Below are 269,849 nucleotides of genomic sequence, written 5' to 3'. Positions count from 1 at the left end.
GCATTAGAAAACGGTAAGCCTTGGCTCCCCAAAAGGATGGGGACTCCTGCTTCCAACCCATGCGAGGCAACCAACCATATGATCTTCCTGAGATCTTGTTAATCAACAACAAAGGCCCAGATTCTTTACGGCGCTTGGAGAACGGCAAAATCAGGAAACCAGCAAAGCACAATGAGAAAGTTTCAAGGGAAGGTGATCTGTTACAATTCTTTAAACCTTGCCTGTAGGAGTTCAGAATTTTAAAATGCAATTATGTAAGTGATGATAACGCATAATTTGAACTTGCATACGACGGTTCCAAGCACATAATACACATTCTGTCCTTAAAATGCTCTGGATTCAATAACCTATTTGGGGAGTCTAAGATCTTACTGTTTTTCCCAAATTCTTCCCCCACTAGAAAGGGAGAGATGCTCAGGAAAACATTTTTCATTTGTTGTTTGAGAAATGCTAGTTTCTTGGGCCACCAACAGGTGCTACACAAATATGTCTAAACCTATCTAAGATAAAACTAAATAGGATCCTTTATCACTAAACCTCCAGAGCTCTTAATGTGGGGATGTACCCTGTATACAGCATTTCAAAAACATGTTTGATGAGGGCATGGGGGAGTGTAATGGGAGGGCATAGTGAAACAACTATAGGAACATGTTTTCTCTGCAGCATACTTTGGGAAATAAATGTAGCCTCAGACTATAAGCGTCTTGAGAAGAGGGACAATATTCTCATTTTTCTTTATTACACCTAGGCCCTAACACAATGCCTGATGAAAACATTTGTTAAATGAATTAATAAATGCTAAAGTGATTCTTCATTATTCTTAATAAATGCTAAATATTCTTATTATTCCTAATAAATGCTAAAGTACTTATTGATAAATACTTTTGCAGCACGGAGGAGAAAATAGTTTCTGGTCAGGCCGAAAGAATGGATCCTAAGATGTGTCACTTGATGAAGGCCACAATCACTTTTATAATAAAATTGAGTAAATGGAGTAATATCAGAGTAAACTGAGACTAATTCAGAAAAAGAAAAAAAAAGACACTTATGTGTCAGGGAATGAGAACACAGTCACATATCTATAAAACAGAAATTATTTCAATGCAGGAAATTCAATAAATGATGATTTCTGCAAGAGTCCTATAGACTCTTTTACCTGCCTGTGTTCTGGTGATGGGAGAGCATGACCTAAAAGTCAGCCTTGCCCTAAGGCAGGAGACCTCCTTGTCCATCTTGTCTTGTTTCACCTGCAGCACACACAGACGTTGAGGCAGTTTCTGCAGGTGTGACTGCTCCATAATCCCTAGTGAAGAGATGCCAGTGGGAGGAGAGGAAACCGAAGGAGGCCCATTTCTCCCTCCGCGCCTCCCTTAGATGCCCCGACACACAACAGGCCCCACATCACACACCTGCCCGCCGCTGTCCCGTGTGCAGCTCTGCCCTGACCCACATGGCGGTGTGAAGACCATCTGGACCACGGCTTGAAGGCAGTGTGGATAACGAGTGCCCCATAGAGGAGCTGCAGAAATGATCACGAATCCCGCATCAGCTGCCAGGCCGAGGCCGCCAAGCCGAGCACCTGCTCCCCACAGAGACTTTACAGGGATGCTGGAGAAGAGAGCTGAGGACCTGCTTATACCTGGCAGGATACTTGATACAGGGAGATATAATTTTTCACCTCTCAGACAGGAGGGAGATCAAACGGTTTGATAATCAACTATGCTCCCTCGTTTTCTTAAGACTGCATATTGTTTATCCTGAGAAGACGAGGCTAGTCAAGAGTTTCTGGTAGACTGATACATTATCAGGCAAAAAAGGTGTTATTTGGGGGAAAGTAAGATAATTACGTTGCTATTCTTCAGAGTACAAAAAAAAAATAGCTTTAAATCTCTGGCAGGGTATCTATAATCTAGTATCTCCTCTTCCTATGCCAGCAGCTGCTGCATTTTAAGTGCTTTCCTAGGGATTCTACTATGTTGCCAGAAAATACAATTACTTTTCAGTTACTTCAGAAAACTTTTAAACAAACTGTCGGAAAATGTCAGAATCCGAAATAAGAATCTGCAAAGAAACTTGTTTCAATCACATCCATTTTGGCTGCAAGGTACAAGCTTGGTGATTCCATCTTGATAGATTGTGTTTCATTTGCCTTGTAAGCACCGTGTAATTTATGTCTAGGGTTGAATTCTATCAGTGGAAATCTGAGCTCTGTGGGATCTACTGTCGGGTTGCTCTCTGTAAGTTACCATGTGAGGCCTAGGATCTGTCTTCTGGTCGAGCCAAGTGTTGTTAGATTGGCAGCTTATGGAATGGAAAGGACAGTCAAGTCCCCAAATTGATCTCATATAATTACAAAGTGACAGTGGGCATTAGGGACTTCTAGCAAACCTTTATAATTTCTGAAATGACTGTAGACTTCTATTTTAAAACTAGAAGACCAGCATCCTTGATAAAGTAAAGGGCTATGCTCAAAGGGTCAGGTGGTCCCAAGCCCTTAGCTGCTCTCTGCAAGGGAAGCAAAACCTTTGACTGACTGCCTACCACGTGCAATTAATACGATTTCAAACGATCACCTTGATGATCCTATTCAATACTCCCACCCCCGTACAATGTTGGAATTTATCCTCCCCATTTTCCAAGATGGGACATTCAGATGGTAAGAAATTCATTCATGTGACATAAGTCATACAATCAACATATCATGTGGCAGAGCCAGGATTTAAGCCAGATCTGTCTAAATGCACAGTTCGGGCTCATTGAGTGGAAACTAAGTGACCAAAAAAGACTATATTAATTTGATAAGTTCATTAAGATGGTATTTGAGATGCTTTCAAACTATTCTGTCCAATACAAAGTTATCAGAACAGTTTACCAACTTTCTTATTATGCACACCTCTAATTGTGGACCAGGCAAGAGGAGAAAGTGTAAAGGACTGTTTTTGTGCCCACAATTCTTGTACATTTTGAAATGCAGTGGGATGGAATCTAGGCAGCCTCCACAGAAGACCACCTTGGAGATAGTTCCATTGGCACTGGGAAAATGTGGCCCATTCAGGTGAAGCCCATCTTCCTCTTCCACACGTTACCATCTTGAAATGGGGTGGGTTTCTCTCAGTCTCACGGGTCCTCACCGTGAACTGTCTCTTCCACCAACTGGCCCGTTCACCTTCTAAGAGCATGGACTGTTTAATTTCACTATGAGTGGAAAACAAACACTATCTGCAAGGGAAGAATGTATCCTCCTTGTGCCCTTGGAGCTCTGGAGATCAATGGTGTGCACAGTGTTCAATAACAAGCCCAAGGCCATACTGGCAGACCTGAAGCTCATATCGCACTGGAGGCTGGGGCATCCAGCCAGAGGAGAAACTTGAAACATCTCAGAAGAAAGTGAAAAGGATGGAGTGACTCATTAACTCACACTTTGCTCACCAGCAACAATTGCTGCTCAACTGTACCTGGACCAGTTTAGTAAGAAACATAGTATATCCTCTTTTTTTTAGATTTTATTTATTTATTCATGAGAGAGAGAGAGAGAGAGAGAGGCAGAGACACAGGCAGAGAGAGAAGCAGGCTCCATGTAGGGAGCCCGACGTGGGACTCGATCCTAGGTCTCTGGGGTCAGGCCCTGGGCTGAAGGCTGCGCCAAACCACTGAGCCACCTGGGCTGCCCTATCCTCTTAAAGAATATCTCACTCTGACATTGCTGCCATCCTTTATTAAAGTATTTATTTATGAGACTTACTATTTATGAGACTTACTATGTGCCAAGTACTGTTGTGGGTACTCACTGGATATTCAACAATGAAAAAAAAAACAGTGAATAATCACTAAAAGACATTCATGAGAAGAAAGTAATACAAATTTGAGTGCATGCTTCAATTGCAATTACATATGATGTGCATACCTCATGCTAAAGAATGCAGTAGCAGATGTGCAACTTAAAATAATTATACTGCTATCCAGGTGACAGTTGATTTTTTAAAAGTTTTTCAACATTTTCTTTAATATTGGCTTTATAATGATTTTGTAATTTAAAGAAGGCACATGAATTGGAGAATGTTAAGTTAGACATGAGTTAACTTGTTTGAATTGCATTTTGTGGGTCTCTGATTCTTTAGTGCAGAGGTTTTTTTTTTTTCTCCCCTAATTTTAATTGGGAACTCAAATTTCTTGAGTATTAAAGCTCAAGATCATTTGGGATAAGATGGTGCGGCAATAAATCTATAAAGAAGAGAAAAATCCAGCTTCTAAAAGGAGCACCTACTAAATCTTGATGTTCATTTGTTATAATGTCACACTGTAATTCCCAATGACAGGGGCAAAAGGAAAGGAAGTAGATCCTATCAGCAAGATTAAAAAAATAGGGTTATGAATTAAAGTATATTCACATGTAGTTTTGACAAGTGAATTTATTATGAGATATAATTTTAGAAACATCATAGTTTGCCCAAAATATCCTACAATGTATTGTTTCAGAAGAGCCTGTGTGTATATGTTAGTTGTACTATTTAGCCAGTTGAACATTAAGTATATGTTATTGGCAAATAGATGGTGACAAACGATTGCACTGAAATATTAGTATCATTAATGTCACAGGGAAACTGCACTTTCTCTTCTTCACCACCATCTTTTCATCTGTCTGAATAGTAGTTTCTATTGTAAATATGGATCATCCTTGAAGGGACCAGGCTAACTCCAGTCACATTCAGGTTGTTGCCCTTTTTTGGTCATTATTTATCCAGTAGACGTTTTAGAGTACTGAGTCTTATTTATACATTTTGTGTTCAAGAAGTAATTAAATATATATTGTTACCACTAACTCATGTGACCAAGTTCTTGTTAGGAATTTGCAATATTTTACTTGATGGGATGAGCACTGGGTGTTATGCTATACATTGGCAAATTGAACTCCAATAAAAAAATAAATTAAAAAAAGGAATTTGCAATATTTTCTGATCGCCCAAGTACCTTCAAGCATTACATAAATAATTTTCAATTGAGCAGGTCTTCAGGAACTTTGATGCAGTAGCAAACATGACTTGTCATGTTTTTTCTTCCTCAGGTGGGCAGAGAGTCTTGTACTATCACTAAAAAGCAATCTGGTGATTCACTTTACTGAATCCAGAAAGAATTCAGCCTCATACTGTGGTTAAAAAAATAAAAAATAAATAAAATGCACGAAATGAGAAGCATCTCCGTGAGTAATTTCACACATGCTGCTAAGTACTGTAGAGTATTGCCAAGACTAGCCTTTAATCTCCATGGGAGACAAAACAGCTGTAAACTCTTATTTGCTGTCAAATGTCTTTTTCGGGGTTATTAGCAAAGATAGGAGATGAGAAATCCTTCCAAGTTACCTTTACTTTTTGACCTGCTTTTCTTATCATTACCGCTTTATATCTGTGGATGGCTCAAAATGTGCATATTTCACCAGGACCAAGCAGAATTATGAAGCGGGATTCAGGAGGCTTTGAATTTCTTAGTATTTTCCCCACTCTGCTTTCTAGATTTGCACCTATATTTCCTTCCAGCAAGTTTTTGGCACCCTGAACTCAGCTCCTGCCCTCTGTCCAAACTATTTTTTTTTAAGGATTTAATTTATTTATTCATGAGGGACAGAGAGAGGCAGAGATACAGGCAGAGGGAGAAGCAGGTTCCATGCAGGGCACCTGATGCGGGACTCAATCTCAGGACCCCAGGATCACTTCCTGAGCCGAAGGCAGATGCTCAAACGTGGAACCCCACAGGCGTCCCTGTCCAAACCACTTTTTAACAGTTTTAAGGACATAGTCTCAGCAAAATGCAGACCAGTGTGATCTACTGACCCACATTCATGGATCTTCATGTTACTTCTCTCGGGTAAGGATCTTACATGAGAAACTGGCCCTAAAAGAGTAAAGCTAACCTGCAGAGAAATGAGCTGTAGAGAAATGAGGTGTCCATCTCCTGAGTGGCGGTCCACCCGTAGATCATTAGTAGGCTCCAAGTGTGCTCCAGCTTTTTTTCCCCTGGTGCTCCCCAGATCTGCTTTGCAGTATTACTGGATCCCCCTGCCTTCACTTATGTCACTCTGGGCAAGCACCCAGGCTACCCTGTAGTCTGCCAACTTTGCTGTTACCCTCCTAGTGCTGGAAACACCCTCCTAGTTTTAAAACCCTTTGGAATTTGTAAGGAATAATGATTTCCACTGTTGACGGTGTGAGGGGAGGGTGGGTGAGGTGGGGGCTAGTATCAGTGATCCGCTGAGCCTGGAGAGCTGACGGTTAGATTTCCGAGAATCTTGAGAACCAACTGGCATCACCTTGGCAGTTTACAATCAGCCACAGGTGGAATTATTCAAGCCACGATTTGGCAAATGGAAGACAAATTAGCTGTCCCCACCCCCGGCTGGTGTGGGAAGAACCAGGACTGGCACGGATAATAAGCACTGGTAATATTTCCTCATCACACTGTAAACTGTCTAACTGTTCTATATTTATGTTGTTCACTCTTACATCCCCTTTGCCTGGCATGTGTTTGGGCTTCACTAAGTATTTACTGAATGAATGAATGAATGAATGAGCTGGAGACAGAAGAGTTTTTTTTTTTTTTTTTTATACAGCAAAATACATGTTCTGGTCTTTGCTGAAGTGTCGAAAAAAGTCTAGTCTATTCCCTCCTGGCCCCTCTTTGACTACCTATTTAGAAGTTCTTCTGGTCAGGGCCCCCTAGCCTATCACTTCTATTCTTGCAACTGGAGCTCACCATTTGCTCTACCCCCTACCTCACACCCAATTACCCCACCCATTTCTTTCTGTCACGTAAGTTCCTGGATATCCTACAGAATAGATTCCCAAAGAAGTTAGGAAGAAAGAATAAAAGACATTAACTGTCCTACTCTGTTCAGGCGGCTATAACAAAATACCACAAATGGAAGGGCCTATAAACAACAGACATTTGTGTCTCACACTTTGGAAGGCTGGGGAAGCACAAGGTCACGGCACCCGCAGACTCGATGTCTTATGAGATGTGCTTTCTGGCTCACAGGCCGCCATCTCTCGTGTCCCCATAGGGCAGAAGGGGCAAGAGAAACCCCCCAGGGTCTCTTGTATGAGGGCACTAACCCTATGTATAAAGGCTCCACCCTCATGGCCTAATCACTGCCCAAAGGCCCCATCTCCTAATGCTATCACATTGGGGATTCCATCTTAACCTGCGAATTTTGGGGGGGAACATAAACATTCACTCCATGACATTAACTTGTCAGGAAACCTGCCTTCCAGCCTCCACTCAGCCACGTGATACGTGTAACCTCAGGAGACCACGGAGCCTCTCGGATCTTTGGTGTTTTCGTGTGTTGTGTGAGAATGTCCTTACTGCTCTACCTATTTCAGTGAGTTCGTGAGGCTCAAAAAAGGTGATGCATGTAAACTGTAAACGACAAATGTAAATTTTTGTTAAAGGGAGCCAGATGCAGTGAGTGAAGTAAAAGCTGACTTCAGAGATAGCGAGAATTAGACTTGAAATCCATCTCTGCACGTCCTGTTTGACCTCAAGCGAGACTTTTCAACTTTCCTGAGCCTCTGTTTCCTCATCCATAAAATGGGGAAAATGACATCTGGAACGGTTATTGTCAGGGTTAAATTAAATCACGTAAAAAAGGAACCTATCATGGTGTCCCAATAATGTGTCCTTCCTTCTCCAATTTCCTGGCTCAAACGTCTTTGGGGCAATATGATCATCATTGTCATTAGTGCATCATTAAGCTTGCCCCCTTCTCAAGGGAGAACAATCTCTATCTTATGCGTAAAGAGGGAAAACTGTGGGGCCAGATCACCTGGCTTCAAAATCCTGCCTCTGCTACTTGCTAAGTCTGTGATCTTGAGCAAGTCACTCAACTCCTCTGGGCCTCCATTGTTTTTTAACTTACTGTAGTACCTACCCCCACGTGATGGAGCATCCCAGCTCTCCTGAGAGCAAGGGGGTCCCTGTGACACAGGATTTTCATTGTGTAACCAAGAAAGTCCCAAGCAGCCGGTGATGAGCTGGTCACCCCTGCATCTACCTCACGGGGCCGTAATGAGGACGAAGGGAGCTGCAAACGTGAAGTACTTACAACGGTGGCTTGCAAGGAGTAGGTGCTAGTAGGCCCTTCGGTCATCACTCTGACCTCTCCAGCTACCTTCCTGTGGTGCAAAAAAGCTGAACGGTGAGATTTAAGCGCAGTGACAAGCTGTGGCAGAGACGCTCACGAACAGAAAGCCGGAGGACAGCTGCCTGGCCAGGGCCTGCGGCCTATGGGGCTCGGAATGTCCTCAGCTTCACCAGGTGAGCAGCAAAGGGGGGCCGCGTCAACCCCCCACCCCGGCACCGTCCTTCTGGCCGTTCTGAGTCTGCTGCTCGCAGGGAAGAGAGGGGTCAGGGAAGAAAACAATGACCTGCCTGTTGGCTGCTTCTCGTGAGGCCTGACCAAGGCCGGGGGGCGAGGGGCAGTGAAGCCACGGATGGGTTCCAGTCCTGCCTCCCCTGTCCTGGCTCCGAAGAGGGCCGGCGGCAGGCCCTGGGCTGTATTTTGGACACTGTTGTGGGGACGTGACACGTTAATTCTGAGCTGCCTGGGTTCCTGTGTGTCGCTGCCGCTGCCCCCCACCCCGCTAGGAGGGGTGACATCGCACAAGCTATTTAACTGCTCAGCGCCTCCACCCGTGACACATACAATAATAAGAGGAGCAGCACCATGAAAATGTTGCGAGAATTAAACGAGATAATCCACGGACGGCACTTTGCTCACTGGCACGTGGGAAAGTGTCCACAGTTACTGTCCTCAGTGCGCACAGCTATACGGGGACACGCCACTCCACGGTGCTCTTTCATTGCTATGCCCCCATCTGCAGATCCTGAAGGCTTCTCGTCAGCCAACTAAGCGTACACGCATTTATTCACTCATTTTTTTTTTAATTCACTCATTCTTAACACACCTCTGAAATGAGAAGGTTACAAGTATGACAAAATGTTCTTCCAGGCCTAACGCTCCTTGACGTGGCAATCGTGTGTGGTTTCTCCGCCCTGTTAAGAGTTTGTTTGCTTTTTCTGTCCACGACCAATAAGAATTTAAAGCCTGTGCTTCTGAAATCCGGTTCCAGGAAGTAGGTTTGAGGGCATCATCGGTTCTCCCAGAAGGCACGAACCTCAAACAATAGAGTTCTACCTGCTTACAGGTTTACTCAAATCACTTTTTGCGCGGACAAAATGCCCCGTCCCCACTCCTATCCGTGTTGCAGAAGCAGTTCTAACTGTGATAAGGAAGTCAAACAATGCTTGAAATTCCTGCTTCTGCTTTCCCTTCCTTCGTGTGCCTCTGGCTTTGGCTGTTTGGCATATTCTCTAGTGTTTTTCATGCTAGAAGCGCGACACAAGGCAAACCTTTCTCCTTCAGACGGGCTGGTGCTGGCACAAATCCCTGTGCTGCCCCTGTCCCACGCCCTCTGGACATCGCAGGACCAACTAGGGGGCCCTGGTTGAAGCCCTGGGGCCCAGACCCCATCACCACAGGCAGCCCCCTGTGCTCTCCACTCACATAGCCCTACTGCCCCACAACAGGCCTTCAGGTCATATCATTGCGGGTGGGGGCCTGTGAATCACAGAGGGAAAAAAATCTGGCCTCATGCTGCATGGTCTTCCCAGAGTTCACTGTTATGCACCATTAATTTGATGTTTCCGTATATAGATACAGCCAAGAAAGAAAATATGAAAAGTTCCTCCATTACGACCCTCGACAAACTGTACTCTCTGAGTAAATGTAGCCCAAAATGTATTTGAGGAATGATTTTAATAATCATTCTCATTTCTGTGAAGTCTCTGAATTCCTTCTAGCTCTAGAGATGTTCCATCTATGGCTTGAAGGTCAAGGACTGCATCTCTCTGAAGTTTATGGCATCTCCCTTTTAGCACTGGATCCGCTCGTGAAACAGCAGCCCCAAAACCTTTGTGCGTGTGTTATTCTGTGTAAGTTAAACCTAAGTTTTCTTTTCTTTTCTTTTCTTTTCTTTTCTTTTTTAAACCTAAGTTTTAAAACATGGGGAGAGGGCAGCCTGGGTGGCTCAGTGGTTTAGTGCCTCCTTCAGCCCAGGGCCTGATCCTGGAGACCCGGGATCAAGTCCCAGTCAGGCTCCCTGCATGGAGCCTGCTTCTGTCTCTGCCTCTCTCTCTCTCTCTCTCTCTCTCTCTCTCTCTCTGTGTGTGTGTCTCATGAATAAATAAATAAAATCTTAAAAAAATAAAATAAAAATAAAACATGGGGAGAAAAGTCCTAGAATGGTTAATTCAGGACCTCCTGATGATGGGGCCTGAATATGGACAACTTGGGTAAAGGGTTGGGGACATATCTGCATCTCTCAGTACTAAGCCCCTACCCTCAAACTCTAGTAGTGCTCTACAGAAGCTTCAATAATGCCTTCCTCTCCTCCTCTAAGCTGCTTGGGACTCCTTCACCTTTTTTTCACGCAGATCTTCCAGAATCTTCAGCGTGAGTTTGTGAAGGGTATGGACAGTATTGTTACCTGGTAGCAATGACCCCAGATTATCTTTTCTCATTCATTCCCACAGAATGAATGTTGGCCTTATTGTGAGATATGAAAATGCACTGAAAAGTTGAGCTCACTCTGTTCCTTTAATCAGGGACCAAAATTCCTATTTCTAATCTCAGTAGAATTAGTTTGCATCTCTCCTTTTCTTTGCCCTGCTCCCCTTTCTTGTCAGCCACAGAAGCACTGCTCCATGAAACGCTTACAACTAAGAAAAAACTGGGGCGCCGGGGTGGCTCAGTCGCTTGAGCATCCGATCTGGATTTGGCCTCAGATCATGATTCCAGGGTGGTGGGATTGAGCCCCATGTCAGCTCTGTGCTCAGCGAGGACTCTGCTTGGGATTCTCTTTCTCCTCCTCCCCTGCTGCCCCTCCCTCTACCCTCTCTCTCTCTCTCTCAAATAAATAAATAAAATCTTAAAAAAAAAAAAAAAGAACTAAGAAAAAACTGAATTTCACACAGGAAGGAATCAACATGCCCACCATAGACCATAAAAAAACATGATTGGCAGCTTCCTGGCCCCGTCCAGAAACCAGAGTGTGGCTTGCACTAAAAATGACAGAATAACTTATATCTCTTCCCTCTGCACCCTCGCGGCAGACTGTTTTTTAAAAAAATGACATTGATCATCCCATGTCCTTGATTAGAATTTTCCTGTGGTCCTGTTGGTTGCAGGATAAAATGTGGCCTTCACACGTCCCACTCTAAATGGCCTCACTCCCCAGATCCACAGCTTCTAATTCCAGCCTTATTTTCTACCATTTATCAGCACTATTCCTCACTCTTCCCAAGATAATTCTTCCCTTTTTAAAGATTTTATTTATTTATTCATGAGACACACACACACACAGAGGCAGAGATACAGGCAGAGGGAGAAGCAGGCTCCCCGTGGGGAGCCCGATGTGGGACTTGATCCCAGGACCCTGGGGTCATGACCTGGGCCCAAGGCAGATGCTCCACCACTGAGCAACCCAGGTGCTCCTAATTTTTCTCTTTCCATTCCATTTCCTTCCCTGTGCATTACCCCTGGAATACCATCTAATCCATTCAACCAAACCTCAAAGTGACCTCTTACTTTCCTAAAAGACTATGCTCCTACTAGAATGAATATGGGCTTCGAACTAAGATAGATCCACTTTAAAATCCCATGACCTTCAGTAAGTTTTGTTATTCTTCATTTAAAAAAAAGGCAATGATGATAATACTTCTGGTGGAAGATTGCTGTAAGAATTATGACATCACATGTGAATGCACTTAGATGATCAATACATATTTCCCTTCCCTTTACCACTCAAATAGCATTGGGCTCTACTGTGGGTTTTTGAGAGTATGTCTTACTGATTCTATAATAGCACAGGGTCCTTGAAAGCAAGAGCCCTTTTCTTAAACTTATTTGAATATTCTTTAACACTAAGGAGAGTGCCGTGCACACAGGAAGTCCTGCATAAATATTTCTGATGGCTGAATAAATAAATGAATGTATTTTCTGACCGTCTGTTTGATAAAAGTTAATGGCATGGAGAAAAGATGTGGAGGAAAGAGCCAGCCAACTTAAAGTAGAGAGCCCTGACAAATGTTATGATGATCAGCATTAGTGATAATTATGGAAAATGCATTAAATAACATATCCAGTCCTATCCTAGCCTATTTAGGCTTCCTGGGTATGGACATGAGGGTTTTCACTTCACAAAGAATCATTAAGCTTATGTTCTATAAAACAGGACAGAGGTACCCAGGATCACACAAAAAATAAATTCACTGACATTTGATGTCTTTACACTTGTGATGTGAAGAATAAAACAGGCTCTTACAGTTGCCTATTTAAAACGTGCCTTTAATAAACTGCCTACTACTGTGTAGTCCAGATGTCTATTTAGTATATCAATGTGAAGAAATGCTTTAAATTCTATAAAAATAGGAAGGAGGCACACAAAAGGGATACTTTATGGAAAGTCCAGGCAGGCATAGTGTTTCTTTCATAATACGGATGAAACACATTTTTACAAATGATTCTGTATATAGAAAGGCTGTTGCTTCACTATGAGATGAAGAACTCTTTGACAAAGAGATGATGCCAGAAGGTTTCTATTCCTTGGGAGAAATAGTTTTGTTCTCTCTCAAGAGACAAAGAAAGGAGAACTAGATGTGATGCTTTTGAGTGTTTACTGCTAACAGTGCTAAAAAAAAAAAAAAAAAAAAAGCATTCATAGTCTTACTGGATGACACAAGAACAGATTCCGTTTTGTATTGCAAGGTACGAATGAGCCACTTATTGATGTTTAGGATCCATCAAGACTTGCAGGTAAATTGAGATGCTTGACAGATGACCTTGAAACAAAGCAGTGCTATGTGATATTTCTCTACTACCGAAAAGACATTTTTGACAGCTGAGAAATGGTGACCAGATCTTGAAGTCATTGTTTTTCTCTTAAAGGCATTTGAAATATAAAACTTAAGAGAGAGGTCACATCTTCGCTAGGTTTTTCAAGAGCTTAAGGTTATATCAAGATCCCACAGGTAAACAATGATTTCTCATCATTAGGTTTTTAAGAAAAAATAAATGATAGGATTTAGTGAGGATTAAATTTAGAGCACAGCTTAACAAATGCCTCACAATTTCACACGGACAGATATTTATGCAGTTGGATCTTTCTTGCCACCTCTAATATTGATGTGAAAAATACAGGTTCATGTAAAAATTCCTTAATACAAATGTATGACAATAGTATCATTGCTCTTTCCCCAGCTCATGCTCTATTTAATTAGTCTGACCAAAAGTAAACAATGCTGCATTTTATTAGCATCTTCAGGATGTGTTTTACCTAGTTTATTCTTTCAAGTGTCATAAAACTACTTTAAAGAGGGAAAATCACTGCTCATATCAATGATTGGTATTATAACTAGTAGGTAATCAATGACACATGATTATTTTTCTAATAGGTTAAATTTAGAGTGAAAAGGAAAACTGAAGGGAAATATAAAGGATAAAGTTCTAGGTTCTATTGCTCTCACCAAGACACAAAACATTTAACAAGAATCAAGTTACAGGGATGCCTGGGTGTTTCAGTCGGTTAAGTGTCTGACTTTGGCTCAGGTCACGATCTCAGGGTCCTGGGATCAAACCCGGGGTCAGCCTCCTGGTCCTCGCTCTGCTGACCAGGGCGTCTGCTTGTCTCTCTCCCTCTCTCCCTCTGCCCCTTTCCCTACTCGTGCTCTTTCTCTCAAATTAAAAAAAAAAAAAAATCAAGTTATAAACAGTAATGTTACTGTTATCTTTATTACCAAATAAGACTGTTAAATGCTAGAGATATTTTTCCCGTTACTTTCTAACATAAGCCTGACCATGAGATATAGATAAGGAAAAATATCCTACAATTACTTACTTTACTGTCTTATGGAAAGAAAGCTTTGGCTGACACCGTTTCTGAGATGGATACCTTTTCTGAAGCATAAGCGATGCTTCTGAACTTTTACCTTGTTATGTGCAAGGAAACAGACTTAGTCAAAAGACAGAATATAAAACAGAAATTGATATTTTAATGAATATGGGTATTCATTTAATGAGTATTTTAATGAATACTGCTCTCATATATTTTTCTTCAATAACATAGTTGTCATTTTGAAGCCATATTGTTTCCTTAATCGATACAAATGGAGGTAGAAGGGTTTTCAAAAAATGTTGTAACCAGAACTGACCAAACTGTATTAGTCTTTGTTTCACCTTAATTATCCCGAATCAACACCTTTGTCTAGAAGTTTCTATGTGTTTTTTTTTTCCCTTTAATCTCCTAGGTACTCTAATTGCTCCCACATCATAAAGAATGAACATTGTCATGACAACTAAGAGGAAACTTTGCCATCAGAAGTTTTTCAAAACACAATGAAATACTTACTGTTGGGCTTTCTAGTGTTGGCTGAGATTATAAAAATGTGTTTTGTGCCTCCCACCTCAATTTAGATTAAAAGTATTTTGTCTGCTTACATCAGGAAGAGAGTGTTTGCTTTTAATTTGTGTGGGTTTAGTTGAATATATTTTAGTTACAGTAATGGTACATGGAAGGAAAGAATGCTTAATGCAATAAAACCTAATTTTTATGGGTAGGGGAGGTGGAAAAATGCAGTGGAATGGGCATGCAGCGGGTCTTAAAGGGCTTGGGAGCTTCACAAACATATACCAAGTTTAAAAAAATGGGTGAGGCTAAACTATAGCGTATAGGTGTGCACTCTTGGGTGATGAAACTGTAACGCAAAGCAGGCAGGGGTAATTATAAAAGTCAGGGTAGTGACTGCTTTGGGTCGATGGAATGGCTGAGGTTGAGACACTTCACGTGGACAGTCTTCTCAAGGGACCTGGCAGGTGGTTAATTCATTAAGCTATACATTGATCTAGCTTTCTGTATCTGTGCTTTATTTTACAATAAGGAGGTTTTCTTTCTTTTTTTTTTTTTAATGTAAGGGTATGCAGCTTTATTTTTATTTTTTTGCAGGTTTAGGTTATAAGCATAACTGTACCTATTTATAATTTGGAAGAGTTTTCCTGGACTTTAAGCAATACCTCTTGCTTTGTACATCTCAAAATTGCATAGAGAGGGATACAGCTCAAAGAGAAAGATCATGAAAAAATACCACAAAGTGAAGCAAAAAAAAACCCCACAATTATTTGAAAATCAAATTTTACTTTAGAATTGCCTTTAAATTATTATTAAATTATTCAGTGTAATGATTTTTTTAAAGAGATACATGCTGAACTATTCATAAGTGAAATGATATCTGAGATTTGCCACAAAAATGATCCAGTGAGATGGGATATGAAAAAGTGGGGTTACAGGTGAAACCAGAGTGCCTGCATGTTGATAATTGTTGAAGTTATGTGATAGGTGCGTGGGGGATTATTATGTAACGTTCTCTACTTTTCTCTATGTTTGAACACTTCTATAGTAAAAAAAAAGTTTCAAAAGTAAAGTAAATTCTAAGGCTTATGTGAGGGCATACATGCTTTATAAAATGCCTTCAGATACAACAGTCTATATGGAGCATGGAACATTCTTATCAATTTTATATGCCTGAATATGACTATCGGTAAAAAATTCAAACAACTACTTTAGAGATTAGTCCTTCATTTGGGACTAATTTAAAAAATTCAATTTAAAAAATCAGTGGCTTAAAATAATTGCAGTCCAATGGCTCTATAACTGAAGTGAAATAAATCCAGATATACGAGCAGCTGGGGTGGTTGGTTTTCCAGACTTTCAGAGACTCACTGCATGACTGCTAACCCACAGTGAGGAGCGCAAGGGAGACCTGAACAAAGGTAGACCACGCACAATCAAAACCGAGTAGAGAACTGAATTAACTCCCTAGATAACTCAAAGATGGGAGAACTAAAAGACAAAGGTTATTTCTAAAGAAACATTGTAACTTTTGCTTTTTTATTTCCTTCTAAAGATATCATACCTGTTCTATGGGAATCAAAGTAGTTTGCTCTCTCTTACGTATTGTCATTTATTTTAACATAAAATGTTAAAGCTATAAATACATTTGCTATAACTCACAATCTTATATCCTTCCTGTTAGAGTTTTTGTTCATTCTTGAGCTAACAACAGTTCCTCAATATAAGAAAAGGTATGTTTTCCTGGATCAAAATAGTACTCATAGCCAGCTTTTTTAGCTGCTTTCCTAATTACTGTCATTTTCTCTACAGATCAGTGTCCTCTAAAGGACAGAAAAATAGTTCACTAAAAGAACACCCATTCCTAAATGGCAATCTTTTGAGATGGAAAAACCCTTTTCCCAGAGCATCTTTCCCAGACATACAAAACACATAAACAAGTCCTAGAAAACAAACAACCCCCCCTTTAATTGGGAAATAATTTCAAACTTATATAAAGATGTAAGAAAAATATTATATAGAGAATGCCAATATTCATTTTACCCAGTTTCATCTATTGTTTGTTTTTTACTCTATTTGCTTTATCATTTATTTTATCATCTATCTATATACAGCATGTGTATATATACAATATTTTCCATGAACAATTTAAAGTAACATGTATACATCATGCCATTTACCCCTAAATGCTTCAGTCTATATTTCCTAATATTAAAGATTTCTTAAAACATAAATAACTACAATCAACTGCAGTAAATACAACAGTGAAATGATACTTTTACCTCGTCCACTATTCATATGTCCATTTATCTACTAACACCATAGCATCTTAAGAACATTTCTTTCCCTCCAATGTAAGACCCAGTCTAGGATCAAATATTGCATTTAGTTATCGGCCTTTCATTGGCAAATTTCCACAGGCTTTGTGTGACTTTCATGTCATTGATTTTTCTGAAGTATACCAAAATATACAATGTTTCTCATTTGGCCTTGTCTGATATTTCCTCATGATGTAATTCAGGTTATATATTCATTACTGGCCAGAATATCTTAGAAACAGTGCTGTATCTTTTTCAAGTTACCACATCTGGAAATATATGGTGTGTCTATCTGCTCTTCATTGGTGGTGTTAATTTTGATTACACGGTGGAGGTGTTTTATTTGTGTACTATACGGTTATTATTTTTCCCCTTATAACTAACAAGCAACCTATGGGAAGTTTCTCGAAGATTATTCAAATATCCTGTTCCCCATCAAAATTAGTCCTATGGTTAGCATCCATTGATGACTGTTGCCTGGACCGATCGTTGTAAATTGGTATTTCTCCAACTCCAGCCTTCCTTCCGTGTTTGCCATTTGACACGCAGCATTATACTGTAAGCAAGAGCCCTTCCTCTCCCTTATTTATTTATCTTCTTATTATCAGTATGAACACATGGATTCCTATCTTATAGTTAATTTATAATTAACTACTGGACTCAGTTATTTTGGCATTAATGTTGTCCCAATTTGGCCAGTGTTAGATCCTTCGATTTAACCTCCATCATTTTTAAAAATCACTTCATTTATTTCTGGCACAACAAAATGTTGTAGGTTAATCTTGTACCTCTTCTCCTCCAGTCTTCTGGTATTTCTCCAAGAATCCTGGCTCCTTTTGATAAAAGAATGTTAGACACCAAAATATGCATGCTAGGGGCGCTCCTCTGAGGCCTCTCTGCTTGGCCTCCCTCTTGCTGCGGTGTCCCCTGGTCACTCTGCTCACTCACCCTCCAGCTCTGTGCTGTCTCCTCTTCTTACCAGGACATCAGTGAGACTGGATTAGAGCCCACCCTACTGGTCTCATTTTGACTTACTTACTCCTTAAAGATCCTACCTATTCTTAGGTATTGGGGGTTAGGGCTGTAACATATGAATTTTGAGGGGACACAATTCAGCCCATTACATCTTTCTATGTTTCATTTTATAAAGATAGGTAGGTATGTATGTGAGTGCTTTCTTCTTTCTTACACAAATGGTAGTATAGTATTTATATTCTTTTTTTTTTTTTTTTTTTTTTTTTATAAAGATTTTCTTTATTTATTCATGACAGACATAGAGAGAGAGAGGCAGAGACACAGGCAGAGGGGGAAGCAGGCTCCATGCACTGGGAGCCCGACGTGGGATTCGATCCAGGGTCTCCAGGATCGCGCCCTGGGCCAAAGGCAGGCGCCAAACCGCTGCGCCACCCAGGGATCCCTAGTATTTATATTCTTTTGCACTTTTCTGGCTTACTCTTCTCAGAGGTGTTTTTATGAAACACAGTTTTGAATTTTAGTATCCCTTATGTAACATCTGTTACATATGTTCAATAGATTTCCAAGAATTTTTATGCATTTACAATGACTGCATGGATTTTAGCCTCATAGAAACTGTGTTTGGACTAGAGAGTAGAAAGTCATTTGGATGTTTGGTCTACCAAGTGGTCTTGTAAAAACAATAATAACTGGGGGTTAGGGCTGTAACATACGAATTTTGAGGGGCTTTGGGTAACAGTCATCAATGGATGCTAAATATAGGACTAATTTTGATGGGGAACAGGATATTTGCATAGTCTTCAAGAAACTTCCCATAGGTTGGAGCAATGGCTTAATCCATTAAGGTTGATATGAAATAATTAAGTAGCAAAATTGTCATGACGATAGCCAGGGAGTATTTGAGGGTGTGACAAAAGAAGGAGCATTGTAGCCAGTAACTCTTGATCATCAGGAGAATCTTTTTCAGGTATGAATATTTTCTCTCCCAAAGTCAAGATGGTCCGTACAATCCTTCTTACTATCACCACACAGCAAAGAGAAACAATATAGAAATATAAAACATATCCCTCAATTCCTTCCCACCCACAAAAATCTAAAAGTAGTTATATTGCAGATTAAATTTGGATTGGTACAACAGCAAATTAGGAAAAGTGGTAGCTCATGCAATAGAAATATACTTGTTTAAAGACCTTATACTTAAAGTCCAAACATACATATGATTGGCACACAGAGACTAAATTATCTTTGCAGAGAAAACTATCTGGCATAGTGAAACATGTGCATGGGTTTTAGAGTCAGATATCTGCATATTTGTCAAGTGTCATTGGCTAACCAGCCAAACCACCTTTAGGTGTTTGGAGAATCTGCTATGGTGTGTATCAGTCCAGTAGAAGTCAGAACCTAGATTCCCATGATGGAAGAAAAAATAAAGAGAAGCTGCTTCGCTACTATGGGCTGAATTGTATCTCCCCCAAAGTTGATGTGTTGAAGTCCTAATCCCCAACGTAACTATATTTGAAGACAGGGTCTTTAGGGAATAATTAAGGTTAAATGATGTCATAGGGTAGGGCTCTAATGTTATGGAACTGGTGGAGGGAGGGAGAAGGAGGTCTACCCTGGCCCACAAGAAGAGGTCATATGAGGCTACAGTGAGATGGTGGAAGAAAAGTCTCATCAGAACCTCAATCAGCTGAACCCTGATCGCGGACTTCTAGTCTTCAGAACTGTAAGAAGCAAATATCTGTTGTTTAAGCTGCCCAGCCCGTGGTACCTTGTTATGCAGTTGAGCTAACTAATGTACTTGCTCAGACCAGGAGTCGCTCTCCATCTTCAGATGCTCTCCCGGAGCAAAAGATGCAGAAAAGGCACAGATGCAGAGAGCTTGTGTTGACGACAGCCACAGCAGTGATAGACTCCTACCCAGACCCTTCCTCTGGCATTTAAAAAATCATTACTTACTGCACTTACACATATAAACACAACCATGCAAAAATGTAGAAATGTAATCATACACACAGAGTGCTTTTCAGTTATTTTTTGTTGCCCTTGATTCTATCATCCCTCATCCTGACCTTTGCCCCACCCCAGCCAAACACTTCTGTGACAACCTAGAATATGGCCTTCCATGTTTTTCCCTATATCACAAATTCATATGTGGACACATACATATTCATATATGTGTATAATGAATATAATGTGTATATAAATATGTAGGCTCTGTGATGTTTTATGGAGTTGGAATCATATTATAGATACTTTTCTGCATCTTGCTTTTCTTACTCAGCAACTCCTTATGGAAATCTGTCCAAGCTGTCAGCAAGAACTCAATTCATCTTTATTAATGGCTGCATTATATCCCATTAATTCCATCATAATTTATTCAGCCATTCTCCTTGATGACCATTTGCTGTGTCCATTTTATTTTCCATTTTAAACAAGTGGCATGACTTGAGCTAAACTTCTGACTGCTCAGCCTGCCCTTTGTTTCTCTAGTAAGTTTTGAGCCCACTTTTCAGCATAATAGTACATTTTTTTTTACAGATTTATTTATTTAACACAGAGAGAGTGAGAGAGAGGCAGAGACACAGGCAGAGGGAGAAGCAGGCTCCATGCAGGGAGCCCGACGTGGGACTCGATCCCCGGTCTCCAGGATCACACCTTGGACTGCAGGTAGCGCCAAACCGCTGCGCCACTGGGGCTGCCCATAATAGTACATTTATTAAAGGGAAAAAAAATAACAAAAAACAATAAAGGAAAAAAAATATAAAATTTCTAGAAGGATATTCATAGACATTATGAGGTCTCTGATATCCTTCCAGTAAGTTACTATTCTGCTTATGTTAAGCAGAATCAGAATCTATCATTTGCAACCAGATCCCTAACTGGTACATAAGCATTCTCATCTTAGCTATGGTATTATTAATTATAATTATTATTTATCAATTACTAACCATGTGCCCTCTTTGAGTCCTTACTTCCTTGTGCATAGAATTATAAGATTTGGTAAGTACATTCAATGCGGTTGGTACAGTTAATATGTGCTAGGTTCTCAATAAATGGGAACAAGAATCATCATTAATAATAAGTTACTAATAACAGTTAAAGGGTATGAAAGAGGATCAATAGAAGATAGGCAAGAAGGTTGGACCATACGGTATTGGTATGTCTAATTACCTGTTTATGATTGCATACACTAATTTCCCAGTGTGGATTCAGGCATTTTTATTTTGCCCTTTGCATTATCACTAAAAAGTTTTCTGTTCTAAGAATCCCTTATTATATTAACATGAATGTTGAAAGGGGCAGACACATTTGATGACCACAGGCACAAGTGGGCCAGCATGGGTAGTGTAAGGAAGCAACTCCTCTTACCCCAAGGCCTATCCTTTCCAAGTGCCACTTGTTAAATTACTATGTGACACACTCCAAAAATGTATATATCCTTTTGAATTTTTCTTTACCATGTAAGGGTATGGTTGCAGCAGCTATTCCAATGAAAAGAATGTCTACATTTAGATGTCGATATTTTAGGTGGGTCATGAAATTAAATTTCCCTTCAGTAGTGAGCATATGTTGACAGTGCATGGCATAGCTGTGTGTGCGCGTGAGCGTGGTTAGGAAGAAGGGAAGAGGCCTTCTGTCTTTTAGATGCATATTCATGGGGGAACTCATAAAGTTCTTTAAGAAAAGTTCCATTTATATATCTGATTCTTGGTAATTAAAGCAATTGACTGAAAAAGAATCATTAGTTTCACAGTTTTCCTTATAATTTAGTGCTGTTAACACATGGCAACTAATGTGTTTAATATATTGTTTAGCATTTATTTTCTGGTTGTTCTATTTTAGAATCATGAGGTAAATTTCTTTTCATTGCAAATTATTTATCTCACTATTTTTGGACCAATAATGGTTCCCCTTTATTAAGCTTCCAATAGTTTCTTTGATATATCTGACATTTGCCATTAACTGTTCTTACATTTTTCATTAAATATTTTTTCTCCATTTCAAAATAGTTTACTATTATAGTAATTCATGCTCATGGCTAAAAATTCAAAGACTATGATGGTGTATAAACTGAAAAGCACAAATATAACTCTCACCATAGTCTCACTCTAGAGGTAGTCACTATTTACAATTTCTTGTGTACCCTTCCAGAAATAATTTTTATGTGTATATAATTTCCTTTTTTAAAAAGATTTTATTTATTTATTCATGAGAGACACAGAGAGAGAGAGGCAGAGACACAGGCAGAGGGAGAAGCAGGCTCCATGCAGGGAGCCCGATGGGGCACTCGATCCCAGGACCCAGGGATCACAACCTGAGCCAAAGGCAGACACTCAACCACTAAGTGACCCAGATGTCCCTATAATTTCCCTTTAAAAGGAATATGTAACTTTTATAAAAGTATTTTATTTATTTGTTTGTTTATAGTTTGCAAGTTGGAGGACGGGCAGAGGGAGACAGAGAGAGAGAATCTTAAGCAGACTCTGAGCAGGGCACAGAGCTCGATGTGGGGCTCAATCTCATAACCTTGAGCTCGTGACCTGAGCCAAAATCAAGAGCTGGACACTTAACTGACTGAGGCACCCAAGTGCCCCCAAAAGGATGTGTAGATGATGCCATTATATAACTAGAATTTTTTATTTCACAGCTATCTTAAGTACCTTTCCATATCTTGAATATCTCTGTATATTATATATCCTTATTGTTCATTTGATTTTAATAAAACATTTACATACACATCAGCTTCAAACATACATCAGCATGTATGTTATTTTCATAGCTGATTAGTATTCTATTGCATTGTATGTATATAATTTTTACTTATTGAACATTTAAAATATTTTGGGTTTTTTTTTTTTTTTTTGGTTGTTGTTAGGTTACTTGTAATAAGTGATTGACATCAATTCAATTTTCCATCCTATTATTGAGTCATGGACATCAACTGTTCAGAGGAAAGACTTGAAATTCACCAATATCCAACCCACGCCAGCTGCTGTCACAATAATTCTCTATTGTACTTCTCTAGCAGTATTCTGGAAACAAGTTAACTAAGCAATAACCCTCCTAGAAGCATTACTTTATTTATTATTTATTTATTTATTTATTTATTTATTTATTTATTTATTTATAATGTATTTTTTAGTGTATATTTGTTTATTTATTTATTTTTTAAAGATTTTATTTATTTATTCATGAGAGACACTGAGACAGAGAGAGAGAGAGAGAGAGAGAGAGAGGCAGAGACATTGGCAGAGGAAGAAGCAGGCTCCATGCCGGGAGCCTGATGTGAGACTCGATCCCGGGACTCCAGGGTCAGGCCCTGGGCTGAAGGTGGCACTAAACCGCTGAGCTACCTGGGCTGCCCTAGAAGCATTACTTTAGTCACTAAAATTCACTTACATTTTCATTTCTGGGTGAGAGTTTGTTAAGATTTAAGGAAGTTGATTATTTTAATGGTAAATTACAGAGTTTTCTTTTTGATGAATGCTTATCAGAAAGGGGATGGATCAGTAAGATTTCGACAGAGCCTGTGTACTTGACCTACTTGTTCGTGTGATTCCCATAAGAAATGCAATAATAACAGCAAGATAATTCAGAGTGAAAAAGAGAATTCAAAAATTCTCCTATGATATGGGCCAAGTGCTTTCTACTTATCTCATGTATTTTTGTCTTTGTTGTTGTTGTTGTTATTGCTTTTGAATCTTTAACAAATTTTTAAAAAATATTTATTTATTTATTTGGGTGGGGAGGAGTAGAGGGAGAGAATCTTCAAGCAGACTCCCCACTGAGCATGGAGCCCAACTTGGGGCTTGATCTCAGGACCCATGAGATCATGACCTGAGCCAAAATCCAGACTCGAGTGAGCCACCCAGGTGCTCTTTAACAATTTCTTTTTAATTGCAACTGATTTCTTATTTTTCTATTAATAAGTATATTTTTCTCTTTTGGTTGATAAACCCATTTTGTGGTACCTATAAACATTAAGCTAACAGTGAATTTAAATAATTTTATCCTTAAGTTTCTGAGTTTTCTTTTTCCTTGTCTCTCATTTCATGAATAGCTTCAATTTTATAACCAGTCCCTTTTTCACATTTTGGTTGTCTATTTATTTTGAAGTCATCACTATTACGGATATTCCACAATGAATGTATTACCTGAATTTCTTTTATTCTCTTTTTTAAATTTCTCATCTTTATCTTTTCTATGATATAAATGATTCCTAATGCAGGATATCCCTGGGCCTCTTTGAATGAGCCCAGCCATTGCACATAGATTGGTCAGGCATTCTCTAGTCTCTTCTCTATTTTATTATCAGCTCTGAAATATGCCTTTTCTTTTGTTTCCTGACTATTCCTCTATCCCTCCACAGCAACATGTAAAAATCCTTGTGCTGTGGGGAGAAAAAAGATATGCTACCAAAACAAAAAACTGTGTTTTATTTAGATTTACTGCAAATTTTCAAGGTGTTCTTTGTTCCTAGTACTTTAGGATAAGGCCTGATACTTAGTAGGCAATCAGTAATTGCTCATCAGGCCATTTATGTGCTTTTTGAATACATCCAAACTGCTTTAAGTGTAATGGCAAAGTTATGTCTGGTGATGGAGGAAATCGAAAAATACAGAAAAATAATAATTGATGTGTTAGAGTAGAGGAGTAGTAGGTACTTTGCTGCTTCTTTTATTGTTTGGTATTATTATACTGGTGATAGAACCATAAAAACTTCGGTTTAAGTTCATCCATTACAGGTCTGTTCCTGAATTCAGCATTCCCTCTTCTTTTACTAATGACAGAGCACACTGTGGCCTTTCTCTGACTCACTCCCAACATTTTTTGGTGCACTAAAACTGAACTGAAAAGAGCATTCAGATTGATGTTAAGGATAATGATGAAAATGAAAGCCAATGTTGCGTATTCACTCATAGGCCAACTGTAGTATTTAGCATGTTGCTTGTAGCACCTCACTTAATCCTTTCAACATCATTAGGAGGGAGGGTTGTTATTCTAGTTTACAGATAAGGAAACAGAAACTCTGAGAAATCAAAGAACTTATTTGGGGGCCCCAAGGATCTTGGGTCTATCTCCAAAGTCCTTTCTAGCAACCATAATGGAGCCTGATACAAGCAGTTTAGAAAGAGGAGCTGGTAGGTACCTATACTTTGCTCCAAAAGGGATTAATGGGCTTGACTGACTCTTCTTTGTTCAGGGGTTGTGGCTGCTACCCTCGCTTTGTTTACCCAAATTCAGATAAATCAGAATACACGTGAAAGGGGGATCCCTGGGTGGCTCAGCGGTTTGGCACCTGCCTTTGGCCCAGGGCGTGATCCTGGAGTCCTGGGATCGAGTCCCACATGGGGTTCCCAGCATGGAGCCTGCTTCTCCCTCTGCCTGTGTCTCTGCCTCTCTCTCTCTCTATGTCTATCATGAATAAATAAATATATTTTTTTAAAAAAAAACAATACACATGAGATACAAATAGGGTAGACCCATCAAGGGAATTATCTGCATGAGAGACAAAGGTTTGGGCTGGGGGGAAAAAAAAAGGGTAAATAAGGAAAACAACAACTACAAAAACCACATTCTCATTCTCAGTAATGAAAGAGTCAAGGTTGCAGGTTTCACTTCAGGCTCATCACTCAGGATCAGAGGAAAGTGTCTGTTTAGACCCGTAACAGTCCCTGGGTTCAAGGCCCAGGATGGTACCGGCAAGAACAAAGGGGCTCTTTCACACCATCTCCCCGCAGCTTTGAAAATAGCACTTTCTGAGCCACAGAGAAGAACACATATGGACCAAGGGGTAAAGTGTGGGGCAAGGGACCCCTTACACTGTAGCCTTAAGAGTTTCGTCGCAGGAAGCCAAAGCAAGCAAGCAAAATAAATGAGGGTGACTCCCTCCGTGAGTTCATAACTGGGCTACTTCTAGGGCCCACAGCTACCCTCTTTTCCTCCCTGGCCTTCTGACTGCTTCCCAGAGTCACACTGCACTGGATGAGGGTCAGCCCTACCAGAATTCACCATACCCAAGGAACAGCAATATTTTATCGTTGTTGTGATTAAATATTGTTGCTCTGTGAAGGCAGTGAACTTTTCAAGGGCAAGGACAGTATTTATTATTTTTTTTGTCCCTTCAGTAGGAGGGCTTAGCAAAACATTGGGCATATAGCAAGCAGTTGGTAATTCCTCATTAACCTAATTTGACATTAATTTGGTTCTTATTGTAAGTAACTCAAAACTTTACAAGGTTGCTTAAAAGGTATAAATGAAAAGGAGAAATCCCTCCTTCCCTGGCTATCACCAAGGACAACATTGCTTAGAAAGGATTAAAACCTTTTATATCTCTACCAACCATTTCCCTGGGAAGTAAAGCCAAGCCTGTAATGCTGATTAACAATGTTAATGTTCTTCTGTAGGCGGACAGGCTTGCTTTGCACCTTCCCCCTCTTCCTTAGATAGAATGACTTAACTCCGCTAATTTCCAGAAAGAGCTGGAGAGGAAGAAAGAGACCGAGACTTATTTACAGCTATGTAGACTCTACCTGGAACACACACATCCTGGAGGAACTTAGAAAGCAGTGAACTTTAAACTGTATGAGCAACACAAACACTCTAGTTTAACCCTGTCTACCGTATCAGAATAAATTAGGAACCAAGAACTGAAAAGAGACTTGAGGCTTCAGGCCATTTAAAGGCCTTTTGGTTGAAGTCAGTGGAGTTTCAGTATCAGAAATAGCTGCAGCCTCTAGATCTCAGTAATTGTAAGAAAAATAAAATACCACAACATACCTGGCACATTATCGTCTTTCAGTTGGGTGGTTTATACATGACCATGCACTTTCTTGACTAGGAGACCCCGTCTCTCTAAAAAGTTTTACTGCCAGACCTTACCTGCTGCCAGATTCCCCTGGTGATAACCAGGTGTTCATTAGCTTGTTTGCCCTGTGATGGATATTAAATGGGGGGGGAGGGGGGATGACTTGTGTTTACAACTAAGTTGAATAAAGCCTATTTATCCGAGGCAACAAGGATGAGCACTGGTTGAGGAGTCAATAAGTTTGAGCCTAATTCCTTTCTGACCTTTGGCAAAAACCTCATGTCTTTGGGCCCTATTTCCTTACCTTTCCTGTAAATGAGCAGGATGGACTTGGAGGTCTTAGAGGATCCAGCCCAACTCTGGTACTGTTTGCTGTCATCTCACAGATCCGGGTGTGACAGAGAGGTATCCAACTGAAAACCGGGAAGACGTGGCTTAAGATCCCTGCCTTGGCGTTTAACAGCTTGTTAAACCCCTTGAGCCTTAGTGTCTTTCGTCTCTAAGACTCATTCCAGTTCTGAACTCTACGATATTTATTTATTTTTTTCTACAATATTTATGATACTGCTTATTGAGTCTGAAAAATCACAAAACCTAAGATCTCAGACATCCCCTTTAAGATTTTCATACTGCACAGACGGTAGCACATACACAACCCGATTTGATCATCAACCACCGGCATTTACTGTGCAAGCAAATGGCTTATCATTACAACCTTGCAAGGGTGAGAGGACGCATGTTTTCCAAACACCACCCAGTAGAGGTGGCTTCACTTGCCCCACCGTAACTGAATTTTAAATTGCTGTTAGTATTTAGCGCTAACTACCACCACGCTGTCTGGTTTTCATGAGGTTAAACACTGGGTCAAGTCGGTAAGTTAACAGTCTAGATCGCCTGCTTTCTATAGGGTGGTGCCGCTGGCAAACAGCCAGACAAGCCCAGATTGGCACCTTCATATGGTTGGCCACGGGCGGGGGGCGGGGGGGCGGCGTGCACTGAATGCTCTGTGAGCTAACAGAGCCTGCTTCTGGTAGCGGGGCCCACGGCAGGGCCCACGGTGGGGCCTGGCCAGCCCAGCTCCCTCCTGCTTCTGGCAACGCAGCATCCTTTGTCGTGCCAGCCAGGTGGCGGCCGGGGTGGCTGTCTGGGCTGGGGGTGCGCCGAGCGGAGCGGCCGCCTCCAAAGAGACGCCCGGCAGGTGCAGAGGGAGCCTGCATTGGCCGAGGTGCCCCCGGGAGGTTCGCCGTCTTCCGTCCTCCGTCGCTGACCTCCCGCCAAAGCCAGAAGCCGAAGCGCTGGCCGCCGAAGACAGCTGGAGCCTTCACCTGGCACGTGCCAAAGTCAAAGAGGGAGAAGAAGAGATGGGACGTCACATTTATCGAGCACTGTGTCGCCTGTTGCCACTTACATCCTGCGATGCCCGTGAAGGACACAGTCGTGAGGAGGCCCACGGGCCCACTCAACGCGGTCAGCACGGCCCCCGTCACCCGGCTCTGCCTCTCCCTGCCTGCTGGGGTCACCGGCTGCCCTCACGTGGGAGCAGGTGGCCCCGCTCTCCATGCCATGGATGGGACACTTCTCCTTCCTCGTCTGTAGAGCAATCTGGAGGACTCTCAGTTTGGCCTGGTCGTGCCACATGTTCCTGATTGAACCAGTCATCCGTCGGGGGCACGCAAGCCTGTTCAGGAAGGAGCGTGCCAGGCCCTGGCTGGCCCCATGCACAACAGGAGAGAGCTTTCCGTAAGGAACGGGGAGAAGAGGAGGGGCGACCTTTGCCAGGCAGAAGAGAGCTGCCTAAACAGCCACCCCAGACCATCGCCATGAGCTACTGAGGAGGGATGCTGGTCTGAGTTGTCAGTTTGCGTGTTTTCTCTTGTAGAACTGAATCAGGAGCCAAAAGGGAGCGTTACGAGCCATTTACCAAGTCTCAGTGCATGTATGTATTAATACACATTTATCAGGCTGCATAGATCTTTTTCCATTTTCCCCCCTTTTTGCATCTTTTGATGACTTTTGTGCAGAAATGGCAGTTAGCTTTCTCTCGGAGACATATGCAGTCATCTAGATTTAAAGGCATATGGTCTATCTTGGATCGTTTACAGATTGCTAGATGGCTCTGAAGCCAAACTTGCTGCTTATTTCATGCCCTGCACATTTAATTACTGCTTGATGTGAATGAAGCGTTTTATCCGAAGGATCTGTGCTGCTGAAATTTTAGCTGGGTTGAGTCATAAAACGGTTTTCAACAGATTGAGGCAATCTTAGAGGGAAGTTTGTGAAGAAAGTTGGCTTGAACTATCTCACCGTAAATCATAAATGTTTTGAATCAGTCTGATCGTCGCTGGAGAAGATGACAAATACAAGTGATCCTAGGTTAGCACTTTCCGGGAAAATTCTAAGGCTAAAGGACAAAAATTGTTCCATTGGGGCTAATCAGTAGTGGTAAATGGTTAACTATTAACAGGTAAGTTCTAGAAAGAAAGAGAACATTCCCTTTAGCCACTTCTTCCTTTTTTGGGTCACGCTTTAGTTTTAGTTCCATACAAACCCATTTTTCTGCAGCGCAAGTTTTCTTCGTTCTGCTCTGCAGCTTTTCTTCCAGGTCTTCGTGTGAGTTGGCCCATCCCTCCACCTGGTCATCTTAGGTGGTTCCAGCCTGGGCCAGGGGAAGCAGCAGCAACTGGGGAGACTGGGTCATCTGGGGTTTCAGCAGAAGGGGTCATGGGTTGCTCAACCAATTTCAAACTGTCTAAACATAAATGTAGGGAAATAGCTAGGCTTACGGTGAGGACCGTGTTAAATAAGGCCCGTACGGTGCCCAGCCCAGCATCTGGCAAGTTCCCTCCACATACAGCGGCTGCTGCATCCTTGTCCTGACTCTGAGGCCCTACAGGTGCGCGTCCTCTGTGCTGGAGCACTGGAGTGCGACGGGGCAGCTGCTAGCGACTCTGCACTAGCCTCCGCTTTTTGCTTCTCTGTTGCCTCCACCACCCTGGTGCAAAATAAGTCGGTCAAAATGAGAAGAGAAACAAAAAGACTTTATCCAAGCTCTGATTCTGAGAAACAGGCTGGAGAAAGTAATTTTACTGACTTTCTGTAAGCCCTCTAACGGACAGCATGCTGGCCCCTGCTTCTGCGTCTGCACGCAGGCTGTTCCTTCGGCCGGGAACACTGTTCCCCTTGTATGAGGCCCAGGAGTCTTCTCACAATTGGGACCTTGGTTCACATTCCTTTCTCTCCAGAGAGCCTCGCCTGGCTCCCCCGACATCCCGGGGCCCAGGCGGTACCTTCTAGGCCTCCTAGGCCTCCTAGGTCCCTGACCCCAGTGGTGTTCCCTCGGGTGACGGGCCCTGGGAGACCTGCAGGTTCCGGGGAGGGCAGAGATCACACCTGCCTCATTGATTCCTATCGATCACCGTGCTCTTGTCCCCAGCACGGTGCCCAGCCAAGGACAGGCACTCGATAACTGTCCTTCCTCGGACACACAGATCTGTCCCTTCCCCGGCAGGGGCTCGAGGATCATTTGCTCTTCTGTGTGTGCTCAGCTGCCGTGGCGGCGGAGCTGTGCAGGGCCCACGCCGGCTGGCACGGCAGCCACCAGCCACTCTGGCACGTGGAGTGCCTCCCTCCGGGGAGGCGGGGGGGGGGCTCACATCAATTTCATTTAAGTAGCCACATGTGCTATCACATCAGCCAGCACAGAGCACGAGCCTGAACTTTAAAGGCTGGTTTCTAGGACCTGTACCTTGAGGAGCTTTCATTTTTGGGGAAGACAAAATTACTGCAAAATCCAGAAGATTGGCAATAGCACCCAATTTTACTTATTGTTTGCAAAAACGGTTCCCGGATGACACATACGTTGCACAACGGGTTAGGTGACGTCAGCATCTGAGTTTTGGGCAGAGCAGTGCAGTGCCTGGGTCAGCGCACCTGCTCTGGCATCTTGTGGCTGTGTGACTGGGCTCACGGCACACCTGACGTCTCTGCTCATCAGCTTTCTTATCTACAATATGGAGCTGATGATAGTTTCTCCCTCAAATTGGGTTAAGTGACTGTGTGTGTGTGTAATATTTAGTACAGTGCCTGGCACACAGTATGTTGTCAAAAATGCTGAATCAGCATGGCATTTAGGTAGACAGAGGTATGCGTACATGTGTGTACATCCCCGCCCCCCCCCATACACCCACTACCTTTGCTTCCTAAGTTTTGATCACGCGGAATGGGATGTGAGTGTAAAGCGCTCAGAGAAGGTCAGGGAATATGTGAGGCAGGTTGTTACCTGGCCCGTTATTAGGGGAGGTGAGTCATCTCGGAAAGGTAAAGTATCTTGAAGTGTTCTTTTTTTTTTTTTTTAAGATTTTATTTATTTATTCATGAGAGACAGAGAGAGAGAGAGAGAGAGAGACAGGCAGAGACACAGGCAGAGGGAGAAGCAGGCTCCATACAGGGAGCCCGACGTGGGACTTGATCCCGGGTCTCCAGGATCACACCCCGGGCTGCAGGCGGTGCTAAACCGCTGCGCCACTGGGGCTGCCCTTGAAGTGTTCTTTTTAAAGAGCAACAAAGTTTGAAAGCAGGAGTAGAATCGCCGCCTCCCAAAAGGCTTTGTGGCAAACAGTCCTATTCTGCTCCATTTGTGTCACCTGCCCGGGTTGCCCTCTGCCACCCTCCCAATAAGGCAAAATGTCGAGTGGGTAGCTACCTTGTACCACGCATCAACGGGACTGAAATGAGCTGAAGCAATGGGTCCGAAATCCAATCTTCAAGTTTTACTACTCCAATCAGTGTGCTGTACAATGTTTGTGTGTTCTTAGTGACCCTTCGCCCCATTATTAGGAAACCATGTGAGCAAGGGTGAGAGGCAGGGGGGAGGTTTCCAGAACCAGCAGCTGATTTGCAAGCCCGAGGAGTCTGCATGAAAGGCAGCAGTAAAAGTCAGTCATCAGCTCTGATATTTATAGTGAGAGGGAGGAAAGAAAGAAGAGAAAGCCATGAAATGTTATCAGCAAGTCAGGGAAATAGAGCTATTCAATATAACTCATACCTTACTACCTGTTCTTCATTTTTTTAAAAAAAATTGTATGTGATATATATGTGGGTTTTTTTTTTTTTTAAGAAATGGAAACAAGGAAATGTCCTCCCTCTGATCAAAGGTGTATGGTAAGTTACTATTTGTTTTGATACAAGAAATTGAAATGAACTAATCACAAGTGTAGAACGAGGAGATCTAAAGAGCAATATGAGGCTTCTTTTGCTTTTTTCCTTGCTTTTTTTTTTAACGTCAGAAGTTGGGGAATCATGTTGAATTTCAAATAATTTGCCTGGTCCCAATACCGAACTGTTGCATACTCTTTTGCAAGTTGAGATGCATTTTAAAAATCGTATAAAATACATTCGGTAGCGTAAAAAGACAGAAAGAAAAAAAAACAGTTCTCATGTGATATTAGAAGAGTATCTAGTGGCTTGCAAGTTAGGAACAATACAATATGGTGCAAACAGAAGACATTCATTTTATCGTCAATACTCACAAATAAATAGCAATAGTCTCAGAGGCTATGAAAACTGTTGAAACATTGAAATGCCACAGAATTGGGGAGTTTTAACAGCCCCCGTTAACTGTCACTATTGGAAGTCCAGAATCATCTGTTTTTATTGCTTTATTATTATCCTGGGAGCTTAGATCATGGTGTTTGGAATTCTAACTGACCCTCCAAGCTTACAGATTAATCCCTTATACTATCAAACAACTGGGAAACAGGCAAGCATTTTGGGGGAAATGCTGAGTTTGCTCAAGTATTTGACCAAACTCTCCTTTAAATGTCTTCTTGAGTCTCTGAAAGGATTCGTCTTACGCCGAACTGCTCCTTGGATTAGAATGGGGTCCCTTTGGGAAGGCTTACGAAAGCATTTGCTTTTGCAAGGTCCCTGAGTTTCCACTGTTGTGCGTTAACCAAACTAGCAGCAATAACAGAACGTGGGAATCTGAAGGAGGAGTAGCTCGCTCTGCCCCTAATTTTGCATGTAAGAAAACTGGAACCCCAGGTGATGGAGGCCTTGCCCAGCCCACACAGAGTCAGGGGGAAGCTGGTCCCAGCAGGGTACTTTGCAACACTTATCTAGGGCTCCTTTGACTATCCCATGCTCCCTGGAATTCTACGGTACCCGGCACCTCCTCTAATGCCTGGTGACAGAACAGGTTCACCATAAATGTGTATTGACTGAGTGGACTGAGAGTCCTGTATTTTTAAAAAATCATTTAAAATTAGTTAAAAGTGCTGAACAGATCTGGTTTGGGGAGAGGCTAGTCAAATACTAACAAGACCATTATGAACAAGGAGAGCAGCTAATTGGCTGGCTCAGTCGGTGGGGCATGCTATTCTTGATCTCAGGGTCATGAGTTCAAGCCTCACATTGGGCCTAGAGCTTATGCTTTTTTTTTTTTTTTTTTTTTTTTTAAGAGGGGCTATTGAATAATAGAAACAGGAGGAAATAATTCAAGGGTAGCCTATAGTAACAGCTGAAACTCATCTCAGGATGGAGAGAGGCTGGGCAAGGTGGTAACTTGTGTCTGCATCAGAAGCATTAAAACATTCTTGGCTCCGATGCAGAAAAACATAGCGTGAGATTCCTTTGCTTTCTGCCACTATTCAAACAGCAGGTGTGTGCTCAGAATGGCTCTTTTAGAGAAAACAGGGTGAAATTTTGACATCAAAAGGTCTTGAGATAACCACAGTAATGAGAATGACCATGGGAGAAAGAGCATCCCTCTTTCAGACCGAATTAGAATATGTCTATTTTGAGCATTTTTATTCAAAAAAATGGAAATTTTGCTTAATTTCCATTTATCCTGTTCTAAGTCTACCAACCTTGCAAAGCAGAGGTATGATTGATCTTGAAATGTCAATCTCTCACCTAAGGAGAGGAAGAAAAGATTTATTTAAAGAATAAAATGTCATAGGGGTTCTTAGAAGAAAAGCTCCTGGGTTTGGATTTTGTCTTGACAGCCAGGCTTCCAAGTGAGTAATTTTGCCTCTCTATCCATCTTGTGGCAGTTCCCCAGATAGCTATGAGTGCAGACATCCAGACTAGCAAATGTTTGCATGTTTTAGGCTCATTTTTTGGCAGTTCATCTACCTGGGCACTGACTTTCAGGAGAGTTCCTGTTACCAAAAGAAAAAAGTCCTCAGAACTTTGGGGAGATAATAAAACTCTACCCTTGAATAACACTCATACCAATAAAAACTCATCCAGTGGGCTGGGTGTAGGATAAAGGAGCTAGAACCCAGTGCCTTTGGTTTAATCCTAGGATGCCCGGGAGGCGAATGAAACCTACAGTTTGGAGAGCTCACTTGAGTACAGCTAAAGTATGAGAGGGGACCAAAAGTGGGATGGGTTCATTAGAGGGTCTGAAGAATTCTCAGCATCGAGATGCAGTCTGTACTATGAAGGTTTAACGTATGCATTATGCTCTATACCCACCATCTACAGCTGGGCCTCCTTGGCACATCAGAGGTTTTTGAGGATTATTTTGTTAAAATAATTCAGTGTCAAAATGAGAGAAAAATCTCCCACAGAATTAGATATGGACAGAGATTTCTATGGTTTATTAAAATGTATCCATTATTTAATGACCCTGTGAACTAAAAAATAAAACAAAAAATGAATTTAAAAACACCTTGAAGTGTTGTCTAAATTGGCCTTCTGTTTCGGGAAAAAGTCTTATGTCACTCTAGATTAATGAATTCTATTTCTGAAGACCCTTAGATGGGCAATATATAAAAGTCCAGTGGCTGTGCTTTGGTTTTCTTTGTGTGAGGGTAAATATTCCTGTTCTTGACATTTTCTGTGTTTTCCAGATGGTGGGTAGATTAATGGTCCCCCTTGTCCTAGCTCTGGACTAGCTGCATTGATTCTAGTCGTCCTGACAGCCTGGAAAACTAGGTTCCTCTCCTCATCCTTGCAGCCATTACAAAGGAGCAAAGAGCAGAAAGAAGAATCCCCACCGTAGCAGAAAACCAGACCAAGGAGGAGCCACTCTAAAGACAGGAATCTCTGGCCTGCTCTCCCTCCTGGAGAGTCTGAGAAACCAGCCAGGTGAAGGAGCACCAGGCTACCAGAACCCAAGAAGTTGCAGTTGTCCTTTTAAGGATGGGGAGGGATAAAGGGCATAGGTGAGAACACAGCTGCAGTTGGCTATTCTGAAACAATTCGGAGAGTATGGCTCCGAGGAAGAGAAAAAGGGAAAGGGAGCCTACTATGGCCTGAATGGTCCTGTCTCCCCATCATTCGTACGTTGAAATCCTAGGCCCCAAAAGTGATGGTAATAGCAGTGGGGCCTTTAGGAAGTGCTTAGGTCATGAGGGTAAAGCCCTCCTGAATGGAACCACCGCTCTTATAAAAGGGAGCCTCTGCTCCTTCCACCATGTGAAGACAAAGACACAGTAAGAAGTCTGCATCTGGGGCAGCCGGGGTGGCTCAGTGGTTTAGCACCGCCTCCAGCCCAGGGTATGATCCTGGAGACTCGAGTCCCATGTCAGGCTCCCTGCATGGAGCCTGCTTCTCCCTCTGCCTGTGTCTCTGCCTTCTCTCTCTCTCTCTCTCTCTCTCTCTGTGTCTCTTATGAATAAATAAATAAAATCTCTCTCTCTAAAAAAAAAAAAAAGAAGTCTGCATCTGGAAGGGGGCCCTCACCCAACCTTGAGGGCACCCTGATCTCAGATTTCCAGGCTGCAGGTCTGTGAGCCATAAATTTCTGCAGTTTATGAGACACCTGGTCCGTGGTACTTTGTTACAGCAGCCTGAACCGAGACAGGGCCCAAGTAAGAACGTTCCTTATTAATTCTCTAAAGAGTGAGTACACCAGGAAACTACCTATTCTTACCTTCCAGATAATGCAAGTTTCATTCATTTATTTATTCACTCAACAAACAGAGCAGCTCAGACCAATATTATGGATTGGTTTGGTGAATACCTCTCCGCTTCTTAGCAGAGAATCAAGCAAGAAATTCACATGTGACTTCAGACTGTTCTAAGTAAATTCTGTTTTTTTTTTTTTTTAAGTATATTTACTTAAGTAATCTCTACAACCCACGTGGAGCTCGAACTCATGGCCCCAAGATCAAGAGCCACGCAGTCCTCAGACTGAGCCAGCCAGGCATCCCTCCAACTGTTCTAAGTAATCTCTGTAGGTTACATAGTTACATGCTTATGGTCCCAACATAACAAGGACAAAAGGAATAATCGCAAAATAAAATCACCCTGCAAAAATTATTTAAAAGGCCTGGAAGATGTTAAATTGAAGAGATAGCTTAACATCAAGTCAGGGGCTGAATATACCAGAACTGCTATGTCTTAGCAAATTTACTCCCCTAGGGGCAACACAGTATACACGAAGCTGAAAATGCACAGGCCGGCAGTTCCCCAGTGGCTGCAGGGAAATACTCTAATATATTTGGAATCTGCCAAGAAAACAGTTTACCCTTTCAGTCATGTCTCATTTTATGATTTTTGAATTTTTAATAAGTTTTATTGATTCTTTTCGACTATTTTTCTATGACAAACTGAGAAAATTGTTTTAGAATTTTCTCTCTAAACACCCTCCATAAAATTTAATTATATTGCTTTTCATTTGTATAGTCCTTGGATGCTGTTTTCTCCAGTTTATGTCAACTACTCATCATAGAAAAAAAAAAAAAAGGTTCCCATCATCCGTCCCTTATTTGATATCTAGATGGCTGTAAGAGAGGACATTGGTTGTATCCACAAACTACTCTAGCCAGATTGTTGCAGGAACATGAATTAATTAATACAGAACTGATGTAACGCCATGATCAGGAACCAGAGAGTTAAATCCAGGATACAAGGTAATTCTTATAAACGAAAGTGGTTGGGGTTTGTGTCTGAATCATGGAGGGGGAAAGCGTAAGAGGGAGGGTGGGATGGAGAGATGCAGAAAACCTCACCACGGCACGTGGAAGTTGCTCCTTAGGAGAGCCTTGTGGCTCATTGTGCCTGTCAAGTAGGCTAATGTGCCTGTAAATTTCCTCTGACAAAAAACACATCACAGCAGCACCACCAGAAAACACCACCACCAAACTGTGGAAGACTGAAAGCCCAGCGCTTTCAAGGGTGATCAGGATATAACAGAATAAAAAAAAAAAAAAGTACAAGGCATTGAAAATAAACAAAGGCTTGGAAGAAATGAGATCACTTTCTAAGAAAAAAGCATTTATCATTTATAGGCCAAAGGAAATGCTTCTCCCACAGCCATTTTTTATATGTGATTTGGCAGTCTCAGTTCAAGGTCAAAAATACCAGAGGGCAAAAGGAATAGAACTCAAGATTTAAGATTTGTCATGACTGGCTTTGTAATTGCATAAATATTAAATATGTAGAAATAATTGTAAGCACATTATCTCCACATCTCCACACGTTGCTTTAATTTTTAATGTAATCTTTTATCTGCCTTTTCCTCAGCTGGCTGTGGGTTTGCGATTTGCATAGCTAGAGTGATCGGGTGCCATCAATTTAGTAATGAAGTCACTCGTTGAGCAGAAGAGGCTTCTCAAGATTATACAAAGCTGTAGCAAAGAAGAGTGCGGAAATGAAATTTTATGTTTCAGGTGTATGGGAAGTTTATTTTACAGAACGTTTTCCCATTGTAAATTTAATATGGCCACTTTAAAATAAATTTGGAAAACAGAGAAGATGGGGGACAAAGCACCAACATTTTCATCATCTTACCAGTGTTTTATATTCTGGCCTTTTACAGCTATGTGTACATATTTTTAACAGAGATGTCATTGCTATGTGTGTGTGTATAAAGTTTTGTATCCTGCCTTTTTCTCTTATTAACCTAGTTATCATAACGGTAACTTTTGTGATTGCAAAAATAATAATGGAAAGAAACGTCCATAATTTACTCAGTCACTCAGTTTCTGGTGGGTCGTGCAACAGAATGGTTAAGCAGCTGACACTGCAGCCAGATGAATCAAATACCAGCTCTGCTACCTAACTGTGTGGACCTGGACAGGTTAGTGAAGGCTGCATCTCAGTTTGCTCATCTATGAAATGGGGATAATAACAGTGCCTCCTTGAGAGTGTTCTGGTGAGAGTGAAAGGAAGTCATCCATGAAAAGCACGCAGCCTGGCTCTAATATACAGGAAGGACTAACACAAAGTGTTACTGAAGACAAGAAAGTCAAATACATTACACTGCATGCCAAAAAAAAAAAAACAAACAACAACCCCAAAAACAAAATTTCAGTCCTATAAAACTGAGTCTCCTGAGACATTGCCATCACTCCACAAGTTCCCGTGTGCCTTTTACTAGTAACAACTCCCCCACCCTCCGCCGGCCACTGCTAACCAGACTTTGATGGTTAATATTTCCTCACTTTGCTTCATGGTTAACATGCAAGTATATTTCCCAAAAAATACAGCTGTTATGCCTGTTACTGAACTTGATGTAAATGGAATCTGGCCATCTCTCCCTTTCTCTCACGTACACACATATACATTCACACATACGTTTTCATTCTGTGTTGAGGAGGCATACAGTCCAAGGCTTGATTTTATTGTGATGAAGAAAGGTTTGGACAGGAAGCCAGAGAACTTGGCTTCTAATCCAGTCTCCCTGAGATCCCAGGCAAATCTTTTTGCTTCCCTGCGGCTTCCATGTAAAATGCTTGGATGTGCTAAGTGTCTTCGAAGCTTTGGAGTACTAAGTTGTTAAGCCTTTCTGATTTGAGTACTGTGTTGGCATACGAGAAACCAGAGCCAAAGAGAATCCAAAGAAAGACCTGGGGCCTGCTGGAAATGAGCCTCCTCTTCCCCCAAATCATGCCAATAGTAGTGTTAGCAAACAAAGGACTACAAAAAAAAATGAAAGTGATGATCCTGTACCACAAATAATTTTCCCTTCTCTGATATGTGCACATTGAGATATATTACTGGCCTTAGTTATCATGTGCATGGATATTTTCACCAAGATAACTCATTGCCATAAAGATTCATTTATTTATTTTTAAAGATTTTATTTATTTGAGAGAGTGAGCGAGAGAGTGAGTAAGAGAGCATGAGTAAGGGGAAGGAGGAGAAGCAGACTCCCCACTGAGCAGGGAGCCAGATGCAGGGACTCGATCCCAGGACCCTGGGATCATGACCTGAGCTGAAGGTAGATGCTTAATGGACTGAACTACCCAGGTGCCCCAATAGCCATAAAGATTTCAATGTTAGGAGTTTGGAGTTAAAATAAATAATTACATATGAGTAGGTTTTCCTGGACAGAGTCAGTTTTAAACATCTTCATCCATTCTCTTTGTGTATTTCTTACATGTATTTCTGTATCTGTGTCTGTATTTCTCCCAGTATTGCCCGTGGTAAGTACTGCAGGTTGGCTCACTTAATGTCCATTCCACCCTCCTCTTATGGTGTCTTTCACAGGCAGAGACTGGAAGCTTACGATGGTTTCTAGACCTCTTTGCACCTAGAGCTATGAAGAAGGTCTGTCAATCAGATATATCCGTGCAAGATTAAGAAAACATAAGAGAAGTTGGGATGTCTCCTTGACCACTTGTCTGTTTTTTCTCTAATAATTAAAGTCACTACAACACAGCTTCTGAAGCAGTGCACCAAGGCCCATTACTCAGCCCCCTGAAAGACAATAAGCAGTTGTGACAGTTGGACAGCAGTAGCTTATTGGCTCTGCTTGCTATTGTAGGGTTATGTTATTAAAACTCGTATTCCTAAAGTCCTCAGCAGTCACAGCTCCACTGACAGGTCAACTCTGTATTGTACTGGAATCACTGATTCTTGGAAGCTTTGTCTATAACTCACTTCTCCAATCCTGACCATTCATTTCTGTGAGCACCCTCTATTAAATACCTTCCTTTGCAAAAAAAAAAAAAAAAAAAAAAAAAAAAATATATATATATATATATATATATATATACACGCACCCCAAATTCTATTTGTTTACACTGAACACTGACAAATACACATCCTAAATGTTACTTTAGAAAATCTATTCATAAGGTATAAAGTATCACAATTCTGTAGAACGTTGTATCAAAAAGAAATTTTGAAGCCAGAAAAAATAAGCTGTACCCTTTAGTATCTATGTATCCTCAAGCAAGTTGTTTAACTTGCCTGTATCTATGTCCTTTATTTATGAAATAGAATTAATATATTAACCTCACAGAGTTTTAAGAATTAAATGAGACAGCACAAGTAAAGCACCCAGTATGTATGGTCATTCACGATACAGAGTTCATTTCTTTCTATCCCCATATTGGACTTCCTTTAGTAATTAAGATGATTAGCAAAATTATTTTGGGGGGGAATTCTCTTTAAAGGACCTAAACAAAACCCACACCCTCATAGGAACACAAAGATTCAGTGCTGATTCACAAAGACAAGAGGAATAGCTCTAAATGCCATTCACGAGCAAACAGACGTCTATTACGAGCCACAGCAACCCATTATGAGTACTACCAATTCACCCCAACTAGTGGCTCAAGGCCCAAATAATCATTAATTCATTTGACAAATATTTATTAAGCCTTGACATTGCTAGACACTACTTTATTCATTAAGATACAGTGATAAATCAAAAGGTCCCTGACTTCTAGGAGCTTGCATTCTACTGGAAGAGACAGACATAAAGCAAGTCAATAAATCATCTGAAATAGTGAGAAACCCTATGAAGAAAAGGCAGTTTTTCTTCTTACCTTCTCAGACGTTTATTATGTTACTTGACTCATCCCCTCTCTTATCTTCTTTTCACAGAAGGACAAGCATAGGGAGGTGAAGATTAGGCCAACAGCATCATGATTCTCGTAGGTAGACCAGTAGTTTCAGGATCTGTGAAGGGTCTGGGTCCTCTCACCATTTCACGGATGCCAGCAACAAACACAGGATGTCTGGTTTAGAGACAAAAAACCATGTCAAAGCAGCATAAGCATGATGTTGGTGTTAGTTCCCCATGTCTCCCAAATCCCAGATGGGATCCTCTACACATAGAGGATATCTGTCACAGACCAAGGTATACTGAACTCGGAGAATCTACTGCTTTTATAGTGTCTGGTAAGCCTGCTCTTTGTTTGGGAGAAGATATTACTTGGTTGCTCACTGCCAACACAACCCTGCAAATGGACCTAAGTTAAGGAGTAGTCAGAGTCTTGCATTCTTGGAAAATCCAGAAATAAGTGTAGAGATGCTCAGGGCCCTTGGAAGACTGATTTCCTCAACAGGTTGGAGATAAAATGATTGAACTCTCCATCCTTTATAGTTTTATGCAACTGTCATTATAAAATTTTCTGAAGTTCTTACTCCCTTCCAAACTTCAATCTCAGATATGATGTATTCAGGCAACCGAAGAGTTTGGTCAGACTTAAAAGTAGCAGCTAGCAGGGGAAAAGACCAATTTTCCAGTTTTACCAAATATAACCTGAAGCTCTTATAGAGACATCAACCCTCTCTCATCATAAGAATGGAGCGAGGCCTTATACTTTCAAGAAACCTCACCCCAAGCTCTATTCCTGTTCAAGATTACATTGATTGCCCATTTTACAAGCCTCAGCTGCAAGCATGTATTTATTTGGGTAGGGAAAGCAGTATATGTTCCTACCATGAGCACTCCTCACAGGGCCACTGCTCTTGCATCTTGATACAAAAGCCCCTTGCTGGATCATCCGCATAGTCAACGTTCCTTGGGCTCTCAAGCCATGGATCAATACCAGGGACAGAAAAATGTAGACTTGCTCCATGACATAGTAATGCTACCCATATTGTCCACGTGGACTCCATTATCCACTTCCTCTGATGGCTATTTCAAATGTTCTCTACTCACTTCTCCATGGGACGGACCATTCTTCCTCTTTCCTAGAGAAAATGGAAGGTGTCTGGGGAAGGCTCTCCTAACATGTCATTTGTTACCTCTTGTAATCCTGCAGCAAATGCTGAAAAATAGTTATGATTGTCCTAGTGTGGCAGGTTGGAAAGTGGAGCTTTGGGGACATCATATAATATTCCTAATGTGTCCTGGAGAAGGAACCAGATTGAGTTTTTATGATATGGGCCTTGCCCTTGTGCAGCTTCCAGATGGTAAAATAAAACTTCTCTGCTTAAGTGTTCGTGTAAAAAGCTCTATTTAGCCTCCTAAGTCACAGAAACATGTGCACTATAGAGAATGTTAGTTTTTCCTTCTCCTAGACACATTTCCTCATATCATAAGGATTAGATCTGTAGCTGTTTGTTTTCCTAATGATAGAGCTAATTGCTCTGATCCAGAGGGCGAATGAAACTTCTCTTATCTTCCCCAAAGCAAAATATTATATCCTGGGATAGGCACCTAGGCTAGTTCTGAAGCTTCTGGGGAGACTGGAGTGTTATCTTTCTAGTTATTTAAATTCCAACTAGGAATGAGGCCCTGGAGCTTAGAAACATCTGGAGTCAGGAGGAGACCCTTTCCTGAGATGAGGAGGAAGAGTTGCATCCTTTACCTTTATAAACACATGAAAAATCACTTCTTCTTGTCCCTTGTCAATAGGGTATCAGTCACTCATGTAGAAAAAGTTTCCTTGGTTTTCATAGTATCGCCCTAGGGTAATACCTGGAGCAAGCTGGGAGAGGGGAGCATGCAGTTCTTGTTTACTCTGGGGTAATAAGAAATCTGCCTCTGATCCAGAACACCTCCATGTGCTCATGCCAGATAAAATGCATAAAGATAAATATTAAAAACACGACACTAGGGGCACCTGGGTGACTCAGTTGGACTCTTGATTTCAGTTCAGGTCATGGTCTCGGGGTTCTAAGATAGGGTCCCAATGCTGGGCTCCACGCTCAGCCGGGAGTCTGCTTGGGATTCTCTTTCTCCCTTTCCCTCTACCCCTCCCCTTTGTGGCACACACTCTCTCTAAAATAAATAAATAAAATCTTAAAAAAAAAAACAAAAAACAACCCACCCCACTACACTAGACATTTCAGAGCAGGGATAAGAACACAAATACTTCCAGACCATGAAGTAAATAGTTATAACAAATACTTGGTAATATTTGTAGAGACAGTGTTTGAGCTTCTTTGTGCAGAATGAATAGGAGTATGCTGGTGGACAGGGCTGCTAATGGCATTCTAGACATAAAGAATTGTGCCAAGGATCTGAGGTGCACCTTTGTTCAAGTTTTTTGTAAAACTGAGCCCTTTCTCCAGGTACTTTATTTCCATATACCATGAAATTGTCCTATTATACTAATTTCAGTAGAATTAGATACTGTAATCCCATCTTCCAGAAGACAGTTCTAATAACTATACGCACTGACAACATCAGCGGTACATACAGCACCTCTCAGAGCTGTTCTATGTATGGTCTGTACAACCACACCTAGCAGCCCTGTCCTCTTGGTTCAACAGGGAGAAAGCAGGTTGTTCAGCATGACTAGCATAGCGACTGTGTGTGAAAGAGGGCGGGTGGGAGGATAGGCTGGATAGAAAGACAGAGGTCAGAACTCAGAAAAACTTAGGGTTCATACTGATGTGATTAGAATTAGATCTGAAAGTGCTAGGAAACTACTGGCAGATTTTAGGCAAGAACGTGTGATGGACATTTTCACAAACCTAGAGCACTGGGTAAGCAGTGACAGTAGGACAAGATTAGTCAAGAGACCTGGTAAGAGGCCAGGAGACATCGGAGCTCTGTGATAGGAAAGGACAGGGAGGAGCTGACTTTGTTGGCCTTGGGGCGACGGTGGGGGGCGCGGGGCTCTTCCTCCTGTCCAGAGTGCTTCTCTCCTCCAGAGCTATTGGTCCCCATCACTGTACCTTCTTCACCACCTTGATCCTTCACTTAACTCTTCTTTTTCCTGTGTCTTCAACCTCTCTCTCCACTTGCTCCAACCCTATAGGCTTTGGTCGCCCCAATATGTCAAAGTCTTGCTTCTGCTCACCCTGTTTTTCTGCATGAGTATTTTCCCCTACATTAGAATGGCTTTCCTCATGCTTCAGGTTAGGAAAATATGACCCTTCCAATGAGTGGGTGAACAGCTCCGAAGCAGCAGTACTGTAGCTAGCAGGGCCACAGGGATCACTACTGAGGCTACTAGGTTGGCCTGCCAGACCTCCAGAGGTACAGCCAGTAAGATGGCAATAGGCTCAACTGGATTCAGGCGATTTGGTACTTATACAGCAAAAATAATATCAACATGGTGTCACCTCCCCATGTCTCTGGTCCCACAGGATGATACTCAACTGGAAGGAACTGATGACAAAGACAGGAGTGATGAGTTGATCTGTTTCTGTGAAGCCATCTAAACCCATAGCCTGGCAGTTTCTTGGCTTACCCAGAAGTGTGAAGCTACAGTTGAAGTGGAGCAGAGTAAGACGGAAAGGGCTATCTATGCTCTACTGAAACTAGGGAGCTCGATGAGAAATGGCTTCATAGAACTCTGCTGACCACAAGAAGCTTATCTCCTCTTGGTCACAGAGGAATTGCAGAGCATTCCACCCGGATTGATCCGATATGCCTGTCTGGCTCATGCGAAGACGTGGACGGTCATGTGCTGGTAGAGCTGTTTCCCAATAACTCTACCCCTGAACTTTCATGTATTGAAGTAAGAATTATTTTCAGGAGTTCAGGCCACCCATGAGATTACCGAATTAATTGTACTCATTGATTGTAGGGGCTTGGACCAAATGCTTTCCATTCATCTTACGCCACAGCAGATCAAAGTGACCAGGACTAGGACTCCTAAGCCAAATGGTTAGGCTAATTCAAAGGATTAATTGCAAAAGGGCTCCCCATCCAGAGCCAAGCCAGTTAAGTACATCTCAGGTGTTGTTGAGATTGACCTGAGAAAGCCACTCTGCTTTCTTTCTACCTTTCCTGATTCATTAATCTAAGTGCAGTAATAGGTGTTGGCGTTTGACTCTCCCTTGACCAGCCAGTAGGAAGTCCAGGGCAACATGATTGCCTATAATCACTTGCATTAGAGATTTTATACTGGTTTATGTTTGTCAGGCAAGTAGAGGTCTGACGTCCACACGAGTACCCTACAGGGGGCATAAATTATATTAGGAGTGTAAGTGTCATTTGTTACAACAAAGGTGGGTCAATTTGTGTCCCTTGTGGTGGACAGACTCCCTGATTGGAGCTAAATAATTTCCTGCGAACAGGCTGCGGTGCTGCTTCTGGAGACAACGATCTGGCTAGGAGAGCCAACCAGCCCAGCCCTTGTGGTATAGACTATTCCAGTTGAACTAGATTCTGCTAATACGTTTACAGTGACTTAAGCAATGGCATTTTGCTGACATTGGGGTCAAGGTTTAATTCTTCAGTGTCCAAAGGAAAAGCTGTTAAGTTTTTGTCAGTAGGGTCAGGAGGGAATGACAGATGCAGCAGTTAAATTCAGCCGTGGCTCTGGGTTTGGAAAAAGCGTACAACAGATTTTTTTTTTTTCCTTAGATGATAGGGAGAGACCACAAGGGACTGACAATAAAGCCAGGCTGGGTGGGGGTGGGGGGAGGAGGACCCGCATTAATGTCCAGAAAATTCATCTCATTCTGTCATCTCAAGTGGAGGTCATCTACCTGAAAGGCCAACAGTCCTTAGTTTAAGGTCTAAACACTAAGGATCTAAGTCCTAACATCTAAGAGTCTAGGATTTAGGTAAAGAATGGGTATTCAAGATCACAAAGGCATCATGTGAGAGCCAGGAGAGGTCTAATGATTCCTTCCCCAGCCTCTGACTTCCCAGGGTTTAGGGTAGTCCTCTCCCACCAGCTGGGCTGTTCATTTCCTTCCAAAGCCATATGACCAGTCTCTGTAGCAATCACGTTATCCTTTTTCCCAAACCTCATCATTTCTAATCTACACCATTTGCTTGGATCCATCCCTCAGTGTTTTTGTTTTGCTTTATAGCTTGTACCATCCTAGAACTTATCCCACCCTAAAGGTTTGGGACCTGCCAAGACCACTTTAGAGTTATTATCTCATACTCGTGATTACGTTCTCCTGCCCTCTAGTTCAAAGATATCTTACCAAGGCATCTGAAATACCTGCTGCTTCCAGTTCATCAGGTCCAATTAGCATAAAGGTGTCATTACGAACAACCAAAACGAACCAGTGTGATGTTTTGTGGAACGTCAAGACGATCGCCATTTCTGTAGACTATATCAAGGAGAACTGATGTGGCTGACGTGGTGACGCTGTGAAGGAGTATCATTGGCTTTGGTAGCTAATGGCCAACTGCTTTGGCTGGTTTTTACAGATAAGTATGGAGAAGATTGCATTGGCTAACTTGGTAGCTATATACTAAGCACCAGGTGCTATGTTGATTTATTCCAGTAAAAATACTGCACCTGGGACAGCCAGACAGCCACAATTGGAATTACCTCCTGGTTAAGTTCATAGGAATCCACTTTTTAAAGATCTGTATGACTTTTGCACTGGCCAAACTGGTGAGTTAGATGAGAATGTGATACTATCACCATCCCTACTTCTTTCAGGTCTTTTCTTGTGGTATTATTTCTGGTTTATGATCTTGGAAGACAGTAAAAGTGCCAGGAGCATCCCACTTAGCTCCTTCTGCCGTAATGGTCCTCACTTCATGGGTTAAAAAGCTAATGTGTTGATATTGTCAGTTTTAGAACTGAGTAAATAACCAGTAAGTTGGTGTGTGGATCAAATGAAATAACAGGACAGACTTTGACTTGGACACGAGCTAAGGCCTCATCTAACTACTGACCAAGATAATGGTCAACTTTGGTCGTAGCATAAAAATGCAACTTTGGTCGTAGCATAAAAGTGGTGTTTTGTATTCTTAGGGATTCCCATCAGTTCAGATCCAGGGTCTAGTAAACTTCAAGAGATCTGCATATTTCCTTTTCTCCCGCGTACTGTCACTCTAGTAACTGGTGGCACAGCTCTTTGGGTGAGGCTTGGACAAACATTTACAATGTGTATCATAGCAATGGTGCAAGGTCCTTCCTGAAGGAGACTCTCCTTCAATCAAGGAGCTCGGGGTCTGTGAACTGAAAACCGAGTGAAAGGCTGTGATTGTCCACTCTGCTGACTCAAGTTAGGTTTTACCTGCCTGACTTAGAGCTTTTGCTATTATAAATATCAAGCAGTACTTTATTAGGTTGGCTATGTACTTGTTCCTAGGGACCTCTGTGGGCTAGGCCATCAGATTGCCTGTACACACTTGCTGCCCTTTAAGGCAAATATTCCCACGTCACATTTGGTGCCTAAGTACTGCCTGTCCTCTGCTATTCTCAGGTCCCGTCATCTCCAGTGACATCCAGAAGCCCATCCCAGTGGGGGCATCCTCTATAGACATACATGGCCTACACAGGGGAACATCCACAGAGATTTAAAGATGCAGGTCTTCCTCTCACTAATTTATTTCTCAGTTTTTCCAATGAAGGGAATGTCTCTGAGCCTTTGACGGAATGCAGCTGAGGATAGGTAAGCAGGTAGTATATGGCACATCCAGTATAACATTTCCCCAAATCTTTGGATTCCTTGTTCCACATGTCTGGGAAGCTTGGGTACCTCAACATCACAAACCGGGTCCAAGTTTCCATCAATCAACCAGGTGAGCTATTAGAACCACCACTAGCTGCACAAGCTAAAACATACAATTAACACCGTAACAAAAAATTTGGCTCAGTGTAGTTCTACTCCATCCTCCTGTGGCCTAACACCCTTAGAAGCCACTGCCGCTTGTGTTCTCCAGGTTTCTGTCTTCCTATTAACAAAGTATGTAAGTTATTTCTTCTGCCTGTGTATCAGTTTTGGTGTGTAAATAGTTCTTCCTTCATCACAGTCTGCTCCTATCCCCCAGAAGCACGCGGAGGTCTGATCCTTGTTAAAAGTATGGTGGCCGGCAGCCCGGGTGGCTCAGAGGCTGGGCGTCTGCCTTCAGCCCAGGGCGTGATCCTGGGGTCCTGGGATTGAGTTCCACATTGGGCTCCCTGCATGGAGCCTGCTTCTCCCTCTGTCTGTGTCTCTCATGAATAAATAAATAAAATCTTAACAAAAAAAAAAAAAAAAAAAGAGTATGGTGGTAACAGAGGGTGATTGTGCTGGGTTTTGAAGAGAATGTGAATTCCCTCTCAAGGCACTGCCCCCTCCTGGGGGTGGGGTGGGGATTGTAACAAGTTTTCAAGCAGAGGAAGCCCACCTCCTCAGACACTGGAGGGCAGTGTGCTTCCATGGTGGAGAGGCCCAGGATGACTTAATGGTTCATGATCACCAGTTTCATCTGGGTGCAACACATCCTGACTTTTGAAGTCTTATTATTGAATCATCAGTGCCTGAACTTTTTCACGAGAAACCTGGCACATCTGTGAATTCAAGTTGTAATTCAGTGACTGAAAAAAAAAAAAAATCAAAATTTCGTGTTTGGTCTTCAGAAAGACCTCTGTTGTTGTTGTTGTTTTATCTGCAGTACATAGGAGCCTCTTCTAGAATTGTCACAGAAGCTCTCCGGTTCTCATGCCACCACATTGGTCTGTGCTTGTTTCTCTTTGTAGGTACTCAAAGGAACTCGAAAGAATCCATCTCATCTCAAGCCACAGTCCTTAGAGTCGCCTTACAGCCGTTGACAGTCAAATGTGGCTGCCACTCGGCCCCCGCAAGGCACGTGCTTCATTTGGTCCTTGATCACAATCAGCCACAGGCAATTGATTAATTGGCAATGGCCTGTGTGCCACGACGCCCTTTGGCAAGGAGGTCAGCACTGAGCTCAAGCCAAAGGCCCAATGCAAGCAAACTCCTAACCCCATCTTTCCAAGGCTACCTCTTAGACTTACAGGTAAAGCTTAAGAGAAATAAAAAGGCTTAAGCCACATGATTATAGACCCTAACAGGATGAATGGGGGAAGACGGCCCTAGAGAACATACAAACAGGGGTTCTAAGGAGCTGCCCTCGTAAGGAACCCCAGGGCTGGTGGGGGTGTGTGTGGAGCTCCCCAAGAGGAGCCGCCCAACCCCTCCCAGACCCTCCTGGGGAGTCGGCTCCCTGGGGCTCAGCGAAGGGCAGCCCAGCAGCACCTGCGGAGCCCCGCCCTGGGGAACCTCTATGAACCTGGCCTCTGGGAAGCCCGGGGGTGGGGTGGGGGAGCTCCCTCCGCAGGAGCAGCAGCGTTAGCGGTGAGGAGGGAAACCTGGGCCCGGGCTCGCCGCGGTGCACCTGCCCACACCTGCCCGCACCTGCCTGCACGCAGGCCGGCCGCCGAGCAGCAAGCAAGCAGCAGGCGCAGCCGGGCTTCCCGGAGCGGCTCTCCGGCGCCCTCTCCCGGCACAGCTGCGGCGCGGCGGGCGAGGGGAGACTTACTCGAGCGGGCCCAGCTGCATTTGCTCGGCGCAGTCAAGAAGGGCGGGCAGCCCGGGGCGGGGGGGCCGCGGCCGTGGGGAGGTCCGCGGGGGCAGCGCGGGCGGGTCCGACTGCACGCGAGCGCGCGCTCCGGGGGTGCCGCTGAGGCCGCAGCAGGCGCGCCAGGCCCGGGGCGGAGGGAAGGAAGCGGGAGAAGGCCCGCCCCCATCCCCCACCCCCGTCCCCATCCCCCATGCCCCTCCCTCCCCGGGGCCGCCGCCGCCGCCGCCGCCGCACAAAAGCCGTCCGAGGTCTGCTCCCCGCCGGGGCGCTGGGGGCGGGGCCTAGGAGCGGCGCGCCGTGATTGGCCGCCTCAGGCCCCGCCCCCGGCCGACGCGTCGGAGGGGGCGGGGCCAGCCGCCTGCTCGGCTGCGGGGCTGCGGGCGCCCATTGACCCGGCAGCCGCCTCGCCGCGGCTGCTTCCTCCTGCGCGGCGGGCGGAGGGCGGAGGGCGGGAGCCGGGGACGCGGCGCACCTTCCTTCCGCGGCGGCCGCCGCCATCGTCCGCTGCGTGCGGGGCGGGAAGCGGGCGCGGGCCTGCTGGGGTCTCGTGCTCGGCTCGGGGGCGCTGCTTCCGCTCGCTTCGCCGCCCGCCTCCCCCTGCGCCCTTCATTCCCCCCGCGCAGCCCGGTCCCGTTTCTGGAGAGGCAGTGGCGGTGGCCGTGGGGCGGGCGCGGTGCGCGTCCCGCCGAGCCGCGGTTCCCCTCGCCGCCGGCATCAGTCCTCGGCGCACCCCTGCGCACCCCGGTCCGGTTGCCTGGGTCGGGCCGTCACGCGGCGCTAAGTTGCGCTTCCCGGCCGCTTCCCGCTTCCCCGCGTCCCCCTCCGCCCCCGCTCCCGCCGCTCCCGCCGCCGCTGCCCGGAGCCCTCAGCCCGCTCGCCCGGGGACCCGCCCGCCCTCCTGCCCGAAAACTTTTCCTGCCGCCCCGGCGCGGGCGGCGGCGCCAGGAAGTGCGGTCGGCGGCCGCTCCCCGCTCCCGGGCCAAGTTTGCGGGGCCCCCGGGGCTGCAGGCCGGTCCCGCCCAGCCAGGGCCGCCCGGCCGAGCGCGCGGGGAGCCGCACCCGCACCCGCACCGGTACCGGCACCCGCAGCCGCAGCCGCCCGGGGCGCAGGACGGTGCCCGGGCCCCGCGTCCATCGAGGAAACCATGAAGTTGAGCCGCCAGTTCACCGTGTTCGGCAGCGCGATCTTCTGCGTGGTGATCTTCTCGCTCTACCTGATGCTGGACCGGGGTCACCTGGACTACCCCAAGGGCCCGCGCCGCGAGGGCTCCTTCCCCCAGGTGAGCCCCGGGCCCCGCCGCCGGGCGTGGGCTGCCCCGGCCGCCCCGCCGCGCCCCCGCGCCCCCGAGCCCCCGCCGCCCCGCGCCCCGGCCCGGAGAGCTCGACCTGGGGCGCGGAGGGGGGCCCGAGCCGCCGCCTCCCCGCTCCGCTGCGCCCGGACGACGGCGGCCGCCCCCCGGGGGAGCCCCCTCCTCCGCGTCCTCCGCCCTTCTCCCCCTCCCTCCCCCCCTCCTCCCCGTCCTCCTCCCTCCATGGTCTCCTCCCCCTCCTCGTCCTCCTCCCTCCATGGTCTTCTCCTCCTCGTCCTCCTCCCCCACCCCCTCCTCCTCTCTCCCCGTCCTCCCCCGTCCTGCTGCTCCTCCCCCCTCTCCCTCCCTGCCCCCCTCCTCCAGCCCCCTTCCTTCCTCCTCCTCCCCCTCTCCCTCCTCGTCCTCCTCCTCCCCCCCGCTGCAGCCCTCCGTCCTCCTCATCCTCTCCCTCCTCCCTCCTCCTCCTCCCCTCTCCGCCCCCCTCCTCCTCCAGCCCCCCCCCTCCTCCTGCTCCGCCCCCCTCCACCTCCTCCTACCCAGGGGCGGTGGCCCCGGTGCCCGCGCTCGCCCCGGGGCCCGTGGGGTGGCGGCGCGCACCTGCCGGACCCCCCCACCCCGGGGGCGGCCGCGGAAACGGGGTCCCGCACACCCCCGTCGGCTCCGCGGCGCCTCTCTCCACGGTCTGGAGGAGGAAGCAAAAGTTTATTCCCCGCGGCAGAGCCCGGGCTGGGGCCGGGGCCGGGGCCGGGCCGGGGTCGGGGGCTGGGGCCGCTGCCCGGGGCTGCTGTGCGGCCGCCGGGGGCCCGCTGCCGGGGCGCTGCCATACCCCGGCCCGAAGCTGCGGGGCGCTCGGCCTGCGCCCTGGGGCGCGCGCTCCCTGCTCGCGGAACCACCCGCCCGAGGTCTCTCCTGTACACGAAGTTGCTCAAAATAAGCAAGCAGGCACCGGTTCTGTCTGCAAGGATGCGCTGTCAGGGCCTTGACCCATCATGACCTGTGCTCTCCAGAAATCCTCGTAAAACTGGGTGCCCTGTGATCACCCTCTGGGGTGAATGGACCTGCAGGACTCCAAACCGGCTCCATCTCACCACTTGATCCAGACATACTGCACAAGTTGCCTGGGTCTGTCTTTTTTTTTTTTTTTGGTGGCAGTGTAAGCGACCAGAGAGCCTCCTTGCCATTCGCTGTCGTGATGTGCGAGGGCACAAGGCCGCAGTTTAACGCAAACTAAACTCCTAAACTGTGTCAGAGTTCTGAAAGTGAAAAATGACCTCATGGTGGATGCCCGTGGTCCCTCCGGAGCCCTCAAAGTACCTCGCAGGTGGAAAGTATTACAGATGTTGTTGTAAACATGTCTCAACATTGTTAAAAGCTTTTTCTTCTCTATTAGTATGATACAGAAGCTACAGTGAGGTAAGCACCGTGGGATGTTTCTAAGGCTTCACTTTATGGAGTTTGCCCAGTGCTTGTTACTGAGAGGGAATGGAAGTTAAAAATGGGGTAACCGCCCTCGGAAGCCATACCCAAAGGAATGCTAAGCCCTGCTAATTAATAGGTTGTATAATTTGGTGGCTCAACTTGCTCTGATCCTCTGCCCCCCCCATCACATTTTCCGAATTTTCTTCATTACAAGAAAAAAAAGCTGATTTATTTAAGCCGTTAGCTTATTTTAAATAACGTCCTTTGGCTCTGGTGTGATGATCACTTGGAAATGATTTATGCAAACATCTGGGGCTGGGGTTCTCTGGCAACCTTGACATTTTACTGTTACTAAAGACGTGAGTGACTCAGTTACTGGGAAATCGTAGGCAAAGTTAATTCCAATATTTTAATATCCAGCCTTGGTCCTCCTCGAGGGGCTTAAGTTCTGCATAGAGCAGAATGCAGTTGATGGAAAGTGACAGTGGCTGCTGGAAGAGCAGGCTCTGGTCTGTATTCTGGTTTGTGGGCGAGGGGAGAGGATTTGGAAGGTGGAGCTTTTTTATGCTTAATTAAGGTGACCACTGTCAGGTTTTTCAGGGCTGCGTTTTCGGTTCAGGAAGAAAGCACTTTTTTTTGCTGATAAGAGTTTTGGAGAGACACTGAATCCCCAAACAGATGGGACAGAGTAAACCCTCTGTAAGCCTAACTCCTATGCAGGACAGCAACCTATGTGTCGTACAGGACAAACTCTATTCCCACCATCTGGTAGTTGGGGAAACCGAGGCACAGATATATATATATGTGTGTGTGTGTGTGTGTGTGTGTGTATATATATATATATATATATATATATAATTTTTTTTTTTTAACTTGCCCAAAGTCCCACTACTAAGAGCTGAGGGTTGAACAGGTGGCCTTTGGAGTCTAGGCTTTCAGCCATTATGCTATGCTAATAATTCCTTGCCTACTTTTTAGGTCCCAGTTGGCCTGCAGAAAAGATCTGATATAGAAGATAGAGCATGTTGCTCTGTGGTTCCTCAGCATATGACTTTAAAAAAAATTTTTTTTTAAGGAAGTTAAATTATGAAGCTCTAACAAATGTGCTCCTTTTTCTGAAACGTTTAACATTTGAGATTTATACCCCTCCCAGAACGTCTTGTTGCTCTCTTTAGAGCTAAACATTGTAATGAAAACCATTATGCAGCACAGCATCCAGCCTTTTGAGTTGATTTTTATTTTCTCACTACTTCTAAATCCCGTGTAAACCTTAATTTGATGAGAACACCACACATTACAAAACTAGCTTGCAATAATGTATTACATTTCTTTGGTGAATTTGAAGCAAGCCAGTCCATCACTATATATTATTTTTGGTATCTTAGTAGAATGACTTATCTAGAAAGGGATTGATTTCTGCAGAATTTCAGTTTAGGATTTAGGATTTTAGTTTCATTAAGTCAATGTGGAACCTTCAGTGATGTATATGGTCTATTTAGTAAGCAAGATATGTTTTTTTTTTTTTTTTTTAAAGCAAGTTATGTTTTAAAACCATCCTAGTTTGAGAGCAATCTATTTGCTGTTATTCTGCGTTTCATTCTTTTCCTTTCCTCCTCCAACTCTGTGTTTTTCACCGCTTGGCCAGACTCTGGGGTGGCAGTAGGCCCAACTCTGGGTTCTCTGGTTTCTCCCACCCGAGAGGAACAGCCTACCTCTGACATAGTCTTTGGAAGGCTTTACCCTTTGTTCCAGGGAGGAATTCCGGTGAGGCTTGGAGGCAACAGGTGGGCTTGTCTGTGTTAGCTTCTGTGTATACTTGAGGGTTAATAATCTCAGCTAGAAAAATTAATAAAAATTACACTGCAATTGAGAGGCTGACCAGGGCCTAATTCCCTGAAGATGCTTTGAGGTGATGTAAGAATTCAAGTAGATGAAAAGAAAAGAAAGACATTAAGGTCCTGAAATTCTTCATCACTTCTTACAAGCAGATTTCACAAGTTGCTTACGTATGTTGTAACAGATGTCTGATGTCTTATGATTGGATCTGGAGAATGACAGTATATTGGGTTTTATATAACAAGTGATCAATTTGTAAATATTTAGCGTAGACTATGACTATAGGGATTATTATTAACTCTTGGAAGTGGCTTCAGAGATTGGAACTTTGATAGAAAATGTGAAAGTCTAGTTCAGGCTTCATCTTAGCCAGGATAACAATTATCAAGCAAGATAGTGAGAACGTCTTGAAGATATTTGATTAAAAGACTTTGGAATGTGGAGACATTTGGATTTTTTTTTTTCCCAGAGGCAGGGAGGGGCAGAGAGAATTAGAGAGTCTTAAGCAGGCTCCATATCCGGTGCAGAGCCTGACACTGGGTTTGATCTTAAAACCCCGAGATCCTGATCTGCGTCAAAATCAAGAGACCAATGCTTAGTGCACTGTGCCACCCAGGCCTTTTGGATTTTAACTTTTATTGTGAATAAACACATATAAAAATATTCTTAAATACTTCACATCTCTATTACTTTTTTTTTTAAAGATTTTATTTATTTATTTTAGAGAAAAAGAGAAAACATACAGGTGGGGGAGGGGCAGAAGAAGAGGGAGAAGCAGACTCCCCACTGAGTAGGGAGCCGGGCCCTGGGATCATGACCTGAGCTGAAGGCAGCTGTCAGCGGGTGCCCCCATTTCTACTACTTTTTAAAGAATCCATAGTCGATGTTTAATAAAAGTTGCCTTTAATCTTCCTGTTGTTTTTTCTTGCTTTCGGCAATCTGAGAATCTTAAAATACATAGAAAAATAAGATCTCTCGCTTCTCCATCCTCTAGTACATTCTCTAAACCACAGCACTTGTTGCTGGGGTTGGTGTAGGTGTGTATCAGGGAGTTTGTTTCATTTTGGACGGTATGATGTTTGAGATCTGTGACTCTTGGGAAGTGATGAAACTTCGACAGTGGTGACAAGCAGACACTGAGGAGGAATGCAGGACCGTGGAAGCTTCTGGAAAGGCTGGTTTCCACTACCCCCCTCTTTATCCCTGAGTCTCTGACCAGCATATTTCACTAAGACCCAAGCTCACTTCTTAGCCACCAACTGCAGCAAGAATGCATCTAGTCTGAAGGCTTAAGTTTATTATTTTTTTAATTGGATTGAATTTGTTGTTCCCAGATCAGCATGGCTCTCAGGGCTTAAACAAATACTTCTGTTTGGGAGATGTTGCAGTCCTATTTATCTGAAGGGCCTTTTCTCTCTGACTCATTAATTAGCATTAAGGGATATCTAGGCCGTGGGCAAATTGACTAAAATTACCACTTTTTTATTGTTACTTTGAGTTAGCTTTTGTTTTTCGTGATAGCTGTTAAAACTTTGGCTTTTTTTTTTTTTTTTTTTGACAGACTGGAATAGGTTTGTTCTTTATTTTATTTATTTATTGTGTGTGTGTGTGTTTTAGACTTACTTATTCATGAGAGACCCAGAGAGAGAGGCAGAGACACAGGCAGAGGGAGAAGCAGGCTCCCTGCGGGGAGCTGACCCCAACCTAGGTCCCCAGGAGCACATCCTGATCCAAAGGCGGATGCTTAAGACTGGAATAAGTTTTGAGATTTTTTCCTAGTAGTAGTAGTTCATTAGCAGTTGCTCATCCCCTGCTTGAGTTTTCATGCTTTGAACCCAGTGGTCTCAGTTTGACCTTGTTCCATCTCTTCCAGAGAGAACGTTAGGGAACATGAGAACATTCAACAGCTTGGGGATAGGATCTCTGGTTGTTGGATTGTAAAGGCCTTACTTGTGCTTTTGGCCCCTTGTGTCTTAGCAGCCAAGCTCCCAGGAGCGTCAGCTTTTACAGTACACGTGGCAGTGAAGATAGGAGGAAAAAGTCCCAAAAAGTGGATTTTTCTTCTCTTTTGTGGCTGTGATTAGCAGGTTGGTGAGGAGAGCAGGGAGACCGCTTTGACTACCATGGGTTTCTGTTTCAGTTGTAAATTTCAAGCCAAGCTACTAATTTTAAGGTTAAAACCATGTCCGGGTTCAAATTTGAGGGTTGATTGTACAGAAGGGAGGTCAGACCTAGCCCTTGAGTATTGCTAAATTTGCCTTTTGATAGGCAGTAAGTCATTCGATTCGAAAGACCGGAGTCTCGAGGTTGTAACTTACTGTTGTGAGGTGTAGTGTATTTAACGTGATGTTATTTGTGCTTTTATGCAGACAAGCTCATGGTTGGTATCTAGGGAATGTTTTGTGTCGAATTTGTAAATCTAACATACTGTTTTCTAAATAAAAGATCAACTCTGCGGCACTTGAGCTTAAAACTTTCATACTGTACCTTTGGCTGCTTCACAACCTATAGCTAGTGATATTTGGGGCTGGGTAATTCTTTGGTGTGGGGGGTGTCCCGAGCATTGTAGAATGGTTAGCAGCATCCTGGTGTCTGCTCGGTGTAAACCAGAAACACCTTGCTTCTTCTCCCAGGTTGTAGCAACCACAAATGTCTACAGACATTGCTAAGTCTCCTCTGGGGGAGAAAATGAACCCTGTTGAAGATCACTTGGCTGCAGTCTAGCCAAAGGCCTATTCTTTATATCCCCTGGCACTTTTGTTCCCATTTTGCATTTTAGGGAGGACCGATTGGAAGGCTTAGTTCTAATATTCAAAAGGGTAACTAGCTTTTTTTTTTTTTTTTGATGATTGAAATATATCCTTCCTCTGGATGCCTAAAAATGCACTTACATTTTTAGGATTCTGAATTGCAGTATGTTACAGAAAATACAAGGGTAAGTATTATATTCATGCACAAGTTAAAAAGTGGAGGACTATTATAATGAAATTTCCTTTTTAAAAGTTGAATATACTTATTCTGAGAAAAACACTACAGCCAGGTGATAGGAAAGAGATCATCTTTTACTTTTTGCCAGTTGAATTAGAGGTTGAAAGTGGTCCAGGTTTATTCCCTTGATCTTTTAGCATAGGAAGAAAGGATACGCTGATCAGTAATTAGGCAGCAGAAAAGTCCTACGCAAACATAATTTGAGATGTCTGAAGTGCTCTTAGGTAAGGTATTTACTTTCTTCAGCGTATAGGTTTTATTTCTGTTCATTCTGATGATTTCTCGTCACTACATTTTGCATTCCTTCTTGAGAAAAAGCAGGAACAGAAACCGGAAAATAAAGCGGACGGAGATTTCCCTCTTGTTCAATTCATTGTGTTGTAAATAGCCTTTTATTAAAGAAAGGACAATGGAAGTGGGGTAGGGCAAGAATGGAGTTCTTGGCAAATGGTCTCCTTCCTTTCCTTTTGTCCCCGAGGTCTTGAACTCTGCCTAACACATCTGGCCCACCACCTGTTTCTGTAGGGCCACGAGCTAAGAATGGCTCTGAGGTTTGCAAATGGTCAAATATTTCATGATGTAGCCACACTTGTTTCAATTCACATCATCTTTGGCTGCTTCTGTACTAGAAGAGTAGTTGCCACAGAAACTCTCTGGCCTGCAAAACCTAAAATATTTACGATTTGGCCCTTTACTGAAAAAGTTTGCCAATCCCAGATTTAAACTGTGTTTCTCTATTATTGACATTAGAGGCAAATCGTGTGGTTAGATCCGTTGAAGCAGAGGTGTGTACTGAAAACAAAATTCTTGTCACCTGCTTATTAGATAAGCATTAGCGAAACTTTGTGTTTTGAGAGTGTGGTTTAATACTGGTGTTCTATACATGTTTCCTAGATTTCCAGGTATCCTTGGGGAACTTCTGTGCTGGGGCATGGACATACTTGACATGTTTGATTTGTTTCCCTTCTACCACCTGCAAGTTTCTCACAACAGGACTTGCTCTGGGATGGAGGGTTCTGGGACAGGAACGGTGCAAAGTCGATCCATAGTCTCAAGATCAAAAACCATGACTTTATTGTCTTTAGGATTGGCTGTAATTCACAAGTGGGCTGACTGCTGAGCCTCATCAGAAGCTTGGGTTGCTTAGATTGTGGAAGGAGAGCCCGGGTCTAGGCATCTTCTTCTTTTTTAAATTTATTTATACATCAGAGACAGAGAGAGAGGCAGAGACACAAGCAGAGGGAGAAGCAGACTCCCCACGGGGAGCCCGATGCGGGACTCGATTCCGGGACCGCAGGATCACTCCCTGGGCCAAGGGCAGGTGCTCAACCGCTGAGCCACCCGGGCGTCCCTAGGCATCTTCTTCATAAACCGTAGATCTGGGATGGAACTTGGCCGTCCTCTCTGGGATCCTGAAGTCTACTCAGCTTGGAGGCAGAGAACTACCAGGATGTCTGCAGGGGCACTGGACTGCTGCTCTTCAGAGAGTCCTTAATTCCTGCTAATTCTGATCCTTCTTCATGCTTCTCGAAGATCATATGTGGCTTTCTTCAGTCCTTTTGGCGCAGGCTACCACCCCATTTGTGTCCTCAGAGATTTTACGATCATCGTCGAGTGGCAGTACACGAATCTGAACAGTGTAATGAGCCTCACTGACTGCTGTTGCAATTGTTAAGTATTTTTTTCCCCACTTTTAAATGCATGCATTTTGCATTTTTCACATGTGTGTGGATTTCTCACTGGCTTCCTTGGCAAGTAGTCGGTCACCTGTGGGCGTCGAGAGGAATGAAATACTTTAAGGGGGGAGCAGGCCCTGGATATGACCCAGTCGCACCAGTGAACCTCCTTGTCCTCCATCAGGACGTTTACATTCCTATCCATGCATGTTTCCTTCCAGGACTGATAGGGTTTTGTGATGGAAAGGCCTCTTCCTTTAGGGTGGGGCTCTGTTTGGGGGCTGCAAATAGATTGCAGTAATTCACCCCTGTGCCTTCATACCGCCAGTGTGGGAGAATGTGAGATTTGTGGATTCTGGCCTTTGGGGTAACATTTTTACTTGTGGAACGTTGGAAGATGGAAGCTAGAGGATAGCAATTATTCTCCGAGTTATTTTCTCCATGAAAAAGTGCTGGATTTGCGTTTTGAGAGTCTATGGAGGTAGTCATTCTCTTAACAGTCCCCAGCACCCCTAGAAAAGTCATAACATGAAAAAGTCAGATGTAGAATTTAGTGTCGGGCGGATCCTCCCAGATCGGGTAATGTAGTCTTTTCAGCTGAAGACAGTGAGACACGTAGCCCTGGCTTCCCTAACCAGTCGTAGCACACTTGGGGTGTGCATCCTGGCCTGTAATCCAGTGCTTTCTCCTGTACTCTACTTGACCCTATGTGTGTGTGTGTGTGTATATATATATATAAAGATTTTATTTATTTAGTGATGAGAGACACAGGGAGAGAGGCAGAGACACAGGCAGAAGGAGAAGCAGGCTCCATGCAGGGCGCCCGACACGGGACTCCATCCGAGGTCTCCAGGATCACACCCTGGGCTAAAGGTGGCGCTAAACCACTGAGCCCCCCTGGCTGCCCAACTCGGCCTGTATTTGACAATTCCTTTGTGTTAGGTGCTGTGAAGATGATAATACATGTACTAGGTGAGGTCTCCTGCTTTGCAAGAGCATCTTAGGTGATGTGATGCAACTGCCATTTGTGAGGCGGTTAGAGACAGCTGAGTGTTATTTACTCATTAGAAGAGTTAATGTTAAAAAGAATAGTGCCTGGCACATAGTAGGTGTTCAGAAAGTGCTAGTTCTTGCCAATAAACAGATTCATGGAGTCGCCATCGTGAATCGGGCAGTGTTGTAGGTTCTGGAGATGTAGGAGCTAAGCATAAAATAAAGTGTTCATGACCTTGATTCTTATTCTTGGTATAAGGGAGGAGGCCTTCCAGGAAGTTCTGCACTAAGTTCTGGTAACAGCCTGGCTCCTGTTGACCAAAGGACCTGGGACTGGCGCTCGGCTTTGCTGATCGGGTAGGACTTTGGAGAGAGAAAGAACATTCCCAGTGTGGAGTACAGAGCTTAGGCTTTGGGTCAGGAAGGAGCCTGGCACCATGAGAAGAGGTGAGGAAATGGGTTTGATTTGGGATCTTTGGTGCTTGTGAAGAGCAGTTGGGGTGACCTGGTAGGTAGTTGGGGATCAGATTGTGAATCGCCCTGGGAGCCGGGCTCAGGAGTTACGGGAGTCAGATGGTAGGGAACTGTTCAAAGGGAGTATGTTAGGGAGCTGCCTGAGAAAAGCCGTGTTGGAGAACTAATTTCATAGAAAATTTTAGACCTGGAAGGGAGCTAAGAGTATTCAATCTAGATTATTCTGGTCGCAGTGTGTAGGAAGACTCAGAAGCAGGAAGGCAGCTGAGAATCTGAGGTAATACAGACATAAGGCACTAAATCCCTGTACTAGCATCGAAATGGCTAGAATCAGGGGGAAGAGAAACATGCACAGGCATGTTGTAAAAAGGGCTTTCTCCCAGATTTTTATAAAGGGTAATGATGGGTGTGGCTTACATGAAACCGTCTTTCCCCCTTTTCCCTTTGGGGCATTTGGAGGATTAGCTAATAATGGGATGGTTGGGCAGGTCGCCTGGTTGGGGAAGCCGACGCCAGGTTCGCGGTGAGGAGGTGGGTGTTGCTAGAGCGGCCTGTGGGCACCGGGCACTGGGCAGGCGGGCAGGGGGGACGGGGCGGCCTGCAGGCCTCAGCCTGGTCGGAGGGCACGAGCCCCCGCGGGGCTGTGCGTCGGGAGAGGCCCGCTCTGGGAGCCCAAAGCTGTGCTGCCCGTGGCCGGATTATTGTGTAGCAGAGGCTCCTAAAATGAGGCAGCTCGTGTTCAGAAGGCCAGAATCCAGCTCCTGGATCAGCACACCTAAGAAAGGAGGAGGCTCCCGGGGCAGGGTTTCAAAGAAACATTTCAACAGGAAACGAGAAAAGATCCTTCTCATTTTTGGCCCAAATTATGGAGCTAAATGATTTTTTTTTCTAGGTTATAAGAAGAGAAAATAGATTACTGTGTGTGTGTATAAGAGAGAGATGGATTTATTAAAGATCAAAAGGCAGCACTTGAAATAGGGTCTTCAGAAATAGGGTCTTCATAGCTCAAGGTTGTTTTGAAGATCAGATGGATTTCTGCGCGCCCCCAAACTGCCTCTCGTTGATAGTAAAGAAGAGCCCTTCCTTTTTGATTAGTGGCTGACCACGCCCTCCTCCCAAACTGTCTAGGGCCCAAGGCCAACTTTCTTTGAAAGTTCATGAGGCCGGATGACAGCAACACTTGAGATGCAGGGTATTTCTTACAACTTTTAGGGAAAATATCTAACCAATAAGAAGAAAACACTTTAGGGGCCCCCTGGGTGGCCCACTGGGTTAGGTGTCTGCCTTCAGCCCAGGGCCTGATCCTGGAGACCCAGGATCGAGTCCCACGTCGGGCTCCTGGCATGGAGCCTGCTTCTCCCTCTGCCTGTGTCTCTGCCTCTCTCTCTCTTTCTGTGTGTCTCATGAATAAATAAATAAAATCTTAAGAAAAAAAAAAAAGACTTAAGAACCCGAGAAATTTGTATCCTCAACTCATCTTTATAGCTGGTTGTATGATGCTTAGAAATTTTTCATTCTATTTTTACATATCCTATTGTGCCTTACGGTTAGGTGTAAATGTTGCTTCTGTGACGTTTACCATGCCCCTCCTTGCGCTTGCGGGTTGAACAGTCCAGATGGACTTTATCATAATGTCTGTAGGAAAGGATTTGTAAAAACTTTAGAATCTTTGCTGCTTGAAAAAAAAAAAAAAAGTTAGGAAATTCAGAATTTATAATTCAGATGGAGCTTGCCTAGGTACTTACCTTTCTCCTGTCTGTAAGTAAGAGAATGGGCTTATTCAGGAAATGATTAGCGTAAATAAGATTGGAGGCAGGCTGATTATCTGATTATTTATCTCCAAAAAAGGTAAAACAGGTTAGTGACCTAGACGGGCAGTCATTGACCAGATGACGTGTGACAGCATGAGCCTGGTTCCCTGGGAATCCTGGCCTTTTGAAAGCCCATCCCATGAACATTGATGCGTGTTCTTGGATGGGATACACCGTTGACATTATTTCAGAGTGCTATATTTAGGAATAGAAGTACGTTGAAAATATGTCATAGAAGTAGTGTGGTTTTCAAAAAAATAATTTGCAAAAATAATAGGAAGGAACGTTCCACGGAACAGTTCGGGAAGTGCTGAATGAAAGAATTTTATTAGTCAACGCCTAATTTGCTTAGCTCCACTTAAGTGCAATTATTAAATGTATTTGAAAGTTACAAAGCTGGATTGTATGAAAGTATTTTGTAATTTAAACACGTTGTGCTTACAGCCCTTGTTGCAACAATCATTTTTAAAAAGATTCGGGTTTTGCAGCATCTCCCTTCATACAGTAGCTTGATGCCTCAACTGCTGCCCCAGCGGGAGGTGGTCTCTGCGGCTGCATCGGGCTGCTGGGAGTGGGGGCCCTGCGGTTCCAACCGCAGCTTACATCTGGGACCTCGCAGGTAGGGGCGGCGCTGCGTCCGGGAGCCTGGGGAGCCTGGACGGAGCACAGCCGCTCAAGTCCTGGCCACGTTTTGGGAGGTGGTGAGAGGATGGGCTTCGCCAAGATGCGGGAAACTGGTGCAGCCTGTTGCTGCTCCGAGTCAGGACGGGAGGCGCAGGGAGTCGAGGCACAGGGAGTCGGTCGCTGCAGAGTGCTTACCCCGGGGCTGCAGAGTGCTTACCCCAGGGTGGGGGGCCCAGGCCTGAGGGTCTCCTGCAGGGGCGGGGCACGGTGAGCTCCCAGTCCCAGCTGGGCCCCTCACGCTCACTTGGCCTGCTTGTTGTGTACGTGAAGCTGAGTGGCCCCTGCTAAAATCCCAGCTAGCGGGCGTGAGGTTGATGAATAACGATTGGCCCAGGCAAGGCCCATTTCTCCTGTGTTTTGGCAAGGTGCTTTGTAATTAAGTGCTTTTTGTGCTCATATGGTGAGTACATTTATTTCTTTGAATGGACAAGTGGAAGCACAAAGACAATAATACCTTGGAAGAGATTCAGGCATGATAAGCTTCAGGTCTGGAAAGTAGCATTAAAAGGTCATTTGTCACTGTGGTTTGTGGCTTGTTACCAGTCGGTAGAGTTACATACATGACGATGGCCACAGCCTCAGAACACTCTCTCAGGCCTCAGACCTACACATCTTAGGGGTGAGGTGGTCACTTGAGGGGTTTCTCCTCATTTTACGAAACCAATAAATGCCTTCCTGTTAAGTGCCTGAGATCTATGTATAAATAGTGGGGTTTTTCCGTGGAGTGACAGCGGCTGGCTGCCCGGGGACGGTGACATCCCTGCTGGAAATACGGGCTCTCTTTCACCAAATCACTGTTTTTATATTTAGCTTTAATGCAGCAGTTCTGAACCGGGGAGGTGTGAGGATTGCCTGGTGGGCCTTGTACAATTAAAGGTGGATGCATGCGCTCTCCCTAGGTAATCCTCCCATTCGTAGTCACTGTTTGGCACTGATCTTTGCACTGCCCACTCAAACATATATTCTCCTGACTTTTAGGCCTCCGCGTCTACCCGACACCACCACTGAGCTGATAGTTCCAGAACAGAACCTTTGCCCCTCACCTTGCTCCTTTCCCAGGACTCACTCCCTGTTTCCCTAAAATGCCACCTTTGTTCTTCCCAATTGCCTCAAGAAAAAAAGCAAACCACAACCAAAAGGCTATTTTTCTTCTTTGCCTGGGCCTCCCCTTCCCGGTTCATCTGTCTTGTCACATCCTTTTGCTTTCTTCCACCCCCACCGCCTTAGTCCAGGCACCTCAGCGTTTACTCTGATTGCCCTCCGTAGCTCCAGAGTAGCCTTGAAACCCTTTTTATTCATTGATCCTAAAACTGTCCAAGATAAAGATGTTGATGTTTTTTTTTCCCGGAAAAATATTTTTAACTATAAAGTCTTTTCCTCCCTCCTTTGTTCAAAGATAAGCGTACGGCCTTGTGAGACCAAAACATGCTGCTGGGAAACAGGTCGTAAAGTCACACGGTCTCCCCTTTGATTGCTCCATTGCAGGGGCTCTCAGCTGCGGAGGTTTGCAGCTCGCCACCTCTTCTGATGAGGATCTGGACACACTTCCTGTGATGGGAACAGCCAGCGTAAGCTTTATTTATACGGCGTCGGCTCTTTGCTGGGCGTGTTAGTTTCCTGTTGTTGCTATAACGAAGCACAACAAACCTAATGGCTTAACACAAGAAAAATGTCTGTCTTCTAGTTCTGGGGCGCAAGAGTTTGAAATGGGTCTTCTTGGGCTAAAATCAAGATGTTGGCATGGCGGCCTCTCTTCTGGGGGCTTTCAGGGGAGAATCCGTTATCTCCTCTTTTCCAGCTTCTAGAGGCTGCCTGCATCCCTTGGTTCAAGGCCACCTCTAGCATGGCCTCCCTCTGACCTCCTCTTCCTTCTTTGTATCTCGTCTGACTCCCATCTCCCTCTTTTCTCTTATAAGGACCCATGTGATTACATTGGGCCTGTCCTAATATTCTAGGACAGTCTCCCAATGTCAGAATCCTTAAGTTAATCGCATCAGCTATGGCCACATAAGTAACTAGAGTCACAGGTTTTAGGGATTAGATCCTGGACATCGTTGGGGTGGCCGTAATTCTGCCGACTCTACCAGGCACTATTTAAACTGATTTGGATGTGCTAGCTAATGTATAACATTCATAGCCACCCTATGTGGCAATGTGGGTGAGGTATTATTCATTATCCCCATTTTATAGAGGAGGAAACTGAGGCACAAGAAAGTTATGTAACTTGCTCAAGGTTTCATTGGGGTAGTGGAGCCATAATTCTTATTTGGCTCGGCTTCATTTTTTTTTCTTCTCATTTTCCAGCTTTATTGAGATATAATTGACACAGAACATGATATTAAGTTTAAAGTGTACTTGTATTGATTCGATACAGTTACATATTACAGAATGGTTACTACCATAGTGTTCACTAACACTGCCATCCGCCATCGTGTTACTAGTGTGTTTTGTTTCATTTTTAAAATTTTTAAAAAATATTTTATTTATTTATTCATGAGAGACAGAGAGAGAGAGGCAGAGACCTAGGGCAGAAGGAGAAGCAGGCTCTATGCAAGGAGCCCAGTGTGGGACTCCATCCCGGATCCTGGGATCACGCCCTGAGCCAAAGGCAGACGCTCAACCGCTGAGCCACCCGGGCATTCCTAGTGTGTTTTATTTTAGCTTGAAGAACCATTTTCTGCACTCCTAGTGAGGGAGGTGCTGTGGTGATGAATTCCCTTAGCTTTTGTTTGAGGAAATCTGTATCTCTTCATTTTCTTTAAGGACAGCTTTGTCAGGTATATTTTTGATGGACATTTCTCTTCTCTCAGCACTTTGAATATATTATCCCACCCACTCCTGCCCTCTCAAGTTTCTGTTGAGAAATCTGCAGATAGTCTAACGGGGGTTCCCTTGTACATAACAAGCTTTTATCCCTCTTACAATTTTAAGATTCTCTTTGACTTCTGACACTTTCACTATAATGTGTCTGGGAGGGGATCTCTTTAAGTTGGTTTGGTGTGGTGACCTCTTAGCTCCATGAACTTGAATGTCCATATCTCTTCAGATTGGCTAAGTTCTCAGCCATTATTTTTTTTAAATGAGCTTTCTGCTTCCTTTTCTCCTTGAAATTTTTTTATTCTTTTTTTTTTTTCTCCTTGAATTTTAATAATTTGCAGATTGGACCTTTTGTTGGTATCTCACAGATGATGTATGCTTTCTTCACTCTTTTTAAATTTTTTTCCCTCCTCTGATTGGATAATTTCAGTTGCTCTGTCTTGGAGCTCACTTATTCTTTTTTCTGCCTGGTTAAGTATTATGTTAAAACTCTGTGTTGACTTCAGTCATTGTTTTTTTCAACTCCAAAATGTGTTTGGTTCTTATTTATGTTTTCCATCTCTGTCAAGCTTCTCATTTTATTCTTATATTGTTTTCATTAAATTATTTATCTGTATTCTCTTTTAACGCCGAACATCTTTAGAATGTTATTTTGAATTATTTGTTGGGCAATAGCTAGGTTTCCGTTGTAGGGGGGCTAGTCACTGGGGGTTTACTATATTCTTTTGGTAGAGTCATGTTTTCCTGATTCTTTGTGATCCCTGTAACTTATGCTTTTGAAGAAGTAGTCACCTCTTCCAGACTTTAGGGGCCAACTTTGTTAAGGGAAGCCTTTTACCTGTGTGGGAAAAGCAGAGTTGGAGCATGGTGGTGATCCCAGCATGTTTCCAGGTCTGGCGCCTGTGACCCCAGTGCAGGAGCATGTGGCAGCGTCCCTTTTGAGGGCCGCATAATGTCTCTTTGGCCCAGGTTGCTGGGGTCCACAGCATTGACAACTGTGTGGTCTCTGGCAAATGCTCCAGGGTGTCGGCAAGCCCTGCAAGAGCTGTTTGGAGTTCTCATTGGCACCTCCAGGCCCAGGGGCTGGGGCAGGCAACAGGTGGCCAAAGCTGGTTGTGTGCACATACTCTGGCTGTAGAGCCTGTGGAGTGGCAGGGGCTATTTGCACACCTGCGTGTAGTCACGGGACCCAAGGCAGGCAGCAAGGGCGCTGGCAGTTGCTGGGCCCTGGTTGTTAATGTGAACTACCATGACTGCTTGTCTCACGTGGGCCCATAGCACTGGAGGCTGGTGATGGAAGTCAGGCTTGGGATATGTAGGTGCACAGCTGGAGTATCTGATGCCAGGTGAGCGTGATGGTGCACATTTCTAGTGACCAAAGACAGGCTTCATCCATATTTACAGGCAACTGTGGAGGCCCTGGCCGTAGGCTTGTTCTCTCAATGTGGCAGAGATTCTTCCTGAATGTGTACAGACAGTAGAGGCTAGTGACAAGTGTCAGGTTGGCAGCATGCGGGTGCCTCGGTGGAGGGCTAGCTCCATGGCAGCTGGGCTGGAGTCTTACACTTGTGCAGCCACAGAGGCCTGGGCTGGCTGCTGGCGTGGTTCCTAGGTCCCAGAGGGGTTTTGTGAGCAGAGAGTAGGAGGGGCACAGGTGGGGGGCATCAGCAAATGCCAATACATGGGAGGGTGAAAACTGGTGAAATCTGCAGGGTTTGCATGGCAGCTGTGCTGCCCAGGGGTTCCTTCGGTGGTGGAAGCTGCAGGCCATTGAACCATTCTTGTTCATGCTCTGTGGCTACTATTGGTGGCCCCTGCTTTTCTTCCTTGTTCCTAGATGTCTCTATGGGTCTATCCCCCCCCCCCCCCGCCTTTTTTTAAAGATTTTATTTATTTATTTACTTGACAGAGTAAATAAATGCACTTGCGTGAGTGCAAGAGCGCAAGCGCACAAGCAGGGGGAGCAGCAGGCCGAGGCAGAGGGAGAAGCAGCTCCCTGTGGAGCAGGGACCCTAATGTGGGGCTCGATCCCATGACCCTGGGATGTGATGACCCGAGCCAAAGGCAGATGCTTAACTGGCTGAGCTGCCCAGGCGCCCCTCCGTGTGTCTCTTCATGCAGGTTTCCCGACAGCTGGGGAACCTGGTTTGCCCTGTTCTTTCCTAGCAAGGGGAACTCTTTCTAGCTGGGGCATTCCCTCCTGGCATCGAGCAGTGCTTGCCCCGGGGCATGAGATGATGAAAGCAAAATGAAGCAGTTGTTCTGTTTGTTTGTTTTGTTATTTCTTTTTTTTTTTCTGTGTGGTTATTTATTTATTTATTTATTTGTTCCGCTGTGTTTCTGAAGTAGACTCCAGAGCTATCCCACAGCTGTTTGTGTTCATGGATAGCTGTTTCATTGTCGATCTTTGTGGGAGGCTGGAGGCTGGGGTCTCCTGTGCTGCCATTTCTATGACATTCCCCTTGGCTTGGCTTTCGAGGCTGTTCTCACTCGCAGTTGCTGTGCCCTGGAAAGTTGTACCATTCAAAGTGATTTTAGAGAGCCCTGCTTTTATTGTAGCAGCTGCAGCAGCAGTAAGGTCTTCAGTGCCTGCTCGCGGCAGGCCCAGTGCTAAGTTCTTTTACAACCGCGCCCAGATAGGTGTGAGCGCTGCCTTTGGCCGGGGGAGCAAACTGAAGTCCCGAAGACTTACTTCCTGAAGGTCACAGCGCTGGTAAACGGCAAAGCGAGGATTAGAACCACCCACCTAGTCTGACCCGGAGGTCTTGTGCCTAACGCTTCAACTATCCTGTCTTTATCTTATCTGGTAAAAGGAGTCGTTAGAAATAAAGTAATCGCTTTTGCAGTCATTGAAAATAAAAGTGAGGTGAAGTATCGTATCCTAGAGCATGAAATGGAGGAATCTGGTACAAGGTCATTAGGAGACTTCATACCCAGGGAAACAGATTATCAAAGAGCACAGGTTTGTGATTTATGCCGCCCTCTAGGGTGGTTTTGGGGTGATTTGCCAAGTGGCTTATTGGCTATGTATCTTAGATAATCCCCTGACGTGCACGAAGTTGGAGACGTAGGTCCCAAACCTGGCTCATCACCAGAATCACTTGTGGAGCATAAACATTGTAGTTTCTTGGGCCCTTCCCAAGATTTGTAATTTTTTTTAAGATTTCTTTTTTTGAGAGAGCACAGGTGAGTGTGTGTGGGGAAAGGGAGAGGGAGTCTTTTTTTTTTTTTTTTTTTTTTTTTAAAGATTTTATTTATTCATGAGAGAGAGAGGCAGAGACACAGGCAGAGGGAGAAGCAGGCTCCCCAAGGGGATCCTGATGCAGGACTCAATCTCAGGACCCTGGGGTCATGCCCTGGGCCGCGGGCCGCAGGCAGCCGTTCCACTGCTGAGCCCCCCAGGCACCCCAGAGGGAGAGAATCTTCCAGCCGACCCCCCGCTGAGCGAAGAGCTCTGTGGGAGCTTGATCTTAGGACCCATGAGGTCGTGACTGGAGCCGAAACCAAGACTCTGACATGGGACCTACTGAGCCACCCGGGCACCCCTGGGATTTGTGATTTTGAGCAGCCTTTCAGATACTTCTGATGCTTATTATTAGAGCCTTTTACTCAATCACATTAATTACATGGTGGGCACATTTTATGACTGAATCTAGGTCCAGAAAGCTCTTGACGTGATAGAGTGATGTTCTGAGTCTAACAAAATCTGACAAGAAGGAGGAAGAGAATGCGTGAGTGACAGGTGGTGTGGAGCTAGAGTTTTAGACGTACGTACACATACCTAGTGCAGTGAAATTTTGTTTCTTTCGAATGCTGCCATTGGTGGTTGTATTATAAATATGTAATAATATTTCCTCTTTAGTTCTCTTAACTAAAAACCTGATTGGGTTGAAGATTTTTTTTTTTTAAAGATTTTATTTATTTATTTATAATAGAGAGAGATAGGCAGAGAGAGACACAGGAGGAGGGAGAAGCAGACTCCATGTAGGGAGCCTGATGTGGGACTCGATCCTGGGACTCCAGGATCATGCCCTGGGCCAAAGGCAGGCTCTAAACCGCTGAGCCACCCAGGGGTCCCTGACTGAAGATCTTTTATCACTACTATGGGGGGAAGAATTTCAGTATCAACCTTGGGTTCTCTTACCAGACTCTCTCCATCCCCCACATCAGTTGAAGTTAGAGCTGAGCGACCCATGATTACTGATCGTCGTACTGCATGTTGAAGCTTTAGGTTGGACTGTACAGAGTCCATAATCTTTGCCTGCCCTGGAAGAGGAGCCACATCCTACCCTACTGCCAGGCTCACGATTTTGTCCCTCGGTGGTCAAACACAGCTCAATTTCCATATTCTTTCCCTCTCAGGCAGTGAAGATCACCCTATTATTTATGTCTTTCCTTCTCATTCTTACCAACTTTCTGGGTCACAGTGAAGATTTTTTGAATTTTCTTTCTTAAAAAATTGTTAGAGTGTTTTATTTTAATTCATATTATTTTTGGTGTAGGCTGTGTGCCAAAAGATGGCATTTTATACTTCCTTGTCTTAGAAAAAAAATTACATATGATCCCTCCCCTTCCCTGGCACCCAGTAAATATTTGCAGTTCTTCTGTGCACCAGGCATTGTGCTGGGCGTCAGGAGGGGTACAGTGATGAATCATGCAGTTGTGCTGCTGGTTGTCAAGACCGAGATTCATTTAGTGATGAAGATGGGGAAACCATACTTAAAATAGGTGAAAAATGTAATAAGGGCAAAAAAAATAAGCGGACATAGAGAATAACATGAGAAGGCCTATTTTCAGTAGATGGCTGGGGAAGGCTTGTGGAGGGGACATTCCAGGTGAGATTTGGGGCACTGTGTAAAGGGAGAGTGTGAAAAGGTCTTGAGATGGGTTGAGGAGGATCTGGCCACCCCCTGGGATGAGACGGGGTGAAGGTCTGTTGGGGGAGGGATAGGTAGGTGCAGGTCTTCACGGATCGTTGGGTAAGTGCAGCGAGGCAGCTGTGCGGCCACGGGTGGGATGCCAGCTGCTGCGGAGGAGGCAGGGCAGCTGCTGGAGGCCCGGGCGGCGTGGTTGCAGTCCAGACGGACAGGTGCAGAATGACTCAGCACGTGTTTTAAGGGTAGTAAGGAAAGAGCTTGCGGATATGTGGCTGTGTGAGTGAGCAGGGTGAGGAAGGAGGAAGAATCAGGCCATCAGTTCAGGGGTGACCAACCAGGTGGAGATTAAAGCTGTGTAAGATGTGAGGATCGTAGAGGGCTTTTGGGGGGCAAGGGGGCTTTTGGACCTAAGTGCGAAACCCATGTTGAGTGGCATGGTCATTGGGATTATATGGGTCTGTGTTTCAGAGAAGAGGCCTTGGCTGGAGATGGAAATGTGGATGAGACATCAGTACAGAAAAATGGGGTTTAAGCCACGGGGGAGGAGATAATATGAGATAGTGTAGGGAAGACAGAGGGGCTCCGGAGTTAACCTCGAGGCCCTCCATCCTTCAGGTACCGGGGAGAGGAGGCTGAAAACCAGGAGCGCATGCTGGCTGGGGCGGGTAAGAAAACGTCACCTGGAGGAGCAAGTGCTCTCCTGTGCTTCGCCTTGAGGTGCTGAGCAAGGCAAGGACAGCCTTTGCTCTATCGCGCCGGACCACGCGGAAGGAAGCCTTTGGGGACTTAGCAGGGGCAGTTTCGGTGCATTGGTGGGCAGATGCTGATCAGAAGGGCCGATGGGGCAGCGGGGGTTCCCGAGAAAGGGGAGCGATGAGAGCACACTGTTCCTAATCTCTGCGTGTCTCTGGAGGCCTCGGCCCAGAGAGGGATCGCAGGGGGATTGCGGGGGCCAAGGGATCGGGTGTTTTGGGGACGATATAGTGGTGAGTTAAACCGTGGGAAACTGGTGAATTTTACCATTTTTGATTTATGGAAATGGCACATTTCCTGTAGTTGGCCCTAATGCTGGGCGTTACCCAGTTGAGAATGAGTTAGTTTTAGAGGGAGTTTGGTGAAGGCCTATTGAGAGGCCTAACCAATGGCCTTTGAGGCCTTTGAGCAATGTTGAGAGCCTTGGGCTTGGAGCTCACCGGGCAAGTGTGGCTGTTAAGGGAAGGAGGAGCCCACCCCCTTCCCGTAGCAGGAAGGAAGGGGCCGCTGTGCAGATCAGTGAGCTGAGTGGCCGAAGCAAGGAGCTTTCTGAGTCAGCGGCGGGTGTGCGTGGATTGATTCTGTTCACAGGACTGCGTGGGTGCCCGTCCTGGTTTTGCCTCGTGCTAGGATCCACATCTTTTCTCTCAAAAGTCATTTGGGTCAGTGATGTCTTCTCAGCTTTTTTCCTTCATCAAAAGCAACATAAATCGTAAATCGGATTGCAGGCCTCCTTCTCCAGTCCTGACTGGGCCACCGGGGCCTCCCCTTCGAGCTGATTAGCAAATCAAAGGATAGTAATGGCTTTCTCCCAAGTGATCATCTTTCCTCCTGAAGATTGTCTTTCTCTGTATTACCCTGAGTGTTCTTTGGTTGGTGTAATTGAGACACTATCTGCGATTTCTGTCACTTCAGGGCAGCCTACAAACGCATCCTCAGAAGGTCGTGCCACGCAGGCCCGTGTGCAGTTTGCTTGTGGGGTGTGCGTATTTCAGGAATTTCAGCTGTTTGGGGGGAGATTTTATTCCACTACATAGTATAACTTGAAAGCGTGATTTTCATTAGCCCGTTCTGCTGACATATCCGCAGGCCGCAGGTTTCTCCTTGGATTGATTAATTCCGTACAGAATTCCGGGTACTGGTCATTAATTGTATCTGTAAAGCCACGGTGAGATTGAAAGTTGTCTTTAGTGCCCGCAGGATTATTTTTCACGAAACCTCAATCTCCTGGGCTGTTTTGAATAATAACTCCCATCCATGGGTTATGGGACTAGAGCTGTCCGCAGCTTTGTCTGCACGGCTCCGAAATCACCTGTTCCTGAAGGTACAGGAGGGTCGGGGAATGCAGGCAGCCGTGTATCCGTTCATGTGCTGTGAGCGTCGGATGAAACCTGCAGCCTCCCGAACAGCTCTGGGGGGGTGGTGTTTAGACGGTGTCTTATTTTAGGGAGCGGGTAGCTTTCCCCGAGACGGACAAGGCCGCATGTTCCAGTTCTGCTTGGAATCAGAGGAACCTGATCTGCTGCTGTCACCCGCTGCGGGAGGGATTGCAAGCATCACTGACGTCGTCTTGTTCCCTCCGTATGGGAGATACTCAGCCGAGCTCATCACAAGTGATTGCAGAGAGCTGTGGTCTCGGGGCCATGATAAGAAAAGTTTCTCCCTTATTCCAGACAGCCCTTGGGCGCCTGACTGCTTAGGAAAGTACCCCCACATCAGTCAGAGAGCGGCATCCCTGGCGCCCTAGTCCGTGCTGCTTGGGTGAGCCGTGGATTACCCTGGGACTGGCCTGGCCTGGCCTCCGCTGAGAACCACTTGAGGAGCATCGCCGCGCCCTCCCTGTCCTGAGCTGTGCAGTCTCCCCTTGCTACTCGCCAGGGGCCCCGGGGCTTGTCCTACAGCCTGGGCTCTGCGCCAAAACCTTGCACTTCCCGGGGCGCCCCGGGGGCTCAGCGGTTGAGCATCGGCCTTGGGCCCAGGTTGTCACCCCGGGTCCCGGGATCGAGTCCCACATCGGGCTCCCTGCAGGGAGCCTGCTTCTCCCTCTGCCTGTGTCTCTGATGAATAAGTAAAATCATAAAAAAAAAAAATCCAAACTTGCACTTGCTGCTCCTGTGTTATAACATGCTGATAAACGGGTTCAGAGTTCGACCCAGAGGTGACAGTTGGCTTAAAGGACTAGGGTTTCGCCAGGCAGGGCTCTTCTTTCTGCCCCGCATGCCTCTCGGGAGGCCCGGGACTGCGTCTTTCGGTCCGTGGAGGCCTTCCTCGTGTCCTCGTCTCTGGTTATCCGTCCCCGGTGTCCTCTGTGCTTCCAGCCCCCTCCTCCCCACAAAGATAATGTGCGGCTGACTTCCAATTTTGGATATTTCTTTTCTCATTCCAAAATATCTTCTCCGGTCCCTTCAGACTTTGGTCATTTTCACACGGTTTGCCACAGTGGCCCCCTCCGTAGACACCAGCCTCCGACTCGCTGTCCCCTGTTGCTCCGCCTCCTAACCTGAAGGTGGAATCCTTTTTCCTCCTGGCTTTCCCGTTATAAAGTCAACAGCTGTCCTTGACAGATTAAAGAGGAACATACATACCCATGGCCAGTTTTAGCATCTTGATTATGGTCCTCCATACGTTTGTTTTGTCGAAAAGGATGGTATCAAATTACTGTTTTTTTTATGCATGCTTTTTTTTTTTTTTAAGATTTAATTTATTTATTCATGAGAGAGAGAGAGAGGCAGAGACACAGGCAGAGGGAGAAGCAGGCTCCATGCAGGGAGTCCGACGTGGGACTCGATCCCGGGTCTCCAGGATCACACCCTGGGCTGAAGGTGGTGCCAAACCACTGAGGCACCGGGGCCGCCCTATGCATGCTTTTTTTTTTTTTTTTTTTGTTATGCATGCTTTTTAAACTCTTTTTTTCCACTGTGTCTCCTGAAAGTACCTTCCCGTCTATTTTGATTTTTAAAGAATTCGTATTTCTCAATTTCCAGCGACTGAAAACATTTCCACGATCTAGATGTACCGTTTGACCAGTTCTTTACTTTTGGACATTCAGGTGTTTTCTCCTTTCCCTTCCTCTTTGTTCACAGTTTTCCTTGTCCCTCCTCCTTTCCTGTTGTTTGCTGGTGTTAGGACTCTTGTTCTGGGTCCTATGCATCTAGTTGCTGTAGTAAACCCTGGTGTGGACGCTCTGGGTGGACGGTTGCGAGTTCCGGCGTCACTTTCTGTGTTCTGCACCACGGATCCGTATTTTGGGCATATGTATCTTCCCAGCATGTCATCCGTTATGCCTGGTACAGTGGGTGTTCACTAAAGAATTATTACTGCGTTCCAGAAACATAAGGGCGTGACAAATGTTTAAGTATCTACTGTGTACTTACATACTTGAGGCCCTAGATGTAAGAGTGAACAGGACAAAGGTTGTCCTCGCTCTCATAAGCTAAAATATCCTTCTCTACAGCAAGGTTTATGTTATAAAGCCGACAAGCTCTTAATGTAAGGATCAGTTTAAAAAACCATAAAGGCACAGCACAGTAGGAGCAGTCCATACACATGGCTAATTGATAGTTGACTAATAATTTTCCTGTAAATGGTATTTCTGATTTAGGATTGCCCACTAGGGTCATTGATTATGATGGAATGATATATATATATATATATATTTTTCAGATTCATGTTTTTTTGACTCTTTTGAGTAACTAGAATCAGTTATACTTAAATTTAAAATTTCATACCTGAAACATGTACTTACTTATAATAGAGAGCTCAAAGATCTTGTAGGACGGGGTTTGGGGCACCAGGAAATATATCCCCAAATATTTTGGGTCTGTCCGTTGCACATTTTAAAATATGATTAAACAGAGATTGCAGCCATGGAGATTTTCTGCTGTAAATTGATATTTCAACACTGCCAGCTGTTTATGCTTTTTGTGATCCCACTTAGAAAAGTGGAAAGTGAAGGGTGAGTGGCTGCCCTCTTGGGCAGGCACATAATTTAAAAAAAAAAAAATGTGTGTGCCTCAGCAGAGCTATATCAGAGTTTCATATAGCTGCCTTTTTCTTTTTTATTGTAGGGCCAGCTCTCCATGTTGCAAGAAAAAATAGACCATTTGGAGCGTTTGCTAGCTGAGAATAATGAGATCATCTCAAATATTAGAGACTCGGTCATCAATTTGAGTGAGTCTGTGGAGGATGGTCCAAAGAGTTCACAAGGCAATTTCAGCCAAGGTGCTGGCTCACCACTTCTGCCATCAAAACAATTGTCCCTTGCAGTGGACCCTGAAGACTGTTCGTTCGCTTTACAAAGTGGAAGTAGGAATTCAGATGTGCAGGTAACGTATGCATTCGTTCGTGATCGTTGGGCCTTTCATTCTGTTTTGATCTGTTACCCGTTTTAACTTTAGTTGCTTCAACAATCCGGGTTCCAGATTCTGTCTTTGTAAAGTGACTTGATGAGTCACGTGATCATTAAAGTTCTTTGTCGTGTAGTGATAAAATTCTGTAATTCTATGTTCCTCACCTCCCCCCTTTTTAAAATCATTTTATGCTTTGTGACTATGGCCTTTTTGTATGCTTTTTAGGTCTTATTTTGTCTGGTTGGTGAAGACCTTTAGAGGTTTAAATTTGGCTATCTTCTGAAGAGTATAAGAAAAGCCCTGTTCTTACTCTGTCTCTTTAGACACTTTAGGTTTCACACAGTGTAGGGCTAGATTCCTTTTGCTGAAAGGGAAGGGAAATATTCTAGAATTATGCTGTTCAGCATGAAAGTCACTGTCCACATGTGGCTACTGAGCACTGAAAGGTGGCTAGTTTGAACTGAGGTGTGCTCTAAGTGTTAAAGGCTTGCTATGAAAACAAATGTGAATACTTTGTTTCTGTATTGAAGTATATATATGTGTATATGTATGTATACTGTGTATATTTGTATATGGAGATGATATTAGGAATATGCAGGGTTAAATAAAAGATGTCATTAAACTTAATTTCACTTATTTCATTTTCCTAGAAAATTTAAAATGACAGATTTGGCTTGCAGTCTCCTTTCCTTGGATAGCACTTTTTTTTTTTTTTTAAAGACTATTTATTTATTCATAGAGATGCAGAGAGAGAGAGAGAAAGAGGCAGAGACACAGGCAGAGGGAGAAGCAGGCTCCATGCAGAGAGCCCGACTTGGGACTCGATCCAGGGTCTCCAGATCACGCCCTGAGCTGCAGGCGGCGCTAAACCGCTAAACCGCTGCGCCACCGGGACTGCCCTGGATAGCGCTTTTTTAGTGGATTGTAAGCTAGGGGAAGAAAGGGCTCGTGCTTTTCCTAAATTTAGGGTGTGTCAGATTTGCTGTGTTGTGCAGAGTAGCAGAGGGCTCCTTAGACCCGAGGCTACAACATGGTGACAAGAACGTAAAGGGCAAATGCTTCACCCTTGGGCAAAACCGAGTTGGCTCTGGCCTTGCTTCAGCGTAGACGTTTCCGCTAACTTGTGGGCACGGCCACGCTCGGGGCCGAGGCTCGCTTAGAGGCCGGCGGCAGCTGGAGACCTTAGAGGCCGGGCCTGGCTCACGCGCTCAGGCTTCCGTGCTCTGAACGCGCATCCGTTTCTGAGTCTTGGCTCTGTGTAGGTTTTAAAGAAGTACCTTTTAAAGGAGGACGGGAAAACGTTTTTGGAGGAGGGTGTTCTCTGGGCTTCAGAGAAGCAACCATGTTGCTGAACAACCACGGGAGGCAGGCAGAGCGAGGCAGGGAGTACAGGAGAGCTACCGGGCCGGAGAAGGATCCAGAAGGAGCAACAGACTGCTGACACATCCTCCCTTTTGGCTGCCTCCCAAAAATTTATTGACTCGTCCTTGGGAGCGTTTCATTTTATTTATTAAAGTCATAAATTCGAAGTGAGAGATAATGTTGTTGCCTTAAAAGACTTTGTATTCACTTTTTACATAATTTGCTTGATATCTTTAAATTTTTTTGTAACCCGCTTATATATTCGGATATAATTTTTACGTAATTTAAATTTTACCCAATGTTCTTTGTCACATTCAGTATCACAGAATATGAAAACTACAAGTTTTTAGGTTTGGTGCTTTTTTTTTTTGTTGTTGTTGTTGTTGTTTTTGGCAATATTTTTTCCTTTGCGTCCAAATAGATTATTACCTATTATACTATTCCAGTATAGTCATACTGGAAATTTAGACAACATGTGAACATTTAAAAATTTCCATTTTATGTGAGTATGCCTCATTGACTCCGTTGTAGTTTTATTTTTAGAATGAAAAAGGTAAACATAATGTATATGCTAAAGGAAGGAATAGCTGTAGATGCATTTCCCTTCAGAAAGAGTTTTTAAAATACGTGTGATTAATTGTAAAATAAAGACTACTGATGTTAAAAAAAATTATCACTGTTGTATGAAAAAATACTTGGTCATAATCACATTTCATCAAAAAATTTTTGTTATTTCGTTCCTACCAATTTCTACTAGGTTATATCAGAAGTGTAAAGCAAGGCAAGAAGGAATTGAATGAAATTATTTTTCATTAGAAGCAGATGGGGGAGGGGATTATTGATCACGACGGTTAAGTAACACAGTAGCATTTTAAGAATTTGAACGGTAATTAAATGTTTTCTGTCTTAAACTATTCAATTAATGTCTACAGATATAATTTTATCTATTAAGATACATACACAATAGGAGAATGAGTAGCTTCGAGCAAATATTTCCCAACATTAAGCTCAAATTAAAAATGGTAATAACACGGTTAAACTTACTCTTTTTTCTCCTTTATTTTGTCCTTTATATTTCTAGATGTTGGATGTTTACAGTCTAATTCCTTTCGACAATCCAGATGGTGGAGTTTGGAAACAAGGATTTGACATTAGCTATTTATTTAATGAATGGGACGCTAAGCCCCTTCAAGTCTTTGTGGTGCCTCATTCCCATAATGACCCAGGTAAAATTTGCACTTCAAAAAAAACTACAGGTTATTAAGCCCCTGTAGGCACTGAGTATTTTAATGAGAATCCGGTAGAGCAGATTTCTCAGATTTTTGAGACCTCCTTCGCTGACTTGTCACAGTAATATGTTCCTTTTATATGTCATTGTATCTTGAGTTTTAATTTTATCAATTTAGGTGGCACTCATGGGCGGTACTTGTGCCGTTTAAAATAGTAATAAACACAAGAAGGTCTTAGTTTGGGGCTGAAGAGTGACCCTGACTTAAGGTGCTGACTGTTCACTGTAGTTACTTCTGGTAAAAAATACTATGTGGGAGAATTATTTTGTGTTCATAAACTCTTGACTAAAAAATGCAAAATTCTCGTGGGAACATTTGAATCTTTAAAACAGAGAAGCGCTGTAAAGAGGTTAAAGAGTCTTGGTCAGGCTGCTCGGAGTTTGGAGTCCCAACCCTGTCAGTGTGAGATGACTTCAGGCAAGTTACTGAAGGTGGAAGTAAGTGTTTTTCCAGGTAGGAAGAGTCAGGATAGTGTCTCCTTCATAGCGTGACACATAAAGGTGTGATGCATGGCCCCAGAGTAACTGCTATCATTATCATTATTGTTATTATCTCATATGACAACTTTTGTTATTTATTGGGGCTCGGGAATTTTTTCCCCAAGGTAAGGGAAAATTGCTAAAATTCCAATGGGAAATACTTATAGATTTGTTAGTGTGAGTTCATTGGGACAGAGTAAATACTTCTTGAATCCTGCCACAGGAGTTTTAGGACCATGTACTTCCAAAGACTTCTTTTGAGGACATATTTACACTTCTCTCTGTTTTTCTCAATTTCTCCATTTCGTCATTACTATCCGAGAGCTCACTATTCATCTAGTACTTTGAAGGTTTTTTTTTCTTTACTCCCTATATTCATGAATCTCTGACTTATATTCTTTCTTGCTGGTTTATTGGCATGTGTTCCTTTCTTTCTGTTTCTAAGACAGTAGGTCTTGTTACTTTATGTTTGGACTTGTGATTTGGTGAAGTCGTGTGTGTGTATATGAGTGTGCACACGTGTGTGCTGCTTTTGGGTGTGAGAGGTACTTGGACACAGCTTGGATGCTAAAATGTTTGAATTTCCATAGTATTTCAATAGTTAGTACACACAGAGATATGAAATATATGAAATCAGTGTTATTCTGGAAATTTATGATGAGCAGTTGTCACACCAGCTTCTGACTTGGTTTCTGCGTCTTCATCTTTTCCTACAAACACCTGTCTTATTAACTTTACCTCTTAAATGTTTTGCATCATCTTCCTCCTTAATCTTAGCCTGTCCCTTCAAATCTAAACTCCGGGGGTGCCTGGGTGGCTCAGTCGGTTAAGCGTCTGCCTTCCACTCAGGTCATGATTTTAGGGTCCTCGGATCCAGCCCCACGGTGGCGTTGGAGTCCCTGCTCAGCGGGGAGCCTGTTTCTCCCTCTGCCTCTGCCCCCTGGCTCGTGTGCTCTCTCTCTCTCTCTGACTCTGTCTCCCTCTCAAATTAAATAAAATCTTAAAAATGAAAACAAAAGGACTCTGATGGCTGGGCATCATGGAAGGGCTGCAGGGCTCTGGGAGCAGGCGGAATGAGGCAGGCGTCCTGGCTCTGCTGTATCCTGGCCCCCTAGTCTTTTGGGCACATCTGTGTGTCCGTAAAATGTAGATCGTATGGGTGGAGTAGCATCTTAAAGCAGGAGTTAGTTATCAAGTAAATACAAAAGGTGATGAAAACCATATCTAATTACAATTCCTTTTGCCATTTCTGTACTTGTAGCTGGATTAAGAAGCACGTTTGCATTTAGGGTCTGTGTCCTGGAAAGCACGTCGGTTTACCTGTAGACTGACGGGGAGGTGAGGTGCTCACGCTTCACACATGGGATCCGAGCTTGCCTGTGGGACTGCAGGTGACTTTCTGTAAATCTCATGGACTCTGAAATACTCCCTTATATAGGAAATAGCGGCAGAGCCCTGTGGTGTATAAACTGTCCTCCCTGCTCTTTGCCGACCATCTGCAACTGAACAAGTTCACTTCTCGTCCTGTATTTGGGGGTGAGATGTGATTCAAAGACATCAGATTCCGTATAGGTTTGTAAATGCACCTTGCAGTGTGCCTTGCAAGTCCTCGTGTGACCCCATTTCTCCTCCCTTTTAGAATTTTTAAAGACTTAACTATCTTTTCCCCTTTCTGCCATCCTCAACTTCCACCCGTCTCATTTCTTGTAATTCTCTAACACGCACACTTACCTGTAATAATAAAGTGTGTAGTTCACCGGCCAGTGTGGCAGGTGTTTTGTAAACATCTTGGAAGTTTAGTGCCACTCTTGGGTGTCGCCAGCGCGTCACGTTTACGGGAGCAGTGAGTGGCACCACAGTAATTCTGTTAGTTTACCTGCCCCTCCCACCGGAGTAGAGTCAACGGATAGAGAACAAGTGCCTCCTGTCCCAGCCTGTGCTCGTTGCCCAGCCTGACACTTGGCATCTAATAATCGCTAAATACAGGTGAGGTCTTCTCCACCTGTCCCGTGCCCCCCTGCAGCTTCCTGAACTCTGCGCACCGGCCCACGCTTACACGTAGGCAGAGATGTAAAGGTCTATGGCACTTTTGCTTCGTCTCCTTCTCGAGGGTAAGCTCAGTGAGGGCTCAGACTTTGTCTCAGAACCAACAGGTTGCTAATGCCCAGAATAGTGAGCAGCACATGGTACTGCATTCAATCTAGCTATTCAGTAGATAAGCTACTGAACCAGGCAATGTGACTCTGCAGACTCAGATGAAACATTCGACCCTGACATAGGCTTTTCTCTAGTTTCCCTCCCCATCTCTTCCTTCATCTTACTCCTGTTCTCTGAAAAAAACATTTTTTTTTTAAAGATTTTTATTTATTTATTCATGATAGACAGAGAGAGGCAGAGACACAGGCAGAGGGAAAAGCAAGCTCCATGTTGGGAGCCCGACGCGGGACTCGATCCCGGGACTCCAGGATTGCGCCCTGGGCCAAAGGCAGACGCTAAATCTCTGAGCCACCCAGGGATCCTCCCTGAATAAATATTTCTTTAAAAGATTTTATTTATTGGAGACAGAGAGAGAGATAGTGACAGAGATAGCAAGAGAGAGCACCGAGAGGAGAGGGAGAAGCAGACTCCCTGCTGAGCAGGGAGCCCGATGCGGGATGTGGGACTCGATCCCAGGACCCTGGGATCATGAGTGGAGCAGAAGGCAGATGCTCAACCACTGAGCCACTCATTCCTTGAAAAAAACCCTTAAAAGGTGCCTTGTAATTTTAAATGCAAGCAACAGATGATATTAAGCTCTTCAGGGGCAGGGATTGCCTGCCTGTGCCTTTTAGATTTTGTGTGTTTGCCTTAGGGGTTCCCGCTGCTGTTAGCCTTGTTCTGCGGGGAGACAGCCCTAATACCTGGTCCTGATTGCAATAGATGGATCTGTCTGTTGGTGTCTTAGCAACCACCCTCCAACCTTTTTGTCTTAGTAAAGGATGTTAATGACCCTTACCCTCCGGCCCTCCTCCACTTGAGGAAAAAAATAATGGTCAGACGCAGACCTTTTAAAACCAAAGCCATTTTTGATAATCCAGCAAAATGCTAGAGGACCAAATCCTCTGACTTTTCTTAATACTTTTCACCGCTCCTCAACTAAAGTGGAGTTTAGGTAAACTAAATTATCCTGTGAAAAGCTGAATCGTTCGGATCATGAAGAACCACACTCTCAGTGGAGAAAAAGAGAGAAGTGCGTGCAAACATTCCAAGTCAAAATGTGACTCCGTAATGGGAAATCTTTGTATAATACTCCTAAATGATGTGCGGTTAGGCGATTTACTTTCTAAATGAGGTTTATAGAGATTTGTTTGCATTTTCTGCAGCAACAATTTAAAACAAATTTCAGCTCCATGATTTGTCTCATCGGTGGAGTTTTGTCTGCTGGGGATAGGGGTATTTGAAAAAAATAGGTTCCTATAGTGGGTCCCCTAACTTTAAGAGTTATGTTGCTGAGTTTTTATATATGTGGGTGTTTTTCTTTTTTGATCGGGTTCTGATATCTCACAAGACAGATAAATTTCAATTTATGTTTGTGTTTTAATTCCTAATTATGTCTTCCAGTACATGAGGACGCGTAACAGTTGTCATACAATATTTTATGTGGTTTACACGAGTTAAAACAAAATTGGAAAGGAATTGTTAAGTAAATGCTGATAACTTTGTACTGTTACGCTTTTGAAAAGTTTGAATCATAGACCATGAAATTAAATGTTAGTTGATTGATACATGTTCATGTTATATTTAATAAGCTGATTAAAACACAATTACAGCACCTTTGTATCTACAATCTTAATTCTTTGCTTCCCACGTACTTAAACTGCTGAAATATTTAGTTAATTTTCCTTCAAAGAAACCACAGTGTGTAGAGAGCAGATAAGGTATACTAAATGGAAAGTTGGACAGCATATTGTTAGTTCAGCAATTTGTAAAATGAACATTAGAAAATAATCCCCCATGTGGTATGACTCCAAATAAGACAAATAAGAGAGAGACCTAGGCACAAGAGCCACAGTGGAAAATCATTGTATTTTGTGCATTTGCAGTTCTTTTTTTTTTTTTTTTTTTTTTGTAGTTCTTTTCCAGAGTATTTATTCACATGAGTAGGATATTTCTTTTTTTTTTTTTTTTAGGGGAAGAATTTTGTATTTAGCATTATATTTTAATTTGTAATGAGTTTATATGCCTTTCTTCTTTTTTTAATTTTTTTTTATTTTTTTTTCTGAATCCTTAATCTTTTTTTTAAAAGATTTGAGAGCGAGAGAGAAGTGTGAACAAGGGAGAGAGAGAGAATCCAAGCAGACTCCCTGCTGAGTGCAGAGCCCGAACGACCCTGAGATCATGACCTGAGCCCAAATCAAGAGTCACACTGAACTGTCTGAGCCACCCAGGAACCCATGTGTGCCCTTATTCTTAAAGAGTGGAAGAAAAAAAAAAAAACCCAAAACGTGAAGAAATGACAGTGACATGTTATTTGAAAGGTTTCTTCTGCTGGTCGTTGTTCAGCACAGTCAGAGGAGGGTTTTGGTCGGCCGGGTCGGGTAATGGTCAGGGGGGTGCAAGCCGGGGAGGCTTGGACTCCAGCTGCCAGAGGAGCCTGCTGAGTGGCAGGAGATGGGATGCAGAGGGGAGGTTTGTTTGCGGGCACAGTTCCGGGAGGACTTTGTTCTGTTTAGTGATCCAGGGATACAGTGAGTTCTTTGGTTTTGGCCACCATGATGGGAAATTTGAGTTTCTGGAGCCGAGAGAAAATGAGGAAGAAGGGAGTCGGGGACTAGTAGTCGTTGCCCATCTTGTATCGGGGGAGTGTCGAGTGTGTGTGGCTTCGTGTAATCCATTCTGCACCCCACAAAACTGGCAAATCAGACCCCTCTTACCAGGTGAGGACAGGGAGGCTAAGGTAGGGATACTCATTTCTTCAAGATCTATCAGTGATAAATTGGCACAAGGTGGCGAATTAAAGCTCAGATTTGCCTTGTTCATTCTAAGGTCTCTGTTCTTTCTATTTACCGTGCTGCTTTGAGATATTTAATTTAGTTCAGAGGATTTTCTTCTTTATGGGCATTAACTACTTCGGCGCATTTATCTGAACTGTGAGTTATTAATAAAATTGCCACATTTTTAAAAAGATTTTATTATTTTAGAGAGAGCAGGGGGAGAGAGAGAGAGAACCCCCAAGCAGACTCCCCGCTGAGCATGGTTTCCGCATATGCAGCTTGATCTCATGACCCTGAGATCATGACCTGAGCCAAAACCCAAGAGTCAGATGCTGAACCCATTGAGCCACCAGGCACCCCTTGGGTTGCCAGATTTAACTTAAAAAAAAAAAAAAAAAGGAAAGCTTACATTTCCAGTAAATGAAATTTTTTTTTTTTTTTTTTAGTATATATGTGTTCTGAATAACTTAATGGGACATGCTTACGGTTAAGCATTTATTCATTACTTATCTGAAATTCAAATTTAACTTGGCACCCTGTATTTTTTCTGGCAAACTTAATTACGAAAAGGATGGCATTAAGAGTTAAATGTTTACACGGCTCTTTAGAATTATCTTTTTCAGAGATCTCTAGAATTGGTATTTTGAGGTTCCTTTTCAGAAGGAAAAGTCTGATTATTGCAGCTCTGACTGGGCTGCATTCCTTAGGAGCCCATATATCAAGTGACCGCTGGAGACGTAGGGGATCTTCAGACCTGTCTCTGTTCTCCTATTTTGATTACTTCTGCGTTTCAAATCTGAGTGCTTCAGGGCTCACCAGTGTGCCAGTTATGCAAATACTTATTAGTGCTTATGGGAATTTACTAGGTTTCAGGCACTATTCTATACCTGTATCAACTCCATTACTGCTCTCAGCAACTGTACGACAAAAAGTCCTGTTATTACCCTCATTTCACAGATGAGAAAACCGAGGCAGAAGAGAGCCCAAGTCCTATGTTTGCGGCAGGGCTGGGCTTGAATCCAAGCTGTCCAGCTCTGGAATCAGGGCTTGTGACCCTTAATTAATACTGTCTCTTGAAAGTGATTCTTCGAAAACCACAGGCAGAGCTTCTATTGGAAGAAGGTCTTTTTAAGTGTTTCCGGGTCAGGCATCATCTACTTTAATATTATTAATCATGTAAAACATTTAATTAACTATCTTGCAAAAGTAGACCCCTCACCGCACCATTTCCCATCCTTTCTTTCCTCCTGGCCTGTGCTCATTGAAACGGATGTCCCCGTCCTTAAATACTACGTTAGTACACGAGCTAGTGAGTGGTTCTCCTCATTGCTACATATTTTACAATTAGCAAGTCATGTAGAAGCAGTATTTCCCAGCTTTTAAGTGGTTTCTTTGAGAAACTTTGATAATTTGCCCAGCATTTGCCGGATGGTAAGGCTAAACAGCCTCCTATCCTAAGAGTCACTCCTTGAAAGGAAGTCACTTTTTCCTTTTACTTCTGACCGTGTCTCTCATACGATGGACCCTTTCCATTTTCATTTCAAATCACTAGACTCTGTTTGGGCCTGAAGGGTCCTACTCCGTGTGAACTGACGCTCCTGGGTAGTATTCTTAACAAGGCAGGGAAGTAACTGTAGCCCAGATTTAGAAATTATTGTGGCGGTTGATCTCACAATCGCAGGTGTCAGATATCGAGGTACACAGGTCTTTTAAAGGGCATTTAGAAAAGCAGCATAGTAAGGGGTCACAATTGGACATTATCCGTATACAGCTGCAGGATGAACAAAACCCCAGCTGTCCTGACAGTCGTGCTGATGGCTCCCGTGGTGTGGGATAGAATTTCCAGTGACAGCATCTTACATGGGTTCAAAAAGTGCTGTATCTCAAACAACTTAGTGGAAGTGAAGCTGATATGCTTTGAACACTATTAGATGATACTGAATCACCTGGAAAAAAGGTGAGGTTATTCCGGAAACCTGAGTTCAGAAGCATTTATAGGATTCAGCAGGTTTTATAGGTTTCCAAAGTCTCGCAGATCTTTGGGAAACCCCAACCCCATCTTTGACTTTCTCTCTGCCCTCTCTCTTGGAAGCTTTCATCAGTTAGCATATTCTCTTCATTTTGCCTCCTTGGGCCTCAGAAACTTTTTTTTTTTCAGGGGCCTCCTTTCCTGTTTGTTTTCTACTTTATCATCTTCATCTCTCCTTTACACTCGCAGCGCCCCCATATTTGAAAGCACAGATCAGGAGACCTTAACTTCCTTCCTCCTAAATTTTCAGTAAGAATCAAGAATGGTTCAGAAGATTTTCAGTGATCTGACCCCCACTTCTATTCTTATTTCTCTCCGTACTCCTCCCATGTACCTGCCTCGCAAGCCTCACCGGCTGCCTTTCACTCTCCCTGAAATGGACACAGACCTTCATGGCTTAGTGTCTTTTCCATATATTCTTCCTTCTATTTGGGAACTACCACCTTTTTCTTCCATCCAGATGATGACTATTCTGAGAATCTTTCTCCTGTTCTCCTGGTGGGAATCTTTATTCCCACAGCGTATCGTTCATATTTTTCACCATAGAATCCTTTAAATTTATTAGCTTTATTGCTTTGCCTTATTAGAGGCTTGGTTTGTGTTTGAAGAAATACACTGGAACAGGACGTTGATTAAGACTCTTTCACAGTTTATGGAAGGGGGAACATGCTTAACTTAAAATAGAAATGTTGAAATTAAAGTTAATTTGAGTTACGATAATACCAATTAAGATGGTACGTGATACTTTAAGTGTAAGACTGGGTATTGTAGTCAACTATGGAAGGATTTGACAACTGATGGAAGAAACCTGTTGGCCATTTGTTGGCAGACAATAACTTAATTACTAAAATAAAGAAGCTTTCTTATGAATCCTGTTTGTATTTATTTTTATTTATTTTTTTTAAAGATTTATTTATTTATTTATGATAGAGAGAGAGAGAGGGGCAGAGACACAGGAGGAGGGAGAAGCAGGCTCCATGCCGGGAGCCCAACACGGGACTCGATCCCGGGTCTCCAGGATCATGCCCTGGGCCAAAGGCAGGCACTAAACCGCTGAGCCACCCAGGGATCCCCTGTATTTATTTTTAAATTTGAGGATATTATGTCAAAACCGAAGTAACCTAAAGCTTAAGTTGTAGTTTTTATTTTTATTTATTTTATTTTTTTTAAAGATTTTATTTATTTATTCATGATAGACACAGAGAGAGAGTGGGGTGGGGCAGAGACACAGGAGGAGGGAGAAGCAGGCTCCATGCAGGGAGCCCGACGCGGGACTCAATCCCAGGTCTCCAGGATCGCCCCCTGGGCCAAAGGCAGGTGCTAAACCACTGAGCCACCCAGGGATCCCCTTAAGTTGTAGTTTTTAAATGTTTATTATCTGGCTGTAGTTATTTTTGATTCAAAATTTGTTATGTTTTCTTAATGGTACCTAGTTAACTGAGTAGAATAAATGTAGTCCCTCAAAAATCATTATTGTAGCACTTAAAATCACAACAGTGTAGCAGTGGTTTGAGGGGCATGCCTTGTTTGGGATATGTGTTTAAGTCATGTTAGGGCTGACAGAGCCATTTAATTTATTTTTAGTTTTTATTTTTTTGGAGATTTTATTTATTTATTCATGAGAGACACACAGAGAGAGAGGCAGAGACACAGGCAGAAGGAGAAGCAGGCTCCATGCAGGGAGCCCGATGCGGGACTCGATCCCGGATCCCCAGGATCACGCCCCGGGCCCAAGGAAGATGCCAAACCGCTGAGCCACCCAGGGATCCCCGACAGAGCCATTTTAAATAGAAAATAGAACCTTCAAAGAAACTGGTCAAAGATTATTAGGTTAGCATCAGAACAGTGAATGCATTAGAACTGATTAAGTGTGCAGTGTCTTTTCTTTTTGGTTTCGTTTCTAGTTGAATAAGTGTGTATCTATTCTTCATATATCTCCCCCCCCCCCCCCCACCCGGCCTTTTGGGCCATACATTTCACTCTTCTATCACATACTTAACTGAATTCTTGATGGTATAGGCTTCATACCAGGTGCTGGATTCATGAGAATTGACTGCTTTGAAGTTCAGGTTGTAGGAATTGGGGCAGAAATACCTGGAGACTCTCAGACCCTTGATTTAAACATTTAAAAGTTAAAAATCGAACTGATACATTGCTAAATAAAATAGGTCTTTCCCTCGTGCCTTGAGAAATAAGCACAGCTATCAGGAAGGCCATGTGTGGGCTGAGACTGACCAGGCTCCAGTTCCCCACTGGAATGTGCTGGTGTGTGTGTGTGGGAAGAGCCAGCCTGGGGCAGCCCAGCCCCCTTCCCCAGAAACGGCTCTGTCCTAAACCAGGAGGGGCTTTGCATACAGACACCCCAACATTCTTCTCACACCCCTGCAAACTGCAACCCCCCTGTGCACTGCTCAGGCTGGGGAGGTCAGCACCTGCAGGCCGACTGCTCCATTGAGAGACCCATAAAGGGCCCCTGGCCGGCTCTAGACCCTGGCTTGGCGCTGTTGGAACACAAGAGTTTTGGACCCTGGGACTCAGAAGGGCAGGGCAGGGCAGGCTCTGGGTGGGCAGGGTCTTTGCTTTGTGCATTTCTTGTATGGAAGTAATTGGTCAGAGGAAGACTGGGAAGATTGCTTGAGTGTGCAGGGCTCAGGATGGGACCCCCTTGCCCAGGTCCTTAACTGGGGCTCTGTGTGCCCTTGAACCAAGTAAAACTAGGTGCTCCTTGAGAGGATCAGACCTCCACAAAGTCTTTAGATGTTGAAACTAGACCAAGAGTCAAATTTTTAAAAAAATGGTGTTTTGTCAGTGAACAGTTATGAGGTTCACATACATTAAAAATAAGCAGGAGAGTTTTCGACTTCACCGTGCTTTATATTTTAGAACTTAACATTTTTTTTTTTGCAACGAAAGCGATAGCAGATTTGGAGTTAAGCCCGCCCTCTAGAACTTCTGATTACGAATTCTTGGTTTGAGGTATTTCCCCCACTTATTTAAAAACGGTGAAACGCAGATTTAAAATGCTGTCTTACGGGTTAGAGTGTTGTGAGGGGGGAAATAAGAGTAAGTGGGAAGGTATTCTGTGCACTATGCTAGCCCTGGTTCAATTTCCAAGTGTATTCAAGGGAAAGAAAAAGGCTGTGAATTCACCGTGTAAGTAAATCAGTTTGCAACTCAATGTCCTAAGATGATTAAATCCAGAGGTAGGGATATAATTTTATGTCGCAAAAATTCATCCCATACAACTCTTCATAAAATACTATCTTTCCGATTGGTCTCATGTTAATATACAATTGTAGTTTGACAGTAATTGAGGAAAAGAAAGAGCCAATTCGGTGTAAAAGGGACTACTTGATTACTCTATTGTATAAGAGCAATAAAAGCTAATTTACTGTTATATTACTCAATATTGAAAACTGCAAGAGGCTATCTTTTAGTTCATTCTTCATTAATTGTGCTATATAGTAATGATATTAGTATCTATTATAGATGAGTTTTATGGAAGGCTTTTAGGTTGACATCTCTGAGCACGTATTTTGGCTCACGTAAATATCTTGGACATATTTTCTGCATGATTGTTGAAGGCAAAGTGGATTCATCAGTCACTGCGACTTCTTTATGAAAACTCCTGTGATAAACTATTCTTTGAAAGAGTCTTAGCCAATAACAAATTACAACTGATGAAAACAAGTAGTTGTACTTGAAAAAAAAGAAGAAAAAAAGAACCTTTTTCCTTAGTCATCTTCATAAGAGGATTTCTTCAAAATTTGCTTTCTATGCTAGACTACTAGAGTCTATTATTAAATTAATTTTGGAGTCATTCCATGGTTCATAGTTCTTTTCTCTTACTGAGTTAACAGCCAAATAATGAGGGACTTAGTGTTGACCTTTGTTAAAATTTAGGTAAATGTTACATGTGATGTCTTGAAGACAAGTAATTGTCACGGAGCCATTTCAAGAATGTGGTCCTTGCTGCACGTATATGACAATAACGTGGTACAGAAGTGGGTGCTACTTATATCTATTTGATTTTTAGCTTAGTCTTGCAATATGGAGGAAGATATATATTCAATTAGATATTATGATGGTACTTGGTAAAATAAATTCTCCCCCCATTGCAATCTTTATTTTTCAGATAGAAACAATGCCATTTTTTTTCTAGGGCTCTATTAGTTTGCTAGGGCTGCTATACCCAAGTGCTACAGACAAGATGGCTTAAGCAGCAGAAATTTATTTCCGTACGTTTCTGGATACTGGAAGTCCAAAATCAAGGTGTCAGCTGTGGGGGTTTCTCCTGAAGGCCTCTCCTCTTGGCGTGCACAGAGCCATTTTCCCCCTCTGTCTTCACGTGGTTTCCCTCTGTGTGTGTCTGTGTCCTAATTGCTGCTCCTTGTAAGGACATGCTGGGTGAGGGCCCATCCTCATGACCTTGGTAGACCTTGATCACCTCTTGAAAGACCCTGTCTCCAGATAGAGTCACATTCTGAAGTACCGAGGTTTAGGATTTCAACAGGGGAATTTTGAGGGGACACGGTTCGGCCCATAACAGGGGCATAGAATGAATTCTTTGCAAACCAAAATTTTGGGTTACCAACGCTTTTGAGATGTAGAACAGTTTATTTAAATGTTTTTAATAAATGTGTACTTTTCAAAATTTACATGTTAGAAATATCTTTTATTTTCTCTTTTACCTGCTTTGTAGAGATGGGGAAGGGGTAATTAAAGACTGATGAAGATGATAATGATAATAATAGCAACTAATATTTATCAAGTGCTATGTTCTAGCCTGGGCTCAGATCTGAGTGCTTGAGCTAGATATATATATTTTTATATATATAGATCTGAGTGCTTTATATATATATATATATATATATATATATATATATCTTTTTTGTTTGTTTGTTTTTTTGTCTTGGATGCTGTCATGGTCAGCAGTGGGTTAGAACATTCCCATTTAGGGATAGGTTAGATTTCTTTGCTTGTCCCTGGGAATCCTGATGTGGATCTTAGCTTCGTGCTCTGGGGCAGGAGACCAGGTTTGTACCTTTGCCAGGCGAGATGGGATTCTTTCCAAACTATTTTGTGAGGTATCTTTGAATTTTCTGTAGGTACAGGCTTTTTATTTAAACATGGAAAAGTTGAATTATCCACATAGCATTCTGAAAAGTACCTTAAAAATGCCCCAGATCAAGACAGTCCTGTAAATAATATTTTACACTGCATTCGTGTTTGGCTTCTAGCTTCGTACCAGTCACTTTGTACATGCTTACTCAATATCTGTAGAATGAATGGATTTTAGTTAAAGTAAAAGGGTGAAATACAGCCAGAGCGGCAGTGCCCTTTTTCAGAAGCTCATATTTATGTTGTTAGAATAGTTGTATCGTCTTCTCTGTCCTAGACAATTTTTTTTTCCAGCCAGTATGGTGTACTTGCAATATTAATTTAGTTATAGACAAAAGAACTAATCAGTTGATCCTTTAATGTTTCAGCCTTCCTGAAGGTTTGGGGTTTGGAAAAAATAGAGCAGTAGTTTAGCCTGGATATATAGAATCTCCTATTTCTATAGGATTTCCTAGATAAGAGGTTGTTCTCTGGAGGGTCCACTTGGCCGGTAGATAGATAACTGGGTATGTTCCTACCTCGGCCACTTATCATGTTGCTTTAATGTTCTGACGGATAGGGCTATGCTTGGACCTATGGGTCTTGTTAAAAATGTCCCTTTATACTCATACTGCAAATATCTTTAAATAAAGATATTCGAAAGAAGTAGGAAAAGTCAGAGAACTAAGTCCTCAATATCTACAATTTTCTTTTGAAAAAAGACTTGACACACATGTATACACTTGTGTTGTTTGATTAGCGTCAGTTTGTGCTTCCAAAAAATGGAATAATTTACAGCCGTTGGAAACTAATGCCTGTTCTTGGCTGAATTCTACTTCTCTGTATTCATAATAGTGCTGTTAATTACCTTATTGCTTTGCTGTTGGCTTTTAGATATAGTTTATACTTGTGATTTTCTCTTTCTTAATTTAACTTACTAAAATGGGTAGGGAATTTCAGATGTGGTATGAAAGGATACAGTTTTGATTCCACATTATGCAAATAGTACTGCCAACTTGTTAACACTGCTCAGATTTTTAGAATCAAAGCAAATTCCTTAAATAACAGATAAATGATAAACAACTGAAAGAGATACTATCATTATTAAGCATAAATAAATATATTTTGTCCTCAGGTCATTTTTCTCTTTTTTCTTATTTCTCTCTGAATTTGTGCAGTTTTCAGAGTATTTTTTTTTGTCATTTCAGAATTGGGGACTTTCTCAATTTCATGTCCATTGAAATGGAGTATCACGACTTGAAACATTTCTGAAATTTTAAAATATGTCTTCATATGAATGTAAACCTCTAAGGGTATCCAAAGGTGACGCAATGGAATGTGACTAAGTTGAAATCAGATGTATGAATCAGACCTTTGTTGTGTATTTATGTCTTGATTTAGGTTGGTTGAAGACTTTTGATGACTACTTTAGAGAGATGACTCAGTATATTTTTAATAACATGGTCATCAAGCTGAAAGAAGACTCACGGAGAAAATTTATCTGGTCTGAGATTTCTTACCTTTCAAAGTGGTGGGATTCTATAGATAAGCCGAAGAAGGATGCTGTTAAAAGGTTTGTTGTAAAACTGTTTTTTTTTTTTTTTTCAATTTGGTAATATTAATAATTATACATTGAAACAAGTATTGAATTTCTAGAGGGTAAAAATTCTTAGTCTTGTATCTGAAACTGAAAACATTTCTTCACATCCTTTTTTTCCTTGATTCTGGTTCATCTCTGAAAAAGTGACTTGAACCTTTTCTATTGAAATCCTTATGTTTCAACTTTGTCCCAGAAATTGAATTACTAGGTCAAAGGGGCTTAATATTTTAAACGTTTTTTTGAAGCATATAATCAAAGTGACCCCTGGAAAGATTGTTTCAGAGTGTTCTTCTATCTTCCATATAGGATTGTACCAATGTCTCTGCCTAGTTGGCCACCCACGTAATTTTTTTTCCAAAACTTTGACCAATTTGGTGGTTGAAATATTTAATTAGAATTTTTGATTACTGTTAATGTTGCATATTTTCTCATATATACAGGCAAAGTTTTTTGTGAATTGCTCGATGGTGTACTTTTTCTTACCAGCCTGTAAGTTCATATATACATATGTCGACCCTTATTTTCTCTCAAGTTATTTTCTTAATTCTTAGTGTTTGGTATACAGACTTCAACATTCTTTTAGGTAATCAGATACATTAATCTGTTTTCTTGATGCTTTACTGTCATATTTTCAAAGGTCTTTCCCAATCTAGAGATCAGATGAAAAGTCCTTTTTTCCCCCCAGTTTATTTTTTTATCATTCAGTTTTTAAAATCCTGAAACTTATCTTTATAATGTGGTATGATGGGAGGTTCTGTTCCCTGTGTCTCCCTCCCCTCTGCTCCTGGCAGCGCAAGGATTATCTTAGCATGAATTGCTTTCTTTTATTTTTTTAATATCACATATATAGCACTCACTGTTTTAGTGCCTGTTCTGAGCACTTCACAAATGATAACTGATAATCCTCGCAACAGTCCTGTGAAGTAGGTACAATGACTGTCCTCATTTTATAGATAAAGACACTGGTTGTCCAGGGTCACCCAGCTGGGATGTGCCTCGCTGGTGTGCCATCCGCCGCAGCCTCTCCAGCCCCACATGCTGTGCTCTGTGGCTTCCCTAAGATTTAAATTGCCCCCCCCCCCTTTTTTTTTCCCTACTGACTTGAAGTGCCGTCTTTATTGTATTTAAATATGCATTGATTTCTGGGTTTTCTGACCTCTTTCATGGACATTTCTGCTTGTCTATAATCGCTGTGGCTTTAAGATACGTTTCATTAGCTGACAGTTTAAATCTCCCCTTGTCTTTCTTTACTGAAAAAAATCTTTTAATGAGTGACCACTTAATTTTCCCAAAGAGTTTTAGAATTAATCTGTTAAATTCTTCCTACCGCATCAAAAAAAGAAAAAAAAAAAAAAAAAAGAAAAGGATTTTGATGGAAGTTGTCACAAACATTTAAAGATAATTTAGAATTGGCTTTCCATCATTATCCATCAGACCTTTGTTTTTCTTGACAGGGCACAGCATTCAAAAACTTTGCCAAAAAAAAAAAAAAAAACTTTGCTAGTGACACACACATGAGATGGGAACCTAATAAAGATGCAGGTAGAGTTTTACATATGTTAGATGGTTAAGAAATACATAGATGCTACAATAAAAGACCTGAAGTTTGCATGTAGACGTGGGTGTCAGGAGTGGTAGAAAGTGGGTTATCCAAATCTGATAGGAAGTTGTTGAGCTCACATGGAGGATGGTGAACATAGGCAGTGAACTGAGGTGGGTAGTAAACCTTGGAGGGCGTGTGTGTGTGTGTCCCTGGGTGGCTGGGTTCGGAGAGGCACAGCTTTCTGCCTTCTTCACTTATTCTTTCTCAAGGGCAAAATTTCACTTAAGCAGTATAAAATTTGCTCCCTAATATAATCAATCCCTTTGGAACAAATTCCTGTTTTTGAAACAAGCATTTATAGCGGAAGTGGACTATACCTTTTTTTTTTTTTTTTTTTTTTGCCACTTTCTCCCCGTTACCTTCCTTTTATTTTTAGGGATTTTATTATTTTTAAAAATCAGTCCTTCGGAGTTAATGCCTGATCTTTGCTGCGATTAGCTCATTCGTTCGGTCGTTCTGTGGCTCCCTGGCTCCTGAGCATCCACAATGGGTCAAGGGCTACGAGGTTTGGGCACTCCTGGGCTGAGTATTTCTTTTTTCTGAGGGGAGGTGGGAGGGGTATTGGAGGGGAGTGGAGGGAGGGAGGGAGGGGCGAGGGGGGAGGGAGGAGGAGGAGAGGGGGGAGAGGGGAGAGGGGGAGGGGAGAGGGGAGAGGGGGGAGGGGAGGGGGGAGGGGGGGGGGAGGGGGAGGGGAGGGGAAGGAGGGGAGGGAAGGAAGGGAAGGGAGGGAAGGGAAGGGAGGGGAAGACGGGAGGAGGAGGAATCAGAACCATACCGCCCTTCCTTTACTCTCGTGGTTAGTCTTTCTTTTTTTTTCTTTTCTTTTTCTTTTCTTTTTCTTTCTTGTCTCTTTTTCTTTTTTTTCTTTTTCTTTTTCTTTTTCTTTTTCTTTTTCTTTTTCATGAGAGGCACAGAGAGAGAGAGGCAGAGGGAGAAGCAGGCTCCATGCAGGGAGCCTGATGCGGGACTCGATCCCGGGACTCCAGGATCAGGCCCCGGGCTGAAGGTGGCGTCACCCGGGCTGCTCACCTGTTTTATTTTAAAAAGAGTCAATTTAGAGCAGTAGTTCACAGGGCTGGCCGCTGGAACCAGGGTACCCGATTTCCTCTACTGGCAACTCCCATCTACCTTGTGAACAAATTTACCTAGCCTCTCTGTGCCTCGTTTTCTTCATTTGTCAGGAGGGGATAATATTGGAACCTGTTTGACTGGGTTTTTATGAGGGTTGAATAAATGCAAATAAATGCTTAGCTCAGTGCCTGGCATACTTTTAAATCCTTAATAAATATTAAACGCTCTTGCTATTTTAACTTTCATTTGTCACTTTGAGTATTTCTCTTGGACACTCTGTAGATTTTAGTTTCAAAGGGATCCTGGGAGTCTTCGTCTTTTAATAGTAAAATGTAACTCTAAAATTTATGCTTTCTTAAAGTTTTTTAATGTATTGCTTCAGTGAGCATAGCCTTCCCCCTCCCCCACCACCTCCCCTCTCAGATGTTTTTAGGAATTTTCAAATTTTATCCATAAAATTCTAAATTTTGACAAGGTATCTAGGTATGTGTATAACTTACTGTTAAATTTTCCACCTGTCAACTCAAACGGATCTTTAGCTTAATGTTTTCAGCTCTTATGACTTGCTGTTTTTATTTCCTTTGTTTGGGGATTAAATTTTCTGTTTTTTTTTTTTTTTAATTTTCTGGTTATTGAGTCTCTCTTCTGCACATGCACTTTTGGTTTCTTTGTTAAATTCACTATGTTTGGTAGATTTTTTCTTAAGGGTTCTTCCCTTCCATCCTACCCTGCACTCAGATTTAGTTCTCTGGGAAATGAAACATGTTCTTTTCTGGCTTTGAATGCTTGGTTTTGACTTGTTGTTTGGGGTTTTTTTAACCCCTCAATTCCGCATTCTTTATGATGTACCCCTCAAGTCCAGGTACTTCTTTTTATTCACCCATGAACAATAGCATATGTACACCTGGGATTTGTCCCAAAACAGAGTGTAACTAGTCTTAATTCCTTCCTGTTCTGACTGGATGCTTGGTTTCCTCGTTGTGGGCCTTAATCCTGACTGGCCAGCCTCCATGCCACCTGATTTCCTCTTGGGAAGTGGCCTCCCACACGTCGTACCCCTGTCCTCCTGCCTCAGGTCAGATAGGCCAGCTGTGAGCTGAGCTCCGCTAATCAATACATCCTTTCCAGTGTCCTGAGTCTTTAGAGAGTGAAGTGCGGGTGGATGGGGAGGGCAGGCGGCGGGTCCCCCCGCAGAGCCTGGTGCGTTCACGGTTCTCTTCCTTTTCCGTGACTCGGGCCCTGTGATCCCTGTGGCGTGACCTCTCCTCTGGACGTAGGCCTGGGTGCTGCGCGGGGAGTCTCCCAGGGCACTGCCCCTCCAGAGTCAGCGGGGGCTGTTCGCCAACAGTGAGGCTGCCGCTCGAGAGCTGGGTTCGCAGGGCAGGGATGGCGCGAGCACCGGAGCACGGGGCCCCCGGCCGGAGGACGGTCCCAGGGAGGAGAGGGAACGGCCCAGGGGAGGGAGGACCTGGGGCTCTGGGAAGACGGGGAGGCTAGTGAAGCATTTGCTGTCTGCTGGGCGAGGCTCTCTGGTGACCTGGCCGCCAGGTGAGAGCTCTGGCCTGCCTGAAGGTCTGCACCACCAAGTGGAGGGGAGGCCAGCCGCCTGCAGAGGAGCCTGGCCTTGCCGCTGTGATTCCTCCCCGCTATGCGGGAGGGAGCTGCCCCTGCAGCAGCAAGGCCCTGGGCCCAGAAGCTTCTCTGCAGGATGGGGCTCTCCCTCCGGTGGAACACAGAGACCATGATCAGGGTCCATCCAGGATTCGGCTTTGCCTCCGCCCTGACACTCCCAGTTAGAGCCTGTTGCCCGGATCGCAGAGTCCTCTTCCTTGTGACTTGGGGCTCCCCGTTGCCCTTCTTGCAGGGCAGTGGCAGGTCCCTATGGGAGTCCTTTGAGTTTCATCTGCACAGTATCCGTGGGAGATGCCGTCGGTTTTACGGCACAAGGACAATCCCCTTCTTGCTCTAGGTTGGTGCGTGTTTCTCTCTCTCCTATTCTGTTGGCCATTTTACGTGGATCGTGCTGTGTGAAATCGATTGCCAATTTTTGACCGTTTTTGATGTACAGAAATGCCAATTTCATCGGATTCCACTTAGTATCAAGGATAGAGAATGGTAAGGTGTTGGGAGTGGGAATGCAAATTAGAATCTAACGCTCAATTCATGGCCTTAAATTTCTTTTGACAGACACTGTTTTGGCATTGGGACATATTCTGGAATCTAGGCCTCATCTTGATGATATCATTTTGTTTGAAGAGAATACGGTTTCTCTTTCTGCTTTAAAAAAAAATTTTTTTTTTTTTAAATTTATTTGAGAGAGAGAGACAGAGCATGAGTGGTCGGAGAGGTCAAGGGAGAGGGACAAGCAGATCCCGCTGAGCAAGGACCCCAACCTAGGACTTGATCCCAGGACCCCCAGATCATGACTTGAGCCAAAGTTAGAGGCTTAACCACCTGAGCCACCCAGATGCCCCAGAGAAAATAGTGTTTTATAGCAACATTAGGGCAAATGAGTTCTGTTTCTGGTCAAGCTTTGTCAGAATTTTCTCCCTTCTTGGCATAACCATTCCTTTTTTTTTTTTCCCCACTTACTACATGTATCTGTGGAACTAGGGTAATAACATTTTTTTTTTCCTCTACTTACTTAAACATGACATTCTTAGTATTCCTTGCCTAAATGTATGTTTTGCGGAAAGGTTAATAGATCTATAGATGTGCTCTCATTATTTAAAAATTCTGAGTTTGTACTAAATGGTGTTACTGATAGAATTTTTTTTTTTTTTTTGACTGCTGGCATAATGCTTATGCGATGGCTTTTTTTTTCCTTTTTCCTTTTTGAAGATGAATCTATGGATTATATGTCTGTACCTAAATTTGCAAGCTAGCTATTGCAGAACAGAACCTGTTAATTCCAGCCGAGTTCCATGTTAGCTTTTATTGTCCCTGAAGAATACCAATTGATTGTGGGAACTTAACAGAAACATAACTCAAATGATCCCCATAATCTATTCTAGCAGTGACTTGTTTGATTCCTACCCCCTGTGGCAGCAGTATTCAGCTCTATCAGCTTTTAAAAAATGAGAATCTAGTTAACTAAAGGGAGATCCATGCAAACAGCATCTAGCTTTTTTATTCTCTTTTGTGACCGAAAGTAATTTAATCAGTTATAGTCGTGGCGCCTACTTGTAACACACATCCAGTGGATTTAAAAGAAAACTGCTTCCCATTAAATCGTCAGCACATTTTCCATCTATGCTTGTTTTATTTTTGAAAATGACTGGGATGTTAACATTCTTTTTACTTGTTCGGCTTCATGTTTGAACAGTTTTCCGCTAAACGCAGTTAAATACTGCATGATGTTTATAATACATCAAAACGTGGATCCTTATTCAGAATCAGGCAGCTGAACCATTAGCCGTAGCATTTCCTTTGATTAATACCCAGCGTATTGCACATTGATTCTTTCTCTCGGGGCTCTGAGACACTGAGGCACTTTCTGCAGATCTGTAGAGACCGGTGCTCCGTGAAGAAGCCCGGCGAGGTGTTGGGACCTACAACAACTTGTGTGTTCCCCAGAGTGTTGACTGGCTTCTCCGTGGGGACCTGGGGGTGTGAAATGAGACTTCCCGTGTGTGCCAGGAGGAACGGGGTCCTCCGTGGATGGTTCTAGAAGTTACAGTTAACGGAGATACTTTATCTTCATCACATTGCTGAGTTTCATTGCTTTGCCAAGAATGCAATTTTTTTTTTTAAGGATTTACTTATTTATTTGAGAGAGGAAGCACGGGCAGAGGAAGAGGTCGAAGCCGACTCCCTGCAAAGCGGGGAGCCTGACCCGGGACTGGGTCATGGCCTGAGCTCCGGAGCAGACATAGGACCAGCTGGGTCACCCAGGCGCCCCCACAATGCAGAATCTTTAATATTTCTGTCATTCTCTTACATCTTCTTTCCTAGGTTTATATTTCAGTGAACCTTCTACCCTATTATCTTAGCTCCCTGTTTGCTTATTGAAATCGGAGGAACATTGGAGGTGACCTTCTTAAAGACTACGAATCCAAAACCTATTGATGCACACTTCAGGTTTCACTCTAAAAATATGGCTTTAAAGTTCTCACGCAGGTTAATTCATTATACGTTTCATATAGGTCAGATGTTAGGGTATTGGACCGGAGGCTGCTGCAAAATTGTGCAGAGCAAGGAGGAGCTCCAGTGTGTCTGTGATGTTCAGGGAAAACTGCAGATTGGGATGGACTTTAGAGCCTAAAGATAAGAGCTTTGCATCAAAGGAATCAAAGCAAATTCCCCGGTGTCAAAAGTAATTTGAGTTCTAATAGTTGAAGCAGGAGCGTGTGTGTATTTGGGGGCGTATGTGTCCCGCGCCCACGTGCTGCACGCCCAGTTCACTTGCAGGGACGCAGCTTCGTGTTCCTTCCACGCCCGACCCACGGGACTGTCTCCTCTGGATGTTCCCCAGCTCCCTTCAGGGCTTCCAGCAGCATCCACGGCCCTGCATGCCCCCCGCCTGCCGGGAGTTCTCTCCCTTGCGCCTCCTGGGACCCAGCGCTCCGGCTCCGGCTCCGGCTCCTCTCCCCACCTCGCTGAGCCTCTGGCTGAGCCTGATTCTCCTCTACACTCCTCCCCTGCTCCATTCCTCCTCCTCCCTTGCTCCCTACCCGCTCCTCCCCTGCTCCCTACCCGCTCCTCCCCTGCTCCCCTCCTGCTCCTCCCCTGCTCCCCCCTCCTCCCCTGTTCCCTTCCTGCTCCTCCCCTGTTCCCTTTCTGCTCCTCCCCTGCTCCCTTTCTGCTCCTCCCCTGCTCCCCTCCTCCTCCTCCCCTGCTCCCCTCCTCCTCCTCTGCTCCCTTCCTCCTCCTCTGCTCCCTTCCTCCCGACCATTTCCCTGCTGGGGTCACGGGCCTTCTCCTCCTCCCCTTTGGCCTCCCCCTCACGGCTGCCTCCCATAGGGGCCCAAAGACAGGCTCCTGTGTCACTGGGCTTGCCACGCTATCGCCCTGAGCCCTGCCTGCTTGTCCCTGTCCCCAGTGCCCCCCCCACCCCCACCCCCACTGCCGAGCCACGTGGGTGGCCTCCAACACATGCTGTTTCATGTTCAGGAATTTGCCAGTGAGTTGAGCTTAGAGTTTTTTTTTTTTTTTTTTCCCTTTTGTGCGCTGGGTAATCTCAGCCGTATTTTTCAAGACTCCGCTGAACTGTTACCTTATTTCCAAAGCCTTCCGTTATTTATCATTCATTCTACAGGAGTTCACTGTGCTTGCAGCCTGGGATACAGGAGGTGAGTAAACCACCCCTGACCCCAGTCTTCAAGGCCAAGCAGGGAAGACGTGGAGGTAACCATAGTATCACAATAAAGCATTCCCTATTAACAGAAGCAAGGAAGGGGGCTTGGAAGGCATCCTGATGCAGGTGGATTCAGGCTGAAACCTGAAGGGGGATTGGAATTAGCCAGTTATGGGGCGCGGATTCCAGTTTATGAGAGGAGAGTTGTGATCATGGGCCAGGGGTTAGCAAGAGCTTGGCACGTTCAGACCGGGAGGAGGTTGGTGAGGCTGCAGCGGCAGGGAGCAGGGTGTGCTTGGGCCCCCTAATGGGCTCCGTCAAGGAGATGCGGATCATACCCACTGCAGGATGCCCTCCCAGGCCTTGTAGAATGGCGAAAATAAAAAATACTGACACCACCAGGAGTTGGAAGGAATGTGCAGCCGCGGGAAGTCTCCTATTGCTGGTGGGGAGGTAAAGTGGGACAGTTGCTTTCTGAAAAGTCACCGGAGTTTTCCAAAGGGAAGCGTATGAAATGAGACCTAGAAGCCTCCTGCTAGGCATGACCCTGGGAAAAATGAGAACGTGCTCTCAGAAAGACTTGTCTAGACATTTTCAGAGCAGAATCTTTCATAGTATTTGCAAACTGGAAACAGTTGAAATGTCCATCAACGATATAATAGATGAAAAAAACCTGGCGTATTCGTGCAGCGGAATACTACTCAGCAGTGAAAAAGAATGAACACTGGAAACGTGGTTATGTGGCTGAATCTATTGAATCTGTTAAGCAAAAAATGCCTAACACAGCAAAGTAAATATAGTTTGATTTTATTTTATGAAGCTTACCAGTAGCTAAACTTCTGTATTATGGTAGAAATCATGAAGTAATGATGGTCTTTCTTTTTTTGGAGCAGTTGAGGTAGGAAATGATTGGAAAGGGGCATGAAACAACTCTCAGAGTTAATGGAAATAGTCCGAATCTTGGCTTTGGTGGTGATTGCAGGGATATAAACACTTGTCAAAACTGATCAAACCAGGGACCCCCAGGTGGCTCAGTGGTTAAGCGCCACCTTCAGCCCGGGGCCTGATCCTGGAGTCCCGGGATTGATTCCCACGTCGGGCTCCCTGCATGGAGCCTGCTTCTCCCTCTGCCTGTGTCTCTGCCTCTCTCTCTCTCTCTCTCTCTGTCTCATGAATGAGTAAATAAAATCTTAAAAAAAAAAAAAAAAGTCCTTTAAAAAGTACAGTACAGCCATAAACACAATGATAGGTCCTTATTAACATGGAAAGGCGTTTGTGGTATAGTATTAACTAAAGTACGTTGGTTAGAAACGGTGCCTACCATAACCCCTTGTGCATTTATAGCAAAATATTGAGTAGATTTTTAAATTTTATTCTTTAGGCTCACATATTTTCTGCTTCATTATATGTGAGCATCTTATTAATTTTGTTTTGGAAAATGAGAAAATGAAGTGACGTTTACTTAAACAGTGAAATATTTAAATATTCCCTTTTTTGATTTTTTTAAAAGTTTTTGTTTAAATTCCAGTTAACATACACTGTAATATTAGTTTCAGGTGCACAATATAGAGGTCCCACACTTACATGCAACACTTGGTGCTTATAGCAACAAGTGCCCTCCTTAATCCCTTTACCTATTTCTCCTATCTCCCCATCCACCTCCCCTCTGGTAACCATCAGTTTGTTCTCTAGAGTTAGTCTGTTTCTTGTTCCTTTTTTTTTTTCCTCCTGTGATCATGTTCTATTTCTTAAATTCTACATGAGTGAAATCATCTGGTATTTGTCTTTCTCTGACTTATTTTGCTTAGCATAATACACTCTAGCTCCATCCACATCCTTGCAAATGGCAAGATTTCATTCTTTTTGATGGCTGAGTAATAATTCCCTTGTCTGTATATACCCCATCTTTATCCATCCATCAGTCGGTGGACATTTAGGGTCTTTCCACAATTTTGTTATTATTGATAATGCTGCTGTAAACATTAGGGTACAGGTATCCCTTTGAATCAGTATTTTTATATCCTCTGGCTAAATACCTAGTAGTGCAATTCCTGTGCTGTAGGGTAGTCCTCTATTTTTCACTTGCTGAGGGGAAACTCCATACTGTTTTCCAGAGTGGCTGCACCAGCTTGCATTAAAAAAATAGCCTCTTATTAAAACTTTACGGAAATGAGGGCTCCTGGGTGGCTCAGGAGGTCCTGGGATAGAGCCCTGCATGGGGGGGGGGGGGGGTCCCTGCTCAGTGGGGAGTCTGCTTCTCCCTCTGCCGCTCCCCTTGGCTCATGATCTCTGTGAAATAAATAAAATCTTAAACAAACTTGACAGAATGATTACTTGAGCCATCTAGTATGGGAAATATTCTTAAATAACATTTCAGGATTATTTTATGCTATAGCTGTGTCAGTTTACAGTGCTTAGGAGAAATCAGAATACAGTATTTATAGCTCAGAAAAAATTTTCATTTAATTAATGTTTTAATATAAGTCCAAGTATATAAAGGGTAGACAATGAAGGGTAAGAGGTGAACCACTCCTGTCTCCTTGTCATCTAGTTCTTCCCACAGGGCACAGCTGCTGTAAGAAAACTCTTATAGGAGAATGTATGTGCAAACATGTATACCTGTGTGTTGTGCAACCGATAGCATGACATGTACATTGTGCTGATTTTTTTAGCGACTATTTTTTTTATTGTAAAATATTCATGACCTAAAAGTTACCATTTTAATGATTTTATATGTAGGGTTTGGTAGCACTGAAGTACATTCACATTGCTGCGCAGTCATAACTATCACCTGTCTCTAGAACTTTTTCAGGATCTCAAACTGCGACTGTTGCACGATAACTTGCCGTTCACCTTCTCCCCTGCCCCTGGCATCCGCCTTTATGTGTAGGTACCTCATAGAGGTGGAATCATTCAGTGTTTGGCTTTGATTTCACTTAGCGTAGAGTCTTGAGGCTTCATCCACGCGGAAGCATGTGTCAGACTTCCCTTCCTTTTTAAGGCTGAATGATGATATCTCATTGTGTAAATAGATGATAGTTTATCCATTCATTCATCGTTGAGCATTTGGGTAGTTTCTACCTTTTGGTTATTGAGAATGACACTGCTGTGAACATAGGGGTACAGATGTCTGTTCAAGTCCCTGCTTTTTAATTCTTCTGTGTATATATCCAGAAGTGGAATTGCTGGATCACATAGTAATACTATGTTTAAATTTCTGCAGGGCTTCCATGTTGTTTCCCACGGCAGCTGTACCACTTTACCTCACCACCCACGATGTATAAGGTTTCCAATAGCTCCTCATCCTCATCAAATCTTATTTATTGTTTTTTTTTTTTAATACAGTTTCCATCCTAATGGATATTGTACCGTTTTAATCTTAATAGGTCTTGGAAAACCTTTCAGGAAAAAAGAGCCCTTCTTTTTAAAGATGGCATAAAAACCTATTTTATCACTGGGCCTTAGTTTATTTGACACTTGCCAATGGGTGACTGTGTAGTTTTATTTCTGGACTTTTGTGAATGCACAGAATGTATCTTTATATTCAGTGTATATTATACTTTTGTTTATTTTTATACTTTATTTTCTGACTTCATTTGAATGAACATGTTTAAAACTACATATGCATTTTAAAATTCGATGGTTACTGCCAGCAGTATGTAACAATACCTATTTCCATACATCTTTGACATCACAATATGTTACACCGCTTTTTGATCTTTCCAGCATCATGAGTAAAAGTGATATCTTGTTGAAGTTTTAATTTGCATTTCTCCGTGAGGCTAAATTTCTTCTCATTTTTGGGAGTCAGTCATTTCTGAAATATATGCTGCATATTCTTTTTTTCACTTGTCTTTTGAGTGATTGGTCCCCTTTCCTAGTAGGAACCCTGAGTGTTAAATGGTGAGCAAACTAGACGTGACTCCTGCCCTCACAGAGCTTTCCGTCTATCGAGGGAGAAAGACCGTAAGTGCACAGTGTGTAATTAAATTTCGTGATACATGCTGTGAAAGAAAAGTGTTGGATTTTATGAAAGCTAACACTTAAGATGGGCTTTGGGTGAGACGTAGCTACAAAAGGCTCCGGATGGATCCATAAGAGCCAGTGAGGCAGGTGTTGGGAGGGAAAATATTCCAGGCAGAGGGAGTGTAGACACAGGACTAAAAGGAGTGGAGTCAAGTGAGGAAGGGATGATGAGAGAGAACGTATTTGCCATCTGCCCCTCGTGGTCTACATCTTTTTTTTTTAAACATTTTATTTATTTATTTTAGAGAGGGAGGGAGGGAAAGAGAGTGAGCCGAGGGGGGGCAGGCAGAGAGGGAGGGAGAGAAGGTCTAGTGGACTTGGGCGCTGAGAGTGGAGCCTAGTGTGGGGCTCGATCTTAGGACCCTGAGACCCTAAAACCCTGACCTGAGCTAGAACCAAGAGGCAGGGCTCCGCCAGCTGAGCCACCCAGGTGCCCCCTTCTGTACTAAATCCTTAGAGACCAACATCAGCAATATTCAGAAGAATGCAATGAATTTCCCCAGTTAGTACTATATGAGGAGTCTTGAAACAAGATTTTATTTTTGTTCTCCTGTATTAGGCACTTCCCACGAAGGGTATAAGGAGTCGGGCACATGCTAAGCAAACATTTCTAGGCTATCGATTGATTCACCGGGACCCTCCCATCTTTTTGAATTTTCCACTTAACTAAATTTTTACTTAAGAATGAATCCCTGTGCCTCCTCTTGTATTATTTCATATGTCCCCCGATGTATGATTACAAAGTCATCTCGTTTTCTCATGTGAAATTAATTTGTGATTCTTTGCAGCCTGCTAAATGATGCTTTTTTTTTTTTTTTTTTTTACTACTAAGTTATCTGTGACAATTTCCCCAGTAGGGAAAAAAAGCTCTTTGAATCTGTCTGTCTTCGTGATGAGCCTCCATGGGGGAAAAAGTGACACTCAGAGAAAATGATTTGCAGCTTCGTGTGCTTGGAAAGTACATCCTTAAGTGTAAATTCTACATGTGAGGCAAAGGGAGCTGTGACAGATAATGCACAGCCTAATTTCGATCAGTGATTTTGTTAAACTTTTTATACCAAGTTCCTCAGCAATGAGATAGTAGAAGCAGCAGTGTGTAATGCTGCTGCTGCCAGGAGGGACGAGTCAACCGTTTTTAAAAAGTGAAACAGGAGTGTTGTTAATTTTGAAAGTTGAAGTGCCTGGTTTCCTGTTTCCTGTATGTATATTTTCTTCTCTTTCTTGCCCCCCCTTTCCGTGTCTTTTCACTTTTGCTTCCAGATCTCGTGTTTCTTAGGAAATAGGAGGACAGCAGAGGCATAGAAAATTTGCAGGAAGCCAGTCTCCTGGCAGACACCAAGCAGTACGTCCTATGGAGTGGGCATGTCTTTTTAAATTTTGTATTTCTCTAGTCCAGAGAAATAGCTTGGTTGTTGTTGCTTGCTGAATACTAAGTGCATGGAAATGGGAAGTACCTGTATTTGTTCTAAGTAACTTTAGCTGTAGGTATTTCTGGCTGCTTGATTAAAAAAAAAAAAATATATATATATGTGCATATATATATAATATATATATAAAAGTCTCAAATGTGCAGTTGCAGTCTGTTTTGATTTTATTTTCCTTGTATTGCTAACAGTGGCGATTTTAAATATGGTTCTCTTTTTGAAGACTATCACCGCTCTTCTGTTATTGCTTATAAATATTTTTCTAAGTCTTTGCTGAGGTGCTGTTTCTGGAGAATGCCAGTCCTACTTTTTCGTACTTGTTACTAAATGATGACGGTCCTTGCTGTGGTTCTCAGTCATCAGGTTAATGTTTTCCTCCTGTTTCTTTGGACCTTTGTGTTTTTCTGTCCTTCGTGAGATACTTCTTAAGTACTTGCTGTATTTATTGTAGGATGCAGGCATCTACGAGGGAATTTTGTGCACGTCTCTTTCCTGCAGTTTCTGTGTGTGAGGGTTTGGTTTGGTTTTGTGGTGAGTGTTTTTCCCTAAAACAGTAAATATTTTATGTCAAACAAAACCTTTCTGCCTCTAAAAATCTTCCAGTTTATCATCTGGTTCTTACCATTCCTATGCATAGATTAGGAAAGACAATTCAGTGGACGAGGAACAGTCCCCAAGCTGACCATCTGTCCATAGTCATTGTTACATACTTCGTATTTTGCATCATGTATTTCCCACCCCCCCCCCCCCCCCCCCCCATTTGGTTCAAGTCAGGACACAGGCGTCCTGATAACTTGACTTTCTTACGAGTTTGTTTTAAATCCCTCTGCTTTGGGACGTCTGGGTGGCTCAGTGGTTGAGCATCTGCCTTCAGCTCAGGGCGTCACCCCGGGGTCCTGGGATCAAGTCCCGCATCCGCTCCCTGCAGGAAGCCTGCTTCTCCCTCTGCCTGAGTCTCTGCCTCTCTCTCTCTGTGTCTCATGAATAAAGAAATAAAATCTTAAAATAAATAAATAAGAACATACGTAAGTAAGTAAGTAGATAAATCTCTCTGCTTCAAGCTTCTATGAAGAAAACCATATCCCATTCTTTCCCACTAACGCAATTCGCTATTTTAATAGTATAAATATTTTAAAAGTTTATTTCTCAGCTTTATGTCCTGACCCACTGATGCATCTGTTTCTGAGCAGGTCACAATGACGTGGTACCTTTTTAACTATAAAAATACCTTGTACCAAGTGGGAGCGCAGGTTGTAGCACCTCATTACTGCTTCCTAGAATGTTTGAGGCTATTTTCACAGACTTGTTCTTTTTATCTTAGCATGCCCGGTTGCCTCTGCTCCCTTTTCTGTCTCCCTTCTGCGTGGTCCTTGCGCCTCCCGTGGCAGCTCTGTCCTCCCCTCCTCGCCTCGGCCCCTTGCGCCAGCTCCAGCTCCAGCTCCAGCTCCCCGCAGCTTGGTTCGTGGATCCGCCTCTTCTCCTGAACTTCTCTTTTCCCGCCCGCTCGGCTGGGAGCCTCCGTGGGCGAGGTGCAGAGGTGCCGAGGTACAGCAGTGTGGCCGTGCCCAGGTCCCCCCGCGGGTGCGCCCAGGGCCCCGGGGCCGGGAGTGGCCGCCCGCCTGCCTCTTCCACGGCCCCAGCTTCGTCCTCGGGTGGCACCGCTCGCGCCTCGGCTGCCCGGGTTGGCGCCCTGCCCCCCCCCGATGCCCCCTGGCACCCCGGCCCCCAGGCAGTACCGAGTCGGGCTGCTCGTTGATGGGAGTCTCCGACAGCCAGGGTGCCCCTTACGTGCCCGGCGCTGGGCCTGGAACGGTGAGCACACCGCGCGGCCTGGTCCCCGTTCTCTCGGTACTGGGGACAGGGGGACACTCGGGGGACCGGGGGACTCTGGTGCTGGCAAGTGCTGCTGAGCTGGGCTGGGCACCCGGGGACTGTCCCCAGGAAACTTGGACTGGAGGGGACCCAGGAGGACAGCAGGCCCCTGTCAGTTCGGGGAAAATAGGGAGAAGAGAGTAAGTAAGAAGGTTCTGGAGAACGGAATGCACAGGAGGACTTTTATGCCTTCCCAAAATTAAGTGACAAGACCGTCGTTAAGGTAACCGTTGCACTCGCAACCTCAGCCCTCAGCCCGGGATCCAGACAAGCAGGGAAGGGCGGGGCAGGTGCAGGGCCCCGGGCGACCGGTTGCTGTGGCCCGCAGGTGCGATTTGTTGCTCACTTAGCGGTTTCTTGGGGCCCGTTCATGCCTGTGGGACAGGGACCATGTAGGTAAAACAAAACTCATAGATGAAAAATTACATCATTGGAGTCATTTTTTTTAAACAGATTTATTTACGTATTCATTTGACTGAGAGAAAGAGAGAGTGCGCACAAGCAGAGGGGGCAGGAGGGGGTTTGTCAGCGGTTTGTCTCCCCACTGAGCAGGCAGCCCGATGCAGGACTCGATCCCAGGACCCCGGGATCACAACTGGAGCTGAAGGCAGCCGCTCCACCACTGAGCCCCCCAAGCACCCTTGAGTGATTTTTTTTTTCATTTTCATTTTTAGATTTCTTAATCTGTGATTTCCGCTTTCTGTTCAGAAGCAGCAAAGACTTTTTTTCGATCAATTTATTTCTGAGATTTTCCAAAAGATCTGTTGACTGGAATGCGGAGATAAGGAGCCACGTTTCTATATTTGATGGCCAGAGAGAGATTAGATCCCAATTCTCTCCTGACGTCTCAGGCTTCCAAGTACTGGCTGTAAGACATGAGAGCTGGGCCTGGGCCAAGGCCTCCGGAAGGTGGCTAAATCTGGCAAACACCAGGAAGACTAGAAAGAAAAATGACTAGAAGCAGTTTGACAGTAAGAACAGGACGAAATAGCCTTGGATTCAGTTGTGTTAAAGAAATGACTTTTTTATTTTTATTTTTTTTTTAGAAATTTCTGACTTCTATATCGTAAGTTCTTAATTTGGGCCAATGAGAATCTAACGTTGGACTGGACCTTTGGGGTTTTTTAGACACTACAGTGAGCCAGCATAGTCTCCGTGTGAAATTACGTTAGTGGGTGATTCCCATGGCAAGACAGATTAAATTAACATTTAAAGATTTTATACAAGGAAGGCATTCATCCATTCATTCTTGAAAATTGTGTCCGCTCTCCAGTCTGTCACGGATTATACGATTACGCGTATGTTTGAGTAAATCAGATGTGTCAATGCTGTGGACTCTGTTATAGGATCTCTTGTAAGGAAATGTTTATCTCTTATGCCTCTGGGCCGTGTCTACTAAATTTGGCTTGGCACTTGGAGGTTAGGGGTGGTGTCATGTGCCGCGCGTCCTTATTAAAGCTGCTTTTCTTTCTGAAATTCTACACTACTTTTCAGACCATCTTACTGCCAGGTCCATGGCATTTAAGGTGTTTGCTTAAATTCTTGACTTCTGTACTTCCCCAGGTACTTCTTCAAATATTTATCAGTCTATGAGTTTGTTTTTTCCTGGAGGAAGAGATCTTGTAACAATTCCTTTGTCGTAGGGCTGGGGATATGCTTACCGTGTATGGTATTATGGCAAAGGAGTACCCCGTGGACAGATGATGGCGATGTTAGAGCTCTTCACTCAACGCAAAATAAACTATAGAGACACATTTTAACTGAATCTGGAGCCAAAGCGCTTATGATCTATATTCCCAGAGGCATGTGTTATTTACTTGCTTTTACCTTTATTATTACTTTTGTGCGGTTTGCATGATTAACTTTCCATAGTCAGAAGGACCAAAATACATATTGATTATTCAGTGCAGGTGTATGGGAGCAAATATCAGGCTTAAAATGACAGTCTTCCAATAAGCATGCATTCAGTGTATACTGCAAGTAAAGCACTTTGCTAGGTGCTCTGGAAGGTTCAGAAATATTTCAGATGTGTCTCCTGACATCAGGATCTTGGAAGTTGTCCGGGAGATTATAACCTTATGAAAAGGAACTTCCAGAGTGACCTGCAGTGGCTTTGCCTGGAAAGGAGGGGTCACCACAGACACTTCACTAAGGATGTCTTATCACCAGGGCCCCAAAGTTGAAATTTATTCCCTGGTTTAAAAAAAAAAAAAAGTTTTTTTTTTTTTGTAACTAGTATGAATTCTATGTGCTTACAGGCTGTCCCTAGTGTCTATGCTATTTTAGATCTTTTATTTGAACTTTTCTTGCATATGTTATCATAAACTCATATATTATTTTCTCTCTAGTTTGCTACAAAATGGTCAGTTCGAAATCGTGACAGGTGGCTGGGTCATGCCAGATGAAGCTGCTGCACATTATTTTGCCATAATTGACCAACTAATTGAAGGACATCAGTGGCTGGAAAAAAATCTAGGTATGTATTGATGTCTTTCTCCTTCATTTGGACTACTTTGGACAGTTAATTTTGGGCAATGTGTGAGATGAGGCTCTATTATTTTTTTAAATAACCAATTTTCCCTGTATTTTCTTTTTATCCTACATTAACTTTTGATGTCTCTTCAGTCATAAGCTAGGTTACATAAACATAATATGGTCACTTTTAGGGTCATCTACTCTGTGATCTATTATTTTGCGTACTATTCTTACTAATTCTAGAATAATTTTTTTCGAACACTGGGATTTTAATTTTTTGTTAGTTAAAACTATTGGCTAGAAGAGGCAAAAACCTGATTTACTTGCCTAAGAAACAGAAAGAATAATGAAAGGAAGATACTAATTTTGTCATGGAGGATTCCAGAGGTGCGGTAGCTTCAGGTAGGGTTGGGTCCAGAGGTGTGTGAAGTAGCTTCAGGTAGGGTTTGGATCCAGGTGTGTGAAGTAGCTTCAGGTAGGGTTGGATCCAGGTGTGTGAAGTAGCTTCAGGTAGGGTTGGATCCAGGTGTGTGAAGTAGCTTCAGGTAGGGTTGGATCCAGGTGTGTGAAGTAGCTTCAGGTTGGGTTGGATCCAGAGGTGTGTGAAGTAGCTTCAGGTAGCGTTGGATCCAGGTGTGTGAAGTAGCTTCAGGTAAGGTTTGATCCAGGTGTGTGAAGTAGTTTCAGGTTGGGTTGGATCCAGGTGTGTGAAGTAGCTTCAGGTTGGGTTGGATCCAGAGGTGTGTGAAGTAGCTTCAGGTAGCGTTGGATCCAGGTGTGTGAAGTAGCTTCAGGTAAGGTTGGATCCAGAGGTGTGAAGTAGTTTCAGGTAGGGTTGGATCCAGGTGTGTGAAGTAGCTTCAGGTTGGGTTGGATCCAGAGGTGTGTGAAGTAGCTTCAGGTAAGGTTGGATCCAGAGGTGTGTGAAGTAGCTTCAGGTAAGGTTGGATCCAGGTGTGTGAAGTAGTTTCAGGTTGGGTTGGATCCAGAGGTGTGTGAAGTAGCTTCAGGTTGGGTTGGATCCAGAGGTGTGTGAAGTAGCTTCAGGTAGGGTTGGATCCAGGGGACTCAAATTGTGTTGTGTGGACACTGTCTCTTTTGGCTTTGCTTGCTTATTTATTTAGTTTTAATTAACTTAAGAGACAGAGGGTGGGGGAGAAGCAGGGGAGAGAGGGAGACAGAAAATCTTAAGCAGGCTCCACACCCAGCACGGAGCCCAACTTGGGGCTTGATCTCACAACCCTGAGGTCATAACCTGAGCTGAAATCAAGAATCGGACACTCCGTCAACTGAGCCACCCAGGTGCTACTTGGTTCTGCTCCTTTTTTGCATAGCTTTAGTCTGCTCTAGGTTCTCTTCACATGGGGAGTAAGATGGTCATAGGCAGCTAGGATTCTCATCTTCTCCATCTAATCAGGACAAGTTTTCCTTAATACGTTGCCTAATTGGCTTACGGGGCCTTAATTGTGTAACTCTGAGCCAGTTTCTGTGGCCAGAGGTCTAGAGTTTGCTGTCGCCACGGCCTAGTCAGCTTATTGGACCTGGTCAAGGAGAGAGGAGTCTGTGGAAGGCACGGTCAGCTTCACTGGCGCCACGTGCATAGGTCCTCCAGGGGAGGAAGGCTCTTGTTGCCGCAAGACGTGGGTACGAGAAGGCTGCCCCGGTGAAATCAGATGTTCGCTGCGACTCATGAGAACATGACACTCATTTAAATCTTTGTGGTGTCTAATATTTGCCTCCTGCAACATGGCGTGCAGTTCTTTCCAGCTATTTCACATCTCAGTACGGTTTTGTAGCGTTTGAGAAATCCAAGTCCCCAGATGCCAGCCAAGGGCAAACCTTCCAAGCAAGACCTTTCTAAAGATAGGGCTTTCAGACCTGCCACATTATCTCTTTTTTGTACGGGCGTGATATCTGCAACTTATTCTAATAATAACGGCAATCACAGCAGCAGCGTGGCGAAAGAAGAAAAAAACAAAGCAAATAGGGTAATAATTGATAAACCTGGTTGAGGAGCTTATGGGAGTTCTCTGTATTAATTTTACAACTTTTAAGTTTGCATTATTCCAGAAGATAAAGAAAGAATGAATGGGGGTGGCAGGGATTTTTTTCTCACTAACACAGAAAGAAAAAAAATTAAATAGCAAAAAAATCAGAAATGCTGAGAAATAACTTCAATAAAAAACATGCGTACTTAACCATACAGAAACCATGGAATTGGTTCACTGTTTTTAAACTCTGTAAAAACGTATGCTGGTCACTACAGATGCTACTGTGATCCTGAATTAAGTTCTTTTCCTTCTGGAAGCCTGGGATCTTAATGTCCACAAGGCTCCATGACCAGCCCCCCCCCTCCCAAAAAAGTACCCTGAACACTGACTCTCAGGAGCTTCCTCGGTGGACCACATTTCGCTGTTGTCACGGTTATTTCGGCGGCCACAGCCTGGAGGCTTGAACCCATCCTGCATGACTCCGCAGGGAACGCACCCCTAGAAGCCTGCACTGGCTTTTCCGTGGACGCCGTACCCGCCGTGCCTTTTCCCTTTGTGGATTTTGCAGCGCAGCCTTTCACTGTAATAAATCCTCGCTGTGAGTAGGACTTTATGCCGAGTCCTGTACGTTTTCTTACCAGACCACTAAATGGGGGTGGCAAGCTTGGGGACCTCCTTCGTGGTGCCACATAAGTACTTCACTGTCTTCTAAACCAAGAATTCTTCCTTTATAAACCTCAGTTTCGGGGGATTTTTCTCTTTATGTTCAGCTTTTACTGACCTATACGTCATATGCAGCGCAATGTGTAAATCTTAGCTATAGAGTTCAGGCTTTGGCACATAAATATACCCAATTAAGTCACATTTTCTGTACCCCAGAAAGTTCCCTCATCCTCTTTACTCTCCCGCAGCCAACTGCTCTCTGATTTCCATTGCTGTAGATTATTTTTGCCCATCCCAGAACTTCGTATATATGGACTGACTCTTGTATCCTTCTTATAACCGTATCATCTCCCATGTCATAGAATTTACCCACTTAGAGTGAACAGTCCCATACTTTTTAGTATATTCACAGGGTTGTACAGCCATTACCACCGTCTATTTTTAGAACATTTTCAACATCCTCAAAAGAAATCTTTTACCCATGAAGAGTCACGCTCCTTTCTGGCTCCACCTTCTGTGCCCCCAGGCCCACACCACCACTGAGCTGCCTTCTCTCTCCTCTCTCCTCTCTCCTCTCTCCTCTCCTCTCCTCTCTCTCCTCTCTCTCCTCTCTCTCCTCTCTCTCCTCTCTCTCCTCTCTCTCCTCTCTCTCCTCTCTCTCTCCTCTCTCTCCCCTCTCTCCCCTCTCTCCCCTCTCTCCCCTCTCTCCCCTCTCTCCTCTCTCCTCTCTCCTCTCCTCTCCTCTTAAGATGTATTTATTCATTTTAGAGACAGAGAGGCTGTAGGGGCACCGGGGCAGAGGGAGAGAGAGAGAGAGTCCAAGCAGACTCCGTATTGAGCACGGAGCCTGACATGAGGCTCGATCTCAGGATGCTCAGATCATGACCCGAGCCAAGAGCAAGAGTCAGATGCTTAACCGACTGAGCCACCCAGGTGCCCTCAAATATGCTTTTCTGTATGTGTATGGATTTAACTATTCTGGGCATTTCACATACCCAGGATCATACCGTATGGCCTTTGTAACTGGCCTCTTTTTACTTGGCATGACGTTCGTGTTCATGTTGAACATGAATGAACATGTATCTGCGCTTTATCCCTTTTTATAGCTGAATAATATTATCTTGTTTGGAAAGACCCCATTTATTTCTCCTTTCTTCATTTGATGGACATTTAGAGTGTTCCCCATTTTGGCTGCTGTGAAGAACGCTGCTATACATACTTGTATAAGTTTTGTTTTTTTAACCCAGCAAAACTTTTTTTTTTTTTAATTTCAATTTAATTAACATAGAGTGTAGTATCGCAGACGTAGAATTTAGTGATTCATCAGCTGCACACAGCACCTGGTGCATGTCATCACATCACGTGCCCTCCTTCATGCCCACCTCCAGGGACCCCATCCTCCCACCCCACACCTGTGCCAGTCTTAGCGAGGACCTATGTTTTCGTTTCTTTGGGGTGTATATACCCAGGAACGGAATTGCTGGGGGGTCACACGGTAGCTCTGTGTTTGGCCTTTGCAGGAGCGGCCTGATTGTTTTCCGAAACGGCTGTACGATTCTACGGTTCTCCCCGGCAACGTCGGGGGGTTCGGATTCCTCCACGAGCGCAGCAACATTTGACATCGTTTTTATTTTGGCCACGCGGGGTGTGCCCAGTGGCCCCCCCATTACAGCTGTGACTGCGGTTCCCCAGACACTCGTGCCCTCACGCATCCTTTCTGTGCCTAGTGGCTGTTCGTGTATCTCTTTTCGAGAAATGTTCAAATTTGCCTATTTTTACAATTGGGTTTCTGTCCTTTTTTTTGTTGACTTGTAAGAGTTCCTTATGTATTCTTGACACAAGTTTTCTTGTCAGATGATAATTTGCAAATATTTTTTCCCGTTTTGTGGTGTTTTTTTTTTTTTTTCAGTTTTGTAAAGGTGTTCTCTGATGCACAGAAATTTTGATTTTGATGAAGTACAGTTTAATTTATTTTCTTTTGTCACTTGTGTTTTTGATGTCACAGCTAAGAAACCATGGTCTCACCTGAGGTCATAAGGATTTACTCTGTGGTTTCCTTTTTTTTCCCCTAGGAATTTTACGGTTTTAGCTCTTATTTAGATAACACATTTGAGAATATGCAGTTTCTTTTTGTAGCTTTGGCTACATCTTATAAATTCATGTTTTGTTTTCTAAGCAGTTTAGAACAACACGTTACTTTGGATACTTGATTTTTTTTTAGTGTTTGGTCATGGAATGCTTTTTAAATTGTTTAGTGTTTTTGTTGTTAATTTCTGCTTTTGTGAACTCTTACACTAATACGATCATTAAACTTTTTAAAATTTGAGTTAATAAAATTGTCTTTTGCCCAAAAGATCCAGTTTTCTAACTGTTCCTTATTTCTCATATGCTTTAATATGAAAAATATTGGGACACCTGGGTGGCTCTGTGGTTGGACGTCTGCCTTGGGCCCAGGGCCTGATCCTGGAGACCTGGGATCGAGTCCCACGTCGGGCTCCCTGCATGGAGCCTGCTTCTCCCTCTGCCTGTGTCTCTGCCTCTCTCTGTGTGTCTCTCATGAATAAATAAATAAAATCTTTTAAAAAAAAAATTTGGAATAGTCCAGTTTTATTAATTATTCATATTACTTATGTTCTAATTTTTAAGTCTCTTAGGTTTGACAGAAATTGAGAGGTCTATTTATTCCTTTTAATGACCATTTCTTGTCATTTTTCCTGACAATTTTTACTTTTACATACTTTAGTAATCTTCATCTTGCTTGATGACACAAAAACTTTTTCACAATCTTTCCCAGTTTTATTGATGAACATGCCCTCTTTGTAAAACTTTGGTTTTTTTAATGCTGCAATTTTACCTAAGTTCGCCCCTCACCCCCTTTTAAAACAATACTTGCCATACCAAGGAAATCCTTAGCAGGATACTGGCATCCTTTCTAGGTCTCTGCCTAGCTCTTACCTCTTTTTATATCAAAGTTTTTAAAAATAGGGTTTATATTCTTTTCTGGATCATCACCTCCCAGGGACTCTTCAGTCCACTGAAGCTGGGTTGTCGCTCCTGTGGATCAAGTGAGTTTGCTGTGGACGATGTCACTAACGATGCTAAAATCTGATGTCACTGTAGAATTCGATGATTTCAACTCTCACTTGTAAACTAATTCTGCCCTTGTTTTTTAGGACAGTGCGACCTTTTGTTATTCTATAACTTAATTTTGATATGGTTTCAAACTTAAATAAAAGTTGTGTGACAGCTGGGAAGGCTCGCTCATACGTCCCGTGCTTAGATTCATATGCATGTTTTTCTGAACCATTTAAGTTGGAGGCATCTTCTTATCTTCCAGGACTTCTCTGTGTATTTTCTAAGGAATAAGGACATTTTCTTATATAAGCAGAAGACAGTTATCAAATCCAGAATGTTAGCAGCATCTAACTCATAGGTTGTATTCAAATTGTGCCAATAGAATTTTTTTTTTAATAAAAGGTACTTTTTAAAAATTTTTCTTTGAAGTCCAGGATTCAACCATGGTCCTATGTTGCATTTATTTATAACATCTCTTCAGTCTCCTTTAATCTGGAACAGTTAGCTCCTTAGCCTTTTAAAAAAATATCTTGACCTTGATATTTTTGAGGAGTGCAGACCGTTTGTGGTAGAAAGTCTTTCTATTGAGTGTGTCTGTTTCCTCAAGATTAGCTTCAGGTTATTTTTCCTCCCTCCCTCCCTGCCTCCCTTCCTCCCTATCTAACCTACCCTAACCCACCCTAACCTAATCCATCCTACTTATTTTGCTCAGATGTCACTGCAGCGATGTTCTGCTGTTCTCAGCACCTCCTACCAGGAGGCCAGTGAGATCTCCCAGTTCTGATACTGGGGCTCCCAGCCTCCATCAATTGCTTAATTTGTGTCTTTTAAGTTTCTTTGCTATAGATTTAGACTATTAGATTTTCTTCTTTAATTAATATCTTATTTGTGGGAGACACATTGAGATTAGGTAAATATCCTATTTCTCATCAAACTTGCATGTTTTGAGATCCATTGATGATTTCCTAACTCTCATTCACTCTGTAATTTTTAGTTGGCGCTCTACTGAAATGAATGCCTTTCCTTTTTACTTCCTTTATTTCCTATTTATTTCTTTTTTATTTTCTTATTTGGGGCTCATGGATCTCTTGGCTTCTTATTTTATTCAATGGATTATCATCCAAGACTGTCGTTTATTTTGATGCCCCAGTTGTCACAAATTTGGGTAGTGGGAGCCCCCACAGGCAGTCTCCTGAGTTACTTTAATATGTTCCCATGATTTTTTGATCATTTCTTTACTTTATGCCCTAAAGTATATGTTCCGGGCTTATCTTGCATTTTTCCAGCCACTTCCCTGGGTGGCCATTTCTTTAAGGTTATTTTTAAATAGAGCGTAGCGTTTAGAAGTCACCATCTAGGAGCTAAGGTGTGCTCATTGGTACTGAGCTATCTCTGCATCTAGGCCCTCCTGGGGCAGAGCTAGAAAGTGAGTGTGGGTGTGTGGGTGTTACCAAACCATAAGTTAGTGCTCATGCCTCCTATTGCAGTTCATTGTCACAAAGTACATTCTGCTCTCCCACATTTACATACTCGGTAGTTCCTTTTCCTAACGGTGTGAAACCTGGCTCCCTTGTCTTAAATTTGCTCAATCGTGGAATACATGGAAAGGAGTTCCAGAATTGTTAAACCATAGCACCACAAAAAAGCCCCCAAAATACTAAATAGAGAGTTCAAGACCTCTTTTCAGTTCTTAGAAGTGAATTACATAGGTGACGTGCAAAAATAGGTAGTCAGTTCTTTGAGTTTTGACACATACCCTTGGTCCTCTCTCTGAGAGTTCTGACTTTCTGTCCTTCGTCTCCTTTGCTGGCTTTTCAGCTCTTTGCTCATCTTCAGGATTGTTCTACAGAGTTCTTTCCTTCCCTCCCTTTTCTGTCACTCTGTATTACACCTGTTGGCATGACATTCTGTGCAGTCAGATCAAGATGAATTCATCTTTGTCATCCTAGAACCTGTCATCGTCTAAGTGTATGGAAAGTGCTAAACAGGCATTTGACTGAAAAAAAAAAAAAAAAGCACACAGTCCTAGTACTTAGGTAGATACATATAGGTTGTATGGACAAGTTTTCTTTTGAGGGTCCTGAATAAATAAAAGATGAGATTTGTATAATGCCAGATGAATAGTCTTCTTTCATTAATTCCAATCTTTATTATGTTTATTTTTTACATTGTACCCTTTGTGAAATTGAGCTGTCAGTGGCTCTTAGGATTGCCGAGAGTCAGTTGTGAAAAATTCCAATCGATCTTCTCTAGGTAGAGAGAAAGTACCAGTGTTGTATTATAATTATATTTCATTAAGATTTAATGGATCCTAGTACAGCTATTTTGGCTAGTTCTGCTAGTGGCAGATTTGGAGCTGTGCGATATGAAAGACAGATGTTGGGACTGAGGGGGTACAGGTTGAAATACGTTCGCTCACTTTTCTTTGTTACATAGCAAGTGGCTGGGTTATCCAGCTCAAGGAAAAATCAGACTGGAGGTCTCAGAGGGCAGGGGCTCGGTCCTCTGTTTCTCTAGCACCACTAAATGGCAGTAGCTCTCCAGTCCTTCTAAGATGCCAGAGTGCTTCTTTCAGCTCCAGTTGACTAACCTCCGGTGCAGTTGCCCTGCCTGGGAAGACATGGCAAGGGGTGACATCTCCCTGTTTGGGAGACCCGCTGGGATCATATGCTAAAGGGTAACTTGGGGCAGATCTTTTGTCCTTAAACCCAGAAAACCACAGAACTCTGATGGCTCTGAATGTGTTGTGACTCCTTTTCATTTTATTATCTTATTTTATTTTTTTTATTTTTTTATTTTTTTATTTTTTTATTTATCATAGTCACAGAGAGAGAGAGGGGGGGGGGGGGCAGAGACACAGGCAGAGGGAGAAGCAGGCTCCATGCACCGGGAGCCCGATGTGGGATTCGATCCCAGGTCTCCAGGATCGGGCCCTGGGTCAAAGGCAGGCGCCAAACCGCTGCGCCACCCAGGGATCCCTCATTTTATTATCAATTTAAAAAATAACGCTTATTTTCTTTATCAACAGGAGTGAAACCTCGGTCCGGTTGGGCTATTGATCCTTTTGGACATTCACCAACAATGGCTTACCTTCTCAAACGTGCTGGATTTTCTCACATGCTTATTCAGAGAGTTCATTATGCAGTTAAGAAACATTTTGCATTGCATAAAACGCTGGAATTTTTTTGGAGACAGAATTGGGGTATGTAGGTTTTGATGAAAGTGGAAGATCTCACTTGACCTAGATGTTATTTGTTTCATGAGGGTTATGAACTCCTGCTGTTACAGGTTGTATTCAGAGTGTCTTGAAAATTAGCTTGCTTGGAGATACACATTCTTAAAATTTTTTTTCCCCAGTGTATTTGTGTTAAGATTCTTTCAGGCAGTGATGAGGATATTTATCTAGAGAACATTGTGGATTCTTTTTTATGCCCAAAGGAAGTAAATAAATGTAAGGAATTAGTCTTTTGTAAATAATGCTTTTATTTGCTTCTGTTTTGAAAAGAACCTGTTTTGTCACAAAGTTGAACATGTGTTAGAACTTACATCCAGTCATTTATTTCACATTCAGCCAGTGTTTCCTCCTCCTGTCTTTCCTGTCTCTGCATCTAGTAAGAATTGCCTTTTAAAACCTTTATCCTGTCCTCCTGGAACAGGAGGAAAAAGCCCTCCTGTTACCCGCATTGCTTGTTTTCACGCTGTATTCTGTGGGCGCACAGGTGTTCCAAGGTCATACTTCTATAGCTCTTTGCTGGGGGGTGGGGAGGAATTACCTTCTTGAGAGGTTTTTGCCTTTCCTAACTCATTTAATTCAGAATACCTTATTATTTCTTTTTCTTTATTGAGTTCTTATTATGGGCCATGCATTGTATTATATGCTTTATATCTACTTTCACACTAAACCTTTATCCTTTAAATTTGATTCTCTTTTTATCCCTTTTAAAAAATGGTGAAGAAATGGATGCATAGAGCTGGGAAGTCATTTGCCAAAAGTCATACAGGTAGTAGGTACAGAGGCGAGATCTGAATCCAGCTTTGTGTAGTTCAGAAGCCCAGGATTTTAACTCCCTGGCATTTGCTGCCATCCTGGTACTGAGTTCTCAGTAAGATTTCATCTGCAAAAAGGGTTTTGTTGCTAAAACAATGTTCAGAAATTACTGCACTGCATCATTCTTGCTTTCCTGTGAAAATTAGGTCCCCCCTTAAGTGTTTTCAAAAACTCATTTGTAAATCCAGACAGTAACTTCCTTATATGTACTGCTTTTTTTTTTTTTATTAATAAGGAAAGAAATTAACTATATAATTTTCTTATTCTGGAAAATAAAACCTGTAGGAAAAACAAGAACTTGCAGGGGGTTATATCCTGTATGGTTTGATCAAATGCAAAGGAACATATTAATTTAAAAAAAAATTGTTAATTTGAAGAGGCCCTATTTAACATTGTTTCCTACATGAAAATTGCCTGTAAATATCAATCAGCAAGAAATTACTAAGTACTTTCATATAATTAATGCCACAGTTGGAAGAAATAAAGAAAATTTCCTTACCTGTAAGGGAATTACAGTCTTAATTTGATAAAAGACGAGACCAACTGAAATGTGTAAACGAGTTGCTGTAGAGTATGGTGTGAGGTGTAGGAGTGGAGATGTTGAGTGTGTCTTTGATCTACCAGCAAAGGGAAGAAAAGTCGCCACCGGGAGGGCCTCTGTGCGGATGGCAAGCGTTAGTGACCAGCATCCATGATGTCACATTCCAGTGTGATTCAGGGAAACAGTTTCCAGCACAGAAATACACAAATTATAATAGCTTTAAAATTTAGAAAAGCCGGTAATTACTTTAACTAAATGGAGTATGAGATAGAACTGGAATATTTTAGCACTTACCAGATAGATTTGAACATGTTGCTTCAAAATTATGTTTTGGAACTCATTTGAGCTGCTTTGTGTGTTCTGGTTCTTAATGAAGCAGTTATCTTCATTTTTTTTTTTTAAATGTGTGTGTCGCCTTTTTGTTTTCGTTGCAGTTGTTGTGTCTGTCTTTGTTATAAAAGCAGCACGTAACCCATTGCTGAAAAGTAGGGATCCATATGTAAATAAAGGGGGATTTACAGTATTTACAGGCCAGGAGCCTACAAAGATAACCCCTTTTCACCCTTGGTTAAGGCCCCCATCCCTGGGTGACAGGCTGCTGATCTCTCAAGGGCCATGATGACACCTGCTGGCATTGAGGATTGATTAAAAACAGTTCTGCGTTGGGAACCAGTGCTCGCTTTCTGTATATTTTTCGTTTGCTTTGTTTTCATTCTTGCTATTTTTGGCTTTGAAAAGTACTTTCGCTTGTTCTGTGCTGCTCTCTTGGTGAAAAGTCCCAGTGGTTCTATATCGGTGAACATCGGGGAGACTCTGCGAACTCTTCTGGTTGCCCTTTCTTCTCCTCACAGCAAGAAATGCTTGCACTTTGCCCAGGATTCTCACAAGCCTTTCTAACTTCTTCCTTTACCTTCTCTTCCTCTCTTCTTCTCACCCCTCCTCTGCGGCTAGCGTAGTGGTCTTTCTCAGTGTGTCCCGTTACTGATGGGGACCCACGTGTGGCAGGAGCTAGCAGCCAGGGATGGACGTGGCATTAATTTTGGGTCAGCCAGTGATAACTTTTGCTTCTGTTCGGTTTGTATCTGTCCAGGCCAGCAGATGCTGGTTCCTGATGGGTCTCTGCTAAGTTCCCATAGAAGACCTGGACAGAGACTGAGATGTGAGCCTCTTCCTTCAGGCTGGTGGCCGTCGAATGCCGCTGGAGTTGATGCCTTAGTAGTAGTTAGATTAGGTTGTGGATTTAGGGTCGAGCTTGCATTATGTATATATAGAAAGTACTGGCATTCTGAACAATTTTGGGAAAACAAAATTTATAAATCCAGGTTTGTCTGTTGGCTCTTTATTTTAGATCTGGGATCTGGCACAGATATTTTTTGCCACATGATGCCCTTCTACAGCTATGACATCCCTCATACGTGCGGACCTGATCCTAAAATATGCTGCCAGTTTGATTTTAAACGGCTTCCTGGAGGCAGATTTGGTTGTCCCTGGGGAGTCCCCCCAGAAACAATACATCTTGGAAATGTCCAAAAGAGGTATGAAAATCTGCATTTCGTTAAGACAGCATCTTGAACAAAGCAGCAGCTCAGCTGCTCTCTGCTAAAGGGTTCGGTGGCCAACATTACCCATGTTCAAGGTGTTCATTCAACAAGATCTAAAGTGACTTAAAAATGCCAGAGCTTCAGCTGTGCCTTTTTGTGTTATAACTTAATGGAAAATGAACAACAGTTGATCAATATACAATGGAGAACCTATAACACTGTGTTATTACCTTCTCCTTTGCCCTTATTATAAAAGCCTTCTGCTGTGTTTGATTGATCTCATATACTTTCGTTGATAATAAAACTTCTGGTCTCTATTGTATACGTTGGTAAGAAAAGCAACCCAACTGCAAAAACACATTTATTGAAATGGAACACATAAAGAGTATAATTATCTGTTCTTCTAATAACAATTTCAGTAACTGTGGATGCTGCCCAGCTCTGATGAATACACACTTTCGATCTTTCTGATATTTTTGACTTACAGACCATTTTAATTAGGAATGTTTATACTTAAGGATATTTATTTACCTAAAAAAGGAATGAATCATTTTCTTAGTAAGAAAATGACATTCACGACAGAAGCGTCTTATTATATACCAAGTTACCTATACTTCTAATTTGCGCGCTTTTAAAGTTTAATTTCTTCACTTAAAAATTATTGGTGTGTAATGCCTTTAAATAAAACATTTTGTTGTGATATAAACCACTCACCTCTGGCAGAAAAATTATACAGGCTTTTAATTTTATTTTTTTAGATCGTGTTATTTATTATCCACATGAGGAGAGTTTTGAGAGTGAGAGGGGCAACTATAAACAATTAAAGTAGGATGACGGCCATAAACTCTGCAAACCACGTTCATTAACTCTATTATTGAGACCCTAGAATTTCTGGTTTCCGAAAACCTACTCTGTCTAGGTTCTTGTACATGTTATCCTTAAAAATTTTTCAATAACATAATGGTGACACAAGTGTAGGCATTTTTTTTTAAACTCATCAAATTGTGTGCATTACTTGTATACCAATAATTATGTGCAGTCTTTTTGCCATTTGTAAGTTTGATGGTTTCTGGGAACTCTATGCTGGTGTGGCTTGCTAAGAAGAAGCTGGACATCCTACCTTCCACAGGAGTGTTAAAATAGGCAAGAGTGAGGCAGATGAGTAGTTATCAACTGTGGCTGCCCAAATCACCCAGGGAACTTTGGAAAAATCTTCAGCCCAACAGAATGAGAATAGGGTGCCAGCATGGTCACCCCAGGTGGTTGCAAACTACAATGATAAAGCCTTTTAAATAAAGTAAGATCTTTGCACTGTGCACTATCAGGTCTATTTATTTTTTAAAAATTGCTTTTTAAAAACTGTGTGGAAGGAGAAGGTGAGATTGGGTCTTTCTACCTTGAGTCAGTGCTTGTGGCCATAAAATAATCCATTGTGAGCCTCTCACTGTGGCACACAGAAAGGTATTTTAAACATGGCAGCCTTCTTGAGGCCATAGATCCCTTCTAGCAAAATCTGACTTTTAAAGTTTTTTTTTTTTTTTGAAAAACTGTCCAGGATTGGGGATCAACGTGATTTCATTTTTTTTGGTTCCTACAGCCATGAAAAATCAGTGAGGAACAGTGAATAGCATGCTTCCTGGGGTTAAGTTGGTTAGACAGAGGAGAATAATCCAGTATATTATTAGCAAACAGTGTAGAGTCATGTGGCATAGGCTGTGATGCAGCTCAGGGGTTTGGGGATAGGGAATTTCTTTGAGGGTAACCAAATGCCTCAGTGGCACCAAAGACCTACTGAGGCTCCTCTTTTCCTTTCTTGGATGTAGCTGACATCACCTGTTTAAAGTGCATTATTGGGAGAAAAGCTATTTTGTGTAATCCTTTTGCTATGTCCCACCTGACACTTCAAAGATTGCCCCCCAGGAACATACCTTGTGCTGTCAGTTCCAGTGATTCTGCAAGTGGTTTCCAGGCACCTGAGGGCATTGAGATGAAAGAGTCTATTTAATACTTATGTAGATTTTTTAAAAACTTCTTATAAGTCTTGAAATCTTAACTCTACTCGTTACTTCACATCCAGATATCACCTTCCTTTTTACTTTGTGATGAGTGGAGATCAAACACGGGCATTCCAGCCTCGTGGCACATGATTTTTAATACCCTAGAGAAAATGAAATTTAACTATAATTTACAGGTGATAAAATTGATACTGTGTAGTTCAGCAGGTTCCTGTACTTAGCAAAAAAAAAAAAAAAAAAAAAAAAGAAAAGAAAAGGAAATACCATTCTTTATCAAGTTGAGTTTTTGTTCTCATACCATATATTTTACGTATGATGGTGATTTACATGTCAGGTGATACAGGATGTTCTAGGGAATTTTTTTTTTTTCTTGGTTCTAGTTAAGTTGACATTTCTAACCTGGTAAAGAGAAGAGCAGCTTCTCATGTGCAGCTGCACATTTTCAGATGTGATATTGGTCAGTTCATTTGTTTTTAGTGTATCATATATTTAATGAATATCTACTCTTTACTAGGTAGTGTAGATTGGTCCCTTGGCTTTCCCAGTGTTGAACCGTCTACGCAGGAGCTTGGGAGTTAGGACAGATGCTGAATGGAAAGGTCACATTTGTTTTGTGATTTTTTTTTTTTCCTCTTATGTGTCTTATGCATATACACACGAGACATGGGAGATCTAGTAGTAATTATCCTTTTCTATGCTGGTTGCCTCAGGGGATCTGATTGGATGCTCAGTCACAGCATATCTTTTATCTGTGATTTATATGTTTGGCTTTTTGCTCATTTATTTTTCTCTTATTTATTTTTCTGATTAATCTCATTAGACACGTGGTTTTGAATTATAAGTAATAATCTAAAGTTATTTTTGGTAAGTGTGAAACATTAGTAAATGATTAGTAAAAATTAAGTTCTCTACTGAATGCTAATTTCAGAAAACAATGTTATGTAAGGATATTATGGTTATATTTTACTCACCAAGTTATTAAATTTGGCTAATAATTCAATATTTGCAAGGCAATTTCAGAAGCTATCAGTATAAAAAGATCATATGAGAGTATAAATTTAAATTTTTTAAATTCTATAAAATACTTCTTTCCATTATTGATATTCTTTGTGTTTCTTGCATAAATTTTTTGTAAATTGGAACGAACTTCTGGATAACCCTTGAAATGAAAATTGGAATACTGGGTAAAAAGCATATTAGTCTTTTATCACTAGTTTCTTAAGCGTGGCATTACAAACATTGAGAACTACTCTGAGTTCATCTGCTTAATTTCCTTTTTGTAAGCCATTCCTAGACTTCCTCAAACGGTGCCCCACTTCGACATCAGCAGTTCAACCCCAAAGGTTTTCTACAGAATACTAGAATATGAAATATGAAAGCACATCTGCACACCTAGTATTTAGGTGACCTTTGGAGTCATTGGGTAGATCTAAGGGAGGTGGAAACCCCAAAAGCTAATACAACTCCACGGCTTTATCTGTTGATCAGTACTGAGAAGGACACTGTGACAGACACCTGTTTATTGATGGCAGGTGTTAAGTGAGCTGTTTTTCTTCCTTTTGAAGAGGAAATCATATTCTATAATTGGTTCATCCAAACTATTTTTTTTATGTTTAGTCAGGCAAGTTTAGATCAAATCAGAGAAAGGAATCTTAAGTCAAAGCCAACCTCAAAGTTTATGTAGATGAAGAAATCCTTATTGTCTTCTTGGTCTAAATTATTTTAAAACATGGGCAAGCTGGATCCAAGGTATGTGACAGGGCTTCAGGAGGCCTTTGTTCCCAGTAATTATATGTCAATATTAGTATGTGACTTTATTTCTTTAAGGGTGATCCATTGGAAAACTATGGGTTTTTCTCTCTGGTAAGAATTTATATTTTTTAAAAGATTTATTTATTCAGTTGAGAGAGTGAGAGAAGTGCACACAAGAGAACACACACAGAAGGGAAGGCAGAGGGAGAGAGGGAGGGAGAGTCCCACGCCAACTCTGTGCTGAATGGGGGGCCCAATGCAGGGTTTGATCTCATGACCTTCAGACTACAACCGAGCTGAAACCAAGAGTTTCAACCAACTCTTTTCAAGATGCTCAACCAACTGTGTCACCCAGGTGCCCCAGAATTTATGTATATTTTAAGTGGATTATGAAAATTAGTGTAAGAGTTTAAAAAAAAATCTGCCTTATAAATCATACCTAGAATACAGGTAAAATATATAATTTCTTTTAACATAATTCACTTTTTAATGAGTTGCCCCATTGTCCTTTTCTTAATACTATTCTTATTTTTCCCTTTTTCTTTTGTAGGGCTGAAATGCTTCTAGATCAATACCGGAAGAAGTCAAAGCTCTTCCGTACTACAGTTGTCCTGGCCCCACTAGGAGATGATTTTCGCTACTGTGAACGCACAGAATGGGATCATCAGTTTAAGAATTATCAGCTGCTTTTTGATTATATGAATTCTCATCCTGAGTATAATGTTAAGGTAATTTGAGAATATTTTTTTTTTTAGATGCAGAAAAATAATTTTTTTATTGGAGTTCAATTTGCCAACATATAGCATAACACCCAGTGCTCATCCCGTCCAGTGCCCCCTCGGTGCCCCTCACCCAGTCACCCCAACCCCCTGCCCACCTCCCTTTCCACTATCCCTTGTTTGTTTCCCAGAGTTAATTTGAGAATATTTAATTATGATACTGTAGTTGAATTTGAGCTTCATTATTAAATGAGGCTAAAACACAATAGCTTTAGTTTCTTTGTCCCACATCCCAGTATTTCCTAGAATGTTTAGTCCTTATGTAAGTGTAGTTCTTAAAGAGGAAAATTATCTAGTACTATAGTTGCATTTCTGAAGTTGTCCCTTTCCTCCCATTCCTATAGCATCTAAGAGGCATTACTTCTACATAGTTGTAAACATGCACGTACTAAGCTGTGATCTTCATTTTTCAGTCATGTCCTGTTTTTCTGCCAGCATCGAAAGTTTGTTTCTTTCTGATGGTTGCATCCTTCTGATTTAATGGGTATGACTGGCAGATGGAGATGAACATGTCATGCATTTTCCAAATGAATGTCTTGTGTCCAGAGAACACACTAGCATTTTTCTTAGTTGAGAAGACTTCCCAAAATCAACCATTTGCCTGTCGTTATTCCCTTTTTTCCCCCTTTTGGAAAATTATGAAGGTACCCTAAATTTTTGAGAACAATTCAAATACTCCTCCCAGACCCCTGCCTCCCCGTATCCATAGCTCAGCCACCACATTGATCAACTGAAGGTCACTCTCAGTTCAGCTGTGCCTCACTGTCCTCTCTCACCCTCTCCCAGGGATTATTTTAGAAGAAATAGTAGTCGTGTAGTTTCATCTAGAACCATTTTGGTATGTATCTAAGTGATAAAGACTGTTTAAAAATACAATCATAATGCCTTTATTACATCCAAAAAATGAACAATAATTCAATATTATCATATATCCAGATAGATTCAGATTTTTCTGATCACGTACAGGCATTTTTAGCAGATGTTTCATGAGTCAGGATTCAAACAAGACTCCTGTGTGAAGAAATTATCCAATGTGTTTATTGTATTCACATACCAACCTGTGAGACGGTAGAGTATCTCTAGGAATAATATAGAAAGGAAGAGATGTTGCTGTTTAGGAAATTAGAAAGCTGATGATAGTGTAGTGAGAATTCAAGTTTGTTAAGTAAATGTAAATAATATTAAATACATAAACTTAAATAAAATTCCAAATGTATTCAAGATATTCGCAACTGAATTCCTACTCTGTGCATCAGGTCTATGTTTAAATCACCTCTAATATCTCTTCAAAGATGAAGCTCATACATGAACATTTGCTTAGGAGATGGCATATGTATTTGTGTATTTTATCCCTGAACATATCTTCCTAGTGAATGTTTTTGAGGTCCACAAAAGGATTTACCACCAGATTCTAAAGAATTAAAGTCCTGATTTTAGTATTTTACTTATTTCCTCCTTTGCCCACTGAGTTATTTTAAAAATTGAAATATCATATACGTAGGAAATGTGCACAAATCCTAAGTGTACAGAGGATTTTCTAAGTTTAAAAACCTCCATGTAACAACCATCCAGTTTAGGACAGAACATTTATGGCATCCAAAAAGAGTCTCTTAGATGTCCTTCAAATCATTGCCAAATCTTACAAAAATAACCTTATTTTCCCTTCTATAATTAATGATTAGTGTTGTTTCTTTTAATGTAAGAAGGGAGTCTAAATAGGTGCTATTTTGTGTTCTCTTGCTCCACATTATATTGCGAGATTCATCTGTATTATTGCATGTGGCAGCATTTTTTTTTTTTTTTGAGATTTTATTTACTTATTTGAGAGTGTGTGTGAGCAGGGTGGGGGAAGGAGCGGAGGGAGAGGAAAGAGAGACTCTCAAGCAGACTCTGCGCTGAGTGTGGAGCCTAATATGAAGCTCCATCTCAAGACCCCGAGAGCATGACCTGAGCTAAAATCAAGTCAGATGCTTAACCAGCTGAGCCACCCAGGTGCCCCACAGTATATTCGTTTTGAATACTGTATATTATCTCAGTATTCATTTGATAGACATGCTACAGTCTGTCCATTGTATTATTGATAGACATTTGGGTTGTTTCCAGGTTTTGTGTATTACAGATAAAACCATTCTGAATATTTTGTGCATTTTTTATATACATGTATGTGAGTTTGTATGTATAAAATGGGATGGAAATTTGTGGTCATTGGGTATGCACATGTTCAACCTCAGTAGGTACCACCAAACAGCATCCCAAACAGATGCACTAGTTGCATTATGCAACAATTTCATATTGCTGTACTTTGTTATTCAAGTTTTGTATCGTTAGGATTTTTTCCATTCTTATTTTTTATGATAGATGTGATGGTTTTATTTTATATTTTCCTAGTATTTAATGAGTTGAACCTCTTTTCAGAACTTTATTGCCATTTATCCTCTTTTGTGAAGTGCCTATTTAAATCTTTTGATGACTTTTCCTTAAATTGTTTTGTCTTTTTGTACCATTTACAGTTCTTTTATATATTTTGGCTTGAGTCTTTCTTCAGATGAAAAATTATGCAAATATTGTCTTCCACTCTATGTAAGCCTGTTTTTTAATTTCTTAGTTCTGTCTTCTGGTAAACAGAAATTTTTCATTTTAATTTAGTATAATAGTATTTTCCTTTATGGTTAGTGTTTGTCATGTTCTGCTTAAGAAATTTTTGTTCACAGTCATGAAAATACACTTCTTATGAAGCTGTCCTCCAGAAGCTTTATTGTTTTACCTTCAATATTTAGGTCTGTAACCTATTTAGAATTGATTTTTTTGTGGATTGTATGAAGACAGGGATCAAGGTACATTTTTGTCCATATGGATATCTACCATCATTTATTGAAAAGACCAGTTTGTCCACTTTACTGCAGCAGCATCTTGTCAGTAATTATGAAACTATATTTGGATATATATTATGGATCTTGTATAGACTCTTCAATTGTCTATTTGACTAATCTCATACTGTCTTAATTACTCTAGTTTTATTTTTATTTATTTTAAGATTTTATGTATTTATTCACAAGAGACACACAGAGAGAGAGAGAGGCAGAGACACAGGCAGAGGGAGAAGCAGGCTCCCTGCAGGGAGCCCGACGTGGGACTCGATCCCAGGGCTCTGGGATCATGCCCTGGGCTGAAGGTGGAGCTAAACGGCTGAGCCACCCGGGCTGCCCCAGTTACTCTAGTTTTATAATAGATCTTAATGTCTGATAGCATAAGTCTTCTAATTTTGTTTTCCTTCTCAAGATTTGAGTTGGTTATTTTTCTTTATAGTTCTAAAAAGGGTTGGGATCAACTTTTAAATTTCTACCAAACAAAAAAAAAAGTTGGAATTTTGTTTGGGATTGCATTGAACCTATGGATCAATTTGAGTACAATTAACTTCTTTAAATATTAGGCCATCCATGAACATGGTATATTCCATGTATAAAAATACAGTTGACTTTTGCATTTCTAACCTTGTTCCCAGTGACCTCTAATGTATTTTCTTTCTTTGCAGAATTTTTGTGACTCAACTGTTGGGTGCTTTGAGTGCCCTTAGATACCTTTAAACAAAAGCTTTTTTTCTCTGGTTTATCTAGTTAACATCTGTTCTCTATAGGATGTTTGAAGTTATTTTGCCCAAGCTGGAAGCCTCAATGTATCATTTTTTTCTTTAATGAAAGGAAAAACAAAAGTAAACAATTGAATTTAGATGGCTAAAAAACTGACATTTTACTACTAGCTGAGATAGCTTGCCATTGATCATCAGTGATTTAACAATTTATGTAATTTTTCCTCCTATGTTCTGATAGAGAAGTTTGATTATGTTTAAGGTTAGTGTAAAAAAAAATTTACCTTTTTTTTTGGTTATTTGTTTAGGTCTCCCGAATATGTACTTTATTTGAGCTACCAAGAGACTCTGTAGGAAAATTTACTCTTAATTTCTTTGGGAACTACTCTAGCATAGATACGGAATTACATACCAGTCATTTGAGATTGAATTAAATTTATGAGAAGGGGCCTACCAGACCACTTACATAAACTTTGCCCTGGGAAATTGCCGAGAGGGAAATAGATTTATGTTGGCTAACACCAAAATTTAATCAAGATATTTTAAAAGAGTATATTTTGTTGTTAATATTAACTCTGTAGCATGCCATAATTCCCTAAAATCTGAAAGGGATTTTGTTATCTAATAGAAGTCCTTTGTTATAGAGATGAAAACGTGAGGATCAGAAATTTAGATTGTTGGATATTTTGGTACTTTTATCAGTATTCTTCCCTGAACTTACCTGTACCTATTGGGTCTGAAATTAATGCTGTATTTCTTTGTATTTATGACCCTCATCTCTTGTATGGTTATACACACACACTTACATTCTGCTTTTTAGAATGTGTTAAGTGAGTGGGGCGCCTGGGGGGTGCAGTCGGTTAATTGGCTGCCTTCCACTCAGGTCATGCATCATCTCAGGGTCCTGGGAGCGAGCCCCAGGTCATGCTCCCTGCTTCTGGTGAGCAGGGTGCCTGCTACTCCCTCTCCGTCTGCCCCTCTGCATGCTCATGCTGTCTCTCTGTCTCTCAAACTAATAAAATCTTTAAAAAAAAAGAATGTGTTAGTAATAAATAATACTCATTTTTTGAGTACTTACTATTTGCTATTAACTTTTTTTTTTTTTTTTTTTTTTTAAGAGAGACAGAGATTGAACACACTTGATGAGGGGACAGGGAGCGGAAGAGGGAATCTGAAGTAGGCTCCATGCCCAGCACAGGGCTCAGTGTGGCGCTCAATCTTGTAACACCAATATTTTGACCTGAGCCAAAATTAAGCATCTGACTTAACTGACCCAAGCCATCCAGGAAGCCCTGCTATTAACTTTTTAAAGTGCTTTACTTTATTTAATTTTACTTAAATTTTCTGAACTTAATTTTCTGAACTTAATTTTCTGAACATTTCCTGGTAGCTTCTATAATTATCCACATTATAGATGAAGAAACTGAGGCAGAGATAGATTAACTTGCCCAAGATAAGACTAGGTAATATTGTTGAATATTGTTTTTCTGTGATATAAACATAAGGATTTAGAAATAACCATCTTTTCTACCCTAATAAGAATTTATTGTGCCACAGGTATATTATGATAACTTATATTTGTCTCAGGAATATCATTGTTTCCAGCTGAAATTTTGCTTTTGCAATAGAAAATGATAGCTAAAACTTAACACCATTGTTTACTATTTGTGTTTCTCTGCATTTTCCTTAGAACCCTAGTAGTTGTAACACAGACACAGACAATATATAATATACTTAAAACCACATATTAAATAAATGCTAGAGATGGAATTGAAATTCATGCTATCTGGGTCCAGGTTGTGTGCTGTTCTTAACCACCCTGCTAGAGTGCTACTCAATGTTTTTAGCTACTCTTGATTATTAATTATTTTTCCGCTGTGTTGAATCGAAATACCTTTTAGTATCTGTGTGTGTGTGTCGGGGGGGGGGTGTAGAAAACAACAAAATTAGCATCTTACTGTCATTCAAAGGAATACATCCCCTGTTACATTCTCTGTTTTTTTTTTTTAATATTTTTTTTAATTTTTTTTATTTATTTATGATAGTCACAGAGAGAGAGAGGCAGAGACACAGGCAGAGGGAGAAGCAGGCTCCATGCACCGGGAGCCTGATGTGGGATTCGATCCTGGGTCTCCAGGATCGCGCCCTGGGCCAAAGGCAGGCGCCAAACCGCTGCGCCACCCAGGGATCCCCTCTCTGTTTATTTCTAAAACACTGCCTTTAATATCTGTTTACATGGTCTGGTATAATACTTCCTTTTTTTTTTTTCTTTTGATTTATAGAATAGCTTGGGCTCATAAAAATGGATTTATGTTCTGGTAATTTAAATCATTAGTCAAAAGGCCTTTTCGTTTGAGCAGTCAACCTTACAATTCTTGTCACTCTTTGTTTCCCTTCTATTCAATGTTACCTGCTGGTAGAGAAAGTCCAATTTTATAATGACCTGCTGTTCTTAAAGTCTCCTTATGAGAGCTCAAAGCAGGGGGAAGGGGACACCTTAAAAGGGGAGTGTATGTGCATATGACATATGAAAGTACTTAATGGCTAACAAAACTGGTATGTAAATAAAATGTTTTATTTTTGCTGCTTCCTCCCATCTTTTACTCCTCTCTGAATTATTCTCTTCCCTGACTCTTGCACAGTTCAAAATTCTGGAGATTTGTAAGGAGTTTTCAGATCCACAAATTTGTATATCTCAGTAGTTCTTCTAACCCTTGGGTGTATAAGTTTTATTTTAGTTTAATTTGGGACCTGATGCAAGTAAAAGAGTTATACTGTGTATTTTTCCCCTGCTTTTGAGTTTTGTGAAATCTGAGCTAGATTTTCATCTTAACCTGGAAGTGCATCTTAAATATTTATTATTGACTTCTTCTTTCAGTGCTAGAAGTAATTTTAACGTAATGATGAATAATTTAAGTATAACTTTTTTTTAAATTAGATACAGTTTGGGACTTTATCGGATTATTTTGATGCACTGGATAAAGAAGATGTAACCAGTGGAAAGAATAGCCAATCAATGTTCCCTGTTCTAAGTGGAGATTTTTTTACTTACGCTGACCGAGATGATCATTACTGGAGTGGCTACTTTACATCCAGACCCTTTTACAAACGAATGGATAGGATATTGGAATCCCATATAAGGTACATTTGCGTTTAGATAGCTACATTAATTATTTACCTCTTTTATGTCATCATTGTCTTTTTGTAGAGTTTTGCATAACATACAGCCTTTATGCAGTATTAGGATGTGTTTAACGTAATTGTGAAATTTTAATGCAATCAGAGGTAAGTCTCCAAAGCATAATCAGAAACCTGGTTTTTGTTCTGAAAGGAAAAGCAGTTTATGTGATTCGACTTTCTCTTGTATTTTGTGTTTTATATGTTTCTAATTAACTATCAGTATTGTTTGCACACCGTGATAATATCCAGTGACATTGTCATATGTGTCTGCAGGTCAGGAACTGGACAGACTAAATTGTTAGAAATGAGCACAGACCAAAAGGACCTCTCAGTGGCCAAAATGTGGGCCTCAAAGTACATAATCTAAGACTATATGTGGGAGAACTTGAAAGGCTCCACCTTAGTTCTTATTTACCTGAAACCTATTTCTATAGGTTTAATTTTCTGCTTAGAAGAACAAAATCTGAAACAAAAACTGATGGAGGTAGAGTGGTTGGCTGAAAAAGTACAGACAGGGAGAAGGCAGAGAAGTCGGTAGAAAACAGAAAGGTTCTAAGCTGGCGTTGTCCAGTAGAGCTTGCAGTCTCTGTCCAACAACTTCCTGCAGCGGTAGAAATACTCAGTTTCTGTTTTCTGCACTGTTCGGTATGTACTGGCCACATGGAGCTGTTGAGCACGTGAAATGTGAACTGAACTCTTAGTTTCTTTTAATTTTAATTGATTTAACTAAATCAATTCCCGCTATTTACTTAATAGCTGTCATAGTGGAGAGTTCAGTGCTAAGTAATTGAGTCTTGTTTTTTGGTAAAGATGAACCTCGCCAGGGACTCCTGAGGCTCTCTCTATGTGTGTGTCACCTGGCAGGTTAATTCATTTTCATGATAAGTACACTTTCAACTTAGTTCAGATCACAAATTCATGGTGATTCATTTTCATGATAAATCTCAGGATTAAAAATAACAAGTCATGTCATACCTACCTTCTTCATTCTACTGGTAGAAACAGTCCATTTTGGGAATCCTTTTTATAAAAATCACGAATTTCTCTGAGGGTGGTACTTTGGTATAGTAGCGTGTTTATATTATTTTTACTGCTGCTATGCCATTACCATTATTTCAAAAGCCTGATATTTGACTATTTTTTGGGATATTCACAAATGTGCCAGATGGATACATATTATTGTATTTATAATAATAATCCTACATTAGAGAGATGCATTCTTACCCTATAGGTTATTTATTATCTATTATGTTATTCTAAATTACCCATGATAAAAACAGAGAAAGTACTAAGTAATGTAGAGACTTGTTTGGACTAATGGATTTTTTAAAAGTCAACTATTTTTCAAGACAAAGAGTGATGAATGTTGATTCAGTCTTAATTTATTGCACACATTTAAGGTGAAGTACTTAGTACGGGTAATATATTTTAAAAATTCTGCTTTAAAGTACAAAAACCATATAATAATTATGAATTTCAAATATAATTAATTTATTTGAAAACAAGTTTGTTGTCTGATGATAGCTATTTCATCTTAATGCTCATTTGTAAAATATTTGGATCAAAGAGTATAAAGAAGAAAATATTTTTTAGTTTCCATTTTTACATTTTGGGATATCTATATATGTATGTACTCTTTAAAAAGCCAGGAATGTGCATTAGATATATATGAACATATGTATGCAATTTTCTTAATTCAGATTAAATGTTTCCCATGCCATGAATTTTAGAAAAGTTAGGATTTAAGACAGATTATTTAATATTCTTTATTTCAAAATTTAAAGGAATTTTTTGTTTGTTTCAAATTTCTCCTCTTCCCTAATATTGTGATACATTTTTAAGCTGCCTTGATTTTCTTTCCATCCTCCTTAAAATGTTTGGCATAAAGAACCTTCTTATATTTTTTACTTCATCAAGCCATATCTCTCTTTAAAGAACTTCCTTTGAAACCCGTGTTGAACCATACCCTCTGATGAAAAAAATAAGGCATGAAAATGATAAGTCCCCATCCATATTCTTATTCAAAAACTATTATTAAGCTAAAGTGTTTTGTTCTTTAAATGAGAAATCATGGCATATGTTTTATCACCTTTCAATTTATATTGTTACATTCTCTCTAGTTTTTGAATGTTCTTGTTCAGCACAGAGACTAGCTGTTGTCAGTGAACTGTCAGGCCATCACTCTCTCCCCCTCCTTCACTGTTTGTCTTCCACTTATGGGACCATTTCTGTACCTGCTCTCCTTTCATGTACATATGTGACAGTGAATGGCTTTCTGGTGATGAGGTTCATGGTATGTGTCTATGGTGATGTTGGAGAAAAAAGAGGACAGAAACCATTATCCACTTCTTAACTGCTGTGTGAAGATATTTTTTTCACTATGTCATACATAAGTAAACCTCTCTTGCTGCCAGTGGGTTCTGGCTTCTTTCCAGGAGCATCTAGAACAAGGGCCCATTATATCAATTTAGACATGATGTTCGCTGATGATTGATAATTTAGATATACTAGATGGATACCTTGACGGTTTCATAGGAATGCTTATTATCAATATCTTTTTATAAATTGTGCTAAAATTGTAGATTTTTAAAAATTAGTACCACGTATTTTAAATAGTAAATGTTTGTTTTGAAATAAAAATTAATGAATGTTTTATGCAATTAGGGCTGCTGAAATTCTTTACTATTTCGCCCTGAAACAAGCTCAGAAGTACAAGATAAGTAAATTTCTTTCATCATCCCATTACATGGCACTGACGGAAGCCAGAAGAAATTTGGGACTGTTTCAACATCATGATGCTATCACAGGAACTGCAAAAGATTGGGTGGTTGTAGATTATGGTACCAGGTAATATAATTATTAAAAAGTGATTATAAAACAAGAATTTCTTAAATTTTGGATCACAGGCTTATATATTTGAAGTTGTTAATGTACATCAGACCATATTAATAATGACATCCCTTGTAAGTTTTGTTACAGAAAAAATCAGTATTCAAAGCAGGTTTCAGGAAATCTATTGACAGTGTCCTAGCTCTCCTAACTTTTTATTGCAGTGATTTTCTGCAAATGGAGTAGTAAAACATTATTATAAAGCTGATTCTGTTTTTTGAGTATAGTATTGTAATTAGGATTACCTTCTTGACCAAGGATTGGTATCAGATAAATCATAGCTATAGTCAAAGAAGATAAAGAACTACACTTAATTGTATAGCAGTGTAATTTCATCCTATTTCATATCCAGTTGTTCTTGGATACCTCCTTTATTCTTATTTTTTTGTTTTTAGAGGGACATTGACAAAAAAAGAATCAGCCTAGAGGAGAGCCAAAAAGTAGAATACCCTAGAAGCCTTGATATATAGGAATTGGTATGAGAATTGGTTGGCCTGAGTATTGATATCAAAATCATCCAACTCTTGGAAGCTCTGTGAGATGAATGAGGGAGTGGAAGCTCAGTTAATTTCCCGTTGCAGGGTTGGAAATAGCGAGTACAGGCTTTAGCTCAGAACAACAGGAGACTTTGTAAGTAGTGCTTCCCCATAATCAAAAGGCTTACCTTTTGTGATAGTGAGATTTCCATCATCATGCCCGAGTTTGGGTTACCATTCATTGAAATCAGTGTAGAGGAGATTCCTTTGTTGGGGAAGGGGTTTTGATTATTGTTTTCTGATAGTTTAGATTATTATTTCTTCCAAACTTTTTTCGATAATGGCATATTTGATAATATTTTAAAACTGTTAAAATATGCTCTGATTTTCTTATAGTTTTAAAAAGCAAATCTCTTTTTTTAAATAAATGCTCCCTCTTCCAGGTGAAATGTGTACATACAGTACATAAAGTCAACATTACAGATTGATCCACAACGGACATCAATAATCATAATAGGTGTTAATTAAAATTTTAGTTACAGTATTTTGACTGCCTTCCTAGATATTTGGAAAAAGAATTCTTGAGGTTTCATTAGTTGACTTGAGTCCTTGAAAATATATTCATGGTGGTATCTTGAATATCTTCTCAGTGGCAAATGTATTTGGCATCTGTTGAGGATGAGCTGGGCTTAAAATGGCAAACACTCATTGGCTGATAATGATAGTTGGTTTTTCTCCCACAGAATGCATTTTCAAAAGTAAGATCAGATCCTCCATTTTTTTCCTTTTCATCTGCTCCTGTCTTCTTGGTTTATTGAGAGTTTAAAAGTGAAACTTAGATCCAGAAGAGTTCCTAAGAGGAAATGAAGAAGTCATTCTCCTAACACTGTCTACTTGCTCTCTGGCTGCCATATTGAAAGAGACTTGGGTACAGGTCATTGAGTTTTTGCAACCGAACATTTTATGTTTCATAACCTTTCCAGAAGGCCTGTCATTAGTTCCTCCATATGTTTGCTTATGCTTTTAGCTTATAAAAACATCACCGTACAAAATTGCATCTTAAAGAAAAAAGACAATAATTCGTAAATTGTACTTGACATTTGTAAATTTGCTTTTCGAGAACTTTACACTTCATTGAAAAGTCTACACAATTATCAAGTCATTAGCATAGACATTTTAAGTAGGAAGTTTCAAAACACAAGTTAAAGAGTTATAAACAGAGAGGCAGCTAGCATTGGGTGTTCTCTTGTTCTTGGACTGTTGACTGTTTATTCAGATGTTGGCAGAGGTGCCCGTATGAACAAGTGTAAGAGTTAAGGATTGCATTTGGCTGCTAGTAATAGCAATTTGAAAATGAATAAATCCTATCCTACTTAAATTTGTGCCATGTTGAAGAATTCTGCAGGTCCTCAGTTCAGGTATAGCAGCTCCACAATGCCAACAGGGATCCCAACCCTTCTAGCTTTTTCTTCTGTCATCTAAGGGTGATTCTTCCTTAGTGTACTGCTTTCAACAATAGATTGAATGTTTATATAATTATCACCTGGAGAGCAAGAATACATCATGGCTATTTGAAGGTTAATTCTAACCATGGCATGAAAAAATGAATTAGACTTGGACAGTGTTTGTGATGGATGTTCAGCCTAAAAGTGGGTAATATGTACAGGAGAAGAAATGGTAATGAGATCAGTTACAGAAAGATTTAGAGTTTGCCAGTTTCTAGTCGTAATAAAGGTAGGTCGGAGAAAAAAATGAACAAAGGTTGAGTGTGAGGTTCCAAATGTGTAGATATAACTATTCATGGACAAACGTGATAATATCTGCTTTCAAGAGCAGTAATGATAACAGAATGGAAAACTGATTTCCAAGTGATGATCCCTGAACTGTTCAATGATTATAGGATAAGGGTGTGTTAGGAAGTTAGAGGCTCTGAGAAATCTCACAAGGGTAAATGTTGAGACATTTTAAAATGATTTTAGAGACAGTCTAAAATCTTGCTTTACCCAATGCTTCCCAAACTTATTTACTGTGTTTAGTCTTGCTCTGCTCTATACAAAACAGCTTTATGCATCCTGAGAAAGCATTTGGGGGATACCGTGCCAGTACCTTGTGCTTATCTCCTTAGAAGACTGTGTGTGTGTGCCTTTAGGATACGAACATTGATGTGTGGCATTACCTCCGTTAAATCGGGACTTCAGTGCACTGTAATACATAAAAGGTTTCAGCTGACGGAGAGCATGACTTTTGTTCTTCAGGTTTTGACAGCCTAATAAAGATAGCCATGTAGATAATAAAAATAAACTTAGATCAAGGGGCTTGTTTGTATAACTGAATTGTATTCATTCATACTGTTTTTTGGTCTGGTGAAAACACTTGAATAGACTGAGAAACTTAGCTGGATGATGGCCTGAACCCACGTCCCTAAGACTTTAATACTGTGAATGTATAACATGCTAGCATAGTTAATTACTTTATTGATTATGATCACCCACATCTTTGAAGGCAGTCTCAGTGCTCTGCAAAAAGAAGTTATTTCTAATTCTCTTACACATTCTTTTGTTGTTGCATGCCAACAAAAATGTTCTTAACATATAGATCCAAAATTGCTTCCTGTATTGGGGAAAATAACATAATCACCCTATAACCATAGTAGATTCAATGGCTGATTGAAAGCATGGTTAGCCAAGTTTCTCTACGGATTTCTCCAATGAGTTTACCTATGGATGCCTATTCTATAAAGAAACAAGATGGAATTTGAAAAAAAAAACTTGAAACAAATTCTTTTCCCATTTATAGTGGTTCAGTAATAGCTGGTAATGTACCAAGATTCTATTCCAGAATTGATTTTGAATCGATTGATTCATGCGCATCTCTTTGGTTCCTCAGGCATACAGTTTGAATACAGTTAACAGTTTTAATGACCAAGAAAAGTAAGAAGGACAAAGACAATTTCATTTCCAGACCTCTGAAAACTCTTTTTTTTTTTTTGAACAAGAACATGAAACTAAAGTCAACAAAGTATTTATTTGAATTCTTTAGGAATTTGAGTTTTGAAATATGTATACTGATTGAATTTTCTTGTGAGTGACAGTTTAATCTCATGTTTCCTTCTGCTGTTTCAACATTTTTTGAAGAATTTTCTAACATAAAGGCTCAAATCACTTTTTTGCTTAGAATGCCTTAAAGCTATTAGAGTGATCATGTTGGATATTCTTAATATTTGGTGTGATATTCATAGAAAGTTCCGGTAGTTTGAATAAATTTACACGTCTCAGATGCGTACAGAAAATTTTCTATTTTAAATGAATCCTTATTAGTGATGTCTTTTGATTAACCTTCTTTTTTCTTGGTAACCTATTTCTGGGCAAAGAAGAGTCCATTCGTTATAGGTTTCACTTTGTGAATACAGGATGAAAGTAATGGTAGTTTGGTCATTATTAAAAAAACTGAAAATATTGTATACAGATGTTTGAATTACTTCTCAGACCAGTAAAATTTTTGGTTCACAGACTCTTTAATTCATTGGTGAATTTGAAGAAGATAATTGGATATTCAGCGCTACTACTTATTTTGAAGGACAAAAACTTGTACAACTCTTACTCTTTTGATAACCTCCTAGACATGGTTAGTTGCTACCTTTTATATTATCTTAAAAATGTGTGATTCTTTTGTTCTTGGATTGGAAAAGGGGGTGAGAAGCTTAGTGAAAAGAGATTGAAAAACAGTGATTTCCTTGTACATTATTTGAAAGAATTTGTATCATTTTATATATGAAATACCTATATGTTCTTCTTTCCTATAAGTGTGTCTGTAGTTGATTTGTAGTGTATATTTTGTTCTGACTAGATCTAAGCATGAAAATTAACGAACTTACTTTGTTACGTGAAACTTAGGGCTTTCAGAACATCATTAAGATGATATTGGAAGGTAACCGAACATTATAATTAGTTATTTGCTTGGCTTTAATTAGAAGCTCCCTGGTATTTGAACTTCTGTGAGACCTTCCTCTGTTCTTGCTGAACTTCAAATTTGATCCTAAATTGCCTTCTGGTTTCAGGATGAGTCCATGGAGTGGTGTGGGCCAGGCTCAGATGTGTGTAACAGTAGAGGAGAGGTTGAGGAATTAGGAGACTAGCTATTAGCCTCAACCTCTGTACCTGCTTGCACGGGCCTTGAAAAAGTTGCTTAACATCTGTGTGCCCTCGTTCATTTATCTGTAAGATGGGATGATATCTGCCTTGGCTTATGTCGGTGTTGGGATCAGAGGAGCCAATAAAACAGAACATACTCTGAAAGGAAAATAATGCTCTTCAACAACAAGGAAGAACAATTAGCAAACCTCTTTAGACTTCCACTTAGCAACTCAGTTGTTTTAAAATTGTTTTAACATTTTGTCATTGGAGTCTATTGTAAATGATAGGCTTTGAAATTTTGCATGTGATTGGAGCTTACACATCTGGAATCAGATAATAACCTCAATATTTTCATAACCTGATATTTGCAATGAAATTACAAATATCACATATTCATATTAAAGTAAAAAATCCAGTAAGTGGACATACACTGCTTAAGGATATGAAACCTATGATACAAAGGTAAAATAATGAAACTTTCTGCAAAATTATCTTTAGAACTCTGATCTACTTGGCTCCTAATTGGACTCTAGTCCCTGTAACATATGCTCTAGTGAAGTCTGAATACACACGCATATATATGTGCACACACAAGAATTACTTATTTTGGATTTTGGTGGACTTTATATAGCTAGAAAAAGGATTTTTTTTTCCCACATTGTGTCCTTCTTAGGATTTTGTAAGTACTATTACATAGTTAGTTTTGAAACTTAGCTTTTAAAAGTAAAAATAAAAATTTTTGTTTGTTTTTATAGGATTTTAAACAAAGCTCACAGAGTTCTCTACCACAAAAAACCGTCCTAACGCTGAGTGCAGAACCAAGGTAAATACATAATTTCTCATAAAATTTTGCTACTGTCCTTACTTGATGCTTTTGCTTTTTCATGATTCTTTTCTCTTGCTAGGATACATTTTGAGGCAGTATTTTATTTAATAAATTTATTAATTTCAAAAAATTTTCTGAAGAAATGGATTGTTTTCCCATGACTGTCATGTTCAGTGTTAATAGCTACCACATTGATTGCTGAGTTGAACTATTCTAACAGTATTTCTTTTTTTACAGATACTTGGTATGGGATGGTAAATATAATTTATGATTATATTCTTTTTTAACTTTTTGTTTACTTATTTTCATTGATTCCTGATCCCATTTTTTTAAAATGAAGGAAGAAACTTAATTATGAAGGGTTCCTACTGTAAATTGTTTATTGGATAATTTGTCATTGTGCTGGTCAGATTGTCTCATTTTAACATTGTGGATTTATGTTAAGGTAAATGGGAAAGGCGTTCAGTTGACCTGAAAATGGGGCAATTAATTTGGTGGCTGCCTCTTATTTATAAAGAAATGTTTTATATTTTTATTGATAATTATTTAACCAAGTCTTCTGTTTTTAATGACTTAGTATCACTAGGCCAGTACCCACTATACCCAGATACACAGTGTATTCTTATCTAATATAACTTATTGCTATCTACATTGAGAAATTTAGTATGTACAAATTGTAGGATAAAAGAATAGTTGTAAGGGATAATTCATGATTTTAACTAGTCTTTATTAAAATTATTTAAAAGTAAATGGAATCAAAGTATTAGAGAAAATTTACAATTGCTAATAAAGTTGACATTTTGATTATGCATAAAGCTTCAGTTGGCTAAATCTCTTCAAGTAGAGACTTGAAATGTATACAGCTCATACTTCTGAACAAGAAGATAGGTATTTTTTTAGTAACACTAAAAGTATCACTTAAGTAATGATGAAATCCTACTTTTTTTTTTTTTTTTGGCCAGAAAAAGAAGAGATTAACTAGAAAGACAGTTTCAGTCTTAACTTTAAAATCTTGTTGCAGAAAAAAATAAATAAATAAAAATAAAATAAAATAAAATAAAATAAAATAAAATAAAAAATAAAATAAAATAAAATAAAATAAAATAAAATAAAATAAAATAAAATAAATAAAATAAAATAAAATAAAATCTTGTTGCAGGCTTAAAAGCTTTCCCAGGTTGCCAGGTCATGAGACAGTAATGATCCCATTATAAGACATTTTCTTTTTCTTAAATAATATTTTGACGTAGTTGATGTGATATGGCTGTTTCTTAAATATTGTGCCCCTACTAAATTGTGGTGTCTGTAAATCTCTTTAGCTTTAGACATAATCCCTCTTCTTCTATTTTGGTGGAAAAACCTTTGTTTCTACTGACTGGAAGAATGCCTTATGCTTACTATAAGCGATTCATGCCCCATCTGCACCCCATTAAGTCTTCCTTTGGGTGCTTGGTAGAGTGGGTGGGATGGAGCCCTAATGGGTCAGAAACCCTGTGGTTTCTACTGTCCTTGCTTTAGTCAGCAGTAAGTGATAATTCAGCCCTGCTTATGCTGGAGTGAGAAAGGAGGTACAGGTGTATTGACTAAGAAGAAATACATTTTTGAGCTTTAATATTGAGTTTTTTTTGTTTGTTTGTTTGTTTGTTTTTATTTATTTATTTTTTTTATTTATTTATTCATGATAGTCACACAGAGAGAGACAGAGAGGCAGAGACACAGGCAGAGGGAGAAGCAGGCTCCATGCTGGGAGCCCGATGTGGGATTCGATCCCGGGTCTCCAGGATCGCGGCCCGGGCCAAAGGCAGGCGCCAAACCACTGCGCCACCCAGGGATCCCTTGAGTTTTAATTATAAACATAAATAGAATATTTGAAACTATTAGTACAATGATCACCTTTTCATATTTCCTTTTAAATGGTTTGTATTTAACTAGGATTCTTCATCTTAAAATTACTTCTTCACAGTTCTTTTCTACCAAATGTCAGTGCTACTACTGTTTCTATAGTTAGGTGAATTGAAGATACTTACAATTGTCAAATTCTTATTTGTATCTTTCTTATCTATCTATTCTGTACTTGAGGACCTCATGAATAGAACTACTTATACTTCTGGTTTTAAAATGTCTTACTTGTTAGCCACAGATAATCTGAGTTGCTGATCTCTCAGTAAAGGCAGTGAAAATTGGAGGAATGACGGTGGCCTTTAAAATGGAAGAATTCCAAATAAATTAAATAAATAAATAAATAAATAAATAAATAAATAAATAAATAAATTAAATAAATAAATAAAATGGAAGAATTCCACAGTTTTATTTAGCAGGTACTGAAAGTAAGATTATTATCTGCACTTCTCAGTCTTTAAGTTGAAAGTTCCAGAAGTATGGTCATGAGTCTTTCTCCTGTTCTTCGTGAATCCTATATAAGATCAAAGGCTTAGCATTATTTTGATGATAAACATAATTCTTGTTTGAGCAACAGATTATTAATCTAAATATAACATGCATTCTTAATGAGGGAGACCTCCTGCTTAGGAGGGTAAAAATTGGTTCTTGGGGAGTTTGAAGAGAAGTATTTTTTTAATAATATAAAGCCTAAAAATAGTACAATAACAGACATAATTGAAGTGTGGTATTAAAATTGTATGGGGAGAGGATTAGCAAATAAATGTCTAAAAAGAGTCTTTAAGGAGTTCTGATGGGAAGAGGTTGAGAAACACTGATCTAAACTCATACAATTTCAATAATACACATAAATGATTTGATCATGCTGTTGGCAACATTAGCTATAGCTCTAACCTAACATAACTGAGTTTGGGAGTATTTTAAAAGGAGTCCGTAATCTGCTCGTGGGGATGTAGGGCCTGTCCAGGAGCCTGATGGAGTTCACAAGGTTATGTGAGCTCTGTAGTATATGCCTTCATAGTCTTTATATGGAGAGCAGGTTCAATTAAGAGTTAAAAGTTAGAGCACGCTGAATGAGTCATAAATTCTCTAGCCTTCAATAATCCCTAAAAGTACAGAGGTATTTCTTTTTCTCTCTACACACATAATCGCCTAAGGAAACCCAGTTGTAAAAAATTTTAATACAAAGATTTACAGGATTAGGGACACGGAGGACGTAGAGGATGGAAGGTAAACTTCTGAAATAAGCAGGGATTTCAGTTTTCTTTCACTGTGTTTGGTTACTTCGGGCAGGGTGGAAGCAAATGTTGCTGTCGCACAGGCCAGGAAGTCATGTGTTTTGATGATATGTAAAGGGACTTTTTTTTTTTTTTTTAACGTGGATACTTTGAAATGCCACTGGGTACACATTGCATTGAGATAACTTCTGTAAATCTGAAAATGTAGTCTTTCAAGTAGAAAATTTTTTTTTAGTGTGAGAGCAATGTATTCAAACCAGTTGCAAATTTACCATTAAGTGCTTTTAATTTTTACCACGGCATTTATTGGTAAGGGATCTTACATATCTTTTGGCCAGAAAAAAGAGCAGGTTAATTTGCAATGAAATCATTAACCCTGTGGAGACACAAAAGAAGTCATTGTTTTCAGAGCTTAGGTGGCATCAGAGTATCGACGAGATATAAACAGTACCCAATTCCAGAAAAGAGACTCAGTACTTCCATTGCCGTTTACTTGTCGAATGATTCTCCCTGGATGGCTGCCCAGCACCTCTAATTTAATTTCCTCTTGTTTTCTCCATGCGTGCTTTCCTTTTGAATCCCGGTCTTTATTAATAGCATCATTCTCTTTCTGGTTGTCTATGTTCTGAAGCCTCAGAACCCACTTTGACTTCTACTTTTTCTTGCTAAGTTTCATGGACCGGAAAGTCTTTTGGATTTTCCCCTCTACTCATGTCTGACGTTCATCGTCTGCTATTTTCCTATTACTTTGTGGTTTTACACTTTTTTTTTTTTAATGTTTTACTTCAACTACTGCAATGATTTACTGCTCTTTTGTCTTCAGTTTCTCTCTGCCCCTAATTTATTGCGTGTAGTTGCCCCAGGATCTACCCACAGCAGAATGCGAGCGAGTCACCTGGGTGGCAGCTGCAAGGCTTCTAGGACCTACCCTCGGGAGTCCTAGGAGGTCCTTCCACTATATTCTTAGTCAAACAAGCCACTGGCCAAGGTTCAAGGGGAGGGAATTATTCATTGCTTGATTTGAGGAGCATCTAAAGAAGCAAAGGGAGCGATGGCCATCCTCTTTGGAGACTATCTACCACACTTTACCTGCTGGCCACTATAACTCACACACCTACCATGTGCACAGTATCCCACCTCCTTCCAAGATGCCATCCCATTTTAGCCCCAAATTTTCATCTAAATCAGGTCCAAAATGACTCACTCACATAGCTGGAAATTGATGGTGTCTTATTTCTGTCAGTGTAATCACTTGAAGTTAATTCTTCTAGATTGTAAACTCCTCGATAGTAGGAACTATTTCTTTTATTTATTTTTCCCACTGTGCCTGTGGAATTATAGTCAACGTCGTAAGAATTGAGTAAAGACTTGTTGAAATACAATTAATTATTGACTGAAGATAATATTGAACTTCAGAGAGCAGATAGGCATAGACATTCTATGTGAAAATGTGGTGTCCTGATATATTCTCCCCAGATAGTTCTTACATCTAGTAATTGGAGTTTGGATGCCAGAGGGCTTCTAAATACACTAGATACTACTACAAGCAAAGATAAATAACAGTTCAGCGCTTTGAATTTGGTCAACATTTGGATGACTGCTCATTTGAGATTTTAGAGTTTCATACCATGAGACCTGAAAAATTATAGGTTGTGTCTCAGCATCATGGCATTCTTACAGAATTACCTTTGTTGAGATTCTTTAGAATGAGTGGGTCAAAAGATACTCCCAGATATCTAAGTGCGTGATCTAATCAGATCAGGGTTTGTTTTTTTTCCCTTCTTTCTTTTTCAGATTTTATTTAAATTCAAGTTAGTTAGCATAGTGCATTATTAGTTTCAGAGGTAATATTTAGTGATTTATCAGTTACATATAACACCCAGTGCTCATTATATTGAGTGTCCTCCTTAACGTCCATCACTCAGTGACCCCATCCTCCCCACCAGCAACCCTCGGTCTGTTCCTGATAATTCAGCATCTCATATGGTTGGCTTCCTTCTCTGTTTTTATCTTATTTTTCCTTCCCTTCCCCTGTGTTCATCAGTTTTGTTTCTTAAATTCCACATATGGGTGAAATCACATGGTATTTGTCTTTTTCTGACTTAATTTCACTTAACACAGAATACACTCTGGTTCCACACTGTTGCAAATGGCAAGATTTTTTTTGATGGCTGAGTAATATTCCATTGTACGTATACATACCACCTCTTCTTTATCTCTTCATCAGTTGATGGACTGTTTGGCTCTTTCCATGTTTTGGCTATCGTGGACATTGCTAATTGGTTCCGTTTTTATACATAAGACTTCTTGTTGTTGACCTAGAGTATTTGCCTGGTTGTACATTTTGTATTTTTAATGTTATCACAAACAATTCTTCTCACAATAATTATGTTAGTGTAATGGACTTTAAGACTTTAAATCATTTTTTCCTTGGTTACCATGTCATCAGTGTATTTTTATACCAAGTCACAATATATATAAGAAAGTATCGGGATCCCTGGGTGGCGCAGCGGTTTGGCGCCTGCCTTTGGCCCAGGGCGCGATCCTGGAGACCCGGGATCGAATCCCATGTCGGGCTCCCAGTGCATGGAGCCTGCTTCTCCCTCTGCCTATGTCTCTGCCTCTCTCTCTGTGACTATCATAAATAAATAAAAAATAAAATAAAATAAAATAAATTAAAAAAAAAAGTATCTAATATCCCTACCAGTTGTTTAAACTTGTTTTATTTATTTATTTATTTTTTTTAAACTTTAAAATAGACCTGAAAGAACCAATTGTAGCTCAAGAACTGAACTAAGATTCCACTGCTGGAACAAAAGTTGTTCTAATCTGAGCACCAGGAGTCTGGTGAGAGAGCCGCGATGAACGTCAGGACGGAGCTTACTTTGTACCTGATGGTTCTTCTTGGGGATGGAACAGTGTCAGCAGTGATAACTAGTGTGAGAAGTGTGCTTGTTGCTCCTGCATTGTAACAGTGTGAGCTCAAATCTTGTCATGTACTAGAAAACTGGTACAGAAATGTCTTCACATTAGTTAGCAGAAAAATAAATGTACAAAGTCACAAAGATGGAGGGTTTCCGTCCTTGAAAACGAAGGGCTGCATTTTAACACTATCCCAAGGGAATTTAAGGTAATAATAGAACACATGATTTGACTAGGATTTGACACTCCAGACCCTCTGCAGGTTCCATTATTATGAGAGCAGCTGAAATGTCCTTTCCTTTTAAAGCTACTTTAGAACTTTTCTTTTAATGGGGGAGTTGCTAACTGACAATACAGGAGACTCTTAAAATAAAAAAAAACTGAGTTCTAGTCTAATACAGGTCTATCTGGGTATTAATAGCATAGTCTATTTGAGAATTAATGCTCATTCCTGGATTTGAAGGAAGGGTTCCTAAACCATCCTCCTAGATGCTTTTCTGTTTAAGTATTTATTGCTTGTGAAAGGTGTATTTTCATCTGTGTTGCATCTGAGTTACATTTTATTAATTTTGACTTTTTCAAGGTACAGATTGACCCATTCTCCAATAATCCAGAAACAACACATCGGCCTATGTGTGATGTGGGATATTTTTAGAAAGGATGTTTGCCCCAAAAGACTTGAGTAGAATATAGCACATGACTTTACGCAACCAAAAACTTCTTAAGGGGTTGGAGATATCTTCAGCACGATATATTAGTTAATTTTATGTTAGAACTAGTTTCAGAGCATTCATGTCTGGATAGCAACATTGCATAACCTTACTTGGTGTTTGCTGTACCAAATCAGCCATTCGCCTGCTTGTATCTTTCCTAATGTGTTTCAGGGAAATATAAACGTCTCTGGGGGAGAGAATAGGAGAAAAGGCTCTACCCAAGTCTCCCTGCCCTTAACATTTCTATTTATGTTATGGTATCAGAAACGATGAGTATTAATTCCTGAAATACTATTTCAGCCTTACATTGACTTAGATGAATAACACCTATTTATATGAAAAAATAAAAAAGTTGACACTTTCATTTTATGTGATGGCTGACTAGGGACCCTGAGACTGACTCTCTCAATTTCCTATTAAAACTCATGGAAACAAAGATGATGAACAATCAGAGGAACACCAAACCTTGATTTGACAGTCGACCTATTGCCACAATTTAAGATACCCACAAACCATAAAGTTGATCGACCAGACTGGAAAATACAATTACTCACTGACCAATGGTAAACAGTTAGAAATAACAGCTACATGGCAGGTTTCTAGGAGCAGGTATAGAGATGGATTCCTTTTCATTTTTATAATATTCCCCACCTCCCCCCCCCAAAGTTTTGAAATTCGTATACTCTATCTACCAAGTAGAACGGAGGACTGATATTTTTAATTCAGGGACAGGAGGCTGTTAAAGAGATAAAGTAGCTATTCTTTTCAATCTCTCTGCGTAGGATTTCTGTGAACCAGTCTCCACCTAATTGGCCAACTAGATCACCTGATTCTCTCTTTTCCTTTTCTGTGCCTGTGATACCCTGACCTTGTCCCAGACAGGCTGCCAGCTAGGGAAATGGGCACAGTTCTCTCCCTCTGGTATTTCAGTTAAATTATATGATTATCATGAATCAATTAGTTATTCCCAGATCAGTTGTTCTTGTTATTTTTCTTGTACAATTTGATTAATTTCTGTTAAACTGATGAATTATACAAAAATATATTTTTTTAAATGAAGTCTAGTGTTTTGGAAATTTTCAACAAATGTGAGTCACTGGTGAGATGCCTATAAAAACAGCTGGGAAGAAATCATAAAGATGTAGAAGCAGTCTGTACTCATCTTGCTTAATATTTTCCCAAGTATTGAAGTTCTTGGTCTACTTTAGAAAAACCTAAGCTGGAAACTATACATGATTAATCACATGCATGGTTATGCAGAAAATATGCCACAAGACTCCAATTAGTGGTCTCATAGTTAAAGCAGAAGCTTTGCTTTTAGAAGATTAGAAAACTCTCTCTCTATAAATATATATAAAACATACATGAATATATGAATTATTAAGTCATATGTATAACTTAAAATTGTCCTACTTAAACTTTTGCTTGCAAGTCAACTTTATCTCCTTTAGTTAATAGGTCTATTGCCAGCCTTAATTACATTGATAAGAGAGCTTCCATTGTGTCTGTATTTTACAACCAATTTGGAGACTGAATCTGACAGAAATAAAATAGGCAGAAGCAAGTGGGGAACTAAGGTAGAGCACTGAACTAGGGAAGTATCCATTCAAGGAAATTGCTGTTGACAGTGGCACGGACCAGAAGGATAGATAGTCTCTGCTGAAGAGAGAATCCCTCCATTTGTTCACCAGAGTTGGCATAAAACAATGAATACTACAGGCACAGCCACCTTGGATGGTGGCCTTTTGGATCTTTTGCCCTCAGGCTGTCTCTGTGCATGTGGACTTGATTTCCTTATTATATATTTTTATATTATATAACTTATTCACTCTTCTCCATCAGTGCATTTTCTTTCCCTCCTTTAGGCATTATTAACAAGTGGGTCATTTAATTTATTTCTTGCTGTCCATCTCCCTTGCTACAATATGAGCTCCAAGGCAGAGAACTACCTTGCTGTCGAATTCCCTGGCAAATACCTGGTACATTATAGGTGCTTACCAAATACTTGTCAAATAAACTAACTCTGGGTAGGAAAGGGACATTAGTCCCAAAATAAAAACCAAGAGTACCCATAGCATATGCAGGGTTTGGGCAGATGTCTGCTTCTTTGAGGGTAAGTAAAGGGAAAATTATCTTGGCAAGCCTTTGCATAGACTCTATAGGAAAACAGAAAGTGGTAGTTACATGAAGACTCAGAAGAACAGTTTACGTTTCAGAAGGATTTGTTACAGAGACCAGAAAAACATTTCAGAACTTTGGGGTTCTAAAAAAGTTTGAGTCATGATCTCTGAGAAATCTGAAACGGAAAGCAAAGAGCTGAGGTGAAAAAATGGTGTGATGATACGGGGAGTGACAAAAGGGAAGGTTATTGGTGGGGGTGTGACGAGAGAACATCTTCATGAGTGATGCTGAAGAGTGAGGCTGATACTGTGAGTGTCCAGTGACATGAAAAAAGAAAAAAAAGAACAAACCATGAGATGCTTTGTAAGAATGCAGAGAAAAGGAAGAGGAGTGGAAACAATGGGAGAGATGATGGTAGGTATGGAGGACAAGGTTTTAACAAAAGACAGAGATTTTCTTCAGGAAAAAAAAATGGAACAGAGGCAATGTGATCAAAGATAGAATTGATGAAAAGGTTTTTGAACCGAGGAGGTCTGGCTTTATAGATAAAAGGGTTAAGTTCTGGGTAATATAAATGAAAAGAGAGTTACTCCTAGTATGTCTTGGTAACTTGGTTCGATTAAAAGGAAAGGGACATATTGTAGAAGTACCCAGCCGAAGGACAGACACTGGATAACATGGTACAAAAGCCAGACTGACGTAGGTTTCTTCTCTGTAATAACGAGAAGACTATGGAGTTTTTAAATCACTTTATCTTTCATATGTGAAGGCAACAAAAAGACATTTTCAAGTATGAAAATACCTAGAAAATGTAGCACAGGTACTCTTCTTGTTAAAACTTGATAAAGTCAACTCAGCTGACTCCTATTTGAATCAAAAGCAAGAAGGCATTGGAAATAATGAGACCTCGTGAAACGCAAATCATCACTGTAGCTTTGGTCACCAGAACTGAAGCTGGGTGTGCACTGTAGCTTCAGATTATGTTAACATCTGAAGGAGGTAGAGAGTCAAGAGCATATAAGAGATCTTAAATAAGTAATTGTTTTGCCTCAGGAAAGTTTAAAAGATAAAAGCTCCCAGTGAGAGTGATATTTTCTGCTCCATTGCCTTCGTTTATTGTCCGTGTACTGTTGACTCACCACATACATCTCTCTTCTGAGAAAAGTTCCCCAAGTTCTGCCCACAGGCCAGATGGCTGGCTCCATTGGGATGTTCCTCTTGGACCTCCATCTCCGCGTGTAAAACTGAACCCGTACTCTCCGCTCGTATATATCCTGTGGTCCCAAGTGCCTTAATAAAATAGCAGCAGCGGCATCCGGTTACCTGGACCTTGATTGTAGAGCGATCACGTATCCCGGTGTTTCATCAGTGTTCCTTTTCATTGTCAAAGGGGACATATGTTCATTTGGACAATAAATTGCAGGATTGCCCTCGTTCTCTTCGTCTCTTCCCTTTCACCTTCATCCTGTATCCAATCAAGTACCAGGTCTTTTCATTCTACTGTCTTGTCTATCCCAGTCTTGTCCACTTCTCCTTAGCTTCAGCACCAGTACCCTGCTTCTGTCTGTCCCTTGGGTGATGGTGACACTCCTGTGACAGGTATCCCTTCCTCATACATTTGTTGGAGGAAGTAAAGTCATTTATAGAGTCTAGTACTTAGTAGGCAATTAACAGGTCCTAGCAGTGATGTTATAATTACTCAAAACTCTTCTTTCCTCCATTACCCTGAGGATAAACTCACAGACTCTTTGAGCTGTGTGTCTACATTTTGATTTCTCTAGCATCATCTTTCACATCACCCCAGCCTATGCTGTGTGCTTCAAGCTTCCAACTATCAGTTTTTAACATACCGTGTTCTCTTCTAGACCTTTGCTGCCTGGTAATAAAGCAAAATAAAACAAAAACCCCCACCCACCAGATCCTCAATCTTTCTCTCTCTCTCTCTCTCTCTCTCTCTCTCTCTCTCACACACACACACACACACACACGCACACACACACACACAATTTGCCTGATTGATTCCTGATTAATCTTTTAGAATTCAGCTTTAAATGCTACATTCTCCGGAAACTTTTTCCAGTACCCTTGAGCCAGGCTAGGTGTCACTCTTGGAGGCCCCCTGAGACTATGTGTAACCCCTCGTATCACATTTAGCACACAGATAATCCTCCTCTGAAGAAACTTGCTTTAAACCTCGTGAAGGCATAAGTTGGGTCTTGGTCATCATTCTTACGTGACACCTAGCAATCTGTCTGGAAATAAGTGCCAGGAGCATTTGAATTAGGCACTGCCCTGGATGAAATCTTGTTCCTGCAGACATAGTCCTGTGGAGAGATGAAGAGAACTGTGGGCAAAATAGGTCTTTGAGCTTTATCATCTGAACAAATGCTTTTAAAGGCCTTACGTGTGTGACAGTAACCATCGAGGAATTGGTCACATGCACTCTGTTCATAAAATTCCATATAAAGTTAAGGAGAGCATAAGATTGGTTAAGATTGGTAAATTGGTAAATTCAGAGGCTTTGGCTTAGGTTTTTATGAAGTCTGCATTTCAAGTCCCATGGAGAAAATAAAGAAGACTCCTCTGAATTAGAGAAGTTGTGAATGGTTGAATGAAATAAGGAAGAAAAGTTGTGAATGGTTGAATGAAATAAGGAAGAAGTACCTGGTATACCAAAGGTGTTTGCTGATGGATAATTAAATATTGTGGTGGAGAAGGTGACAATTATGAAAAGTTAGTTACATGTGGTATATTTGATAGGTGGTTAAGGACAGATTTAAAACTAAGGAATCCTCCAAGGAAAAGTATGTTTCTGGTGATTGATTTTTATGGGAAAATTTTGGTTTTAGGAGGGAGAATCATCTTGCACTCAGGCTTACCTTCTTTTAAGATCAATGGGAGTTTTGGGTGCTTCAGTATAATTTCTTGTGGGTATAGTGTCTCACTTCAGATTGCATTCAACTGTATATAACAAAAAGCGTCCTACATTGGCTTCACACGAGAGCAGTTTATTTTTCTTAGGTACGTGTTTCAAAGTAGGTAGTCCAGGACTTGTGATGTGTTCCATGAGGTCGTTAAAAGGACCAGGCCCCTTTTACCTTTTTCAGCTCTACGTTAGCTTGTGGTGGTTCTCATGGTCTCAAGATTGTGCCTGGCTCTCCACCTATAGCATTGTGTTCCAGCCGGGAAGGGCATGGAGGAGCGAAGGGTGAAAGTTACACCACTTGAGTCTGCTCACTTTTATTAAATTGAGGATATATAATTTCCTGGGAAGCTCCACTTACTCAATTCTAATGATATCTCATTGTGTTACGTGGCCACCTCAAAGCATGGAGAATCAAGGGCTTTTTTTTTTTTTTTTTAAAGTTAGGATTATTGTCATCCTTAGTAAAATTGAGTTTCTGTCAGGAAAGAATATGAGAATGGCCATTGGGTAGACAACTAGCATTATCTACTCATTAGGTTCATTAACTAGACCTCTCAGGCCATCTACCCTATTTTCTGATCATCGACTGCTCTTCCCTGCCCTTTTCTGCTCAGATTGGGGTTGGGGTTGTACTCTGTACACTGTAGAAACAGGTTTGCACTGAATAAATCAGTTCTGGATGCTAGAAGCTTCGTAAAAGCTTGTTCTCAAGACTGTCCTATCCAGTTCGGTAGAAAAATCGTATCTTAACACAGTTATTAAAGAAACAGATTTTCCACTACTCCAAAACCAAAACATAATTAGACATTGCAAAATTAAGAATTGGGAGAGAGATCAAGTAAAAACATATATGTCCTATTGGGATTTGGAAAGTACAATATTGTTTACTGTTTCCTAGTGACCTATTTAGGATCATGTTACAAGATACTTACTCCTTGGTTTACATAGTCAGCCATTCAGTGACAGATTAATTGTGTTCCTGCCTTGTGTAGCTCTATGCTGGGATGTGGTCATCTTTTCCTTCCCCTTTCATTTCTAGTTTTTTGTTTTTTTTTTTTTTTAATTTTTTTTTCTTGCTCGGAAACTACACAGATAGGATATCTTCTATAAGTAATCTATAACTTGTGCTGCTGTATAGCCTATCTTTAAATCTTCAGTCCTTTGCCTGAAACCTTTGTGAATTGAGAATTTTTAGTTTTTTGGGACATAATATGCACATATGCAGACTACATAAATACTTCAATCTGGGACAGGGCTCATCAAATAATTTTAAATTTCTGAATATTAAGACCAAGTGGAATAACTAATTGTATGTGGCTTCATGTCAGTTCAGTTTGGGTTTTGCCGCCAAATGGGTATTGAAAAAACTTTATTTTCAGAGTTTTTCGGATAGAGATCGCAGACCTGTCTTGTAGTGGTTTTGGAAGAATTAGGAGATAATTAGTTTGAAGGAACCAGCAAATTCCCTAATAAAGACACAGTGGTGCAGGAGAAAGCACCATAACTCTCCCGACTGGCATTGGATTCTTACTAGCATCATGCTGAAGTGCCTCAGCTCTTGCTCTTGGTCCTGCTTCCCATCCCTTCCAAAAATTGAAAAATGTCTGTCTTTCAAGATATTTTTGCTAGTCAAGTAGTGCCGACTCTTCACCCTCTGTCCCACATTCCCGAAGCACAGAGGTATTTAGGTGCTAACTTTCCTTGGTAAGAGTGCGTCCCCCGACTCTGCTGGTCTGCTAGTGTTCTAGCTTCTCGAGGATACGTTAGGCTTGCTTCCTCATTTTCTTGCACCTCCTGAAATAACACTTTTTATAATTCTTGCATTAAGCAGTTTAAAGTTTATGATAGGGAGCGGTGAATAATATAACCATAGATTAATTATATATGCATTTTTACTGTCATTTAGATATATTGAAGCAAATGTTTATCAGTAGGCTGCCATCATTCTCACATGCTGATTTCTAGATGATTTACAGTGTGGATGGAGTTTGTCTCCTTAGTGCTTGCAGGGCATGGTATCTTAAATCATTCTTTTCATCAATTTTATGTGAACTTGAAAAGAATCTTCCTTTCCAGGCCCATATAATTAGTCTGCTGTGATTTTTTGTTCCTAGGTACAAAATTATTTTAGATTTTATTAGCTTTAGATTTTATCTGTGGAAGTGGCTGAACAGACTGCATTTAAAATGATAGTTTTAAGTTTTATTTTGGAAAAGCAGTGGCAAAGTGGTTATGTGTTCAGTGAACACCTGCTAAATTGCTTGGTTAGTCTGTTTTAATTGCCTTTTTATCGTTTACATCTTAAATCAAACTTTCTTAACTAGCTGTGTGGTTCTAGTTTATTGTCAGATTATTATACAGTGAATTAAGTTTATACAAGGTGTTTTAGTTGGTGCGATTTGTCTAATGAAATTAAAGCGATTTTGTGTGTTGCTTCCAACATCCTGCAGTTCTCATCAAGAATCATAATCGGGAAAGTGCAGAAGTTGGAGGGGGAAAGTACGTGCCCTCTGTACATTGGATTATGCTGAGATATTTTGCTACCTTACCGTGTGAAGGCAGGGTTAGCCTGGAGACCACCACCTGTAACCAGTGGTGGTTATACCACCAGTTTATACCAGTTTCCCATCACGATATTCAGAAATGCTTAAGTTTCTAGAACCTACGCCAAACTTTGGAAAGGAGTTGAGGCAGTGTCCAAAGCTGGCATTAGTTTCGGTCTGTCTGCCAGGTAATGCACACCTCGGATGATTCTGTGCTGTGCCTGCCGTAGCACCAGAGGCTCCCCCCCACCCCCACCCCACCCTTAGGGGAGTCGCCTAATGCACTAAAAGTAAGTTACATGCCCGGAACACGAAGGGTTTTTAAAAGTGATTTGGGATGGGGGGAAGTGATGATTATCCGAAGAGTCCTTAGTTGTTGTTTGTCTGGTTCCTGGCAAACTCAGCCCTCTGTTGTCTCTCTTCTTTCCTCTCCGCATCCATCACATCTTCCAGAATTGCTTAGAGAGAGCTAATTAACTCACAGCAGTTCACAGCCTAGACTGAAGTGATACGGCGTATTTCAAAGTCTTCTATGCTTCTGAACCAGATTTTTTCCCCTTCTAACTGCAGATTAATAAAGCGTGTGCACTACAAGAGGAACAGGGAAAAGGATTTTAGTGAAGGTATCCTGATCCTGAAAAAGTCAGGAAGGGCTTCAAGCCCATCTTGGACTTCACTTCACAACTTTGTAATAAAAGAAAATTTTTAAATAGAGCCTTTGGACGTATTTCATCCTTATTTGGAGGGCAGCATTATTTTATTTTGGGCAAGAATATTGTATGTGAAATGAGGCTACTTTTCAAAGCAAAACACACCCGGGTTTTAGGTTGTTTTGTAGGTATTTAATATATCCTCGAAGTATTACAGGTAGTTGGATGGCTTGCGTGTTGTTCTTCGAGACGTGTTCCTTATCCCTTGTGACATTGTGTTTGCCGTCACCGTGAGTGATGTTTTCTCTAGTGTTTTGTATCTTCTTCGGTCGGTTCTTTGGATTGTAGAATAGAATGTCTTTCCCAGGACCAATATTGTATCTGAAAGTGTTTTTGAAAATAGAAAGTGGTTTGTGTTTCTGTTGTCTTCATTTTTTTACCTCTTTATATGATGGCTCACTTACATGAAGAGATGTAGCACCGGTAAAAAGTTGTTTTTTTTTTTTTCTTTTCACCTTAAAAACCTCACACAGGATAGATTTCTCTTGTCATCAGAGATAGACAAAGTGAATACAAACGTATTTGCCGTGTCTGTCTTTAGTAACAAAACAACTTTATTTTAGTGCATTAACTTTTAAGGTCTTTTTATTCTCGAAGATCAGCCTATTTATGTACTACGTGTTCCTCCAAAGTTACAGCGTTACAGTTATTGGAGAAATGAAATATTCTCCCGGTAGATGAAAATTACATTTTGATTGAACATCGTTCCTTATGCAGTCACCCATAAATATAATGCCTTCTGCTGTCTTTTCAGAAGATGGCTACAGATGTGATTTCTGAAATGACAAGAAAATAGAACATCTTAATGTTTTAGGTAAAACAGATGGTATTTTTGTTTTCGGCAGAACTCTCTCCTAGTGAAAGCAGCTTAATTGGTGACAAGACTCTCAGGGTCAGCCAAATTATGGACGGTTTTTGTATCTGGTTCCTATTATTTGCTTTAGTATCAAAGGCTTTAGAATAATTAGAAAGGAGTATTTATCCTTCTCATTCCTATTTTCTGTTATGCCCTGGAAATAGATGTAAAATTTTTTTAGACCTGTTTTATTTATAAAAGCTGTAAAATTGCATGGTGGTTCTACTTTGGTTATATTTTGGCTTTTAGAAGTGCTTTCCTCATTCCTGAAATATGTAGTTGCACTTTTGAAAGTTAACGCTTTACGGCGTTGAGTTACAGCTATAAATAGTATTTGCAGTGATCAATTCCATACCATTGAGTTTTGGGCCGATTTCATGGTCAGGGGCTTAAAAAAGAGCACAGTATTGTGAAAGGAGCTCTGGGCCAAGAGTCAGAGGCTCATTTTAGTCCCACCTCTGTCACTAAGTAGTGTCATTTTTTTAGAAACCTAATTCTGTTGTTTCATGTGCTGGGAGAGAGGGATCTGAACAGGTGATCCCTAGAGTTGCGTCTAGCCAACGGTGTTTTTCTTGTCTGTTACAACGTAAAATTGTATATAAAGGCTTCATCTAGATAAACACCAGGAAAGGAAGCTTCTGGGTGGAAAAACCCAACTGTGGAAATTAAGCCAGTTTGTCCAATGACTGAGACATAGGTGACTCTTTTCCGAAATGCCACCACTATTGCAGAACGGAGACTTGTTACAGCAGTTCCCTTCCTGCCACCGCGTACAGAAAGCCAGAGCTTCCTGAAGGAGCAGCTTGTGTTGTCGTCATAGCAGCTCAGGAAGGTGGCCTCATTTCAGTCTCCACAAAACTCCTTCGAACCGCATTCCTGGCGGCGGAGGTGGTTGGAGGGTTTCCGAGAGAAGGCTCGTCCCCAGGCGGACACAGCACTGGCAGAGCAGCAGTCCGAGAGCCCTGGGGACATCGGGGCTCCAGGTCCGCAGAGGGCGGTGCACTTGCAGCCCGGCCACCTGCAGCGTCCTCCCCGCTGCCGTCCCACCTGCAAGGTGCCGTGGGGCCCGGCTGCTCGAATCCAGATCCGGCTCTGAGTGGGTGAGCAGGCTCCTGAACCGCTGTGTGCATCTGTGCAGCAGGCGTGATTCTAGGACGTCATGGGTTCGTTGGAAACTGAAGGCTGTAACTCAGGTGGGTACAGGCCGAGAGCTGGTCAGCGTGCTAGGGGCAGGGGAAGGCAGCTGTTGGCGCGATTGGCATCATCGCCATTGCCATTCCCATTATATCTGAAAACTCCCTGCCACCTGCCAAGTTCAACTCTCTCCCGAGTTAAAAATAGTAGAATCATGTCTTTAAGGCACAGTGCTACTTGGGACTTACTGCTTTGTCAGTTAGCACCATAAACGAGCATAATTCTCTACTCAAAGTAGTATTTTCCAGCATAGAGCTTTCTAGAATATTTACTTAACAATCACATACTTTTCATCTAAGCTAAGAGCCTTTATTCGAAATATTTTGTGGAATCCGTGGATTTGAGATAGAGTATATTCTCAGAAATTAAATACGTAGTTGACAACCGCAGCTTTAGGTCCTGCTGTCCTAATGTTTCATGAAGGGCACGCGGCTGTACATTTGGATCTGGTCAGCTGTGCAGTGCACTTGTGCACTTTGCTTTTGAATCTTGTCCTTGGACGAATGACTGTTCATGACATAGTAGATGGAAATAGTTTTGCCCATGAATTTTGAGAAAGTTATTTCTCCTACGTATAGGAAAAAAATGGTGAAAGCATCCCATGTTGGGAAGAACAGGTAATATTTATAGCCTACTATATTCAAGTATAATCGTAATTTTTATTGTGGAAAAAAGAAACTGTTCTGTTCCTTAGTGTTCAAATTCTTTTGCCCCCGAGATGAGACCATATTTGTTACTTAATCAACTGAAAGCTTTCAGAAGACATCATGTCTTATTTTTCCCCTTACAAGCATAAGTTCTATTATCTGGTAATTGAAGAGAAGCAAGACTGTGATTATACAGTTTCTGGAAAAATGTTTACGGGGAAACAGTTAAATATTTGCCCATTTAAGAAGGCGTCTCTTATAGAAACAGAAAGGTTTTTAAAGTGTGAGGCCTTGGGCAGCCCTGGTGGCGCAGCGGTTTAGCGCCGCCTTCAGCCCAGGGCGTGATCCTGGAGACCCGGGATTGAGTGTCACGTCGGGCTCCCTGCATGGAGCCTGCTTCTCCCTCAGCCTGTGACTCTGCCTCTCTCTCTCTCTTTCTCTCTCTTCATGTCTCTCATGAATAAATAAATAAATAAAATCCTTTAAAAAAAATAAAGTGCAAGGCCTTGGAACTTACATGACAAATCTTGTGCATGTATGCATGACTCCAGTAAGTGGGGTCTGTGTGAGGTATTCAAAGGTTAGAAAATACATAGAATTTCAAAAGGCCGGGAGTCTTTTTTTTTATTTTTCCCCACAGAGTACTTGAGGTTTTCCCTGTTTTCTCTGTACTGTTTGCTGTGAGACCTGCACCGGGACAGTGGGGTTGGGTCCCATCAGGCCTGGTGGTCAGTGGACAGGATGTGGAAAGGCATCCTCCCTGGGAGAGAGGGTCAGACAGCTGGACACAATTCATTTCAGTCCTTGCTTTGGCCCAGTTCCAAGGACCCCAAGTTCTTCTCATTGCCCACCCCTACCCTACCCTCCTTTCCAGCCCTCAAGATTTGCCTTTATGCGTTCGGTGGTATAAAGTGTCAGTCTTTGTGATGTGAAACCAGATCCCAGCCTTCATTTTTTCTTTTTCTTTTTTTCTTTTTTTCTTTTTTTTCAGCCTTCATTTTCAAGAGGAATAGTATCACCTATGTGTTAGTTTCCTCTTGCTGCTATAACAAATTGACCACAGAGCTAGTAATCAAAAAAAAAAAAAAAAAAGAAAGAAAAAGAAAAGAAAAGCACACTTATTGTTCTACAGTCCTGGAGATCAGAAGTACGAAGCCCGTTCCGCGGCCTAAGGAGGTGTTGGCAGGGCTGGTTCCTTCTGGAGGCTCTGAGTGGGGAATCTGTTTCTTTGCCTTCTTATGCATTCCTTGACCGGTGGCCCCTCCCCCACATACTCCAGCCTCTGTCATCTCTTATCACGTGGCCACCTTCTCAATTGAACCTTCCTATATCTCTCTTACAAAGGACCCTTGTGTTTATATTGGACTGAGTTGGATAATTCAGGAAATCTCACCATCCCAGGATCTTTAATTTAATTGCATCTGCAAAGTCTTTTGCCGAATAAGTTACTTACAGGTTCTGGGGATTGGGATGTAAGCCTCTTGGGGGGAGGGGGGGTGGCGGAGGCGAGTGAATTATTCTGCCTACCATACCCCGAAATCTAATTTTTGTTATTTCCAGTAGATAAGTAGATTCTGAGTCTGGGATAATTAATTTGAAAGCATCAAGATGAGTCTATGTCGACGTTCCTCAGGCACCTCAAATTCAAGAAGTCTAAACCTTGGATTTATCACCTTTGTCTTGAAACCTCCCCCCACTACCATCCTTAGGTCTTCAGCCTTGGTTACTGGGACTACCGTGTCTGTCTGACCCTAACTGGAAACCAGGAGTTATAGAAGATTTTTTTTCTTCTGGTTTTACTCAGTCTTCCCCAGGAATCCAAAAAAAAAAAAAAATAATAATTCCTACTGATAAGATATCCTGCCCATTTCTCAGATTTGTTCCTCTTTTCCTATTTCTGCCACTCCTGTAACTTAGGTTTAGGTTTTTCCCTTCCTACCTGGGCTGTTACAGACCAAACTTGCTTGGTCATCCTGCTTTTAATCCTGGCTCCTTAGGTTCTCCCTCTACCTAGCAACCAAAAGTATCTCTTCAAAATGAATCTGACCATGTAAAACTCTTTAGTTACTCCCTAAAACTTCTATAATAGGGTTTGTGCTACTTATAATGATTTAAAGACACCCATTTTCACTGTGACTTGAGATTTAGCTCCCTTTCTAGCTCATATATTGGCATTTTAGAGGTTCACTTCACTGTGTAGATTTTAGTGGTATTGGATGGCTTGTATGTCCTGAAAATAACACCCTCTCTCGTATCTTTGGTTTTATTCTCACTACCTACAGTGTATTTTCCTGCTTTCCTTTACTTGGTTATCCCTCCCCTGCCCCACTTTTAAAGAATTGCTTCTTTTTTTTGTTGTATTTTTCTGATTACTTTAAAAGCACATACTTTTTGAGGAACAGGTTTTATCAGTTAAAGTCCAATATCTGGAACCTGAGTCATTGTGATTCTTTTGTCTTTTTCTCCTTGCTATTTATTAATGTGGCTCTGTCTTTCAGGATGCCTTGAAATTTCATAGTAAGTGGTAGACCCTGGGGCACCCGGGTGGCTCAGTGGTTGAGCGTCTCCCTTTGGCTGAAGTCATGATCCTAGAGACTCGGGATGGAGTCCCACGTCAGGCTCCCTGCATGGAGCCTGCTTCTCCCTCTGCCTGTGTCTCTGCCTCTCTCTCTCTCTCCGGGTCTCCTGAATAAATAAATAAAATCTTAAAAAGAAAAAAAACTTAAGTGGTAGACATTGTGTATGAAATTTATGTAGGCTCCAGAAAATATTTTCTTCTGGAAAGCATTCAGTGTTCTTCCCATCAAGCACTGTGCTAAACTGAGACTAATTTATGTCTTGTTCATCGAGCTCTCCAAGTTTTCAACTAATAGTCTTGTATCTTCTGTGGGCCCTACTCCATAGTAGGTTCCGCAGTGCCCTGAGGGGGCGCCTGGGTGGCTCAGTCTGACTCTTGGTTGCAGCTCAGGTCATGATCTCAGGGACCCAGCCCTGGGCCAACTTTGCGCTCAGCAGAGAGTCTGCTTGAGATCCTCTCTCCCTCTCCCTCTGCCCCTCCTCTTACCCCACTCCCTCTGTCTCTCTAAAATCCTTTTTTTTTTTTTTTTTAAGATTTTATTTATTTATTCATGAGAGACAGAGAGAGAGGCAGAGACACAGGCAGAAGGAGAAGCAGGCTCCATGCAGGGGTCCCGATGCGAGACTTGATCCCGGAACTCCGGGGTCACACCCTGGGCCAAAGGCAGACCCTCAACCACAGAGCCACCGAGGCGTCCCTAAAATAAATCTTTAAAACAAAACCAAACATCATGAAGGGTCTCTGCTCTACTTTTCATAGGCTTTCTTTTTAGGGTTTGAGGCCCTCCTTTCTGTGCAAGGGCCCAGGATTGACGTGTGTACCGCGGGGAGAGCCCCGGGTGTACGTGCAGCCTCCGAGTCCAGCAGAGAGGCCGAAAATCCTCTTTCGGCCCCCTTTTCGGCCCCTCTGCTCCCCTGTGACCCCCCCCCCCCCGGGCTCTGCCCGGAACCCCGCCGTCCCCGTGCTGAGCCCCGGCAGGTGCTCCCTTCCTGGCGGCCTCCGCCCCCCAGCAGTTCTCCGGCCCTCGAGCCGACGACGCCTGCCCCCGTCCGCGTGTCGTGGCCGGGAGTGGGCGCTCCGGCCTCCCGCCCCTCCGTCTCTCCCGGGTCGGGTCTCCTAGAAGCTGAAGCAGCGTTTATTTTTCAGCTTCAGTTTGGTAGTTGAAAAATGTTCACTTTCTCTGCTTGGGTGTTTATGTTTCTGTTGATTTATTTGTAAGAGCACTTCACAAATTTTCCAAATTTGATTTTCTTTTATTTTTTTATTCTTCAGTCTTATTTTTAAGATAGAAAATGCTTCAGCTTTTGTTATCAACTCTGCTAGCCTTTCGCTTTGCTATTTTTCACTGTTAGAGTTACAGAGAGCCTGGGTGCCCCAGATGGTAGATTTATTTTTTCTACTCCTCTTGCATCATTTTTAATGTTTCCACGTCTTTTAATCTAGACTCAATGTTGTGTTGTTTGGGGGTTTTCTGGCATATTGTTTTAACATGTCTGTTTAACCATTTGTCTTGCCCATCTATTATTCTAAATATATTATAGAATTGTTTTGCTCTTTCTCCCAACAGAAGGATTTCAATGGGATTTCGACTAGCATTGCATAAGATACATGAATTAATTTTGGGAGAGTTGGGGTTTTTTGGTAGTCTTTTACTTTTCTCTCCTAGAAAAGTAGGTCTCTCCATTTATTCATTTTTATGTCTCTCCATAAAGTTTTGTTGTTTTCTGTATATACAATCATTTTGTGTGAAATTAATCTCCTATTTTGAATACTCTGCTGATTCTTAATCATCCTGCCAACTTTTTGTGTGTCCCGAAGGATGCTCTGTGCATGCCTTTGGCCCATTACCTACCCTCTTTATTGAACTTAACAGTTTCTGCCTCTCGCTTCTCCTAGATAATAGGTACTTGCAGGACAGGGACACATTCATAAGTTTATAACTACAAATACCAGGAGGTAGCCTTCTCTTTGTCCTTTTTTTTTTCTTTTTAAATTATTGTGCACCATGTGGTTGCTTTGTACATGTATGTATTGTGTGCACCTGTGCATTTGGTTCTCCCCTCCACATTATTTGAGCTCTTGTTTCAAGGCATCTTTGTTATCGCATCCGTGGTTGGGTTAATTTCTGTCATCTAGGTTTTTATATTCCTTACAAAGAAAAGCATGCGTAAGGCAGCGCAGTGACCTGGGTTAATTGAAACACTGACTCCACCATGCAGTGTGATTCTGTACCAGAGTCCTGGGTCAGGACGCCAGGAGGATTATGTAAGGAAGAGGGGAGACGTAATTGCTATTGAGATTCTCCTTTCTGTCAGATCTGAGCTATGTGATTTTCCAAACATTTTATCATTTAACCCCAATAGGGGTCTTGTCCCCTGATTGGATAGATGAGGATATTAAGGCTTGGAGAAATGAAATACTTTGTCCAGAGCCTCTCAAGTCCTCAGTGCAGTGCTGCGGTTTTCAGCTTGAATGTGTTTGATTCCAGAACCCAGGAATCCCTGAACTGTGTGATTTTTGAAGACCTGCCATGTTTCAAAATGGCTCTTTTTTGTTTTTAATAACTTCATTTTTCCCCCTAGCAACGAATATGGTAAGCATTATTTTTTTTTTAATTTTTATTTATTTATGATAGTCACACAGAGAGAGAGAGGCAGAGACATAGGCAGATGGAGAAGCAGGCTCCATGCACAGGGAGCCCGACGTGGGATTCGATCCCGGGTCTCTAGGATCGTGCCCTGGGCCAAAGGCAGGCGCTAAACCGCTGCGCCACTCAGGGATCCCAGCATTATGTTTTAAACCAGGAAAACTAAGTGGACTATATCAAAAAGACTTCAAGTCTATAAATTGAAATTTTTATAAGCCTATAAATCCCTCTTTCCACTTTTAGAAAATTCTGTAAGTTTACTGCTTTTCTTTAGATTATGCTCCACTAATGAAGGCTACTTAGAGAAAATGAATATATTCTTATTTGAAATGAATTTTTTACGATGTTATCATTAAGAATCAGACACACTGAGCTCTAGTCTGCTTTATTTTTAACTTTCTCTGTGATCTTGGATCTGTCATTTTTCCCTGTATAGCTCGTCGACCTTAAAAGCATTTTTGTGTGTGTGTGTGTGTGTGTGTGTGGAATTAAAGTAAATGAAATGAAAATGATCTGATAAAACTATAAAGCCCCACACTAAGTAGGCATTATTTATAAATGATATATTCACCCAGCGGGACTTTTGTGCATTACTCATTTATCAGCTATTTGTTGGATGTTCTTCTGGGTCAGGTACTACACTGGGCACAGGAAGTTACAATGAGTTTTCATATAACCTAATGTTTGCTTAATTGGTTTTAAACTGCACTTAAAGGGAACTTGCAGAGACTTCTCATTCAGTCTCAATCATGACTATATGTAATGCTTTTTAAACATTTTCCTTGAATATTGTTTTGTTTACCTCATATCTTGGGGTCATAAGATGGCCTCCTTAGTATATGTCACAAGATTTTTTTCTGTTGCAGTGTTCCAGTTTATAAATTCTCTTTTACACACATAGTATATTGAAGTGCAAATGGCTCTGTTCATTCTGAGCTGCTTGAAGAAAGAGGCTCCGTGGGGATCTTTGGCATCAGGGAGGAAAGTTCTTCACATATGAATTTGGAACTAAGGAAATCTCCACAGGAAACCCCCATTGTTAGAAAGATGCTTATAAGCTTGACCTGTGAGTTAAAATGGTTAAGAAGAGGGATACATAGTGGGTACAGTTAAGTTTAAAGCCTTGTTGTGGCCCTATTTGCTGGGCGAGTCTTGCCTGCATACCTAACCTCAGTGAACCTCAGTTTCCTAGCTGTTCCCTGGGAAGGATGAAGGGCTGTGCCTTATTAGTTGCCTATACATCCTGAGGGCTGGGCCCTGCAGAGAGGAAGCACACTAAGTGGTAATGCCACGGTCCCTCTGACCACGAAGCACACACCTTCCACTCTGCCCTTCATCCAGTCCTAGAAGGAAGCCCATGTGGTCCTAGTCTCTTGTTCATAGTTGGCACTGATTAGATTTGCCTTAAAGAGAGATTGCCATGGTTGTCTTTTTTTAACATGGCGCGAATCATTCCTACAGAGAGGGTGAAGAAATTCTAAATATATTCATCCTTGATAGTCTTCAAGGACCGAACCATATTTACAGTGGAATTCTAGTTCTTTTCTAAAATGATTCCCAAATTTGACGTGAGCATAGATGTCCTTTCATTTTTCTCCCAAAGTAGATCATAAGCTGTTGTCTAATTTGATTGGCAGGTAGCATATCAATGCTTTGTCTTTGTGAGGTGAGGGTGGTTCCTTGTACACAGAGAATTGAGATCACTGCTGCAACCCCAAGTTAAGGGGGCCTGGTATCATAATGAGGATGAGGAGGCTGGGTGTGACCTAGTGATAGAGAATAGGTAGGAAGCTAATGAAATGTGGGGAAAACCAAGGGGAAGAAAGTTCTGGGCTTCCTATATAGTTACTTACAAGATGAAATAGAAACGACCCCCATTTTTAGGATATAAATATTACTCTTTTATTAGTGTGGATCAGATATTATTGATTTGCAGTAGTTGAGTTTGATACTTAGGATGTGAAAGCTGTTGGTTTCATTCACAACTGAATGAAATGGACTCATATTTGGGATGTTGGCAGTATAAATGTTGACTACCAAACATGATAATGCAAATGAACATTTAGTTAATTTTTGATTGTATACTTATTTCCAAAGGAAGATAATTCATATATGATTATACTTTCTCTGTACTCTACTTAAAAACGTATAGATAAGAGTTGTGTGTACGTCAGGTAAATTTATGCTGTGATGCACTTGAAGAACATGGTGTGAATCTCTAATTAGGTTAAAAAATGATTTTCTTAGCACAGCATTATGCTCATTATAAACTCTACACATTTAGTTTTTGAATAGATTCCTGGCATGATAATTATATAATCATTCAGTACAGTAGAAACATCATTATGGTCACATACTAATTAGCTACTAAAACGAAACAAAACAGAACCTGATTCACAGCTTATTATAAAATCTGATTTAGTATTGTATAAAACCAAATGTATGGTTAAAGTTATTATTTGCTTTAAACATGAATTTTTTTCCCTCTATGGGCCATGGGAAGGAATCAGCGTTCTGGATGCTTACTACCTAATTTATTGCTTGGGCACATGTTACATTTTATTATCAGAGCCCTTATGCCCAGCCCCGTGTGGTGGAGCATCTGAGGAACTTGCCAGTAGGAATTCTAGGCTCAGTACCTGAGTGTGCCTCAGGGCTTTTGCAGAGTTAGGATCCTGGCCTGAGTCTTCAGACCATGTCTGAGAGTTCCTCACCTCTTGCCTCTTACCTTTAATCCCCTGGGAATATGGGGCTCAACAGTAAATCACTAATTTCTGGGATGCTGATTTGAACATGTTGGGTGCTGAGAAGTGATGCTCAACTGTTTCTCTTCCTCTGTGCACCTTAGGAATATAGTATTGTCTTCCTGTAACAGTGAATCCTGGCAGTTGTGATTCTCCAGGGGGGGGTTGTGATGGGACAGGTCAGGTGACACGTAAGCCCAGGTAGAGGGTAGTAGGAGGGTGCTAGTAGGTTGGCAGGTCCCACAGGTAAGTCTGTTAAGCATACCTCTGGGGGGGGGGGGGGGAGTTGCCCTCTCTGTTCTTTAGAATTGCTTCTGTGGATAAACTAGGGTTTTACTAGTACATCAAGGCTTCACCATCCTTTGTAAATGTTTTTCACTGCGTGGCTGCAGCCCCTCTTCTCTCATGTACCGATAGAAACTTGGTGAACATCAGTGATGTAAGTTGGGTTGTGTGGTCCAGATGCATATTATGAGCTCTGGGAGTTAGACACGTCTTTATTGCTGTGTTGTCACTTGAGGCATCTCAGAATACTATTTCTGTCATAAGAGCTTCTCCTGATGCACCATTTCTAAATCAAACATTTTATAGATTTTACGCTACATCCTCTTTTTTTCTTTTGTGTTTTCCTGTTGTCCTTTAGTTTTGACCACAGCATCTGTTAATTGTATTTCTTACACGATTTGCAATGCAGTTGAGATACACAGGACACACATAGGATAAAAGAGGACTACTAGGCTTCCTGATGGACTAAGTACACGGTGCTAGCTTGTGTCTGCCATCTCTGATGTAGTTGTGAGGGGCCTGGGGGAGATGGGGTTGCTGTCTGACTGTTCAGTTCTTTGCTCCTGAAGTTGCAAAACTGTGTAAGAAACCCAAAATATTTCAATCAAGAAAATACCAATGAAATCAGTGAGTTATATTATTCAGACATCCTCTTTAAAATCCCTTTTGATTTATTTGAAGATAATATGATTCAAATTGATCATAACGTACAATCGCCTTTCAAAGGCTGTGTATTTCCTGAAGCCTGTGATAAGATGGTCTAGGACACTTCTCACAGGCAAAGCCATGAAACACTGAGCATCTCCAACTAAGAATTCTTTGAATATCAAAGAAGTTGAGAGAGGACTTCAGTAGAAATGATGAAGTGCTTGAGTATCTTTTACAAATTGTAGTTATGGTTAAAACTGTCCTATAAAAAATTAAATGCATGAAGGAGGTCATAATGTGCTAGTATAAAATATTGTTGAAAAAAGTGCCAGAAACTCCAGTTCATTCATTTTTGTTCATTCTAAGAATTATATGTAGTTGTAAGTATTGCCTAAACTTATTTTTAATAGTTTGTATTGTCCTTTTTCTAGCTAGGCCCAATCAAATCCTTTTTAGCACTGTTTGTTGTAAAACTTTAACTCCCTTTTAAAGTGGATTCACCTCAAACTATGTTTTTTCCAGAACCAAATCCTTAGATAATAAGGACCACATATATATGTGATTCTGCATGGATAGCCATACATTTTTGCTCTCTTTTAGTGGTCTAAAATAAATGTCAGGATTGTAATTGATATTAATTGTGGTAAAATATAAATGGGCAGTGTATGTGTTTTTTAATCAGCTAGCTTAGTCAAGGATCAAGAAATTAGTTGTATCAAGCTGATTGTTTTAGAAAGGCTAATAAAACTGTGTATATAGGTCATTTTCTGGGTCATGAAAATAACTTTATTATAGTTATATTAATGTCTTCCATGTGTATAACACTTTATTCTTGGAAGGTGAATCATTATTTCATTACCTTTTGTACTCTGTGTTACATGTGATGAAATCGCGTGTTCTCCAGAAATGTTACCAGAATGTTCCTTATAAATCCGCTCATAAGACACTCTGACCATCTATGAGCTGAGTCCTTACACATGGTGTGAAAGAAGTAAAAATATTTTTAAGACCCGAGTAGTGAAGCAGCTGTTTTTGCAGGTATCTTGTGGTCTGTAATCCTTCAGAACAAGAACGAATCTCAGTGGTCTCCATCTATGTGAGTTCCCCAACCGCACAAGTGTCTTCTGCTTCCGGAAAGCCAGTGGAAATTCAGATGAGTGCAGTCTGGAATACAGCAAATACTATTTCACAGACAGCTTATGAGGTATGTTTTTACCATCAAACTTAGAGGCCATTAAAAAAAAAAAAAAAAAAAGAGCCAGGATGTAGTTTATAAATGTATACATGCCCCCTTGAGCTGTCAAATCGTGTATGTGAAGTGCTTAAGGTTGTGAATAGCAGAGGGTGTAACCGACCAGTTTACTGGCACTAAAGGAAAAGAGATCCCGTGTTTCCTAGAATACGAAGATATTTGTTAGTGTGTATATATCATATGTTGTTATCAGTACGTGTCATTAGCACGTATATTGTTTATCTTTGTAAGTACTGGAACTTTTTCCCGAAGTGATGAAGTCATCATTACTTAGAAAATTTTGAATTTTTTTGTTTAACTCAATGGAATAACAATTATGCACATTGAAAGTGAGATAAATAATAACTTTTCTAAATAACTTCAGGTACTTGTAGGTTTTCATTGCAAAGGTGATGTAACACACCATGAAAGAAAGACTTTCTAAAATATAGGAAAGTGCTCTTTTCCTGAGATACTTGGAAATGGAAAATGTGGGCTGAAGTAATAGATGTTTTTGGAGAAAGTTCTTAAAGTAATATTAAACTGAACTCCCACATCACTAGAAAAGTTGGATTTTTGGAGTCTCGAGTGCAATTTAAACTGTACTTCTGAAGACAACAACTACAAGCTAGGAACTCTAAATGAGAATCACTTGGCTTGTTAAAAGCCATTGCTGGCTAAATTCATAAATTCATAATCCCTTAGGTAGAAAGGTATGATAGAAAAGTATAATAGAAGTTTTGGTCAGATGTTACAAGAAACACCATCTCTAGAAAATGGGAGAGTAGCTCCTAAAAGGCCGGGATCATGACTTACAGTGTGTGCATCCTCTGTGCTGTGTGCATTGTCTGCTGGACCCCAGGCATTTGATGGCTGCTGTTACCATGATGAATACTTATAGTATTACATTTACCATTTTTCTTTTTGATGTACTTGAATATCATAGTATTATAAAAAGATTCCTGATAATTAGGAAAAATCATTGTTTAACCCGAGCTCCTACCTTCATGGAGCATTTTCTCCTCTGAGCACCCGTGAGAAGCACTGTAGGATGATCAAGGCTACTCATATAATTTCATATATTAAATGAAAACATTCGTGCCTTCCATAGTCCTACCAGCTTGAAGGTAATAGAGTCCCTGGATAAACAGAAATGTGGATACTCTGCCCATAAATTCTCAAAACATCTTTATGATGAGTATGATATTCATTTTTAAATATGGTAGTTTTTTGTTTTTACTAGGCATGTAAATGCTTTCCTTTCAGTAGATTACATTTCTTTTTAAAAAATTCTCTCCTCTGTCTTTTAAAGATCTCTTTCCTAGTACAGATACCCCCACTGGGACTGAAAGTGTATACAGTTTTAGAATCAGCAAATTCAGACCCACATTTAGCTGACTATGTCCTGTATAATGGTAATGTGAAAGATAAAGGAATTTTCAACATGAAGAATGTGAAAAGTCCTGAAGAAGATATAACTCTTGAGAACTCTTTTGTTAAACTTCGGTTTGGTCAGTCTGGGCTTATGGAGGTAAGTTCAGAATAGTTTTTCAAATTCTTGGCAGGCTTATCACTTTTATTATAATATATGCAGATTATGTATGCAGAGGGGGAAAAGTTGATGCAGATATTCTGGGAGAAAGGATGGATGAGCTCTATGTATCTGGTATCTGTGGTCCACTAGGACAATTTGCTCCTAACAGATCTGTCTGTGGGTGGTGCTGCTCCTGGAACTCTTATTACTGGTCCACTAGATAAATATAGTGGAAATGAGAAATGTTTGTGGAAACTCTGAAAGCACCATGACACAGTAAATGTATGCCTCTTGAATCTAATAGTAAAAAATTTGAGTGTATATTTGTATATAACTTTAACTTGAACTTTTCTAGTAATTCATTTTTATTATACTTCACATATTGGTCCGTACCTACTGGAAATAAAAAATAAACCTGCTTCTTTAGCACACAAAGTTTGGGAAGCACTGGTCTACACCTCTTAATTTGTGTCTCTTTCTTCCCTAATGAAGTATGTTCTTTTCGTTTCTGTTAAAGTTTTAAATTCTAAGTATAAAGTACAAAAGTATACTTTTAAGATTTTGGGTGTTCATCCTGGAATTGTGAATGTTAGAGGCTGAATATTAGCATTTTTCAGTCTATCCTGGATTTTTGTTTTTGTTTGTAACCGCCATGGACATGGAACCAGATGCAACATAATTAATATCTTAATAATGAGTTGCTTTTAAACATTTTTTGATTCTTAGGAAATGGTAAATAAAGAAGATGGTAAACATCATGAAGTAAAAGTGCAGTTTTCATGGTATGGAACCACTAGTAAAAAGGACAAAAGTGGTGCCTACCTCTTCTTACCTGATGGGGAAGCCAAGGTAAGTGCCAATGAGCTGAGCTTTCAATAAGCATTTATTGAAAGACTAATGAATTAAAAAATCAGTGCATCTTATCATTTTGTCATCTATTAGGAATAGATGAGTTGGTTCCACTGTTTTCCTTATTGGCATTTGGCAATTTGTACTTGAGTGTTACGTAAACAAATTATTTTTTATGGTTGGAATTCATTAAGATGCTACAATGAACAATTGCTCTCCATGAAAAGAAGCTAGATTTGATTTAGGATGCAGATGCTATTGTGGTGTTATATACATATGTGGCATGGCATATATAGAGACAAATTATCTAGCCATATGGGAAAAATAAATTGCCCACTGGGCCATTTTTCTCCTTAACTTTTAGCACTTGAAAAACAAAACAAAACAAAAAAATGTTTTCTCTCTCCTTGCCTGTAAAGGTGTAATATATGCAAATTTTGGCACATTTTTGAAAATGCAGAAAACAGTAAAATTTACCAACTATTGCAAAGGCCATGCAAACCCCTGCCAACATTTTGATGTATTTTTTATTGTCTTTATTATGCATATCCCTTTCTCCCCCATTTTCAAGTCTTGTCTGAGTAAACTTAAACATATTATTTTTCATTGTGACAGTGCTCACAATCTGATAGTATGTTCTTTGAAAACAATTTTAATACATACTGTTGTGATGAAAAACTTATAGCTATAAGATGATTGAGATCTGAGGGTCCAATGTCTAACATGGTGACTATAGTTGATAACTCTGTATTATATAATTTGCTGGGAGAGTAGAACTTAAATGTTCTCACACACACAAAAATGTATATATATGCGGAAAAAAAGAATTTCTTATTGTTGGCATCTGTGGATTTTTTTCCCCAGTGCTTCACTACTGTAACATTGTGATAAGCTTTCTTCGTAGCATTCTTTTTATGCAGTGTTGATTATTTCCTGAGAATAACTTTCTAGAAGAGTCATTTTGTGTCAGTGGATGAGGCCTTTAAGACTTGATTTCTCTTTCTCCTCTAAGATGACTGCATAAATATTCACGCCCACCAGCGTTTTTGAGAATAGCTCTCTAATACACCACTCCAAGTACTGAGAATCAGCCATATCACAAGCTGTACCTATAATAATGGGTGAAAAAATATTTTACTGTTAAGATTTTGTGATTATTAGGGACGCTAAACTTTATACATTTATTTTTCTCTCCTCTATCTTTTGTGAGTTTCCTATGTAAGTTCTTTGACCATTTTTCTACTGGTATGACTTATGGATCTGTAAGCATTCTTTATGTATGGTAAAAAAATTAATCCTTTTTCCTATATGTTGGAAAATGTTCCATAAGTGTGTCATTCAATTTAATTATTTTATGTGTAGTAGTATTTTTTAAAATTTTTGTGTAGTCCTGTATTTTTATTCATTAGAGCCTCTTCCTTCACTTTTCTACTTACATAGGTTTTCTCCACTTGAAAATAAGTTTAAATATTCTCTATATTTTGTTGCCTAGAGACCTGTCTCCCACAAAAGTTACTTTTGTTTTACAATTTAGAAAAGCCCGCTGACCAAAATCAAATGATAGATTTTGAAGAATAGCATTATTCACCTTAAGGAGTCTAGTTTTTTGTTGTTTGTTTTGATTTTTTTTTTTTTTTTTTTAATCAGTGAGGAATTAAAGGTAAACGACAGCTCATAGTAGCCATTCCAGGATGGGCAGTGGCTCCTAAGTATAAGCTGTATCAGTCTGGTCTCACTTAGATAGGAATTTGGTTTTTTGGTTTTTTTAAAAAGATTTTTATTTATTTATTTGAGAGCGCCAAAGAAGAGAGCACAAAGGGGGAGTGGCAGAGGAAGAGAGAGAAGCAGGCTCTGTGCTCAGTAGGGAGCCCTACGTGCAGCTCCATCCCAGGACCCCGGGATCATGACCTGAGCCAGAGGCAGGTGCTTACCCCACTGAGCTCCCCAGGCACCCCAGAAGTTTGGTTTTGATTGTGCTTAAACTAAAGAAGAAAAGTAGCTGTACTTACAGAATATTATGCATGGACAGTTGTGACTAATTTATTTAAAATTATTCTATCTTTAAATAGCTCTAATATTAAATAAAAAGACCAAGAAAATTATCATATGTTTATAAGGAGAAAATAAAAGACTATCAGGAAGGCAGCTGGGTGCGTCAGAAATGGGCAGGAGCCCAGAAATCCCTGTGCCAGCTTTCATCTTCTTCCCTTACTTTTTAGCTATATGGTAAAATTAGGTTCAAAAACTTGGGAAACTCTAACGCATTGTATTAATTTCAGAATATTTTTTCTAGAACCAGAGAATATGTACGGTAGGAAGAAAATTGCACGGTTCTGAAAATCCAGTGCTACCTAAGTAGTCCACGATGCAGGCCTAGCTTGTTGTGCCATTATTGAGCTTCTGCAGCCTGCAAAGCTTAAGAAACTATAATTCCTTGAAAAAAAAAATAAAAGAAAGAAAATAGAATTCTTCATAAATGCTTTCGGGGGCAGCCCAGGTGGCTCAGCGGTTTAGCGCCGCCGTCAGCCCTGGGGTGTGATCCTGGAGACCCGGGATCGAGTCCCACGTCGGGCTCCCTGCATGGAGCCTGCTTCTCTCTCTGCCTCTCTCTCTCTCTCTCTCTCTCTGTGTCTCTCATGAATAAATAAATACAATCTTTAAAAGAAAAAAAAATATTTAAAAAATAAATAAATAAATGCTTTCAGTTCGTTCCTGTGTCACAGAAGTTATGTTTTGTTCGTTTTTCTTGATACTAGATTCTAAATGACGAAACCTAAACCAGTGGTTGCCATAGTTTTTTCAAGTTTGTAAATTTGCTTTATATTCAGCTAGTTCTTTCTAGTAAAAGGGCAGTGTGTTTTATAGAGTAGTACACCTAACTGTGGTTAAACAGTGTCTCTGAATCCTGCTTTCTGTTTGCTTAGATGACTCCCCGTGGTCATCCTTGCCACCTGCCCTGACCCCTGAGCATTAGGGGGCCATGGTTATAATAAATGTTTGCCTGGGAAAGTGTCACTGCTGCAGAATGAATGGTATTTCTAATAAATAACGTAAGGACAACATAGAAGGGTTTTGACTAGAAATTTTTATAGCTGGGGGGAATGTTTGTAGATCATTTAGGACAGTCAAGTTGTAAACATTTTTATTTTCTATTTTCAACACTTTTGTCTAATGAAAAACCTTATATTCGATTTTTATAGCGTGTGCATATTCTGATACCTTGTAAGGTTTGGTTTTCACTTGAAATTACAAATATCAGGTGTTATATATTTGCCACTGTGGACATTATAATAAACATTTCTTGGAAAAGTTAAAAGCTGAAATTTTTTCCTAAAAATGTCATTTCCTCCTCAGCCTTATGTTTACACAACACTGCCCTTTGTCAGAGTGCAACACGGAAGGTTCTATTCGGACGTGACTTGCTTTTTTGAACACGTTACCCATAGAGTCCGGCTGTACAACATACAGGGTAAGAAAACAGAGAAGCACAGTTGTATAAAACACCTGTGTACCGGTTCTTGAGTTTTTTTGCGTGTCATTCCTAATAAATTAGCAATTGGTTTTTGAGCATGGTTTGCTTGCCATCATATTTACCGTGTGGTTTAAAAATCTAATACTACTTACCTTTTGATGATCAGAAATGGTAAAACATTTAACTCTACATATACATGTCCTTTTCTGTATCTTCTCTTACCTGTCATAATATTTGTGTTGGTCATGAGCTCACTAATTGGGATCTTTATTTCTAATATTTAAAAACAGCGTTTTGCCTTTTTTTCCCTTTTCTTTTAATTTTACAAAATCAAATACTGCTTTGGGTTAGTTAGTAGATCACCGTGTCAGAAATGCACTCACTCCCCACCCGCTAGGGCCTTCCTTAAATACGGAATGTATTACAATAGCAGGTATTACTGGAATTTAACTTTCTTTTAAGAGAAATGTTTATATCACAAGTTCTTTTTGTTTACGACTCTTTACCTGGTCGAGTGTAAAATCAGGTGATTGTTTATTGCTCTTCAACAGTGCTGAGCAGCATCTTTACCAGGCAAGTGGCAGTAGAGAGGCTTTTAATCTTTTTAGGGACTTAACCATGGACAGTGGCTCTTGTCCTTCCTTAGGGTTTGGGCGGAGCCGTGGTACCCAGACACTCTCAGAGTTGCACATTTATGTCAGTTGATGTTGAAAACATTCACTGTTTTTAGAATGGAGTATTTTTTCCACCCACAGATTTAGTCCTTGTAACCAGACCACTTACCTTGGTATCAACTCTCTTAGAAAAGGACCTCATAAAAATGCCACTTTAGATTTCTCTTTGCTGTAAGCTAGGCTGAAAAAGTTAGAAAAGGAAATACTGTTTCCCTGAATCTTTACACCAGTAGATAATAAAGCATTTTAAAACTAATGATAAACTGTATGGGCAGGCACTGTTTGCTTTTTTTTAGGTTTTGTGGGGAAGCGGAGGGTACGATGTTCAGGGAGTGTTCACTTGGCTGCCTACAAGAAAGTCTGTGGTTCTGAAGTGATCTTTTATTGAGTTTTCTAAAATCTCTAGTGAGTCAGAAACAATATTTTTGACCATCCCTTTCTCCTCTTACATAAGCCATTGTTCAACGTCCCTGAGAGCTCTAAAATTATACTTTGAGCTATCACCAGAGGTTTCATTTTATGGGTAAAAAGTACCGTCATCACGCAGGAGATGTGCTTTTCTGCTTCAAGATTTTCTTAAAAAAATCGTAACGGAATAGTTCTTCCTTGGGTACAACACGGTGCCCACTTTGGCCCAGCCCTGTGTCCTCACGCATGGCTCACCGCTGTTCATCGGCAGGTGTACTTAGGGGATGGGCCGTGTCACAGAGTTAACGCGGAAGCAGCCCACCAGAGAATTCCGACTTCTCAGTCAAACCTGTTTGCTTAATTGCTTTTGCTTTTGTTTAAATGAGTCTGTCACCATCGCAGCAGCTCCAGAGTTTTCGCAGGTTGTCCAGGGGATCCGGAGCTCATCACAGAGGATGGTTTCTGCAAATTAGAGGCCCCTCTTCTTCTGCTGTGACTGTAAGCTCAGTTTGCTGTCATATCCCGGTGGTGGATTTGGAAATTAATAGGCTCTGACTTGCCTGTGTGCTCATCCCAGCAAACATGCATTCATCAGACCTTAATGCCTTTCTTTTCTCCCCTGCTGAGCTGTCCAAATGCCCAGTGGCTGAGTAGTGGTCCCTTAGCGCCCCTGGTTCTGCTCCAAGATTTAACGGGCTCCCCACCCTCCAAGGCGACAGTGCCAGCCCTCACATTAGTCAGTTAAGAAATAGAAGTTGTTCTCAACTAGGCACTTAGAGTGTTAGCATCACGGAAGTAATAATAGAAAAATAAGGATGCAGACCTCACATCGCCTCTGGATGTCACAGTGGATGGAATCAACAGGCTGAAACCTTTGTGTTAGATTTTTGTAGCTTGAAAGCGGAAGGCTTCAGAAGTCGGTGGGAAGCGACAGAGAAATAGGTTAGGTGTAATGTGAAGTTAACTTAGAGTGCTTCTCCAGGTGAGTTTTGCTGTTCTTGCCTGGATTGAACGTGAAGCCAGCGTACGTAACGATTCGAAGCGACATAGCAATCTTGCTTTTCGCTCTCAGGCCCAGAGCATTTATTTATTTTTCCATCGTGGAATTGGTCAGTGGGGGAGGGAGGTACCAGTTCATCAGAAACCATACATCCTCCTGGGTTTGTATCCGAGCCCCTCTCAACAGTTCTCCCTCGTGGGAAAAAATAAGCCCAGTTGTGGAGGGAGAGCCTTTTCTCAGTGGCCTCTGTGACCTGCTTCTGTCCTTTTCTTTCACACCCCGTTGCGTGAAGCTCACATTGTCTGGCTCCTGGCTTGTTGGGGTTTTAATAACATCACTGATCGAAACCTAAGGAAGAGATGGGAAGTCTTCAGGGTGTTTGGGTCGTGAGGAGCTCAGAGTGCCGGGAAAGGGTCTGGTTACGCTGCACCAAAGCAGCTATACTATGAAATACTTAAAAGCCTGGGGTGTTTTAAACTTTGGCCTCATGTAAACCAGGCATCTGGTGATCGATCAAAATAACATGGACAGGATGTGGCTTTGCGTCGTAGGTGTAAAGAAAACGGCAGCCAACTTCCATGCTGTTGTCGATCGGCTTGTGTTCAGTATTTCTTAAAATAACACAAATATCTACTTTGAATTTAACTTACGAAACTATCTTTGGATATATGCTAATTTTGCCCCCCTTTAAGCTGACCAGATGCAGTTGTTTGAATAGAGCCTGTTTGTTGTAAGTACCTCACTTATGAGCCAGAAAAAAATGGGGCTTGGGGAAGAGAAACTATTAATATTTTATGATGAGATACTATAATTGTATGAGGTGACTAAACCATTACTTATGCAAAAGATTTTATTACCTCTCAGCAACAAGGGTAAAGAAACAGAGTTGATATTATGGGTATCTGTCTTTATTGAATCTCTATGCTAAATCTTTCAAATTCAGTGTGTTTGAAGTATTCTTTTAAAAAACTAAAGTGATGCAAGCCCGATAAAATATTCTTAAATTCCTCAATCTCTGTTTTAGTTACTCTTTGACCATTTTCTACCCGAAGTAACCTTAGGCCCAAATTAGGCTTTGAGAGAAAACAAAATCAAGAACAGAAATCAACCAGCACTTCCCAAATTGTAAGAACTGTGTGGTCATCATTGATTTTGCAACAAACTGAGTTGGGAGGCGTGGGTTTAACCAACTTTAGTTTTCTCCCTTGGTGTTTTATATTTAAGTTTTCGTGTCTCCATTTGCGTTCTCTCCAGCTTCTGAAGATGGTAGGAGGTGCGGTTTAGAGTCCTCTCTTGACATCATTTAAGCTATTAAAAAACACACTGTGTTTCTTTTCATTATTGTTCAGACATTACATTCAAAAGGTTTCTAGAAATATTAAATAATATTTAATATTAAATATTAAATATTTAATATTAAATATTAAAGAGGAAATCTTGGTGCTCACTAATTTTAAAAGATCTACAAGATCAGAGGCATTTGAGAGATTTCTAATGAAACGTAATGCTTTGACTTATATCAGGTTAAATAAGAAATCCAATTTGCAGCACCCATAATTTAATGAAATGCCCTTTTGGAATTTTTTTTTTTTTCTTCCCCCAAAGGATATATTTAGTTTGTAGAAAATAATATTTTTCTGGAGGAAAAGGTGGGAGACGTGACGATTAATTTTTCTTCTACTGTAATCATCTTTCATTAAATTGAAGCTTTAAGTGTTACCAAACAGGCTACCTTTTTTTTTGTTGATCTTGAGTTGGAAGATGGAACGTAATACAAGCAGAAGCCCCTGCCACCCCCCTGTGTTGTATTTGATACTGTACCATCACAACGAGTACACACCTTGCAGTGACATAATGATCAGAAAGTGACATTTGCTAGCTGTGGCTTCATTTGTCTTCAGAGCTGTAATTATTAGGCTTTGCTGCCCTAGTTTTCTGACATCAACAGCTACTTTGAAGAATTAGGTTGCTATGGGTTACCAATGTGTCATGTACATTTTATCTAGCACAAGATTCAGGTTCCAGATCTGTTACCATACATACCTTCAAGCTTTTGTCCCCCCCAGGACTACGTTCTCCTAGGCAGGTGTTTGTGAGTGAATGAGTATGTGTATAAACCATGTTTTAGCCCTTAGGAGAAATATCTAAATGCAATACTTTTGCCTATTTTCCGCCACGTATTATGAAAGTACTGTCTGTAATAGATCTTGCTAAGAGAAAGCAAGTAGCCTGGAGGTAAAATGTAATGAACTGCCATCAAAAAGTATGGAAGAAAAGACTTTCCTTTGGCTAACATGACTGAATAATTTCCTTGCGTTGGGTATGGTTAGCATTCAAAAAGAGATTGCTTAGTTTTTCTCTGTTTTGAATATATAACATAATTGGATTCATAACGTGACCCTTGACTTTGAGAGAGTCAAAAATGAACTTCATCTAGTTAAACACAGAATCACATTGGGAATTAGAGATCTGAATCCTTAGTTGCACCTTGAAGCCAACCAGAGTGACCTTGAGTTTGCCCTTTAATTTCTTACAGACTCAGTTCCTTAAACTGTAGAAAGACAAAATGGTCAATTAGGTGTAACCATTAAGGAGTCTTCACAAAACCTAGTATCACATAAAGACTCTGTCATGCTTAACTCCTTGCTCCTGAATTATTCTAAGGATGCTTGAATCTGGGCCTTCCATCCCTGGAGTCCTCCTACTTGTAAACAAGGTCTCAGAGCTTCACTGAAGTTGTTTTTATTTCCATAAAAAGATTCATGAGGATATTAAAATGGTTTGCAATCAATCTCTCACTTTTTTTTCCCCCCAGGACTGTGTTCCATATTTAGTTTAAGAGTAAAAAGCATTAAGTAAGTTATGGCTAGGCAGACTTAGATAATTAAAACATTTTTGGAATACCATAATACGCAGTTGACTGCTAAGGATTTTTTTTTTCCTGTTAATTGGAACTTTTAAAAATTGAAATAAGTAGCTATGTGTCGAATCTGATTATTCCCTACAGGCATGAAAGAGAAGGTTATTTTAAGGGACTATAAGCACATTCTGGGTACACAAATTCAGAACTCAGGTTATCTTGGGGGCTGTTTGACAGCAGCTGCTGTGTTGAAGGCATAGCTTCTTAGCAGGGAAGCATCATCCCCCACAAATAAGTGTTATACTAAACTCAGATGAAGGGCACAGGGATGGGAAATACAGGGGAAGTGTGATGGTGAAGAGCTTGGGCTCCAGAGTCAACGCACCTGCATGTCACTTCCAGCTGCCATCCCAGCTCCGCTGCTCACCAGCTGCTTGACCTTGTGGAGGTTATTTCCGCTCTATCCTTGGTTTCGCCATCCTTAGAAAGGTGACAATATCAGTCTACCTCATAGGAGTGTTGGAGGATTAACTGAGTTAATATATATAAAGCCTGGCACGTATGAAGTCTCGTGTCTCCTTAAGAGGATGTGTGGGCTTCGGGCACCTGGGTGGCTTAGGTGGATAGGTGTCAGACTTTTAATCTTAGGATCCAGAGGTCAAGCCCCACATTGGGCTCCACAGTGGGTGTGGCATCTACTTAAGAAAAAAAAAAGAGGATGTGCAGGCCAGATGAGTTAGACTTAAGTGTTAAAAAAAAAAAAAAGAAAGAAAAAGAAAGAAAGAAAGAAAGAAAGAAAGAAAGAAAGAAAGAAAGAAAGAAAGAAAGAAAGAAAGAAAGAAAGAAAAGAAAAGAAAAGAAAAGAAAGTGGCCATTGAGGGTTGGGGGTATTATTAGGGAAGATTTGATAAAGGAAGTTGAGATGCTACATCTTCAAGAAATGTTACTTACGTAGGCAGAATGGAAAAGAACATTACAAAGCATGAAGGGTTCTTTCAATTAGACTCCTTTGTTCTACAAGAATTTGAAAAACTCTCTATTACATATACTTGAGTTGATATCTAGTTTTTCTTTATACATTTAAAAATTTGATGGGCAGCCCGGGTGGCTCAGCGGTTTAGTGCTGCCTTCAGCCCAGGGTGTGATCCTGGAGAACTGGGATCGAGTCCTACGTCGGGCTCCCTGCATGGAGCCTGCTTCTGCCTCTGCCTGTGTCTCTGCCTCTCTCTCTCTCTCTCTCTCTCTCTCTCTCTCTCTCTGTCTTCCATGAATAAATAAATAAAATCTTAAAAAAAAAAAAAAAAAGACTTGCACTAGCCATTTCTGAGGCTCTGACATGCTTTTCCCTTTAAAAAAAAACTTGCAAAGGATATTTTTTCTGGAATTAATAAATATTGACATTTTAAAATAAGCATATCTAGTGAGTAGCAATTGGATTTCCAAATCATGCATTTTTAAAAAGGCCTGAATAAGATCTTTAACAGTCAAATTTCACATACTTATTTTTTCCCTTGAACTCCTATTTCTATTTTATCTTAATGTAATATTTTTATGTTTGAGAGTCTTGCTATTGATCAAACTTTCATTACCCTTTATGAAAGAAATATATATTATACGTATGTGTATATTAAGTTTAAAAATTCTGTCATTCTAAAAGTAAGGATTAAATTTGTTCCGAATTGAGTTATAAAAGTTATTGTAGTATACCATGGAACCATTCTGATCATTTATTTCATGAACTTTAAGGGAAACCTTGCTCTCAATGGAAGAACCATATGTACCCTTTATATCTCTCTATGTTCATGTATCCATTAGTGAATGTCACTTAATTCTAGAACGAAATGGGTTTCAGCATCGATTCTTCTTAATTTCTGTTTTATAAATGTAAGGCAAAGAACGATGTTACCCTAAATAAGTAGGTGGGTATGGGAGGAGTTCTAAGGATGTCATTCAGTCCCTGGAACGCTTTGCGAGTCCTATGTCATAAATCACAAAGTAATCTGTTGTCAAACGTGAATTTCAATCTCTTATGTTTAATGGCCTACTTGCCTAACAACTTGATTAGATACACCTTCAATTTTGTTGAAAGCAAACAATAGAAAGTCAGGTGTTTTGGAAAAAAATTATTTGTTGCCCAGCCATTAAAGTCCAGCCAGACTCCAGTATTGCAGAGTATCTTTGCTCAGCGTCCCCTGGAGTTAGGATGACGGAGTGATAGGGTACTGCTTCCTTTTTGGTAAGATGGGAGGAGGAATGATAAAAGTGTGGGTTTTTTGTTTTTTGTTTGTTTTTTAAAGATTTTATTTATTCATGAGAGACAGAGAGAGGGGGCAGAGACACAGGCAGAGGGAGAAGCAGGCTCCATGCAGGGAGCCATACATGGGTCTCAATCCCGGGTCTCCAGGATCACGTCCTGGGCCGAAGGAGGTGCTAAACCACTGAGCCATCGGGCTGCCCTGTTTTTTGTTTTTGTTTTTGTTTTTAAAAAAGAACAACTGCTTGTCTCTGTGGTAAGATCAACTTGAGAAATGAGTCCATAGAATCAAAAAAGGAAGAACTGCTTACCTCGTGGCGGGATCAACTTGAGAACTGAGAGTCCACAGTCGGTCTGCAGGCACCTTGGACAGGAGCGGGTTTGGGAGAGCAGGAGGTAGGCGGGTTCGGAGGGGCCGTCGGTGTGGGGGCTGCGCGGACAGAGCACCGTGGTTCTCCGGCCTCCTTCCCTCGCTGGGACTGTGGGGAAGGAGACCGGGAAGCTTCGGTGTCGTGAGCTCTTGATCCACTTCCTGTGGGAGTGCCCTAGTTAGATCTTACCTGTTTGAGATTTAAATGTTACTGATGTAGATGTTGTGTTCCCTCCAAGACAGAGCTTCCAAAAACCAAAAACATGTCGTTTCTTAAAATCAGTGTTTATTAGGAAAAAAAAAGAAAAAGCTTCTAGTTTTATTTTTTTTTTCTATTATTAAGTCTTCAAGTATATTGTAGTTACCTGGTGTCATCTTTAACCAAAATTTGCATTCCATGGAATCAAAATGATACACCTTTCCTATCGTGCCTTTACTTCCGTGTCATTTTGAGAATTACTGAAATGAAAAGCCTAAAGGACGTAGACGAGTGCCCAGCTCATAATAAGTTGATCAGTAAGTCGTAGTAGTTATTTATCTAGTGCTTTAGAAATAAAACAATAACAGCACATCATCGTTTTCTTAAATTCAAGACTTGGAATGAAATTTACTCAAATTTGTATTCATGGAAGCAGATGTTAAGGTTTTCACTTGTGGAGAAATCATCAATGTGAACATTTACAGACCCGGAAATCAGCAAGCACCTCGGGGGATAAATTAGGTCGTACAAGGGACAGGTAAGTTGAATGAGTCAATATGGAGAAAAAGGTCATCCAGTCGTGGTAGTTATTACCGTTTTTATTCTTGGCACTTTCAGATGTGAGTACAGTTTTTGAAAATGATAATATTTGCTTTTTAGAAATATCCTCTCCATATTGACTTACTAAATTTATCACTGTTGCAAGAATTGTCATTACAGTTTACGTGTTGAGTGAAGTGGTGTGTACTAGTTCATAGCCCCAAATGTCAGCTCCCATTCATTGGAGACGTTGTCGTGAAAGTAAATACATAAAGGGAAGCTATTTTTATATTTCTTTTTTTTTTAATTATTTTATTTATTCATGAGAGACATAGAGGGGCAGACACAGGCAGAGGGGGAAGCGGGCTCCATGCAGGGAGCCCGACTCAGGACTCGATTCCAGGACCCTGGGGTCATGACCTAAGCTGAAGGCAGCTGCTCAACTGCTGAGCCACCCAGGAGTCCCTCTGATAATTTAAATACAGAACAAAATACTCCCTAAATTGAAGGGATACTACTTAGAATTACAAGCCCTGGTTTTTCAGGACAGGTTTTTTTTTGCTGTTGTTCACTATTTATTGTTAACAATGGTTGTTACCGTTGCCCAACTTGTGCTCTGAACTCGTGGCTCAGTTACCCCTTCTGCCCAGATGCAGATTCGAGACAAAGGAACGAGGGCGACAATGAGATGGATAACCTTGCATCTTTGCAAATACAGAACCTGTATTTTCAGGACACTCACCGAAGACCTGGCTTTGAATCTTAAATGGGTTTTTTTGAGGGTTTATTTTTTACGTGATTTTGTGTCTGTGTCAAATTCAGTTGAACACCCCCTTGGGTGCTCACCTTCGCTTTTCATTTTCCTAGGTGGGTGTGGGCCAGTTGCTGTTGTTGCCTCTTACTGTTAGGACCTGTCCTAATGCCATGTTGAGCGCCACCAATAAAATGCTGAATTCTTGCCACGTGTGAGTCAGGCTCTCTCTTGCTCTTTCTCCCCAGCTGCTGCCTCTCGCGCCAATAGCCACCGGACTATGGCGAGTAGTGTCTGATTCCTTGGTACACTCCTTGGAGGGGTACGCTTTGCATTTCAAAACTGCCAGGATAAGGTGGTTGGGTTGGTGGAGAAGATGGGGCCAACTCCGAGACCCTGCCCACGTAGGTTTTGCGACGATCTGATGGTGCAGAGACACTGAGAGGAGAGGAGGCCTGGACTCCCCGCAAGCCGGCAGTGCTGCGCGGAGTCATGGCCCCGGGCGTTCCCCAGTCCCACCCTCCCCAGACACTTCCGTCTGCCTCTTTTTTCACGCACGGACCGTGTGTCCCCGATGCCTTCCAGGTTTTCTAGCCACGCAAGGCGGAGTACGCTTCTCGGTTTCATTAAGATGGTGCCAGGCAACAAAATCCAAAGGTGCCGCCTCCCTGCCCTGACCCCGTGCCAGTCGTCATCTTTGTTCCTTCCTTCCTGGAAAATGCCCCTTCTTGTTAAAATGCTTAAAATAATTGTCATGTGCACAAATGATACCAATGTGTACTCCTTTGGCAAAAATCCCACACCGTATAGTCTATGCAGGACCTGTGGGTGACTCCTGTCCTGTGCCCCGGAGAGGCAGCCCGGATGCCTGTGCACCCACATGCTCCCTCGCACTGTCTCACGCACACTTGCACGCACACCTGTACAGGGGAGGAATATTACCGTGCTTGGCTTTAGCACGAGGCTCATCACGCCGTGCAAATGCAGCTCTTGCCATTTGCATCGGGCCTGGCTCGCCCGCCACGGAGCTTCCCGTAACGCGGCCGTGCGGGCAGCCTCGCTCCCTGCCCGTTGGGCACCTCGCCCGCCCTCCCCGGCGTCACCGTGGCGCCCGCGCCCACTGGACGTGCCTGTGCTCCCGAGGCCTGTTCGCCTTCGCTGGATGCGTGAGAGCCCCGTGTGCTCCCTTAGTCTCTTACTGTATTGGCGTCTAAAGGGACTACTGCGACACTGAAAAAAGATTTGGGGTGGTTTTAAGGACATTTTGTATTCTCGCAAGCCTGTCCCGTAATTACTTTGTATTATTTTTTTAGTGTCGTTATCATTTTACTACTCAGTTGAGTAGTGCCTGCAGCATATGGGGGCCCGGGCCAGCACCCTCTTCCCCCTTAGGAAATGCCCTGGAGGCAGCTGAGCTGGCGGCCGTGCCCGGAGGCAGGGAGGCCGAGAGGCCCAGAGGCCCCGTGGCCTGGTGTCAACTGCGGATCCCGCGCCCATGGCATGCTGCCCTCTGTCCCGGCCCGTCCCCACCCCTCCCCTCACATGGCTCCCCCCCTTCCCCGGACCGAAGAGAAGCCCTGGGAACTCCTGGCCAGCCATGCCCAGGGGGAGCCCTCTGGCAAAGGCGCCTCTTGCCGCCCAAACGGCGACAATTCTGCGGGTCCCCAATGCTGGGGCTCTCTTCCCGGGCCTTCCAGCGAGTTCTCCTGCGGGACGGCCCGCCGTGGGGGACTCTTGGCCTGGAGTAGGAAAAGGTAGCAGTCCTTTATCTCCCTCACACAGATTCTTCTTTCAAAAGTAATGTTAAAAAATAAAAAGTCCTAAATCCCCTTTGATAACTCAGGGATACCTCCTTGTTTCAATCACTGTTGCAAGGTCTGGTTTGTTCATAGTGATGTGTCAAGTGTGACCTTATTTTAAAAGCCTGTCCTGGCACAGGATTTAAACGAAGTCTTGCTGGGTTGTGAACAGACATTGAGGCTCCTTATAAAGGACGTTTAAGCATTTGCTGCCGCAACAGGATCTGAGCATAACACTGTGCTCCAGAAAGATGATTTTTCTCAACAGAAATGACTTCTTGTTGCCAGAGGTAATAGGAAATTAATTTTTTTCCCGAAGCGTGTTTTTGTGGGAAACGTTTTCCAGAGACACATGACTTGAAATTAAGGACACTCTCCTTTGTAAGACTTTACTTCATTTCGTGTATTCTGTTGACCCCTGAGAGAAAACCCAATGTAGAGAGAGGAGAAAACCTACAGTGCTCGAAACCCTACGGATGCCTCCGTAGATGCGGCGTTCCCCCTAACGCTATGCGGGAACTTCATCCCTGGTGCTGCATTTTGTGTGTCTGGCATCGTTGGTTTTGTCAAAGTTTATCTGTTAAAATTCCGCGTACGTTTCATTGTTTTGGAAAACACTCCAGTTGATGTAAACCTACTACAGGGGAAGTTTGCGTCTAAAGTAATACATTCCCTGGTTCGAAGAAGGTAACTGTTGTCCTAGCATCAGTATATGTGATTTTTTTCCCCCCCTTTTAACTTCCCAATACCAGGGAAGCTGTTTGGGTCAGCTCTCTTGGCAGGTTCTTCTGGTAACTGTCAGAAGGGAAGGTATGTATGTGTATATTCAACTGGACAGGCGTTAGGGGTTCAGTCTGTGGCCGTAAAGCAGGAGGGAAAAGGCCACCTTCTTCCCCCACTCCTGGAGGTCCTGCTGCTCATCCCAGCCGTGTGAACATAGTAAGCTGTTGAAGTCCTCTGGGACTGGGCTCGTTGACTTAGAAGAGTAGCCTCTCGCAGAACAGAACTGTGGATTCTGAAAATCCCATTGATGGAGGCCTCAGCCCATCAGTATTCCTACTTATGCTTCACGGTCCCCGGCACGCGCCTCCCATAAACCTCGGGGGCCTTGGCTAGCTGCATTTACGCTACTGCCCATAAATCCCACTGACTCAAACTTCCTCCCTTTGACTGTTTGCTTTCACCTTCTCTAAGCCCTGGGGATGCTTCTTGGCTCCCAGAAAAAAAGTCCTTACTCTGTTCTCCTGCTCCCCACTTCCCTCCATGTGACCCTCTTTGTCTAAAGAGCGTGCTGGTTGTCCCACACTGTTCAGGTCACGTGTGAGGACTGGTCGGTCACGTCTAACAACCGCAGGTATGGGTCCAAGGCTCTCAGAACCTTCAGAACCTTCCGCCGTATGAAATAGGATAGGGCCACCCTTTCTCCGTTCGACAGCTTGCTTTCCTGATTGCTCTTTCGTAGAAGATCCTTTATCTCTTCTACTCAGTCTGTATTACAAGTGTGAGATTTCTTCCTAACTCCCATCTCCATCTCTGAGATAGACCCGAGCCTTCACTGAGGACCAGAAGATACAGTTAGGGTAGCATGACAGATAGGAATTAGTGAACAGTGTAAGCTTATCCAAAAAAAATAAGTGCTTGATACACCTGGGACTTCTCCAAGCTGTCCTCTGCTTTATGTAGCAAAGGGCGAAATGAATCACTCCATAACAAGGGGTCCTAAGAGATACCAAACTCAATTAAAATCGATTTAACTTCTGGGGAGCGCTCCAGATTATACTCCACAAATACTAATATGGTAATATCAGTTTCGGCCATAAATCATCTCATTGGATCTCGTGTCCCTTTTCCTAGATTATACATCATGGGCAATAATAGGTTGTCTCTTGAACCAACAGAGTGTAAATGTCACTGCTTCAGATTCCCGGTGTGTCTGGGGAAAGGAGGTTCGAGTGGCCCTATTGGGGAATGGCAGTACTGGAGACAGGCGAGCGTGTCCGCTTTCCCCTCCAGGACTCGCTGGAGGATCATTTTGCATGTTCTATTGCATCTGCGTTTATCTCTTCCCAGCCTCTTCATCCTTCTGTTGAGTTACATGTGTTTTCTACCATCTGACAGTTTAAAAAAAAAAAAAAAGAAAGAAAGAAAGAAAGAAAAGAAAGGTGAACAGTGGCATAGTTAGCATGAAAAATGGTGAAGATAGGAATAGAAAACAGGAAAATGTGTGTAACTTTGGAAGTTCTCTACAGTATATTTAAGAAAGGTGGAACAAATAAATTTTTTATTAATGTGTATATATTCTTTTAAATTTAGGAATAGACGGGCAGTCTGTGGAAGTTTCAAATATCGTGGACATCCGAAAAGAACATAACCGTGAGATCGCAATGAGAATTTCCTCCAGCGTAAACAGCCAAAACAGATTTTATACTGACCTGAATGGATACCAGGTGACTTTCCTTTAAAATGTCTAAGTACTGGCTATAATCGTGCGTGACTTTTATGTGTGATAATGGGCCAGTTAAGCGTATCTTTCAAAGGCTCTGAAATTAAGTTTACAAATTAACTCTAAAGTAAAGCTGAATCTTAACAGGTACTTATTGCTTCTGTATGCAACCAGATTTACAAAGTTAGAACAAGTATTTGAGAGATGGGTTGTAGAACATCAGATTTTAAGGATGTATTTTTTTCCTTTTTAAGATTTTATTTATTTATTTGAGAGAGAGTGGGAGAGCGCTTAAGCAGGGGTAGCAGCAGAGGGAAGGGGAGAAGCAGGCGCCCGCTGAGCAGGGAGCCCGATGCGGGACTCTATCCCAGGACCCCGGGGCCATGACCTGAACCTAAGGCAGCTGCTTCACTGACCAAGCCCCCAGGTGCCCCAGGATGTATTTTTTCAAAGGCAGATTTGGTGACTGTTTGCATGTTATAAGTGTCTTGATACCAAAATATATATGAATTTATTGATTAGAAGAAGGGAAAAGTTTCCCTGAAATTTAAAAGAACCCATTACTGCATTATACATTTAAAAGTATATATGTAATAAATTAAATATACACAGACCATTTTCTTGAGAGAGGGAAAAACATATACTCCATCAATCCCTAATTACGTTTCTATTAGACCATGTATGGGTGTTTACCTTTATGCACACACACGTGGACATAGACATAGACACAGAAATGCAGGCATATATCTGTTTAGAAATGTGGGTGGGTGTGCATTTAATCAAAATGTTCACAAAATAGTTTGAAGTAGTAATGAGAAAATGGACTCAAAATTTTTCCAGATTGTCAACTCTCTAATTTAATAGGCCTCTTTTGATTGTTACCTAAATTTCTGTACTCAGAGTATGTGTTTGACAACATATCTTTGAAATAATACTATTAAAAACGTTAGCGTGTTTTTGAGACATTAGCATTTTAGAGTTTTCTGGCTATGAATAGAAATAATTTCCCAACAAATGCTTTTACTTTGTCTGATTTTCAACTGGGTTGAGTGGAAGGGATTGTGAAAATTTTCTCTTCTACAATTTCCTGCAAAGGTTAAATTTAAACCTTTTTCCAAAGCATAAAATATTGCATTATACACTTTGAATTTACATGTTAATTCTTTCACAGCTGTTTGGTTTTCAAATGAAGCCCCGATTTTATGGTGATTCATTTTCCTCGTGTACAAAAGAAACTCTTTTCTTAAAATATTACAGAAGCAATTATTTGTATGTGTGGGTGTATACATGAATGGGGGGAGAAAAACTTAGTAAAAGTGGATAAAAATGTGACTAAATGGGAAAATATTAATTCTAAATTTGTGATCTGAATATTTCTGCTTTTTAAAGAGGCCATTTTTTAAACCTTGGGAAGAGTGGTCCTTGGGCATAACTAGAAATCTACACCCGCAGGTAGGCGGTGAGGGTGGCAGCCCCATCATCATGACAGTGAATGTCCTTTTCACTGAGTATACAAGTTAATTTGAATGGAAAGATCAGGATTGGAAAGATGAAATGGAGAGTCCTTTTTTTAAAGATTTTATTTATCTGTTCATGAGAGACACACAGAGAGAAGCAGAGAGACAGGCAGAGGGAGAAGCAGGCTCCCTGCAGGGAGCCCGATCCCAGGGCTCTGGGGTCACGGCCTGAGCCCAAGGCAGACGCTCCATCGCTGAGCCACCCCAGGCGTCCCAGGAGAATTCTTTCGTAGTGTCTTTTCATTTTTTTCTATTTTTTAGTTTTAGCATTTTACAGTTGTTCCTTCAGTTTCTTAATTCCCTAGGCCTGTGATACAAATTACCACCAACGAGGTGGCTTAAAACAACAGGAATTTACTCTGTCGCAGTTCTGGACACCAGAAATCCCAAACCAAGGTGTCTTGAGAGCCACACTCCCTCCAAGGGCTCCAGGGAGATGTGCTTGCTTGCCTGTCCTAGCTTCTGGTGGTTCCCGGCCGTTCCGGGCACCATCAGCTTGCAGACCTGTGTGCCTCTGCCGCCACAGCATGCCTGCGGTATTGTCCTTGGGTCTCTCTGTGTGTCCCCTGCGTGCAGATTTCCCTCTTAGGAGGATGCCGCTCACCGGATTCGAGACCACTCTAATTGGGTATAACTGGATTATGTCTGTAGGGATCCTGTTGCAAAATAAAGTCACATTCACGGCTTGTGGCTGGCCATGAATTCTGGGGGACACTATTCAGTACAGCCAGTAAGTTGAAGGACGCCCTACAAGGTTGTCATAAAGACTAAAGATGGTATTGGTGAAACACCCAGTACTATGCCTGGTGCTGATGGGCACTCACTACGTGTTCCCCATTACGTTAACTTTGTACTTCTTTCTTTCTTGAGAGCTTTGTCAGACTTTTCATGAGCTGAACAGCAGAGATGCATTTTTCTGTGGTGTGTGTAAGATACCTGATAACACAGGCTCTGTTTGATGTCTCCTCCTGAGGTTTGAGTGAGTCTCCTTGACCCCAACCAGCCTAGTGCACTTTCAGTCAAAAAATAACCGTATTTCACGCATTCACATGCTAGACCAGGAAAAATTGAAATATGGAACTGTCTTCATTGAAACTAAACAAGAAGAGTAAGCACTGAATAATTTTTGAATATAAATACGAATTTTATTATTTTAATGTAATACGTTAGAGGATTTGATGAGGGGATCTGTAGTATTTATTAAAACTGATTCAAGAATCATGAGATATTTTTTGAAAGGGGATAGAGAGCTATTATGCTTAGCATTCATTACAAAAGCAGTGTGTTAGATTTAGATGAGAAATGAATACTTAATACCTTTATAATTTGTTTTATGCAAATATTGGAAAGCTAGAAGACTTTTGTTAAGGATTTTTATTCTGAATTTAAATAGGAATGCCTATTTTAAAAACCTGGATAAGTCCTAACTTTCTCACTTAAAAGTTTTCTGAGATCCTTGTGATTTTTTTTTCATATTGTTTTGAAGACTGTTTTAATTTTTAAAATAGCTCTTCCTATGAACAAGAAAGGAAGCAATACCTTTTTCTCTTTGGAAGAAAAGTCATCTATAGGCAGTACTAATTTTTTTAAAGTACATCTGTAAATATCATTTGATTTCTTCTTCTTTTTTTTTTTTTTTTTTTTTTTTAAAGTCAACTGTTTGGTCTTGTAGATTCAGCCTAGAATGACAATGAGCAAATTACCTCTTCAAGCAAATGTGTATCCGATGACCACAATGGCCTATATCCAGGATGCCAAACATCGCTTGACGTTACTCTCTGCTCAGTCTTTAGGGGTTTCAAGTTTGAAAAATGGTGCGTATTGTTTGGATTCTTTTTTTGCTCTTAACAAGTTTCAGTTCCAAGTGTATAATTTTTCTCTTGGTCATATGTATTAATTATCATCTTCAGACACCACCTGCCTTCTTTTGAGGACCAGACTATTTAGTTAATTTTGGTTTTGTGAGAATAATATAAAATAATGTATTTCCTCTGTCTTCTATGAAGAATGAGGGACCTCAAACTCCATGAAACCATTGCTTCTTAAAGATAATGTATCTCTCCTGGCAGCTCGTGGTTTGCACAAGCCTCTGTCATTGTCATAATTGAATGGCTGTGGAAACGCTCTGGAAGGCAAAGAGGAGAGGGTGCTGGGGAGAAAAGTTAGAAATTCCCAGGGTTGCCCAAGTTCGCAAAGGGGGGAGGGAAGGGTTCAACCCCAGGTCCTTCTCTGAATCACATCGTCCCAGGGCACTACCACCCGAAAGAAGAAAGGGAGTTGAAATGACACAGATGGGGGGGGGGAGGGTATAAAGAGACAAAACTTTAAGGATTCCAAAAGAGAGAACTAGAAGGAGAAAATAAATCATAGACACAGATTAGTGTTTATAAAGCCTTCTATTGGTAGGTGATGTCCTTTATAATATGTATTTTTCATGATCATTTCTTTGCAGTTGCTCCTCTCGCTTACATATTAAGAGTTGCTAAGTCAAATAAATGTCTTAAGGAGCCAGGCAGGAAAAGGAGCGCAGGTGCCTGGCGTGTGTACCCTTTGTCACAAACCCACTTTTTATATTAGGCTTATGCATACGTTCTGAACATCCGCCCACACAAAGCATACTATTTCTCATTTTTATTTGTGGCTTTCATCACACAGAATCAGGAGATGAGGCCATAAAGACATTAATGCCATTATAAGAATAATAACGGCCTCCCACCAGGGTGCAGGCGGGGAGCCGCGGGGCTGCCGCGTGCTGATGGGGCAGCCGCCGCTCAGTGCCAGGCCGTCCTTGCCATGCGGAGGGGCCAGTTTCTGAGGAGCCCAGAAGTCTGGAATTTTTTTATGTTTTGATTTTTAAAAAATTAAGTCAACATTTACAGATTGGGACAGCTTCCCCTAAAATGCCTAGATGTGGTTTGGGGGCAGAGGAGCTGTGTTTCTCAGTTCACCTTTATCAAGGGAAGAGACATAACCGTCCAGTTGGTGATTGCTCCAGTCCTAATGTCTAGCTCCCTATGTAAGAACCCAATTCTGAGAATTCAAGGCAGGGTTTAAAGATGGGTGGCTCAAGAGTCCTACCTGGCGCAGGTGCCCTGCAATAGGCACCCAAAGACGTTTGAATACCTGCAAACATGAAAACAATTTGAGTATACTCCAGGAGATTTACTCAGGCTCACGTATTGTGTGGACTAACATTTGGAGGCAGGAAGAAGAGAGAAATTGCGCTGATCTGGGTGTGAAGCCAGATCTAAGATCTAAGATCAAGCCCTAGGTGGCCACGGGGCAATTAGTCTCAGTGCCCAAGGAGCAAATTCTAGACGGTTGTGTCCTAAAAGAAATATGGAGGTCGTGACAACCAAAATTCTAACCATCGCTGGGGGTTTTATGGATCCCTAACGAGAGAAGAAACAACTAAACAGACTTGGGTTGACTGTGTCGGAATAATAGTCATTAAAATATTTTGTGTATTGCTTTTTTATGCCAAACGATCACTTTAATACCATGACAAATGTGAATGGGCGGATGGATGAATACACATATATTTTTAAGTATTTACGACTAGGGTTTTTTGGGTTTTTTAGTATAAATATATGACTGTGGCCCTGGGTGTTGTTTTTTTTTAGTTTGTTTTGGTTAGAGTTTTTTAGTTTTTTTTTTTTTTTAGTTTGCAGTCTCAAAGCCTAACAGCTCACAACTTAAACTAGAAGAGGTGTGGAATTATTGCACAGCAAATGCAGGAACCAAATATGACCTCTTTCTGAGCTCCAGGAAAGAGGATAGTGATGCCACTTATAATAATACCAGGGAGGGAAGGGGGTATGTGGCAGGTGTCTCCAAATCCTGGGGTTTCTTCAGAGGATCACCATGTATCGAGTAACCTAAATTGTCTTTCAAATCCTTGTTAGACTCTGTGCATCCGTATTTGCCTTGTTATTCAGTGTGTGATGTACGTTCCCTTAATGAGCCTCATAAACCTCTTTAAATTCCAAATGCCGCCACTAAAAATTTTGGAGGACGTGATTTACATTTCAGGTTAATTTTTAAATCTCAAATTTTTGATCTGTCTCATTTTTTAAGTCTCTTAACCAGATTTTTAGCAGACAACAATGAAGAAGAACAGAAACACAATCCTGGTTTTTGCGTTTACACTAGTTGTTTTGAGAAAAGCCCTTGTTGATACTGTGGGTTGTACGGATCTGTGTCCTTGGCTTAAATCAGGATCGTGCCTAAACTTATGTGATCCTCCCTGGATGTTTGTATTAAATAACCCTGGCCAGTTTGTCTGTTTGTTTGTTTGTTAGGTCAGATTGAAGTTATCATGGATCGAAGACTCATGCAAGATGATAATCGCGGCCTTGAGCAAGGTGTCCATGATAACAAGGTTACAGCTAATTTATTTCGAATACTCCTGGAAAAAAGAAGTGTTGTGAATATGGTAGGAAAAAAAATAATTCGCACATTCTGATGTTGATTATTCTTTGCCACTCAAAATTTGAAATTATGACTTTCCACATTATTATTTTTTTTAATGATTTAGTTTCCAGTATTGAGATACCTTTATAAGAGATTTAGCCTAAACTGACAAGATGGAAAGATATGTAAGAAAACTTCAGTTTCACTTACGTAGGGTTTGCATTTAGGTCATCTTATTTATTTATTTATTTATTTTGTGTTTCTTATGTAGATGTAAAATAACGTTAAGGAACCAGTTGGGGTGAAAGTTTCTGCAATTATTTTGAAAGAAAATAAGCATTGAATTTAAGGATAGAATGTTAGCGCGTGCTTATTAGGAAATTTTGATTAGTAAAAAATGTTTTTTGAGACCTTAGTGTACTTATTCTGGTCTTAGACTCAACTGAAAGCGGATTTACTCATGTGTCTTGTTCAGTTTTCATTTCTCAAAACAAAACCCCAGCATCCCATTAAGCAGTCCGCCTAAAGCTCAGTTGGATGTAGACCAACATGACAATACCTTCTTAGGGCAGCACAAGAGTCGTCACCCCTGTCCTCCCTACCTGACTCCTTCCCCACCTCCCATGGCCCTCCGCTCGGCCCTTATTCTCTTTCTTTCTTTTTTATGATTAGGTTGTTGATGTGGTGGGTGATGGGGCGTGAGTGGTATGTGGAGTTGTGGGGAGTGTGCTGGTATTCGGGTATCGTTATTTTCTGGTGCTTTTTTTCTTGCGTTCTGAGTCTTTCGTTATGTTATTGTTGTTCGTTATGTTTCGTTTTTCTTTTCTTTTTATAATTCCTTTGTCACGTAAGTACATTCGTCATTCATGTCCTTCTTCCTTCCTTCCTTCCTCTTCCTTCTTTTCTTTCTTTCTTGTCCTTATTTATTATAATGAGAGACATAGAGAGGGAGAGACACAGGCAGGGGGAGAAGCAGGCTCCCTGCAGGGAACCCGATGCGGGACTCAATCCCGGGACCCCAGGGTCACACCCCGGGCCAACAGCGGGTGCCCCACCGCTGAGCCCCCCCCCCCCCCGACCCCTCCTTTTCTCCACCCCCCTGTGGTCCTTCCTGCTCTGGCGATAAAAGCCCCACATGCGTCTCCCCAGATCTGGTCCCCTCTTGGCCGCAGAGCCATCCCTCCCTGTGTCCTGCTCCTCGGACCCCCCCCCCCGCCCGGCCTGCCCATCAGGAGCCTCCCGACGCCCTCCCCCTCCCGGCAGCACCCCCGGGGGCGTCCCTCCTCTGCTCCCAGAGATGCTTCTCCATCCTTCTCCGTCCTTCTCCGTCCTTCTCCTCTTGAGCGGCGGTATGGCCCCTGCGAGGACACTGTCCTGCCCGAGCAGTTCCCATGTGGCCTCTCATGGACCTCGGCCACCGCCCCAAGCAACCCCAGATGCTTCCCCAGTCGTTCCGCTCTTCTTTTCCTGCCACGTTGGTTCTCAGTCAGGGTTGGTCTGCTTGGTCTGTTTTTTTTTCCCAAAACTCAGTCTGACCTCCGTGCCCCGTTCTTCACGCCCCAAGGTCTGTCTGGTCACCGGCCTCCCTGTGAAGGCCGTGGTCCTCACGCGGCGGGGAGCCCATCCTGGGCCCGCGGCTCCGTGTGGCCCCTCGCGCTGCCCTCCCCCCCTTCTGCCCAGCCCCCTCCCCCGCGGCCTGCGCCCCGGGCACCTGCTGACCCCTGCTGCCCCTGCACCTGCTGCCCGGCCCCCTCCCCCACGGCCTGTGCCCCGGGCACCTGCTGCCCCCTGCTGCCCCGGCACCTGCTGCCCGGCCCCCTCCCCCACGGCCTGCGCCCCGGGCACCTGCTGCCCCCTGCTGCCCCAGCACCTGCTGCCCGGCCCCCTCCCCCGTGGCCTGCGCCCCCGGCACCTGCTGCGCCCTGCTGCATCCCCCTACCTGCTGCCCGACCCCCTCCCCCACGGCCTGCGCCCCCGGCACCTGCTGCCCTGGCCCCCGCGCGGGGCCCTGGGTCGTGGCTGTGGCCACAGCTCACCGGCTGTGGCTTGTACCCGAGCGCCCAGACCCGCCGCCCTCTGCCTCCTCAGAACCACACATCCAGGTGCTCCCCTGATCCTCGTCTCGCTCCTCTTTTGACCACGGCTCTGCTGAGCGCCGGGCCCTGTTCCGCTGCTTCTAGACTTGTCCCCGGTGGAGGAAGCACCGTATCTGTTGCACGAATGAATACGCGATGCACAAATGAGTGAGCGGCTGTAGTGCCTCGGGCCACCGTGTTACCCCTGCTGTACCCTGCCCTGTGCCCTCCTGTGCCCTGCCCCGTGCCCTGCCCCATGCCGTGCTGTGCCCTGTCATGTGCCCTGCCCCGTGCCCTCCTGTGCCCTGCCCGTGCCCTGCTGTGCTGTGCCCTGCCCGTCCCACTGTGCATGTTCTCGCCCTGCTGCTACATCCGGGGACTTGGGTCCTGCAGCTCCTGGTGCCCCTCAGGGCCCCTGGCCTGGGGTAGGTGTTCCATAAATAAAACACCAGTTGATTGAACGAACCGGCAACAGCTCATTAAAGCAAAGACTTCTTCCAGGATCTAGAATCTTTTAGGAAAAAAGATTTTAATATCCATTTTTAGATGTCAGGATTTATACCAGTTCTTGGGACGCATGGTTTAAATCAATTACTGACAAGATAGCTTAATTTTAGGACTCAAACTGCATAGGAAAATCATTGTCTGAGTGCTGGCAGCTACACTCTTTCTCCTCCTGAAAATGTTTCTGGCTTTTATGATTTTTTTTTCTTCTCTATATAGACACTAATTTGCAAAGCTTCTGTTAACTATGGCAGTAAGAATTTCCATGTCAGATCTATAAAGCTTTCACTTAGAAGGGAAATAATTTGTTTATTCCCATTCAAAAAACTCCTTGGATAGTAATTGATTGAAATTTGATCCAATGTGTTTGTAATCCTTTGTTGGTTAAATTTTTCTTTTGCTCAACTATAGATTCCTGGACTTAAATCAATAGTGTCTTTTAAATAAAAAATGAACCAGAGAAGAGAAAAATACGTTTTAATTTCTAGCGAAATTGATTTAAAAGACGTTCGATTAACAAACGCTCCATCCCGTATAATGTGAACTTTCTAGACGGCGTCTTTATTTTCAACTCAGACTCTAGTGTTTAAAATGTCGATGGGGAGGCGCCGCGGCGAGGAGCCGGTTCTGTCAAGGAAGGCATCTGGGTAGAAAGTCCTAAGCCTGCAGCCCCCTGGGGGTAACCGGGGTGACTAAGGGGAATGGAGGCCTGTTCTCGAGTGTTCTGCGGAGACGCGGGGAGAACGGGCCCTGGCATGACGACAGTCTCCGTGAGATGTGCGGGTGCCCTGCGGATGGCTGGGGCCGTGTGACGGTGATGCTCATCCGTGCAAAATGACAATCGTCCCTCTGGCACCGACCCTTTAGGTTTTGTTTCTTTGAGACTTAACTCCCTGTCCCTTCCTGCGTGGAGAGCGCTGAGCCGAGAGCTGGAAGTGTTCAGGCATTACAGCTGTGTCACTCTACCCTGGGATGCCAGCTCTTTACGTGGTAGGAGGGCCAGCCGAGAGACAGGAGATGAAAAGCCCGAATGCTTGCAGGGATCTGAAAAGAGATGGAATGAGGGAGGCCGGTCACGTCTTACGGGCAAACACCTCAGTTAGGTGACCCCAGGGCTGTGATGAGCACAAGGACGCATCCCACCAAGGAGCTAGAACTCAGCCGCCCTCGAGGGAACGTGGGGGCCCAGGGTGACTTGGATCTCCAGTATCGTGGGGGCGGGGGGGGAACTCACCTGTTTTGGGGAGTTTTTGTTATTGTTGCTGACAATTTCAATGTGACACCTCCTGGATTTTTTTTTCTCTTTTTGAGAGCTGGCCAACTGTTGAATACCACACAGACCTCCCAAACCTATCTACAGGCAGATTTAGCCCATGTGTCACCAGGCTCCACCTCTGCACTAAATGAGATTTATTTCCAAATCTTACGATTCTTTACATTTTCACTGATTATTTCTTCTGTCTCTGGCTTTTTACTGCATCCTTTCCCCAACTGCATTTTTTTCCTCTCGTTTATTTATATTTGCTGGTTAATAGATGAAGTTCAAAAAAATAAAAAACCTTTATCGTGTTCCCACCAGGTATCAGGTTGTACTGAATAAGCAAAAGGGACTCAAAAATATCATCTATTATCTTAGGTCATTTATTTAGCAAGTTTTGATGTAGATGAATGGAAGCCTTTGATGTTTAGGGATCAGATAACTTAAGTGGAGCCCAGCGAGTAGTTCTGACGTGTGACATAGAAGGGCTGGATCCCAATGGGGAGCTCAACTTGGTGTGGCCTGGATCGGAATGTGCTAGAAACTATTTATAGTTTCACACAGGCTGCAAGGAGCAGGCTAGACTCGAACAGCTTGACGCCTCCCAGCCCACAAGAACCCAATGATGTTGATAGTAGTGCACTTGTTACTACAAGGCTGGGGAATTCATTTACCACTTAAACAAACGCATAAAATTTCCTAAAGCAAACACGTGTTACAAGCCTTGGGTGTATCCTAAAGGTTACAGCTCAGACTCCCTTTCCAGGAGATTGATCAAAAAGTGGTAATTCGCCAGATAAATATTTTGCTGAGACCCTCGTTGCTGTAAAAATGTCCAGAAAGGGCACGGATCGTGGAGCCTCCCGCGGGGTTCAGTCGCGCCCTGCCTGGCCGGTGCCCGCTGCCTTCCCAGCCCGGAGCCGCGGCGCCTCCTCAGCTCGGTGGGGACAGTGAAGGGCCCCACTGCTGAGTTCTCCGAGGGACTTAGGTTCGTGACGCTGTTCGCTTCACTGAGACCTTTCATGAACGCCTTTCTGAGTCTGAATCATTTTCTGAATCCGAAACTGGTTAAAGGATGAGACTCGTGCATTGGACTCCAAAAGGAGCTGTCTGTCCTATGAGGTTGGGAGCGTGTCTGGGGTCACGGTTCCCGACCCACGTCCCCGGAGCTGTGTCACCCTGAGAGCTGAGATCCTCTCCGGGGGCTGTTAAGCTTGGGCTTCCTGGGGCCCACCCCTGGAGAGCCTGTTTACGGAGATTTGGGCTAGTGCCTGAGGATCTGGGTTTAAAGCTCCCCAAGCCATTCTTTTTTTTTTTTTTTTTGAGATTTTTTTTTTCATTTATTTTGAGGGAGAGAGAGAGCGCAAAGGAGTACATGGAAGGAGAGGGAGACGCAGACTCCCCGCTGAGCAGGGAGCCCAACACGGGGCTCGACCCCAGGACCGGGACCCTGGCTTCATGACCTGGGCCGAGGGCAGAGGTGCAACTGACGGAGCCATCCAGGTGTCCCCTCCCCACACCCAGTATTGCTCCATGTGGCCAGTGTTGAGCGCTGAGCATCAGGGGACCTGGCTGGGTCGGTGTGCACATCCCTGTTTGCGGGGTCTGCACAATCCATCAGGAAGTCTCCCACCTGCTCCCCTAGGCGTCCGGGGATTCCTCCAAGAGCCGAGAACAAAGCCAGAGAGCTCTTCCTGAATGTTATTTGACCTAGAAATGGACTTCATGCCTTCCGAGTCTCATACGGCAGGTGTCTTCTTTTCTGTTGGAATCTTTTATCTTTTATTACTGAAAAAGTGATTTTGTCAGCAATCCTGACCTACATTATGAAGTCCTTTGATCTTGGAGTACATTTAAAGTTTCTTGTTGAAACTGTTCCCTCACTATTCAACAACATGCGTGAAATTTCAGCAGTTCTGGAGAATATGATTTTATACGCTTTACTTAATCTTTCTTTCAGAAGAGGAGTGTGGAACGGGTACTTCGTTTTTACCGCTCTTTTAGACCTAATATTTTTTGTCAGCATCTTAATATTGCAGTGTCCCTCTGCTGCCTTTAATTTTTTTTTTCTCTCTCTCTCTTTCTCCATAGTCTGAATTGTAATGACATCTACAGTTCACTGCTGGCAAGATGCTTGTCACTCTTTGCTAACACCCTCTGTTCAGTGCTAATCTGACATTCTGAGTTTTAAGCTCTGTATCTTCTATAAATCCTATCTTTTCACACAGATAAGTAGCCAAGCCTTTCATCTGAGCCCCATATTACAGAAAAAAAAAAGGATGCAAAATCAAAAGCTATCAGTGAAATGGACAGTTTAAAAAAAAGATGCAAAATTAAATTTGTCCTGCCTGTCACTGCTGATCAGAAAACCTTTCTATGTAAATTATTTTCTCTTCTCAGTGTTTTTCTCTGTGTGCTTTTATACCTCAGGCGTTATTGGTTAAGGCTCTGCTTAGTCATTGATTTAATTGAGTGTGTCATCCACCATACGCATATGCCCAGCCCTGGCAGACGTATTTAATGTTTGAACATCCTGAACCACTTATCCGGAAGTATATATACCATAGCAATGACTAAATTACTTTTAAATTATACTGAATAATTGTGTACTAGGTAAATATGTACTAACTACTCCATAACATACATGAGAGTTTTCGTTCAGTGGCAGTGATTTATCAAATTTAACAGACGGGGATCCCTGGGTGGCGCAGCGGTTTGGCGCCTGCGTTTGGCCCAGGGCGCGATCCTGGAGACCCGGGATCGAATCCCACGTCGGGCTCCTGGTGCATGGAGCCTGCTTCTCCCTCTGCCTGTGTCTCTGCCTCTCTCTCTCTCTCTCTCTCTGTGTGACTATCATAAATAAATAAATTTAAAAAAAAAAAGAAGGCAAATTTAAAAAAAAAAACAAATTTAACAGATGATCAGGGATGCTACCTCTGTTTTTAAAAAATCTTATTTATTCCGAGAGTTTCCCCCCCCCAAAAAAAAATCTGCCATTGGTTAACATCTATAGAGCATAGCTTTGGATCCTTACGAAGTGTCATGGTCTAGTTGAGTGTATAAATGAAACCACGAGAATATGATGGGTGACACCTGAGGGAGAAGAGATCACATTTGATGATTGCAAGAAGTACGGATGTCCCAACCCATCTACTTAAGGAATTTTGTGGTAGGTTGAGTTTCCAGGAAAAGTTACACTTTGTCCTAAAATGTTCGTGAAAAGTGTTGTCAGGGTTTTTAGCGCTAAAGCAATGGAGAAAAGCTACTTCTGAACAGGAGTTAAGTGGACACTGTCATTTTCTTACATTGCTCACCGCCGAAGTTGGTAAATCTGTGTGTCGTCTAAGGCTGTTATTTACAAAACCTAATAAAATTACAGTACGTGCTTACGGTTGCATTCCTTTCCTACCTAAACCCCGTCAAGTAATTTCAGTCGATATTGTGAAAACTGCAAATATACAACACTTAAGCGTGTTTGCTTTTTTTCTTGATAGGAAGAAGAGAAGAAGTCGGTCAGTTATCCTTCTCTCGTTAGCCACATGACTTCTTCTTTCCTGAATCATCCCGTCTTTACGATGGCAGAAAAGGTCCCCGTGCCCACCCTCCAGCTGCTAGGGGAATTCTCTCCGCTGCTGTCATCTTTGCCTTGTGACATTCATCTCGTTAATCTGAGGACGATACAGTCAAAGGTATATCCCAAAATGCGTTTATGAACAGTTACATTTTGTAATGTATTTGATATAAGGGGATGAGAAGCGGAAAACAAATAACAGCCGACCCTTGCACAGCACGAGTTGGACCTGCACCCGTGTGCTTACTCGGATCGTTTTTGATAAATGCAGTGCAGTACCGAAAATGTATTTTCTCTTCCTTATTATTTGCATGACATTTTCTTTTCTCTGCCTTATTTTAAGAATGCAGTATATGACACGTATAACGTACAAAATCCGTGCCAAACCGCTGTCCATGTTATCAGTAAGGCTGCCAGGCAATACTAGTCGGCTCTTAGTGGTTCTGTTTTGGGAGACTCAGAGTCCTGCGGATTTTTGACTCTGGGTGGGGGGTCGTCGCCCCTAACCTGCGCCGTTGAAGGGTCAGCTGTACTGGGAGTTTCACTGTGCTTCCAGGAGCCGTCACGAGGACTTCACCTTTAGGCAAGATCGTTATGCCTTTCATTTGACTGTGGCTCTGTGGTTTAGAGCATATCCCACTCCTAATTTATGTTACTCTCAGAAAAGTTCTCTGTGGTGAGAAGGTCGGGGGATATTATCTTTTTACAGATAAGAAAGCAAAAGCTAGCCTGGGGTCACATAATAGTAGGTGGGACAACAGGCCTTAAGATGAGCTCTGCTGGCATTTTCCATCATTTCTCCTTCGTAGCCAGTGTCTCTTAAGGAGTCAGAGAAATAAGAAGCATTGCTTTTAATTAATTCTGCATCAGAAGCCATGTACATTCATCTCTTTCTCCTGAAAATCACTGCAACTCCGACCTTTGCATTGAAAAACCAACTGTTTAGAGACGTCTAAAGATCCACTAGAGGAAGAACAGGGGAAGATTTTAGTAGATAAGGAATTTTAACGCAGTTGCCCTGCTTTTGTTTGCATGTATGCCTGCTTTTAAAGTCAGAGATTGCATTTGCAAAGAATAAAAATCCGGCATTTGACATCGTTTTTAAATTCGGTAGAGCTGTTTTGATATTGTGAACTGACATATGCTTGGCTGGAAATAGTACGCGCTTCGGGATTCCGTAGGAAAAGTGATAAATGGCCTGAGTATGAAAAGGAGAGAATGTTCATGTTTGAAGACAACATAGGAAGAGAGAATGTTTAGTTTTAGAGCAAAGAACTAAAGCAAACCAAGTAAAGTTAAGGATAAATGCCTGCAAATTTGGACACTTAAGGCTTTTACGGCCTGTGTAGGAATATGCATAAGGCTTGTAATAGTGAGTACGGCTGAACACAGGAGGCCTGGGTATGTCTGCGCATGTCAAAAGTCTCGTTTGATCATGTGAACCGACCTGCAGGATGTACTTCTTGCCCTACAGTTACAGCTAGAGGCACCAGGGAAACTGTCGTGACCCAGCCAAGACGGCAACCCCTGGCTCTTCTGAAGCATCGATTCTGGTGGGAGGAGAAAAATAAAAAAAAAATTAAGAGAAACGTAACATGAGTTAGATGGTGACAAGTGTTCGGGCGGCGGGGGGGGGGAAGGAGGGAAGGATGGTTCTGGAGGATGACAGGGGTTTGCATAGTGTGGTTGGAGGAGGACATTGCAGAAAGGGTGTGAATGGAATAAGACTCTGAAGGAAGTTGGGGAGTGAGACTCCTGCAGATTTCTGGGGGTCAAGTGGTCGGGCAGTCAAGAGCAAGTGTGAAGGCCTAAACGTGGGTGACGTGGTGAGAACAGAAGCCCTGCGCCAGCTGGCCTTTTCTTTGATCCCTTCCTGCATCCTGTTGCCCACAAGAGTGTCTACACGTAGTGGGGATGGAACAAATGGACTCTGCCATAATTGTGGGTTCACTTTTCCACTCCTGGAGACGGGTCGCCTCCCTGAGTTAGATGAATCCATAAGCTGAAGGGGGACCCAGGGATGGAGGGGGCGGGGGTGGTTGCGGAGGACTCTGAGCCTCCGGTGGCTGCCTCTGGGCATGGCTGCAGGGGATGTTAGCCACCTGAGGATCTGGGGGCTCCTGGGGCGCCCGGTGGCCACTGTTCCTTCCCCTCATTCCTAGATGACTCTGTCCCGTGCTTGTTTTCCAGATCCGGTTGTCTAGAGTCAGTGAGTGTGGGGTTTCGTGGTCTGCCGTCTAGGGCTGTCCCTTGTTTCCCAGCCCCCTCTTTTCTGTGGTTACCTGCTGCTTTCATTCTTCCGGCTGATGCTTGTCTTCTGGTCCTACGATTCTCATCACTTGCCAGACCCAGAACTCTGCTGCCCGCTCAGTCGGTGCAGGCCTTCGGGCCCTGGGCCCTCCGCGGTCCGGCCTCCACTCACTGTACCCGCGTGGTTTCCCGTTGGCTCTTCACACCCTTAGACGTGTGGACCTTTGGCCGGGTGCTGACTCCACTCCCCTTTATGGCCAGCTGGGCCGGCTTCAGGTGCGTGGTGAGGGACGGAGAGGATAATGCTTTCGAGCCCTTTGAAAACAGAAGCGCTCTGTAAACACCGGTCGTTGTCCTGGTGGTACCTGGAGTACTTGCCAGCTCAGGTGCAAACTGAGGTGTCAGCTGAGCACATAGTTTGACCCAGAAAAATAAAGACTGAAATGCTGATGCTTAACCCTAACCAGCCTGCTGGGGCGGGGTCAGAACTCACGACTTGGGCCGGTTTTGCTGTTTTGCATTATCCCGTCGACCAGTGCCAGCTCCTGGGTTGGTCTTTGACTCTTAGCACAGCTGTTCCAAGGCTCACCAGAGACCCAGCGGGGTGCATCTGTCCGTTCATAATCACTTCTCGAAAGAACTGCTTTCTGTCCCTTGACCTCTGGTAACTCTGATAACAGGAAAATAATCTTGGAAAGCAGCCAACGTAAGTACTGAATCAAAGAAAGCTCGGTACTTTAAAGATGTCGAGTGCCACTTCATGGTTGCACCAAAAGAAGACAAAGGGGACTTGGAGAAAATCCAGAGCCAGGCCCCGACACCTGGGACCGCACCCCTCCCCTGTGTGCCGGCAGCTCCAGCCCTACGGTAACCCATCGTTCCTTCGGAGGCTGCGAAGCGTTTTTGCCCCTGAAGTGGTGTCGGCATAGCTCTTGGCTCCCGGGCCAGACCGGAGCTCTGCTGGGCCCGCGTGAGTGGGCGCTCGCCTCGCCGCCCCCTCCCCGTGTGTCCGTGGGAAACGTGGCCCGTCCTTGACGTGACGGAGGCACATCTTTGTTGCTGCCTCACTTCCTCAGCGGCAGCGTGGTGGACGGGGTGGACGGGGTGGACGGGGCCCCTGCTCCCTGGCCACTGCGTGAAGGGTCCGGGCGTTCGGAACCAGGCCCCGGGGAGCAGGGGGTTACGGCTCGAGGCGCGGTGAGGGAGGCGGCGTAGGGCCCCGGGTGCGCGCCTCCACGGTGCTTCCGTGTCTCCAGCTACCCGACCTTGGGGTCAGTGTGTCCGGGTCCCACCGGGGACATTTTGGAACGGAGACTTTGACTATTTCCCCATCCCTGAGGCTGTGACTCTGGGGGTCTGGGGTGAGGAACCTACGAGTTAGTCATGCTTAAGGACCCGTGATTCCAGAAATTACCATCATCGCCATTCAGCCAATTGGGAAAGTAAGAGCTAGAGATCGAGTGGCTAAGGTGGCATCACCCGGCGGTAAGCGGCGTGCTCCGGGCTCACACGGCCGTGTCCTCATCTGGTGGCTGTCCGGGGCCCCCGCGGTGCCGCTCGGCTTCTTACGGCCTCTGTTCCTCACGGGCCAGTTCTTCAGGAATTGTTCCGTGTGGGTAGATGAGGTTATGATTTTATGGAAGCACGTCTTGCCCTTATTTTTCTGTTTTTGGGAAAAACGAGTCGTATGTCGTGCATTCGCAGTTGGACGCAGCGGGGCCCAGACACCCCTCAGCCCCACCCGACGGCGCGGAGGGCGCAGCGCAGGCCCCTGTCGCGGGTGGCCGCCAGCCCCCCCCTGCACGCTCGGCCCCCTCTCTTCTCCTTAGCATCCCTTCTTCCTGGACCGTCAAAGGCCTGAGCCGTTGGCAAAGGTCGTGTAAAGGCCTGAACGCTGGGGGCCCAGGGCCACCACCGGCGTGCGTGAGCGGCCCGGGCAGAGTCCAGGGACATGGGCCCCCGGGACGCAGAGCTTTCCGGGCCCGGTTACCCCGTCGCGCGGCGTCTTGTCTGGGAGGGTGTCTGCTTGCTGCATATTCAAGTAAAGTTCACAGTTTCCCTACTTTGAAAAACAGTTTTCTTGGAAATAAAATGACGAGACAGACTTTGAAGCCGAGGAACTGCCGCTTTGCCTCAGGTATTTTTGCTAGAAAACTGATACTTTCATGAATATTTAATTCTTCAAAACTTGGACAAGACGCCTGCTCCTTGGTTGGCGCTCTGGTCCCTGAGGGGGTGACGCGGCCTTAGGTTTCAGAGAAGGGCTCACGCTCCCCTCCACCCCGCGGGTCCTTTCTTGCGACTGTCCCCCCTGCTTCCGTACTGTCTGACTCTTGTGAAAATCACGGCAGAGGCGGAAAGATGCCCCGTGTCCTCGGGCTTCTGACGTCCTCGCCCCCCTGCGTGCGTGTGCAGGGCCTCGCCCGCCGTCACTCCGAGGCAGCCGTGGGGCATCGTTGCGCGGGCGCCTGTTACGGGCTCAGCGGGCACCCGGGCGCCAGGCGCTGGGCTAAGGCGGCGGGTCGCAGGCACCGGCGCGTCCTCTGCCGCGGTCACCGCGACACCGTCGCTTCTGGCGCCCCCGCCCCCCGCACCCCGTGGCGGGACCAGGGGCGGCTGCAAGCAGCGGGGAAGTCGGGCCCTGGGCGTCGGGCGGCCCGGGGTCTGAGCCGGGACTGAGCCGGGTTCTGACCCGCTCGCAGCTCTGTGCCCGCACCCGGTGCCCGGCCGGCCCAGGCCGCACCCGCCACCCTGTCTTCAGAAAAGATGTCTCAATGACACATTTGAAAACCGAATCCCCTCGTGAGGACGATTCAGAACCCGGACACGTTGGTTGTCGTCCGTGGCCACAGAAGAGAAGAGGGGACCTTTCTCCCCACGGGTCAGCGCTGAGCACGCTCCCCTCTGTTCTGCAGCTGTGCCTTGCTTAATTCTCCCAAGGATTTTTAATTTATTTCGCTTATTGTCAGAAGCATCTTCCCCCCCCTCCCGCCCCTCCTTTTAGGAAACAAAATTTATTAAAAGAACTGTAATTTAAAAATTCGGAGCACCGCCGGCGTCCTTACTGAAGTGGACGCAAGAAATTTTACTGCAAGAAAGTGTATCTTGATCCCTGTAGCTGACTTGTCGTGTTCCGTAGTTTTCTCTCTGCCTGCACGAGAAGAATAGCGCCCGTAATGTGAATTTAAATGATACATCAAGCTAATAAATGTGGTTGGCCTAGCAAGTGATAAGCATAACTAATTCAATTTAAATGTCTTTTATATAAAAATAATGAACCAGTGCATTAAAGATTAAGAATGTTAATGCAATTAGCAAAAAATTAGCATTCAATAAAGAAGCATGTTGCAGTTTGGGGATGGATGATGATACATCATTCGATGACCAGATAAGGACTGAAGTCGGGGATACTTTATTCAGCTGATGTATACCTTAAACGTGAAATAAACAGAAATGAAAATGCTTTCTTTGAAGAAACTTTGAGACAACAGCATGTGACGTGTGGCCAGAAGGACGCCCAGGTCCTCGGGGGTTGCACAGGGGACCAGGGCACGAGGCAGCTTAACCAGGAGCCTTAAAATGTGACGTCCCCTGCCTCCTGGTGGGGGGTGGGGGCAGCAGGTGCGCCGGGAGCGGGGGACCTGGGCGGGAGGGTGACCTTCCCCGGCTTCACAGGTGAGGTGGGCGCGGGGGGGGGGGGGGGGGGGGGCGCGTGCAGTGGGGTCGCCGCGTGCACGAATGTCAGCGTGCATGTGGGCGCTCTGCTCCTCTGCAGGTGGACGGCAGGCATTCCGACGAGGCAGCCTTGATCCTCCACAGAAAGGGGTTCGACTGCCGCTTCCCCAGCAGAGCCACGGGGCTGCTCTGTTCCACGACCCAGGGAAAGGTGAGCTGAATGGGATTTTCTCAGCCGGCCTCTCCTCCAGAACACGTGCATGCCTGAACGCGACGTCCGTCGTGCCTGGGCCTTTAGTTGCCGGCCCGCGGGGCGTCTTCTCCCACGCCCCCAGCCCTCCTCTCGGGCTCGTGCAGGATCCTGTCGGTGAAGTCTCCGCGGGCCTAAGCAGGTGTTGTAGGAACTACAGCGGGGCAGGGGGCCAGGGAGGCTGCAGGAAGCAGGACACTCACCAGCCCCCCCGGGAGAATGCGGATCTCCTGATTGACCCACATCTGCACAGGGCCTCCTGGTGCCGGCCCGACAGTCCTCAGGCTGACCTTGCTGACCTTCCTCCAAGCCTCTCCTTGGAAGGAAACAAACGTCCAGGCTTCGGCCCCCGGCTCTGAGCAGGTCGTGCTCCGAGGACACAGTCGACTGGCACCGGGGCAGGTCTGCCCCTTGGGGGAGCTCAGCGGACCCCGCTCTTCTCCAAAACCTCACAGATACCCTATGCACCAGAATCCAGGGATTCGGTTCCAACCCTACAAATTAGGGTGGGTGTAGGATCTGACAAGGGGGGAAAGGAAAATATAGGAGAGGGTCGAAATCCAAGGGGGACCCTGGGATGTGATGCAGGGAGACACATCAGGATAACCTGCCTGGGTGAGAGTAGGACCTTCCCAGCAACCCCGCAGCCCTCAGGATGAGACTCCCTGGCACGACGAGCCCTCCTCCTAGCGGGCCTGTGTCCTTTCAGTCTTTGGAAAGGAGAGGAACCACGATTGTCAGGTGTTAAGTGTCGAGTAAAGGAGGATATGGATGTTCTTAAAGCTTGCTGGCTTGTAGGTGTTTTCTCTTTTATTGAAAAAAAGCCCCTGCACATGGTAAGTTGTAAGAAATATGGAAGGAGAGTGTAGAGCAAGCCGCCGTCCACCGGTTACCCTTCTCCTGGGTGGTCTGTGCGTCCAAGCACTCCTAGGTGTATCTCCTCTCCCCTACCCCCACCCCCTGTTATCTTTAGAAGGAGACTTTAAATACACTGTTGTCACTCTCCTACTATTTTCCACTGAATAAATACATAGATGTGCTACTAATCTCTCTTCAAAGTGACCTAACTGTGCAACTTTTTTTTTTTTTTTTTTTTTTTTTACCATTTACTTTCTAGATTTCGGTACAGAAGCTTTTCAGCATGTTTACTGTCGCAAGTCTTACACCTTCCTCATTATCCTTGATGCATTCACCTCCAGACGCCCGAAATATAAGCGAGATCAACTTGAGTCCCATGGAAATCAGCACATTCCGAATCCAGTTGAGATGAACCAGGCTTTCAGATTTGGATTGGGAAGCAGTTGTCTTTTACGCCCTTCTCGGTTTGACGTGCAATAAGGAAGCACATTATTTTAGCTTCTGGCTACTGTGAGGACATGAATTCTGTGATTATTACTTTTTTTTTTTTTTTTTTTACCAGTACAGAAAGAAAGAAAGGAAAAAAAAAAAAAAAGCCATGCTCTAGCCAATTTTCTTTTTTTAAGTTCCATCCACGAACCACCACCTTCAGTATGAATCGATGCAACGACGAAGGAAGAAGTGTCTAAAGCAACCTCTCCACAGATTGTATCTCAGGTTAAATGCTAACTAAACTATATCTGTGTTGGGGGTTGTGAAGAGATTGTTACAAGTGTTCATGTTGCCGGTCCTTCATTAGTTTTACAAAAATACCCATTTTTACCAAAACGGAATTTAAAAAAAAAAAAAACAAAAAACTGGTGGGTAAATAGCTAATGGCCAAAATGGTTGCAGTCATTCCTACACAGTAGAAGAATTTCGTGTATTGAAAAATGTGGAAAAGTGCAATCCGTCAACCCTTGCGATCTCTATACATAGTTGATCTCCACACCTTTTTTCTAATGTACCGCTCGACCCCTCCCTTCTCACCCTTTGTACGTCTTTCCAGAAATAGCAGATTTTGAATCATTCAGTAGTAGAAAAAGAGGCATATTTTCATTACTTGACAATGTGGGATAGGTGCAATTTCTTCCATTGTCACTAAAATCGAAGAAGCAATTCCATAGGTACCGTGACCTCTTCTGGGTACCCGAGGTGTCTTTTTACGCGGCTCATTTGAATACAGAGGTTCGGAGAGGGGTTTTTCTATTTTAAAAAAATATAACCATATCAAAATAAATGTGCCTTATTTTTTTATAAGTCTTGTTAGATCTTTTTGGTGTCCATGTTGCTGTCTGAGGAAGCGGGGAGGCGGTGGGGGGCGGGGAGGAGGTGGGTACTTTCTACGGCCCGTGAGGTGCGTCCGTTTTGCCTGCTGACGCTGGCCACGTTCTGCTCTGTTTCATTAAATTTGTGGTGATGTTATTCTAAACATTTTGACTATTTGAATGTACTGAGATGTCAGAAAACAAAACAAGGAAGAAAAATACGTTAAAATACGCTGCTGCCAACAAGACTGCAGCTTGACGCTGGGGTTTTGTAACGTGCAAAACCCACACGCTGTTTCCGTTGGACGGGAGGGAGCTCTAGGAAGGAATGCTTTAAGGGGGACCCCGTTTTCAACCCCGCTTATAGGTAGCTCGTCACAATTTACCTTATTAAAGGACACGTGTGCCCAGTGAATTCCAGACTTCTGTACGTGCTCACCTGAGAGTGAGGTTCCAAGCCCATGTGCCATTACCGTACTTCTGATCAGATTTATTTGGGATCATTCTCAACGTGACACTCAAGTAAGAGCGACATTGGAAACACTTAGAATATTCAGTTTTAGGATAGAAAGGATTCATGGAGTCTGTACACTTTTGAAAAAAAAAAAAAAAACGCTCACTGTGTTACCTAACAAATCCAGCATTCACTGATTTTTAAACTTCCTTTTACCTCCTGCCCTTCCAACGTCTTTACAGAGAGAAGTTTAGACCTAACTTCTGTTTCACCACCACGTAGTCTGAGGATCATCTGTGGTTTCTTTTTTGTTATCAAGATGCAGCTCCTAAGATTATCATTATGTTAATAAGTCCATAAACTTTTTTCGCCTTTAATAACTAAGGAAACAATACTAGTGTTGATGCAGATATTATAAGGGAGTAATTTCATGCAATAAACATGTACTGTAAGTTTCCTTCCTCATTTTGGGGCATAACCAACTAAAAGAAGAAAAAAAAACTTCCTTTTTGTGGACATCTACAGATGTTTAGGATTGCCAGAAGCAAATCCCAGGAATAAGATGAGTATTTTCATTGCATCTTAAATGTAAAACCTTCCTTTGAGAGTTCACTGTGTCCTGTGGTTAAGTGGATGTGCTTAATCATCCTGGAAATTCTGATCAGTCGAAATAAAAAAAAATCTTGATGCAATAACAGTGGTTTTGCCACTCCTGGTTGTTCGAGGTGGATCTGTCCCAGGTCGGTCGGGGTCTTACTCAGTGTGCGTTGCCACCAGCTGTTCACAGGTAGAGCAGAAATTCTCTTTAAACCAGCAAGTTTCTGCTTTTTATTTTTAGAACAAATCATCAGGGAAATGAAGAGAGGATGCTTTTGCTTTGGGTTGTGGTCAAGAACTGATTAAATAATTTAGTGTCTCTGGCACACACTGAAAACCATAGACTTCAGTTGTGGTCTCGGTGGCATATTTGTTTGCTTAGGTTTTATTACATTTGTTATCGCAGATGTTCAGTTGAGCAAGTAGTTTGATTCCTTTCTGTGATTTTTTTTTTTTTTTTTATGTTTTGGGGGGAAAATTCGAGCTTTTACCTGCAGTGTTTGAGAACTCGGCATCCTTGTTTTCTTCAAATACCGATTAAAATAAAATGCTGTAAAACGTGTCGTGAAACATTGTAATTACCTTCCCATGTCTTTGTTGTACCTGTGCCAAGTGTTTTCACATTCCTTTGTCCGGAGGAAAATCTTTGCTTTCATTTTGATTATGTTGCTTATCTCGGAATCAAATAGGTTTTGATATTTTTCTCTTGGAAGATTTTATATCTTTTTGGGAATATGTAATATAAGATCTCTAATAAAAGATAAACCTTACCACGTACCTAGGCCTCTGGAGTGCTGCTTACCTCTTACGGTCTTTGGAAGAGTCGGGGGTGGACTAGGGAGGATCTGTCCTTTGTGTTCCTTTACGAATCACTCCTCCTTTGGCCCAGTTCTAGTTGGAACGTGCGGTTTGAGAGAACAAGGGGCAGATGGGGGCGGTGGTGAAGTTTGGGGGTGGGTTTGGGGTCGCCTTGGAAGGCGGAGTCCACGGTCGCGGGGGCGGGGGGCCTTCTGGGTCTGCTGGAGGGGCAGGGGCAGGTTCTTGTCGGATTCTATCTATCGCAGGACAGAAATGAGAGTCAAGGCAACACCTGAAGCTAAGAGGATCCCTGTGAGCTGATCCAGAAGGTACGGTGGGTTGGGAGCGTGGGATCCGGGGCTGCTGCCGGCCCGCTGGCAACCCCACCCTGTGTGGGAGCATTCTGGGGGGGCCCTCAGCGGGGGGTGGGGGTGCTGAAAGGTCCCTACGCCAGAGCTTCATAGGGGCTAGGCAGGCGTGAGGCTCGCTGCCTGCAGAGTTTGTGCTCGGTTGTGGTGACCCAGCAAAGAGGCTGCTGCACTTGTAGTCTCTGTGCCAAACTGTAGAAACTTAGAGAATCATCCGTAAAAAATTTCATCAGCAGATGATGAAAATTGCCTTCGGCTCCATAATACTTGATTATTAACATGCCTAAATCATTTGATTGTTAGAACTTGTTAAAGGGGCGCCTGGGTGGTTCGGGTCCTGATCCCGGGGTCGTGGGCCGGAGCCCTGCATCGGTGTCCCTGTGCGTGCGGTGCAGGGCCTGTCGCCCCCTCCCACTCTCCCTGTTGTGCCTTCTCTCTGCCAGATAAATCAATAAAATCTTAAGGAGGGAAAAGAACTTGTCAAGAAAGACGTGACTGTGGACTGTGCTTGCCTGCCTCCTGGTCTAGGTGGCCGCGAGTGGCCGGCCGAGGGGTGGCGGGGGCAGCAAGGCCCTCGGCCCACGGCAGCCCGGGTCAAGGGCAGACGGGGACCCAGGAGGCCGGGGCCAGGTGTACAGTGACGTCCCCCAGGGTCTGTCCTTACCTCTTGGTTTTGCTTTCCTCTCAGTTGTCCTCGTTGCCAGGCAGGGGCTGCACCCGTGGGGGCAACACGGCCACCTGGTGACCCCGGTGGCACAAGAGCACCTGTGACCTCCGGGCAGGTGACCCGGGGTCAGAGTCGCCGCCTGTCGTCTGGCTCGGGTGCTAATGACTGTGGTGAGGACAGAGGTTCAGACACGTGGAGCCACCTGGGTTCCCTGCTTGCGCCCCCCGGAGCAACCGGGATCCTGGGACCAAAGAGGACGGCGGGCGAGGTGGAGTCCTAGGTGGGCGACGTGCGGACATCGCGGAGGGAAAGCGGGTGCACGGCCCGGGAGGAAGCACAGTCGGTTCCAGTCCAGGAACGTTCGGTAGGAGACCAGACGTGAGGTGGTTGTGCAAGGACGCGGGTCTGATTCCGGAGCACACGTGTGTCCCCTGTAGGCCGTTGGGGAGGCCCCCAGGAGGGCAGCCGCCTGCGCGCCCCAGGAGGCTGCTTTCAGCAGGAACCCCTGGCCCCCTGGGGCGCCGTCGGCCGCGGGACAGGCCCACGCGAGGCCAGCTCGCAGGTGCCAGCATCTGGCCCAGCGGCCGCGCCGTCACCTGGAGACGGGCCGAGATGCAGCGTCCCCGGCCTCCCGTCACCCCTGCTGGGTCCCGCTCTGTGCTCTGCAGAGACCCCGGAGGACTCTGGTGCGCACTGAAGCCCAGGCCTAGAACGTTCCTCGGTAGCGGGGTTCCTCTCTGCTCTTCCCCAGCTCTTCTAAATAGCTCTTGGCCAGGACTCCCGTGTCCTACGGTGTCTAGGAGACAGCCCCTAACCCGTCCCTGGTGCCCCCCGCCCGGCCCGGCCACCTTCACCACACGGGCTCGGGCTCTGGCTCTGCCTCCTAACAGCTCACCTACCTCTGACCCTGCCCCCGTAAGGCTCCTTTTTTTCCCACATGGAAGCCAAAAAGGTAAAAATCGAAAAAAATTTCTGTTGAAAATTGTGTGTTTCCCATGATGCTTGGAATAACAGGCTTTTGCCGCGACCGAGAAGCCCAGCCTGGCTTGGGCCCTGCCTTCTGCTTCGTCTCTAACTTTGGGAAGGGGGCGGGGGTGTTTAAGAAACCCTTTCCTGACCCAAATCCGCCTTCTCTTCTACCGTTTTCCTGTCGTCTAGGACTCGTAGGGGGTCTCTAACGGGCCAAGATGATGCCTCTTGAGGGCTTTGCACTTGTTCCTTCTGCTTCAAAGTTGTTCTCCAATCTCCCCCTGGCAGGCGCCTTATTATTGTGGTTTGGTTCAGGCATCATCTTCCCAAGAATCTTCCTTGAGTGGCCAATTTAAACTCGTCCCACCTCCACTCCCTGGGTATTTTTATTACATTGCTGCTTCTCTCCTTAAACAGAGCCAGACTTGAAATGATGTTGTTTGCCTTCCCCACCAGAATATAAGCTCTCCTGAAGGCAAGAACCCCAGCATGTGTTCTGTGTTGCATCCCCCCCACTTAGAACAGCAGGCGTTCAGAAAATATTCATTCGGTAAATGAAAATATATTTACCACCAGTAAATGTTGTGAAAGAAGAATTATAATTTTCAGAATTACAGTTCTTTCAAATCCCTTCCATCTTAATCTGTTCATGTTCTTTTCCTGCTCAGAAACCTTAAGGAAGGCCCCATTACCAGATACTAAAGCATAGAGGTTTCGAGCTGCATTCCTAATCTCCCTGAAGCATGTGACCTCCCTACGGAAGATATTGTCGCAGCTTAACGACCAGCCGTTGGCTCCCGGGCCAATAAACCCTGATTTTATTCATATCCAGATACTCATGAGCTTCAGGAGGTGAATTGCTCTTGATCTAAATGAGTCATGATGATTTTCTCCTCCAGGCTGGATGATGGGTTTAGGAATGGGCATGAGACACAACTTTGGCCAGTGAACTACCATGGCAAGTCAGCTGGGGGCTCCTGGGGGAGACTCCTCCCTCTTCAGAAGGAGAGAGCATCTTACCCGCAGAGGGCAATGGCATACGTGTCGGTGCTGGAGCTGCTGCAGCCTATTTTTGCCACCCTGCAGGGACCAGCCTGAGGACAAAAGCCAACTGGATGACTGAGTGAAAAAAATGAGGAGAGCCCAGGTCCCTGATGATGTTGAGCAGCTAAACGAACCAACCCCAACCTTATTGTCATGTGAAATCATGCCGAATTACTATTTAAGCCATTTTGAGTTTAGTGTTTTGTTAGAGCTGAAAACATTGAAACTGGTGCTTTCCCGAGTGGGTGCATATTTGTGCATATTTATGGGTGCACCGGGTCCTCAGAACACATCCTCTTACTTTGTCTCTACTGCTCCCCCCACCTTGCCTGTTTTGCTCAATGTGTTTAATAAAATATATTTAATACTTTTCAGATCTTGATGTTTGGAATGTCTTTTAAAGAATTAACCAATGTGGGGCATCTGGGTGGCTCAGTCAATTAAGCGTCTGCTTTCAGTTCAGGTCATGATCCTGGGTCCTGGGATTAAGTCCCAGGTCAGGCTCCCTCTGCCTCCCACCATCCCCAGCTCATGCTCTCTCTCTTTCTCTCTCTCTCTCAAATAAATAAATAAATAAATAAATAAATAAATAAATAAATAAATCCTTTAAAAAAGTGTCAAGTGAATTAAGGATGTGTACTAGCAACATGCCTGAAGATTGCAGAGCTCCTTTGGCTCGTACACTCAGTGTTTCATTTAACTTCAAATGTGGGATTGGGGCTGGCTCCTGTGTAGCGAGATGAACCTTCCAAATGTCAAACAAAATCTAGGAGGCAGAGGAGAAAAAGACCAAGGGGCTGAGGTGGGAGCCATGAGTTGGTGGGAGTAGACTTTTTTGAAGTATGTCAGCTAATGCTTTAAATATTTTAATATTTTTTCCGAGTAGATGTAGATCATTGAAAGACTATAAGTGAATTTCTGAATCTCCAAACAGGCGAAGGAGGCAAATTGGAATAGTGCTGTTTAAAAGGGCATATTTTAAGGGCTTTGGATGGAGCCTGGTGTTCTTGGCTCATATGCTCCATATAGCTTTCCAATTTTTTTATTCACAAGCTTAGTCTTGGGGCTCATTTTCTGGTCCCAAATCTAAATAGCAATGCTACCAAGCAAGATGTGTCTCTAGAGTCTGGATGTATAAAACTCCTGACTAAAACAAATGGAGCCTTCGTTGGTTGGCTTTCAAAGCATGATCTGAAGTTGCAGTAAGGCCTTTGTTTTGGTATGAAACTCCCCTCTGAGGCAGAATATCAGAGCACTTGCCTTTCTTGGGATGGGTTTCCTTCCCACACACAGGACTGAAATCATTTTGGGCTGCCTGTATGGAAGTGAGCTCTCAGGAAAAACAATTTGACTCATTCGTTTGTCTTCTTAAATGGATTTTTAAAGTGCAGTTAATAAGATTGCTTTGAAGTTAAAATCTATTTTCTTAGGTAAAATCTACAAATTAATCCTCATTGAATTTATGGGGCTCCCCTTAATAGAGCCTGAAGGTAATCTGCTTTAGATTTTGCACTGAGCTTTCAGTAAACATTAACTGAAGTTGTCATTTGGGCAAGGTACCTGTGTGAGGCTCTGAGGGAGAAGGATGTTAGTAGTTTTGCCCTGGGGTCTAGTAAAGGAGAGAAGTCCCGTACGGAGTCAAGATGCCATCTGATCAGAGAGCAAGAGGCCACGATAGCGCTGGCAGCACTGATGATAGATATTTGGTGTACAGGGGAAGGAGCCTTTGCTTCTGTCTGGAGTGATGAGGAGGGAAGGCAGGGAGGTGGCAGGAGCTGAGCTGAGCCTGGAAGGATGTATCACCACCAACTAGGTGTGGGAGAGGAGGTGACACGACACCAACAGCCACCAAAATGAGACATCCCAAATCTGGTGGAAGTTTCATGAAGGAAAAATCACTAGAATTTAACCTGGAAACGTTTTTGCTGGATTTAAAGACTCATTATTATCTGTATCTAAGCTTTGGACCCTACTGAAGAAAATGGATATACGGTAGTATGCCCATGAATATTGATCTGTTGGCACATTGAAGGATACGTGAAAGAAATGTGTGTATCATTTTCAGGAAGCTTTAATGCAACTTCACATAGTTGCCAAAATTGCAAAGAAAAGGACGCCTATGTCTCTGAATGTGTGACACTTATTGTAGCCATGTGGTGCTGGATTAAGGCAATTATAAAACGTTTATTTCATATATGTGAATCTATCGACTCTAGAGCTCTGTAGCAGTGATACAGTGAAGACTTCCCGTGTCTAATCTAAGCGTGGACAGAACAATTTCACAGGGGTTTTCATTGTCCACAGTCTACTTCAGGACTGTCTCTAGGGTTTAATTTGTCAACCATAAATTCAGGAATATTTGTCACCTAGATAAGAGGTTAAAGAATTAATGAGACACATTATTAAATACTTTCAGCTTTAAAAGGGTTTAATATTTTAAAGTTTAGTAGAACCTTGTCATAATGCAATCTCTTGGGCCTGTGTCATTGAAACATAATAATTATGAGGTTTTATAATTCAGTAAAAGCTACAGTAGGTGAAAGATTAGCCTACCTTATCCTGAATTCCACCCTATTTGCATGAGGTGAGATGAGTAATGTTTCAACAAAGTTGAAGCCTCAGTTCCTACAGTTTTAACAAGTAGTGGGGAAATGGAACTCCGTGAAGTACAAAATTTCAAATTAGAAGGAGACGCAAGGGGCAGGGTGGGACCAGCAAAAAACGACTGGTCTTTGAAAGTATGCACCTGGCTTCATTAAAATCTCTAGAAATAAACAATGAAAGTGAAAGCTGTTCAATATTTTAAAAGAAACTACCTATTTGAGCACCTGGTGTCAGAGAGCCAGAAGGCTGTAGGAGTTCAGACCTTGCCAGGGTTCCAAAGAGAAGACAAACTGTCTATCTCAGGCATACAGAGCCCCAGGAGCTCAGAGTGTGATGTTACCATCTGTGTGGTTGTGATCATCAGCTACCCAGTAATGTTCATGAAGCAGCAGGGAGGCTCATGGCAGTGGACACATTTTGGCGTGTCTGGGGGCAAGGGGGAAAGAGGGAATCCTAAACGCTGATTCCTTTGTTTCTCTTCCTTTTTTGGAAGGTATGGTAAAAAGTAAAGTAGTGGCAAAATTATATTAAAAAATAATAATAGGGGCGCCTGTGTGGTTTGGTCGGTTAAGCATCTGCCTTCAGCTCAGGTCATGGTCTCAGGGTCCTGGGATCGAGCCCCGTGTCAAACTCCCTGCTCATTGGGAGCCTGCTTCTCCCTCTCACTCTGAACCTTCCCCCTGGCACCCCACTCATGTCCTCTTTCTCTCAGATAAATAAAATCTTTTAAAAATAATAATTGCCAACATTTATTACAGTCTACAATCCAAAGTTAGCTACTGCCTGTTTGTGTCAATAAAGTTTTATTGGAACATAGTGCTACCATTTGTTTACATACTTTACATGGCTGCTATATGGCTACGAAGGCAGAGTTGAGCCATTGTAACGGAGACCACATGGCCCCCAAAGATGAAAAAGTTACTAATGGTCCTTTAGAAGAATAAACCTCTTGTCCATCTGACTATTGAGTCCACTTGATGTGGAATCCTTGGAGTTGTCATTCCAGGGACCATTTTAGTTATAAAAGAGAATGGATGGAGTTCCTGGGTGGTTCAGTCAGTTGAGTGAGGGACTCTTGGTTTTGGCTTGGTCATGATCTCTGGGTCCTGGGTCCCGCAGTGGTCTCCACAGTCAGCGTGGAGTCTGCTCAAGACTCACTCTCTCTCAGTCTCTCTCTCTCTCCCCCTCCCCTGTGCTCATGTGCACACACACACTCTTTCATAAATAAATAAATAAATAAATAAATAAATAAATAAATAAATAAAATCTTTTTTAAAAAGAGAATGGAAAGTATGGTATCAGTAGTGGAAAGAGCACTGGATTGGGAGTCTGGAAATCTGGATTTGGGGCTCAGCTCTGTCAAAAAGTGGCCACGGGACCTCGGAAGAGTCACTCCACCTCCTAAGAAATCTTTTTTTTTTCTGATCTACTAATTAAAACCACACTGCCAAGTTTCCAAATTAGAAGGTGTCCTAAACACTTCTTTCTGGTTTGCAAAAAGCTATTTTAACAGATGAAACAAAATGCGTTTTTACTGGTTCTCCATGGCAACGCTCATAGCCCTTGCCAAGTCACCTTTTGAAGTCCTATTTCTCCATGTATTGGTTATGGCACCTTTGGGTACCTGGAAGTTTGGAATTGGAAATAGAATTATCTGTGTGATGCAAAAATATATTTTGTTTTCTTTTCGTGAACACCAGTGTTCCCTTCCCCTGAAACAACCTAAGCCTGAAGCTTTCTTTGAAGAGGCAGAAGGCTGAAGTTGAAGAGTAATATGAAAAAAATCCTTGAAGGACTATATGAAAACCATTGATTGAGTTTTACCCTATGGATGAGCACCAAAAACTCCTGTACCACATGGCTTCAGACCAGGGGAAGTGCCGTGAACAAGAGAGCCTTCTATTGAAGAACTAACACGAGATCACTGTAGATCTCAAGAAATCTTAATCTGTGGCCTTCTGTGGCTCAAATCAGCCCTGCTGTAGCTTGGCTCTGAAAGAATGAGGGTAAGTTCTGCTTAGGGAAATACAGGTTGCCCTTGTGAGAAGTGCCTGAGCTGTTGCCTTCTGCCAAAAGGAGTTGATGAGAAGACTGGCGTTGGGATCTTTATCTCATTCCGTGATGTAACATGGTGGCCTGAAATAAGAAACATGCTAGTTTGGTGATCCTGTCTTGACTCTTTTCTATTTAGGGTTTGAAGATTTGGAGTGGGAGCCAGGAGGAGATAATTAAATGTAAGTCTTTGAATTCAACCTCAGTCAAGTTTGAGTCTGAGAGAAGCTATATGAATATTTTAGGAACAGCAAAATGTCAGAACTTCATGTGCCTCATTTGAAAATGAACTTCCATTTGGTTAATATCAGCTGGGTCTTGGCTAACAAAGCACTGCAGGTTCTGAGCTTGCTTTGTGTTTACCTCCCCTCATGATCCAAGGCATTGGAGGGGCATTGAGTGGAGGCTCCGCAAAAGATATGTCTGTGTCCTTATTCCGGGAACCTGCAAATGTTACCTTATTTGGGAAAGGGGCCTTTGCAGACATAATTAAATTAAAGGACTTGAGATGAGATCATCCTGGATTATCCGGGTGGGCCCTAAATCTAGTGACAAATGCCCTTAATGAGAGACAGAGTCGAAAACACAGCGAAGAGGAGGCAATGTGGCCTCAGAGGCGGAGGCTGGAATCACGTGGCTGCAAGTCAAACATGCCAAATGCTACCGGAAGCTGGCGCAGTCAAGGAAGGGGTTCTCCTCTGGATCCTCCAGACGGAGTGTGGCCTAGCTGACACCTAGGTTTCAGACTGCTGGCACTCAGAACTGTGAAAGAATAAATTTCTGTTGTTTCAAGTCACCCAGTTTGTAGCCTCAGGAAACTGATATAGTTCTCAAGACACATTTATCCAAGCCGTCCCGCCCTCTGGAGAAGCGCACAGGGATGCTCCAGTCTCCCCGGGGTCCTGCCAGAAAACAGAGGGCTACGGGATTACGCTGATTTGTGACAGACATGGCACTGGGCCAACATGAGCAAGGCGCAACAGCAGACAAGAAGCCTTTGGTATTTGATTCATTTTCTGGGATGACTTACCCACTGGCAGTTCAGAAGACAAGTTGGAATAAAAACAAGAAGATGTTTTCACTGATTTGCCACCATTTACCACAGAATGTTACTCATCTAGTTCCAATCAATTTGAGTAAAGTCTTTCCAAGATGAAATCGCTGGATACTTGTCAATAATAGAGACTATGAATAATTTTCACTTCTCAGGAACTTCTAATTTTTAGAGCACTTCTAATACTCAGACCAATTTGCACCCTCTCGTCTCACAATAACTCTGTGAAGCAGGTCCGACAGGTATGGTTATGGATCTTTCAAAGCGGAGCATCTTAACGCAGGAGAGCTAATGAAGGAAGCTAGATCGGAAGATTATTTATCCTGATCCAGTACCCTGCTCATCAGCTCATTCTTTAGGGAATAACTGCACTTGACAGAGACTTGACAAATTGGCACCATATTTACCTGGAGATGTCCTTGCATGAGACCAGGAAAAAAAAAAAGTTTTAAAGAAGAAAAATAGAGGGGATCCCTTAGCACCTGCCTTCGGCCCAGGGCATGATCCTGGAGTCTCGGGATCAAGTACCATGTCAGGCTCCCTGCATGGGGCCTGCTTCTCCCTCTGCCTATGTCTCTGCCTCTCTCTCTGTGTGTCTCTCATGAATAAATAAAATATTAAAAAAAAAGAAAAATAGATTTTTCCTATCACATGACAAAACATATGTATGAAGTATATACATGTGCCCTACGTAGAATATGATAAAGATTGTTTTCACATTGGTGGTAAAGAAGTAGATCACTCAATAAATAGTAGTGTTTGTTTGGAGAAAAATAAAATTGCATATCTACCCCAAATGCACATAAAATCTTCTGCAGATGAAAGATTTAATTGTAAAAATTAGGACTATAAATACAATAGAAGAAATGTAGGAAAATATCTTAAATTACTTGAGAGCAAAGAAAGTCTTTCTATGCATGGTATGAACTTGAGAGCAAAAACACAGACAAATTTGATTATAAAAGTTAAAAATCAGGCAGCCCGGGTGGCTCAGCGGTTTAACGCCGCCTTCAGCCCAGGATGTGATCCTGGAGACCTAGGATCGAGTCCCACATCGGGCTCCCTGCATGGAGCCTGCTTCTCCCTCTGCCTGTGTCTCTGCCTCTCTCTCTCTCTCTCTCTCTCTGTGTGTGTCTCTCATGAATAAATAAATAAAATCTTAAAAAAAAAAAGTTAAAAATCGTATGGCCAAAGATGCCATCAATAAAGTTAAAAGAAAAAGAAAACAATATACAGTGGTAAATATTTGCAATATGTGTGTTACAAGTGTATTCAACACCTTTGGAGCTATTTATTCAAGTAGGGGCTGGATGCTGTAGCCAGAGCTGGGAACTGACCACTGAATAAGACAAGGGCATGCGTGACCTCGTGGAACTTGTGATCCAGTGAGTGAGGAATCCACGCTGAACGAGTACCTTTGAGTGTGCTGAGTATTATAAAGGTCAAGTCTGGATGCCATGGGGAAGTATGACGTGGGTGAGTATGGACGGACAAGAGTTAACATCTCTAATGTATAATAGAGAACTCGTGAAAGTCAAAGAGAAAAATATCAGTCTAGAAAAATTGACAAAGGGTATGCATTGGAAATTCCCAGGGAAAGACATATAGCCCATCAATAAACATGTGAAAAGATATTTCTCTTCATGAATAATCAAATGTATGCAGACCAAAGGTATATATAACGTTTGACGTCTCAGATTATCAAAGAATAGAACGAGTACAATAAAAACTGTTAGTGATGAGATGTAGAGAATTGGGCGCTCTCACGTATTTCATAGAAATCATAGAAAATCTGAAATGCATATCAACATTTGCTGTTTAACAATCTGTTATCCTGTCTAGTATGTTATGGACTGAACATTTCTGTCCCCCCCACCCTGAAGTTCATATGTTGGAGCCCTAACCTCACAATGTGACGGTATTTGGAGACGGGGCCTGTGGGAGGTACTTAGTGTTAGATGAGGTCATGAAAGTCGAGGCCCGTGATGGGATTAGTGCCCTCCTGAGAGGAGACACCGAGAGGTTGCTGTCTCTCCCCTCACAGGCACGCTTTGCGGAAAGGCCACATGTAGAGCCTCATGCAGCAACTGATGGGGAGCGTCTTACGTGCAGACATGAGAGTATGTCTTAAGATATTTTGTTAAGTGGAGAATTATAGCTCAATATGTACAGCACGATGCATTTATGCAAATGATGTATATAAACACATATATACATTTTTATGCGACCATTTATTACCTGCTACAGGGTGCCAAGTACTGTGCTCAGCACTTAGCATAATTTGTCATGTTTTCCGCGGTATAGCCCCATGTAGTAGGCAGTATTATTATGGCTGTTGGACAGATAAAATACTGAGAGTTGAGGTTAATTTGCATAGTCACATGGGAATAAGTGTGCAAAAGCGGGAATAAGTGGCAAAGTGGGAATGTGAATCCGAGCTTTTAACTATTACACTCAACATGGATGTTCAGGAAGGCCAAATACCAACAGTCGCTGTTGTAGAACAGGGATGAGAACAGGGATGGAACTGGGGATGCCTTTAACTTTTCAACATTGTTTTATTATGTTTACTGGCAATATGGGATTATTGTTAAAACTTCAAAGGTACTTCTGTTTTTGGAAGAAAAAGAATGTGTGAGATAATTCCGTGACCTTTGCCTCTCTATGAAACGATGTTTACTGTCAGTAAACTGTTGGTTGCTGTCGCAATAATGCAAAATACATTGAAAACTGTCATTTAGGATCATTTCTTAATTAAGCTGCTGTCAGAGTATCAATTCAGTTTATAAAAGAAGGAAAGAAAGCTTTCATATAAACTATTTTTCTATAAGACTCACGAGACAGGGAAAACTATAAAATGTCAAAGCTTGGAGTAACCACCACGGATTCCCCTAAGTTTGCGTTAGTCAAAGGGATATGATTTTCCTGCCAAGTCATTTGATGAGCGTAGTTGTGACTTGGTGAAAACAGGTGTACAATGGAAATACGTTAGATCGAATTAACTTGAAGTTTTGGATTTAAATCTCGGCCGGCCCTTTTACTGCCGAGTTCATTAAATAGCCAGTTATTTACTCTCTTGAAACCTTGCTTTCTTCATATTTAAAATGAGGATGTCAGTCCCTAACTTTTTGGGTTTACATACATTGGATCTTCTAGAATGTTGCCAACCACTTAGGTGCTTAATAAACATTGGCCGTATCTGTGGAGCTACGATTTAAGCTCTCAAGTAGAGAGTTAAAATTGGTCACCTCGGATTTTTCTGTCCTCAGCTACACGAGTCCAGAAGGAAGGTGGTTTTCTCCCACTCACTAGCAGAAGCCGGCGACAGCACCATCCGGACTGGATGTTCATCACTATGGTAACAACCGTGGTCTCCCTGCTTCCTGCTCAGTGTTTATTCTCCTCTCTTTCTCTCTTCTCAGAGCCAGACTCAGCTCTATGGCTCCCACTCAGAAGTCCTTTTGAAAAGAATAGACAAATTATAGCAAATGGAAATTGGACATAATCTCCTTTTCCCTCAAAGTAAGATCCTGCTATAGTACTTCTTTTTTTTTTTCTTTTTTCTTTTGGTAAAAGGAGTCTAAATATGGTACTTCCATCCTTGTAACAACACAAGATTACCTCATTTGATGAAAATACAAGCAGGAGACAAGAGTTTTGATTCTCGCTTAATCCTGATGGATTCGCTGAGTGCTCTTTAAGGCCCTAACCTAGGAGCATTCATTCCATTGAAGGGACTGTGAGAGCAAAGACGCAGATCCAGGAACGCCTGTCACTGCGTCCAAAGGTCTGCAGGTTGGCTGGCTGAGTTGAAAAAGAAGGTTGACACAGGTGAGGCGTGGGGTATAAAGCTGGAGGCTAGTCTGGGGCCATGTTGTCAAAGAGTAGATACTACCAATCTTGCTAGTTTCTGGAAGGAAGCCATCTCGCGTTGTTCCAGTTTTCTCCGCCAAGATACCCAGAGTACTGAACTCCCTGTGTCTCTGTGATCCCCGCATCTGCAAGAGACCCGAAGTAGAGAAACTCCACAGTATTTGGTCTTAAGCAGTATACCTCCACTTATGGCCCTGGGTGCAATGCTTGCGCTTGCATCAATTATTTTCTTCTTGGCTGCTAGTTTCTGAGAGGCAAATCTATGCAGATTATTGTTTGCACAGGAAAAAAATATTTTTTGCAAACATTAAGCTGACATGTTTTTTTTCACTCCCAGAAATCATGTTGCTGGATGGCTCTACACTTATTAAATCAGTGGGCTTCATCATTTCACAGGAGGTTGGAACAGAGAAGTCGTTTCTTGGCCTTCAGTGGGAAAACATATTTTTAAAAATTCATAGTGAGACCATAGTATTGAAATCCAGGCTTTGTTGCGAGGGGGAAAAAAAAGTTTAAATTTGCCAAAATTCCTTTTATAAATCAAATCCTAAGCCTAAGGAATCTAGGTCATTGAATTTTATTATTAGCCGTAGTATAGAGGACTGACACGGGCTTCAAGGGTCATTTCCACCTTAGAGGGACACGGAAAACCCTTCATGTTTCTGAGAGGAGGTGGCTGGGAGGAGAAAGAAGAAATACACGTCATTAGACATGAATATCCCAGCAGTCGGGCCCCCTTGGGGTTGCACTTTGGTGGATTATGTGGTGGAAACATGTTCCAGAACAGTGGGCTTCTCCTAGCGTGTATTACATCCCCACAGTTGGCATGACACTACGTCTAACGTGGTGCCAGACAGGATTTTAGAAATGGCTGAGGGAGGTGTCTAGGGGGCTGAGCTTTAGGTATCACCCCATTTCTTCCTCACCTGATCCCTGGCAGAGATGGGAAAGGAAGGAGGCGGTGGAGCCCAAGCGTCAGAAAGAAGGCCTGCACGTGTGACCTACCGCTGGGGCCATGACTTCAGCGACAGGGCCCGTGTGCCCCAAAGGAACGGAGGAGGAGAGGCATGGTTCAGCGGACACCACCACTGTCACACGGGCGGCAGCCAGACAAGTCGCAGCAGGTCGGAGCCCAGCAAGGATCCAGGGGATGGCGCGTGATCCTGGGGACATTTCATTTGCGGTACGTGCTCACACGCCAGGGCCCCTGGATGGCCAGAGGTCACCCTGGGCGGGAAAGAAAGCAGAACGATACTTAGAGCCAGACCAAGTCTTGAACTCTCCAAGGCTCAGGCAATTTTAGATAACAGCTACATAGAGGGTCAAGAAATTTTATTTGTACTCAGTGTGTGTAATTTTGAACCGTCTACAGCAAGTATTGTTGACCCCACAGAGAGCCTGTTGGAGGGCCTCTGGAGGAGCCACTGGACGCCTACCCTTAAATAACAGAAAAATTAGCCGCTCCTAATGGTTGACCTAAGGATGTGATCGAATTGGGATCCTAGCATCTCACGGTTAAGGGAGATTTTTCAGTTTAACCGTCTAGTTAACCTACACCAGTTAACCTAACCAACGCGTGCCGTGGTGTGCCACGTTGACTGGAGCTTCCGCGAGCCAGCCTACCCCGGCGGATATGGATTTCAAATAAAAGTGGTTGCTGCTTGAGCCCACTGGTTTCCGTGGGGCTGTGCGTCGTGGGGCTGCTGGCCACACACGGAGCAGAGAGGACTGGCTTACAAGAGAATCTCGAGGTCCTGTGCCTTACGTGCCTCTGGATCCTCTGCGTTGGAATCCCCTTAAATGTGTCCAAATGCAAGTTGTGGGACCCTCCCCTTTCTCCCCTTTCTCTACCGAGTCACACAACTCCAGGGATGGGCTCGGGTTCCGCAGTTTGAGTAGCCCACTTGCTCTGTGGCCGTCGGGCCGCGGGGCTCTCCACCCCCCCATTTAGGAGCCGAGGGAGCTGAGGCCCGGGCCACTCCAGCGTTGGTGGCAGAGCCAAGACCGTGCCCGATGATGCTCGTTGGTGGCTCATTGACGCAAGGAGTCAGGGTCTATACACAGATGCGGGAGGGGACGGGGCTGCTGGGGGTAGGGCCGCTGGGGCTGCGCCCACCTGGCTCCTACGGGCTGGTGCGCTCGTGGTCACGTGCTGCTCCTTTCTCCAAGACTCTCCTGGAGTTGTTGTTCGTGTGGTCATCGCCCACGTGGATCTGAGCAGGCCGGTAAACTCTTCAGCCAGGACCTACGCTCTCAGCCCAGTGACACAAGAATTTCAACCATCAGCACATCCCAGTGATGAGGTTCTAGAAGAACAGACTCCTCACCCAAACCCACTCCCGACTCCGCCTCGTACTGACTGGGAAGGGGACTCCCTGCATTGTGGGAGAGGTACCTGGGGACCCGGACCCAAGACCAGTTGTCCACCCACTAATGTCACTTCTTCCTATTTGACAGCCCCACTGAGGAATGCTCATCCCACGTCAGCCGACTGTTTCTATTACACTTTCCCTGAGAGGAGAGGTTAGACTTTCAGTCCAGACATTGTTTCTTTTCGAAGAGGCGACGGTTGCCGTGAACCACTTGCTGTCCCTGGAGGCCCGTTTAGAGCCTCTCCTCCCTGGCCCCGGCCGCAGCGCAGACTCTGCCCCGACGTCGCCAGCAGACACTCCCTCCGTCCCATCCTCCATGGGTGCCTTCTCATGTCTCGGGCTCTTCTGCAGCCTGCGGCCACCTGCCCACTTGCATGTTCATGCACTCTCTTATGTTAGCATCGGCACGGAGCCAACGAGCCTCTTAAGAGACAGTCATAAAGTCACATTTTTTCCTCTTACAACTACTGCAGCAAACGCACTTCAAGGACATGTTCTCTGTCCCTGGATGAAGTCACACACCAGGAAAAAAAAAAAAAAAGAAAAAAAAAACCTTTTATTTCCAGAGTGGTGTCAACTCTGCCATCTGGATGTCTGTTGAGTCAAGGCTTCAGAGTTGGTGGGACGCTCTATCCTCCTGGCCTCAGCCGTGGCCTGGCAGGCCCGGGATGGGAAGGAGAGCAGGCTGTGAGGGCCCTGACCCTGCTGGCTCTTCCCCGCCCTCTCCCCAGCTCCCAGGGACATGAGAAAGAAGAGGAGAGAAGGGTTGCCACCAGCCTGTGGGAGCTTGAGTTGACTTTGAGAGTTGACTTTGAGAGTTGACTTGACTTGAGAGTTGAAATGTCCTGGGACATTTCCTGGCTTCTTGGGGGCCATCCATCACTGACGACCTCTCGCTGACCTTTGCCTCGGTGTGGGCATGTGCTCTTACTCATCACTAGGCCTTCCCCTCTCACCCCCCGGAGCCCCCAGGGGGTCTCATAGCTCATCTTCTCAGAGTTAACTTGTCCATTCCTCAGGCACGAGTTTCGTGCTAGCTTGATGTCCGAGGTCGGCCTGAGGCTTCAACTGCTGGGCTACTTTGAGCCCCAAACTAGACCTGAAGAAATGAAACACAGGAGAAGACAGGGAAAAGTCACGCCGATGGCTCTCCTGGCTTGGAGAAGGCACAGGCCGCAGGGAGGGACGAGACCCAGCACGGTGGCAAATCTCCCTAGAGAGGCGCTTTTCTCTAATCGCTTTTCCCCACGTGTTCAATTTCAACCATTTTAGACCCCTCTTTTGAGAAAGGCCAAACTGGATTTGAACCACGTCCATCACAATTCTTGCAGGGGCAGTCCTGTGCATCTTTTTTTTTTTTTAGATTTTATTTATTTATTCATTCAGGAGAGATACAGAGACACAGGCAGAGACACAGGCAGAGGGAGAAGCAGGCTCCCTGTGGGGAATCTGATGTGGGACTCGATCCCAGGACCCCAGGATCATGACCACTGAGCCACCCAGGCATCCAGTGTTTTTTGTTTGTTTGTTGATTTTGTTTTGGGTGAGCTTTCTGGGACTGGGGGAGATGGGCAATGGGTGGGCCTTCAGAGGCCTACAGGGACTGAGCAGTTCCCAGCTATCGTCTTAGAGCTCAGGCTCAACCAAGACTAAGTCTCATTTTGCCTTCCTGGTCAGTTGGCACCTCTGTGCACCTGGGCGTGGGGTGTGAGGACATAACCTGGCAGGGCTTCTCCACCTGTCTCTTTATGTTTGGGTCCTTCTTTCCCCTTCCTCCTCTTATGTGCTTCCTCTTGCAAAGTCAACCCCACAGAACCCATCTTGGACCATTATTCGTTCCTTGATTCTGTAACTCACCTCAGTTTGATATTTCTTTGGTCAATATCTCCCTACCTCCCCCCCACCCCCAAACCGGAGGAGTTTTAGCTTCTGTTCCCACCGACCGTTCAATTCAAGACTGCTATGAAGAGGTAAGAGTCTTGGTTCTTAGAAAGGAACGTCAGCGAAGTTTTTCCAATACCCTGGGCTTTTGGTCCCCCAAGCACTTGCCCTCCAGTCCTTGCACAGATTCTTGCTCGCTTCAAGGGAACCCTGCCTGCTTGTAGGCACCGAGAGACATGGCTGTTTGTTGCCCACGCAAGTGTGGCATCGAGCACTAAAAGGGATCACGCTGTGAACTCCATTCGCTAGTTGTATTTCAGCTTGTATGTACATATTTTTTTCCACTTCTTTACGTGCTGTAGAAGAACAAACAAAAACGAACATTAAAAAATGACATTGGAAAAAATAAATAAATAAAAATGAAAAACGACTTTGGTAAAACAACACAAAGCAAGCAGAGCCATTTTTTTTTCAGACTAAGATTTTTTTTTGAAGTATTTTATTTACTGTTGAAAAGAAACTAATAGAAATAGATTAAAATGATGTAGATGCAGAGCTAGGAAGATATTAAAATCAACACACTGCATTATATTGTTATCAGTGATTTATTTGGCCCTGTGACAAATGTTATAAATGTTTCAACTTTCCTCTAGACCCTAAAAAGAGTGTTTCTTGTTCACATTAGACTGATATACTTTGGAAAATAATTTGAATTTAAGAAGCTAAATATTTAGAACAATTTTGATTAGATTGTATATTAAAGAGGGTTTATATATTCATCATTAGTAATTCCCAATCTAATATTGCCAATGAGGAAACTCTGAACAGCTGCCATCCAGAATTCTAAAATATCACTCGTTGATAAATGTGCAACATAAGCACCATAGCTCAACAAAATGAAGTGCAATTTTCTCTTCAGTCAGAGAAAAGAGCAAGTTCAAGATTGGTTATGCATTAAACAGTCCATTTGGGGAGGCTAATTAGAGAGAGAAGACCTTGAAATTGAAGTCATCAGAAAAAGCTAGCAGATGAGTATTTCAGAGACTTAATTTGTCCTTTGTCACAGGCAAGAACACCTGTGAAAAGCACAAGTTGCCCTCATCCAAACTCTGGTTATAAGGTTCACAAGGTTTTCTAATCCTAGAGAGGAAAAAAAGAAACCCAAACCCAAACCACGTGGTAACAGTCCATGAGACTGTCTTTAGGGGTACTAGAGCCTTTTGAGTTTTAGGTTTCCAAATTGGTATAACAGGCCTACAAATTAAGTGCCCTCCCCCCCAAAAGACATGAGCACAGAATTTGGAATTTTCTCTCCTCCCCGGGACTTTACAAGGACAGGGAATGAATAGGGCGTATGGTGTTAAGACCATCACATTTCCAACAGGAAACATAACGTGAAAAAAAGGCATCTGAATTCTAAGTCACTTAAATGCCCTCGGATCAGTGTAACTCTCACTCCCCCCCATAGGACAATGCTCCAAAACTGCCCCAGTCCCATATCACATAGTGTTTTCTTGTAGTACATTAATCAAGGGCAGGAAAGAAGTAATTCTTGTGGAAGTTGGAATCATGTTAGTATCATTAATGTGCAAATTTCCCAGAAATTTTAGATGGAAAATTTAGATAACACATTTGTGTTGGATGTTAGAAACCTTCCAGAAGGTTTCTCAGTATTTTCACATAAAAGGGAAAAAAAAAAATGTTTCATGAAGAAAAGGGTAAGGGTGTTGATTGTCCATGATGAGGGGTATCTACCAGAATTTGTGACCACTCATGAAATGTCTCTGAGCAGACTGTCCTAGGCCTGCCTTTTCTCAGGAATGGACAAAATGCCCTCAAGAAAAGACCAGAATCATAAATTAAGAGTTTTTTTTTTTCCCTTAGAGACCATTTTCTGAAGCATAGGCAGCCCGGGCCTGAGGCGAGCTAGGCCAGAAGTTCAGCTCCTCAACTTTATCCGTGTCAAAAACTCTCAGATGATCTATTAAAATCTAAAGCCGTGTATCTGCTCTTCAGAAAAACTATTTTTATTGTAAAACAAAACAAAACAAAACAAAACAAATCAGTATTGCTCTTCCTGAGCCAGTAGCAAGGCTAAGGAGGCCCCTCGTGGCGATTACATAGTGAGGCTTCGTGCCAGCCGACCTTGCCCACTCCTCTCAACCCAGGCAGGCAGCACATAGAGGCTGCAGGGTTGCAGCTGGGTCGTTCCAGGCTGGACTCTCCATCTCTCCCCCAAGGCTTCCTCACCTTGGTAGGGAAAGGAGCTTCATCCCAACAGGCGAAGTATCCTGTTGACCTGAGGAGATTACCGCAAGTATATGCTTCTTGGAAAAAAAAAGCTCCAGATCTCCTCAGCCTGTGATCTCACTCATGTGAATCACCTCATTCATATTTAATTACCACAACCCGAGAAGATATTCAAACTATTTGACAATCAGTCACCTTGATGGATAATTCGAATGGCATCGTGGAATAGTGTGGGCGCAGGGTCCTGGAGGCCTTTCTGTCTTTGATGGGAAGATTGCAGATGAGGCGAGGAGGGGCCATCAGGAACCCCAAGGGCCTAGGGCAGTGCTTGTTTACCAGCTCGTACTGAGAAGTTCAATATTTTCACAACCAATATAGTTGTACAGTACGTGCAGCCCTGCTCACGGCACCATGAGGTAGAGATTATAATCTCTATTTCACACTTGAGGAAACGGAGACTCCGAAGATTAGGTGTGTTTTGCCGTGGTCACTCAGCTAGACGGTGACAGGGAGGAAGGAGGAGGGCCCCGGAGGGCGCTCAGGCTGGTAAGACTCCATGTAGCCTCTCCGCGAGCCAGGCAGCATTTCTCAGCAGCCCCTCAGTGTCAAGTCTGATGCCAAACCAGGTTTAGGTGTGTCCTTCAATGCTCCCTCAGTCTGTGAAGTGGGCCTGCCTGGAAAAGGCTGCCAGGAGACCCGGGAACTGAGATCCTACAAACAACATGGGGTCGCTGCCCCACACCCTACCTCCAGCAGCAGCTGTATTCAGGCTGTGCAAGACCCCGTTCCGGGGCTGCGTTCCTGATTAAGACCTGGGAGCTTGAGGGGCCGGCTTTTCTGAGGTTCCTTTGGGAATGGGAGGCTTAAACAGAGTCCTCCCATTATACGTACTGTTTTCCTCCTCCACTTTTCTCTCTGAAGCTCAGTGAAAACGTATGAAGGAAATGAATTTTCTTTCTTTTTAAAATTTCTTGAAATTCAACAAATTTTGGTGTCATCTATAAAATTCCATATACTCGTTGTAGACAAGAAAAAAAATAGAAGGCAGTTTTAAAAAATACTTATGCTAAAAAAGATTACTTATGATCCTACTGCCTGTTATTTTATTTATTTACATACATGGTCTTGGAATCGTACTTAGCGTTTTAAGGTTGTTTTTAAAAATTATTAATTTATTTAAAGCAATTTGGAAGTAGTTTTACAAACTCTCCCCCATTTTATTACATTACCTTTGAAATTTATTGGATTACTTCCTTTATTGTTGGTCATTGAGGACACATCCAGTGTTTCACTGTTCTGCAGGAAGCTCCATCTAAACCCACACTCTCTGACTCACCACAGACTGTTTCCTTAGGGAAAATCCTAAAAACCGAATTTACAGACCAGGAATATTGAGAGATTGTACTTAATGGCCCTTTGTGGTTTTTATTTTTCTAGTTTGTTATAGCCCTCGGCCCATGGTTATAATCACGTTAGTGCTTGTCTTACTTTTTTCCTTTAACACCTTTATATTAAAAGACGTTATGTATTGAACTAGCATGTTTCATATCAAATAATATCTGCCAGTATATTGTTTACCAATTGAGATTTAGTATTTTTTTATATAGAAATTTTTTCCATTTTATGGCCGCTTCTACTGCCCCTTTCTATTTTGATTCTTATATTGGTTAATTCTTTTTTTAGGAAGATTTTTATTTGTTCACGTTACAGAGAGAGAGAGCGCGCAGAAGCAGGGGGAGCAGCAGGCAGAGGCAGAAGGAGAAGCAGACCCCCCCCGACTGAACAAGGAGCCCAAAGCAGGACTTGATCCCAAGACCCCAGGATCATGACCTGAGCCAAAGGCAGACACTCAACTGACTGAGCTACCCAGGCTCCTCACATTGGTTAATTCTTTATAAGACATTCCAAACATCAATATCTGATAAGTATTAAATATGCTTTCTTCTCATTTGTTTGAGGCTAATTTTTAACATTTCACTCTTTAAGCCATCAGAACTTTCATTTGATCAAGGTAACATTTTTTTCTTCAAAATAGTGTTATAGTTATTCCAGCACTGTTTATTGCATATTTGCTCTTTTTCCCCCATTAAATTACGATACATTTAATTACACTACATTTATCTTGCACTAAATCGTTATATATACAAACACTAAATATTATGAATACAAACCAAGTATTGGTTTCTTGGCCATTCGTTTTGTCCAACTGATGTACCTGTATTTCCTTGAAGCAGTACGTGCCACTTTCTTTATTAAAGTCAGAGTCATAGGGCTGCTGTAAAAGAATTCTTGTCTGTTCTGGAATTTTCATTTTAAAGACCCCTGTTTTATTGTAAGGAGCTGAAAAATTACTTACAAAGATGTATATGTACATAATTTATCCATGCATCTTCATTATCAAAGGCTTTTGGATATTTTAGATGAATGTAACATAGCACGATAGAATGAAAACATTTACAAATAAGGTAAACTCAGGGGTCGGTTAGGATATGAAATAATTGTCCTAGTGAGCCAGAGTTACAGGAGAATCGGCCCTGTATTATCAGCTCTAAGCATTTGGTTGGCCAAAAGCAAAGAAGGAAATGTGACCAGTTAGAAGATTCCAAGGTTAAGTGATAGAAATGATCTTTTCAGATGTTCTGCTCTCCCAACCCTGAGACCCACACTGGTGGCAAACATTCAAGATGACATCCCTACAAATGGCGGCCATGGGTGAGTCCCTCCCTCCGTGTGCTTTCGAGATGTTTCTGCGTCACTCTCGCAACACTCTCGTCCAGCACTGTGACAGTGATGCATGCTTTGCTCCCTTCCCACCACCGCGACCTTCCCAAACCCAGCCCTAAACCTCTTCAGGGCTTGTTTTCATAACCCTTGTGATGGGCATAGTGCTTGGAACAGCCAAGGGCTCGAAAATTATTGAAAAAAAAGAAGGAAGGAAGGAAAGGGGGGAGGAGAGAGTGAAAGAAGGAAACGTCATTGTAATCAACACGCATTGTTTGAAGTTAGCACCGTCATATTTTATTCTTTTTGATGCTATTGTAAATGAACTTGTTCCCCTCCCCCGCCCCCAATCTCCTTTCCAGGGAGTTTGTTATCTGCATATAGAGAGACAACTGATTTTTATATGTTGATTTTTGTGTGCTACAACTTTACTATATTTATTAGTTTTAAGATTTTTTGTGATGCCTTTAGGGTTTCTTATATAGAAAACCATGCTGTTGGCAAACAGGGACACTTTTACTTTTTTCTTTCTGATTTGCGTGCTTTCATTTCTCGTTCCTGCCTGATTTCTCTGTCTAGGACGCCCCAGGACTGTGTGAAATAGGAGTGGCAAGAGCAGGCCTCTTTGCGTTGCTCTTGGTATTCGTGGAAAAGATTTCCAGTTTTCACCTTTGAGTCTGGTATTAGCTGTGGACTTTTCATGTGTGGCTTATATATGTTGAGGTACATTCCTCCTATACCTAGTTTATTGAGCATTTTTGTCATGAAAGGCAGTTCAATTTTATCAAACACCTTTTCTTCATCCTTTGAGATGATCATGTGATTTTTACCCCTCATCCTGTTAATGAAGCATATCACATTAATTGATTTTCATATGCTGAACCATCTTTGCATCCCAGGGATAAATACCACTTGGTCATGGTATATGATCCCTTTAATGTGCTGTTGAATTTGGTTTGCTAGGATTTTATGGAGGATTTTGTATCTATGTTCATCAGGGATATTGGCCTGTAGTTCTCTTTCCTTGCAGTGTCTTTGTTGGGCGCGTGTATTTTTCAGTTCAGTTATCTTCAGCAGCCTGTTTGTTAATTTGATACTTTGCCAAAATCTTTTCTGTTTGTTGGCATTTTCGCTTTGTTCATGCATCGTTCTCCTGACCTCAGTAAGCATCGTTATCATGGTTATTTTGAATTCTCCGCTAGGTAAATCGTACATCTCATGTGATTGGGATCAGTTTCTGGAGATTGATCTTGTTCCTTTTGTGGGGGTCGGGGGAGGGCCTATTTCCCTGTTTCTTTTATCCATTTTCCTTGACTGTGTATGTCGGTGTCCGTGCAGGTGCTAAAATAACCACTCCTCCTGGTCTTCGTGGACTGACCTTGTAAAGGAGAAGACCCCCAGCAATATGTCCAGTCAGAGGTTCTGGAGCCCTCCCAAAGCTTTGTGCTTAGCCAGCCTGTTTTCTTTGTTCTTAGCAGCCCCCAGGCAGGCATCCAGCGTGTGCCAGGTCCTGTCAGGACTCCGAGGCAGATGAGTCTGAAGCCAATTCCTCAGGCAGCACCCAGAAAAGTTGGATTGTTGAACACCCTGTGCAATTCTTTCCCTCCCCAAAGAGAAGCTGGGATCTGAGAGGTTTAGCCTGTCGGTTCTGGATTGGCAGGAGCAGCAGTGGCGACTAGCTGTGTGTGAGATCAAGTCGCTGTCTTTGTTTGCTGTCACCCCCAGGGGTCTAGTGTCCGTCGGGCCCTGTCAGTGCCCTGACGGGGTCGAGACCAAAGCCGGTTCCTCGGGTAGCACGAGAGAAGGCTGGGACCCGAGCTGTGCCCTCAGTGCTCTCCCTCCAGGGAGCAGCTGGGGCCCGCGGCCTTCACTCTGCACTGAGCCTGAGGGAAGAGCCGTGGGGAGCACCCGCGCCCCAGTTCAAACCACCACTTTGTTCTCTACAACCCCAGGACAAAGCAGGTCTCCAAGACTGGCAGGGTACAAGCCAGGCCCTTGGGTGGCACTTGGCAAAATGGGGACACTGGATTGTGTTCCAGCTCCTTTGCTCCTTGGGGAGAAAGCAGGAGCTGTTCCTTCTTCGACATATGGCTCTGTATGAGGGGCGGGGATGATGGCCAGACCCCGGCTTTCATGTGGCCGGATCTGCACTTGCCCGGGACGTGGGAACCTTTCACCTGGCTTCTGGACTTCTCACTAAGGGTATTGAGCCACGTGCTGCTGTGCATCACGGTGTCTGTGCAAGGAAGGCGTGTTCAGGGCTTCCAATTCCACCATCCGTGATGTCAAGGGAGCCCCAGCCTGTCCTTCTAACTTGTCGCTGGAACCATCCAGGGTCCCACGTTCTGTTCCCATCACTCAGCTCGGTAGGAAGGGGTTTTAAGCTCTTCACCCACTCTCCCCCACCCCAGCCCGACAGTTCACTGTATATGTTCATTTTAATGGCACCAGATGATTTTTATTGTCAAAGTGATGGAATTTTAAGGACGGAATCATTTCCAGTTAATAGTGTGACATTAGTAGCTGATAGATTTAGCTTCAGCCTCAGAAGCTAAGTTCAACTCACTTCTGCTGCCTTCGGCGACGCTATAACTTAGTTCCAAAGGACTGTTTGGAAAGCAGAGCTACCAGCTGCTTGCTCGCTGCTCCTCAGATAAGAGAGGCCCATTCCCTTCGCTTATTCTCTGACCATAATGTGCTCACAGCATCTGTCAGGACTCATTGCTTACAGAAGAAAAGGACTTCCCTTAAATCAAGTTAAGCATGAAATGAAACTCAAAGCCACTAACTCATGTAACTCGTGCAACTAAGATGTCTTAGGCAAGTTGTCTCAGGGCTCAAACCAAACCCTGTCACCAAGCCTCAGTTTCTCTCCTTTTCTCTCTCTTCACCTCTCAGCTCCGTTCTTGTGCATTGACATCGGTCTTAGGTGGGTCCTTTCCACAGGGCTTCAGCAGTTCTTGCTCTAGATCCTACCAACTCATGAACCCCAGAAGAAAGCTCCCCTTTTCATTTTATTTTTTGCTCTCCAAATAGCTTATAGCCAAAGTCCCAGGATCTGAGGGAGACTCAGTGGCCTGTCTCAGAATCACTCACTCTATCAATGGGGTTAAAATGCTTTCATTGTCCATTCCTACAAATTTAGGGTAGAGGTCAGCCTTGACCCAACTACATGGATCAAGTGTGGACAAGAGGTGGCTACCAAAAGGGGATTGGAGTCATGGAGTTAAAATAAGAAGGGGTGGGTGTTGAGCAGATATAACCATTAATTTTATATGTTAACTTGATGGGGTCCTAGGGTGCCCAGATATTTGGTCAAATTATTTTGGGTATTTCTATGAGGGTGTTTTGGGGTGAGATTAGCATTTAAATTAGTAGATTGAATACAGCAAACTGCTTTCCCAAATGTTGGTGGGCATCACCCAATCAGTCGCAGACCTGAATGAAAAAAAGGCTGACCTACCCCAAGTGAAAAAAAATGCCCCTTATCCCAATACATTTGACCTAGGACATTGGCTTTTTCTTGCCTTGAGACTCAAACCAAGACATCAGCTCTTCTTGGGTCTTAAGGCTGCTGGCCTTTGGATCGGAACTTAGACCATTTGTTCTCGCTTTTCTCAGGCCGTCAGGCGCAGACTGGAACTACACCACCAGCTCTCCTAGCTCTCCAGTTTGTGGACTCACCCTGAAGATCCTGGGGCTTGTCAACCTCCATATTAATGTGAGCCAATGCTTTGTAATAAGTATTTTTTTTTAAAAGATTTTATTTATTTATTTGAGAGAGAGTGCGCAAAGTAAGAGGAGGGAGAGGGGCAGAGGGAGAGAGAGAAGTGACTCCGCTGAGCAGGGAGGATGGTGTAGGGCTTGATGCCAGAACCCCGAGGTCGTGACCTGAGCCAAAGGCAGCCGCTTAACCGACTGAGCCACCCAGGTGCCCCGTAATAAATATCTTTATATTTATATGTATATCCACCTGGTCCTGTGTCTTTGGAGAACCCTGGTTAATAAAGCAGGCAACACAGTGGAAACTCTCTATACCCTCCATCTCCTCTCTAAACCCCTCTGGTTGTTGGTGGTGTGTTTTTGGTTTTTGTCTTGTGTTTTTTTTTTTTTTTTTTTTTTTTTAGGCCCTGTGTTCTATCTACCTGCATCATCTCCTTCCTATCCCCGAAATATGTGGCTGGCCTGGTCCAGAGCTCATCCTTAACCTTTCCTTTGGAGTTCTCCCTTATTTTATTCTTGAAGAACGAGGAATCACCTATGTTATAGTCTCACGAGGCACTGGCGTTCCTCACATCGACTCATTCTGTTTCCACATAGACTTCTCTAGCTTCTCTATCTTTAAGGAAGAAAGCACACTTTCCTTTTTGTGTGTGTGTACCCACTATGTACAAAATACTCTTAAATGTTTCATATAATATGGATAAGAAGTACTTGGTTCTTTCTCACAAACAAGACAAGAGTCAGATAATCATGGTTCCTTTCTCCCCTCTGCTAACCTACCTATCTATCTTCCTTCCTTCCTTCCTTCCTTCCTTCCTTCCTTCCTTCCTTCCTTCCTTCCTTCCTTCCTTCCTTCCTTTTAAAATATTTTATTTATTTATTCATGAAAGACACAGAGGCAGAGAGAGAGGCAGGGGGAGAAGCAGGGGGAGAAGCAGGCTCCCTATGGGGAGCCCGATGCTAGACTCAATCCCAGACCCCAGGATCACGCCCTGAGCCAAAGGCAGATTCTCAACCACTGAGCCACCCAGGTGCCCCTAACCTTGCTTTCTTATTCATCTCTGATCAGACAGTTCATGATATTTTTAAAAGCTCTATTTTGTCCCCAGTCCTGCTTTTAGGGTAGTAATTATGTGCCATGACCAGCTGGAATAAAGCCGAGTGATAATTAGAAAGAACAGTGGAATTAGCTTGAGTAGTGAGTTAGTGGGAAGCAGGGTGAGAGCTGGTCCCCCTGGGTGGTCAGCACCCCCAAAGTAGGGTCAAGACCGGAGATGGTGTTGTGCCTGGCTGAGGAGTGACATCAATTACAAATGTAGCAGTAAGACCCACCCCCAAAAAGTCTGGGTTACCTCGTAGAAGCCAGTCTGGCATGCTGGAAAGGATCAGATCTGGTGCCACCATGATCCTAACGTGAGGATCACTTTTCGGAGTCTGCTTGAGCCCTCAAGGCTGACTTCATGGTTGTGCTAGCTCAGTGCCGTCCCTCCAACCCCAGGCTTGGGATGGCCCCAGAGGGGGATGGTGCTCTGCTCTCCCTGTCTTGAAATTCTTAATGACTTTTTTTTAAAAAGAGATTTTATTTATTTATCCATGAGAGACACACAGAGAGAAAGAGAGAGAGAGAGAGAGACAGAGGCAGAGACATAGGCAGAGGAAGAAGCAGGCCCCATGCAGGGGGCCCTATGTGGGACCCAATCCCAGGTCTCCAGGACCAGGCCCCGGGCCGAAGGCGGCACCAGATGCTGAGCCACCCGGGCACCCAACCTAATGACTTGAATAAGGACCCAGCACTTTCATTTTACACCAGGCCTTGCAAATTATGTAGCTGGCCCAGTGGGCCAGGTCGGTGGTTCCATCGGATCCCTGGGTTTCTTCTATGGAATGAGGGACTCAGAGCCCTTTCAGTTTAGGAAAAAATAGGTTAACTGTTAACAGAGCTAAAAGGAGGCCTGTGTGTTGGAGGACATCTCAACGTCTTTAGTATGTTTATGTGCTTTGTCATTTCCAGGAAGAGGATGTGAAAGTCATTTTCTCAACTATTTGGCCACAAAGCCCCTCTACTTTTTCTTCAAGTGTCTCACATACCAAGTGTTACACCTAATACATCCTGGGGAACACTGACCTCAGTGTTCGCGTGGCGGGCCGTCATCTCTAGCAACCTTGACTTTTTTTATTATTATGAGTCATGTATGGAGAGTGGAGATGGGAGGGTAGGAAACAAAACTGGAACCAAGGAGTGAGGATATGCTATTTCATGCCCCACAAATCTTTTGCAAGGAAAAGTTACACTCTTCTAATCTCCCCAAAGCCCATGTAAACCCAGCATTTTCCTCCTCTGAATCTTCGCTTATGTTGTTTTGTCTGCCTAAACGCTCTGCTTTCCCTTCTTCTAGGAAATTACTGTTGTTCCTTTTTCCAAAATACATCTCAAATTTATCTACCTTTGTATCTCCCAGCTTCACTCTTACGTAAAATACATCATCACAGGTGGACTGATGTTATTGTCTCCTAACTCACCTCCCGGCTCCAGCACATGCTCCACGTGACACCCTGACTTGACTTCTCTTTTCAAAATGTAAATTGACCTCATGCCCCTGCCCAGCTTAACCCTCTTCAAAACTCCTGTTACAATTAGGAGAAAATCCAGACTCCTTCCCAAGGCCAAATACCTGACAAGACCGGAACCTCACCTACTTCTCCAGCCTCTTCTCAAGCTGGCCTGTCCATCGCTCTCATCCTCCAGGCACAGCGACCTTTTGAGTCTTCCTTGATGATCCCACATTCTTTTTCTTTTTAGGAACTTTTACTTACTGCTCATGGTATCTTGAACATTCCAACCCCTGCTTTCCAAGTGACTGGTTCTTCCTCATTCCTCAGATTGTGCTGAAAGCCAATTCCTTAGTAAGACCTTCTCTGACTGCTTTGCCAAGCTAGATAGATCCCCTCACCTACCCCCACCATGCCCACCCCAGCTAGATTGCTACCTCAGTGCCTACTGCTCATTCAATTCCCAGTCCATAATGATCCATAATTAATTGTTTACTTGTTCATTGTCTAATTTATCTCTAGATTGCAGACGCCTGGAGGGCAAGGATTATGTCCCTCTTGTGTCTCCAGTTCTTAGCACATGCCTAGATGTTCCCTGAATGTTTACTGACTCAATGACTGACCAACTGAATCCCTAAAGGTCTATATCAAACGCTTCCTATCCATAGTGTCTTTCCTGACCTTTTCCAATCGGAAGTGAGTCTCTTTTGTTTAAATTTGAGGACCTCTTTAGCTGTACTCCTTTTTGGCATTCACATTTGTTTCTTAGCATTATTTGTGGGTGTATCGTATCTTCCTCGTTCCTCGAGTTCCTGGAGCTGTATCTCCATAATCTTTTTATTTACTTATTTATTTATTTATTTATTTATTTATTTATTTATTTATTTATTTATTTATTTTTTATTATTTATTTATTATTTATTTATTTTTTAAGATTTTATTTATTTATTCACGAGAGACACACACAGAGAGAGAGGCAGAGACACAGGCAGAGGGAGAAGCAGGCTCCATGCAGGGAGCCTGACGCGGGACTCGATCCTGGGACTCCAGGATCACACCCCAGGGCTGAAGGCAGCGCTAAACTGCTGAGCCACCCGGGCTGCCCTCCATGATCTTTTTATGCCCCCGCTATGCCCGGCACAAAATAGGTACTCTGTAAATTCTGATTGAATTGATTTGAGTAATTGAGAGGACTTTCAATAAAAGAAGCAACAACAACAAAAAAAATGCCAGAGAGGTTTATTTAAAAATAAAACTACAATAAGCCCTGGACTCCTTGCCAAAAATGGGCATGCTTCCCAGACGTTTTAGAGGTCTTGGAGGATAGCCTAAACACCAATCTCCACTGATCCAAATCAACTTCATTAAACACTCCCTGGGCCTGAGAGATGGATGGCGTGTGAACCGAGCCCTGACAGGTAGGGAGGAGACATCTCCTGCCTCCAGGTGTTGTTCCTGGCCTCAATTAATGGCCCTGCCATGGATATGTTCAAGGAGGAAACCACCGTGGTCATGAGGACTGAGTGGTGCCTCTTTCTGGATCTTTTGGAAGTTCCCTCCAACTGAGGAGGAAGCCAGCACGTATGTGCATGAGTGGGATTGTAACGAAGACTTAGGGAAACAGGAAGGTGTCTATTCTGGCCAGAACACTCAGATGTGAGTGACCATTACCACTTCGAGGTCATTTTTTTTCTTATCTGTAAAAGTACCGATATGTAACTCACAGGGTGTGGGAGTACCAGTTAAGATAATATGTCTTAACCTTATATACTTAGAGTAGGTGGTACGTACATGTTAAGTTCCTTCCTTTCTCCCCTTCCATTCCATTGGAGAGCTCTACCTGTGACCTCCAGGGTGGACCACTTCGGGGTATGCAGCTGGAATCTGTGGAAAGGGGAATAGTAGACTGATATGTATACGTATGGATGTGTGTCTGCATGTGGCTCATATAAATATGTTATATAAAGGGAAGCTTTTATTTGGTATGCATTTTGATATAGTAAGTGGACAGCAAAATGATGTGCAATCGGCATCTGTGACCTTTGCACCCACAAGAGAATGTGACTGGAATCTTGATCTCAAAATGGATAGAGATGAGTTGCCAGACTGATGTTAGCCCATAGAGAGAAGAGTTCCACAACCATAAGAGGGCAAACAAAAATAAACGTTCTTACTCAAGCCAAGAATAAGAATGTACTTAATCTGAGGCAGACAGATGAGCCGCAGTAGAAAAATCAGAATTTCTTGTTTAAAGATTGCTCAATAGCCAGAGTGAGGAATTTCCACTGGTAGATGTGGAAAGCTTTTCACGTCAGTCTCCAATATTTATTAAACGAGCATGGGAAATGGGTGTCTCAGTGAGTACCTGTGTTAGCTTGCTAGGGCCGCCATAACCAAGTACCACGAACTGGGGGGCGTAAACAACAGGCACTTATTGTCTCACAGTTCTGGAGTCTAGAAGTCAGAAATCAAGATGTCAGTGGGATTGGTTCCTTCTGAGGCCTGTAAAGGAGGGATCCGTGCCAAGCCGTTCTCCTTGGCTTGTTGGTGGCTGTCTTCCCCCTGTACCTGCACATCATCTTCCCTCTATGTGCATCTGTCTCCACACGGCCCCTCATTATAAGGACACTAGTCATAAGGAATTAGGGCCCACACTAATGTTCTCATTTTAACTTGATTACCTCTGTCAGGCCCCTATCTCAAATTCGGTTACATTCTGAGGAATTGGGGGGGGGGGGATTAGGACTTCAACATAGGAATTAGGGGTAGGGCTAGAGGATACAATTTAGTTGAATTTCTTTTTTTTTTTTAAAGATTTATTTATTTATTTATTCCTGAGAGACAGAGAGAGAGAGAGAGAGAGAGAGGCAGAGACACAGGCAGAGGGAGAAGCAGGCTCCATGGAGGGAGCCCGATGCGGGACTCGATCCCGGGTCTCCAGGATCACACCCGGGGCTGAAGGTGGCGCTAAACCGCTGAGCCACCTGCGCTGTCCAATTTAGTTGAATTTCATAACAGTTCTAAAACTTGAAAGTCTCTGCTAGATGCTATGCTCCTAGCTCAGCAAACGAGGGATCAAGTCACAGGATGGTCATTTTTGTGTCTCTGATGATTAGGTTCCGGACACAGGTATGGAAAACAAGATCACTTGGATACAGAAAACTTGTAGGAGGGACTCACTGAAGGTTGAGGGAGTACTTGAAAATGTAAATATGATGTGATATGACCAGTAGATGTGATGCGACAGGTTCACATAGGGACCAACTGAAGCAAGTGCACAGAGGACCACCGAGGCATGCATCCACCAGGGGATTATTCCCACAACAGCCTGACTTCAGTTTCCAGGAAATGATGCTTCTGGCGCTTGATCTGTGGGCCTTGCATAAGCCGATCTCTACCTATAGCATTCCCTCCATTCTCTCATTATAAATGGGCAAGAGATCCAAAAAGAAAACCCAAACTACAGTAAACACACAAACATAAAACCCTCAGAAGATCATATATGTCCAGGAATATTAGAAGGAATTTGAGGCAAATAATAGATGGAATTTGAATGATAGCTGTCATTGAAAATAGCTCTTTATTTATTCATTGAAAAGAGCTCTTTAAAGTGTCGTTTAATTGACTTTTAAATGGCATGTGAACTGGATAGGCATTGTGGGATTCTTCTGCATTTCTTTTTTTTTTTTTTTTTGCATTTCTTTTATGATTGTAAGATGTGGGAAATAATACATTGATTTGTTTTACTGTTAACATTGTTAAAAAGGACACAATGTCGAGGAAGGAGATTCTTGGGGAGAAATGGCCAAGTGCCCGACATTCAACACTTTAATAACGGCCAACGCAGCAAAGGGGTAGGGAACCAATGTAACAAGTTCCAGAACGTTGATATTTCAGAGCAACCTCCCCAACCATTTGTTTCTTCCCTCCTCCATCCCACTAACACAGTGGCGCAGTGGCAAAGGGCCATTTATTAGATGAGGCCATTTATAAGATGAAACAGTGAAGTTTCTTCGGAGTAGGGACCCGTTGGGTCATTGAGGGAAGACACAGGCTGGGAAGGGGGAAAGCACGGGCCCCACAGGCCTTGGTGAGGATGGCTGGGTGTTGACACAGCAGGACGTCAGGACGTCCTTGGTGGAGGGCTTCGGCCTTCTTTCAGCAATGAGCTCATCCCTTCACGTAAAGGCAGGCCGGAGCCCTCTAAAATCTTCCCTGGAGCTTAACCAATGGATTTGAACATGCTTATCAAAATGACTGCATAAATATTTTTCTTTGCCCGTTTCAGCGCATGCTAATCAGAAAGGCTCTTTGAAAACAGTATTTTTATCTGTACCTCAAATTCATCCATACCCATTAGCTGCTCAATTAGGCGCAACAAACTTTTAGTTGCATGCCAGGGGCTTAATTTAATTTGCCTGGGATAAGCAGTTGGCTATAACTGTGCAACCCTGTGTTTTTTTAGAAATTAAAGCAGAGTAGCGAAGCAAAAACTAAAAATACGGTGTGGAAATTGAAGCAGACCATAATTCATCTTGTGTGGAAATGCAAAGCAATTTAGTAAGCAGTGTGCAGGTATGTTAGTCACATCTTCCCAACTCGCTCACTTTCCAGTTACTGCTTGTTCTTTCTGTTGTTTTTTTGCTCTGTGGATTCTACAGCTGAGCAACTCAAGTGACATCAGTTCGTGATGATAAAAAGAAGCTTTTTTTTTTTTTTAAATCGTGGCTGGGTGGGTGTTTAGGTCAGGGAAGAACAGAGCAAAATAAAAACTGTCTTTATAAATCCTTTATAAATAATGTAATTTTCTTGGTTTCAGATCATAAGTTGTATTCATTTGCTTTTCAGTTATCCTATAATGTACTTAAGTGTTTCTAGGTAGTTAGACACATTTGGCCTAAGTGCAATAGGGGAAAAATTTTTAATTTTGCCAAAAAAAAAAAAACAAAAATAAAAACAAAAACCAACCCAGATTCTTTTGTTTTTCATTCAAAACAACATCCACAATCCACAGTTCTTATGAAAGGGAAATGGCAAAGTTGATTCTTGACGGTGCATACAATATTTAGGTAGGAGGCACCTGCCTAGAAAAGCAGTGGAATCCAGAGCAAAGCCTATTTCCTCTGTGTGTCACTCCCTGACACACGTGTTGTGTGGAAAAGCAGGAAGACCCTCAGATGGGGCGTGAGAGGCTCAGGGTGTGAGTTCTGCTCTGGGGCCGGTGTTAGCTGTGTGGCCGTGTGATGAGGTGGAAGGAGTACCGTGTGGGATGCAGGCCACAGCCTGGCTTTATCGGAGGGGGAAGGTGTGAACGTGGCGACTTATTTCCGGGGCCCAGGGAATGTGCACGGTGGGAGGCAGGTTGAGAGGGATTTGGGGGTGAAGAGTCGGGGGCCCTGCGTAGGGGCTGCGAGGAGCATGTGCAGAGGGGAAGCCCTGGCGGGCGAGTGCAGCGTGGGCGCGGGGACCGGGGCGTGCACCTGCTGCTGGGGGTGACCACCCCGCCATCAGGGCCAGTGGGATGTCAGAACCCCGGGAGCCAGGCCCGGGAGGAGCAGGGGCACCTCTGTTCTGTGTAGAGCCGGGACCCCCTGCCAGGGCCCAGGGTGGGGACAGTCCACACAGCTGCCGAGGGTGGAGCGGGGGCAGCTGAAGACACAGCCGAGGGAGGAGGGAGCCCGTCTGGGTGCCGGGGCCCTGGATTGCCCGTGGGCCGCGCCTGTCCCGCAGGAAGCAGGGACGGAGGGCAGCGGCCGGCGGGCCATCACTCCAGGGGGCTTGCTGGCCTACCTGCCGGGGGAGCTGCTGCCAGGGACGTGCCAGGGCGCACGGACATGACTTAGGTTAGGAAGTTAACAAAGGATGAATTTTAGGCGTCTTTCTGGAAGACACAGCCTGGTGGTAAGCCCCCTGGACCGTGAGATAGCCTGTTGGCGGGAAGGGGCGGGGAGGCATCGTGGAGGGTATTTAAGCCCGACCAGCTGAAGCGCCCGCCGGGGTCCCCTCCGGAGGGGCCCCTGCAGATGTGGCCAGCGCCGATGTCCGGGCTCCCGAGCCCTCCTTGCATTGGGAAGTGCCGGGGCCATCCCCTGGCCCCGGCCGCCCCGGCCTCCCCGGCCTCCTCATCTCCCCTCCCCCTCTGGTTCATCCGTGGAAGAAGATGAGCCTATTTTTTTTTATTTTATTTTATTTTATTTTATTTTATTTTATTTTATTTTATTTATTTATTTATTTATTTATTTATTTATTTATTTGAGTTAAATTTGCCAACATGTAGCATAACACCCAGTGCGATGAGCCTATTTTTAAAGAACAAGTCAGGTAGTGGCAGAGATTTAAAAAAAAAAAAAAAAAGGAAAGAGAAAACTCTGTTGAAGAAAGACAGCTCCCCACGTCCTGATGTACGTTAGGGACAGCGCTGCCAGTGCCAGAGCAGGTGCCGCGGGCTGGGCCCGGGGAGCGTCGTGGGCCGTGCGCGCCCCACAGCGGTGTCCACGGCGGCCTGCGCTCGGGCCGGGCCCCGCCAGCTGGGATTCCAGGCCCCCCGGCCGCCCAACTCGCTCCCCGGTGGCCCTCCTTGCAGGATGGACTGTCCTTCTAGGACGGTCGCTGGACAGGGGCCATGCCTGGGGGCACCGGCCGAAGGCAAGGGGCCCACGCAGCCTGCATGGCAGTCAGGCTGCCCGTCAGCTCGGGCTCGGGGCCAGCCTAGCCAGGGAAAAGGCGGGTGCAGATCAAAGTTGAAAACGTTCCTTTTGAATGGATTTGTCACAAGTTTGCCTTCCTTAATTTCCAGATGCCACCAAACCGGTGGCTTTGAATCGGCGTCCCCAGGGTGGTGCTTCCCCTGCCTATGCTGACACGGCCGCTGCGTGGAAAAGCCGAAAGAGCGGGGAAGGGGCCTCAGGAGCTCAGGCTAGGAGTCCTGGCTCTGACAGTTGTATTAGCTGCTTGATTTCTGACACGTTGCTGAACCATATTGTCTAGTTTCCTGGTGTGTGAAAAGGTGAAAAACAACAACAACAAAAAATCCCGATGTTTCATCCATAGCCCACAGGGTTAAGCTCTGCTAAATGAAGAAAAAAAAATGGAAGCAATTAGTATATTTATTCTGAGAGGAAAGCACTTAGATTAGAAAAACTTGCCCTATGGAAGCCGAGTCCTCTCTCCATTTAGGGACTAGAGCTTACCCTCTTCCCCTAGGCTCCGGCATTCCTTATTCTCCATCCCTGACTGTCCTAGTTCAGGCTGCAGCAATGATCTCGTGACCTGGGGGCCGAGACAGCAGAGGTGTATTGCCCACGGGCAAGGGGCTGGGATGTCGAAGCCCAAAGGGCTGGCAGGTCCGCTTTCTGCCGAGGGCCCTCCTGGTCTGCGCTGGACTCCTTGCGGTATTCCCCTATGGCAGAGAGACGGGATTTCTCTCCTGTATCTTCTTAAATGGGCCTTGATCCCATTCATGAGAGCTCCACCCTCGTGACTTAGTCACCTCTCAAAGTGTCCATCCCCTCGTTCCATCACATTAAGGAATAGGGCTTCAACGTACATCTTCTGGAGACACACACACACACACACATACAGTGCATAGCACTTGCCACCGATTTTCTCCTCTCTACTGGATGAGTCCCACAGGCTTGCACTTAACAATATTTCTAATCCTAAAACAAACTATAGAGCCCAAAACAATACTTTGAGTCATGTCTTCTCCCGCCCTTCCACCCACTGCCTACTTGCACGACTCTCTTTGCTAACACAACACCAACAGTTGTCTGTATACCCTGCTTCCACTCCATCAGTTGTCAGTGCTGTGTTGGACTCATTCCCTTGGGTCTTGTCCTCCCCAGTCTTTGAAACCATCATGGCAAAGTCTTCAATCACTTCCCTGTTACCGAATCTACTGGCCGCCTTACAGCCCATGAACTTCCGTGAACTTTTGGCCTCGTTGGCATCCACCTTCACTCTGGTTTTTGAAACCCTCTTCACTTGGCTTCTGGCCATCACGAGGGCCTGATATTCATTCTAGGACCTCCGCTACTTCTCGGGCTTCTCTGCCGGTTCCATCTCTTCCTTCTGGCCACTATTCTGGGGTGCTCCGGGGCTCACGTCTCAGATCTCTGTCTCCTCTCTGTCCACAGGTGATTGCATCTAGTGTCATGACTCTCAGCATTATGTGCTCCTGTCTCCACCCTCAGCCCCTCCTCTGAGCTCCAGACTCACATCGAGGTACGTTGTCGGCATCTGCAACATCTAATCACTTCTCAAACTCAGCACGTACAATAAATCTACTCAGTTTTTCAGGTCAAAATGACAGTAGACTGTTGATCTTCTGCTTCCTCCATTTCCTAGATTGTGCGCATAAGCAAATCCTGTCCACTCTTCAGATTTCATCTCAAATCGAACCACTCCTCAGTTGGAAGACTACCATTCTATTGCTTCACCATCTGCTCTCATTTAGTGCCGAAGCTTCCTAATGCATTGTCTTGCTTGAGCTTGAGGCGGCCCCAAATCCAATGCATTACTCGTGACCTGGCGGCCGAGACAGCAGAGGTGTATCAAAGCGTCCATCCCCTCGTTCCGTCTCTAATGCATTACTATCATTCTGAGAGGATGACGAAATTCAATGAATGACGAAATTCAAATTCTTTATCGAGCCAACGAGTCCCATATAATTTGCCTTCTACCTACCTCTCTAATCTGATCTCCTACTTCTCTGCCCATTATATGGTCTCTTTGGTCATGTGAGCTTTCTTAGTTCCGCGAACACACGAGGCTCACTTGGATAGGATCCTTGCAATTTCTCTTCCCTCTGTCTGAAGGTTGCTTCCAGAACTTCGAAAGAGTTTTCATGCAGACTCTTTCCCTGACCAACCTATCTCAGATAGTCCTTGCCCCCCACTGTCTTACCACAACCCCTCAACCTGATTCTATTTGCAGGGCATTTATCGGTGTCCGCGAAGTTATACCTTTTTTGTTTTCCCTTGCTTTTCTCTGTTGACCAATAAATATAAGTTCCTGATTAAGTTTACCACTGGATCTCCAGTACCTAGACTAAACCTGGCATACAGTAAGTACTCTGCCATAGTATGAATGCTTTTGTCCCCGTCTCCCTGTGCCCCTCCCACCAAATTCATATGTTGAAATCCTAACTCTTCAAAACTATGGTATTAGTAGGGAGAGCCTTTAGGAGGTGATTAGGTCATGTAGGTAAATCCACCATGAATGGAATCCGTGCTCTTATAAAAGAGATCCCACAGAGCTCCCTCACCTCTTCTACTGTGCGAGGACATACAGAGAAGATGCCAGCTCTGAGTCAGGAAGAGGGCCCTCACCAAAATGTGGCCATGTCGGCTAGTTGATCTTGAACTTCCCAGCCCCCAGCGCTATGCGAAATCTCTGTTGCTTATTATTTTTTAATTTAAATTTATTTTTTATTGGTGTTCAATTTGCCAACATACAGAATAACACCCAGTGCTCATCCCGTCAGGTGCCCCCCTCAGTGCCCGTCACCCATTCACCCCCACCCCCCGCCCACCTCCTCTTCCACCACCCCTAGTTCATTTCCCAGAGTTAGGAGTCTTTTATGTTCTGTCTCCCTTTCTGATATTTCCCACTCATTTTTTCTCCTTTCCCCTTTATTCCCTTTCACTATTTTTTATATTCCCCAAATGAATGAGACCATGCTTATAAGCTACCCAGCCCGTGGGGTTTGTTACAGCAGCCTGAACAGACTAACATGTGCTCCGTAGTGATTTTTATTTTTCTTTGCGCCTTGCTAATTCACCACATCTTTTACATTTCTTTAAAAATTGTTTTTGTTATGTTTGACTTTTGATGCATAAGGAAACCAGGCCTTCTTTATGGAGCCAGAAGATGCCTGCTGTACTGGCTAATTTCAACATGCTGTTCTTTATTCTCATGGTTGAGTAGCAGTATTTGTTTGGTGGCTGATTCTTTATGACTCCTGTGTTTTTCCTCCCTGAGGACTCCTAGATATGTCAGTGTATCATAGATCACAAGAGGAAATGACCACTTGTGTGTGCTTTGGAATTGGCTTTTTGATGAAACTATAAAAAAAATCTGGGTTCTTTTTTTTATTGGTTATCTTTTTTTTTCTTTTTTTATTATTTTTATTTTTATTTATTTATTTATTTTTTTGGTCATCTTGAAACACACATGTGTCAGTATGGGGAGGTGGGTTGAAGCAATTAGACTTGAGAGTAGAGGAGAGTGAGCTGACAAAAGAGTAAGCCAGGTTGATGCTTGGTCCCAGCACAGCTAAGAACGCAGAACTGAGGGCCTGGTGCACAGACTGATATAATGCCTTGGGGCAGACCAAAGAAGGCTGGTTGCTGCACAGCGGGGAGGCTAGTGAAGGCCAATGGCAAGGCAGGAGAGGTGATCATGGGACTGAGCCAGAGGAGTACAAAGCAGTCTGCAGAACAGAGGACACGGTGGCAGAGGAAAAACACACTTCCACTGGTGTCCCCCAGTGGGGGACAGATAGCTGTCTGGTCCCCCAGATAGCTCTTTGGAGCTTTGGAGCTCTTTGGAGCACTAACCACATGCTTCATCCAATGTAACTGATCATTTACAAAGAGCCCACATCTTCCAAGCTTTGTGATTAGAGGCTAAAAGATCCGTTCTGTGTCTTCCAAGGGCTCACACTCTGATGTGTGCGTTGACCTTGATAAACCCATGTGCATAACAAATCTTCATTAAACTAAGTAAATTTGGTTTAACTTTAGAAGATAAAGATAATGGAAATTGGTTGAGGTTAGGGGACAAAAGAAGGTTAAACCGAAGAGAGAAAATTTGAAGAGGTAAGGTGCCTCCTTGAAAATAAAAAAAAATCTCCTTTTTAGTTTTTCATTATTATTTCAGTATTTATCAAAGGCTTCCTCGGTGTATCTAGTGAGTGCTTCACTGTCAACAGGGAGATTTTTCCCTTTTTCTTTAGCTCACATCAGCAAAAGAGCCAGGATGATGAAATAGGAAATCTGAAGTCAGTTAGATAGGCACATTATTTCCAGGAGTGTCTGAAAAATTTTATACAGGAGAATTTTAGATGTAGGCAAACGTGTATAAATGCTGTTCTTATCTCCTGTGCTCTTCTTATTTTTTTTTCTTTTTTTTTTTCCCCCAGGACTCCTTGGAGAAGTTTGCATGACATTCTGTTTGACGTAAAATCAGCATGTGTCCCAAGTAAATCAACAACAGCTGTTTTAAATAGCAGATTGTATCCCAAAATATCATTATGAACGAAGGGAAGAATTGCTTGGATGCTTAGGTTTTCAGATTACACTGATGGGATCCTAGCATCTGGACATGGTGGCCATGGGTAGATAGAGTTCAAGTTGCCTGAGACATGGCAAGCTATTTAACAGAAGATGTGACCTTTGGGGGGAATTTTAATATGATCTCAGGGTTAGAGATGCCAGGAAGAAAGGAGCCCAGCTACACTGCAAGGAGTCATGCTTCAGTTACTTGAAGCTTTTACTTGGAGTCTTGGGGATTTCTCTGAATGGGCCAGCAAAGCCGTTCAATAACAGATGGTCCCCCCAAACACCCACATCAGTGTTCTAGCAAATCTTCAGTACCAAGAATTTGTTGTATAATAGGATGGCCTAATTGTATTGTGCAATGTTACTGAAAAAGTTTCTGTTCCGTGACTTAAAGAATGTTTTAGATTCAGGACAGAACCAGCTCTACCTTCAGTCTCTCGCATTGCCTCCCATTCATCGGGATTCCTTTGACAATGACTGTGGCACCCCCCCTACTTGGATATCTAGCCTAAGAGAAAGGGTTAGGCATTTCTTCTTCACCTCCTAACAATTGCCTCTGAGCAATATATTTCCTTTCCACATCCTGCCAAATGCAGGCGTTACCTGATGAAACTGTTCCACTGAATTGCACAAAGCTTCAGACTGTGGGTGGCTCATGCATATCTCAGGAGCTTCAGAGCAGACCCAGTGTGTCTTACCCATGCAGGCAGCACTTCCCTGGGGAGCCTCCTTTCTGCCTTATTTTGTAGGCTTGCTAAGGGGCATTGCACCAACTTTCACTTCTAAGAGCTCCCTCCCTGAATGAGCAGGGTTGTCCACTGGGCACTGCTTTATAAGTCCCTGTGCACCTCGTACTGACTGGGATGGCTACTTAAAAAAAATCAAAGGAATGCCTGGGTGGTTCAGTGGTTGAGCATCTGCCTTTGGCTCAGGGCGTGACCCCGGGGTCCTGGGATCAAGTCCCACATTGGGCTTCCTGCATGGAGCCTGCTTCTCCCTCTGCCTGGGTCTCTGCCTCTCTCTCTCTCTCTGTATGGGTCATTCATCAATAAATATCTTTATTAAAGATATTTAAATTAAACAAAATCTTTATTAAAAAAATCAGAAAATAAGTGTTGGCAGGATGTAGAGAAACTGGAACCCTTGTGCACTACTGGTGGCAATGTTAAATGGCACAGTTGCTGTGGAAAATAGTATGGTCATCCCTGAAAAAATTAAAAATGGAATTACTATGTGATCTCATAATTCCACTTCTGGATATATATCCAAAACAGTTGCAAGCAGGATCTGGAAAAACGATCTGTGCACCCACATTCATTGCAGCAACATTCACAATAGCCAAAAAGTAGAAACAGCCCAAGTGTCCATCGGTAAATGGAGGGATAAACAGAATGTGGTATATACATACAATGGAATAGTACTCAATCTTGAAAAGTAGGGAGATTCTAACAGATGCTACAGCACAGATGAAACTTGAGGACATTGTCCTAAGTGAAATAAACCAGCCACAAAGCAGACAAATATTATACAATATTTATCCAATGGAGAGTTGTTTAATGTGTATAAAGTTTTGGTTTTGCAAAATGAATAGAGTCCTGGAAAACTAGTCGTATGACAGTGTGAATGAGATTAGCACTATTTTTTCTAAAAGATTTTATTTATTTATTTGGGACAGAGAGACAGAGATAGCAACAGAGAGAACCAGAGGGGAGGAGAGCAGGGAGCCCGCTGTGGGGCTCCATCCCAGGACCCCGGGATCATGACCTGAGCTGAGGGCAGAAGCTTAACCGACTAAGCCACCCAGGGACCCCAAGCTTAGCGCTATTATACACTTAAAAATAACTAAAATGATAAATATCATGTTATATATGTTTTACTATAACCAGAAAATTTAAAAAGATTAAAGAAAAAAAAGCTATGTGGCCAGCCCCAGTGTCTCAAGAAACTGCCAGATTTGACCTCATGTCCCAGATTCTCCGTGACATCTACCTGCTCTCTTTGGGCTGACAGTCCTAGAGGGCTGGACTGGTGGCCAAAGCTCCTCTACTTTCCCCACATATCCTCCAAGGCTGAGGATGGTCCCTCCCTAAGCCCCACACTCAGCCATAGGCAGGGTTTTGGGCTCCCTGCTACTTTGGAATCAAGTCTGAATGTATCTCCATTGGTCATAAACCCTGAAACAAATCCATTTCTATCACTTATATCAAAGTTTTGCCGAGTACAAGGAAAAACGTGAATCTAGAAGGTTCACTAGTCCAGCTCGTATTTTCCCATTGACTCGGTGCCCTTTTATTTGAAGGGCTTGGAGTAGTACCTGGTGAAACAGTGGTTGCGCTCAGACCGCTCTTGCCACAGAGAAAATTTATCTATTTATTACTTATTTACTTTTAAATCACTTATTTATTTTTAAATATTTACTGTTAAAAAAATAGGAAAAAAGCTTGCAAATTTCAGTGCTTCTAGAATGCCTTCCAGTTCGGTCCGGATCATACCTACACTTTACGGCCCAGCTCCAATGCCCAAAGAGCCTCCGAGTCCAAAGTGATCAATAACTTCCTCTTCTGGATTCCCATAGCATCTTATCTTAAACTTTCTTAAGATAGTCATACTTTTTATCCTAGATTACGGTAATTGATATGTATCCATCTTTCATGTAGAGTGTGGCACAGGCTGTTGTATTGCTTGATCTCCCCCAGTGCCGATGCAAGAAAGATGCTTCCTATATATATTTGCTGAATACAAAATATAAAAATCCTTGGAAAGGTTATGCTAACTCTGCAAAAAACAAATTGAAAATGGCAAGATTTCAGGCCCCATAGTTCCTGGGTAGCACAGATGTCTTTGGCCAAGGGTGGTGGGCTCTTTCTGCTTCTTCCCATGTCAGCCTCCCCAGGCAGCTGAGACTCACAGGAAGCCTGACTCGACGTGTGAGGCTGTTAATGAGACAAATGCAAAGTGGTTTTGACCACTCATCCAAGTCACCGTGGAATCTAATTAACAAGCGTGGTCTTGACCAGCACATGAGCATAAGAGTTCACATGCATGCTAACATCGCCAGCGAGACCTTTTGGAGGAAAAGAGAGTCTCACCGAGTGACAGAAGTGGTCATTTCACAGAGAGAAGCCGCCGGGTTGTTCTAAGGGAGCACAGGCAGGGACATCTGTGCGGCCCGAGAGACCCAGACTTGACGCTTTCAAGTGAGCAACAAAGGACTCTCCAGCTTTCAAAATGCATTTCTTCTGTCTGGAGCTCTCTCCTAACTCAGGCCCAAGGTCAGAGGAAGGACGAAATTACACATGGAGTCACAAAAGAATCTATTATGAGTGCTGCTACTTTTCTCCTTGGAGGTTAACTCCAGTTGGGAACCCTCTTCATGGGAGAGCTTGGCAAAAACACAAAATAGAATCAACGGCAATAGCCTCTGGATTGCGCTTTCCCTGGGAAGGGGCTCTTGACAAACCCGTCCTGGGACACTCCACTGAGCAAGGCATTTTTGCTCTTCTCCCCTCGTTCATGAACGGGTTACGCTTCCCTGAGCTATGACAAGCAGGCATGTCACCTGCCCCTTGACCTAGATCCTCAAGGTCCTTCTAGTGCCTCGACCAACAACGATGAGCGTGGAGAACATAAAGCTCCTGCCTTCTGGTGCCCCCCCTTCACCGTGCGGTCTTGAACAGCCACGGACTAACCTCGCCAGGCCTCTGCCCTGCCGGATGTTTATTTCCTCTTGATTGGCCAACTACCTGCTGCTTCTAGGGGCCCGATTTTCATTATTGTTCAATATTTATTTGAGTGTCAACCCAAAGCAAAGTATAGAACATACGTTTAGATAATGGTTCTCCCCCTAAGGACGTGCAGGGTGAGGGGAAAGCAAAACGGTGATTAAAGGAATGCAGTGATTGGAGGATCAGGCAAGTGCCTGGTCCATTCTAGTTCCCTTTCCCTAGAGGAACCTGCCAGACGCCTTCTTTCTTCACAGATGTCCTCCTCCATCCCCCACCCACCAGCCCAACCCTTTTTTTGCTCCCACATCAGATGTGCTTACAGACTTGAGGACTGGCTCCAGCTCTTCTGAATCCCTGAACCATATGTTTAGATTCTTTGTTTTGAAAAGCACTGGGTGGTTCTACAAGAGACAGAGATTCATACCCAAACTCTATGGTAAGTGCTCCCTGCTTTGGGGGTGAAAATGTTGATGCTCAACAAGAGCCAATGTCACCCGAGTATAAACTGATTCTGTGCTAGTCACAGAGCTAGAAGGTGTGTTCAGGGGTGTCCTGTGACCTAACATGCGTGAGATGGTCAGAAGGGTCTTGGGGTTTTCCCAGTGGAAAATACAGAGGCTTTGGCCAGATGTATGTGGGAACTTCCATTTCCTCTTTATTACTCCTTTCTCCTTCAAAGTTTGACCTGATTCTTGAAAATAAGACAATAATCCTAGAATGCTCCACTCATTAATATGTCTTTCAGGTAACATTTACTGAGCATCTGCTACATGCAAATATGGTTCTCCAGACAAACAGAAGATACAGATATAGACACACACATGATTCCTAAAAAAGAATTGGTTTCCCATAATTATGGAGGCTAACAAATCCCACGATCTGCTGTCTGCAAGCTGGAAACCCAGGAAAGCCAATGGTGTAAACTCCACGCTAAGTCCAAAGGTGAGCACTGGGAACACCTGAGGGTCTAAGTCCCAGTCTGAGAAGACTGTCGTCTCAGCTCAGCAGTCAGGTAGAGACAGAAATTCAATTTCCTTCTGCTTTTTGTTCTCTTTGGGTCTTCAGTGGGTGGGTTGCCGCCCTCCCTCTGTGGGGAGGGCAACATGCTTTACTCAGTCTACCAGTTAAGAAGCTAATCTAGAGGGCGGGGGTGGGGGTGACTGGTTGGTGGGCACTGAGGGGGGCACTGGGTGTTATTCTATATGTTGGCAAATTGAACACCAATAAAAAATAAATTTATTATTAAAAAAATAATAATTATAAAAAAAAAGAAGCTAATCTATTCTGGAAGCAGCTTCGCAGATGCATCCAGAAATAATATTTAACCGGGTCCCCGGGCATCTTGGGGCTCAGTCAAGTTGACAAGTGAAATTAAGCCATCACAGCAGGTCTTCACTCTGGGTACCAAGAAGTAAGAGCTGGGCCTTGTTGTCAATGTACAAAACCACTACAATCATCTCTCCCCTCAAGGAGCCTCCTTCCCCTTTATTTCATCTCTCCTCACCAGGTGTGGCAAGACCAGTCTAGGATTACCTGGGTGAGCCGTACGCTCCCTGTCCTGAGACCCAGCACAAGCTATCTCCGTGGAAGGGAGCTGCCTCCTGGCCTTTGCGTCGCTACCGCACACTTACCCCTCAGATCTGGGCCCTCTTTGATGCATCCAGCCAAATTTGGATGCTCCTTCTTCAACATGCTGTGTGCACCGCCCCGTAGGCTTGCTGAGGACTATGTCCCACCCTCAAGCCGCAAGCTCCTCGAGAGCGGAGCGTGCATATTTTTATTTCTCTATTCCTGCCGTCTTCCCCCGTGGCCTGGGAGGTGCTCAACAGATATCTGCTGATTGAATAAATAACTCATTAACTGTAGAAAATGCTGAATCCTGGGAAGTGGCAGCAGTCGTCCATTGCACTCAGCGTTTTGTAGTCGTTGGGTCACTGTCCTGGTCGTTCCCCGTGTTGTACAGATGAGGAAACCAAGCGTGCCATGGTCGTTGCCTTGCGGGTTTGACACGTCTCATGTGATGGAGCCCGATCTGGGGTCAGGCCTGTGGGGTCTCCGTCCGATGGCGCGGGGCCTGTCCTCGGGGGCCGAGGCCACCCAGGAAGGCGGGCCTGTAACGGAGGCGCTCGCGGCTCTTGGCGAAGGCAGCAGTCGGGCCCACGGGTGGTGGCGGATGCGTCGCCCGTTCTTCCCCAGCTTGACCTACAGCCTCAGAGGACAATTCCGGAGGAGGCAGGCCCCGGGCTGGGGAGTGGGGGCAGCGGCGGGGGCCCGGGCACTGCGCAGTGTTGAACTGATGGCTGCTCCCGTCCAGATCTCGTCTGAATGTGGAAATTAAGGTTTTCGGCAGCGAACTCCAAGGGATTTTGTCAACATGAGATAACTGGCTTCTGAGATAATGACTGAGTTTAATCTCACAGAAGCCTGCCACCGGGCAATCCTCTCGACAGCCGTGCAGCCCGGGCTGGTGCGCGAGGGGCAGCCCAGGCGGGCGCAGGCGGCTCTGGAGGACCAAGGCCCAGGGCGCCCAGAGCTCAAAGCTCTGTCCAACGTACGTGCAATTATTATTATTATTATTATTATTATTATTATTATTGAAGCCTTAGAGGCAGTTTCAGATGTGTTCATTTCTATTTTTTTCTGTCTCTCTCTCTCTCTCTTTTAATGCCTACGTTCCTCTTCCCCAATAATGCTGCCCCGGAAACTGGTTTCTCCTCTTCAGCGTGAAACACAAGACGTAATATTTCCCCACTTCATACCCCAATCTAGAACCACTTGAACCTAAACATTTATTATTGTCCGTGATGCATTGGGTGCAGAGAAATTAGCCAGTGACTGAGGTCCGAGATCCTTCTACGTTTCCTTTAAAAGAAGACCTAAGTCCTCTTATTTGAACTCTGCTGGAATCTGACTCTGAATGGATTTCCTCTTTGTCTTCCCCATCGGCCGCTGAGAGTGATCAGGGCGTCCAGGGCCCACGAGGGTCCCTGCCCCTTGCTTGCTGGGCCGTATGGAAGGAAGGGCCACGGCCGGGGGCCCTGGAGCGCGAGGTGGGGGGGCTGTCTTTGTTGTTTAGGCCTTGTTACGTGTGAGGGTAGCTTTCCTGAGTTTCATTTCAAAGCTGCACGTCCACCCTCCCCAGCTCTCTCAGCCGGCCTAGTGCTGCAAGGACACCCAAGGTGAAGCGAACAGGCGGGGCCTGCTCCTCCCCGGGGTTACTGGCCACCTGCGGTCCCTCCCTGCGGCTGCGGGGGGCTCCTGGTCCGGCTACCGGCTCTTGCCATTCGAAGGGGCCAGATGAGGCCTTTGGCTGCCAAGGCGGGCGACCCCGAGCCGCTCCACGGTTGGGACAAAAGAAAGACGCTGCAATTACGGCTTGGAAGGCACCCCTGTTCGCATCACCGCCTCCCTCACCGAGGGGAGGATTACACCGAATTAGCGGGGACATCTGCGGGGACATCTGCGGGGACCAGGCGGGCCGGGCCTCCGCCGGCCGAGCAGCGTCACCTCTCTCTGACCTTCGGGAATGACAGGGTGCTGTGTCCTCCTGACGCGGCCGCGTGCTACGGGAGTGAGAAGCCGTGCCCGGACACGTGCACCATCCCTGCTGCACTTCTCTTTCTCTACGTCCCTCGTGGAACCCAAGGGTCTGCTGAAGAGTCTGGGCTGGAGGAGCCTGCGACGCCGGGGGGCCCCTGGGTGGCTCCGGGGAATTCAGTGAAGGGCCCCTCTGTGGCTCCCCTCGGAGGTTCCAGTTTGTGGTCACGGCCCGGAATGCGTGTTAGGGCTAAGGGAGGACGACGCTGTGGCCGGGTGCGGATGGAGCTTTTAATAAGACTCGGAGAGTGTAAAAGATGGTTCTGGACGGCAGAACAGGCCGGCAGGGGGCGGGGAGCAAGAGAGCTTCCCAGCCACCATCCCTCTGGGTGCCTTGGGCTCCCTGCTGCGGCCACCCGGCCGCTGTCACCCGCGGGCTCCTGGCGTCCCCTTCAGCCTGGGGCCCCAGCTCCACGTGCTGCCGGTCCCCGAGCGCCCGGGAGACGCCAGCGGCCGAGGCAAGAGCATTTGGCTCGGGAATAGGCCAGGCCTGGTGAGGCCACCACGGGCAGCTCGCGGCCCGGCCCCTCGGAGCGCGCGGAGGCCCCCGCCCGGGCAGGAGGTGGCTGCAGGCGGGGGGTGGGAGGGCACTGGCGGGGCTCGGGCCCCCCACCCGAGGATGCTCAGCAAGGGCACAACCTCCTTCTCTCCTTGTTTCACTGCAGGTCTTGCCAGGCTCTGGCTTTCTGGCCGCCGTTGCGTCTCCGCCTTAGATTTGTCCCCCGCCACACCCACCTTTGCTGTGTCTTCAGCACATGGCGGAAGTGGGTTCCCGGTTCTGCAGGACCCTCGTCCGGGTGAGCGGGTGAGCCGGTCCCCTGGGAGCCAGTTCCAAAGTTGCAGAGAGAAACCTGATTCGTTTAGATTAAGTCAGTGCAGGGAAAAGGGTCGGGACAGAGGATGTGATGACCACCCTGGTTCGGGTCATACAGTGCGTGGAGCATCTCGGGCCGGCACCCTCTGGGGCAGGGACCCTCCAGGCAGGGACCCTCCGGGGCAGGGACCCTCCAGGCAGGAGATAGGGTGGGAGGCCCAGGGCGGTGGTACTGGGGGGGATGGTCATAAAAGATTACTGTGCCTGCCTGGACCTTCATTCATTAGGGCTCAGAGGTGCGTGTGCATGTGTGTGCACGTGTGTGTGTGTGTGTGTGTGTGTGCACGTGTGGTCTTAGGGTTGGATGCAAACCTCCCAAGCACCTACCGCATCAGATAGATAACCAGATAGGGGAAGGTTGGATCCCCGTTTTGTCTAGAAATTTCTTTTTCTGAAGGCACCTTGCTGCTTTGCACACGAGCAAAGTTCCTCATTAACATGGCCCTTCTGAATCTGGGGATTTGGGCCCAGATTATGTAATCATCCTCTGTCTTCCCCGGGTGGATAAACTGATATATGCCGGGGAGCCTTTTGTGAATTTACATTTCCTTTAATATGCATCGGGCACAGATGGTTACCAGGTTGTCTCCGATCCATAAGTCTTCTTTCATCAAGGGCTGATCAAAATTTAGTGCAAGCAGGTTTAAAGGGACAAGCTTTTAGGCTTGGAAATGTGCATATAAATAAAAATGTTGCTGTAGCGGCTCCATTGTTAATGAAAGAAAAATGATCCATGTCCTCTTCTGGGATAACGGAGTCTCTGAATATATTTATTTCAAGATTTAGGTGCTGGGGGGACTGGCCACAAATCACCGAGCAACCATTAATGAGCCTCTGTCCCTACCTGTTAAGCTTATTAACCGCCTGTTACCTACAGCTCTATGTCCCACCTGGGGAAACAGAACGGATGCTTGGGCAGCACAACGGCTGGAAAATACAGAAGTTAATCAAACGCACGGGGGGGCCTGGAAGTGCCATCAGAAGACGTGTGCCCTCTGCAGTTACTGGGGGACCTGCGATTCTTGGGAGGAAGCCCCCGACCCTCTGATGTGAGGTTTAGCTCATCGAACCCACCGGCCCTGAGTCAGTGTCTCCTCACTAGGTGCTTGCAGAGGAGGTGAAGGAAGCGGATCTGGGGACCTGGCCCTTGAGGAGCCTGGTGCTCCGGGGGGGGGGGGGGGGGGGGCGCTCCAGGGGCCCGGGGCCTGGTGCTGGGGGTGGGGACGTGCTCCAGGGGCCCGAGTCCCAGGGCCTGGTGCTGGGGGGGGACGTGCTGCAGGGGCCCGAGTCATAGGGCCTGGTGCTCCCGAGGGGGGGGACGTGCTCCAGGGGCCCGAGTCCCGGGGCTTCTGAGGGAGGGAGCATCAGGGCAGTTATGCAGAGTGTGTTGGGATCCGCACTAAGGCGGTAAAAATCAGAGAGCGTGGTTGTGGTGGCGTGGGAGGGGTCCTCCGTGGGGACAGAGGAGACTGGGTTTTGCTCCAGTTGTACCAGTGACACTGTCTGTGCTGTTTATTCAATGTCTCCTCGGCCTGGTTTTCTTGTTGATAAAGTAAGAATTTGAACGTGTCGTTGCCAGAGTGTTCACAGGATGTGCCTTTACGTGTCCACGTGTGGAGCGGGTGCGGCGAGTGTCCACGGGGGGAGCAGGTGCGGTGAGTTGCCCAGAGGACAGGACAGTGGGTTTGAGCGTTTCAGAGCGGGGGACATGGGGCCTGGAGGTCCTGTGTGCTCCGAGGAGGGGTCCCCGAGGGGAGCCGGGGGGGTCCCCGCAGGCCGACAGGCCGCACCGCTGGGGGCGTGGGGAGGTCACGCTGGAGCCGGGGCCTGGTCCCTGACCCAGATTTTCGCCCTCCCGGTGGTCGCCTCGGGCTCCAAGGCAGCGTTCCCTCCCACTCGGGCCGCAGCAGTCTTTCTAAAGTCACTTGAAGGCAGAGAGAAATACTGGAAACTAAAAAGCCTTCACTCTGATTAATTAAAGGAATCATCTCAAATTTAGAAAATTGTTTAAATAAAGGAAGACACAAAATCGCATCAGCGGGCCTCCCTATGTTAATTAGGGCCATTTTTCCTTGTTCCTCGGCGCTGCTGCAGCCGCGGCCCATCCATCACGGCTCTCGGGCGTCCTGATCAATCGACTGTACCATAAACAACGTGTCCCACACGTGGCAGATGATAACATCATTTGACTCGACACAGGGTAGAAAACTCCCACGTTTTTATCCTTCCAGCCCCTCGGAAGAGAAAAAAGACAGCCTGGAATTAATTCCTCACTTGCCGAGACATTTTTTTGCAGCCTCCACCGGAGTAAAGAAGGGGGACGCAGCACCCCCAGGACGAGCCCCCCTCGGGTGGCAGCTCGGGAAGGGAAACCTGGACCCCGGACACCGAGCAGCCCCTGGCACAGCGTGGGCGCTCGGCTGCTTTCCGACAACGGAATCCCCACAGCTTATTTCAGAGTCTCTGGAAGAGGCGGGAAACCTGGGAGAGAAGCAGTATTCATCATCGGAAGAGGTGCTTCTACTCTGGAGGATTGCACATTTTTTGCTTGTTGAAAACAAGTAAATATCGAAGATCTGGTAAGGACTTCCGCTCCGCTGACCCCCCAACTCCCCATGGGATTGACCGGTGGTCTTCCACTCCTTCCCTGACACATGGTGACTGAGGCTCGTGACCCCCGAATCCAGGGGGTCAGTTGGCTGCTCGGCCTCGTGGCCGTGGGCCTCTGCTCCTTGGCTGAGCTGAGAATTTAATTAAATATGACATGAACGGATGATACCTTTAAGGAAAGAGAGTCTTCTTTATGAAAATAAGTTGTGTGCTTTGGAGGAACTCCATAAAGTCAAATGCTTTAAAAGTCGATGTGAAATCAGCGGGCAAGAAACCCGTAAATGACCGAAACGAAGTGAACATCTAGGAGGAAGACGCTTTTAGCTTTAAAGAAACTCAGTCTGGAGGTGATTGGCGATGCACGGTGGCGTGAGTGCGCGAGATGCAAGAAACACAGTGTGTAACTCCACTCGGCAGAGGAAAGTACACGGGAAGTTTCAAGGGAAAAGAAAAAATTTAAGCCACATACGTAGATTTTTTTTGAAAATGACTTGCTGCCTTCCCAAACCTTTTTTTTTCAATGATTTTTCCTGACCGGTAGACAGCATAAGAGTTCTACTAAAAAAAAAAAATAATAATAATAAATTCAAGAAAATTAAGGCCACACAAGCAGCAGCAGCCTGTGTTTAGTTTTCTTTTATTTCTTTTATTTTTTTTGAATTTTTAAATGTATATACTTATTCTTTTTTTAATAATAATTTTTTTCCATTTTTATTTTTATTTATTTTTTAATAATAAATTTACTTTTTTTGGTGTTCAATTTGCCAACATAGAGAATAACCCCCAGTGTTCATCCCGTCAAGTGCCCCCCTCAGTGCCCGTCACCCAGTCACCCCCACCCCCCGCCCTCCTCCCCTTCCACCACCCCTAGTTCATTTCCCAGAGTTAGGAGTCTTCATGTTCTGTCTCCCTTTCTGATATTTCCCACAGGGATTGGTGGTCACACCCTTGGAGACGGCAGCAATTCGGGGGCCTCGCCGAGCACCCCCAGGTGAAATGTGACCCCACCCAGTGGCCTTTCACGGAAGGGGATGGTGCCTTCAACAAATCCGTCTTGCCATCAATCACCTTGTTGTCTTGCTCTCTTGTTCTCTGTTTATGTAATGTTTTATGCAAATGTTTTATTTGGGAAAATTTTCCAACTTAACAGAAAAATGCAAGTGTGATGTGATGAACTTTGTATACCTTTCACCTAGATTCACACGTGTTGACGTCTTGCAGTAATTGTTTCATTTCTCTCTTTCTGCAGAACTTCCCACCACAATTCTCCATCTCCCCATCCCCTCTTTCCCCTCCTCTTCCTTCTTGCTAGAGGACTTGAGATGCCATGATATTGACCCCTGAATACTTCTGTGTGTATCTCTTAAAAACAAGAATATTCTTTTACGTATTCATCATATAATGATCCTAAGATTCAGGAAACTTAACATTGATACACTCTCTCCTAATATACAGCTCATATTTAGATCTCATCCCAATTGCATCTCTTTTTTTTAAAAAATTATTTTAGAGAGAAAGTTCCAGTGGGGGGGAGAGGGAGAGGGAGAGGGAGAGGAAGAGAATCCTCAAGGAGCCCCCCCCCCCGAGTGCGGAGCCATACACGGGGCTTGATCTCATGACCAGTGAGATCACAACCTGAGCCAAAATCACCAGTTGGATGTTTAACCCACTGAGCCACCCAGGCGCCCTTCAGTCCCATCTCTTATATCATGTTTTCTTGATCCATGATCAAATCTAAGATCACTCATTGCACTCATCGGGCCTTTTTAGTCTGGAATAGCTCCTCAGACTTTAGTTGTCTCTCATGGCCTTGACATTCTGAAAGAGTACCTGGACATTATTTTGTAAAACGCCCCGTGATTTGTTTCCCTGACTTTTTGGCGGGAATACTACATAAGTCATATTGCATCCAGCCTAATGTGTGATAGCGGGAGGCACCTGATGCCAGTTTGACTCGTTATTGGTGATGTTACTGGGATTGTGTAGTTGGGGGGCATCCACTGGAAAGTTGCCACTTTTTTCTTTCTACTGAACATAATGAAACTATAAATATACTACTTCCCATCAAACATTTACCCAACTGTTTTATCATCCTGTGATAATTTTTGCCCCAGTCCGTTATTACTATTAAAATTGCCAAATGCTGTACCTGTTTCTCTACCGTCCCACTTGTAAATGGAGAGATGCGAGTACTTGCTAGAATTTGGAGGTGAGGATGGGGAAAACCAACATGCGCTACTTCTTCGTCCCCTAGTTGGCCAACGAAACAAAAATGTATTCCTTTAGCTATTCCCTGTGCCTACAAGTGGCATTCTAGATTCTTGGGCATGTCATAGCCTTAGATTTCCTCCCATCCTTCCTTGAGCAAACCCTACAGTTTGTCAGTGGTTTTAACCCCTTTGTTTAGGTTTTAGGTTTTAATCCTTTATGTTTCTGCATTTCCTCTGTCCAGCCTCGAAACATGGGAGATTAGCCACTTTTTGTTCAGTCCATCCAGTTATTTGCTTTTTGTTTTAGGGTTTTTTTTTTTTTTTTTAATGGAGTAGGTGGGAAGGAAAGGGTCCATCCAGTTATTTGTTTTTTGTTTTAGTTTTTTGTTTTTTTTTTTAATGGTATAGGTGGGAAGGAAAGGATACCTATAAAAAGACCATATCCTGAGGATAAAAGAAGGGAGGGAGGATGACCCTCAGATATCTGTCCTCAGTAGAATAACTACAAAAACACAATCAGATGTCTTGCATTACAAAGCTGAATCTCCTCCTTGCATGGCATCTCCTTGTATCACCTTCTATGCTAAATGAGTGTCTACTTCCTGGCCTTGACTCACTTCTTTGCTTCATTTAATGCCCACCTGCACTTTTACTTGGCTTATCTCATTCACATCCCTCAATAACCCTGTGTCATTGTTATTACTGTCAGAGTCTCCATTTCACACAGGAGGAAACAGACGTCAAGAGGTTGGCCTAAGATCACGCAGCCAATAACTGAGGCTGTCTATTTCCAGAGGCCGCTCTTTTGGCCGCCGTGTTTCCTGAGAAGTGAGCAAAAGAGGCGGCATAAAGCTCATGTATGTAAGCCTGGAGTTCCCCTCTGGCCTCCAGTAGAGTCCACTGGCTACGTTTCGAGCCACATTATGCTTTGCAATATAATCACCTTGGTCATGTGGCCCCTCCGACGAGGTGGCAACTCGTCTCAAATCAAGCTGATTCTCATGAAATAACAGTGGCCACACTGACAGAGGGCAGCCGGGCAGCCGGACAGCTGGAAAGGGCCCGGATGGCCCACCGCCAGGCCAAGGCCGCTGTAGTGGACGTCCTGACACACCCAGCCCTCGGGACAACAGCCCAGAGCTCAGAGACCTATTCACACACCGATAAAACTGAAACAAGAAGAGAAGCATGCCTTGTGTATTAATCTCTTTTGACATTTTTTTTTTCTTTTTTTACTTTTGTGAATCTGCTCTTGCTCTATTAAGAATAGGGTACCGTGGTCCGGGGAGAATCGCTTCATTGCGGCTGCAGGATAAGGAAGCAGGATTCCCTGGTCTCTAAAAGGTCCCCTCTAGGTTCGTGTATCTAAGCATCAGCTGTTATTTGTAATCATCTGTTTCTAGAATATCAATAACTTCTTTATGTGACACATAAACATGGCCCACACCGAAGTTGATCTACAACTTTGAAGTTCAAACCACAGGAAAATTCCTAAGACGGTGCTCTCCTAATTGCTTCCCGGAGCAGGCACTTTTGGCAAATCGATTCTCCCAAGACTACGAAGAACACTGACATCATTACCATGGTCAGAAGACAAATGCATCACCTCATGAAAATGTTAATGGGCAACACTAATTGGAAGCGGAGGGCGGGCTGGGAGGTCCCCGTGGGCTGGCCCAGACGCGGCACCATCGAGGGCTGGGCGGGGAGTGTTCTGAGCCCCTCGGCCTCCCCCGATCCCTTTCCTCCCTTTGCTCTGCCCGCCTTCGTTGGAAGCTGCCGCCTCCGCCTGTCCCCGTCTCCTCTCCCGTAGGCCTCCTCCTCTCTGCTGCCCATTGCTGGCAGGACCGGGAGGATCAGTGATGCGAAGGAAAGACAACGAAACCAGGAGCAACAATGAGACATCAACGTGAAAATTATTTCAGAGTGACTGCGACATCTGATAGCAGGCATGTCACGCAGGCCGGGTCCCCTTCCCCGTAGCTCCGTCCTGCTCTTGTCTCGCCTCTGAAAGGTCAATTCACGACGGAAAAGAATATCCAAGTGATGAAGATACGAGCTGCATTCCATCCAGCTCCACCCTTGCTTTCACTTCTTTTGCTGCCACTTGGAAGTGACGCCATCCTACTGCATTTTACTTATGTTTGTTGGCTGTGCCATGCTCTTTCCAGAATGAGAGGGATTCAAACAACAAGCACGAACCGTCTTTCCCATTGCGAAGTGTGATCAATGGGTTTCTATTATTCATGATAATCAACACGTACATACTACATACCACGTACCAGGCACTGTTTTACCATTTCACGTATGTTGACTCAATTCTCCAACACTCCTGTGAGTTGAGCCCCATTATTGCCCCCTTCTCCCATTTTGAGGAGAAATGGAAACTTAGAGCCTTTAAGTAGCCCCTGCAAGATCATACATGTAAGAAGTGGAAGCAGTGCTTGAAATCATACACTCTGGTCCAGACCCCAGGCCTTTGCTGCTACGTGACTTTCCCTCTCCTGGTGCAACGGTCACACGTGTGATGAGTGGCCACGTGAACGAACCCACTGGTGCTCAGTGAACCCTTTCGGACCGGCTCTTCTGAAGGTGGGGACTACACACAGCTGCTCTCCAGGGGCTGCAATACATGTAGATTCAAATACGACCCAGCTGATTTCCTAAGGCCCAGGAGATGGAATTTTTTGACAAAACTAGATTCCAGCTTTAACACAGTTGATTGGTTGGATTTTGAAGAGTTTTCTGTGGGTTTCTTTTGGTCATTTTTAACTCTGATAAGAAATATGCTCTTCCCTGGAGCCTTCACCTTTTCTTAGGCATTTTGAATGTCTCATCTTCCTCTTTGTCATATCTAAAGTGGTCCCTTGGCATGCCTTCAACCTTTTCTGCCCAACAGCAAGTAGTTTATTGCCTCCTAAGCAGGACCATCCAGAACAGGTTTCAACTTGAAACCTCATTCGACTCTTCTGCTGGAGGGCAAAGCTTGCTCAGCACAGAGGCCCTCATCCGTGGGGGCCGGTGGATCCTGTGTCCTCTTGAGGAATGGCCACGGCAGGGTTTCCTTGAGATGTCCATTGACTTCTTGGTGGACTGTGTTGCTGATGTTTGTGGATGTTGGCCTCCCTGGATGTAATATTCTAGCTAATTCTAGGTCTTCTGACACTCTGAGGGTCATCTCCTGGTAGAAGAGAAGAGATGCAAATTTTCCTTTGAAACTCAGCCATGGGTTGGCCCCAGCCTTGGCCCCAGTCACTAAAGCCAGCAGTGGTTTTCAGTTTGCCCACAGAGCTTTCAGCTAGAGGTGATGGAGAGAAGGGACCAAATAAAAATGTCAGGTTGGTATATGCCACTTGTGCAGAAGGATACACTTATTAGCGCTTAAATCTTAACCAAGAAATAGCTTTATGAAGCAGGAATCGGCATGACTGGTGGAAGCCTGCTCTCCCGTTTGGAAATCACTAAAAGTCCATTTCAAGTTTTCTGTCTTTGATGACAACCCAACAGCATGGCTTCCTCTCAAGTACAATCATTTTGAGTCGCTGCACTGGTTAACTTGTCCCTGCTGGTGTTCTCTTAGGGATGGTTTCCCGGGACACAAAAATGACTCCGTGAAGTGAGTTCCACTCAGCTGACAACATTTTATTTCTTTGTCAGGTTGTGACACAGTTCTTATGTGCATGGGTGTGTGTAGGGTGGCCTGTAGGAGGCCTTTGGCTATATTTCATACTTTTCCCACCTTACTTAGGATAACTATTCCCAGTTTTCCTTGGCCAGTCCAAATTTATGCCCATTGCTCCAGCATTATTATGAATAACCTTTCCCTCTAAAATTGTCCCAATTTAGATGGTAAATGACAGATGTCTGCTATTTCTAGGGAACCCAGAACAAATATCCCATGGGCACCCATTGTGGTAGAGTTGAACAATGAGGTTTAGAGCTAAGCAGCTTCTTTGAAACCCTGAATTTTCCGTGGCCGACAGGACAATGTAAATCTGAGTCCTAGTCTCATCATCCAGAGAATAGAAATAATAGCACCTCGTAGTTTTCGTGAGAATTAACTGGGTTAATTCAATATATTTATGAAAACACTCAGACGTGTGCATGAAACCCAATAAGGAGGGGCGATGTCTGTTTAAAGACAGTTTTTCACCCGGGGTGAGTGAGGGCAGGGATGGATTATACCTGGTTGTGGTGTAAATGAGTCTTGTGGTGGAAATGGGGCAGAGACTTGAGTGAAAGAAGCCAGGCGATAGGGAAAAGAGGAGATGAATTAGAAGTAATTCTCGTGCAAGACACAAGAATGTTGATTTTAAACGCAGCGTGGAGATCGTTTCCACTCGGCTCCGCGGTGATTGCACACGGCTCCTCCAGGCGTGCTGGAAGTTTCTCAATGTATTTTATGTCTGGAGGTTTGGATGCTTTTCTGTGTCCTGGCCCCTCTCTCATGTTCTCTTGCAGCAAGCTCGCTTCCCCTGAAAACACGGCATTTCTGTGCAAAGGCTTATGGGTACTGGGAGACGTGAGTCTCCAATAACGGAAAAAAATTAATCTGATCACACAGAATGAGCCAGATCGCCATGCTGGGCAGAGCAGGAGAAGAGGTGACCCTCACGGCGCCTCCCAGGCAGTCGGCTTCAGCTCAATCATGAATTACGACAAGGACAGCACAGGTGTCGTGTCTGCGCGATGCACAGGCCGGACGCAACCAGATTCTACTTTTTCCTGTATCTACGACCCATTTACTGCCTCACCCAGAATGAAGATAACCTCCTGAGAAGTGAAAGCCTTCGACACGTCATCCTCATCATCGAGGTAGTGCGAGTTTTTTATGGGGAATAGGTCTCCGTTTGTACCATTCACAGGCCGCCACTGTTTTGGCATATCTTATTTGGTCATATTTCTACCATTTTGCATTCCTTTTCTTAAAAATTTTTTGGCTCACACCATGTTATAGTGTTACCATGTTGCAATTACCCTGGATTGGTTTTCCAAAATTCACATAATTATTCTCCAAATATTGGATTTTGTTTGTTTCGAATTGACGAAGTACACGTTTGTGTACAAATCCTTGTCGGCGTTTGGGATTATTACTTTAGTGTAAGAATTAAGAAAGAGTAATTATAGGGACCAAGGTATGAACCTTTTTAAAGTTCTTTACGTTTATCGAAAAGCTGGGAAGCTACATTAAAACACCGTTATCAGTTCACAACTAATTTAATATTCTTTTCAAAATCATTTTAATGACGTATAGTAGGCGCAAAGTATAATCGTTGTAATTAATCCTTACAGCACTGCGTAGCACACGCTAGTCAAGCTAGCATATAGGTTAATCCAGACTTCAGTATAAAAATTCTGATTTCCTCTGTACTCAGTACTGATAATTCTAGAATACTGGAAGTTGATTCCATTGCTCTTATGGTTTCTCACGGTCTCGTGTTTTTCTGGGAGTCCTGATGGTAACTTTTCTTGCTCATCTTTGTATTCAAATTATTTTAGACACCAGGCTGGCAGCAGGAAGGGAGGAAGGGCAGAGATTTCTTCCTTTAGAAACAGCTTAAGGAGTCACGGGTGGGCTACACTTCTGGCATTTGCAGCATGTTTCGGCACAAATTGTGGAAAAGATGCTTTAGTTCTAAAAAGGAGTGATTTTTGTGTTCTGTTAGCTTCCGCGGAAGAGCATTGTACAAGTCGGGCAGAAGCCTTGGAATGGACTTCGTGGGGCCTGGGGGTCTGCGGTTGCTTCGCGTCTCCTTGAGGTGAACGCACGGGTCCCAGACGACAACTTCCGACTCTCTTCGGCTCTCTCAGAACTTGTCCCTGGCGA

The 269,849-nt window shown here is 43.3% G+C and overlaps 1 protein-coding gene and 3 long non-coding RNA genes across 4 annotated transcripts; 3 read left to right on the top strand and 1 right to left on the bottom strand.

Annotated features, from left to right (window-relative positions):
- Positions 1-38,653: 38,653 nt before the first annotated feature.
- On the bottom strand, positions 38,654-50,419 carry LOC119870980. Its single transcript, XR_005356543.1, has 3 exons — positions 50,320-50,419; positions 40,289-40,480; positions 38,654-39,051 (listed from the first exon to the last, which is right to left on the bottom strand). It is a non-coding gene; the product is annotated as an uncharacterized LOC119870980 (long non-coding RNA).
- MAN2A1 (mannosidase alpha class 2A member 1) lies at positions 50,079-211,575 on the top strand. Its single transcript, XM_038532169.1, has 22 exons — positions 50,079-50,213; positions 74,639-74,896; positions 77,364-77,508; positions 91,554-91,725; positions 109,393-109,520; positions 118,277-118,450; positions 121,186-121,372; positions 125,696-125,873; positions 132,449-132,651; positions 135,355-135,537; positions 139,565-139,679; positions 140,944-141,011; positions 168,724-168,889; positions 170,229-170,447; positions 171,177-171,299; positions 174,654-174,768; positions 187,940-188,073; positions 191,259-191,400; positions 193,888-194,021; positions 201,331-201,525; positions 207,433-207,543; positions 208,700-211,575. Exons 1-22 carry the CDS (start codon positions 50,079-50,081, stop codon positions 208,850-208,852), a joined length of 3,438 nt encoding a protein of 1,145 aa, XP_038388097.1. The 3' UTR covers positions 208,853-211,575.
- A 20,907-nt stretch (positions 211,576-232,482) lies between these two features.
- On the top strand, positions 232,483-251,942 carry LOC119870723. The gene is made up of 3 exons (XR_005356273.1): positions 232,483-233,442; positions 237,073-237,172; positions 250,868-251,942. It is a non-coding gene; the product is annotated as an uncharacterized LOC119870723 (long non-coding RNA).
- A 1,809-nt stretch (positions 251,943-253,751) lies between these two features.
- LOC111095338 lies at positions 253,752-259,130 on the top strand. Its single transcript, XR_005356272.1, has 3 exons — positions 253,752-255,167; positions 255,477-255,673; positions 258,994-259,130. It is a non-coding gene; the product is annotated as an uncharacterized LOC111095338 (long non-coding RNA).
- The last annotated feature ends 10,719 nt before the right edge of the window (positions 259,131-269,849 follow it).

Source organism: Canis lupus, chromosome 3 (assembly GCF_011100685.1).
Source record: "Canis lupus familiaris isolate Mischka breed German Shepherd chromosome 3, alternate assembly UU_Cfam_GSD_1.0, whole genome shotgun sequence".
Lineage (NCBI taxonomy): Eukaryota > Metazoa > Chordata > Mammalia > Carnivora > Canidae > Canis > Canis lupus.
This window is presented reverse-complemented; position numbering and strand designations above follow the sequence as displayed.

Bases quoted from the DNA above. Each gene is read 5' to 3' on its own strand.
- MAN2A1 (XM_038532169.1), top strand. From the start codon at position 50,079: ATGAAGTTGAGCCGCCAGTTCACCGTGTTCGGCAGCGCGATCTTCTGC. The intron at 121,373-125,695 runs GTATGAAAATCT...TTTCTTTTGTAG, and splicing joins CTTGGAAATGTCCAAAAGAG to GGCTGAAATGCTTCTAGATC. The intron at 194,022-201,330 runs GTAGGAAAAAAA...TTTTCTTGATAG, and splicing joins AAAGAAGTGTTGTGAATATG to GAAGAAGAGAAGAAGTCGGT.